The sequence below is a fragment of the Lissotriton helveticus genome, chromosome 1_2, assembly GCF_964261635.1.
Source record: "Lissotriton helveticus chromosome 1_2, aLisHel1.1, whole genome shotgun sequence".
NCBI classification, from domain to species: domain Eukaryota; kingdom Metazoa; phylum Chordata; class Amphibia; order Caudata; family Salamandridae; genus Lissotriton; species Lissotriton helveticus.
In genome coordinates, this window is record NC_136058.1 from 300472478 (window position 1) to 300760835 (window position 288358).

Here is a 288358-nt window from a genome sequence, read left to right on the forward strand (position 1 = left end):
ATGAAGGGTGGGCGTTCCCATGTAAAAAAGCCTTGTAGAAGTGGCGCAGCGAAATCTATGAGATTTCACTGCCCCACTCCAACAACTTGACTGCGTCACAATCCATGCGCCTGGTTCAAACAGGCATAAGAAGTGACGCAGGTCCTTTTACATGTGTAATGACATCATCGCTGGAGTTGCAATAGTTTACTGACATACTCCAGCTATGCATCATTACAGCGCCAACTAGATACGCCAGGATTCCTGACGCATCAGGTCAATCCTTGCAACATGGAGCGCCATAGTGTAAATACGGTACATACATACACTACGGTGGTGAGTGGGGCAGTGTCCTTTAACAGCTCGGCGCTACGTAGTGTGTGGGCAATCTGTTAAGTCTTTTATATAATCTGTGCACACATTTCTTTTGAGGGGGAGTGCTGGGGGCATTTTGCAGTCTTACCTCCACGGAAGCCTGGGCTCAGTCATCACTCCTTCCTGCCTCGGTCCGACGCGGTAACCAGTACCGTTGCGCGGAGGGCGGGGAAGGGAGATCCAGGCACTTCCGCTTTGACTGGTTAAGGGTCTAGTTGCGTGGAGCTTGCACTTATAAAAGCTGCATGACTCAGTGGCTGCGCAGCGGACGTGTGCAGCGGGCGCGCCGCCGGTGTCCCGAAGGTGCGCCAAAGGCAAGCCCGTCTGGGCCTGTCCACGGCCGGTCGTGGCCCGGGGCCAGCACCCCTGGTGGTTCTGGAGCAGGGCTACAGTATAGCTCCCAAGAACTGTATGCTCTTTGTCCCGCAATGGCGGACTCGTGTAGGCACAGCATTGAAGGAGGAAGTAAGAGCTGGGACTGCAGGCACTGCATGTTTAGGCCTAGCGCTGGGAGGGAGGCGAAAGAGGCAAGCTCACTTTCGAACTGCTGCCTACTGAATTGTAGATCACTTAGGAATCACAGAATGGAGATCTACGACCAGCTTTTAGATGGTCAGGTAGACGTGATGTTCATCTCTGAGACTTGGCTGGATGAGGATTCTGCGCCGGAGATCCTAGAGGCACTGCCCAGTGGTTATACGATCACCAGGATAGATAGGCGCTCCGGCAGAGGGTGTGGGGTGGCGATCATATTTAAACACACCATCCAATGCTCCCTCGAGCCGGTTGCTATTGCAGATAGCAAGGCTGGTCTTTTTACGATCAGGGTGACCACGAACTACATCTTGAAAAGGCTCCTGGTCTATAGACCTCCTGGACCCCCCACCTAGCCTGATAGAATATCTCACACAACCAGCACTGCGATATGACCCCCCAAACAGATGCATGCAATGGAATGTGTGGAGGTGCTGGAAGTGGACACCCACCAGTAACAAACACATGCAATAGAACATATAGAAATTTTGAAGGTGGATCATCACTTGCAACAGATGTATGCAACAGAATGTGTAGGGGTGCCTGAAGTGGATGCCCACCCAAAATTAATGCATGCAATGGAATGTGCAGAGGTGCTAGAAGTGTATGCTCACCAGAAATTAATTAATACATTGGATTATGAAAAAGTGCAAAAAATGGACCCCCAGCTGCAACTAAGACATGCAATGGAATGCGTAGAGCTGCTGGAGTGAGACACCCACCCATAACAAATGCATACCATGAAATATGCATAGGTGCTGGCAGTGGAAACCCACTCACACTACATGCATGCAATGAATTGTGCAGATATGCTTGAAATGGACACCCACCCGTAATGAACACATGCAATAGAATATGTAAACTTTACAGATGAGTACACCCACCTGCAATGAATGTATGCAACAGAATGTGTAGGGTTAAATACCTACCAGCAACAAAGGAATGACATGGAAAGTGTAGTGGTGATTGAAGTGAACCCTCCCCCCATAATAAATGCATGCAGTGGAATGTGTGCCGGTGCTGGAAGTGGACGACCACCTGTAAGAAGCTCAAGCAACGGACTATGTAAAGGTGTTTGAAGTGGACGCCCAGTTGCAATAAATGCATGCAATCAATTGTGTAGTGAGGAGGAAAGTGGATGCTGACCTCCAACTAAAGCATGCAAAGGAAGGTGGTGGGGGTGCTGGAAGTGAATGCCCACCTGTAACAAACTCATGCAACAGAATGTAAAGAGGTGCCGGAAGTGGACACTCACCAGTAACAAACTCATGCAACAGAATGTGCTGGAAGTGGACAACCACGTGTAACAAACTCATGCAACAGAATGTAAAGAGGTGCTGGAAGTGGACACACACCTGTAACAAACGTATGCGACAGAATATATAGGTGTGCCGGAAGTGGACACACACCTGTAGCAAACTCATGTGACAGAATGTACAGGGATGTTGGAAGTGGACACACACCTGTCACAAACTCATGCAACAGAATGTATCGAGGTGCCGGAAGTGGACACACACCAATGACAAACTCATACAACAGAATGTATAGAGGTGCCGGAAGTGGACACACACCTGTAACAAACTCATGCGACCGAATGTATAGAGGTGCCTGGAAGTGGACACTCACCTGTAACAAACTCATGCAAAAGAATGTATAGAGTTGCCGGAAGTGGATATTCACCTGTAACAAACTCATGGGACAGAATGTATAGAGGTGCCGGTAGTGGACACTCACCAGTAACAAACTCATGCAACAGAATGTGCTGGAAGTGGACAACCACCTGTAACAAACTCATGCAACAGAATGTATAGAGGTGCTGGAAGTGGACACACACCTGTAACAAACTTATGCGACAGAATATATAGGTGTGCCGGAAGTGGACACACACCTGTAACAAACTCATGCGACCGAATGTATAGAGGTGCCTGGAAGTGGACACTCACCTGTAACAAACTCATGGGACAGAATGTATAGAGGAGCCGGAAGTGGAGACCCACCTATAACAAACTCATGTGACAGAATGTATAGCGGTGCCGGAAGTGGGGACCCACCTGTAACAAACTCATGCGACCGAATGTATAGAGGTGCCGGAAGTGGACACACACCTGTAACAAACTCATGCGAAAGAATGTAAAGAATTGCCGGAAGTGGACACTCACCTGTAACAAACTCATGGGACAGAATGTATAGAGGTGCCGGAAGTGGACACACACCTGTAACAAACTCATACGACCGAATGTATAGAGGTGCCGGTAGTGGACACTCACCAGTAACAAACTCATGCAACAGAATGTGCTGGAAGTGGACAACCACCTGTAACAAACTCATGCAACAGAATGTGCTGGAAGTGGACAACCACCTGTAACAAACTAATGCAACAGAATGTATAGAGGTGCTGGAAGTGGACACACACCTGTAACAAACTTATGCAACAGAATATATAGGTGTGCCGGAAGTGGACACACACCTGTAGCAAACTCATGTGACAGAATGTACAGGGATGTCGGAAGTGGACACACACCTGTAACAAACTCATGCGACCGAATGTATAGAGGTGCCTGGAAGTGGACACTCACCTGTAACAAACTCATGGGACAGAATGTATAGAGGAGCCGGAAGTGGAGACCCACCTATAACAAACTCATGTGACAGAATGTATAGCGGTGCCGGAAGTGGGGACCCACCTGTAACAAACTCATGCGACCGAATGTATAGAGGTGCCGGAAGTGGACACTCACCGGTAACAAACTCATGCAACAGAATGTGCTGGAAGTGGACAACCACCTGTAACAAACTCATGCAACAGAATGTGCTGGAAGTGGACAACCACCTGTAACAAACTCATGCAACAGAATGTATAGAGGTGCTGGAAGTGGACACACACCTGTAACAAACTTATGCGACAGAATATATAGGTGTGCCGGAAGTGGACACACACCTGTAACAAACTCATGCGACCGAATGTATAGAGGTGCCTGGAAGTGGACACTCACCTGTAACAAACTCATGCAACAGAATGTATCGAGGTGCCGGAAGTGGACACACACCAGTAACAAACTCATGCAACAGAATGTGCTGGAAGTGGACAACCACGTGTAACAAACTCATGCAACAGAATGTAAAGAGGTGCTGGAAGTGGACACACACCTGTAACAAACGTATGCGACAGAATATATAGGTGTGCCGGAAGTGGACACACACCTGTAGCAAACTCATGTGACAGAATGTACAGGGATGTTGGAAGTGGACACACACCTGTCACAAACTCATGCAACAGAATGTATCGAGGTGCCGGAAGTGGACACACACCAATGACAAACTCATACAACAGAATGTATAGAGGTGCCGGAAGTGGACACACACCTGTAACAAACTCATGCGACCGAATGTATAGAGGTGCCTGGAAGTGGACACTCACCTGTAACAAACTCATGCAAAAGAATGTATAGAGTTGCCGGAAGTGGATATTCACCTGTAACAAACTCATGGGACAGAATGTATAGAGGTGCCGGTAGTGGACACTCACCAGTAACAAACTCATGCAACAGAATGTGCTGGAAGTGGACAACCACCTGTAACAAACTCATGCAACAGAATGTGCTGGAAGTGGACAACCACCTGTAACAAACTCATGCAACAGAATGTATAGAGGTGCTGGAAGTGGACACACACCTGTAACAAACTTATGCAACAGAATATATAGGTGTGCCGGAAGTGGACACACACCTGTAACAAACTCATGCGACCGAATGTATAGAGGTGCCTGGAAGTGGACACTCACCTGTAACAAACTCATGGGACAGAATGTATAGAGGAGCCGGAAGTGGAGACCCACCTATAACAAACTCATGTGACAGAATGTATAGCGGTGCCGGAAGTGGGGACCCACCTGTAACAAACTCATGCGACCGAATGTATAGAGGTGCCGGAAGTGGACACACACCTGTAACAAACTCATGCGAAAGAATGTAAAGAATTGCCGGAAGTGGACACTCACCTGTAACAAACTCATGGGACAGAATGTATAGAGGTGCCGGAAGTGGACACACACCTGTAACAAACTCATACGACCGAATGTATAGAGGTGCCGGTAGTGGACACTCACCAGTAACAAACTCATGCAACAGAATGTGCTGGAAGTGGACAACCACCTGTAACAAACTCATGCAACAGAATGTGCTGGAAGTGGACAACCACCTGTAACAAACTAATGCAACAGAATGTATAGAGGTGCTGGAAGTGGACACACACCTGTAACAAACTTATGCGACAGAATATATAGGTGTGCCGGAAGTGGACACACACCTGTAGCAAACTCATGTGACAGAATGTACAGGGATGTCGGAAGTGGACACACACCTGTAACAAACTCATGCGACCGAATGTATAGAGGTGCCTGGAAGTGGACACTCACCTGTAACAAACTCATGGGACAGAATGTATAGAGGAGCCGGAAGTGGAGACCCACCTATAACAAACTCATGTGACAGAATGTATAGCGGTGCCGGAAGTGGGGACCCACCTGTAACAAACTCATGCGACCGAATGTATAGAGGTGCCGGAAGTGGACACTCACCGGTAACAAACTCATGCAACAGAATGTGCTGGAAGTGGACAACCACCTGTAACAAACTCATGCAACAGAATGTGCTGGAAGTGGACAACCACCTGTAACAAACTCATGCAACAGAATGTATAGAGGTGCTGGAAGTGGACACACACCTGTAACAAACTTATGCGACAGAATATATAGGTGTGCCGGAAGTGGACACACACCTGTAACAAACTCATGCGACCGAATGTATAGAGGTGCCTGGAAGTGGACACTCACCTGTAACAAACTCATGGGACAGAATGTATAGAGGAGCCGGAAGTGGAGACCCACCTATAACAAACTCATGTGACAGAATGTATAGCGGTGCCGGAAGTGGGGACCCACCTGTAACAAACTCATGCGACCGAATGTATAGAGGTGCCGGAAGTGGACACACACCTGTAACAAACTCATGCGAAAGAATGTAAAGAATTGCCGGAAGTGGACACTCACCTGTAACAAACTCATGGGACAGAATGTATAGAGGTGCCGGAAGTGGACACACACCTGTAACAAACTCATACGACCGAATGTATAGAGGTGCCGGTAGTGGACACTCACCAGTAACAAACTCATGCAACAGAATGTGCTGGAAGTGGACAACCACCTGTAACAAACTCATGCAACAGAATGTGCTGGAAGTGGACAACCACCTGTAACAAACTCATGCAACAGAATGTATAGAGGTGCTGGAAGTGGACACACACCTGTAACAAACTTATGCGACAGAATATATAGGTGTGCCGGAAGTGGACACACACCTGTAGCAAACTCATGTGACAGAATGTACAGGGATGTCGGAAGTGGACACACACCTGTAACAAACTCATGCGACCGAATGTATAGAGGTGCCTGGAAGTGGACACTCACCTGTAACAAACTCATGGGACAGAATGTATAGAGGAGCCGGAAGTGGAGACCCACCTATAACAAACTCATGTGACAGAATGTATAGCGGTGCCGGAAGTGGGGACCCACCTGTAACAAACTCATGCGACCGAATGTATAGAGGTGCCGGAAGTGGACACTCACCGGTAACAAACTCATGCGAAAGAATGTATAGAGTTGCCAGAATTGGACACTCACCTGTAACAAACTCATGGGACAGAATGTATAGAGGTGACGGAAGTGGACACACACCTGTAACAAACTCATACGACCGAATGTATAGAGGTGCCGGTAGTGGACACTCACCTGTAACAAACTCATGCGAAAGAATGTATAGAGTTGCCGGAAGTGGACACTCACCTGTAACAAACTCATGGGACAGAATGTATAGAAGTGCCGGAATTGGACACCCACCATAACAAACTCATGCAACAGAATGAATAGAGGTGCCGGAAGTAGACACTCGCCAGTAACAAACGTATACAGCAGAATGTATGGAGGTGCCAGGAGGGGAGACTCACCAGTAACAAACTCATGTGGCAAAATGTATAGAGGTGCCATAAGGGAAGACCCACCAGTCACAAACTCATGCAACAAAATGTATAGAGTGCCAGAAGGAAGACCCACCGGTCACAAACTCATGCAACAGAATGTATAGAGGTGCCGGAAGGGGACCCCCACCTGTCGCAAACACATGCAACAGAATGTATAGCGGTGCTGTAAGAGGACCCCCACCAGTCGCAAACTCCTGCAACAGAATGTATAGAGGTGCCAGAAGAGGACTCCCACCAGTCTCAAACTCATGCAACAGAATGCATAGAGGCGCCGGAAGAGGACACCAACCAGTCGCAAACTCATGCAACAGAATGCATGGAGTTGCCGGAAGTGGGCACTCCCTAGTAACAGACTCATGCAACAGAATTTTTTTTTTTTTTTAAACCTTTATTGAGTTAATAAAAGTATAACAAGCGCAGGCCTACAACCACAGAGGCCGGCCGCAAACACAAGAATCAGATCAGGAGTCATGCACGTACATACGACCAAATAATATCGACAATACAGATACAGCATGTGATTGTATATGCCTCAACGCAGAAGGATATCGAAGGGTTAATTTTAAAGTTATAAAGAAGCAGAAGTGGCTGTACTATCGGTGGCGTCACACCATAACATGAAGTTAAGAAGAGATGGGGGGGAGGTACCCCGCAATGCAAACAAGTCCAGGTGATGAGCAATATGAACCTTGGGCACACTATGCCCGCCGAGGCTGACGAGGTATAAAAGACAATGTAATAGCAAGCGATTAGCGAGCACACCCTCCCGAAAACCCACCCTCCGGAGACAGTAAGGTATAGGCAAGTATAGACGCCAAACAGAGAAAGAAAAAAGATAAGGAGAGACAGCCAACCCTACTGTAAGGGAGGAAAAACCCTACCCAAAGAAAGAGGAAAGAAAGAAAGGGGACCATAGAACAAAACAAACTAAAATAACAAACCCCCCCAACACCCGCCACCCTGCACCCCTGTAATGGCTATGGCCTACCCCACTAACAGCGTGCCTGTCGCCCCGGAACACCCCAAAGAAGGGAAATAAAGAAAGCGGAGGAGGAGAAGAACAAACATACTCCCGGCCACCTATACCCCCCCGCCATTAGCGACCTCCCCAAAACATATTGTTCATCATTAAAAGCAAGTATTAAGCACCAATATGGGGAGGACCTCAACCAAAACCACCCGACTCCCAGTGAGATACACAGTACAATCCCGGCATGGATCACAAAGCGTAGCTAACCCCAAAAGTCAAAGACAACCATGACAGTTCGGTTTTTCACGATAATCTACGTCGCCAAAGCCAGCAATCTCGCAGAAAGCGAAGCGTCCCAGATAGTACAAAGCAGTGGCATCGGATCTAGGGCAGGATACAAGATGAAGTCAGCCCTGACCAGTGCGATTCTTAATGAAAACCCATGCCACCCAACCCACAGTATTCATGTGGTAATCGAAACGTCCATAGCAGTTCGCAGCAGCTGAATCGGACCGAAGACAGGATACAAGATGGCGGCATCCACAGGACCAACGGGGAAAGATGAAGGAGATAAGCAGACCTCTCCGACGGTCACTAAAGAGCTGTTCTTGGCGATCAAAACCTTCGGCAACGATGTTTCGCCGAGCAGGAGTCATACCGGGAAAGCTAACTACGGTCTTAGGTGCAACATTCACGAGGCCAAAATCATCGACGGGAGCTGAGTTAGGCTGCCGCACGGGAACCTCAGAACAGTAGGCCAAATCTTCCACTGGAACCACAGAATGCTGATCGTGTGTCGCAGCATCATCGTCCGGTCGCAAGCAGATATTTCCCAGCGTTTCTGACATTTGGTCATACGTGACTGTGAATTGGGAGTGGAGCGCCCCAATGGCGGCCATCACGGACCTCAACGATGGTGCGCCATCTGTCCTCTCCATCTCCCCCCCCAAGGAGACGAAGCAGGACTCGAGCCCCAGACTCACTTCCGAGGCTCCAGGCACACACGAAGCCGATGGCAACAGCAGGCACTCCCTCAGCTGGTGATCACGACACCTTCGCCGACCGCAGGGGCCCCCCCTTCAACACCGCCGTCCCCAGCAGGGCCTCCGGGCGAGCGCCCCCGATCGCGGCGCACGATGCACACCCTGTGTCACGAGACCGAGTCCTCAGTGCCAGCTGGTAACTGGATTGCAGATCGGAGATGCAGAAAAAGATCAGAGTACGGAAGACCGGACGAAACACTGGTTCCACAGCCGCTGTTGATCAATCCGAGCCCGGATGGGCTAGAAATCGAGGTCCCGGCTTCAGCCCTGGAGTAGGCCGAAAACGGAACACGACATAACTCAACCACCCAGTATGTTAGGGAGTCCGGGATTGCACCACCGGTATCAGGCGAGCTTCATACACACGGGAGTCCGGCGTAGGTAAAGGATAAATGACAGGATATGCGAGCTGCCGGCGGAGGTCGACGGAGCCGGGAGCTTAAGCAGCCATCTTGGATCGTAGCGTAGCTCCTCCTCATGCAACAGAATTTTTAGAGGTGCAGGTAGTGGGCACACACCAGTTACAAGTGCATGCAACTGAATTCATAGAGGGTGCTGGAAGTGGATCGCCAGCCCATAATACATGTATGCAATAAAATGTATAGAGGCGCTGGAAATGGACACTCACCAGTAATAAACACATGTAATGGAATATGTAGAGGAGTAGAGGTGCTGGAAGAGTATACTAACCCATAGTGAATGCGCACAATGCAATATGGAGAGTACTTGAAAGTAACCCTGGGCGTAGTTTGCGTAATAGCATTACACATAGCTGCACGTAGTATACTGGCACTGTGTACTTGTCTGCACTGTGAAATAATTGCAAATGGCAACTTGCACAGTGCCAGTTATGATAAAATAGGTATATCTATCTTTATATGCTAAAGAGCATATAGTACTTTCACAAGAATGAAACTGAAAAATAAGCACGCAGTGAGAGAGGTGAGGATTTTGGGATCCTCCCTAACCTAGGGAGAGAACCAAGCAGATGCCTTGAAAACAAAAAGCACATCTTGTGTAACGATTTGGTGGTGGTCCCATCCTCTTAGGACCAACCCAAGCACAGTTAATGGCAAAAAAACAATCCCAACCAAAGGCCCTGCAAAGCATTATGAGATGAGAAGATTAGCAGTGGGCAGTGAATATTATAGTATCCAATATCAAATTAATTCTACAAAGAGCTGCAGATCAACTAGTTGTTACTAGATGTCCCTCACAAGTCAATTGCTAATGCTTGATGAAAGGGTTTCAATGCTTTTGATATTGGACACTATAATATTCACTGCCCACAGCTAATCTTGTCCCATAATGCTTTGCAGGGCCTTTGGTTGGGATCGTTTTTTTGCCAATGACTGTGCTTGGGGTGGTCCTAGGAGGATGGGACCACCACCGAAGTTCAACAAGATGTGCTTTTTGGTTATGCTCTTTGAGGCAGATTTACTACTTCTGGCGCATCTCTGCTAATCAACAGGGATGCGCCAGAAGAGTTGCGATGCATCTGCCCACCCGTGCTCCACCATTTACAATGAGGCGCACGGTGGCGCATGGATGGGCAGATGCATGTCGCATCCCCTGTCGGAAAGGCGGCGCATTGATGGAGTTGCATCGCAAGCGCGACGCAGTTCCAGCAAGGCTCGAGGGTGCCCTATCCCTAACATGATGCGTCAATCCTTACGCCTGCTTCAAGCAGGCGCAGGGTTTTGACGCAGCATGGCCTCAAAAGTGACTGAGTGAAATCTTGTAGATTTCACTCAGTCACTTTTAGGAGGCGTTCCTGTGCCGGAACGCCCCCCACCCTGCGCAGGAACGCCCACATGTGGCGCAGGGCTTTACAACGTGACGCATCTCCCAGATGCGTCACGTTGTAAATACCCCACAGCATGGTGCTGGCTTTTTGCAGCCGTTGCGTCACAAAACTGACGCAAAAGCGGCGTAAAAGAGGTGCAAGGGGCTTGTAACTCTGCCCCTTTGTGTTCAAGGCATCTGCTTGGTCCTCCCCCTTGGTTAGGGGGGACCCCAAAATCATCACCTCTCTCATTGCCTAATGTTTTCATTGAAAAAGTTCACTTTTGTGAATTGGTTATATGCTTTTTAGAATGTAAAATTGCTTTATGAAAGCATCTGAGGATGTTGTTGATTTGGCTGCTATCTACGTGATTAAGCACAGTTTTTTACTGTGCTACGTGCAATTTGCGGTTACTTGAAAGTAGAATCGATGCCCCGCACCCCCAAACAGATGCATGCAATGGAATGTGCAGAGGTGCTGGAAGCAACTACCCACTAGTAACAAATGCATGCCATGGAATGTTTAGAGTGCAGGAAGTGGGCACCCACCAATAACAAATACATGCAACTGAATTTATAGCGGGGCTGGAAGTGGATCACCAACCCATAATAAACGTATGAAACGGAATGTTTAGAGATTGTGGAAGTGGGCGTCTAGTCGTAGCAAATACATGTCATTGAATGTGTAGAGGAATATGTAGAGGTGTAGAGGTTCTGGCAGTGGATACTAACTCATAGTGAATGCAGGCAATGCAATGTGCAGAGGACTTGAAAGTAGATGCAACTCGCCAAATAGATGCATGCAATGGAATGCGTTGAGGTGCTGGAAGTAAATACCCACCAGTAACAAATGCATGCCATGGAAAGTGTAGTGGTGCTCCTTAAAGTGAATTCCTCCCCCCATAATAAATGCATGCAGTGGAATGTGTGCCGCTGCTGGAAGTGGACGCCCACCAGTAACAAGCTCTTGCGACGGACTATGTAAAGGTGTTTGAAGTGGACGCCCATGTGCAATAAATGCATGCAATCGACTGTGTAGTGAGGATCAAAGTGGATGCTGACCTGCAACTAAAGCATGGAAAGGAATGTGTTGGGGTGCTGGAAGTGAATGTCCACCAGTAACAAACTCATTCAACAGAGTGTAGAGGTGCTGGAAGTGGACACCCACATGTAACAAATACATGCAACGTGCTATGCAAAGATGCTGCAGGTGGACAGCCAACTGCATGCAATGGAATATTTAGAGGTGCAGGTAGAGGGAACTCACCAGTTACAGGTGCACGCAACTGAATTTAAAGAGGGTCTGGAAGTGGATCACCAAGCCATAATAAATGTGCGCAATGGAATGTGTAGAGGTGGTGAAAATGAATGCCCATTTGGAGCAGATACTTGTCATTGAAAATGTAGAGGAATATGCAGAGGGGTGGAGTTGCTGGAAGTGGACTCTCACCAGTAACAAAGACATGTCATGGAATATGTAGAGGAGTAGAAGTGGTGGAAGTGTATACTAACTCATAGTGAATGGGCACAATGCAATGTGGAGAGGACTTGAAAGTAGAAGCCCCCCACCCCCAAACAGATGCATGCAATGGAATGTGTAGAGGTGCTGGAAGTGGACACCCACCTGCAATGAATGCGTGCAACAGAATATGTAGCACTCAGCAGGGATTGGGAATTCTTCACATTACTCATCAAGTCAGTATGGTTGTCCTCCTTGAAGCAGGTCTCAAGGTTTGAGATTTGGATTGGCAGTAAGTCAGACCCTACAATGGTAATAAACCTGTGGCCAGCATTCTTCCACAGTTTATGGGGTTGTCTAAGTTATTGGGACCCGGGAGGGCGAGCGGGTGGGGGTGCCCTTGCTTTGAACTATTCTTCAAGGGTCATTGAACAGACTTTAAGAGTCTGGTGGTAAAACCTTTATTCTTCTTCACCAATCTTACTTCTGCACACAATCCTCAGTCCTGCCTCACACTCCTGGGGGCAAAATTCTCCCAGTAGCTTTACTAAAAGCCATATTCAATGAGGTAACAATACCATAGTCTATAGGTCATTCGGCCACATCACTCCTCAATGTGCCTGCACTGCCTGGGCTGCACAACCAACCTGTATTAAGTTCAAGCCATGCTGAGTCATTTATAAGACAATACAGTGGGAGAAAACAGCCTTCCTCAGCAAACTGGCAGTCACCAAAGGTCAACCCCAAACACACCACAGTCTGGGAACACAGACAGAGAGCAAACAAAGGAAGAGCCACCAGGGGCCTTCTCCAGCACCTCCTGTTGACTTCAATGGCCTGCGCGCCCCTGTCGAATAGGATTATCATTGCACTCGATAAAATCTGACTGATGTTTGAAATTTAGAGGAAATGTTAATTATCAACTATTTTTGGGGAAACAAGCATTGCAAAGGCATGAAAAGTACTATGGGGCATATTACCTAGCAATAGTGATATTTATCGCTAAGCAGGGTTAGCGGGAATAATTTTATCGCCGCGCTACGACGATTTTTATCGCTGAGATACCTTGCTATCATCCAGGTTTATCTCAGAAACGATAAAAATCATTCGAAATGCGTGAATATCGCTGTAAATACAGCGATATTCACACATTATCGTCACAATGCTCTTAGCCATGTTATCCACCTCCCATTGGATAACATGGCTAAGAACTGCTCTGGGCAGGTGTTAGCTTTTGGAGATATTCACGCTTAGCGCGAATATTTCCAAAACTACGCCTTTGTAGGTAATAGGAGATAGCGATGTTAGCGACTGTTTTCAGTCGCTAACATCTTGGCACGCCCACTTTGCATGTCATTAGCGATAATTATTGCAGACATGCAAAGCGGGCCCCAAGATGCTCGCTATCGCCTATTAGCTGTCGATAACTGGTGTTAGCGACAGCTTGGTAATAGGGCAATCAAATTATCGCCGCTTTAGCGGGAAAAAGTCCCGCTAAAGCGGCCATAAGGGCCCTTGGTAATATGCCCCTATGTCTGTTTGCTTTGTTTTAAAAAAGCCTGTAGATGCACCACAACATTGTGCAGCGCCACATGAGTCAATAACTTTACTCTTTTGTCCTCCACTATATTTTTAGCCCTTATATTTGATCAGTGTTCTTAAAAATACAATAAACTGCCCATTTTGTTCTAAAATATCTAAGAGAGACTTTCGCTTTAGTCCGTTTTCTCTTGGGAGTGCCGCGCTCATTCGCTCACACCGTGGCCTACCACACTCCAGACCTGAGCACAGACCTCCACCACCTCATGCATCTACCGGTCACTCTCACAATCATCAGCTGGTTTATTGAATTCTCACTTGTTCTCAGGGCTGGGGCTCCTTAATGGCCATAGTTGGCTTCCACCACAGATGCCATCATAGGAGAACATCAGATTGTAGCAGATTGTACTATTCTGGTCTGAGAGGGGAAACACCAAAATAGCAAAATTACTTTTTCGCTGTCCTTTGAAAACCTTGCACTGAAACCGCCCCTTATCAACGCAATACTAGGCTCTTGTTTCTGTGGGATTGATGGCCACCGCGGTGTCTTGTTGATCTTGCTATCTGGGGTGTCACCATTCATGTTGTTGGAGATGATGCAACTCATCGAGTGGTATTACTGTGCAAGCTCCACCTAACATTGCTGCTCACCCTGAGCTAACACTTGGGATGGAAGGTAATAACATTCATTGATTTTTCAACAAGGACCTTCTTGCAAGTCCATGTCCCAACAACACCCGGGAGATCCAAAGATACAACTCTACGTACTGGGCTCCATCCAATTTGTAGCATCATCCACAAGCTGGGGCATGACCAGCCCATGTTCTGAGTCAGGTGCCCCTGACCTATGGCTGACTCTGCCCTAGTCATGCCTGCCTGACCGAGGTGCTAGTTTTCATGAAGCAAGGACAATATAATGAATGGGAAGCTTGAATTAATGTCAACCACTAGCAATTGTTCTGGGCTAGATCCTAGCCCATCATTTTCTGCTCACTGTGCCTCTCTAGTCAGAGACGGGTCATATGCAAATCAGTCTTGGTCCTGCTCCAACAGGAATAGTTGAGCCTGAACTGCTGGACCAGGGCCACCCTGAGCAGAACACAAGCAGCCTCAGACATTACCAATTAAATTAGATCAGTGAGTTAAAGCTTCAGCCTTATAGCACAGTGAGCACAGGGACCACATCTGGGCATACTCATTGCACCTAGGGCATCTACTGAAACAAGAACAGAGAGGTGGATGAAATGCTTGTATTAATCTGAGCCGCTGACAGTTACTTAGGTTGCATCCCACTCCATCATTGTTCACCCACTGAGCCACACTATGCCTCTCTAGGCAAAGGTTGGCCATATGCAAATCAGTCTTTATCCTACGTAGGGAACAGTCCTGAACTGCCAGAGTAGGTTCTCTACAGATAAGAACACAAACAGCCTGTCGACGAGGCCTAAATAGGCAGAAGCCAATCTGGCGTTGTCTGTGATCAGAGGGGATCTAACCTGGCATTTTTAAGTTGGCCTGTTTATGATGGGCAAAATACACAATCAATTGGACTGTGTCCCAGATTATGTGTATCTATCTATCTATCTATCTATCTATCTATCTATCTATCTATCTATCTATCTATCTATCTATCTATCTATCTATCTATCTATCTATCTATCTATCTATCTATCTATCTATCTATCTATCTATCTATCTATCTATCTATCTATCTATCTATCTATCTATCTATCTATCTATCTATCTATCTATCTATATATATTCACTGAAAAAACCATAGGTTTGACACCAGTTATAGTTAGCTGGAAATTTTACTGACATAAAACCATTGAAATTCCCATGTTATAGTTGGTTGGACTCACTATAACTCGCGCGCCCGCAATGCACTGCTGATGATGTCTCATATTACATCATTCATGACATGGTTAGTGACATAACTGGTGTCAAACCTATGGTTTTTTCAGGGAATTTAATAGGCTTTTTAAATGCTAATTCCTAACTATAACTGGTGTGAAACCTATGGTTTCTTCAGTGAATTTCATAGGTTTTTTAATAGCTAATTTCTATAGCTATGAAATATATTATTTTTTATAAAGAATCCTATATTGTATATTTATGTAATACTATTTTTTTATGTATATTGTTCATGTTTATTTATTTATTTAATTTTTTGCCCTGGAGCGCTCCTGGTGCGCATACCGGTGAGCACACCGGTAAGCGCAGTCTTGCGGCGCGCCCCGGTGCGCGTACCGGTGAGCGTCCCATTAGCGCTATTTCCGCGAACGAAAACATCATCATGACGTATCGCGTAGCCGCGTGATGCGTCTTATGATGCATGGCGTAAGCGCATCCGGAAGCGCCCGAGCGCATACGACCGCGCTACGTAAGCGCCCCCGGGGCGCGTAGCGGAAGCAAGTCGGGTCATGTGACCTGAAAATAACACTTTTCATTGGTTCAGAGCAGTTTGTTTTTCCAAATGATGAAAGCCCCCACCTTTTTTCATTCTCACTTTGTACTTTGACTGAGGAAGACCTGTTTGCAGACCTGAGAAATGGCTACAGTAGCAGCAGCAGCAGGAGCACCTCAACCACCACCACCACCACCACCACCACAAGGACCACCACAACATCACAGTGGTGGTGAAGAAGAAGAAGAGGAGGAGGAGGAGGAGGAGGAGGGGCGGTTCCTGCCGGAAGATAATATCCCCTATAAACCGAAGGAGCACTTTGTGTGGGAGTTTTTTAAAATCCCAAAGGACCAAAAGAAAGTCAATGCGCCAAAAGTGACATGTCTGATCTGTGGCACTGTACTTTCCAGGGGGAACCCTGCAAAAAAATATTCATTTGGGAACCATACAATGCTTCGCCACATGCAACGCAGGCACCCTAACAACTATGCTGCGGCAGAGGTCAGAGAACTGACCAGAAACCCTCCCCAATCTTCTCCGAGCACCTCCAAAAGCAAACAACCCACTCCATCGGGTCCAGAGACAAGGGAGATGGTCCCAAACATCCAACGCCAGTTTGGAGATTACAAAATAGTTTGTATATTTTGTGGGACTACAATTTCCTATGGTGAGCAAAGCATCAAACTCATCAACCGTGCTGGAGACAACCACAACTGCAGAAAGAAACCTTAATTTGTTTCTGATTTTCTTTGCTCCAGTTGAGCCGTTTACAATTCCCTGTTTTTTGTTTGTCCCCATAAAAACTACAAAAAAAAAAAAAATTGTTCATAAAAGCCAAAAAAAGTAAAAAATGTTCAAAAAAACAATAAAAAAAATATAAAACAACAAAAAAAATAAAAAAAACAGTTCTTTTTAGAACTACCTCCAATTTATAAAAAAATGCTACATTTTTAAAAAACTCTGTCATTCTTTTCTCTCCATGGTACGCTCCCCGGTACGCTCCCCGGTGCGCGTACCGGGCGCTCCCCCCACGTAAATCGTAAATCCCCCTTTGTTTTTGCCACCTCGTGTCTCGATCCTACCGAGACACAAGATGGTGGCCGCTCCGGACTGTTTGGAATGTTGACAGACACCCGAGAGCCGATCAGCTTTCCGCTCGCGAACTCGCGTAGCGCGCTGGTACGCGCCCCGGTACGTGCTTATAGATATATATATATTTTTGAACGTAAATTACTCAAAATCCACTGGAGCACATATCTTGAGACATAGCAAAGGCACATCGGGCTACCAGTCCCTACAATTTTGCCAAGTTTGGTAGAAATCCATTCAGCCGTTCGGGCTAAAAGTGAGTCCAACCGCCCTATGGAAATTAACATGGGGAAAACACGTTTTGGGACCCCCCTTTTATCTCGGCCCCCGCTTTACGAATCCCCCCCAAACTTTCAGGGAAGGAGCGGAGCGGAGCTGGCCATTTTCTTGGAGAAATTCAGCCAATTCCGTCTATCAACGACAAAGTTATTCCCAATAGAATGTTGCGGAATTCCTATGGAAACTAGGTCCTAACTATAACTACCTACTGGCGATATTTATATATATATATATATATATATATCTACTAGCCGCCCGTCCCGACGTTGTCCGGGTATGAATTGCTGCCGGCCAGTAGTATATTGTTTTGTAGGATTTCGTTTTGATAGCATTTCTTATCTGTGACAGGCCTGTGAAACGCTCCGATTCACAGTGCACTGCTGATGCACTTAAGAGTGCGCGTTCAATAGTGTGTGAACTTGAGTTGCCCTACTTTATTTTTCCTTGAAATATTATATAGCGCGAACTCGACAACATGGCATGAGCACAATTTACATTATAGAAGACCACATTCATTTGTGGTAGGCACGAGGAGACAAAGCGATTTGCCTGGAATCACAGGATGTTGAGCTTATGCCGAGATTTGAACGTAGCTCCCCAGCTCTAAAGTTCACAATTCTAGAACTGGTGGTGGGAGGTGTGCCTAAAAGTGTATGTCGGTGCTGGCCATCAATGAGAGAGACCTGTGCATTTTTCAAATCGGTGGTGAAAAAATATGCGTATGTTGCTGGAGATGTGGGCCGCCGTGCCACCAATGTACTTACCGGGGGAGGATACACACCCATTATTCGGCAACTTTCTTTCCGCATACCATCACTCCGCATACTTTCATTACGAAAGTACCATGACTCCGCAATGCCATTATAACGCATGGCATTACACTTTATATGCTTTTACCACGCATACATTTACAACGAAATTCGTTGTAAATGCATGAATGGTAAAAGCATTTTTTTTTTAATGTTGGGATAAGGTAAGTATGGGTATAGGGGTATATGTTTTGGGGTACTAAGGTATATGTTTTGGGGTTTTTGGGTATTTTAAGGGTTCAGATATAGTTTTGGTTATGGGGTACAGGGGTAGTTTTAGGGTTTAGGGATAGGTATGGGTTTTGGGGTACAGGGGTATTTTTAGGGTTCAGGGCTAGGTTTGGGTTTTGGGGTACAGGGGTATTTTTAGGGTTCAGGGCTAGGTTTGGGTTTTGGGGTACAGGGGTATTTTATAGTTCAGGGGTAGGTTTGGGTTTTGGGGTACAGGGTTATTTTTATGGTTCAGGGCTAGGTTTGGGTTTTGGGGTACAGGGGTATTTTTAGGGTTTAGGGGTAGGTTTGGGTTTTGAGGTACAGGGGTATTTATAGGGTTCAGGGCTAGGTTTGGGTTTTGGGGTACAGGGGTATTTTAGGGTTTAGGGATAGGTTTGTGTTTTGGGGTACAGGGTATATTTATAGGGTTAAGATGGGTTAGTGTTTAAGGGTGTTGGGGTATTTTAAGGAGTAAGGGTGGGTTATGATTATGGGGTGCAGAGGTATTTAAAGGGAGCAGGGTGGACACCTGGAGCTGGAATGTACAGAACCTGGGAAGAAAAACAATGAAATATTTGGCACAACGCTTGCTTTGTTTTCCCCGTAATCCCGCGCCCCGCACACGCCCAGGCCCCCAGCACACGATATGAGACATGGCATGAAGGGCGGAACGTAAAAACTACAGTTGATGGACAGAATGCAGAACAATGTCATACATTCACCCCAGTACAGATATCTGGGCCTAAATCCGTCGGTTTGTTGCACTCCACACCACCCCAGTTCAGATATGGCCATATGCAAATCAGCCGTGACCCTGTGCCTCATGGGAACAGTCCAGCCCGAACTGCCAAGCCATGTCTTTCCTGGACCGGAATCAAGCATCCTAGGACTGGTTTTTCCAGCCAGGATAGCTTGACTCCAGTGGTGTGGAGAGCATGGGATTCACGTCTGAGCATACCCATCCCACTCGGGGGGACAAATGCAAAAACAACAGTTGATGGACAGAATGCAGAACAATGTCATACATTCACCCCAGTACAGAGATCTGGGCCTAAATCCATCATTTGTTTTCATTGCACACCACCCCAGTTCAGACATGGACATATGCAAATCCGCCTTGACCCTGTGCCTCATGGGAACAGTCCAGCCCGAACTGCCAAGCCATGTCTTTCCTGAACCAGAATCAAGCATCCTAGGACCGGGTTTCTTCAGCCAGGATAGCTTGACTCCAGTGGTGTGGAGAGCATGGGATTCATGTCTGAGCATACCCATCCCACTCGGGGTGACAAGTGCAAAAACAACAGTTGATGGACAGAATGCAGAACAATGTCATACATTCACCCCAGGACAGAGATCTGGGCCTAAATCCATCGTTTTTTTTCATTGCACACCACCCCAGTTCAGACATGGACATATGCAAATCAGCCTTGACCCTGTGCCTCATGGGAACAGTCCAGCCCAAACTGCCAAGCCATGTCTTTCCTGGACAGGAATCAAGCATCCTAGGACAGGTTTCCGGCTATCAGCCGTCTTCAGCCAGGATAGCTTGACTCCAGTGGTCTGGAGAGCATGGGACTCACGTCTGAGCATACCCATTCCACTCGGGGTGACAAATGCAAAAACATCAGTTGATGGACAGAATGCAGAACAATATCATACATTTGCCCCAGTACAGAGATTTGGGCCTAAATACATCGTTTCTTTGCATTCCACACCACCCCAATTCAGACATGGCCATATGCAAATCAGCCTTGACCCTGTGCCTCATGGGAACAGTCCAGCCCGAACTGTCAAGCCATGTCTTTCCTGGGCCAGACTCAAGCATCCTAGGACCGGTTTCTTCAACCAGGATAGCTTGACTCCAGTGGTGTGGAGAGCATGGGATTCACGTCTGAGCATGCCCATCCCACTCGGGGTGACAAATGCAAAAAACAACAGTTGATGGACAGAATGCAGAACAATGTCATACATTCACCCCAGTACAAAGATCTGGGCCTAAATCCATCGTTTTTTTTTGCATTGCACACCACCCCAGTTCAGAAATGGACATATGCAAATCAGCCTTGACCCTGTGCCTCATGGGAACAGTCCAGCCCGAACTGCGAAGCCATGTCTTTCCTGGACAGGAATCAAGCATCCTAGGACAGGTTTCTGGCTATCAGTCGTCTTCAGCCAGGATAACTTGACTCCAGTGGTGTGGAGAGCATGGGACTCACGTCTGAGCATACCCATTCAACTCGGGGTGACAAATGCAAAAACATCAGTTGATGGACAGAATGCAGAACAATATCATACATTTGCCCCAGTACAGAGATTTGGGCCTAAATCCATCGTTTTTTTGCATTCCACACCACCCCAGTGCAGACATGCCCATATGCAAATCAGCCTTGACCCTGTGCCTCATGGGAACAGTCCAGCCCGAAGGGCGGAACGTACCACACGCCCCCAGCGTTTGTCACGGCCCCCAGCACACGCCCACAGCACAATGCAGACACGCCCACAAGGGACTACTTTGCGGGCACGGTTCTTTTACCTTTTAAATGTATATGGTGGGCGTCTGCGTAGCCTATGTCCTTCTGCTGCAACTGCCCTTTCCAACGCTGTATTGGGTGTTGTGATTGATGCTGTGTTTCCTGAGATTACCCGCCTCAAAGGTTTGGGCTCTCTCTTTATTATATTAGTATGGATATATATATATATATATATATATATATATATATATATATATATATATATATATATATACATATATATATATATATATATATTACCTACTGGCGGTCGCCAGTAGGTATATATAGTTAGGATTTTTTCTCTATGGGTTTTTTGAAAACTCTATGTCTAATAACTTTGGCGTTTGTAGACGGAATTGGCTGAAATTTTCAGGAAAATGGCACATTTTGTTTCTGAGCAGCCCTTGAAAATTTGGGGGGGGTTCGTCAAGGGGGGGCCGAGAAAAAAGGGGGGTCCCAAAACGTGTTTTTAACATTGAGTTTTCCATAGGGCGGTTGGCCTCACTTTTAGCCCGAACGGCTGAATGGATTTGCACGAAACTTGGCAAAATTGTAGGGACTGGTAGCCCGATGTGCCTTTTGTAGGTCTCAATATATGTGCTCCAGTGGATTTTGAGAAATTAATGTTTAAAAAAAGATATATATCTGTAACAGCGGACCTGGCAGCGTCCCAGGACGCGTACTTTACGCGCAACGGAGCTTTGTGAAGCAAAGCTGATTGGTTCTCCGGCGTCTGTCAACATTCCAAACAGTCCGTAGCGGCCGCCATCTTGTCTCTCGGTAGGATCGAGAGACAAGAGGAGGCCAAAGCGAAGGGGCAAATGACCATAAGGGGGCATAGTACATTGTCGCTCACCCCCTAGGTTTGATGTGGAGGTTTTAAAAGGGCCCCGCGGGGCAAAAAAAAATAAAAATAATAATAATCGAACAGCTGAATGGATTTGCACGAAACTTGGCAAAATTGTAGGGACTGGTAGCCCGATGTGCCTTTGCTAGATCTCAATATATGTGCTCCAGTGGATTTTGAGAAATTAACGTTCAAAAAAGATATATATCTGTAACAGCGCACCGCTTCGCGTACTTTTCGCGTTACGGAGCTTTGCGAAGCGAAGCTGATTGGCTCTCCGGTGTCTGTAAACATTCCAAACAGTCCGTAGCGGCCGCCATCTTGTCTCTCGGTAGGATCGAACAGCTGAATGGATTTGCACGAAACTTGGCAAAATTGTAGGGACTGGTAGCCCGATGTGCCTTTGCTAGGTCTCAATATATGTGCTTCAGTGCATTTTGAGAAATTAACGTTCAGAAACAAGATATATATCTGTAACAGCGCTCCGCTTCGCGGAGATAAAATTATATGTGTATTACCTAGCTGTTGCTAACACCAGTTAGCGACGGCTAGTAGAATATAGCGACCATCTTGGGCCCCACTTTGCATGTGAGTGATATTTATCACTAATGACATGCAAAGTGGGCATGCCAAGATGTTAGCGACTGGAAACAGTCGCTAACATCGCTATCTCCTATTATCAACTTTTGGAAATATTCGAGATAAGCGCGAATATCTCCAAAAGCTACCACCTGCCCTGAGCAGTTCTTAGCCATGTTATCCAATGGGAGGTGGATAACATGGCTAAGAGCATTAGCTCGGTAATGCATGAATATCGCTGAGTTTTCAGCGATATTAATGCATTGCGGTCGTTTTTTATCGTATTTCCGATAAACCTTGATAATAGCAAGGTTTATCTGCGATAATTTCTGACGGTAAAAAAATCGTTGCTAAGCATCGTTAGGGATAAATATCGCTTAACTTTGGTAATATGCCCCAACGTCTGTTAACGTTCGATTCGAAGGAAATCAGGAAGTGTTGAAAAACATTGTCTGCGCCATCTTGTCTTTTTTCAAATGCCACACTTTTGTCGTGCACGGCAGCCATTTTAGATGCCTTGACCAGACCCACTCTGTGCACGCTGTCGATCCTTAGCATGGCTCCCCACCCTCGCAAGCATCTCCCCCAGGCAGTGGTCACCCCCGCTCTCTGTCTTATGCATGGGTAATAAACCTCCCCCCATCTGCGCTGCTCTTCCCTGAGAATCACACCCTGTGCCCGCCCGACACCTCCCTTTCGCCCTATTCACTACCGCACCCTCTGACACTCCTTTTCCTCTGTGTCCGATTGTCCAGGCTGGTCCTAGGGTATCAGCTAGCCCTGCAGATGTAGTTTATGGCCACAGCTGTAAAGAATCACCCCTCTTCAAAGGAGTTATAGTAGATCAAGGCCCACACTCGATGAGATCCGTCACAGCAGAAGCGTTGCTATTATCTGAAAACCATCCTGTATTGTGATTGGGGAGGGGACCGAGCCTGAAGCGGAAGATTCCAGGGATGACTCTTTGTACATCAAAGTTTTTACAATTATGTGTCACATTAAAAATATATAGCACTCTGACAAAGTAGTAAGATTATAAAACTTTAATAATTTATAAATATATACAAGAAAACAAAAATAGTAATAACATATAAACATTTTTAGGGAAAAACAACGAAGTAGCGGTCGGCTGTGCGAATAGTCCCAACGCAGCACAACGTCCAGATTTCCGGCGTGGGGCGTCGCGGGGGGTGGGTCATCAGTAGCAAACTGTTGTGCGAATAGTTCCAAGGCAGCAGAACGCGCTGAAATCTAGATGACACTAAAGTGATGTCTAGTAAGTTGCCACCCAGCAAATAACGGCATGGGGCGTCGCGGGGGGTGGGTCATCAGTAGCAAACTGTTGCGCGAATAGTTCCAAGGCAGCAGAACGATGGCACCAAGGTGATGTCCAGTAAGTTGCCGCACTGGTTTTGGTATCCTACAATGCTGCTCCGAATAACGGCGCGGGGCGCCCCGGGGGAGGCGGCGTGAACGGGCCTCTCCAGGTGGAGTGTCATCTGTTGTAGTGGGGCGCCCCTTTACCGTTTCAGTTGCCATTCCGTCCGTTTTTGGTCCACTGTGTCAAAAGCCGCAATTCAGCTGAGTTGCGCCCACTCTTGCGGTGCAGCGATAGGCGGCTGTCACAGGACTCTCAAAATGGCGGCAGGCTGTTTCCTTTTTGGGTCTGGTCCACTGAAATGGCCCTGGGACACCTTGGAAATCGGACGCTTGTCTGCTAGGTCTTGGACCCCATTCTCGAAAGCGTCCCCTCCGCCTTGAGAATTCATCAAAAGTTTTGGGGGCTCCGACTCCTGCAGGCTTCTGGTGGGGAGCGGCTGCCATGATTGCTCGCGGAATGACCACGACTGAGCTACGAGATGGTGGTGCTCTCATGCTGACGCCAGCTTCAGTCTGAAACATCCAGAAACAAGGTGGGGCTTTCATCGTTTGGGAAAAAAAAAAAGTTTTCATCCAATGAAAAGTGTTGTTTTTAGGTCACATGATCAAGCCTTCCATCATTAGGAAACCAAAAGTAAAATGAACCAATGAAAAGTTTTATAAACAAGTCACATGACCTGTTATGCGGCATAGGGTGTAAAATGCGGAGAAAATACGTTGGCACGTGAGGCGGCGTCAGTAGCGGACCGATGTGCGAATAGGCCGAAGGCAACACAACGCGCCAAGATCCAGATGGCACCGAGGTGGTGTCCAGCAAGTTGCAGCACTGGTGTGGCCATCCTACAATGCTGAAAGTCGGCGTGGGGCGCCCCGTTGGCACGTGAGGCGGCGTCAGTAGCGGACCGATGTGCGAATAGGCCGAAGGCAACACAACGCGCCAAGATCCGGATGGCACCGAGGTGGTGTCCAGCAAGTTGCAGCACTGGTGTGGCCATCATACAATGCTGAAAGTCGGCGTGGGGCGCCCCGTTGGCACGTGAGGCGGCGTCAGTAGCGGACCGATGTGCGAATAGGCCGAAGGCAACACAATGCGCCAAGATCCGGATGGCACCGAGGTGGTGTCCAGCAAGTTGCAGCACTGGTGTGGCCATCCTACAATGCTGAAAGTCGGCGTGGGGCGCCCCGTTGGCCTGTGAGTTTGCGTCAGTAGCGGACCGATGTGCGAATAGGCCGAAGGCAGCACAACGCGCCAAGATCCGGATGGCACCGAGGTGGTGTCTAGTAAGTTGCCGCACTGGTGTGGCCATCCAACAATGCTGAAAGTCGGCGTGGGGCGCCCCGGTGGCCTGTGAGTTTGCGTCAGTAGCGGACCGATGTGCGAATAGGCCGAAGGCAGCACAACGCGCCAAGATCCGGATGGCACCGAGGTGGTGTCTAGTAAGTTGCCGCACTGGTGTGGCCATTCAACAATGCTGAAAGTCGGCGTGGGGCGCCCCGTTGGCCTGTGAGTTTGCGTCAGTAGCGGACCGATGTGCGAATAGGCCGAAGGCAGCACAACGCGCCAAGATCCGGATGGCACCGAGGTGGTGTCTAGTAAGTTGCCGCACTGGTGTGGCCATCCTACAATGCTGAAAGTCGGCGTGGGGCGCCCCGTTGGACTGTGAGATGGCGTCAGTAGCGGACCGATGTGTGAATGGGGCCGAAGGCAGCGCAACAATATTTTCGGAATAGAAGACACCACTAGGCGCTGAGATTCCAAGATCCGGATGGCACCGAGGTGGTGTGTAGCAAGTTGCCGCACTGGTGTGGCCATCCTACAATGCTGAAAGTCGGCGTGGGGCGCCCCGTTGGCCTGTGAGTTTGCGTCAGTAGCGGACCGATGTGCGAATAGGCCGAAGGCAGCACAACGCGCCAAGATCCGGATGGCACCGAGGTGGTGTCTAGTAAGTTGTCGCACTTCTGTGGCCATCCTACAATGTTGAAAGTCGGCGTGGGGCGCCCCGTTGGCCTGTGAGATGGCGTCAGTAGCGGACCGATGTGCGAATGGGGCCAAAGGCAGCGCAACAATATTTTCTGATTTGAAGACACCACAAGGCGCTGAGATGCCAAGATCCGGATGGCACCGAGGTGGTGTCTAGCAAGTTGTGGCACTGGTGTGGCCATCGTACAATGGTAAAAGTCGGCGTGGGGCGCCCTGTTGGCCTGTGAGATGGTGTCAGTAGCGGACTGATGTGTGAATGGGGCCAAAGGCAGCGCAACAATATTTTCTACAATATTTTCGGAGTAGAAGACACCACAAGGCGCTGAGATGCCAAGATCCGGATGGCACCGAGGTGATGTCTAAGTTGCGGACCGATGTGCGAATGGGGCCAAAGGTAGCGTAACAAGATTTTCTGTATGGAAGATACCACTAGGCGTTGAGATGCCAAGATTCGGATGGCACCGAGGTGATGTCTAGCAAGTTGTGCCACTGGTGTGGCCATCGTACAATGGTAAAAGTCGGCGTGGGGCGCCCTATTGGCCTGTGAGATGGTGTCAGTAGCGGACTGATGTGCGAATGGGGCCAAAGGCAGCGCAACAATATTTTCTGACTGACACCACAAGGCGTTGAGATGCCAAGATCCGGATGGCACCGAGGTGATGTCTAAGTTGCGGACTGATGTGCGAATGGGGCCAAAGGCAGCGTAACAATATTTTCTGTATGGAAGATACCACTAGGCGTTGAGATGCCAAGATTCGGATGGCACCGAGGTGATGTCTAGCAAGTTGGTGTGGTCATCCTACAATGCTGAAACTCGGCGTGGGTCACCCCATTAGCCTGTGAGATGGCGTCAGTAGCGGACCGATGTGCGAATAGGCCGAAGGCAGCACAACGCGCCAAGATCCGGATGTCACCGTGGTGGTTTCATAGTTGAGAGGCACTTCATCTGCAGTGGGGCGCCGAGATCCGGATGGCACCGAGGTGATGTCTAGCAAGTTGCTGTACTGGTGTGGTCATCCTACAATGCTGAAATGTAGTGGGGCGCCCATTTACCGTTTCAGTTGCCATTCAGCTGAGTTTCGGCTGCTCTTGATGCTACAGCAACAGGCGGCTGCAAGAGGACTCTCAAAATGGCGGCCTGTTCTTTGGATTTGGGCCTGGTCCACTAAAATGGCCCTGGGACACCTTAGAACTTGGACGCTCAATTTTTTTTTCCTTTCCTGTACATGCAAAAAAAGGTAAATGCCCGGTACGTTACACGCTTCATCTGCCACGATGAACTCTCCAGAGGAACCGAAAAAAAATATAGTTGTGGTAACTATACCATGCATCGTCATATGGAGAGGTGGCACCAATTAATTATAGTGCTGCATAAAAGAGAGATTTGGAGGAGAACCCCTGACCTGCTAGTACATTCATCAAAGAAGTGGCACTGAGAGCTTCAGAGGCAAGGGAAACGGTCCCAAATATTTAGAAGAACTTTGGAAAGATTAAAATGACATGTTTAGATTGTGGTAAATTAATTTCATGTGGACAGATGAGTGTTACTCTAATAAATACAGCATATGAACATCATCATAGTCGATGGTTGGTAGAGACATTTTGACTATATCCTGGACCTGCCCGTCCTCGCCCAAAATGGCGCCGGAATAAATGGGACTCGTAACTCCTTGTTGTGTACTGGTTGCAGAACCTTGAAATCACGAGATACGTATGCAGTTTTGAAGCACATGGCGGGCGGGGACGAGAATTGATTGAATATTTCGACATCCCTATTGATATTAAGTTCTGATGTGTTATTGATTACTGTACTGTTGAAAGTTCGAATTAACGTCACCCATGGTACTTGCCCGCAAATGTATATCTAGATAATTTTATTGTAACTGGCCCTGTCGTATTTTAATTATAAAATGTACGTCCACCGATTCCGTAACTGTTAGACACCTTAGTTCTTGCAACCTAATGGCCCGCCCGTTACGTTCATCTACAGTGTAAATGTCTATTCATCATATACGATTACAGTTTGCTCCGTGGCAGGCCCACGTGGTTATAGGCTCGTATTTGTATAATGAAATTTTCACAATAAAGGTTTTTAAAAGAAAACATGGTAGTAGTATATACATTGGTAAAGTTTTTAATAATAGTCACTGTTTTAGAATCATTAAAAGGCAAGTGAAATAAAGCAGACCAATTACATGAAGGGTAAAAGGTATAATACGAAGGAACGCAGTAAAGATAAATGGTCAAGGGCTGTTGTGTTTTCTATTCCTGCAACATAAAGTGATCGATAAGAATCTCATATTCAGGCGTATCGGCGACTAAGACAGCAGGTCGACCCTCTTTTGCTCAACGGCTCCGTCATGGGACGAAGAAACGCTCTTTTTCTCGAAAAAAGAATATATTTTACTTGCAGGACAGTTGTAAAATTTCCGGGAAAGTACATTAGCCTGGAACATTATAACATATATTTAAGAAAAAATAATGTTCGGAAGTAATTAAAAGCGTAATTTTTAGGTGATATGACCAAGGCTTTCATCATTAGAATAAGAAAAGTAAAATGAACCAATGAAAAGTTTTATTAACAAGTCACATGACTTGTTATGCTTACGTTACGCGCTGCGCGCCCCGGATGACTTCCGGATGCGCTAACGCGGCGCGTCATATGACGCATTACGCGACAACGCAGGTCCAGAATATAGTCAAAATGTCTCCACCAACCAGCGGTCGAAACACAACCCCTTTCAGCAGGCTAAATAGTTCTGTTAAATGACAACAGAAGGGACAGGCAACAAGAACCATCAGTCAAAGAGGGGAGGGCTAGTTCTTCTCTACCGGGTTACATTGGGGCGCTACCGGAACTGATCGAATTGGTAGTCTACAGTGTTTCTGGATGTTTCAGACTGAAGCTGGGGTTAGCATGAGAGCAGCACCATTTCGTAGCTCCGTCGTGGCCATTCCGCAACCAATCATGGCAGCCGCTCTTTATCGTTATTTTGGGCGGGGTGGGTGGCGGAGCCGAGCTGTTTTGCAGCCATCATTGTGTGGAGTTCAGTTCATCTCACTAGTTTTGTATTTCTCATGAGGGGTTGTTCCTAATGTTTCTATTTTAGCGAGGTCAAAAAGAGATCCCATTAGTGGCCTACTGATTTTGCTCGATTCCTTTTCTTTTTTTTTACACGATTTTTCGTTATCTGCAAAGACTAAACAGAGTATTGCGACTCTGTGTTTGTTTGTAAATAGAGAATGAACCAAAGAGAACTAATTCTAAAATAGTAAATACTTGGATAACAATCAATCAAATGGAGAGAGAAGCAGGCACGACGGATTACAACGGGGGCAAAGGCCTGCGTTAACTACCTTTCACTATCTGCAAAGAGAGAGTACTCCTAATAGAAATGAGGGGGGGGGGCACCATTCAAAGCAGATCAGTGTGCATAAACACGAAAATGTTTTCACTTACCACGTACTTGACATTCGACAGCTTATGATATTTGCTATTAAAAAACCATTGAAATTCACTGAAAAAACCATAGGTTATAGACCATATATAGTTAGGAATTAGCATTTACAAAACCTTGAAAATTCACTGAAAAAACCATAGGTTATAGACCATATATAGTTAGGAATTAGCATTTAAAAAACCTTATTTTACTCACACAAAACCATTGAAATTCCATATATAGTTAGTTGCAGTAACTATATATCGCGCACCCGCAATCCACTGCTGATCATGTCACATATTACATCATTCATTACATGGTCAGTGACATCACTGATGACATCACTGATGACATCTCAAATGACATCACTGATGACATCACTGATGACATCTCATTTGACATCATTCTTGTGCTAATACGATAAACCTCTTCAGACTCTAATATAACCTTAGATACACTCAGTGTATACAGACACTGACACACTGCCACTCATCCATGGAGTTACTCACACACCCAGTCAGTCATGCAAAGAAACAATCTCACCTCCATTTCTTCAACTATACAGTTAAACACACCTTACTTATTGAAACATATACTAACACATATTTACTCTCTTATACAATCCCTGATACAAGTTCACAATGATCGATACAACCACTCACTCATTCAGTGGCTCTCATGCACAGTTATTTATATATGCCAACTCTCACATGTACTGTGTTTAACATATGTACTTACTATGACATGTAGCATTGAGATATCCATTCACTCATCAATACACTCATGCACACAGTCAACTGCCCATGTAGCTGTTTCCACATGCAGTCTTGAACTCATACACCTAGTGAATAAACTGCTCACACTATGCATAGAGTCACACACCTTCCAGCCACCCCCACACAAACTCAATCTGCCATAGAAATACTTGGGCAACCAATTAATAACACATATAGCCTCTCGTATAGCTAATGATCATCACATGCAGCAGTTTACAGAACAACAGACATAATGATGCACAAATTAAGACAGTTTAGTCACTAACCCATGCACTCAGTGAGACACACTGTGTCCGATATTGATACAACATGAACTTTATTTGTTCGAATGTCTGAACTGGGTGTGTGCAATTAATTTCTTGAATATTTTTCTCGAAATTTATTTATCAAATAATGTATGACACAATCTTGCATGGTATACTCTATTTAGATTTTTCCACATATGTGATAATGCTTTATTCATATAGTGTACCATGCTGGTTAAATCACAATGTTTAGTTTAGACATTTGACTAGACATTTGACTAGACTAAGATGTCCTCCTATTCACATTGTTTGTCACATGACCTGCACGTAGGGTGTGTTGTGGGATTTTAAAAATGGCTGTTGTTATCGGCCTGACGAGCGTGATCAAGCCGTAATGGTGAAACGCGTCGTGACTTTTCTCGTGCCAGAATAAAGGATTTATAGCAAACGCTGGGTGTCCAGGTCAACTTCTTTATACGACAGGTAGTTTGGAGGGAATTCGTAGGTCGGCCAGTGACCTAACCTGGACCGCTCGAGACAGCAGCAACGCTCGTACTGGCAGTGGTGGAGTTTATATATATATATATATATATATATATATATATATATATATATATATATATATATATATATATATATATATATATATATATATATTATATATATATATATAACCTACTGGCGGTCGACAGTAGTTAGTTATAGTTAGAACCTATTTTCCCGCGCTTCATTTTAAGGAGAGACCACGCTTCATTTTAATGAGCCCTCGGTAAAATACCGAATCGGTAAATGTCCAGAATCGGTAAATAGAGATGTAGGTGGCACTCTGAAGAGTGCCACAGGCCTTCAAGAGTCGGTATTTTACCACCCAATCCAATTGGGTGGAAAAATACCCGAATCCAGGTGTGCATGCACATCTGTGCATGCACACCTGTGCCATGTGGCACACAGACATGCCCTTAGGGCATGTCTGTGTGCCACATGGCACACAAGCCTGTAATTGGGGTGCTAGAGGGTGTCAAAGTGACACCCCCTGCACCCTTGCAAGAATAGGTAATTACTGAATCGGTAAATACCGATTCGGTATTCCACATTGATTGCTATGGGCTTCAAGGCCCATAGGAATCAATGGGGGATACCGATTCGGTATTTACAGAATCGGTAAATACCGAATCTTACAGATTCGGTATTTACAGAATCAGAATTACCTACATTCCCCCCCCCCCTCTAATTTACCACTTCTTAAATACCGAATCGGTATGATTCGGTATTTTAGAAGTGGTAAATTAGATTTACCTACATCGGGCCCACAATGTGATAAAACAGAGTTTATTAGTTCAAACATTTGATTCTGAATTTTATTATTTTACAAACCAGGGGGGTGTCATTATTGAACAGGAGGAGGGATTTGTTCTGCTTACCAGAAGAATTGGGAAGGATTATTCAAAAATCTTGTAAATTGTTTGAAAGAAGCCCAAGAATTTCAAAGTCCCCATGTAAATTAGTAGATAGCAAAATAAGAAGACTTCCTTTTGCATGTTCTTTAGTGACGGGCTCAGCGAGAACATCTACCGTGATGAAAAAATCGAATATAAGATTACTTCTATGCCACGTTTCCTGAAGACAAATGATTGACAGGAGGAGAGAGGACATTTTTCTTTCAGAGTAACCTGCCATATTCCAAGAGATTATACTAGAATTTTTGCTAAAACAGGAGATTGGCAGTTTTTTTCTAATTTGTTCTCATTTATTGTGCTAGCAATCCAAGACCAAGAAACTCCCTCATTACTAATTGAAGCGGATTCTGCTTTCTGCTGTTTGATTTGTCTGCCCCTTGGGCCGACAAAGACAACAAGTGAATCAAAATGAGCCTTAGAATATGAGCAAATAGGTAAAGTAGCTAAAGTGGCCTGATTAGAAAATTCATTGACAAGACTGTTAATATTCTTCTAAGTGATATGCGGGGAAACTGGGAATTTCATACCCATTTTTTTTTAGAGAACATCTGTGTCACTAACAATTATTGGGGATCAAATGTGAAAACATGTCATCTCTCACAAAGAAGAGGGCTACGTTTTCTGCAGAAAAAAACACAATTTTCCTTCAGCAGAAGTAAGTGAATGTCATTGGGGAAAAAGATGTAAGAGATAAAGTAATCTTTGCTTATTTAAAGGGATTTTATCGATTGGAAAAAGGTCTCTTATCTCAGTTATTAAAGAACAATGAGGTGGGAAGGGCTTCTTCCAATTCACATTCATTCTCTTATAGTTTGTTTCCACCTTGGGACATCCAAGGAAGAAGTAACATTCTTGGGAGTATAAGAAATGGTTTTAAACTCTCGGTCTGTGGGATTAGAGAACAACTGACCCTAGGGACCTGGTGGAGTAGCTGTAACCTGCTACCGTACATTAAGAACATGACTCCAAGAAGCCGGAATCCAGAAGAAGGCCCTGGATTGGACCACGTCCTTCCTCTCCGGCAGAACCCAGAGAGTCGCCTCCCACCCTTCCGATCCGAAGCCACTGACATCATCTGCGGCGTACCCCAGGGCTCATCCCTCAGCCCGACCCTGTTCAACGTCTACATGGCCCCCTTCGTACAACTGGCCCGCCAGCATGACCTCAACATCATCTCCTACGCCGACAACACCCAGCTCATCCTCTCCCTCACCAAGGACCCACACACCGCCAAAACCAACCTCCATAAGGGAGTGAAGGCCGTCGCCGAGTGGATGAGGAGCAGCTGCCTGAAACTGAACTCGGACAAGGCGGAAGTCCTCATCCTCGGCCCCACCCCCTCTGCCTGGGACGACTCCTGGTGGCCGACCTCACTGGGAACAGCACCGACACCCACGGACCACGCACGCAACCTAGGATTCATCCTCGACTCCTCCCTCTCCATGTCGAAGCAGGTCAACGTCGTCTCCTCCTCCTGCTACAACACCCTCCGCATGATTCGCAGGATCTACAAGTGGATCCCGAACGAAACCAGAAGAACGGTGACCCAAGCCCTTGTCAGCAGCAGGCTGGACTAAGGCAACGCACTCTACGCAGGAATCCCGACCAAACACCTACAACGACTGCAACGCATCCAGAACGCCTCCGCCCGCTTGATCCTCAATATCCCTCAACGCAGCCGCATCATCTCCCACCTAAGAGACCTGCACTGGCTCCCCCGTCAACAAGAGGATCACCTTCAAGCTCCTCACCCACGCACACAAAGCACTTCACAACACCGGACCAGCCTACTTGAACAACAGACTCAACTTCTACACCCCCGCCCGCCAGCTCTGCTCCACCAGCCTCACCCTCGCCACCGTCCCACGCATCCAACGAACGAACTCTGGCGGCAGATCCTTCTCCTTCCTCGCCGCCAAGACCTGGAACATCCTCCCCACCCACCTGCGGCAGACCCAGGACCTGCTCACCTTCAGGAAGCTCCTCAAGACCTGGCTCTTCAAGCAGTAGCAAATCCCTCCCCTCAGCGCCTTGAGACCCTCACGGGTAAGTATTGCGCTTTACAAATTCACTGATTGATTGATTGACTGTAACTGTGTAATACTTACTGCTGAATAGGATGCATTTAGGGGAATTTAAGAAGGGATTTATGGTGGGACATGCCAGTCCCAAAACACATCCACAAAAGACTATTCCCATTCAAAAACGAAACATACATATTACTAAAGTCATGAAGCACCCAGAACACTAGCAGGTGTACCCCAGCCTAGCCTTAGAGTAAGTCTAACAACACAAATGGCCACTCATAGGTACTGCAACACAGTCCTATTGAAAATAATGCCGGCAAGAACTTAAAATAACACCATGTAGGACATGTTAAAGTAGTTACATTATTTCGACTTTTAGGTTTAATTACATTTTTATTGGCATTTTAGCAATTTTTTCTGAAGAACATCAATGTTTGACAACAACCCTCCCTTCCATTCCTCCCCAAGACCCTACCCCTCCCCAAATAACAAAAGACCATGGGGCATATCATCAAGAAAAGGCAATAAAATTATCGCTGCTTTATCGGCAGGAAACTGCCGCTAAAGCGGCGATAATGGGCTTGATAATATGTCCTTGTGAATTCCCATAGTAGCCCAGGTTCTGGTGTTAACCTGGGCTACTATGGGAATTCACAACGGCATATTATCAAGCCCATTATCTCCGCATTAGCGGCAGTTTCATACCAATAAAGCAGCGATCATTTTATCGCCTGTTCTTGATAATATGCCCCCCTATCCCTCCCCCTGATGTTGATCCATCCTTTTCGCAAGTTTTCTCCTACGTACAATTCACTGTTTTTTCTTTTGTTTTTTTAATGGTATTTTATGAGTTTTGAAAATTCACGAAAGGGGAAACACAGAGCAAACATGGAAACAAAGAAAACGAACCATAGAACACAGTGAAGTTTCCAGCAGTACAACGATGGCTAGGATGAACACATATGAAATAAGGAGGAAAAAACACAGCAACGCGCAATCAGAGATTAGATCGTTGAAATTGGAGTAACAGGCGATGATGGCGACGGAACAGGCATAGGCAGTATGGAGTCCGGGGTCGGGCAGGAGTACCTGCCCTCTGCCCAATTTGGCAGGTAAGTTCTGAAAGGGATCCAAAAGTCCTTGGGGCGAGGCCTGGTGAGCATTAACACCCAGTAGTCCTCGTGGTGTTATTGGCAATGGCTCGTATCAGTAAGGTAATCAGAAAGTTGTGGGCTACTCCTACACCCCAGTGTATCGCGAGTCGCGACTCTTCTCTTGACCAAGAGTAACAGCATTGCCATCAGCCGACGGACACCTGCCGGTACATATTTGACAAACCCCAGTAGGACAACAAGGAGAGTATAAGGTACAGAGTCTACCTTCACTGAGTCTATACAGCCTAGTATGTCTGACCAATAGGAGACAATGCTCAGGGCAGGATCAAGCAAGGTGTAAAAAGTCAGCATCAGCAGCCACATAACACACACAGTGCACCTCCGGTACCAGACCCATCCCTTGCAGAGCAGCTGGAGTGCGACATATTCGGTGAAGAGATTTTACATGGATGAGTCTCAATCTATAATTCGGGGACAACAGTCTGGTTAAGGAGAAACAATACCTCCATGTGTCCACCGTCAGATCTTCTCCCAGGTCCTCCTGCCACTTTGACAAGGTCATTGGCTGGATCACAGGGGCCCTGTCTTGCATTGTAGAGTACAAGCGTGTGATGGGACTCCTACACCCAGTTCAGAACACTTCTCAAGACCCTGTTATTCTCCCAGGCATATAAGTAAAGTGTCTGTCCTGTGTAACTGTTGCCCTCCCTCACTCAGTGCTCTACAAGTAATTTAACATAACATAACAATACAGAGCATGTAAAATAGTGGGCTCACAAGGGAAGGTGCTGTACCCAGCTCCGCAGGTGCTACTCAATCAAAAGTAGAGAAAAATGTCAAGTGGTGAGCATTCAACCCGAGCCTGTAAGTCCTGTAGGGGCAGGAACTAGCTTGTGGGATGAGGCCACCATCTTCTGTAGGCTCAACCTGAGTTCTGGTGCTTGGTGGATTCCTCCACCGCAGGAGGCAGTATTGGGTTATCGGCAAGAGGAAGATTGGCAGAATAGAAGCAGTCCAGCCCAGCGGCAGGTTCTGTCAGATCCAGATGGTGCATTGGATGGCATTTATGTTCCCTGGCGGGTGTTCAGGGGAGGTGCAAGCCACCTGCGCAGAGGACACCCCTCGTTGGACAGGGTGTACCCAATGGTGAGCGCAGTGTGTCTGGGCGTAGTGGTGGTGCAATTCAATGTCAGGGGCACAGGCTTGAAAGGAAGCATCAGCATCTCCCAGGATATCCGCGGCTGCCCACCAGCCCACGCCAACTGGATCAAAAGAGACTTGGATGTTCACAAACAGCGTCGGAAGAACCAACATTTTGGCAATGGCAACTCGCACAGTAAGAGACAGACAAAGGCAATCTAGCCCACACCGGTAGGCACTTTGCCAGCTACTCTGCCGCTCGACATAATTTTTGCTCTAACTCTCAGACACATCCCTACTGATGCCAATCCCTAAGTAACGGACAGTGTCAGTAAACCATGTAAGAAGATATTTCGTTGACTTTGACCAATTGATTTCTATTCCCATGAGGTTCACATAAAGATGAACTCGCACAGTAGTGGTGCAAGATTTGTAGCAGGGTTCCTCATGTAGAGGGTGACATCGTCTGCGTACAGGGACACCACCAGCCGTTGCGATGGGTAGCAGAGGCCTCGATGAGCATGGCGCTGCCACAGGCGTGCCGCCAACACTTCCATCTAGATGGAGTAGAGGATCGGGGAGGGAGGGCAGCCCTATCTTCTACCTCTTGTTATGGCTATGGGCTCGGAGACTCTCCTGTTGATGCGCTGTCTGGCAGTGGGAGAACTATAGAGTAGCTTAATCCAACCGAGGAAGCTATGACTAAAACCCATAGCCTGAAGAAGAGGTAAGAGATACTTCCACTCAAGAGAATCAAATGCCTTGGCTGCGGTGAGGAAGGCAGCAAACACCGGGAGCTGTGGGTTCAAGGTGTGGATTTGAGCAAAAAGAGTGCGAAGATTGTGACATGTTGAACGGCCAGGGACAAAACCTGATTGGTCCGGTCACCCAATCTCAGGGAAAAGAGGAAGAATACAGGCTGCAATCATTTTGCAAGAATTGTGTTGTCCAGATTGATCATAGAGCGTGGCTGATAAGAATCACAGCTATTGGCCGGTTTGGCAGGTTTAAGGAGCGTGAAGAAGAGTGCCTCCCACCCTGAGGGTGCTAAGTAGCCAGTCTCCCTGGCTTCCTCTTACATGGCAAGGAAATAGGTGTCAGTAACTCAGAAAATTCCTTGTAGAAGTGGGCATAAGACTATTCAGGACTGAGGCCTTGCCCCCAGCCATGCTACTAATTGCCTGAACTATATCTTCGTGGTGTAATTTTTGTTTTATATAAACTGTTTTTTGGATTAATCCTCTACATGTATTCAAGAAGTGTTGTCATGTAAGTTTTGCTTTTCATAAGTCTTGTCTCTTGTCATTATGTCTGTAAAAGTACACAATGTTTCTCTGAAAAAACGTTTATAAAAATAAAAAAGAAAACGCTATGATTTATGAAAAAGGATTATTGATTTATTATATGAAAAATTACTAAAAACAATATACCATGGTGTGATATACCAGAGTGTACACCCTGGGTGAAAAATTAAAAAATAACAAGTTAAATGAAAGACAACAGAAGGAACAACACTTTGGTTTCTTCCCTTAAAATATAATTTGATTGATGGTCTGGGAGGCACCACCCCTACTTTGATTGTTCCTGTATTGATTCCAGCCTCCACAGTTCATAACTGAATCTTTCTCCTTTAAGATAAATGCTTTCTGCAATAGGCGCTTGGCAGGAAGACATTCTTTACGTGCTACCTGCACTTTAGAGCTGAAATCCAGATAGAGTAACAGTCTATTGCCCTGGTATTGGGGATTCTTCTAGTCACAGGTGAGGCGCAGGATGGTGGCCCTGTCCTGGTAATGCAGAAGTCTCACTATAATGGGTAAAGCTGGGGCCCCGGGCCAGGGATGCAGGCCCAGGGATTGAAGCACCAGCTCCACTAAGAACATAGGGGTAAGATTATCTCCGGACAGGGGGCTAAGGAGAGACTTAACGTAGGTTTCATGGCAGGCCCAGGCCCAGTCCGCTAATGCTGTTGCACCTTCAGATCCTTGGGCCCGATTCACACAACTAACTTAAGACAAAATCCTAAAGTTACTACCATTTTCGTATTCACAGAAGGCACTTACTCATTTTGGTATTCACAGAACACACTTACTCATTTCGGTATTCACAGAAGTTAGGAGTCCTAACTTTAGGACTCTTAAAAACCTTCTGGGAATACCGAAAGTCTTAAAATTAGGACTTTTCTCAATTTAGTAGTAGTAAAGTTAGGACTCCTAACTTTAGGACTCCTAAATGCCTTCTGTGAATACCGAAAGTCTTAAAATTAGGATTTTTCTCAATTTAGTAGTAGTAAAGTTAGGAGTCCTAACTTTAGGACTCCTTTTTTTTTTTTTTTTTTATATTTTTTATTATTTTCTGGCAGAGGTAATGCATACAAGGATATAACAAAATGAGGAAACCATCATGATGCTTTACAGAAAAAAGAAAAAACGATCATCATACAATTTAAATCCAATTATCAATTGGTAACCATAATTTACGACCAAAAGTCTTCTTTTTGACGCCTTTCAATTTGTAAACTGCTTTATCCATTCTATAAACATTTAGCAGCTTTCCCAACCATAACTCAAAAGTTGGTGGATCTACATCCAACCATCTAGAAGTAATACAGGCTCGATAAATAGACATTCCCACAAACATAAAATGTTCTTGATCTATAGTTAAATTCCGAGGGGGAAAATAAACACCAAAAATGATAATAGTGGGATGGAGCGTGATCCCCACATGTAACAAATTAGTCAAAAACTTTTCAATCTTCGCTATATATACAGCCAATTTAGAACATTTATAAAACATATGAATTGAGTCTGCTGCTAAGGTACCACATCGACTACAGTTAATACCTTTTTGAGCTTTCCATTTTGCCAGTTTTGCAGGTGTATAATAAAGATCTAAGGTGGACATGAAATGTTGACTCTTAAGAGAGCTATTAATAAGTGTCTTATTGCTCATCTCAAACACTTTAACCAGATCAATCCCTACAATACCGAGCTTTCGCTGCCATTTCAAGGTATGATGATCAAGATCGTTCTGAACCCTGTTGTTCATTAATTGGTAGATAATACCAATACGACTATTCTTCCTAGAACATTCTAAGATATCGACAGTTTCCATAATATCCGTGAGTAAGACGGTTTTTTTTTCCAAGAAGCTACGAATCTGTAGGTATTTAAAAAAATCGTTCCTGGATAAACCAAATGTCTCTTGCAGTTTAGAAAAGGGCATAAGGGACCCATTTTGATACAGTTGGCCAAGTAAATAAATCTGTTTCGTATGCCACCGATAGATTACCATATCTTGAAAAATTGCAGGTAAAGACTTATTATCAAACAAAGGTGTATAATAATTCAATTTTGGGATTATACGTAAGGTTTTGTTCATTTGTCTCCAAATTGAAAGTGCAGCTATAACCACCTTGAACTTTGTTTTTTTATAGTAACTGGGTTCGATAACTTTAAGCAAACACTGCCGAGCATGGGTACCTAAAAGCATTTCGAAGATAGAAGGTGCGATTGCTGGTTCTGATACATAATCATGAAAAAACAGAACCCGAAAAGTTTTCAGAGCAATGGCCCAGTAATACATTCTGAAGTTCGGGAGACCTAAACCAGCACAGTCTAAAGGAAGAGTACACCATTTTATGGATCTTCTAGCGCGATGGTACCCCCACAAAAATCTAGACACCATTCTATCTATTCTATTGAAAAGAGATAATGAAAAAAATAGGGGAATAGTACGAAAAAAATACAAGAATTTTGGAAAAATCATCATCTTAATAACATTAGTTCGTCCGTATAATGACAAGTGTAGATTATTAAATCTTTCTAGCGTTCTGTTGGTAGATATAAGTAAAGGGTCTAAGTTTAATGCAACAATATCCTCAACCTTAGGAGATAAAGTAACACCAAGATAGGAGCCGGTAGTATTTACTGGGATATCAGAAGGTTTACCCGTTTCCGAATGTATGATCTGTGTTTTTGCAATGTTTAGCTTATACCCAGAGATTTTCCCGAACTCACTGGCCAAATCAATTATTATGGGTAACGCAGAGGAAACATCAGAAGTGACAATAGCCACGTCATCTGCATACGCTAAAACTTTATGGTCAACTTCAAAGAGACGGACTGGAGGAATATTAGGTTCCAGGATGAGTCTACACAAATATGGTTCTATATATAACGCAAATAAAAGCGGAGAGCAAGGGCACCCTTGTCTGGTCCCTCTAGTAATTGGAAAGGGTCTCGAATAATCGGCACCTAGTCTTATTATACCCTTAGGGCTAGAGTAAAGCGAGCGCACCGCTTGAATGAATTGCGGTGGAAACCCCTTCCCTTCTAACACAGTCCAAAGGAATCCCCAGTCTACTCTATCGAACGCTTTTTCAGCATCAAGTAAGATAACCCCGACTGGGGATTCCTTTGCCTGTGCCCAATCTAAAAGTGTGATAACCCGTTTAACGTGATCAGTAGTATCTCTGCATCTGATAAAACCATGTTGAATATTAGAAACTAAACTGGACATTACCTGATTAAATCTATTTGCAAGAATTTTAGAATAGATCTTACTATCTGCCATAATAAGAGATATGGGACGATATGAGCCTAATTCTTTTGAGTCCTTATTCTTCTTTAAAAACACCACTATTATAGCGGTGGACCAGGAATCAGGTGGTTTCCCTTGAAATGCTGAATTAAAAATCTTGACAAGTTCTGGTTTCAGCATATGTCTAAATGTCCGATAGAATTCCAGAGGTATCTGATCAAATCCCATGGCTTTACCAGCAGCAAGACTCAAAATAGCTTGCTCGATCTCATCCCAGCTTATTGGGCAGCTGAATTGATCAGCCTCCCCAAACCCTAATACTAGTTGGTTAATATTATAAAGATAGTTTACTGGACTCAACGTCTTGTCTACTTCATTATTACAGTCATTATACAATGTTTTATAGAACTCCAAAAATGATTCTAAAATTCCTTCCCTGCGTTCGTGATAGTCGCCATTTATGTCATTGACCCCCTGAATTTCATTAATGGAAGATTTCTGCCGGAGACGTTGAGCTAAGATTTTACCGGTGCGCTCACTATACTCATAGCGTTCGGCTTTAAATTGCTTGAAGTCTGAAGCTACTTTATCGGCAATATGGGTCCGTAGACCAGAACGTTCAATTACTAAACGCAATTGCACATCTTCCATACCAATATTACCTTTACATGCGGTCGCAAGATCCAACTCAAGTAGCCTGATCTTATTTAGCCTCTCCCTAAATTCTATTTGAATTTTTTTCCTCTTAAAATTTGCAAAACTAATTGTCTCGCCGCGTATGATTGATTTAAAAGCGTCCCACACCACAGGCGGGGAGGCCGTGTCATTATTTGTTAGAAAGTAATCGTTAATAATAGTCACCATAAATTGCAAATAGTCTTCATCTAATAACAGACTTCTCTGGAATGACCAAGATCTATTTGAATTCAGGCGTTCCGTAGGAACCTGGATCTCAACGATCATAGGATTATGGTCTGAAATGACTTGGGGTAGAATTTCGATACTAATTGTCTCAAAAAATTGCAGTGACATAAAAAAATAATCTAATCGGGCAAATTTCCGATGTGGGCTGGAGTAAAAAGTGTAGCCGGGGTCTTTAGAGTACAATTTGTGCCACACATCCGTTAATCCATTATTCAAAACCAGCTCCCTAAGGGCGCTATAAGTTCTAGGTTTATAACCCGTATATCTCCTTCCCAATTTGATATTCCAATCAGCCGACAAATGAATGTTTAAATCCCCACAAATTATGATAGGTTGCGTCCACATAGCTAATTCTGTGTTGATCGTATTGAAAACTTCAGCATCATCTACGTTTGGCCCATACATACAGCATATAGTAAATTTGAGCCCACCAATGATTAGCTCAGCAAGCCCCCATCTACCCCATTTATCAGCTAAAGTTTTTAAACATTTCCCAACACCCTTTCGCATACAGATCGCAATGCCTCTTTTTATACCCATCTGCTTGGAAACAAGTAGCACCTCTAGTCCCAACTTATCCAAGAGTGAGCGCTTATCCCATGCAATATGAGTTTCTTGTATACATAATAAGTCAATGGCTAAGGTCTGCAGCATTAAACGAAACATTCCAATCTTTTTGAAGTCATTGAGACCATTGATATTAATAGTGCATATTTTCACCTTCTTCTCCATATTGAGATAATGCGAAAAAAAAGATTAGCAAACATCAACAATATAAAATCCTCACTACTACGACTTGAATACCAATTAAACATCCTTGCAATGAATACCTCTGCCTTACACCCCCACCACCAACCCTTGCCCCTTCCCACCCCCACCCATAGCCCCAGAACCCCTCCCCCCACCCTCCCCATTATATGAGGCATAGGAACTACCAGTTCCTAGAACGTATGGGTGCCGTGTCCCTGGGCCAGAACATCCTGACGGGAAAAAAAAGAAAGAGAGAGAAACCAATAAAAAAAGAAAAAGAGTTTAGAAGGAAAAAAGACGAGAGTAAGAAAGGCTAAACGATCCTACATAAAGAAAAAGGAAGAGAAAAAACGGAATTGAAGCTTCCAAAAAGAATACTTAAACTAATAGCCCTTCTACTCCTTATACTCCTTATAGTCCTACAATATACAGTATAATAACCTTATATTCTAAAGAGCATTAACTTCCGAATATTGCTCAGATAGAGTCCAAATATTCTTTAGCTTTGAACTCTGAGATAAAATATTTCACAGAGCCCTTGAATACAGTCTTTAGCTTTGCTGGGCCTTGAAGGAAGACAGCAACCTCTTTCTTTTGGAAGTCAGGAATCAGTTGTCTCAGTCGCCACCGTTGGGCCACTGTAGCTTGGCAATAGTCCGGTCGTACAAAGAACTGACAGCCAAGACCATCCGCTTTCTTATCTGGTCTCGCAGACATATAGATAGCTTCACGAGCAAGAAAGTTGTTAAATGAGACCAGAATAGCCCTGGGATAATTTTCTTGGCCTTGTCGTGAGTTCCGTACAGTAAAGGGGAACCTGTGCGCACGTTGAACTTCTCGTGACCAATCCCAGTCTACCATTTCAGGAAAGGCATCCTTTAATAGATTTATAATAAATCTCCGTGGGTCAGACCCTTCTTTGTTTTCGGGAATTCCCAAAAAACGTAGATTACTTCTACGGGCCTGGTTCTCCAAATTAGCAATCTTATTCGACAAGTCCTCCTTCAGAGCTGTAAAGTCGCCGACTTCCTGCCTCTGTGCCATGCTTTCTTCTTCCAAGACTGCGATCCTGGCCTCCGCTTCGACGACTCTATCGGTGGTCTCGGAGCACATCTTGATTGCACGGCGCACTGAATTTTTAACCTTAGCACAGGTCATCTGTGTACGTAGATTTTCAGCTTTGCTTTCCGCCCTGTGACTCATCATAGTATCGAAAATCTTTTTCAAAGTAATCTCCTCACTGCCTTCACTATTGTCCTGAACCATGACCATGACCGGATCGGAGACGGGATTAGAGTTGGCTCCCACAGTGTCAGTGACGCCATTAGTAGGATCAAGTACAGGAATAGAGGGTGTAGCATTATCCTCACTAGGTGAATTAAAGGCGACTTCTTTACCCCCCAAACGTAATGACCTTTTCTTCCAGAGTTTTTTCTTTATAGTAGTAGCTGTGTTAGTGTCAGGGCTCGCACTGGATTCGTCATCCACAGATAAACTCTCGCAACTGAGCTCAGCCCAATCTTTATGTACACCTGTTGCCTCATCCGAGGAAAGTTCAGACAGAGAAAAAAACTTCTCCGAGGCTTCCGGATTCGCATACTGTGTGAAGTTCTCCGTTGCCTTCTGTGGGTCATTCTCTGCTGATACAGATGCCACTAACGTGGGGAGGGAACAGGAGCGACTTATACCGACTCCCCCAGAGACTACATCTCCCATAATGCCCTTCTTCGAAGGATTGGTCAGCAACAGGTTTGGAGGATTTTTTGGCAGATTGTTGTCATTTTCAACTGTGATAACATATTGTTCATACTGTAATTCGACTGTATCTATAGTTTGCAGGTTAATTTCAGTTATTTTTTTTCTAGCCACTTGTTTCTCAAAAAGGGCAGGCAGCGTTTGTGACGTGACATTTTTAACACTAGCGGCTTCATTGTATTTTGCAGGGGGCTTATTGGTGTTCTTACCCTGTTTTGTTATAATTTTAGCCGGGGTTGGGAGTGCCGCCTCCGGAGCCTCTGCCATTGCAAGTCCCTCGCCGCCCAGCTCCGCTCTTCTCTGAGCTCGACCCTCGTCGTCTCTCCTGTTGCTGCGGGTACTGACAGACGAGGGCAGCGGTGTCTTTTTTTTTCCCTTTCGCGAGCCGCCTCCGCCTCCGCCTCTACCAGGGAAGACACTGCTCTGCGCCCAGAACAGACAAAGTGTAGCACGCCACAGCGGAGACCGCCGACTCAGCACAGCAAAGTTTAGCAACATTCGTATGCTTCTTCAAAAGGATAATTTGTATCGCGTTCACCGCACCGGTATGCTGACTGCAGAGCACTTCTCCTAATGAGACTTTTCACCGCGCTGCAAAGAGAGCCTGATTGTGCCGCGCACACACGGGTGACCAGCCGGAAGCGGTCAACGCCTCAAACGGCTCCTTCTTGCAGCATCCAGCGTCTAGTAGCGTCCAGTGATAGAGAGAAAACACCAATATACGCTGATAGATAACCGTGGGCGGTGGTGCAAAGCCGATCAATCTGAATACGGCTCAGAAGCGCTATCATGGCAAATCATCTCAAAAAGTAAGTCTATCCTCTCTCCTTTCCTCCCGGATGCCTGGAGCCAGGGAACGAGCTGCTCACACAGCCTTTAGGACTCCTAAATGCCTTCTGTGAATACCGAAAGTCTTAAAATTAGGATTTTTCTCAGTTTAGTAGTAGTAAAGTTGAAAAAAATCCTAATTTTAAGACTTTCGGTATTGACAGAAGGCATTTAGGAGTCCTAAAGTTAGGAGTCCTAACTTTACTACTACTAAATTGAGAAAAATCCCAACTTTAAGACTTTCGGAATTCACAGAACACATTTAGGAGTCCTAAAGTTAGGACTACTAACTTCTGTGAATACCGAAATGAGTAAGTGCCTTCTGTGAATACCACAATGAGTAACTGCCTTCTGTGAATAGCAAAATGGTAGTAAGTTTAGGATTTTGTCTTAAGTTAGTTCTGTGAATCGGGCCCATAGTTTGTGGCTTTACTTACTTCGAGCGTCCTTTACACGAGTGGAGGTCGCTCATTTTGTGTGGTGGTGCCATCCTTCGAGTTGGAGACCTGCTGCGCCAGGTGGGAAAACTGTCCTCTTGTTTGTTCAAGCGGTTATTCCTGCGGTCCAAGCGGCTGGTAAACTGTCTGTCTTGGCCTCGATGCTTCTCAGGCTATTTCTTACTTACTTACAGTAAGGAGAACCGCAGTGTCCGAAGAGTCTCCCAGGGATAGGATGACCAGGCGTCCCGGATTTGACCAGACGGTCCCCGTTTTTCACCTGCTGTCCCGGCAGATTTCAGGAAATATAGCTTCTGTCGCGGTTTTTAGAGAGGGACGACTGAAAACTGTTGGAGGTGCTTTTTATACTTTACAAAGCAGGGATAGTTAGCAGTTGTTTCTAGAAAGCAATTTAATTAACAAGCCAGCTACTGGGTTTAAAAATTGCATTTCACATATGGTCTAACTGCCTGTTCTGTAATTCTCTGCTGAGGAGCGCTGTCATTCTGTGCGCTCGCTTGACGTAAAACTATAGTCCCTCTTCTATTTTCGTGAAATGTCCCGGTTTTTGGCTTTAAAATTCTGGTCACCCTACCCAGGGATTCGTTGGGGCGTTGAGAGCAGAGGCAACAAGTGCTCACAGCCCATCGAACAGGCGCCTGAGGGTGGAATGCCAGGGGGAGGGGCACTCAACAAACATTCAGTTAAGGGCACCCCCAAACGACCCTGTTCCACTCCAAACCTGTCACATGGCAAGCGGGGGTACAAACAAGCTATAAGTCAGTGGTGTGAAGAGAAGAGCAAGTGTGCAAGGTAGGGCAACATGCACCTGGTCAGAAGACAGAAGTTCAGTGGCAGCCTTGCCACTCCCTGGTCTGCGCCAGAGGGCACGAACTGGCCGCAACTCACGAAAGGCAGCGATGGGCCCCAGATGGTGAAATGGTGCGTATCTGTAGCACCAGGCCAAGTGAGGAGCAGGCAGACACTGTACTGGGATGGGTAGCCACGCCTCTTTAATTATATTTGCCAGCGTCTGACGTCACGCGCCAGCGCTAGCGCACTCCAGCAGCGCGGGTAGGCTAGAACGCCTCCTCGCGCGCCGGACATTACACTCCTTCCAACCTTTATCAAAACAGCAAAACATTAACACATTAGGCAATGAAAACGATGGATCTGTTACCAGTCTGCCAGTCTCAAATCCTTGAGGGTTACACCAGATAATCTGCCAGCTAGGAAGAGGGTGCTGGCTTCTTTCTGAGGCCATATCGGGACTGTCCACCTCTGGATAGGGCCGCCTCAGGGGTCCTGCGCGTGGGGGTGTTATGCTCATCCCGGGGTGGGGAAGAGCTGGGCAGGCTACACCTGGGCGAGGTGGGCAGCGACTGGGTGTCACAGTCCATTGGGTCTCCATCATCATTTGGATATTGATCCTCCTCCTGGTCTTCGTTCAGTTGACTCCGGCTCAGTCCCTCCGGCTCCCGCGGGGGACCTTGAGGTGTTCCGGTATGGACTCTCTTGAAGAAAGATACATCTCTCGTGACTGTTTCAGCTCCTCTCAGGGCAGTCACCATCGTGCCCGTCCTGCGGGTGACAGTCCAGGGTCGGGGTTCAAACGGAAGTCGAAACTTGTTTCCTGGGTATCGGTCCTTGACATAGACTTGATCTTGCAGTTGAATGCTTGATTCTTTAGCTCCTCTCTGCCGGCTGGCTTGATCGTTCGAGGGAGTCCGATTGGCTAGGGTCTTCTCCTCGTTGGCCTGTGCCGGGAACCAGGTGGGGTGGTGGGGGAGCGTGTCACTCACTATTCGTCCCATGGTGGCCGTTCCTGGTGCTGCCTCCGTCGTGATGTGAGGGGTCATCCTGTATTCTCTCAGAAAACTGTAGATCGCCCTTTCCAGGGGAGATCCATCCGCCAGGGCAATGCGTATTGTCTTGTTGAGGGTGCGCATGAATCTTTCCACTTCCCCATTGGCTTGGGGCCAGCGAGGGGTCACTTTGCGATGATGAATCCCCCAACTTTTGAGGTACTCGGCAAACTCTTGCCCCTGGAAGGGGGTCCATTGTCCGTTTTGACTACTTCAAAGATGCCATGAGTGGCGATGGTTTTTTCAAACTTTGCGATCACTTCAGTGGCTGTCTGGCTCCCCAATATTTCGACCTCTGGGTACTTGGTAAAATCATCGATGATGACTAAGGCATAGCGTCCGTCTGGGAGGTGCCTGAAGTCGGTGCTCACACATTTCCATGGTCTCTGGGGGTTGTCTTCTGTCACCACTGGGTGAGGCCGATCTGCCTGGCCCGCCGCTTGACACCATTGGCAGGTTCTCACTGTTTGCTCCACCAGGACGTCCATACCAGGGAACTATACTTTAGCTCTCAGTCTGCCTTTGGTCTTGACCATCCCCTGGTGTCCTCCGTGCGCTAGGTCTACTGCCTGTTGGGTGAGGCTGGTTGGCATGACCAGTCTAGGGCCTCGTAGAAGACATCCTTGGCTGTCGATGGACAGTTCTCCCTTTACTCTCAGGATAGATTCCAGTGTCATTCTGGCGTGGGGTGTCCTCCTGCTCAAGGACTCTTGGATGGCCTTCCAATCTCCTGACTTGACTGCGTCTGCCGCTATTTGAATGCATTCGTCCCCTTTTGAGGCTTCAATAATGGCGGCCAAGCTCATAGGGAGGGGTCGTAACCTTTCTGTCACCAACCGGACATATTCTTCCGTCTCCTCTGCTTCTGCTCTCTCCTCCTTGGTGGCTTTCGCGGGTGCCTCGACAGGTAATCCGCCGGATTGGTGGACCCCGGTTTGTACTCCACACGGTAGTCGTAGCCTTGTAGCTGGAGTATCCATTTTTCGATCCTGGGTGCGGGTTTTGATGCAGACCCTTGGAAGAGGGGTATGAGTGGCTTGTGGTCAGTTGCTACTATGAAATGGTGCCCATACACGTAGACGTGAAAATGTCGACAGGCCCAATGAATGGCAATGGCCTCTCTCTCAATTTGCGAGTATCTTTGCTCTGTTTCGGTTAGGGACCAGCTGGCGTAGGCGATGGGTGCCCACTCTCCATTGCTCTGAAGTTGAGCCAGCACCGCTCCCAGGCCGTAGGGGCTAGCGTCCACGCCCACGTTGGTGGGCTTCGCAGGGTCAAAGTACGACAGGGTGGTGTCTGCCGATAAGGCTGCTTTGGTTGCTTGGAAGGCTTGCTCTTGGTCAGGGCCCCACTGCCATGTGGTTGTAGACTTTGTCAGTTCTCTGAGAGGCTTGGCAAAGTTAGAGAGGTCAGGGATGAAGCGCCCACAGAAGTTTACCATGCCCAAAAAGCTTCTAGCCTCTGAGATGTTTGTCAGGGCGGGGGCCTCTTAGACGTCTTTTACTTTGTCCGGGTCAGGGGCCACTCCCTGATCGTGTACCCAAAGAAACTAATTTTGTTCTGTAGGAATTGGCATTTTTCGCGGTGTAGAGTAAGGCCCGACTCTTGGATTCTCTTGAGAACTCCTCTCAGTCTCTGGTGGTGCTCTTCAACTGTTGACGCGTAGATCAGCAGATATCGCTCACATTTAGTACTCCGGGGAGGCCACTGAGGACCTCTCTAATGGTATTTTGGAATACCTCTGCTGCACTTGAGATACCGAAATTCAGGCGCCGATACCGTCTGAGGCCCACATGGGTAGAGAAAGTGGTTATTTAGCTTGAGTCTGGATGGAGTGGCAGCTGGTGATAGCCTGATCGGAGGTCCATCTTGGAAAACCACTTTGCCCCATTCAATTCCCCCAAGATATCGTCGATGGTGGGCGTTAGGTGTCGTTCTCTTTTTACGGCGGCGTTGGGGAGGCGCATATCCACACATATGCGGACCTGTCCTGGCTGTTTTGGCTTCCTGGCAATGACGATTGGGGATACCCATGGGGTTGGTCCGCTGACTCTTTCTATGATGCATTGTTTTTCTAGAGCCTCCAGTTCCTCTTCGACTTTCCGTCTCAGGTGGAATGCGATTCGCCTGTGCCTCAGCGCCACCGGTTGAACAGATGGATCGATGTGCAAGGACACCTCTTTCCCTTTTAGACAACCGATTCCTTTGAACACTTCGCCAAACTCCTCCATTATGGTGTCTGACTCCTCCTCCAGTACTGCCATAGCAAACGATATCAATTTCAGCGCTTCGGCTGATTGTCCGCTCAACAACATGCCGCTACCTTCTTCAGTGACGTAGATGGTGGTGCCTATCTTCATTTCTCCGTGCTGTAGTTCTGTCTTGAAACACCCAACCAGTGGGATGGGCGTCTTTTGTCCGTACGCAAACACTCGGATCTTCGCCTCTCGTAGCGGAGGCTTGTTGCGTAGTTGGTGTTATACGTTGGCGGCCATTAGCTCAATTAACGCCCCTGTATCGATGGTCGCTTTTACCTCCTGTTGGTGGATCCTGATGCGACATTTCAGAAGGCGGCGCTTCTGTCTTTGTGGCTGGTTAATTGCGAATACATAATGGACTGGGTACTCTTCGGTGTCATCATCCATGTCCTCGCTATCCGGCTCTTCTCGCACTCCATGTGCGGCTTCTTTCTTGACTCTGGTGGATCGGCCCACCACCGCGAAGTGGTTCATCCACCCGCATGCGCTACATTTCTTCCCTTTTGCTGGGCAATCCTGCATGCGGTGGGGTTGGCCTCCGCAATATCGGCATTCTTTCTTCTTGGTTTCCGGTGGTTTCTTCCCTCCGGTTTGTCTCACTTTGGGCCTCACCACATTCACCTTCTCGGCCACGTGGACTTATTCCGTCTTAATGGGGCGGTGCCAGGCTGCTTCAATGTGCGACGCCCGTGCCTGCGACAGCTCCTTCGAGCGGCCTAGTGTGAGGATATCCGCCAGGGGCTTGCCGTCTTCCTGGAGGATGGTTACTCGGAGCTTGGATGAGTAACACCCTTGGATGATCTGACCCTGGATCTCCTCCTGTTCGTCACAGAACCCACACGTGCTCGCTAGGTCTTTTAATCTGCCATGGAATGCATCTAGAGACTCTTCGGTCTCCTGCTTGGCTTGGCGAAAAATAAACCTTTCGTAGTCTCTGTTTGCCATGGGCTCAAAGTGGGCATTTAGAGCGGTCAGTAGCGTGAGGTACGTCTTCGGCGTTGCCTCCACGATGGTTTTATACATGCGGTGGATATCCTTGCCTCCTAGGTGGAGTAGTAGGGCTCTGCGCCTTTCCCTGGATATGCCTGCCCCCTCAAAGTAGATCTGAAGGCGATCGGTCCAATCCCTCCAGCGCGGGGCAAGGGATGACGGGGCACCGTCGACAATAAATGGCTCAAGGGCGGGAATCGACGCCATTTTGTCACATGCTTAGCGGGCTGCGTAGGCCGTGTTCTCCCGTAACTCCTTGGCCGTCTGGTCTAGAGGGTGGATCCCCGTGCCTGCTCCTTCAGGGATATTCCTTCCTCACCTTGCCAAGGATGATCATCCAGAGGGTCCCTGCCCAGTGGGATAGGCCTTGGCACTGCGATCAGGCATAGGCCTGTCACCTGGCACTGGACGTCCCAACAGGGCAACGTGCTGCGTCTCTCCTGCCCTTGGGTCGGTGTAGGAAGATGTCTCTGGGCCCCAGGGGGAGGATTCATGTCACGAACCTCAGGCACCGCATCAGTGATTTCTTATGGGCCTTCATGAGTGTTTCTGCGCACTCTGGCCACACTGTATGGCCTCAAACACTCAGTGCAGCAATGAGCAAGACATGGCCCTGGTGGGTTAAAAAAAAAACACTCCCTCGTCGCCAGTGTAACGTTTCTAATCGCTGCTGCGCATGCTGTTAGGGCGCTCGCGCTAAGGATCACAGGAGCCGGTAATTTAGATGCGCACGCGCCTTCGACTGCCGCACCGAGGCCACGCCTCTTTATTTATATTTGCCAGCGTCTGACATCACGCATCAGCGTTAGCGCACTCCGGCAGCACGGGAAGGCTAGAGCGCCTCCTTGCGCACCGGACATTACAGCCCCTGCAGGTGTCAGGCTGCAGGCCTCCCAATTATGCATGCTCCAGGAAGGAAGAGCTAGAGCAGCGACCCAGTCAGGCAGGCAGGAGAGGCGGTGAGGGATATGTCTGCTCCCCTCAAAGGAGACACAGCGGGGATGAGGGCCAATGCAGCTTGGGGGCTGTCAGCAGCTCTGCAAGAGCATCTAAACAGGCTGCAGGATCAGGGCAAAGATGCAAGAGGATCTTAAGACATCTGGTAGGCTGGCCCCTTCAATCAGCCACACCGCGGCCCGCACACTCAGCCTAGCAGCCATGCACATGCATCCAACTGGGCCGCTTGGCACCAAAACACAGTTTCTGGTGGCAGCCTGAGGCAAATCTGGAACCTAGGGGCATGGATGGCAGCCTGTTTAGATGGAGGTCAGGTTTTTCATGAGGGCCAGCAGAGTCTCACAGGGATGGGGCCATCTTGTGGCCCGGCTCCTTCAGTAGGCATGCACAGAGCCTTCAAGTGATGGTTGAGAGCCTGAATAGTGGCAGGGAGGTGGGTAACAAGCGTTTCAGACACATGTAAGGGTGGACCTACTGGGCAGCTTACCTACTCATCCCTCCTACTTGCGGGCACAGGATATCTCTAAGCAGCAACAGCAAAACATTTTCTGCACATCATCACCTCATGTTAAATACGGTCCTGCTGCTACTACAGAAATGTTTGTATGTAAACAGATTCAGCAACCAGCACTCCAGAAAACCATGGAGGTATCCTCAGCAAAAGACATCCTGGAATCCACCGAGCTCTATTGGTGCATCCAAGGTCACGGATTCCATATAGTAGTCAGACAATTTTATTTGGAGATGAACTAGATCCACTAGCTGATCCAACATCACTGACGGCCAGGGTGATGGCTAAAGGGCGCATTCAACCGACTTTTGTTACTAATGAAATACAAAGACCTGAGGTTTCTGGTCCAGGGCTGCTTGGGTCCTGGAGCCCATGTCTGCCTGAGGCTCACCTGGACCACATTACCACCAGGAAGTCCCTCCCCATTATCAACCCCCCTAATGCTCTTCTGACACCACAGAACTCTTACGACAAAAATGAAGACTGGTCTTCGAATGTCATGTTATGATGGGTTGGCAGGTGTCAGATCTGGTGGGTTGAATTACCAAGAACTGTCCAATCCAACTACATTGGTATGAAGAAGAATAAGTAGCTGTACGACTACTACTACATTAATCTGCATAAGCACAGCCAGAACGGAGACAAAGGTGAATGGACCGTGTTCGGGTAATTGCTCAGTCTTTCTTTAAATTCTTTATTTCGGCATAAATGCCATAAAAGAGCAATGCATACTTTACATTACATTTCATTGGGTTAAAACATATCGTTACATAAGAACATTAGTTAAAAAAGAAAGCAAAAATACAAACAAGTTGGGAGATAATTGAAGCGGAAACAATATATTCACAAGTCAGAGAGTGGACCATCTTATCAATTCCAAGCAAATCAGTTCGGTTACAATTGATGCCCTATTTTTTTCCTTAGGTAAAAAATAGAAAGTAAAAATCTACTAACACTAAATATTATCTGTTGAGATGTGTTAGTTGTTAGGATTCTCAGAGCCTGTGAACATGACCTCAAGCCTAAGAGAAGGCAGATGGGTTTGATCCATCTCTTTCTTGCCTGAGCGTAACAAGGGCAAAAAAGGAGGATATGTTGCTCGTTTTCAATCTGGTTATGATTACACATAGAGCAATTTTCGTCCATTATCGAGGTTCCTACATCACGGTTCCTAGCCCAGCGAGCCAAGGTAGTTTTTATTAATAAGTTTCCATATCAAAACTTTAAAAATAAAGTTTTGGGGGGGAGGAGCCAAGCTCGCGTCCGAGATGGCCGCGTTTTAGCTCGGCTCCGTTCACTCTCCTGTCTGCAACAAATATCCTGTACTTTATCCTGCCCCGGGAAGTATTCCACGATGTGCAGTGGAACGACGATAACTCACAGGCACTTACCGTTTGCTCCGGTGATTCCTGGATGTCACGGATCCTGAGTTACGCCCCTGTCTGCTTCGGGGCCTCCGGAGCGGCCGGGCCTGGCACTCCTTGGCGGCGCCCGGGCTGGACGGGGCGCGGTGGCCGGCCCTTGGTGGTGGTGTGGAGTCGGTCGGAGGGGCCGATGTGCTAATAGACCGATTGCGGCCTCCCGGGCCTGGTCCGGCGGTCCTGCGGCCTGGTGTTGGGGAGCTGACTTCCATGGACGGGGTTAACCGTACATCTGGCTCGTCTCCCCTTTGTTCTCCGGCCCGGCCATTTTGAGTTCCTCCGCCCGGACTCGGAGAACGGTGCCGGCGGCGTGTGGGGTGCCGGCGCATCGCCTTCTTCTGGTGGCTCCCCTTCCTGCCCTGGTGGCACCTCCGCTGGTGGGTGCCGGTATCCTGTTTTGCTCCGCTGATATCCGGGCGGGGGTCGGTGTTCGCAGCGGCCCCGCCGGGCTTCTAAGATGGCGGCCAGCCCTGTGACTCTCGGCCTTGCGGGGACCGGCGATGCGGGTCCGCCGCGCGGCACGTTTGCTGAATACTGTAAAGGTGAGCCTACGCTTGGCGACATCCTTGCCGCCCTGCGCTCCTGGGGGGCACCCATGACCGCACCGACCGCTATCCTGGAGAGGGGTCCCTTTGTTGGGCCTGCCGGACCCCCCTCGGTTTGTGCGGCTTCATCTCTGTTGTGTGCTGCTGGAACTTTCCCTGGGGTTGTGGACCTGGAGGCTGCTGTTGGTGTGGATGTACGGGGGTCCGCTGCCCTTCTTCGTCCTGTGCCTCCTTCTACTCCGGAGGTTCCCCGGCTGGATCCCGTCTGGACCGACCTCGATGGGTCTCTTTTTCCTCTTTTGCCTCACGTGGCCGAACGAAGATCCTGTGACGGCGCCGCTGGACCGGCTTTCTCCGTATTCTCATCGGAACTTTGCCTGCTTTGCCTGAAGTGGTTACTGTACTTTCTGGATCATCCGGGTCGCGATCGCTATAACTTGAGTGTATTTTTGATTCGACTCCCTGTTATTCACCTCCGGTTCCATGTGATCTGGTTCCTGGTGCGTTGGACGACTACAGTTTGCGAAAAACGAGGACAGGGTTGAGCTGATCTTGCCTCTGTGGACTGTTATTTTGTGGTATGGTTGGGTGATCCGTTCATAATTGTATGATTATGTTTGATACGTCTTTACGTTCCCGGAGCTTATCCGTGTGTTTACTATCTTCCCGTGGGCTCTGAGTATTTTCGGGCGGGGGGGTGGGAGCTGAAGGGGTTTTGATTATGTGGCTCCTCTCCCGCTGTTTTTCCCTGTTTTCCCTTCCCCCCCTTTTTAATCTAAGTGATTCTTTCTTTCTTATATTTCTCTATATTTCGGGTTCTAATTAGGGCGACAGGCACGCTGCTGGGGGGTAGGCCATAGCCTTCTGCAGGGGTGCAGGGTGGGCTGTGCGGGGTGGTGGGGGGGTCTGTTTATTGTATCTTTCCCTGTTCCTCTTTTTGGTTCTATGGCTCTTATGTATCCCCTAATTTCGTGGCGCGGTGTCGGCACGTAGCCCCCCGGGGTGTTTGTGCTGGCATGGCCCTTTTGGTATGTCTGCTATCACGGTTTACTACGCATTCATTTCTCCTGTTGCCGCTAGTTCCATGTGCCGAATTAGTATTGGGTGCTTTGTTAGCCGTGGGGGGCGTGTGCTGACGCTGCGCCCTCACTTTCCCCCTCCCTTTTTTTGATGCCCTCTTCCTCCCTTTTTTTTCCCTTTCCCCCCCCATTTTCTTTTCCTCCCTTGGGTTGTTGTAACGGAGGGCTTTTAGTTTTGTAAGCGTATTTTTCGCTGTTTTATTATTATGTGCCCTGGTAGTGGTGGGTGGGTGCTGAGCAGCGATTGTGATTGTTCTTGATGTGGGACTCACGTTCTGCCTTTGCCAAAATGTACTGTTCTTTTGGTCTTTTCCTGTATTCGAGACTTCGGCTTGCTCACGGCCCACCACGGCCCTCTGGACTTTACAGATTGTCATTATCCTGTGACACCCTTTTTTCTATTATAAAATTAACCTACATTTATCCTGTCCGTGATGGCGACTCAAAGACTTGTTGCCTTTGCCTTTCATATGAGCTATTTAGAAATCCTGTTGTCTCTCCTGTATTGCCTCGTATGTCTCTTTATTGTGGTGGCCGGCCCGGTGGGTTGTAGGCCCGTATCTGTGAGCGCCTTCTGTACAATAAAGGTTTTAAAAAAAAAAAAAAAAAAAAAAATAAAAAATAAAGTTTTGGCAAGCGGGGGCTCTATTTCATCCATAAAAGTCTCATACAGAGGTTCGTCCTTAAAGTTTAGGAACTTTGAAACTAAGGTCCCGCTAGTTCTATTACTTACAGTCCTGTTTAATATAAAGCTCCAAAAGGCCCTTTTTAGAATTAATTTGGGGTTGACGGGTAATTGCTCAGGGTTCTCCCAAAAATGTTTCAGCCCTATATTGCTCAACCAGGTCTTGATATGCCTTAACCATGGGATGTCAGCCTGACTATCAAGTATCATAACTTCTTTTAGCCCGTCTCTATAATCTTGAAGTTCAGGGACATGCCATAATCTAACCCACAGCATCAAGGGTCGAATCAAAACTTGGTGGTCGGTTCTTTTGAAGTTTAGGTCCAGTTCCAAGGGCACTAATGGAGTACCTCTCGGAACCCTTACCAAACTTCGCATGAAGTTGTTGTCTAGGACACTAAAAGTTTCCTTTGAGCCGGGACCCCATATTTCTGCCCCGTAAAGAACTGATGATTGGACCTTAGATTTGAATAATTCCATCACTGGGGAAACCGCTTTACTTGTACTCAAACTTTGCTCCCTAAGAATTGGTTTAACATTCTGAGCAAAGATTAATTTACTTTTAACCATTTGGGCTTTCCAGGTAAAGTTTGAATCCAAGGTCACCCCCAGGTATAAAAAATGGGGGACTGATTCCAGCTTTTCACCATTTAATGTTAAACAGCCCGTATCTGGTTTTATGGGATTTAGGGCCATGTATTTGGTCTTCTTCACATTGATTTCCAACCCCTTTTGGCTACAGTATTCATTAAAGGTGTCTATTAATGTCTGTAAGCCATTTTTCGTTTGGGAAATCAAAATGGTATCATCAGCAAATAGTAGCGATGTCACCTTCTCACCGTTTAATTTAGGAGAGTCATTTTTGCATCTCTCTAAAAAGGAGGGAATGTCATTTACAAAAATGGAGAATAGCGTGGGAGCCAGGACACAGCCCTGGCGGACTCCACGCTCGATGGGTATCTTCTGAGTTAGTTCGCCATTTGGGCCCCATCTAATTCTCACGAAATTCCCTGCATGCAACTCCTTAATCTGAGTGACAAGATTGTTTGGCATGCCTGCTGCACTCAAGGTTTTCCATAGGAGATTGCGAGGCACCAGATCGAATGCTGCCCTTAGATCGACAAAGGCAACATATAAATGGCACCTTTTAATCACCACGTACTTCCAATAGAGGCAGCAGAATCTAAAAATCTGATCTATTGTGCTGACTTTAGATCTGAATCCAGCTTGGAATTTGGTCAAGATTGCGTTTTCATCTAGCCAATTGCTCGAGCGTAATAAAATATGTCGTGAGTATATTTTCTGTAGGATGTCCATTAAACTTATTGGCCGATAATTACAAGGGTCCATCCTATCTCCCTTTTTAAAGATTAAAACAATTTCCGCTCCCTTCCAACTCTCAGGAAATTCTAGGGTGCAAGAGAATGTGTTGCACAAATAATTAATATAGGGTGCCCATACTCCTAAGTCGTGCTTGTATAAGTCCCCCGGGATCTTGTCCAAGCCTGGGGCTTTTCCTGATTTAATTTGGGTTATTGCCAGCTCTGTTTCGCCTAAAGTAAAAACCAGCTGGTCTACTGGGGATTCGTAGTTTGCCACGTCCATGTCCATATTTGGGTCATCATATTTTTTGTATAGATTCGTAAAATGGGTGACCCAAGTTTGCTCGTCCAGGAAGACGTCCTTGACCACCCTACCTACATGATTCCCGTTTGCGACCAGCCTCCAGAAAGCCACATTATCACGCGATCTGGCGGCTAGCAACAAATCGGCCCATTTGTCTTCCTCCCATGCCATCTTTGAGGCCCTTTGAACAGATTTATATTTATTCCTTGCTTTTTTTACGTCTGATGGAGATTTGGCCTTGATTGCAATTAATAATTCCCTCTTTGACTCTCTGCAGGATCTGTCATACCATGGTTTACTATGGGACAGATTCTGGATCTTCTGTTGTTTTTTTTTGGGCATTTTGGTAACTAGCAATTGTAATTCATCAAAGAATTTTTGATGTATTGGCAGGAATGCAGTTTTTGTTACATCCTCACCCATTGCCGCTAAATAAGGTCCAAAAGTCCCAGCCAGAAGTGAATATATTTCACTAAGGATGTCACTATGGTCCAGTATGAGTGGCCATTTCAGAGATCTTCTGTTATTGCTAATATGAATCTCAGGGTTATTAGCGCCACTTTCCTCAATTATACATTGCTCGACCGTATTATTAAAAAGTAGGACATCTAACGTCAAAGTTAGGGGAAAGTGATCACTTTCGAACCGTTCCATTACTTCAAAGTCTAGGAGGTTTGGCCAGAGAGGAATAGAAGCGATAACAAAATCTAAGTTGCTTTTGTAGTTATTCCTGGTGAATGTTGGTTTCTTAGAGCTAATTGCTCAGTCAACCAGGTTCTTGATAGGCACCAAGGTCATGCATCCTAGGACAGCACCAATTTCCTCCCAATCAATCAATCATTTGTAAAGCGCACTACTTACCCGTGAGGGTCTCAAGGCGCTGAGGGAAGGGGGAGTGCTGCTACTGTTCGAAAAGCCATGTCTTGAGGAGTCTTTTGAATCTACTGGAACTGCAGTCTCACCAAAGCTGGGCTAACCATGGGGCATATTATCAAGCCAGGCGATAAAATTATCGCCGCTTTAGCGGCAGAAAACTGCAGCTAAAACGGCGATAATGGGCTTGATAATATGCTCTATGGAATTTCAATTGAAGCCCAGGTTAGATGTGAAGGACATCTAACATGGGCTTCAATTGGAATTCTCAAGGCCATATTATCAAGCCCCTTATCGTCACTTTAGCGGCAGTTTCCTGCCGCTAAAGCAGCGATAATTTTAACGGCGTTCTTGATAATATGCCCCTTAATGCTTAAACGTCCTTTCACTCTCATTTTGGCTTCAGCTTCATGCACAGATGCAGTGATGAATGCACAATAAGAGCTCAACTCTTAGAGCTCGTTCAAAGAACAATTCAAAAACAGCAGCTAAGGACAAGTGTTCTGCACTACCAGTAAGTTCCCTTACTTATATAGAATCGTTTCCCATCTCTATAGGTTGGCTACCCAACAACCTAACCATATGAATTATACAACATATTAGAGAGTCAACACTAGTGCTAATCCTGATTCCAAAGCTTTCTTCAAGCACTCAGTCCCACAAAACATTTTTAGTTCATTCCTGCGAAGTTGCTTGTAATGGTTTCATTATTCCTTGTTTCTCCAATCACAACCAGCCAATGCATTTCGCTCACAATCAAGCTTCTAAAGGGCTCTTTGTACGTCTCAGTCTTGTCATGACAAATAGTATCATCAAACATTTGAATAGAAAACCGCACACGTCTTCATGTTCATCTGTGAAATCGGGCTCTGTGTTTGGCATCTATTTCACTCGTCCATCGTTGAAAACTGCGAAATAGCCTTTGGCAGTTTTAAACGTGAGTGAAACGAACGCTGAACACAGTGTCTGATTTCAACAACTGGGTTCAAAGATGAACATGAAGATGTGTCATGTACAGTTTCCTATAAAAGTATTTGATGACCTGGCATCTTTTGGTGTGTTTCCCCTGTCTTTTGCTTTTGGACCTCCGGTTTTTGATGGTAGGTTGGACTTCATTTTGTTGGTTTAGTGCTCCTACTGTAAATTGCATTTATGGAATGGAGTTTCCATGTTTGCCTTGTTTGGTAAGTAATGTGTGCCAGGGCCTGAAAATCAAATGCAACTAGTGGGTTTGCAGCACTGATTGTGCCAGCCACATGAGTAGCCCAGTAAAGGTATCTCAGACCTGCCACTGTAGTGTCTGCATGCAGTTTTAAACTGCAATGTTGACCTGGCAACTACTTGCCAGGCCCAAACCTTCCCTTTTCTTACATGTAAGGTACCCCTCAGGTCGGCCTAAGGTACCTCTCTGGATGAGTCTAGCACGTGTGTGCCCGTCCGTGCCAGGACGACGCCAGATGCCAGAGATCCTGGCAATTTTTCAATAAATCACAATCCACTTGTACGTATTAGCTATACTATACAAGATCTTCTTAGTCTACATCCGACAGCAGCTCTGGGCTGTTTATCAGAAACGTGGCCATGCACTGAAGGCCCGTTCTCATGTCGATATTGTCGGTTTCAAGCCTCCCTCATTCATCCAGTTCATACTCTCATGCCCTTCGTAGATACCACACAGAGAGGGTGGAAGAATCTGTTGTGCAATATCCGTTCTCTTCCCAAACATTCAACGGAAGTATGGGACCTAATCTCCTCAGTTCAGCCGGAACTGGGTTTCCGTACTGAAACCTGGCTTAAGCCTCATTCGGTTCCGGCCATTACACTGGGTATTCCGGAATGATTCAAAATGATTAGATTGGACAGACCATTTAAAACGGGGGGTGGTATTGCCATTATTTATAAACACAGCATTAACATCTCGGTCCTAGACCAATATAGTACTGCAACCATGGAAGTACTGGTCTTCAGGATAGATGCACCCACACATGTACTGCTGGAAAGGGGCGCTGGTATACCGTCCTCCAGGTCTTGTAGCCAATTTTTCTTTGCAATTAGTTGAATTGCTGGCTCCGCATTTAAACTCAGGCAATAACTTTCTATTATTAGGAGATTTTAATGTTCATAGTGACCACACAGAAAATTTGGATGCTCAGACACTCCTGACTGACCTATCCCTATTAGGACTAGTCCAGCATAATGAAGGCCCTACACATGTAGCAGGTCACACATTGGACATGATATTTTCTAACTCTACCAAAATTAAATGTGACCCTCCCAGGCAAGTGAACTGGTCAGACCACTCTGCCATCGAATTTCACATGCACGACCTGATGGTACCCAAAAATTGGATCCCGGCTACATCTTATTCGCGGAGACAGTGGCATAAGGTCTCAGCGGATAACTTTCAAAGTGTGTTCATAGAATCTCAGTTCGAAGCAGCAGACAATATTGATGAAGCCCTATTTAAATATAACTCGGCTATTGCCAAGGCGATCGACCAGATAGCCCCTATAAAAGTATGTATGAATCGCCCTAATCAGCATCAGGCAGCATGGTTCACAGATTAGCTGTGTTTACAAAAGCAAGCATGTAGGAAGTTAGAAAGGGTCTGGAGGACCACACATACTGAGATGGACAGAAACCAATACTACCTCTCTTTGACCAACTATCACAAAAACATAACATCTGCACAAAAAATGCACATATCATCACAACTAACACAGGCTGGAAACTCATTAAAAATGTTGTATCAAACCTTACAATCCTTCACTAAACCTAAGGCATGTGAAAGCCTCAAATCATCCTCTCAAAAGATGTGTGTTGATATTTCTTCTTACTTCTCCCATACAATAGAGGTGATATACGATAAAATCATGATGACGGGAAATTTGAGCAATCCTGTGTCTTTACACACCCCTAAGTTGGTTAACCCTGTGCTGCTCAACGATCTCCCTTACATCACTATAACTGAGGTTGAAACACTGATGCTCCAGATCAAGTCTGGCTCTCCGTCTGATTACATCCCTGCAAAAATCATTCCATCCCTGGCCAAACAACTTGGCCCTATGGTGCAGTCTCTTGTCAACCTTTCCCTCACAGGGGGTCTGGTGCCGCAGGAATGGAGGGTGGCCCAGGTGAGACTCATTCGTAAGTACTCTAATATTCCATGGACAGAGCTGTCGAATCTCCGCCCCATCTCACTTCTTCCATATCTGAGCAAGCTAATGGAGAAACACGTTAACACCCACTCGTCTAATTTCATCGAACAAACTGGAGGTCTAGATCATTCCCAGTCCGGGTTTAGGCCCAAGTACAGCACCGAATCCGCACTCCTTTCAGTGACCGACAACATCAGAATGTCCCTTGACAAAGGACATTCTATGATTCTGGTGCTGTTGGACCTATCCGCAGCGTTCAACACAGTTTCCCATGAAATCATGCTCAAAAGATTGGAAGAGGTGGGGCTAAGGGGGTCGGCCCTGTCATGGATGAGAAGTTTTCTGTCTGGTCACTCACAGAGTGTCAACCTTGGCTCGTATCGCTCGACTCCCATGGAACTGACCAAGGGGGTGCCACAGGGCTCCTGCTTGAGCCCTACACTATTTAACATCTATGTCGCACCCTTGCCTAGTCTCCTGAGGACCTACGGGTTTATTCCCGTTTCATATGCCGACGACACGCAGCTCCTCTTTCCATTCAGCAAACTGACAACTGCGGTCCAACGGGCCTTCTCTGATGGAATGAGAGCTGTATCCCAGTGGATGGTAAACAATTTTCTACAATGTAATGTGGGAAAAACTGAGGTGATGCTGTTTGGCGAGGCCCCTCTTCTGTGGACTCCTGAATGGTGGCCATCAGATCTGGGTACCAACCCTGTCCACAAGCTTGTAGTAAAAAACAAAGGGGCATATTACCAAGCAATAGCGATAACTATCGCTATTGCTTCGTTAGAGATAAAAATTTACCGCAAAGCTGCGGCGATTATTATCGCAAATAAACCTTGGTATTACCAAGGTTTATCGCAAATGCGATAAAAATCGCCGCAATGCATGAATATCGCTGAAAAGTCAGCGATATTCATGCATTATCGAGCTAATGCTCTTAGCCATGTTATCCACCTCCCATTGGATAACATGGCTAAGAACTGCTCAGGGCATGTGTTAGCTTTTGGAGATATTCGCGCTTAGAGCGAATATCTCCATAAGTTGGTAATAGGAGATAGCGATGTTAGCGACTGTTTCCAGTCGCTAACATCTTGGCACGCCCACTTTGCATGTCATTAGTGATAAATATCACTGACATGCAAAGTGGGGCCCAAGATGGTCGCTATCTCCTACTAGCTGTCGCTAACTGGTGTTAGCGACAGCTAGGTAATAGGGAGATCATTTTATCTCCGCTTTCTTGGCTTTTAAAGCCAAAAAAGCGGAGATAAACCCCCTTGATAATATGCCCCCTAGGTATCCGGTTAGATCAAGCCCTTAGTCTAAAAGAGCAAGTGACTCAGACAGCTGGCTCATGCTTCCATGTAATTGGAATGCTCAGGAGAGTCTTTCCGCTACTCCCGGACTCTACCCGGAAAATCTTGGTCCAGGCTTTAGTGCTCAGCCGCCTGGACTACTGTAATGGGCTGCTGATTTCAGCTAATGACTCCTTACTGAGCAGACTTCAAGTAGTCCAAAATACAGCGGCTAGGTTGGTCCAGAATGCGCCACCTAGGTCACCATCGCTCCCTCTGTTGGTGAAGCTCCATTGGCTACCCATCCGTCAGCGGATCAAGTTTAAAACTTGTTGCGTTATCCATAAAGAACTCCAGAACATAGGCCCCTCCTACTTGGCGGACAAATTTATACCTTATACTCCTTCACGTGCTCTCCGTTCCAGCAATAAATATTTTCTCGAAGTACCAATCATCAAGAGGGCAAGATTGGGAGAGAAGGCCCTCTCTTACCTCGGCCCACGTCTCTGGAATAAACTTCCTGACTCTCTTAGACTATGTCCAGAACACGCGAAATTTAGGAAACTGTTAAATACTTTTTTGTTTCTCACCTATTAAGTATTCTAGTGTCCTCAACCTCTCTCAGTGCCCGCTTACGCACAGAGATACTCCTTCGGGAGTCGATTCTAGCGCTATATAAACATACTAGCAGCCCGTCCCGACGTTGTCCGGGTATGAATTGCTGCCGGCCAGTAGTATATTGTTTTGTAGGATTTCGTTTTGATAGCATTTCTTATCTGTGACAGGCCTGTGAAATGCTCCGATTCACAGTGCACTGCTGATGCACTTAAGAGTGCGCGTTCAGTAGTGTGTGAACTCGAGTTTCCCTACTTTATTTTTCCTTGCAATATTACATAGCGCGAACTCAACAACATGGCAAGAGCACAATTTACATTACAGAAGAACACATTCATTTGTGGTAGGCACGGGAGACAAAGCGATTTGCCTGGAATTACAGGATGTTGAGCTGATGACGAGATTCGAACGTAGCTCCCCAGCTCTAAATGTTGCAATACTAGAACTTGTGGTGGGAGGTGTGTCTAAAAGTGTATGTCGGTGCTGGCCATCAATGAGAGAGACCTGTGCATTTTTCAAATCGGTGGTGAAAAAATATGAGTATGTTGCCGGAGATGTGAGCCGCCGTGCCACCAATGTACTTACCGGGGGAGGGTAAACACCCATTATTCCGCAACTTTCTTTCCGCATACCATCACTCCGCATACTTTCATTACGAAAGTACCATGACTCCGCAATGCCATTATAACGCATGGCATTACATTTCATATGCTTTTACCACGCATACATTTACAACAGAATTCGTTGTAAATGCATGAATGGTAAAAGCATGTTTTTTTATGTTTGGATAAGGTAAGTATGGGTATAGGGGTATATGTTTTGGGGTACTGAGGTATATGTTTTGGGGTGTTTGGGTATTTTAAGGGTTCAGATATAGTTTTGGGTTATGGGGTACAGGGGTAGTTTTAGGGTTTAGGGATAGGTATGGGTTTTGGGGTACAGGGGTATTTTTAGGGTTCAGGGCTAGGTTTGGGTTTTGGGGTATAGGGGTATTTTTAGGGTTCAGGGGTAGGTTTGGGTTTTGGGGTACAGGGGTATTTTAAGGGTTCAGGGCTAGGTTTGGGTTTTGGGGTACAGGGGTATTTTTAGGGTACAGGGCTAGGTTTGGGTTTTTGGGTACAGGGGTATTTTAGGGTTCAGGGGTAGGTTTGGGTTTTGGGGTACAGGGTTATTTTTATGGTTCAGGGCTAGGTTTGGGTTTTGGGGTACAGGGGTATTTTTAGGGTTCAGGGGTAGGTTTGGGTTTTGGGGTACAGGGGTATTTTAAGGGTTCAGGGCTAGGTTTGGGTTTTGGGGTACAGGGGTATTTTTAGGGTTCAGGGCTAGGTTTGGGTTTTGGGGTACAGGAGTATTTTTAGGGTTCAGGGGTAGGTTTGTGTTTTGAGGTACAGGGGTATTTATAGGGTTCAGGGCTAGGTTTAGGTTTTGGGGTACAGGGGTATTTTTAGGGTTTAGGGATAGGTTTGGGTTTTGGGGTACAGGGTATATTGATAGGGTTAAGATGGGTTAGTGTTTAAGGGTGTTGGGGTATTTTAAGGAGTAAGGGTGGGTTATGGGGTGCAGGGGTATTTAAAGGGAACAGGGTGGACACCCGGCACTAGAATGTATTTTTTCCCCAAAATCCCTCGCCCCGCACATGACCACGCCCCCAGCACACAATATGAGACATGGCATGAAGGCCAAAACGTAAAAACAACAGTTGATGGACATCTCCCCAGTTCAGTCATGGCCATATGCAAATCAGCCTTGACCCTTTGCTTATTAAGAACAGCCCAACCCGCACTGCCAAACCATGTCTTTCCTGGACCAGAATCAAGCATCCTAGGACCAGTTTCTGACTATCAGCCATCTTCAGCCAGCATAGCTTGACTCCAGTGGTCTGGAGAGCATGGGGCTCACGTCTGAGCATACCCAAGCCACTCGGGGTGACAAATGCAAAAACAACAGTTGATGGACAGAATGCAGAACAATGTCATACATTCACCCAGTACAGAGATCTGGGCCTAAATCCATCGTTTTTTTGCACTCCACACCACCCCAGTTCAGACATGGCCATATGCAAATCAGCCTTGACCCTGTGCCTCATGGGAACAGTCCAGCCCGAAGGGCAGAATGTACCACACGCCCCCAGCGTTTGTCACGCCCCAGCACACGCCCACAGCACAACGCAGACACGCCCACAAGGGACTACTTTGCTGGCACGGTTCTTTTACCTTTTAAATGTATATGGTGGGCATCTGCATAGCCTATGTCCTTCTGCTGCAACTGCCCTTTCCAATGCTGTATTGGGTGTTGTGATTGGTGCTGTGGGTTCTGAGATTACCCGCCTCAAAGGTTTGGGCTCTCTCTTTATTATATTAGTATGGATAAATAAATAAATATATATAAACATATAAATAAAGGTGCAGTGTATGTGAAAGGTAGGACATGTCCTGGTGTGTGTGACATGTTCTGATAGTAAAATGGGTATTTTGTTTTTCACTATTGGAAGGCTATCTGTCCCATAGTGGGAGTTGCTTTGTAACATCTTACAAATATAACTTTTCATTGGAACAAGAGAGAGAAATGGAGCTTGGGCTCTATAAACTCAGAATTTAATAACACATCTTTTAATAAAGATGTTTTTTAAATTGTGTGTTTGAAAATTCCATTTTTAGAGAGTGGGCATTTTCTTGCTTAGCCATCCTATGTGCCTCTGCAGGGTTGTGTATTGACGGTCTGGTTTTGGAGTGACAGGGGTTGGGGATGTACATTCACTGCAGTCACAGGGGATAGAGCTGTGTCCTGCCTTTTTCTGAGTGACTCAGGGACATATTAGCAAGAACCTCGTTAAAATGATCGCCGGTTTAGCTTCTGTTTCCTGCCGCTAAAACGGCGATCATTTTAACGAGGTTCTTGCTAATATACCCCTCAGAGCTGAGCTGAATATACCTGGGCTGCATTTAGAGTTGTGGGAGGAGTTTTCCTTGAACCTGAATAGGCCCTGTCTCCTGTGCACAATGAAGGCTCCACCACTGTCAAGATGCTGAACCAGAGAGAACAGAACTAGTTTGGACTAAGCTGAGAGACTATTTGGTACAAGAAAACAAAGGAAAATGTGGTATAAATATTGGGACCCAGACCCCAGAATTTTAGAACTCTTTTGGATCTAGGAACCTGCCAAGACGAAGAGCTGGAGAAGCTCTGAGGAGGAACTACGACTTTGCTGGGTTCTTTGTTGTGTTGGCCTGCAGTGGCTGCTTCTGTCTTGGGCAGTGAAAGGACTAGACTGAACTTTCGGCAACTTCTTTGTTTGAGTTTCTCCAAGGGCTTGAGGAAGAGCTTACGCTCTTTTCAAGAAGTCTCAGGAGGGGAACAGTGTGTTTTGTGCTGCAACAGAAGAAAAAGCAACTCAACGCTGTCAGGGATGCCACTGCCAGCTCCGTGTCCTGAAGGCACTGCAGAGGGCACCGCCGTACTTCGCACAGCAACCCTGGTCTCATTGATGACGACTCTGCCACCGAGCCACTGCTTGAACTGCGACCTGTAGGCACTGTATTTCGCAAAGCCTTGCTTCACACTGCCTCCCTGGTATTCCCGGATGATGTCGCTTCACGGCGACATAGACGTCGCTGCTTGCACATTGGTTTGAGGGCACCGCTCATAAGTTACACGCATCGCCCCATCCCACACCACAGCCTTGGCTTACTGATGCCGGTACCATTGACTCTGGTTGGTCAGCTGACAACAGCTATTCAGCACCATAAATGACCCTGCTTGCACCGTGACCTGCCAGCACATCGACGAGTACCGTACCACTTCACACCGCAGCCCTGGTCTCACCAACACTGCTTGACGACTGTCACCAAGCCACTGCATGCACTGTAACCTGAGGACACCGCACACCTCACCCCTGCACTTTACATCACAGCCAGATGCTCGCCGGTGCTCCCAACTTCAACCGCACTGAGTTCGATCTGCAACGTGTGTGACTTCAAGGGCCTGACGACTCCTGCACCGACCTCCAGAAAAAATGCCTTTCAACGTCGGCTCTTTGGAGCTAACCACAAGGTTTCAGACTCCCTGCATTTCTAAATGTACTGTTTCGTGAGTCTTTCAGACACCGTAGCTGGCCCATGATGCCGCAGTCAGCTAGACCTGTTTGGATTTGTTGTGCACGACACAGTGATAGCCCCGGATGAGCTATTGACTTCAAGGAACTGTATTTTAAGTTTATTTTTGCTTATTGATAATTCGAATAATTTTTGGTCTTGTTTGCACAGATATAATATTAGATATTTTTCGAAAACTGTTGTAGTCAGTGTACTTTTGCAGTGTTTTCAGCTTTACACACTGCCTCTGAGATAAGCCTGACTGCTCGTGCCAATCTACCAAGGGGGTGAGCAGGGGTTATTTTAGAAGTGTATCCCCCATATCCAGACTAGGAAGAAGGGTCCCTACTTTAACTGGGTGACAACCTGCCAACTAGAGACCTCCATGTCTAACAATGATACTATTTGTCGTGATGCTGACTGAGACAGGTACAATGAGTGAAGCGCGTTGGCTGCTTGTGACCAACTGGGTCTGAGTGATTGAAAGAAGCTTTTGAAATCAGGCTTAACAATTGTGTTGCCTCTCTGCTTTGTTGTATAATTCCAAACAAGCGATATCATACAATACCTACAAAAGACAGATATGATTTTAAACATAGCTTTCCCACAGACTTATGGGCTATTCATCTGCAGATGCACTTGGGAGCCTCATCAGGGGTATATATCACTATATAAATCTAATTACAATGCAATACATTTTGACTTGTTCCTCACAATGCCTTGATTGCCGCTAAAAGACAGATTTTTCAGTGTAACAAACTCACCCAACACCTCGCTCAGTGTAGTCTATCTGAGGAAGTAAGTGAAGAAATTAATATAATGCAGCACTGCTGACTAAGGGCCTCATTTATGGGGATTTGTCATAGGGCAGCACAGCAAGTCACCTTTCTGAGTTGCCCTACGTCAAGGTGAAAGGGCAGGAATGCACTGCATTTATTCAATACAGTGCATTCCTTTCCATTCCCCCTGCGCTGGCGCCATTTCGGCAGCCTTGTGCCAAAGCAGGCACACTTGCACCATGGTACAAGGGTGCCTCTGTTGCTGGCAGGATTGTGTTCCCTTCACAAAAACAGTCTTGGGAGGCTTTTTCCTCTTTCTATGTGTAATGGAGAATGCAGCGCACATGGAAAGAGAAAAAAACGAGGAGAAATAAAGTTATTACTCCTCGTTGCAGCTCCCCTGGGGAGGTGTAAGGAGTTGGTATATCACCAGGTTTACATGGTTTTGTAAATCTGGGGAAGCATCAAAATCCAAGTGTGTTGCGTGGGAACACCCACCACAACGCCCATGGAACACCTCCCTAGCACAGAATAAGGCAATGCAGCAATTTGCACTGCCTTGCCGTACTCCATATTTAATATTTATGAGGCCATTAGAAGCTGACCTCATAAATATGATTTTGTAGTTTGCGCTGCCGGAGAGTCACAAAAAGCGGCATCAGAAGCTCATAAATATGCCCCAAGTGTCTTACTTAAGTAGAAAGTGGGATAAAGGCCCTTTAGCTCAAACACCTTTTTCACACGGCTTTGGCGGTATGTATTTTTGTGCCCAATTATTACTTTTGTAGTGCATAATGGGAATAACTTGCAAAAAACTTGTTGCACTCATTTTGTGCATAGTGTTACTGCTTCTGAACAGTTTGCATGTAAAATTCCTTCCTGGTACAACCTGGAGGAAATTGCCTGTACAAAAACTAGGAAGATGGATATGTGTGTTCCTCTCATAATGGATGCTAAGTGAAAAACAGCATGGGGAAAATTGGGACTGTTTATTTTCCTTTTGCGTCAACAATGGAATAAGGCTGTAGATCGCTTTTACCGCCAACAGGCTGAACAGAACAATCATTTTTAGAAAGCTACAAAGTTATTAGAGCAGTAAAAAAGAATAATTGTTGAGAGAAACCGATTCGCTTCAACTTTAGGAGGGACAGGCGAGAAGGGAGTAAATGGGGTTACAGAAGCATGTATGTTTTGCTGAGTCTGTGTCCGAATTTTGGCAGATAGGGGTTCCCTGGGTAAGATGTAGAAAGGGATTTTGTGGCTGCAATCATTGTGATTCACAAAATCATAGGGCTTGCTACTGCAAAATCCACTTTTCTTATTTACTAAACCGATGTTACAAGTCAGTAAATTCTAAAAGCTTGCAAAGTGAGTTTAAATATAGTTACTGATTCTTAAATTGGATGGGGCTATTTTGAGCTTTCCTTCCAAACTGCAAATCGGTACAATATATATCAAGCGGTGAAAACCATTAAAGAATTACCAACTCCCATGTTAGTATGGTAACTGGTTCACAAAGGGCAAGGGATACCCTTTGGACCCCTTCCCCTTTGGGCAGCAAAGGGATCATTTATGGAGGATTGACAGAGGTTTAGGGGGCCACTGTCCACTTTCAATAAAGTTTTTCAAACATTTTTTTTTTTAAGAAGCCCTGTATCTTTTAACCCCTTCGCTGCTAGGCCTTTTCCCCTCCTGTGCTAAGCCTTTTTTTGGCGATTTGGGGTAGTGCGCGCTTAGGCCCATGTAACTTTTTGACCACTTAAGGTATCCACGCCAAATTTGCGTCCTTTTCTTCCAACATCATGTGGATTATAAAGGTGCCCAGGGTTTGTGGATTCCCTTGGAGGGGTCCCAGAAATGATCCAAAATACAGTGACATTTTTGTTTTTTTCATAAAAATGGGAAAAAAGGGCTGCAAATTAGAGCCTCTGGGTTTTCCCCTGCAAATGTTATCAAAAAAAGGTTTGTAGGGCTGAAATCTCCATTTTCTCAGCTTTTAGGGAATGACAGTCTTTTGACAGAGAACCAACATTTTTCACACAGTTTTGGCATTTTTCTGGGACATAGCCTATTTTTGCTATTTTTAGAGCTTCCAACCTCCTTTCAGTTAATGGTAGAAATGAGTTTGAAAGCAATAATGGATCCTGGACAGCTATACATTTTCGAAAAGTAGACGACAAAATTCTGAATTCAGAAAGGGGTCATTTGTCTAAATTCATGAAGGTTTCTTTATAGAAACTAACAGTTAAATATTGGAATAATTGAAAATTTGTTGAAAAAAACAGCCTTTTGTCTCAACGTTTTCACCTATAACTTCTTGTAATTTTGAAAGCTCTTTGAAAGCAATATACCGTTACATCCGTGTGACCTTCCTGGTTGTGGGGATATATAGGACGTCTAGTTTCACCAAGAACCCGACAAACCCAGAGCCAAATACTGAGCAGCAACTTTCAATGGTATTTTATTATTTACTGGGTATAGAGCACTTATTCTTGGAAAATGTATACATGGAAAAATCTGTATGAAAGACACCTATGTATTTCTGAATTGGGTACAAATTATAGAGTTTAGAAGCAGTATATATTTGCACATTTTCAAAATTGGGAATACTCATACTAGCATGAGAATTATTGGTCATTTTTTAAAAAGATTCATTTTTTACACAATGTCTTTCATTGGGAAGGGAGAAATGCATGAAAACTCAATTGGTAATAACAGTTGATTTACAAATCTGAATTACCCTAAGTCTCCCGATAAAAACGGTACCTCACTTGTGTGGGTCGGCCTTGTGCCTGCGACAGGAAAAGGCGCAAAATGCAACGTGGTCACACCTCAATTTTGCAGTTAAAAATGGACCCTTTTATGGCAAAGTGCCTAGCTGTAGTTTTTGCACCCTAGCTCTGCCGGCACCTAAGGAAACCTAGCAAACCTATACATTTTTGAAAAGTAGACACCCTGGGAAATTCAGGATGGGGTGACTCGACTGCCTACCACCAAGTTCTGTTACCCAGAATCCCTTGCAAAGCTAAGAAATTGACAAAAAAAACGCATTTCCTCACATTTCTGTGGTTGAAAGTTCTGGAATCTGCGTGGATCAACAAATTTCCACCCACCCAGCGTTCCCCCGGGTTTCCCCAAAAAAATGGTACCTCACTTGCCTGGGTCTGCCTAGTGCCTGCGACAGGAAACTGCACAAAACGCAACATGTTCGCTCCGCAATTTTGCAGTGAAAACGTGCTCTTTTTTGGCAAAGAGCCTACCTTTTGTTTTTGAACCCTAGCTCTGCCAGCACCTAGGGAAACCTAGCAAACCTATACATTTTTGAAAACTAGACACCCAGGGGAATTCAGGATGGGGTGACTCGACTGCCTCCCACCTGGTTCTGTTACCCAGAATTCCTTGCAAAGTTAAACAATTGACAAAAAAACGCATTTTCCTCACATTTCTGTGGTGCAAAGTGCTGGAATCTGCGTGGATCAACAAATTTCCAACCACCCAGCGTTCCCCCTGGTCTCCCGAAAAAAATGGTACCTCACTTGCCTGAGTCTGCCTAATGGCTGCGACAGGAAACAGCGCAAAATGCAACATGGTTGCACCGCAATTTCGCAGTGAAATCGTGCCCTTTTTTGGCAAAGAGCCTACCTTTTGTTTTTGAACCCTAGCTCTGCCGGCACCTAGGGAAACCTAGCAAACCTATACATTTCTGAAAACTAGACACCCAGGGGAATTCAGGATGGGGTGACTCGACTGCCTCCCACCTGGATCTGTTACCCAGAATTCCTTGCAAAGTTAAACAATTGACAAAAAAACGCATTTTCCTCACATTTCTGTGGTGCAAAGTGCTGGAATCTGCGTGGATCAACAAATTTCCAACCACCCAGCGTTCCCCCCGGTCTCCCCAAAAAAATGGTACCTCACTTGCCTGTGTCTGCCTAATGGCTGCGACAGGAAACAGCGCAAAACGCAACATGGTTGCACCGCAATTTCACAGTGAAATCGTGCCCTTTTTTGGCAGAGAGCCTACTTTTTGTTTTTGAACCCTAGCTCTGCCGGCACCTAGGGAAACCTAGCAAACCTATACATTTTTGAAAACTAGACACCCAGGGGAATTCAGGATGGGGTGACTCGACTGCCTCCCACCTGGTTCTGTTACCCAGAATTCCTTGCAAAGTTAAACAATTGACAAAAAAACACATTTTCCTCACATTTCTGTGGTGCAAAGTGCTGGAATCTGCGTGGATCAACAAATTTCCAACCACCCAGCGTTCCCCCGGTCTCCCGAAAAAAATGGTACCTCACTTGCCTGAGTCTGCCTAATGGCTGCGACAGGAAACAGCGCAAAACGCAACATGGTTGCACCGCAATTTCGCAGTGAAATCGTGCCCTTTTTTGGCAAAGAGCCTACCTTTTGTTTTTTAACCCTAGCTCTGCCGGCACCTAGGGAAACCTAGCAAACCTATACATTTCTGAAAACTAGACACCCAGGGGAATTCAGGATGGGGTGACTCGACTGCCTCCCACCTGGTTCTGTTACCCAGAATTCCTTGCAAAGTTAAACAATTGACAAAAAAATGCATTTTCCTCACATTTCTGTGGTGCAAAGTGCTGGAATCTGCGTGGATCAACAAATTTCCAACCACCCAGCGTTCCCCCCAGTCTCCCCAAAAAAATGGTACCTCACTTGCCTGTGTCTGCCTAATGGCTGCGACAGGAAACAGCGCAAAACGCAACATGGTTGCACCGCAATATTGCAGTGAAATCGTGCCCTTTTTTGGCAGAGAGCCTACTTTTTGTTTTTGAACCCTAGCTCTGCCGGCACCTAGGGAAACCTAGCAAACCTATACATTTTTGAAAACTAGACACCCAGGGGAATTCAGGATGGGGTGACTCGACTGCCTACCACCAGGATCTGTTACCCAGAATCCCTTGCAAAGCTAAGAAATTGACAAAAAAAAAGCATTTCCCTCACATTTCTGTGGTGGAAAGTTCTGGAATCTGCGTGGATCAACAAATTTCCACCACCAAGCGTTCCCCCGGGTATCCCCAAAAAATTGTACCTCACTTGCCTGTGTCTGCCTAGTGGCTGCGACAGGAAACAGCGCAAAACGCAGCGTGGTCGCACCTCAATTTCGCAGTAAAATTGTGCCCTTTATTTGCAAAGAGCCTACCTTTTGTTTTTGAACCCTAGCTCTGCCGGCACCTAGGGAAACCTAGCAAACCTATAAATTTTTGAAAACTAGACACCCAGGGGAATTCAGGATGGGGAGACTCGACTGCCTACCACCATGTTCTGTTACCCAGAATCCCTTGCAAAGCTAAGAAATTGACAATAAAAACGCATTTCCCTCACATTTCTGTGGTGGAAAGTTCTGGAATCTGCGTGGATCAACAAATTTCCACCCAGCCAGCTTTCCCCCGGGGCTCCCCAAAAAAATGGTACCTCACTTGCCTGGGTCTGCCTAGTGGCTGCGACAGGAAACAGCGCAAAACGCAACGTGGTCGCACCTCAATTTCGCAGTGAAATCGTGCACTTTTTTGGCAAAGAGCCTACCTTTTGTTTTTGTTTCCTTGTTCTGCCGGCACCTAGGGAAACCTAGCAAACCTATACATTTTTGAAAACTAGACACCCAGGGGAATTCTTGATGGGGTGACTCGACTGCCTACCACCAGGTTCTGTTACCCAGAATCCCTTGCAAAGCTAAGAAATTGACAAAAAAAACGCATTTCCTCACATTTCTGTGGTGGAAAGTTCTGGAATCTGCGTGGATCAACAAATTTCCACCCCCCCAGCGTTCCCCCGGGTTTCCCCAAAAAAAGTGGTACCTCACTTGCCTGGGTCTGCCTAGTGCCTGCGACAGGAAACTGCACAAAACGCAACATGTTCGCTCCGCAATTTTGCAGTGAAAACGTGCTCTTTTTTGGCAAAGAGCCTACCTTTTGTTTTGGAACCCTAGCTCTGCCAGCACCTAGGGAAAGCTAGCAAACCTATAAATTTTTGAAAACTAGACACCCAGGGGAATTCAGGATGGGGTGACTCGACTGCCTCCCACCTGGTTCTGTTACCCAGAATTCCTTGCAAAGTTAAACAATTGACAAAAAAACGCATTTTCCTCACATTTCTGTGGTGCAAAGTGCTGGAATCTGCGTGGATCAACAAATTTCCAACCACCCAGCGTTCCCCCCGGTCTCCCGAAAAAAATGGTACCTCACTTGCCTGAGTCTGCCTAATGGCTGCGACAGGAAACAGCGCAAAACGCAACATGGTTGCACCGCAATTTCGCAGTGAAATCGTGCCCTTTTTTGGCAAAGAGCCTACCTTTTGTTTTTGAACCCTAGCTCTGCCGGCACCTAGGGAAACCTAGCAAAACTATACATTTCTGAAAACTAGACACCCAGGGGAATTCAGGATGGGGTGACTCGACTGCCTCCCACCTGGTTCTGTTACCCAGAATTCCTTGCAAAGTTAAACAATTGACAAAAAAACGCATTTTCCTCACATTTCTGTGGCGCAAAGTGCTGGAATCTGCGTGGATCAACAAATTTCCAACCACCCAGCGTTCCCCCCGGTCTCCCAAAAAAAATGGTACCTCACTTGCCTGTGTCTGCCTAATGGCTGCGACAGGAAACAGCGCAAAACGCAACATGGTTGCACCGCAATTTCGCAGTGAAATCGTGCCATTTTTTGGCAGAGAGCCTACTTTTTGTTTTTGAACCCTAGCTCTGCCAGCACCTAGGGAAACCGAGCAAACCTATACATTTTTAAAAACTAGACACCCAGGGAAATTCAGGATGGGGTGACTCGACTGCCTACCACCAGGTTCTGTTACCCAGAATCCCTTGCAAAGCTAAGAAATTGACCAAAAAAAAGCATTTCCCTCACATTTCTGTGGCGGAAAGTTCTGGAATCTGCGTGGATCAACAAATTTCCACCACCAAGCGTTCCCCCGGGTATCCCCAAAAAATTGTACCTCACTTGCCTGTGTCTGCCTAGTGGCTGCGACAGGAAACAGCGCAAAACGCAGCGTGGTCGCACCTCAATTTCGCAGTGAAATTGTGCCCTTTATTTGCAAAGAGCCTACCTTTTGTTTTTGAACCCTAGCTCTGCCGGCACCTAGGGAAACCTAGCAAACCTATACATTTTTGAAAACTAGACACCCAGGGGAATTCAGGATGGGGAGACTCGACTGCCTACCACCATGTTCTGTTACCCAGAATCCCTTGCAAAGCTAAGAAATTGACAATAAAAACGCATTTCCCTCACATTTCTGTGGTGGAAAGTTCTGGAATCTGCGTGGATCAACAAATTTCCACCCAGCCAGCTTTCCCCCGGGGCTCCCCAAAAAAATGGTACCTCACTTGCCTGGGTCTGCCTAGTGGCTGCGACAGGAAACTGCACAAAACGCAACATGTTCGCTCCGCAATTTTGCAGTGAAAACGTGCTCTTTTTTGGCAAAGAGCCTACCTTTTGTTTTGGAACCCTAGCTCTGCCGGCACCTAGGGAAACCTAGCAAACCTATAAATTTTTGAAAACTAGACACCCAGGGGAATTCAGGATGGGGAGACTCGACTGCCTACCACCATGTTCTGTTACCCAGAATCCCTTGCAAAGCTAAGAAATTGACAATAAAAACGCATTTCCCTCACATTTCTGTGGTGGAAAGTTCTGGAATCTGCGTGGATCAACAAATTTCCACCCAGCCAGCTTTCCCCCGGGGCTCCCCAAAAAAATGGTACCTCACTTGCCTGGGTCTGCCTAGTGGCTGCAACAGGAAACAGCGCAAAACGCAACGTGGTCGCACCTCAATTTCGCAGTGAAATCGTGCACTTTTTTGGCAAAGAGCCTACCTTTTGTTTTTGTTTCCTTGTTCTGCCGGCACCTAGGGAAACCTAGCAAACCTATACATTTTTGAAAACTAGACACCCAGGGGAATTCATGATGGGGTGACTCGACTGCCTACCACCAGGTTCTGTTACCCAGAATCCCTTGCAAAGCTAGGAAATTGACAAAAAAAACGCATTTCCTCACATTTCTGTGGTGGAAAGTTCTGGAATCTGCGTGGATCAACAAATTTCCACCCCCCCAGCGTTCCCCCGGGTTTCCCCAAAAAAAGTGGTACCTCACTTGCCTGGGTCTGCCTAGTGCCTGCGACAGGAAACTGCACAAAACGCAACATGTTCGCTCCGCAATTTTGCAGTGAAAACGTGCTCTTTTTTGGCAAAGAGTCTACCTTTTGTTTTGGAACCCTAGCTCTGCCAGCACCTAGGGAAAGCTAGCAAACCTATAAATTTTTGAAAACTAGACACCCAGGGGAATTCAGGATGGGGTGACTCGACTGCCTCCCACCTGGTTCTGTTACCCAGAATTCCTTGCAAAGTTAAACAATTGACAAAAAAACGCATTTTCCTCACATTTCTGTGGTGCAAAGTGCTGGAATCTGCGTGGATCAACAAATTTCCAACCACCCGGCGTTCCCCCCGGTCTCCCGAAAAAAATGGTACCTCACTTGCCTGAGTCTGCCTAATGGCTGCGACAGGAAACAGCGCAAAACGCAACATGGTTGCACCGCAATTTCGCAGTGAAATCGTGCCCTTTTTTGGCAAAGAGCCTACCTTTTGTTTTTGAACCCTAGCTCTGCCGGCACCTAGGGAAACCTAGCAAAACTATACATTTCTGAAAACTAGACACCCAGGGGAATTCAGGATGGGGTGACTCGACTGCCTCCCACCTGGTTCTGTTACCCAGAATTCCTTGCAAAGTTAAACAATTGACAAAAAAACGCATTTTCCTCACATTTCTGTGGCGCAAAGTGCTGGAATCTGCGTGGATCAACAAATTTCCAACCACCCAGCGTTCCCCCCGGTCTCCCCAAAAAAATGGTACCTCACTTGCCTGTGTCTGCCTAATGGCTGCGACAGGAAACAGCGCAAAACGCAACATGGTTGCACCGCAATTTCGCAGTGAAATCGTGCCATTTTTTGGCAGAGAGCCTACTTTTTGTTTTTGAACCCTAGCTCTGCCAGCACCTAGGGAAACAGAGCAAACCTATACATTTTTAAAAACTAGACACCCAGGGGAATTCAGGATGGGGTGACTCGACTGCCTACCACCAGGTTCTGTTACCCAGAATCCCTTGCAAAGCTAAGAAATTGACCAAAAAAAAGCATTTCCCTCACATTTCTGTGGCGGAAAGTTCTGGAATCTGCGTGGATCAACAAATTTCCACCACCAAGCGTTCCCCCGGGTATCCCCAAAAAATTGTACCTAACTTGCCTGTGTCTGCCTAGTGGCTGCGACAGGAAACAGCGCAAAACGCAGCGTGGTCGCACCTCAATTTCGCAGTGAAATTGTGCCCTTTATTTGCAAAGAGCCTACCTTTTGTTTTTGAACCCTAGCTCTGCCGGCACCTAGGGAAACCTAGCAAACCTATACATTTTTGAAAACTAGACACCCAGGGGAATTCAGGATGGGGAGACTCGACTGCCTACCACCATGTTCTGTTACCCAGAATCCCTTGCAAAGCTAAGAAATTGACAATAAAAACGCATTTCCCTCACATTTCTGTGGTGGAAAGTTCTGGAATCTGCGTGGATCAACAAATTTCCACCCAGCCAACTTTCCCCCGGGGCTCCCCAAAAAAATGGTACCTCACTTGCCTGGGTCTGCCTAGTGGCTGCGACAGGAAACAGCGCAAAACGCAACGTGGTCGCACCTCAATTTCGCAGTGAAATCGTGCACTTTTTTGGCAAAGAGCCTACCTTTTGTTTTTGTTTCCTTGTTCTGCCCGCACCTAGGGAAACCTAGCAAACCTATACATTTTTGAAAACTAGACACCCAGGGGAATTTAGGATGGGGTGACTCGACTGCCTACCACCAGGTTCTGTTACCCAGAATCCCTTGCAAAACTAAGAAATTGACAAAAAAATGCATTTTCCTGACATTTCTGTGGTGGAAAGTTCTGGAATCTGGTTGATCAACAAATTTCTAACCACCCAGCGTTCCCCCCGGTCTCCCGAAAAAAATGGTACCTCACTTGCCTGTGTCTGCCTAATGGCTGCGACAGGAAACAGCGCAAAACGCAACATGGTTGCACCGCAATTTCGCAGTGAAATCGTGCCCTTTTTTTGGCAAAGAGCCTACCTTTTGTTTTTTAACCCTAGCTCTGCCGGCACCTAGGGAAACCTAGCAAACCTATACATTTTTGAAAACTAGACACCCAAGGGAATTCAGGATGGGGTGACTCGACTACCTATCACCAGGATCTGTTACCCAGAATCCCTTGCAAAACTAAGAAAATGACAAAAAAAAACGCATTTTCCTAACATTTCTGTGGTGGAAAGTTCTGGATTCTGCGTGGATCAACAAATTTCCACCCACCCAGCGTTCCCCCAGGTCTCCTAAAAGAAATGGTACCTCACTTGCCTGGGTCTGCCTAGTGCCTGCGACAGGAAACAGCGCAAAATGTAACATGTTTGCACCTCAATTTCGGAGTGAAATCGTGCCCTTTTTTGGCAAAGAGCCTACCTTTTGTTTTTGACCCCTAACTCTGCCGGCACCTAGAGAAACCTAGCAAACCTATACATTTTTGAAAACTAGACACCCAGGGGAATTCAGGATGGGGTGACTCGACTGCCTACCACCAGGTTTTGTTACCCAGAATCCCTTGTAAAGTTAAGAAATTGACAAAAAAACGAATTTTTCTCACAATTCTGTGGTGGAAAGTTCTGGAATCTGCGTGGATCAACAAATTTCCAACCACCCAGCGTTCCCCCCGGTCTCCCGAAAAAAGATGGTACCTCACTTGCCTGGGTCTGCCTAGTGGTTGCAACAGGAAACAGCGTAAAACACAACGTGGTCGCACCACAATTTCCCAATGAAATCGTGCCCTTTTTTGGCCAAGAGCCTACTTTTTGTTTTTGAACCCTAGCTCTGCCGGCACCTAGGGAAACCTAGCAAACCTATACATTTTTGAAAGCTAGACACCCAGGGGAATTCAGGATGGGGTGACTCGACTGCCTACCACTAGGTTCTGCTACCCAGAATCCCTTGCAAAACTAAACAATTGACCAAAAAAACGCATTTCCCTCACATTTCTGTGGTGGAAAGTTCTGGAATCTGCGTGGATCAACAAATTTCCACCCACCCAGCTTTCCCCCGGATCTCCCGAAAAAAATGGTACCTCACTTGCCTGGGTAGGCATAGTGGCTGCAACAGGAAAAGGCCCAAATCGTACGGTGGAGAATTTAAAATAACCTATAGCAAAACTACCTTGATTTTTGGGGGGGGGGGCACCTGAGTTTTTGGCCCGGGGCTCGGCGGCCATCTTTGGAAACTACCAAACCCAAACAGTTCCAGGGAGGTATGGCATGCGTGAGTCCCCCAATGTCTTCCTACCCAGAATTCCTTGCAAACCTTAAAATTAGGTAAAAAAATCACTTTTCCAAACTTTTTTGCGTGGGATCTCCGTGCCGGCAAAAATGTCCTACCACCTAGCGTTCCCCTTGTTCTCCCGAGTAAAATGATACCTCACTTGTGTGGGTGCCCCACAGCAGAACAGGCTAAAAATGAATTCTTAAAAATTGTAGTATTTAGGATTGACAAATTAAGCACCTCACCTTAGTCACAGGCCTTTGGCCCACCCACACAAGTGAGGTATCATTTTACTCGGGAGATCAAGGGGAACGCTGGGTGGTAGGACATTTGTGCCGGCACGGAGATCCCATGCAAAAATATATGGAAAAGTGTTTTTTTAACCTAAATGTAAGGTTTGCAGGGATTTCTGGGTAGGAAAACATTGGGGGACCCACGCATGCCATACCTCCCTGGACTCCCCCGGGTGTCTCGTTTTCAGAACTGTGTGGGTTTGGTAGTTTCCAAAGATGCCCGCCGAGCCCCGGGCCAAAAACTCATGGGAACCCCCTTGCAAAACCAAATTGTTTTGAATGAATTAAGTTTTCAATTTGAGAGTGTGCGATTCTTGTGACAATATTGCATGGAAATTGTGACAGACAATTTCAAGTTTACAGGAGATTGTGGATAAAAAAAAACAATAGAATTCACCAGAAAGACATGACCATATACTCCCATGGTTTAACAATAATATCTACATTTAGTAAGTTACTTATAGCTATAATGTACACCTTAACAGAGTTACTCAAAAGTCAAACATTCAAGCACGGCTATCTATTCCTCAAAGACACACACATACAGGTTGGATTTGGCACGAGGGCAAGTGATGGTTCAGTACATAAAATTTTATTAACGAGATATTTCAACAAAATGAAATGCTCTGTCAATAAATAAATGCATAAAAACCGAACCAGTGACTTGCAACTCGTGAGCTGTAAAGCCACGACAAGGCACCAACCGTTTTACAGGCCATTCACGCACCTTTCATACCTGATACACACCAGACCATTGACACCATCCGGAAGGAAAAGCAACACATTACAACATTCACAATAAGGGACAAGGTACACCCTACTTCAGAAAGAGAAAAAAGACAAATATTACTGCATAGCCATCTAATCCGCAAGCACACACACATACTGGTTGGATTTGGCACGAGGGTGAGTGATGATTCAGTACATACAATTGTATTCGCAAGTAATAATAATAATAATAATAATAATAATAATCCACATTTGTAAAGCGCACAATCACCCGTAAGGGTCTCTAGGCGCTGGGGGCTGTCGGGAAGATTAAGCAAGCTATTGCCTAGAGTCACATGGTGATGGGCTAATCTCCCGCCGGTGCCGGGGATCGAACCATGATCCCCAGATTCCGGAGTCAGTCGCCCTGGCCGCGGCGCCACACCTCTTCCAAGTAATTTCACAAAAATGAAATACACTGCGTATAATTGAAAGTATGATAAACTGAACCACTGACTCACAGCTCGTGAGCTGTAAAGCCACGTCAAGGCACCAACCTCTTTACAGGCCATTCATACACCTTTCGTACGTGTGACACATACAAAACATTCACACCGCCAGTCACGGACCCATCACATTACAACACTCACACCAGCAGACAGCGCCATTCAAGGGACCATCACTTTCACACGCCCACATTTCTGACACTGCAACTACACAAAATGATGGACTGCGTGGAGTGTCACTCAACTAGCAGTGTGTGTAGTGACCAACAGAAAGTAACTACTCACACACCGCCAGCCGAGCGCCAGTCCACCCACACCACCATCTAAGCACCAGACCATGCACACCGCCAGCCAAACACCACTCAGCGCGCACCGACAGCCAAGTACCACTCCACACACACCACCAGCCAAGGACCACTCCACGCACACCGCAAGCCAAGCGCCACTCCACACACACCGCCAGCCAAGCACCACTCCGTGCACAGACAGCCAAGTACCACTCCACGTACACCATCCAGCCAAGCGCCACTCCACACACACCACCAGCCAAGCGCCACTCCACACACACCACCAGCCAAGCACCACTCCGTGCACAGACAGCCAAGTACCACTCCACACACACCATCCAGCCAAGCGCCACTCCACACACACCGCCAGCCAAGCACCAGTCCGTGCACAGACAGCCAAGTACCACTCCACGCACACCATCCAGCCAAGCACCACTCCACACACACCGCCAGCCAAGCACCACTCCGTGCACAGCCAGCCAAGTACCACTCCACGCACACCACCAGCCAAGCGCCACTCCACACACACCACCAGCCAAGCACCACTCCGTGCACAGACAGCCAAGTACCACTCCACGCACACCATCCAGCCAAGCGCCACTCCACACACACCGCCAGCCAAGCACCACTCCGTGCACAGACAGCCAAGTACCACTCGACGCACACCATCCAGCCAAGCGATACTCCACACAGACCGCCAGCCAAGCACCACTCCGTGCACAGACAGCCAAGTACCACTCCACGCACACCATCCAGCCAAGCACCACTCCACACACACCGCCAGCCAAGCACCACTCCGTGCACAGACAGCCAAGTACCACTCCACGCACACCATCCAGCCAAGTGCCACTCCACACACACCGCCAGCCAAGCGCCACTCCACACACACCACCAGCCAAGGACAAATCCAAACACAACACCAGGCAAGCGCAAGAGTACGCACACCGAAAACCAAACACCAGACCACGCACACCGCCAGCCAAGCACCAGTCCACAGACACCGCCAGACAAGCACCAGTCCACAGACACCGGCAGCCAAGGGCCAAACCATGCACACCGTCAGACAATGGACACAACACGCAAACCAACATCATACTTTAGTTTTTTTTTTTAATAAAATAAAAAACGAAAACAAATTGCAAATTGATACAAATCTACTAACACAACAACTAAATCTAAAAAGACTACACAAAGGCCAACTTTGAAACTGAACAATAAGTTTTCAAGAATAAAGACCAACCAGTTCACTTTACTACTCATGGATGCTCCCAAAAATTATTTTGCGTGTGGTACAATCTAAAACAAGCAGGTACACACAGCCCGGGGTTTGAAGGGCAGTCAGGGCAGTACATACGAACCTCCTTCCGCAAACCTCTTTGCCAACAGACTCTACATCTCCGACTGGGAAAGTCTTTTGAGGTTGTAGGAGGAATTTGATCAGGAAAGTGGCGATCTTTCAATCTGGCAACATCCTCCACCACTCCAACTCTAGGAACACTTGCCTGTTCCACTAAAACAAGGCTGTCTATTACAGACTCCTGAAACTTTTAAAAAGTCATCTTTGACTGGGGACAAGATTTCTGGAACATAACAAAAGCATTAAAGGTTGCCAAGTGGAAAAGATGGATAGCCAACTTCTTGTACCGAATGTAAGCCTTATGAAGAGCAGCATACGGTTCCAACCTCTGATCTACTCTGTCAACACCACCCATGTGCCTATTATAGTCTAAAATGCACACAGGTTTGCACAATTCTGCAACCTGACCCCAAACAGTCACCGGTTCAGTGCTTTCATCATGTATGGAAGTCAACATGTAGACATCTCTCCTGTCTGAAAACTTCACAGCTAGAAGCTCCTCACAACGCAATGCACTGCACTGTCCCCGAGCAAGCTTTCGACAAACAAGTTCTTTTGGGAAACCTTTACGGTTTGAGCGGATTGTGCCACAAGCAACAGTGTCCACTTTGGCCAATTCCCTGAACAACCGCACACCAGTGTAGAAGTTATCGACATACAAATGATGGCCTTTGTTAAAAAATCCACGACCAAGTTCCCACACAATTTTCTCAGTCACTCCAAAAGTCGACGGACAACCAGGGGGGTTAATCCTGGATTCCTTACCAGTGTACACCCTGAAATTAGAGGCATATCCAGTCTCACTGTCACACAGCATATAAAGCTTAATTCCATAGCGTGCCCTCTTACTAGGAATGTATTGCCGAAAAACCAAGTGGCCCTTGAACAACAGCAAAGACTCATCCACTGAAATTTCTTTCGTAGGATAAAAGATCTCAGGAAATCGATCAACAAAATGATCAATGACAGGCCGAATCTTGAAAAGACGGTCACAATCAGGGTGATCTTGTGCCAAAGCAGAACTATTGTCAACAAAATGCATCATCCGAAGCAGAAGCAAATACCTATCACGACTCATGACTGCCGGAAATATAGCTGTTCCCATCAAGGGACTAGTAGACCAATATGAAGCCATTGATGGTTTCCTAAGCAAGCCCATCAAAAAAGTTAAACCCAAAAACTTTTTCATCTCCTCCAAATTTGTGGGAGTCCACTGGCTAGCTCTAGCGTGGGGCTTAAGGCTGGCACTGTTTACCCTCAATAAATTTTCAGCATACAAATTAGTCTGCTCTACAACCTCTGCCAAAAACACATCATCCATAAACAACTTGAAAAAATCAATAGGCAAAAAGTTTTCAGTGTTCACCCTACACCCTGGAACACCAGTAAATTCAGGAAATGCCGGCTGCACCATGCCTGGTGCAACCCAGAGGTCAGAACTTTCAACGTCAAGTCTTGCAGCCGCAGGCTGCCGCCCAGCTGCCTCTTGTCTCACTACACCAACTGGAAGTCTAGCAGCCCCAGGCTGCAGCCCAGATGTCTCTTGCCGCACTATTGACACAGCAATGTCCTCCGCAACCACAGGCACTTCATCCACACCAAAAGTAGCTTCATCATCACTCAGAGTGTCTTCATCATCAGATGAAGCCATGTGTAGAGAAAACCCACTACCTGAATCTTCACCTCCCACCTCTGGCTCAGAATCAGAGTCAGTCTCTGGACCATGGTCAGAGGAAGAATCAAAAAGCATTCCAACAACTTGCTGAGCAGTAATCCGGCGGCTAGCCATTATCCTTACAAATAAAGGAGTCTGCACAAACAACTCAACAACCCCAACACTGTGCAAAGTAAGTTAAAAAATGTAAGCCTTTATCACAAATATCTATATTAAAAAAAATATACAATTCACTTACAAGAGACAACTACACTCACCAGCACCTACTCTGCAATGACACAGCAAATAGGCAATGATATCCCACTAGAAAGAAGAAAAAAAACTTACATCTACAGAAGTACACATCAAAAACAAATGCAAAACATGTTTTACAATCACAAAAAACAGAAACCAAACATACTCGTATTACTACACACTTTGCAAAATAAACAATTACATTACAATTGAACAAAAAAGAGGTCTCTTACAAAACACATGCAACTACAGAAACAGCAGAACAACAGAACCACCAGTAACGGAACCGCACACTGCAACAATCTAAAGAGAAAATAAAACAATACACATTAGAAGAAACAAAAACAACACACATTACAACAGGCTATGTCACAGGGTATGTCACAAATGGGGTGTCTGTCCCCATGGGGGGCAGAATATAAATCATTATAAACGTGGGCCCCATGGAAGCAACCCTACGGAGGGCAGAGAGGCCAAATAAAGACACGACAGAACATACTTTTGAAAACAAATGGGCCCAAGGAAGCAACCCTTGGCCAAGGGGTCGCTCCCTATAAAAAAAACAATCCCTGGAGTCAAGTGGGCTTTTCTATCCCCCCTGGGTCCAGAAACGGTAAAAAAAACAGCCGGTCTGCAGAACAGTCTACAATATTTATTTTGCCCCCTGGAAGCGACCCTTGCCCAAGGGGTCGCTTCCTTTATAAATAAAATAAAATCCCTGGTGTCTAGTGGGCTTTTCTGCCCCCACCTGGGTCCAGATGCGGCCCAAAAAAACGGCTGATCTGCCCCCAGGGGGGGCAGACAAGTCTAAAAAAAATGATGGGCAACTAGGAAGCGACCCTTCCCCAAGGGGTCGCTTCCTTTATAATTATAATCAAATCCCTGGTGTCTAGTGGGCTTTTCTGCCCCCCTGGGTGCAGATCGGTCAAAAAAATGGCTGATCTGCCCCAGGGGGGGCAGAAAAGTCTGAAAAATAATTTGTGCCTCTAAGGAAGCAACCCTTCCCCAAGGGGTCGCTTCCTTTATAAATATAATTAAATCCCTGGTGTCTAGTGGGCTTTTCTGCCCCCCCTGGGTCCAGATGCGGCCCAAAAATCGGTCGATCTGCCCCCAGTGGGGGCAGAAAAGTCTAAAAAAAATATGGGCCATTAGGAAGCGACCCTTCCCCAAGGGGTCGCTTCCTTTACAATTACAATCAAATCCCTGGTGTCTAGTGGGCTTTTCTGCCCCCCCTGGGGGCAGATCGGCCAAAAAAATGGCCAATCTGCCCCAGGGGGGGCAGAAAAGTCTGAAAAATAATTTGGCCCCCAAAGGAAGCGACCCTTGCCCAAGGGGTCGCTTCCTGCACACAAACAAACACACACACACAATCCCTGGTGTCTAGTGGGGCATTCCTGGTGCACAATCGCGACGCTGTGCGCGATCGTGCACCAGGAATGCCCTGCATTGGGACATCAGGGGAGAGGAAACACAGTTTCCTCCCCCCGATGCCTCAAGGCACCGAAAAACAGGTCCCCCGCCCCACCGGAGCAGCAAACACAAACCTGTCTCCTGGACGCGCTGGAATGAAATGGATTCCAGCGCGTCCAGCGCTTCCTGATGACGTCGGCACGTGCTGTGCGTGCTGACGTCACCAGGAAGCGTGGGGGGGCCAGGGGTTGGCAGCGGAAAGTCTTCCGCTGCCAACCCAAGGTAAAAGACCAAGATCGATGCCCCAGGGGGGAGCGCCAGCGCTCCCCCCCAGGGCTGTACTGATGACGGAGCGGTTCCGTCATCAGCACAGCCCAACCGACGCTGATGACGGAACCGCTCCGTCATCAGCGTCGAAGGGGTTAAGGAAATTGGGCTATTTAAAAAAAAACGTTTTCTGTTTTGAAATGTATCACAGGGATAGAAGTCTACTGTCCCATGTCGGCCACCATGGCAGTGATTGTAGCCAACCATAGAGGATGGCAAATTGCGACCTGACAAATTATTTATCAATAGGCTGGTTGTTCGGTGACCCGCTAGACCTCTTAGTACAGAGTTAGATAATGGTTGCAATAGCAAGCAGAATCCATCAGGGATTTGTGAAGCGCCCTACTCACCCGTGAGGGTTTTAAGGCGCTATGGAGGGGGGCGTGCAGCTCCTATTCAGCTGAAGAGCCAGGTCTTGAGGCTCTTCCTGAAAGTGTGCAGCATGGGGGAACGTCTGATGTTGAGCGGGAGCTTGCTCCAGGTCTTTGCCACGATGTAGGAGTAGGCTCTTCCACCCGGTCTGCTAATGCACAGGGTTTTGGCGAGGGCGATGTCAGCAGAGCAGAGGTTTCTCTTGGGTAAGTGGAAGGAGACGCTTTCGTTGAGGTATGGGGTCCGGTGTTGTGGAGGGGTTTGTAGGCGTGAGTGAGTAGCTTAAAGGTTACTCTCTTCTAGACGGGGAGCCAGTGGAGGTCTCGTAGGTGGTGGGTGATGTGTCCATGTCATGGGATGCCGAAGACGAGTCTGGCAGAGGTGTTCTGGATGGTCTGAAGTTTTCAGAGCAGGGATTTGTTGATTCCGGCATAGAGGGCTTTTCCGTAGTCCAGTCTGCTTGTTGAGTGCGTGGGTGATGGTCTCTCTGGATTTGGTAGGGATCCACTTGGAGGTCTTGAGGAGGATGTGGAGGGTGTTGAACCAGAATCTTAGTGTACCTGGTAATTATGGTACCCTTTCTCTCAGTTTTCTGCATGAAAGGTCCTTGCAATGGGTGTTGCTGTGAGAGTTCCACCGCAATAGCCATTGGTTTTTTATGCTTCCCCAGATTTACAAAGATGTGTGGGGCTTATTTTACAACCCCCTGGCGCCACTGGTGCATCACTTTTTGTGACGCACCGGCGGCGCAACCTCCTGCCCCAAATTTACAAGGACACATAAAGCCACCCTGCATGCTTTTCCTGTCCTTGTAAATATGGCCCCTTCTCACGCAACACTTTGTGTGAAAGGGGCGTGACATGGGTGCTGCTGAGGGTGTTTCCACACAACACCCAGGTATTCTGCTGCATTTCTATATTTACGAGAATTCGTAAGCCTGGAATTACGTCAGGCTATTATGCCACCCCTGGGGTGGCGTAATGATGCGCAACGAGGAATAATGTTTATATTTCTTGTTTTTTCCTCTCCCTAGGAGTGCTGCATTCTGCAGCACACATAGGAAGAGGAAATCACTTCTTTTTATTTTTTTTGTTATTGTTTTTGAGCTGGCACCCTTGCACCGTGGCGCAAGGGGGCCTGCGTGGTGCATGGCAGCCGATTGTGCACCAGCGCAGGTGAACGCACAGGGATGCATTATATTGTTGTAAATATGACGTATCCCTGTGTTTTGAAAGTGTCGCAGCATAGTACAGCCAAAGGGCTTGCAATGACCCGCTGCAGCACTTTCTTGTCAATAGGGCCCTGCATTTCTCCTCGTTTTTGCTTTTTCTATGTGTGCTGCATTCTGCAACACACATAGAAAGAGCAAACCACCTTTAAAAATGATTAATGTGCAGGAAGGTGTCCACCATGTATAATTGCACTATGGTGCAAGGGGGTCTGTGCTGGCGCTAGGTTGCTATTTTTAGCCCCAACGCAAGGGAAAACACAGGGGCGCGCCGTAGTCTTGTGAATACAGCGCATCGCTGTGTTTTTGAAATGACGGGCCACACTGAGCCATTTCCTTATGAATATACCCCAGAGACTTGCCCAGGAGCACACAATTTTGAACACATGGAGAGGCAAGAATACCACTCAGATTCTTCTGACTCAAAGGTCGACAAGGCAGCTACCAGACCGCATCTACCTTCTGTTATATTTTCTGGCAGTTTAAAATCACAACAAAGGCCATTTCTAAGTGTGCATTAAACAAGGCTTCCCTAACAAGCAACTCTTGTCTTCATCCTGACACGGGGAAGCATGGAGAGTGATTTTTTTCCAAAAATTCCTCGCTTTTCAGCTTCAATTCGCCCCCCCCCTCCACTTTACCTTTCTTTCCCCTTTTCCTCTCGCCCCCCGCCACTCCTCCGAACCACTAACTTTTAATTTTATTAACAACCGTCCGAGGCCCCTCTAATCCCCCGAGGAACTAGGCCTCAGTCACTGAAAACATTTACCACCGAGGTAAATAATAAAGCCGTTTCCCGATAAAGAAGACGAGGGTTGCTAAGCCTTTCGGAGCGAGGCTGAAAGGGCTTGTTAAAACCCGGGGTACACATTCAATAGAAGCCCGAAGAAAGGGCCCGCCCGCCCTGTGGCATCTCGGGGCCTATTACCGACTGCGTCAGTCAGCTAGGCCTGGATTACCAAGGAAGCCGAGGAAAGAAAACACACACACACCCTTTGCGAACCCCCTCCACCTTGCAAACCGCTCAAAAGAAACAAACCGGCCCCCATGGGGCTTTGTGGGAGCCCCAAGGGCCCCGCATGTGAAGAGGAAGCGAAGGAGGGCACGCGAGAATAGGAAAGGCAAATTAAGTCCTAAAAAAAGGGATTGCTGTTTGGCCACAAAAAAATACAAATAAAAAAAATACTGGGATCATGCAACGTGGCCGGATAATTAGTGATCCTGCTCAGGGGCAGGGTCTCTGAAAGATTGCGCGGCACAATTGTTACATGCAGCGAATGGAAGGCGAAACAATTCCTGCGCCGGCCGCTCTAATTAAAAGCTGGATTAAATGGGAAGCGGCCTGGGGGCGTTTAGGGGGTAAGCATTCATAGAAGAAGGCTAATCAGAGGGCTAAAGCGCAGGGGCGCTTGTGTTTCATCAGGGAAAATATTTTGGTCGCTGCTGGTGGGGGGTGGAGGAGAGGGGAGTGGATCCGAGGTCATGGCAGCGGGTCGCACATCCAGGTTGGCACAATGCGCTCCTATGGGCATAATTACGAACTCCTTGTGCCATCATTGTGTGACGGTAAGGTGGCGTAAATCACAAAATCATATCTGTGAGGCCGCACAGAGCCACTTTGCTTGGGTTTGAATGGTCTCATAGATATGGAGGAGGGCGACACAGCGCAAAACGCTGTTCTGCATTACTCTGTGCCCAAGAGGCGTTCACAGGGGCGTTGCGGTGTGTTAACCATCAACACCCATGAATTTTGACACTTGTCCAGATTTACAAGAGAATGTAGACCTTGGGAAGCGCTAAAACATTACGTCTCCTTGAGGTAAGGCATGATGAGGAGAAACTTTGGGCCTCATTTATGAAAAGTGACGCATCGCTGCGTGAAAACAGCGATGCATCACCTTTCACTGCGCCCTCCTTGCAACACCAATGATGCGTCATATTTAATGTATGACGCATCATGTCGCAAGGAGTTACAGATACGTCAGTATTTCTGACGTATCTGTAGGTGCAAAAGTGACGCATTGCTGGCGTGTGTCACAAAAGTGACGCAACTCCAGCAATGCGTCCTTTGACAGGGGGCAAATCCCATGTGAAAGGGCCTGCGTCAGTCTTACGCCTGCTGTGAGGCAGGCGTAAGAAATTGACGCATTTGTGTCCTTGAAGTGGCGCAGTGAAATCTTATAGATTTCACTGCGTCACTTTGATGACCCTGTCTTGCGTCAGAACGCCCCCCCTGCATACATTATACCTGGCGCAGGTATAATGTGGCGCAGGGGTTTACAAAGTGACGCATATACCTAGATGCGTCACTTTGTAAATAGCAAATTTTTTACGCTGCTGATGCGTCACAAAAAGTGACGCACCGGCGGCGTAAAAGTGACGCACGGCCTCATAAATGAGGCCCTTTATTCCTCCTTGTTTGCTCCTCCTTGTGTGCTCAGCACACACATAAACAGGAAAACACATCCTAGGATTGTATCTGTGCAGGAAGGGGTGCTTTCCTGCAAAAAACAATCCTGCCCTCAAAACTGGCACCCATGCACCATGGTGCAAGGGTGCCTGCACTGGGGCTAATGCTGCTGAAACATCACCAGTGCAGGGGAGAAGAACAGGAATACACCGTATTGCATAAATACAGTGCATTCCAGCCCTTTCACTTTGACATAGGACTGCGCAGCAAGCTGACTTGCTGCACTGCTCTTCACTAAATCCCCATATATATCAGGGCCCTAGTTCTGCTGCTTAATCACCAAACAGCTGGATCCCAAACTATTAACCCTAAAAAAAGGTAATATTAAGAAGAAACATGCATAGATGTAATTTCCCCCAAAAAGCTTAAGTTGAAGGGCCATTATATATTATGCAGATCCTAAACACCTTTTGATTTCTGCAGTCATATTGAAAAATGCCACAGTTACCTCTCCTCATGCACCACTCTTGACCTCAATCATGGTAAGTGCAAGGTCTGAAGAAAGGGCAGGCCCTGCACCCAAATGTATCCCCAGAGGAAGAGTATAGTGAGCTGTGGTGGGAGTAGGGTTGAGCACTGGACTTGAGTGTATGGGATTAGGTAACCCCTTACTTGCTCCTTGGGTCTATGGTGCACCTGTAGAGGTACTCCCCCTTTGTATTAATAGAGGTGCTGACACCTTATACAGTACACAAGCCAGCGGTTCTCACTTTTCCATTAAAGTGGTGTGATGCTGCTTCCTTTGTTGAGCCTGCCTGGCTCCAACAATCAATGGATTTGATGCTGTAGTGTAAGGGAGCTCAGAGAGAAGACGTGGATGAGATGTGAGCGGATGCGCTACTCCCGCACTGATTTGTATTTTGTTGAGTTTGATTAAATAAGTCTGGTCTGGAACATGAAACTAGTGTTTGGAAGTCACTAGAGTCGGGAACAGTGATTTGTCTCTAGCCTCTGCGCCTTAATGTGACTGACTGTCATCTTACCTTTTACAACATTTAGGGGCATATTATCAAGGGGGTTTATCTCCGCTTTTTTGGCTTTAAAAGCCAAGAAAGCGGAGATAAAATTATCTCCCTATTACCTAGCTGTCGCTAACACCAGTTAGCGACAGCTAGTAGGAGATAGCGTCCATCTTGGGCCCCACTTTGCATGTCAGTGATATTTATCACTAATGACATGCAAAGTGGGTGTGCCAAGATGTTAGCGACTGGAAACAGTCGCTAACATCTCTATCTCCTATTACCAACTTTTGGAGATATTCGCGCTAAGCGCGAATATCTCCAAAAGCTAACACCTGCCCCTGAGCAGTTCTTAGCCCTATTATCCAATGGGAGGTGGATAACATGGCTAAGAGCATTAGCTCGGTAATGCATGAATATCGCTGACTTTTCAGGGAAATTCATGCATTACGGCCGTTTTTAATCGCATTTGCGATAAACCTTGGTAATACCAAGGTTTATCTGCGGTAAAAATCGCCGCAGCTTAGCGGTAAAATTTTCTCTCTAACAAAGCAATAGCGATAATTATCGCTATTGCTTGGTAATATGCCCCTTAATTCCTGTGACCCAACTCCTCATTTAAGTTTATAGGGCCCGATTCACAGAACTAACTTGGGACAAAATCCTAAACTTACTACCATTTTGGTATTCATAGAAGGCACTTGCTCATTTCAGTATTCACAGAAGTTAGGATGCCTTCTGTGAATACCGAAAGCCTTAAAGTTAGGATTTTTCTAAGTTTAGTAGTAGTAAAGTTAGGACTCCTAACTTTAGGACTCCTAAATGCCTTCTGTGAATACCGAAAGTCTTAAAATTAGGATCTTTCTCAACTTTACTACTACTAAATTTAGAAAAATCCTAATTTTAAGACTTTCGGTATTCACTTTACTACTACTAAATTGAGAAAAAATCCTAATTTTAAGACTTTCGGTATTCACAGAAGGCATTTAGGAGTCCTAAAGTTAGGAGTCCTAACTTTACTACTACTAAATTGAGAAAAATCCTAATTTTAAGACTTTCGGTATTCACAGAGGGCATTTAGGAGTCCTAAAGTTAGGACTCCTAACTTCTGTGAATACCGAAATGAGTAAGTGCCTTCTGTGAATACCAAAATGAGTAAGTGCCTTCTGTGAATACCAAAATGATAGTGGGCCCGCTTCACAGAACTAACTTAGGACAAAATACTAAACTTACTACTTTTGGTATTCACAGAAGTTAGGATTTTGTCTTAAGTTTGTCTTAAGACAAACTTAAGACAGACTTAAGACAGACTTAATACAGGATTCTGTCTTAAGTCTGTCTTAAGACAAAATCCTAACTTCTGTGAATACCAAAAGTAGTAAGTTTAGGATTTTGTCTTAAATTAGTTCTGTGAATCGGGCCCATCTTGTTTAGTTTTAAAATGCAAACACTTCACTCTCAAAGGGTAGAAGTGTTTCCCGCTACACATCAAAACCTCATTGGGTAACTTGCTGCTTAGTGAATTTATGCGCAGAACAGTGTTCACACACAGTTTTGGGTGGACACTATCTCACTGGGGTCCACATTTCTTTCTGACCTCTGTGTGACCTATATATTCCATCCATATATTGTTCACCTCACATTCAAGCCTCATTCCTGCTAGCCTATATACAAGGGGGCTTATTTACAAGCGGGCTTATTTACAAGCCAATTGCGCCACCTGTGTGTCACTTTTTGTGATGCACCGCTTCCGCAACCTCCTGATCCATATTTACAAAGACACCTAATGCCACCCTGCGTGGCTTTTCATGTCCTTGTAAATATGTCCCCTTCTCATGCAACACTTTGCGTGTTAGGGGGTGACATGGGTGTTGCTGTGGGTGTTCCCACGCAACACCCATTTATTCTGCAGCATTTCCAGATTTACGAGAATTCTTAAACCTGGAAATGAGGCAGAATGCTACGCCACCCTAAGGGTGGCGTGGGAAGACGCATCGAGGTAAATGTTTTTATCTTTCTAGGGGTGTTGCATTCTGCAGCACACAGAGAGGAAATCACCTCTTTTCATTGTTTTGTTATTGTTTTTGTGCAGGAATATACCCCTTCCTGCACAGAAACAATCTCCCTGCAATGCAGGCACCCTTGCACCATGGCACAAGGGTGCCTGGGTGGCGCATGACAGCTGATTGTGCACCAGCCCGAGGAACACACCCAGAATGCGTCATATTGTTGTAAGTATGACATATCCCTGTGTTGTGAAAGTGCAGCAGCGTGGCGTAAAGGGCTTGCCATGCCACACTGTGGCACTTTCTTGTAAATTAGGCCCAAGTTACTAACACCTATCTGGGGTCAGAAGGCATCCTGAGTTCACTTGTCACAGAGAAAGGCCTCGCCCAGTACGTACTTGCTAGGCGGTCTTAATTGCAGAGGGGCATATCCGCAACAGCCGGCGATAATTATCACTAAGCGCACTTAAGCGCGAGGATAATTATCGCTGGATTTTATCACCGAGGTAGCGCGCTATAAGCGACGCATATCTCCAAAGTGATAAAAATCCAAGCGATAGCTGCTAAATGTACGATTATCGCTGGAAATCCAGCGATAATCGCACATCCATAGGCGATAGCTTGCTGATAGGGAAGGGCAGACTTAGCCATAATATCCACCTTCCATTGGATATAATGGCTAAGTCAGATTGAAAGCAGGCATAAGGAAAGTAGCGATAAGCGTGGTTAGCGCTACTTTTCTTATCGCTGTGTAGGTTAGTGTGCAGATTGATAATAGGAGAAATGTCGCTTAGCGACATTTTCCTGGTAATTTCTGTGTGTTACGCCCACTTTGCATCTCATTAGCGATGCAAAGCTGGGCGTTGAGGAAACGGGCGAAGAAGCATGAAAACATGTGATAGCGTGTCTTTGCTGATAGGGTGATAAAGTTATCGCCGCTTTTCGCCCAATAATGGACGCTAAAGCAGCGATAATTTTATCGCGGGGCCTTGTTGATATGCCCCAGACTCTGTAAAAAAGCCAAGACCTGCAACCACAAATCACTGCAAATTGTTGAATGTCCTTTTCAGGAGTGTTGGGAGTTATGCAACTGACTGTATGGTCTTTCAATGGCGTAATGAAACTTGAGGGGGGCCCCCTGCAAGGTACTTGGAGGGGCCCCTGCTCCGGATTTAATCAGGAGCTCTGAAGGCCAGAGTTCTGTGCTGAATGGGCCCCCGACAGCTCGGTGGCCGCCACGCACTGCGCAGCCTGTGAAGACCTCATGGCCTGTGTTACACTACAGGGGCCCTCTTGCAGATACTGGCCTTAGGCCCTACACCCAGAGCGGATGCTAAATGACCTGCAGGGATGAGAGTTGAGCACAGGGTCTGACCACTGCCAAAGTGGGCTCTTTGTTCAATACAAGAACAATTTAAATACAAGAAAGAGCAAAATAAAGATAAACAGATTGCACTTTATGTGTGTACTAGCAGCCCGTCCCGACGTTGTCCGGGTATGAATTGCTGCCGGCCAGTAGTATATTGTTTCGTAGGATTTCGTTTTGATAGCATTTCTTATCTGTGACAGGCCTGTGAAACGCTCCGATTCACAGTGCACTGCTGATGCACTTAAGAGTGCGCGTTCAGTAGTGTGTGAACTCGAGTTTCCCTACTTTATTGTCCTTGCAATATTATATAGCGCGAACTCGACAACATGGCATGAGCACAATTTACATTACAGAAGAACACATTCATTTGTGGTAGGCGCGGGGAGACAAAGCGATTTGCCTGGAATTACAGGATGTTGAGCTGATGCCCAGATTCGAACGTAGCTCCCAATCTCTAAAGTTCACAATTCTAGAACTTGTGGTGGGAGGTGTGTCTAAAAGTGTATGTCGGTGCTGGGCATCAATGAGAGAGACCTGTGCATTTTTCCAATCGGTGGTGAAAAAATATTAGTATGTTGCTGGAGATGTGGGCCGCCGTGCCACCAATGTACTTACGGGGGAGGGTAAACACCCATTATTCCGCAACTTTCTTTCCGCATACCATCACTCCGCATACTTTCATTACGAAAGTACCATGACTTCGCAATGCCATTATAACGCATGGCATTCCATTTTATATGCTTTTACCACGCATACATTTACAACGAAATTCGTTGTAAATGCATGAATGGTAAAAGCATGTTTTTTTTATTAAAATGTTTGGATAAGGCAAGTATGGGTATAGGGTATATGTTTTGGGGTACTGAGGTATATGTTTTGGGGTGTTTGGGTATTTTAAGGGTTCAGATATAGTTTTGGGTTATGGGGTACAGGGGTATTTTTAGGGTTCAGGGCTAGGTTTGGGTTTTGGGGTATAGGGGTATTTTTAGGGTTCAGGGGTAGGTTTGGGTTTTGGGGTACAGGGGTATTTTAAGGGTTCAGGGCTGGGTTTGGTTTTGGGGTACAGGGGTATTTTTAGGGTTCAGGGCTAGGTTTGGGTTTTGGGATACATGGGTATTTTAGGGTTCTGGGCTAGGTTTGGGTTTTGGGGTACAGGGGTATTTTTAGGGTTATGGGGTAGGTTTGGGTTTTGGGGTACAGGGGTATTTTAAGGGTTATGGGCTAGGTTTGGGTTTTGGTGTACAGGGGTATTTTAGGGTTATGGGGTAGGTTTGGGTTTTGGGGTACAGGGGTATTTTTAGGGTTCAGGGGTAGGTTTGGGTTTTGGGGTACAGGGGTATTTTTAGGGTTTAGGGATAGGTTTGGGTTTTGGGGTACAGGGTATATTTATAGGGTTAAGATGGGTTAGTGTTTAAGGGTGTTGGGGTATTTTATAGAGTAAGGGTGGGTTATGATTATGGGGTGCAGGGGTATTTAAAGTAGGGGTAGACGGAATTGGCGCGAACTTAGTACAATAAATCCACAATATTTAGTTCCGTCAGATTTCCAATTATTAAAACAGAAACCTCATATATTCAAGGTAAAATAACAAGTATTTCTACATGCTAAAATGCATATAGTCATTTCACAAAAGTGAAATTAGCTTCCAGCAAGCAGTGAGAGAGGTGATGATTTTGAGATCAAGCCCCTGCAAAGCATTATGGGACGAGATTAGCAGTGGGAAGTGAATATTATAGTATCCAAATAATTCTACAAAGAGCTGCAGTTCACCTCGTCGTCCCCAGTTGTCCCCGATGAGGCAAATGCAATAGCATTTAAAATATTATACATCAAGCTGCAGTTCAACTCGTGGTCCCTAGATGTACCTGATGAGGCAAATGCAATAGCATTTAAAATATTACACATCAAGCTGCAGTTCACCTTGTCGTCCCTAGATGTCCCTGATGAGGCAAATGCAATAGCATTTAAAATATTATACATCAAGCTGCAGTTCACCTCGTCGTCCCTAGATGTCCCTGATGAGGCAAATGCAATAGCATTTAAAATATTATACATCAAGCTGCAGTTCACCTCATCGTCCCAAGATGTCCCTGATGAGTAAAATTCAAAAACATTGAAACCCTTTCATGAATGCTAAAAATTATGCTAATCTTATCCCATAATGCTTTGCAGGACCTTTTAGTTGTATTTTTGCCCATAACTGTGCTTGAGGTGGTTCTAAGAGAATGGGACCTCCACTGAATTACTATTTAAAGGGAGCAGGAATGTATAGAACCTGGGAAGAAAAAACAACACTCGTGACGGAATGCCCCCAGCGATTATCACACCCCCAGCACACACCCACAGCACAATGCAAACATGCCCACAAGGGACTACTTTGCTGGCACGTTGTTTTACCTTTTAAATGTATATGGTGGGTGTCTGCATAGCCTATGTCCTTCTGCTGCAACTGCCCTTTCCAACGCTGTATTGGGTGCTGTGATTGGTGCTGTGGTTCCTGAGATTACCTGCCTCAAAGGTTTGGGCTCTCTCTTTATTATATTAGTATAGATTAATGACATTTTAACATTCTTTCTCCTATATGCGCAATCAATAAAAAAAACACAAGGTTTAAGATTAGTTACAGTTAGAAAATCGTCATTATTATTTCTATACAAAACCAACTTACACTACCCAAAACACAGAAATTCTAAAGTTATAGCTATAGCTTAAAGTTATAATTTGTGCCCCACCCAAAAACTACTATACCTCCCACACCTCCGTACACAGTGTTGTGAACTTGCCAGTCAGACTACATTAACTATAACTCAGCCCTCTACCATGCAAAGTCGTCTCATAAATGATGTCATTTCAGATGGTCTAAGTGTTGTTATGGATGCTATGATTTAACATTCTATAAGTGATGTAATATGGAAGGGTATAAGCAGAGCATGGGAAGGCACAATTTATAGTAAATGTAGTGTAGCTAGGAGTTCACAAAACTATGTATGGAGGTGTGGGAGTTATAGTAATTTTTGGGTTGGGTGCAAATTGAGGGCCATATTATCAAGAACGGCAATAACATTAAGGGGCTTGATAATATGCCCATAGAAGCCCAGGTTTGATGTCCTTCACACCAGAACCTGGGTTTCTATGGGAATTCTCAAGGGCATATTATCCAGCTCCTAATCGCCACTTTAGCGACAGGAAACTGCCGCTAAATCGGCGATAATGTTATTGCCGTTCTTGATAATATGGCCCGTAATCTTTAAGTTATAACTATAACGTTTGAATTTCTAAGTTTTGTGCAGTGTAAGTTGCCTTTGCATAGAAATAATAAATGAAGTAATAAATTAAGTATACCTACCTATAACTAATCTAAACCTTTTCTCCTTTCTTGAATTTGTATTGTTGTTAAAAATAATGTGTTTCCAATCATATAATCCTGTAGATATGGTATTACTTATTTTAAAATGTTGTTTTGTTACCGCAGTATTTTTGCAATAGGTCAAAGTTCATTTTGATCGTCAGCATCGTCTGTTTGATCGCCGTGCTTTCAATAGTGGTTCCTTGATAGTAGTGTTTGTGAACTATATGGGTACCGCTATAGGGATGCAGTAGTATCGAGATACTACAGCAGTACTATCCCTTTTGTGAAACAGCATTTCATTGGCTTAAAACTCTGTCAGTTGTGGGAAACAGGAAGTGCATACCCCTTAGCCCCATTCAATTTGGTATCTTCAAATGAGAAGGTTGTGCTCTTTGGAAGAGGGAAAATCGTTGGACGTTTAGGATAACTGCAATGGTTGAAGAAGACAATCCTGGGCTGTTACAAGAGGAGAAGGAAGAGGTGGCACAGAGGAAGAAAGAAAAAGACTCCATTGTGTGGGCATTTTTTTCTTTTCTTTGCCCATTGGAGGGAAAGTAAATTCCAAACTTGTTACAAGCAACCTATGTAACAAAGTTTTTCCTGTGAAAACATCAAGCAATACTCCTTTGGTAGGAATGAGAAAACACCTGCAGGCAATTCATTCCACTGGTTGGCGTGTGCAGAAATAAGGCGGCAAAAGGAGAAAGAAGCGGACGAAGCAGGAAGATACTATATCACCTTTGACTTTTTCTGCTTCATCAGCACTCCAACCACCAGCCCACTGCATGTGTCCCTCAAATAGCCCCTTCGACTTCTTGTGCAACATCCGCACCTCCACCAACACCCAGTGCCTGTGTCACTCCACCAGTCCCTGCTCCGGGTACTGCGGTGCCAATACTTCTTTGAGGCAGAAACGTAAAATAGTAGAGCAATATGGCAGTACAGCAACATAGTAGAAGAGAGAGATATGACCATCCATCATGAGCTTGTCATGGCTCACCATTGTCATCCCCAACACTGTTCGGGCATATTTATGAGGACTTTGCCTCATGCTTGCTCCATGTAACTTGGTACATGAACGACTCAAACCTCTCAGGTCATACGTAGCCCTGCAAAGCCACTGTGCGTGGCTTTGAATGGCTTCACAAATATGGAGTAAAGCAATGCAGCATAGTGCAAATCAATGCGTTGCCTTACTCTACATCAAGGAGGCGTTCCATGGGTGTTGTGGTGGGTGTAACCTCGCAACTCTCATGGTTTTTGACACATTTCCTTATTTACAAGGACTCGTAAACCTGAGAATGCGCCAAAATCCTACTCCTCCCCAGGTGAGGCATAGGTTTCTTTCGTCTAGTTTTTTCCTCTTTCTATTTGTGTTGCATAATGCAGCACACATAGAAATAGGAATATACCTCTATGGATTGTTTTTGTGCAGGAAGGTGCCACAACCTGCACAAAAACAATCATGCATGTAACGGAGGCACCCTTGCACCATGAGGCAAGGGTGTCTGCATTGGCACAAGGCTGCCAAAACGGTGCCAACACAGGGGAAAGGACAGAAATGCACCGTATTGGATAAATACGATGCATTCCTGCCATTCATGGTGTTTTACTGCTTCTATGTGTTCTGCACAATGCAGCGCACATAGAAACAGCAAAAATAAGAAGAAATAAAGCATTCTCCTTGTTTTTGCCATGTTAAGACCAGGTTTTCCCTAGTCTTAATTTTGGCACTGCTCCATATTTACGCCACTTTTGTAAAAAGAGGGCAGTTTCAAAATCAATGGGTGTTGTGGCGGAATGCCCTCTGCAACAACCATTACCCCCCACCCCCCTTTCATGCTAACTATAGTGTGACAGGGTGCCGTATATACAAGGCGGCGTTAAGCCAGTTTAAGTGGAATAACGCCGCCTTATAAGTAAGGCGGAGCCCCTATCGCCACAGGAATGTAGGTAAAAGTGACGTTTCTGTGACGAAAGGGACTTGTAAATATGCCCCATAGCTTGTAAGACTCAAATTCCCCACCTCCCAAAGTATGTACTTCTCGGGCTGCCTAAACCCCTCACATACCCTTTGATGTCCCTAAGGGGCAAATGGATGGTCCTAGCAATTGGAGAAGCACATCAGACAATCCTCTCACTCAGAAAGTCAGATAGGATCCCAGACTATACGTCTTGGCTAAATTGGATGTGGCATCTTTTGGCTACGAAAGAATTGACTCTAAAAAAGTGGGGTCCCAAAACATGCTTTCTGCCTTCATTTTACCATAAGAACTTTAGACCCAGCTACAGCTACAGCCTAAACCGCTGAACAGATTTACAGCAAATTTGGCAGAAAGCTAGATTTTGGTCTAGAAAGAGTGCATTTTGTGTTTTGGTGTAAATTTTGTATTTGTGAGCAATTAATGATCAAAAACTTTGTATACCTATGGATGCGCAGCCTCAGCGGATCCCAACAGATCTCAAGCTGAGATCTGATTGGCTGCCACCACTTCAATTAAGAAGTGGTGGTAGCCATCTTCGGACTCTTACTTAAAAAGTTTTTTAAAAAGACATAGGAGGGCAGGGCAGGGATACTCCAACCCCCTAGGCCTGGTGGTGAGGCTCCAGAGGGATCCCGCAAGAAACATAGGGGCATATTATCAAGACAGGCGATAAAATTATTGCCGTTTTAGCGTCAGAAAACTGCCGCTAAAACGGCGATAATGGGCTTGATAATATGCCCTTGTGAATTCCAATTGAAGCCCATGTTAAATGTGAAGGACATCTAAACTGAGCTTCAATTGGAATTCCATAGAGCATATTATCAAGCCAATTATTGCCGTTTTAGCGGCATTTTTCTGCCGCTAAAACTGCGATAATTTTATCGCCTGGCTTGATAATATGCCCCATAATTTTTTTTAAATCTTGCTGCAACCTGCAGCAAGATTTAAAATGAAAAAAACTGGGGTGGGCCAGAGTATGGGAGACAACAGTTTATATTTTTTGGGTGGATGAGGGCGCATGTGGACCCCTTCCCCAGGCCGCTTTAGGCCCTGAGTCCCCCATTCCCTGGGGCCTGATATATTATTTAGGGGAAGGGGGCACGTCTCCCCTCTCTGGGCTGGTTTTAGCACCAGGGACGCCCCCCCCCAGGGCCCGGTGTATTTGTTTGGATGTATTTGTTTGGGGAAGCAAGGCATGCAGCTCTCCCTGCCTGGCTGTTTTCTGCCCCAGGGACCCCATCCCTGGGGCCTGATGTATTTGTTAGGGGGAGTGAGGCCTCTTAGAATCCTGGCAACCCCACCCCCATGTTGCCGATTGCCTTTTCTTGCTGCACATTTTAGTGCACCCTGCTGCATTAATTTAGTTCTCTCCTGCCACATCGTTCCCATGGCCCTGATTAATATAGACCATGCATTGAATATGACCCATATTATTGCCTTGAATTATTCTCACAGGTAATGCATCTTATTTATGAACATGATCAAGGCACTATCACTCGTGCAAAGTGCAGAGGTTAAGGTTTTATTCACAAACACATTTTTACAGGTATTTACAATAATAAAATATGGAAATCCCTTACATATTTAGTATTTTTTGTGCATTTTTTATTTAACCAAAGGAGGGTGCATTGCTGTGCTAAATGTATTTATTTTACAAAGCCTAAGCCATAATGTCCTTATTCCAGTTTAAGATACAGAATTAAAGAGTGCTCATCAAGACACTGTTTACCCTCTCCTATTGTACTAGAGACTGATGGGGCCTGATTCACAGAATGAACTTAAGACTAAATCCTAAACGTACTACTATTTTGGTATTCACAGAATGCACTTACTACTTTTGGCATTCACAGCATGCACTTACCACTTTTGGCATTCACAGAATGCACTTACTACTTTTGGCATTCACAGAATGCACTTACCACTTTTGGCATTCACAGAATGCACTTACTACTTTTGGCATTCACAGAATGCACTTACCACTTTTGGCATTCACAGAATGCACTTACTACTTTTGGCATTCACAGAATGCACTTACCACTTTTGGCATTCACAGAATGCACTTACCACTTTTGGCATTCACAGAATGCACTTACCACTTTTGGCATTCACAGAATGCACTTACTACTTTTGGTATTCACAGAATGCACTTACCACTTTTGGCATTCACAGAATGCACTTACTACTCTTGGTATTCACAGAATGAATTTACTACTTTTGGTATTCACAGAAATTTTACCAAGACAAAATCCTAACTTCTGTGAACACCAAAACTAGTAAGTTCATTCTGTGAATGCCAAAAGTAGTAAATGCATTTTGTGAATACCAATATAGTAGTAAGTTTAGGATTGAGTCTTAAATTAATTCTGTGAATCGGGCCCGTCGTCTTTGAATGTGATGGGGCGGAAACGTATCCTGAATTGTAGCGATTTAGGCGCGTGAGCCTGTGCTCTTCAAAAAGACGTCTAAGGGGTTTGAGAAATGTCTGGGAAAAAATTGGGTCAAATAGTGCATTTTAGAGCAACATTTTCATATGAATCTGTTAAAAAAAAAGCTATAAGTTCTGAAAGAGAAACCATGAAATATTCATGTTCCTTTATGGTTTGCGAAACCAATGAAACCTGACTCTCCCTTGAAGTTAAATCCATTGTTTTCAGAAACATGTCCATCTCCTGGTGTTCAAGTTCAAGTTTATTTTACGTTTATTCGGACCGTTGGTCCCCAAACAATACATGTCAATAAAAAGTTCATCCAACAAATAAAACAAAGCATTTCATTAACACACATAAAACCTCCTAAACATATTTAGTCTAAAAACCTACAATTATCTGATCTGAAAATTACTATTTATTAAAACTCGTTAAAAAGATATAAAACTGCCTTCACTTTTTGCATATATTTCCCCATAGCCACAGCAATATCTAAGTGGGCCATTCCTGTCATCAGTGTCACAGCCTGGGTCCTAGTTTTAATATCATATTTCATAAAAATTGGTTTTAAAAATGTAATACGTAAGTCCAAAAATTTCAGGCAATCAAATAAGATGTGCAGCATATCACATTTGGACCCCAAAGAGCAAAAGCAGATTCCCTCATCATTAATCATAGCCCGCTTTACAGAATTGTTCATGTAACAAGGGTTTACCCCAATTCTTACCCTCCGAACCTCATTCCGTAATTTGCGGTCCGGTAACTTATCAGTGTAGGGGAAACATTTATCATTATTCCATGCGTCAATCATAAAACAGATCGAAGTTTTACTAGCGAGATAGTTTTTGTCCTGTGCATGCAAAAGTTCTTTCCCCGCTGACCTGAGTAACTTTTTATCAATATTAGCCACGGAGACAGTAGGGCCTACATTAACGCTCATCTTCTTACATAACTTTGTTAATTTCCCCCTGATCTCTCTTGCCCACTTTAGTTCACTATCCTGAATTTCATTTTTGCACCATTGTGAAATTTTGGTAATTGCGCCTATTTCTAGTCGTTGCCAAAATCGCAAGAGAGCCATACCAACTTGCGTACCCCATGAAGTCAGGCCTAGTTCCAATCTTACTGCCTGAACCATTGCTGACCGGGGGAGCATAAATAACTTTTTTAGGTTTTTACCTTCTTCCACATCCCAGTTTTCCTTACCACTTAGGAACAGCAATTCAGCACCATACAAAAATTGCGGGGGTACAATAGCAGCATAAGCTTTTAGCACTGGATTGTCGGTCATAGCACCATAGGTTTTGTTAAACAATATCAGACCGCTAATCGAGGCAGAGGTTCTTAATTTAGCTGCCTCTAAGTGGGTATTCCATTTCAGATTCTGCTCGAACCATAACCCCAGATATCTATACTCTGTTACTGATTCCACTTTTTGTGACCCGATCCACCATGAGAACTCAGTTTTCCTCCGGCCAAAGCTCAATGTTTTAGTCTTGTCCATATTTATCACACGTTTTTTCCTTAAACAGTAGTCGTTAAATACATTTAGTTTCCTTTGCAAGCCAACCTCGGTCTGGTCCATAATCACCAGATCTTCAGCATAGAGTAAACATGCTATCTGCTTGCCATTTTGTTTCGGGCTTGCCCCAGTTGTATTTCCCAACATTAATGGTAGGTCAGCTAGGAACAGGGAGAACAACAGGGGAGCTAATACGCATCCCTGACGCAGGCCATTTCCAATTTCTATTTTCCCTGATAGACTACCATCCAAGTCCAAAATTATCTGTGCCCAGTTTTTAGTATGGAGCATTTGTAGCAGCCGCAGTATATCATTTGGAATTCCCTGACTAATTAAAGCCTCACATAGCAGCTCCCGGTCAACTAGATCGAAAGCTGCACGGAAGTCAACAAAACAACAGAATAACCTACCCCGAGATTCCATTGACTTCCGTGCTATGGCCCAAAGGGCAAAGCAGTGATCGATTGTAGAGTGGCCGGATTTAAACCCACCCTGTTCCGGGGGAATGATTTGGTTTTCCTCTGCCCAATCTTTTAATAAGATTAATATTATTTATGCAAAGACTTTTTCCCCAATATCCAGGAGGTTTATCAGCTTATAGTTTTTAGGTAATTTATGGCTGCACTTTTTATGAATAGGCCTTATAATTGCGCCCTTCCAACTTTCTGGAATAATTCCTGTGTCCAGGATTACCAGAAACATCTTAGCAAAAAACTCTGCCCACCATTCTGGACTTGTTTTAATTATCACTGCCTGGAGGTTGTCTGGTCCTGCAGCGCGGGTAAGTTTCAAGCTAGCTATAATCTCAGTTATATTTCTTGGGGTAAAGTAGTCCTTTATATCGTCCCTCACCCGTGACCAAGCTAAGGTTCTTGGTATTGATTGTGTCGACCATCTTCCATAGATTTCTTCCAGATAGCCAACCCAATCATCTTCAGGGACCATACAGGCCATGGAACCAGTTTTCCCGCCCACACTCTCTTGAACTAATTTCCAGAAACCTCTTGCATCCTTGGTTTCAATCACCTCCAACATTTTTGCCCAACATTTCTCTTCATACCTTCTTTTTTTATTCCGAATTAATGTTTTATACTTTAACCTTAATTTCTGAAGTGTTTGGTATAGATCCACTTTGAACATGGCCCTTACTCTTCTCTCCTTCTGTCTTATCAGTGCCTTAGCAGCCCTGCATTCTTCGTCAAACCAGGGTTTCCTATTTTTAATATCAACAAAGCTACCCATTCCTGACTTTTTTGACTTGAATTCCTTCTTGAGGGAATTTGCCAGCTTACCCATGGTTAATTCAAACCATGGGATTCCTGGATTAGGATGAATACCTTCAGTTGGATTTGACCTTTGAATTTGCTTAAGCTTTTCCATCTGTTCATCTGATATGCAGGTTGTTAATCGTTTCGGGTAGTCCACATTGACCTGTAGAGCCCTATCTCTGCTTTTACGTTTCGGCATAAGTAATTCTAGCTTTAAAGGGAAGTGGTCGCTACCTGTCATATTCACCACCTCGAAATGTCTTATTTTGTCAAAACACCAGGCCTGACAAAACATGTAGTCAATTGGGCACAGTTGCTGGCCCCTCATAAAAGTCCTTCCCGCTGGCCGGTCTTGCTGAAATCTTCCATTTGCACATACCATGCCCAAGGACCCCATTAGCTGACTAAATGACTCATCCTGCTGTGAGAGTTTCCCCCTTGGAAAGAGTGCTACTTCGATATTGTGGGCTTCTAACAGTTCTTTGTGCCAACTATCAATCTTTCTGGGGTCTAATCTATGTACTAGTACTAAATCCTTCTGATACTTAACGCTAGTTGACTCCAGATCTTCTTTCAGTTTACCCAGATTCTCCTTATAATCATGAGCTTTTCCCTTCTGAATATACATATTTATAATGCATATTCCTTCATATCGGGGATCTACCTTCTGCAATAAGATTCTGCAACCTAGTGCCCACTCACAGAGTAAAGTTAGCATTTCAACCCGTCTGACTATCTGTGTCGAGATTAGCGTTAATTGACCCCCTGATGGCCTCCCCATATTATTTTTCTTTGCTGCTTTAGAATATTGGGCAAATCCTTCTGTAACTAAGGATTTTAGGGTATCGTCACACAGCCATGTCTCCTGAAGGCACACAATATCGTTATTCTTTATAATTTTGTCAAATTCTGTCTGTGCCGAAATTTTCTTATAACCATTTATGTTCCATGATAGGACTGAAAGGCTGTGTGATGACTCAGACTCCTAATCGATTTCACTAAGGAATCCCTCCTCATCATACTCCCTTGGTTCTGGGGATGCTAGGGCTTCATATCTATTTCTACTTAATACACCTTCTCCATACCCTGCAGCTTCACAGTTGGTTACAGTAATTGCAATATCCTCCTTATTATTCCAGTTCGAGTTAATTAGCCTTATCTGCCGTACCCCTAGGCCAGCGTGGTTCATCAGGAAATACTGTCCCTGTATTTCCTCCTTCCTTACCAGTCTGACGCCCTCATTTAGTAGCTCATTTTTAGCTTTTTCCACCGCTTCTTTCACCCAAGTAGAGTGAAATTGGACCTTTGTCACCTCCCCTCCTGTACTACATTCAACAAACCCTACTTCTTTGAGGTCCTTTGTCCCAATACTCCTAAGACTTGCACATTTTCCCATTATAAATAAAAGTTGAGATCGATTTAATGGGTTTAGTTTCCTAGCTTTTTTCCCCCCTTTGCCACCGTTTTCGGGTTTTAGAAAAATCCATAGGTCATTAGTGGTTGTTTGCCTGGCCCCATATTTAACCCCCTTTGAGCTAGCTTCCCTGATCATTGATATTTGATCTCTAATGTCATCTTCCCTCGCCACCCTACTACACCTTGGTTTTCCTCGAGATCCTGATGGCTTTCTTTTCACACTTTTCTCCTCTCTATCCTCTAACTCTCTTCATATTTTCCATTGTTCTTCCTGTTCCATATGTGGTTTTACTTTATTCACCTCTGATCTTTGGTTTTTTTCCCTCTTATTAGCTCCTACTTCCATCATTTCTCTTTTCCTTCTTCTCATGTTCCTAGTAGGGTTTTTTTCAAGGCAGCTTTTTTTACCGGTAGCCTCCCTTCGCTGAGATCTACCCGTATGATATCTCGTTTCCCCCCATTTTTTCACAATCATTGGCTGCCTGGATATATATATATACTGGGGGTTCCTCTTTCATTACGTTTGGAGCCCCTAACACATCTTCCTCCACCTCATTACTACCTTCCCCCTCCTGGCTTCCACCTATCGGTCTAACCAGAGCCGGCATTAAACCTCTGATTTGGGTCAACTCACGCAAGATTGCTTTAGACTGGTCCCCCTGGATTTTTAGAAGGTCGTTATTTACTATGGAAACCTCTAGCAAACCTTGCAGGGTTTTTTGGAGGATCCACATAACCTCAAGCATAGAGGTGCTCGAGGCTCCTGTAACCTCAAGCCCGTGCAGTGGTGATTGCAGATGTTCATTTCCCAGAGGTTCATTTCCTAGATCAGAAGAGCAGTTCACACCCACATTTTCCTTAGGTGTCCTCATAGTTCCACTTTGATCATTTAGGTTTGGTCCATTGCTGTATATGGATAAGTCTCCCCCTTCGTCCTCTAATTCCCCCTCGAGTGACCGTTGGAATAATCTAGGCGAAGAAGACAAACGTGGGTTTAGCGGTACCCCTGATAAATTAAGGGTGGAGGTCAAGGAGGTTAAGACATCGTCTCTCCTGGGCTCGGAGTTTATGTCTATATCTATGACAGTACTTGGCTCCTTACTAGTTACATCCTTCCCCTTAAAGTGCTTTCCCAAAAAGGCTTTGATTGAGTTTGACACTGTTGAATCATTACTTGTTCCTTTTTGTTTCACAGATGTAGATGTAGGTGTCAGTAGCAAGGATTGAGTAACTCTTAGAGTTTGTTTCTTTTTCCTTGTTGGCTCACTCAAAACTGCTTCCGGGTTGCCTGTCTCATCAGCATCCCCGGACTCCGAGGGGTTCTTCTCTGTTTTTTTACCCGTTTTTAAGATTTTACGGGCTTTTGTTTTAGCCGGTGCCATTTTGATAGTTTCTAGTTTTACTTTATCCGGCGCCAGGCGCGGATTCACAGTGGATAAGACTTGGTTAGTAGTATTTGCCCCTGCTCCCGCAGTTACGGGGGGAGAGCAGCTTGTCCTCACCTGGCTTGGCTTATTCCATTAAACAACAAGGCTTGCAAATTTCTGCATTTAAATTACGAGTAGATATTGAATAGGCTACACCCCACTTACCTCTGATTCTCGGTCTGCCGCCACACCCCTCAAAACTATGTTGTATAATCCAATGGTTCCACAAATCCTTGCTGTGTGTCCCTATCAGCATCAGGATATATAGAATTGCCAGGGCCCTCCTTCTGTCGGGCTACCATTAACTGGCTACTTGTGTCCTCTACACACCGCACTACAGGTCAGCAGTTCGGATGAGGACCTTAGCGGTGTCTTTTCCTCCGGTGTCTGCAGCCGAGGTTTGCCTTTCCCTACAGGCTCACAGTCTAACGAGCCCTTCCAGCGCCGTCCCGCTGTGAGATTACACGTCCCGCCGTGTAATCTCCGCCCTACGCGGCTCGATAGTCCCTGGGGTAGCGCTTTTAGGCGCTGGGGAGTATTTCCTTTCCCTCCCGCATCTACCAAAATTCACAGGATCCTTTGATGGCGGGGGACGCGAGAGGCGCAAGCCGCGAAGAAGTGAGACCGCGCCTGCGCGTTGGTTCCGTTTGTGCTGTCCGTTGTGGGTCTCACTGCAGCGGTGCGTCCTGGGAATAGGGTGTGTGCGGCAGCCGGGTCAGAGGTTACCAAGATGGTGAGCTTGTATGCAAGAAAAAACAACATCTCCTGGTGCTTAACCTTTTTATTACACACATAGTGAATAATAGATTATTACTCACTGTTAATATAATAAAGAATTGTCAGAAAACAAGGAGAGTGAAACACCGACGCCCATAAAGTCAGGCTGCCACTGTGCTATTGGTACTGATTTTGGAACCTCTCAAGCTAGGGGTCACAAGGGCAGTGTCAGGGGTTGCAAGGGACAAGCCACATTTTGCGGCCTGTGACCCTGTGCGATCCCTAAATCATGTACATGATTGGTGAGATGGTGGGCTGTACCAAAATGCTGACATATTACATCAGTTCACAGCACACAAACACACACGCAACCACGCACACACACACACACCCACCCACGCACACACATACACACACACACACACACGCACCCACGGACACACACACACACACACGCACGCACGCACACACACACACACACACACACACACACACTGCTACTTCCTTCCCTCATAAAGCAGGCATGCATCATGGGGAGCAGCAGGGAAAGCACAGAATACGAACACATCATGCAGTAGAAGTGCAAGCTTCTCTCCATTCTTCAGAGAGCAAATGAAGCAAACAAGCAGCAGTGCAGGCTTTCCTCCCTCACAGAACAGGTAGAACTTGAGCAGTAGCAAAGCAAGCTTCCCTCTCTCTCTCATGGAACAGGTAGAACGTGAGCAGTAGCAAATCAAGCTTCTATCTCTATTGGAACAGGTAGAACGTGAGCAGTAGCAAAGCAAGCTTCTCTCTCTCTCTCATGGAACAGGTAGAACGTCAGCAGTAGCAAAGCAAGCTTCTCTCTCTCTCATGGAACAGGTAGAAATTGAGCAGTAGCAAAGCAAGCTTCTCTCTCTCTCTCATGGAACAGGTAAAACTTGAGCAGTAGCAAAGCAAGCTTCTCTCTCTCTCTCTCTCTCTCTCTCTCTCTCATGGAACAGGTAGAACTTGAGCAGTAGCAAAGCAAGCTTCTCTCTCTCTCATGGAACAGGTAGAACGTGAGCAGTAGCAAAGCAAGCTTCCCTCTCTCTCTCTCATGGAACAGGTAGAACGTCAGCAGTAGCAAAGCAAGCTTCTCTCTCTCTCATGGAACAGGTAGAAATTGAGCAGTAGCAAAGCAAGCTTCTCTCTCTCTCTCATGGAACAGGTAAAACTTGAGCAGTAGCAAAGCAAGCTTCTCTCTCTCTCTCTCTCTCTCTCTCTCATGGAACAGGTAGAACTTGAGCAGTAGCAAAGCAAGCTTCTCTCTCTCTCATGGAACAGGTAGAACGTGAGCAGTAGCAAAGCAAGCTTCCCTCTCTCTCTCTCATGGAACAGGTAGAACGTCAGCAGTAGCAAAGCAAGCTTCTCTCTCTCTCATGGAACAGGTAGAACTTGAGCAGTAGCAAAACAAGCTTCTCTCTCTCTCTCATGGAACAGGTAAAACTTGAGCAGTAGCAAAGCAAGCTTCTCTCTCTCTTTCTCTCTCTCTCTCTCTCTCTCTCTCTCTCTCTCTCTCTCTCATGGAACAGGTAGAACTTGAGCAGTAGCAAAGCAAGCTTCTCTCTCTCTCTCTCTCTCTCTCTCTCTCTCTCTCTCTCTCTCTCTCATGGAACAGGTAGAACTTGAGCAGTAGCAAAGCAAGCTTCTGTCTCTCATGGAACAGGTAGAACTTGAGCAGTAGCAAAGCAAGCTTCTCTCTCTCATGGAACAGGTAGAACTTGAGCAGTAGCAAAGCAAGCTTTTGTCTCTCATGGAACAGGTAAAACTTGAGCAGTAGCAAAGCAAGCTTCTCTCTCTCTCATGGAACAGGTAGAACTTGAGCAGTAGCAAAGCAAGTTTCTCTCTCTCTCATGGAACAGGTAGAACTTGAGCAGTAGCAAAGAAAGCTTCTCTCTCTCATGGAACAGGTAGAACTTGAGCAGTAGCAAAGCAAGCTTCTCTCTCTCATGGAACAGGTAGAACTTGAGCAGTAGCAAAGCAAGCTTCTGTCTCTCATGGTACAACCAAGATGGATCGCACACCGCTAGCCTCTCCTCCGGGTCGCCCCTTAGCACTCTGGTACATGTAGTGCATGTAGATGGACGAGTAAAAAGTAGTTCACCACAGTTGGTGCGAGTGGTTACTCGTTATCCCCAAGATCTCTGGACCCGAGACATGGCCCGGGTTTCGGGACAGTTTCCCTCGTCAGCAGAGCAGTGTTTGGGGTGGATGAGAAGGCCGCCAAGTAACCGTCACAGGCCCTGATGCCTCTCCGGCACGCAGGTGCGTCTCCAAGAGCTCGTCAGCTCAAGGCTCACGGGAAGATGGATCGCACACCGCTAGCCTCTCCTCCGGGTCGCCCCTTAACACTCTGGTACATGTAGTGCATGTAGATGGACGAGTAAAAAGTAGTTCACCACAGTTGGTGCGAGTGGTTACTCGTTATCCCCAAGATCTCTGGACCCGAGACATGGCCCGGGTTTCGGGACAGTTTCCCTCGTCAGCAGAGCAGTGTTTGGGGTGGATGAGAAGGCCGCCAAGTAACCGTCACAGGCCCTGATGCCTCTCCGGCGCGCAGGTGCGTCTCCAAGAGCTCGTCAGCTCAAGGCTCACGGGAAGATGGATCGCACACCGCTAGCCTCTCCTCCGGGTCGCCCCTTAACACTCTGGTACATGTAGTGCATGTAGATGGACGAGTAAAAAGTAGTTCACCACAGTTGGTGCGAGTGGTTACTCGTTATCCCCAAGATCTCTGGACCCGAGACATGGCCCGGGTTTCGGGACAGTTTCCCTCGTCAGCAGAGCAGTGTTTGGGGTGGATGAGAAGGCCGCCAAGTAACCGTCACAGGCCCTGATGCCTCTCCGGCACGCAGGTGCGTCTCCAAGAGCTCGTCAGCTCAAGGCTCACGGGAAGATGGATCGCACACCGCTAGCCTCTCCTCCGGGTCGCCCCTTAACACTCTGGTACATGTAGTGCATGTAGATGGACGAGTAAAAAGTAGTTCACCACAGTTGGTGCGAGTGGTTACTCGTTATCCCCAAGATCTCTGGACCCGAGACATGGCCCGGGTTTCGGGACAGTTTCCCTCGTCAGCAGAGCAGTGTTTGGGGTGGATGAGAAGGCCGCCAAGTAACCGTCACAGGCCCTGATGCCTCTCCGGCGCGCAGGTGCGTCTCCAAGAGCTCGTCAGCTCAAGGCTCACGGGAGCCGTTTAAGTACAACCAAGATGGATCGCACACCGCTAGCCTCTCCTCCGGGTCGCCCCTTAGCACTCTGGTACATGTAGTGCATGTAGATGGACGAGTAAAAAGTAGTTCACCACAGTTGGTGCGAGTGGTTACTCGTTATCCCCAAGATCTCTGGACCCGAGACATGGCCCGGGTTTCGGGACAGTTTCCCTCGTCAGCAGAGCAGTGTTTGGGGTGGATGAGAAGGCCGCCAAGTAACCGTCACAGGCCCTGATGCCTCTCCGGCGCGCAGGTGCGTCTCCAAGAGCTCGTCAGCTCAAGGCTCACGGGAGCCGTTTAAGTACAACCAAGATGGATCGCACACCGCTAGCCTCTCCTCCGGGTCGCCCCTTAGCACTCTGGTACATGTAGTGCATGTAGATGGACGAGTAAAAAGTAGTTCACCACAGTTGGTGCGAGTGGTTACTCGTTATCCCCAAGATCTCTGGACCCGAGACATGGCCCGGGTTTCGGGACAGTTTCCCTCGTCAGCAGAGCAGTGTTTGGGGTGGAGGAGAAGGCCGCCAAGTAACCGTCACAGGCCCTGATGCCTCTCCGGCGCGCAGGTGCGTCTCCAAGAGCTCGTCAGCTCAAGGCTCACGGGAGCCGTTTAAGTACAACCAAGATGGATCGCACACCGCTAGCCTCTCCTCCGGGTCGCCCCTTAGCACTCTGGTACATGTAGTGCATGTAGATGGACGAGTAAAAAGTAGTTCACCACAGTTGGTGCGAGTGGTTACTCGTTATCCCCAAGATCTCTGGACCCGAGACATGGCCCGGGTTTCGGGACAGTTTCCCTCGTCAGCAGAGCAGTGTTTGGGGTGGATGAGAAGGCCGCCAAGTAACCGTCACAGGCCCTGATGCCTCTCCGGCGCGCAGGTGCGTCTCCAAGAGCTCGTCAGCTCAAGGCTCACGGGAGCCGTTTAAGTACAACCAAGATGGATCGCACACCGCTAGCCTCTCCTCTGGGTCGCCCCTTAGCACTCTGGTACATGTAGTGCATGTAGATAGACGAGTAAAAAGTAGTTCACCACAGTTGGGGCGAGTGGTTACTCGTTATCCCCAAGATCTCTGGACCCGAGACATGGCCCGGGTTTCGGGACAGTTTCCCTCGTCAGCAGAGCAGTGTTTGGGGTGGATGAGAAGGCCGCCAAGTAACCGTCACAGGCCCTGATGCCTCTCCGGCGCGCAGGTGCAACGAGGCCCGTGACGGATGTTTGGCGACCTGTTCTGCAACCCCGAATCTATCTCTACTGATGAGGGAATCAATCCAGAAACACGAGCTAGGCTTGTGTCTAGAGATGACCACAATACAAGTACTTACTTGCACCGATTGAGGTGAAATACTTTGAAATTTGAACTGTGAACTGTTTTTGAAATTACTTGAACTGCACAGACCATGATGCAGTGGGGCGATACGGCGGAAGAGATTAGCGGTGTGCTCCCAACTCCGGTATCCACTTTTTCTTGGCTCCCGGTAGCCATGTAAGCTGACGAGCTTGTTGGAGATGCACCTGCGCGCCAGAGGGGCAACGAGGCCCGTGACGGATGTTTGGCGACCTGTTCTGCAACGCCGAATCTATCTCTACTGATGAGGGAATCAATCCCGAAACACGAGCTAGGCTCGTGTCTAGAGATGACCACAATACAAGTACTTACTTGCACCGATTGAGGTCAAATACTTTGAAATTTGAACTCTGAACTGTTTTTGAAATTACTTGAACTGCACAGACCATGATGCAGTGGGGCGATACGGCGGAAGAGATTAGCGGTGTGCTCCCAACTCCGGTATCCATTCTGTCTCTCATGGAACAGGTAGAACTTGAGCAGTAGCAAAGCAAGCTTCTGTCTCTCATGGAACAGGTAGAACCTGAGCAGTAGCAAAGCAAGCTTCTCTCTCTCTCGTGGAACATGTAGAACTTGAGCAGTAGCAAAGCAAGCTTCTTTCTCTCATGGAACATGTAGAACTTGAGCAGTAGCAAAGCAAGCTCTCTCTCTCTCTCTCTCATGAAAAAGGTAGAATTTGAGCAGTAGCAAAGCAAGCTCTCTCTCTCTCATGGAACAGGTAGAACTTGAGCAGTAGCAAAGCAAGCTTCTCTCTATCATGGAACAGGTAGAACTTGAGCAATAGCAAAGCAAGCTCTCTCTCTCTCATGGAGCAGGTAGAATTTGAGCAGTAGCAAAGCAAGCTTCTCTCTCTCTCTCATGCAACAGGTAGAACTTGAGCAGTAGCAAAGCAAGCTTCCCTCTCTCTCTCATGGAACAGGTAGAACGTGAGCAGTAGCAAAGCAAGCTTCTCTCTCTCTCTCTCTCTCATGGAACAGGTAGAACGTGAGCAGTAGCAAAGCAAGCTTCTCTCTCTTATGGAACAGGTAGAACTTGAGCAATAGCAAAGCAAGCTCTCTCTCTCTCATGGAACAGGTAGAACCTGAGCAGTAGCAAAGCAAGCTTCTCTCTATCGTGGAACAGGTAGAACTTGAGCATTAGCAAAGCAAGCTCTCTTTCTCTCATGGAACAGGTAGAATTTGAGCAGTAGCAAAGCAAGCTTCTCTCTCTCTCTCTCATGCAACAGGTAGAACTTGAGCAGTAGCAAAGCAAGCTTCCCTCTCTCTCTCATGGAACATGTAGAATGTGAGCAGTAGCAAAGCAAGCTTCTCTCTCTCTCATGGAACAGGTAGAACTTGAGCAGTAGCAAAGCAAGCTTCTCTCTCTCATGGAACAGGTAGAACTTGAGCAGTAGCAAAGCAAGCTTCTCTCTTTTATGGAACAGGTAGAACTTGAGCAGTAGCAAAGCTAGCTTCTCTCTCTCTCATGGAACAAGTAGAACCTGAGCAGTAACAAAGCAAGCTTCTCTCTCTTATGGAACAGGTAGAACTTGAGCAGTAGCAAAGCAAGCTTCTCTCTCTCTTGGAACAGGTAGAACTTGAGCAGTAGCAAAGCAAGCTTCTCTCTCTCTCATGGAACAGGTAGAACTTGAGCAGTAGCAAAGCAAGCTTCTTTCTCTCACGGAACAGGTAGAACCTGAGCAGTAGCAAAGCAAGCTCTCTCTCTCTCATGGAACAGGTAGAACTTGAGCAGTAGCAAAGCAAGCTCTCTCTCTCTCTCTCTCTCATGGAACAGGTAGAACTTGAGCAGTAGCAAAGCAACCTTCTCTCTCTCGTGGAACAGGTAGAATTTGAGCAGTAGCAAAGCAAGCTTCTTTCTCTCTCTCTCTCTCTCTCATGGAACAGGTAGAACCTGAGCAGTAGCAAAGCAAGCTTCCCTCTCTCTCTCAAGGAACAGGTAGAACGTGAACAGTAGCAAAGCAAGCTTCTCTCTCTCTCTCTCTCTCTCTCTCTCTCTCTCTCTCTCTCTCTCTCTCATGGAACAGGTAGAACATGAGCAGTAGCAAAGCAAGCTTCTCTCTCTCTCTCATGGAACAGGTAGAACGTGAGCAGTAGCAAAGCAAGCTTCTCTCTCTCTCTCTCTCTCTCTCTCTCTCTCTCATGGAACAGGTAGAACGTGAGCAATAGCAAAGCAAGCTTCTCTCTCTCTTATGGAACAGGTAGAACTTGAGCAGTAGCAAAGCAAGCTTCTCTCTCTCATGGAACAGGTAGAACTTGGGCAGTAGCAAAGCAAGCTTCTCTCTCCCATGGAACAGGTAGAACGTGAGCAGTAGCAAAGCAAGCTTCTCTCTCTCTCATGGAACAGGTAGAACTTGAGCAGTAGCAAAGCAAGCTTCCCTCTCTCATGGAACAGGTAGAACTTGAGCAGTAGCAAAGCAAGCTTCTCTCTCTCATGGAACAGGTAGAACTTGAGCAGTAGCAAAGCTAGCTTCTCTCTCTCATGGAACAAGTAGAACCTGAGCAGTAGCAAAGCAAGCTTCTCTCTCTTATGGAACAGGTAGAACTTGAGCAATAGCAAAGCAAGCTCTCTCTCTCTCATGGAACAGGTAGAACCTGAGCAGTAGCAAAGCAAGCTTCTCTCTATCGTGGAACAGGTAGAACTTGAGCAGTAGCAAAGCAAGCTCTCTTTCTCTCATGGAACAGGTAGAATTTGAGCAGTAGCAAAGCAAGCTTCTCTCTCTCTCTCTCATGCAACAGGTAGAACTTGAGCAGTAGCAAAGCAAGCTTCCCTCTCTCTCTCATGGAACATGTAGAATGTGAGCAGTAGCAAAGCAAGCTTCTCTCTCTCTCATGGAACAGGTAGAACTTGAGCAGTAGCAAAGCAAGCTTCTCTCTCTCATGGAACAGGTAGAACTTGAGCAGTAGCAAAGCAAGCTTCTCTCTTTCATGGAACAGGTAGAACTTGAGCAGTAGCAAAGCTAGCTTCTCTCTCTCTCATGGAACAAGTAGAACCTGAGCAGTAACAAAGCAAGCTTCTCTCTCTTATGGAACAGGTAGAACTTGAGCAGTAGCAAAGCAAGCTTCTCTCTCTCTTGGAACAGGTAGAACTTGAGCAGTAGCAAAGCAAGCTTCTCTCTCTCTCATGGAACAGGTAGAACTTGAGCAGTAGCAAAGCAAGCTTCTTTCTCTCACGGAACAGGTAGAACCTGAGCAGTAGCAAAGCAAGCTCTCTCTCTCTCATGGAACAGGTAGAACTTGAGCAGTAGCAAAGCAAGCTCTCTCTCTCTCTCTCTCTCATGGAACAGGTAGAACTTGAGCAGTAGCAAAGCAACCTTCTCTCTCTCGTGGAACAGGTAGAATTTGAGCAGTAGCAAAGCAAGCTTCTTTCTCTCTCTCTCTCTCTCTCATGGAACAGGTAGAACCTGAGCAGTAGCAAAGCAAGCTTCCCTCTCTCTCTCAAGGAACAGGTAGAACGTGAACAGTAGCAAAGCAAGCTTCTCTCTCTCTCTCTCTCTCTCTCTCTCTCTCTCTCTCTCATGGAACAGGTAGAACATGAGCAGTAGCAAAGCAAGCTTCTCTCTCTCTCTCATGGAACAGGTAGAACGTGAGCAGTAGCAAAGCAAGCTTCTCTCTCTCTCTCTCTCTCTCTCTCTCTCTCATGGAACAGGTAGAACGTGAGCAATAGCAAAGCAAGCTTCTCTCTCTCTTATGGAACAGGTAGAACTTGAGCAGTAGCAAAGCAAGCTTCTCTCTCTCATGGAACAGGTAGAACTTGGGCAGTAGCAAAGCAAGCTTCTCTCTCCCATGGAACAGGTAGAACGTGAGCAGTAGCAAAGCAAGCTTCTCTCTCTCATGGAATAGGTAGAACTTGAGCAGTAGCAAAGCAAGCTTCTCTTTCTCATGGAACAGGTAGAACTTGAGCAGTAGCAAAGCAAGCTTCTCTCTCTCATGGAACAGGTACAACCTGAGCAGTAGCAAAGGAAGCTTCTCTCTCTCTCATGGAACAGGTAGAACTTGAGCAGTAGCAAAGCAAGCTTCTCTCTCTCATGGAACAGGTAGAACTTGAGCAGTAGCAAAGCAAGCTTCTCTCTCTCATGGAACAGGTAGAACTTGAGCAGTAGCAAAGCAAGCTTCTTTCTCTCATGGAACATGTAGAACTTGAGCAGTAGCAAAACATGCTTCTCGCTCTCTCTCACGGAACAGGTAGAACTTGAGCAGTAGCAAAGCAAGCTCTCTCTCTCTCATGGAACAGGTAGAACTTGAGCAGTAGCAAACCAAGCTTCTCTCTCTCATGGAACAGGTAGAACTTGAGCAGTAGCAAAGCAAGCTTCTTTCTCTCTCATGGAACATGTAGAACTTGAGCAGTAGCTAAGCAATCTTCTCTCTCTCATGGAACAGGTAGAACTTGAGCAGTAGCAAAGCAAGCTCCTCTCTCTCTCTCTCATGGAACAGGTATAACTTGAGCAGTAGCAAAGCAAGCTTCTTTCTCTCATGGAACATGTAGAACTTGAGCAGTAGCAAAGCAAGCTCTCTCTCTCTGTCATGAACAGGTAGAACTTGAGCAGTAGCAAAGCAAGCTCTCTCTCTCTCATCGAACAGGTAGAACTTGAGCAGTAGCAAAGCAAGCTTCTCTCTCTCATGGAACAGGTAGAACTTGAGCAGTAGCAAAGCAAGCTTCTCTCTCTCTCATGGAACAGGTAGAACTTGAGCAGTAGCAAAGCAAGCTTCTTTCTCTCTCATGGAACATGTAGAACTTGGCAGTAGCAAAGCAAGCTCTCTCTCTCTCATGGAACAGGTAGAATTTGAGCAGTAACAAAGCAAGCTTCTCTCTCTCTCTTATGCAACAGGTAGAACTTGAGCAGTAGCAAAGCAAGCTTCCCTTTCTCTCTCATGGAACAGGTAGAACGTGAGCAGTAGCAAAGCAAGCTTCTCTCTCTCTCTCTCTCATGGAACAGGTAGAACGTGAGCAGTAGCAAAGCAAGCTTCTCTCTCTCTCATGGAACAGGTAGAACTTGAGCAGTAGCAAAGCAAGCTTCTCTCTCTCATGGAACAGGTAGAACCTTTACCTTTACAAGCCTTGGCACTTCCTGGCACTTCCTGTGCAGCGCTCGACCAGGGTGCAGTTACTGCTATTTTAAAAACCCCGTTTTTGCATTTTCGTTTATTTTAAGTTTCACATTGTACCCTGTTTTTAAAAATTGTGGCCCTACTTACCTGCACTGCTGTCCTTCTAAACCTGCATATTAATTGGTTATTTCACCGCGTTTTTCGCGGGTCCCTCGCCCTTGTCACGGTGGCGGCCATCTTTTGTGAGGAGCATTCCACTCGGCGGTCTAGTCCTCATTTAGGAGGCTCGACCGGTATAAAAATCAGCCATGCATCCGCGCAGCGTTATCGCGCAGCGGGATCGCCGGTCTTTCGCCGGAGTTACGCCAGAGTTCAGCCCGTCTGCGCCCGTCCGCGCTGAGGACGGGCTGCAGGACGGGCTGTCTCCTTTCATCTTGCCCTCTGGTAAGCAAGCTCTGGCTGGTCGTGTATACTATTCTTCTTCGGCTTTACTTTCATTGCGACCTTGTATCCCCACTTCCTGTATCTTATGTACCTTACCCCGTCATTATTTTTTATGTGCTGGTTGTGGTTTCTCTACTGGCAAAATGCAGCTTTCCAAGTCACAACAGAGTGTTAAACATTACAGGGGAAATAGGAAGTCTACTAAGGGTCATCCTTCTTCTCTTCCCTCGCTCCATTTTTGGAGTTTAAACTGTAGGTCGCTTCCTAAGAACAAATCAAACATCTACGATTTCATTACTGAGGAATCTCCTGATGCTTTGTTCCTGACCGAGACTTGGATACATGCGAGCTCGGGTCCTGATATAGCCGCAGCTATTCCATCTAACTATGTGGTGTTGCATCAGGATAGACCCTCAGGTAAAGGTGGTGGAATTGCAATCATCTTTAAATCTATTTACCAATGCAAACTGGAACCCTTACATCTTCCAGGCAGTGAGGCAGCATTGTTCAAACTTATGATTAATCCTCGATTGACGCTTTCCGGTCTGCTAATTTATCGGCCGCCCGGAAATGCTGCGTCATGGATTACCTCACTCGTTGATTGCCTTTCAGCAACACTATTAAAATCGAACAACTTCACCATTCTTGGCGATCTAAACATCCACTTAGATGATGTTAATAATCCCCTTATTAAATCTTTTCTTTCCGATCTTGAGGTTTTTAACCTCAAACTTTGTAATTTTGGAGCCACTCATCTTGCCGGTCATCTCCTGGATCCTATTATTTCCACTCTGTCATTTAACTGCATTCATTTGGCGCGTCCGCTCGTCTGGTCTGACCACTATGCGGTACACTTCGAGCTACCACCTGGTCTATATTCGGCCAGTGTTTATGTGGAGGAAATTAAATCATCCTATCGCTGGGACAGGCTTGATGTAGCCGCTTTTAATCTGCATCTGACTGAGACTATTCCATCTTCCATCAACTCTGAGCAGAATTTAAATGCTCCTATTTCAGGTTGGTTGACAGATGCGGTGTCGGCTCTTCTTCCCCGGTCTAGCAGCAAATGTAGATCTTTGCGCCCACCAGCACCTTGGTACTCGGATGAGCTTAAAACTCAACGTGCTAAATGTAAAGCCCTGGAGAGGAAATGGAGGATGCTTTATTCTGCTCCTTCCAAAGTGATTTATAAAGAAGAACTAAAAGTTTACCATGCAAACTGTAAACGTGCAAATCCCTCTTACATCGCCTCTACAATCACCTCAGTGCAAAATTGTCCTCGGACTCTTTTTGCTACTGTTAAGAAACTTACAGGAGCCGATACTATTCCTGCGCTGCCGGCTTTGGATGGTACACAATGCAATGCCATTGCAGATTTTTTCATATCTAAGGTTGAGGGCATTTACCAATCTCTGTCCTCCCTTTTACCCCCTAATGATGATTTTTCTCAATCCAGCTTTTCCTGCAATGTCTTTCCTTCCCCCATTGAGTTCATTTACAACTGGACATTATTTGATGATTCTTTTTTCCTGTCTTGTCTGAAAAGCATCAGGTCAGGCTCTCCGAGGGACCCTGTCCCTATGAAGATATTGAAACAACTTGACCTTGAACCTCGTCGATTCTTAATGAGACTACTTAACATCTCTCTCATTGAATCTCGGGTAGAACAAGACTGGAAACATGCCATGGTCGTCCCCCTGCTCAAAAAATCAGGTGCTGACATCACAAATCTTGCTAATTTCAGGCCCATATCCCTGCTGCCAGCCTGCTCCAAAATACTGGAGCGTCATGTTAACACCCAGCTTAATGAGTTTGTTGAAAACGTGGGATATCTCCATCCATCCCAATCAGGCTTTCGCGCGAACTATTCCACCGAATCCGCACTCCTTGGGGTGACTGAGCGACTCCGACACGGTATCGATAGCGGTGAGACCTTTGCGCTTATCCTTCTTGATTTAAGCGCTGCTTTCGATACCGTGTCCCATTCCATCTTATTGGAGTCTCTCTGCTCCCTCGGTGTTGCTGGACCAGCGCTCGCCTGGGTGGCCCCATTTCTTAATGAGCGCACTTTCCAGGTTTTCTCGAACAAAGCTGAATCTGCGGTTTATTCCTCTGCTTACGGCGTCCCACAAGGGTCTATATTGAGCCCTCTGTTGTTCAATATTTACATCAGACCACTTGCTTCTATCGTCGAGGACGCAGGTTTGTCTATATATTCATATGCAGACGATACGCAGATTGTGCTCTCTTTGTCTGGCAGCAGGACTCAGGACATTTCTGCCCTTAAAATTGGCCTTTCTCGTGTTGCAGCTTGGATGCAAGCACATCTGCTAAAGCTCAACGGAGACAAGACCGAGGCGATTATATTGGGTAAACATAAAGATCTGTGGGGCTCTGGACACTGGCCCAGTGATATGGGTCCGTTGCCTATCCCCGTGTCTGTTGCCCGCAACCTCGGTGTCCTGATTGACGACAATCTTTCAATGAGGCAGCAGGCAACAAAGGTCGCTGCTATCTGCTTTAACACTCTACGCTGGTTGCAGAAGATCATTTGGATGTTGCCTGAGTCCACCCGAAGAATTGTCGTACAGGCTCTTGTGATGTCTCGTATCGACTATGGCAATGTGCTCTACCTAGGAGCAGATAAAGCCACAATCAATAAACTCCAGGTTGTACAGAACTCAGCTGCGCGCCTGTTGCGTAACGTTCCACGGAGAACGTCCGCAACGCAAGCCTTGCGTGACCTCCATTGGCTAAAAATCTCTGATCGTGTGGTCTTTAAAACTCTGTGCTTCCTATTCAAGATTCGTCAGGGTTCTGCTCCCAGCTACTTGCTCAATCTTGTCCAGCCATATCAGCCTGGCCGCTCTCTTAGGTCATCCAATAACAACAATCTTGTGATTCCTAGGATTCGATTGACAAAAATGGGACGCCGTTCATTCGCATATCTGGGACCCAAGATGTGGAATGCTCTCCCGTTGGCGCTAAAAACAGCAACTAGCCTTTCTGTTTTCCGTAAAAAATTAAAGACTTTTTTGTTTTAAATTTTTCTTTTCTTTTTTTTTTTTTATGCCACTGCTTGTTTTCTTCTCTAGTCTGTCCCTGGCGCCGGGAAACCCATTGCGGGTAGCTGTGCGCAATATAAATTCAATAAAATAAATAAATAAATAAATAAAACTTGAGCAGTAGCAAAGCAAGCTTCTCTCTCTCATGGAACAGGTAGAACCTGAGCAGTAGCAAAGCTAGCTTCTCTCTCTCATGGAACAAGTAGAACCTGAGCAGTAGCAAAGCAAGCTTCTCTCTCTCATGGAACAGGTAGAACTTGAGCAGTAGCAAAGCAAGCTTCTTTCTCTCTCATGGAACATGTAGAACTTAAGCAAGAGCAAAGCAAGCGTCTTTCTCTCATGGAACAGGTAGAACTTGAGCAGTAGCAAAGCAAGCTTCTCTCTCTCTCTCATGGAACAGGTAGAACTTGAGCAGTAGCAAAGCAAGCTTCTCTCTCTCATGGAACAGGTAGAACTTGAGCAGTAGCAAAGCAAGCTTCTCTCTCTCATGGAACAGGTAGAACTTGAGCAGTAGCAAAGCAAGCTCTCTCTCTCTCTCTCATGGAACAGGTAGAACTTGAGCAGTAGCAAAGCAAGCTTCGCTCTCTCTCTCATGGAACAGGTAGAACTTGAGCAGTAGCAAAACCAGCTTCTCTCTCTCATGGAACAGGTAGAACTTGAGCAGTAGCAAAGCAAGCTTCTCTCTCTCATGGAACAGGTAGAACTTGAGCAGTAGCAAAGCAAGCTTCTCTCTCTCATGGAACAGGTAGAACTTGAGCAGTAGCAAAGGAAGCTTCTCTCTCTCTCATGGAACAGGTAGAACTTGAGCAGTAGCAAAGCAAGCTCTCTCTCTCTCATGGAACAGGTAGAACTTGAGCAGTAGCAAAGCAAGCTTCTCTCTCTCTCTCTCTCTCTCTCTCTCTCTCTCATGGAACAGGTAGAACTTGAGCAGTAGCAAAGCTAGCTTCTCTCTTTCATGGAACAGGTAGAACTTGAGCATTAGCAAAGCAAGCTTCTCTCTCTCATGGAACAGGTAGAACTTGAGCAGTAGCAAAGCAAGCTTCTCTCTCTCATGGAACAGGTAGAACTTGAGCAGGAGCAAAGCAAGCTTCTCTCTCTCTCTCGTGGAACAGGTAGAACTTGAGCAGTAGCAAAGCAAGCTTCTCTCTCCCATGGAACAGGTAGAACTTGAGCAGTAGCAAAGGAAGCTTCTCTCTCTCTCATGGAACAGGTAGAACATGAGCAGTAGCAAAGCAAGCTTCTCTCTCTCATGGAACAGGTAGAACTTGAGCAGTAGCAAAGAAGGCTTCTCTCTCTCTCATGGAACAGGTAGAACTTGAGCAGTAGCAAAGCAAGCTCTCTCTCATGGAACAGGTAGAACTTGAGCAGTAGCAAAGCAAGCTTCTCTCTCTCATGGAACAGGTAGAACTTGAGCAGTAGCAAAGCAAGCTCTCTCTCTCATGGAACAGGTAGAACTTGAGCAGTAGCAAAGCAAGCTCTCTCTCTCATGGAACAGGTAGAACTTGAGCAGTAGGTAGCAAAGCAAGCTTCTCTCTCTCTCTCTCTCTCTCTCTCTCATGGAACAGGTAGAACTTGAGCAGTAGCAAAGCTAGCTTCTCTCTCTCATGGAACAGGTAGAACCTGAGCAGAGGCAAAGCAAGCTTCTCTCTCTCATGGAACAGGTAGAACTTGAGCAGTAGCAAAGCAAGCTTCTCTCTCTCTCATGGAACAGGTAGAACTTGAGCAGTAGCAAAGCAAGCTTCTCTCTCTCTCATGGAACAGGTAGAACTTGAGCAGTAGCAAAGCAAGCTTCCCCCTCTCATGGAACAGGTAGAACTTGAGCAGTAGCAAAGCAAGCTTCTCTCTCTCATGGAACAGGTAGAACTTGAGCAGTAGCAAAGCAAGATTCTCTCTCTCATGGAACAGGTAGAACTTGAGCAGTAGCAAAGCAAGCTTCTCTCTCTCTCTCTTGGAACATGTAGGACTTGAGCAGTAGCAAAGCAAGCTTATCTCTCTCATGGAACAGGTAGAACTTGAGCAGTAGCAAAGCAAGCTTCTCTCTCTCTCATGGAACAGGTAGAACTTGAGCAGTAGCAAAGCAAGCTTCTTTCTCTCTCATGGAACATGTAGAACGTGAGCAGTTGCAAAGCAAGCTTCTCTCTCTCATGGAACAGGTAGAACCTGAGCAGTAGCAAAGCAAGCTTCTCTCTCTCTCTCTCATGGAACAGGTAGAACTTGAGCAGTAGCAAAGCAAGCTTCTCTCTCTCATGGAACAGGTAGAACTTGAGCAGTAGCAAAGCAAGCTTCTCTCTCTCTCTCATGGAACAGGTAGAACTTGAGCAGTAGCAAAGCAAGCTTCTCTCTCTCATGGAACAGGTAGAACTTGAGCAGTAGCAAAGCAAGCTCTCTCTCTCATGGAACAGGTAGAACTTGAGCAGTAGCAAAGCAAGCTTCTCTCTCTCTCTCATGGAACAGGTAGAACTTGAGCAGTAGCAAAGCAAGCTTCTCTCTCTCTCATGGAACAGGTAGAACTTGAGCAGTAGCAAAGCAAGCTTCTCTCTCTCTCTCTCATGGAACAGGTAGAACTTGAGCAGTAGCAAAGCATGCTTCTCTCTCTCTCTCTCTCTCATGGAACAGGTAGAACGTGAGCAGTAGCAAAGCAAGCTTCTCTCTCTCGCTCATGGAACAGGTAGAACTTGAGCAGTAGCAAAGCAAGCTTCTCTCTCTCTCATGGAACAGGTAGAACTTGAGCAGTAGCAAAGCAAGCTTCTCTCTCTCTCATGGAACAGGTAGAACTTGAGCAGTAACAAAGCAAGCTTCTCTCTCTCTCATGGAACAGGTAGAACTTGAGCAGTAGCAAAGCAAGCTTCCCCTCTCATGGAACAGGTAGAACTTGAGCAGTAGCAAAGCAAGCTTCTCTCTCTCATGGAACAGGTAGAACTTGAGCAGTAGCAAAGCAAGCTTCTCTCTCTCATGGAACAGGTAGAACTTGAGCAGTAGCAAAGCAAGCTTCTCTCTCTCTCATGGAACAGGTAGAACTTGAGCAGTAGCAAAGCAAGCTCTCTCTCTCATGGAACAGGTAGAACTTGAGCAGTAGCAAAGCAAGCTTCTCTCTCTCTCTCATGGAACAGGTAGAACTTGAGCAGTAGCAAAGCAAGCTTCTCTCTCTCTCATGGAACAGGTAGAACTTGAGCAGTAGCAAAGCAAGCTTCTCTCTCTCTCTCTCTCTCATGGAACAGGTAGAACTTGAGCAGTAGCAAAGCAAGCTTCTCTCTCTCTCTCTCTCTCATGGAACAGGTAGAACTTGAGCAGTAGCAAAGCATGCTTCTCTCTCTCTCTCTCTCTCTCTCATGGAACAGGTAGAACGTGAGCAGTAGCAAAGCAAGCTTCTCTCTCTCGCTCATGGAACAGGTAGAACTTGAGCAGTAGCAAAGCAAGCTTCTCTCTCTCTCATGGAACAGGTAGAACTTGAGCAGTAGCAAAGCAAGCTTCTCTCTCTCATGGAACAGGTAGAACTTGAGCAGTAGCAAAGCAAGCTTCTCTCTCTCATGGAACAGGTAGACATCGGTGGCAGCAAAGTGCAAGTTTACCTCCTTCGAAAAGGAGGTGCTGCGAGATATAGCGCGAACTCGACAACATGGCATGAGCACAATTTACATTACAGAAGAACACATTCATTTGTGGTAGGCACGGGGAGAAAAAGCGATTTGCCTGGAATCACAGGGTGTTGAGATGATGCCGAGATTCGAACGTAGCTCCCAGCTCTAAAGTTCGCAATTCTAGAACTTGTGGCGGGAGGTGTGTCTGAAAGTGTATGTCGGTGCTGGCCATCAATGAGAGAGACCTGTGCATTTTTCAAATCGGTGGTGAAAAAATATGAGTATGTTGCTGGAGATGTGGGCCTCCGTGCCACCAATGTACTAACCGGGGGAGGGTAAACACCCATTATTCCGCAACTTTTTTTCCGCATACCATCACTCCGCATACTTTCATTACGAAAGTACCATGACTCCGCAATGCCTCTATAACGCATGGCATTACATTTTATATGTTTTTACCACGCATACATTTACAGGGTTATTTTTAGGGTTCAGGGGTAGGTTTGGGTTTTGGGGTACAGGGGTATTTTAAGGGTTCAGGGCTAGGTTTGGGTTTTGGGGTACAGGGGTATTTTAGGGTTCAGGGGTAGGTTTGGGTTTTGGGGTACAGGGGTACTTTTACGGTTCAGGGCTAGGTTTGAGTTTTGGTGTACAGGAGTATTTTTAGGGTTCAGGGATAGGTTTGGGTTTTGAGGTACAGGGGTATTTATAGGGTTCAGGGGTATTTTTAGGGTTTTGGGGTACAGGGGTATTTTTAGGGTTTAGGGATAGGTTTGGGTTTTGGGGTACAGGGTATATTGATAGGGTTAAGATGGGTTAGTGTTTAAGGGTGTTGGGGTATTTTAAGGAGTAAGGGTGGGTTATGATTATGGGGTACAGGGGTATTTAAAGAGAACAGGGTGGACACCTGGAGATATTTGGCACAATGCTCGCTTTTTTTTTCCCCATAATCCCGCGCCCAGCACACGATATAAGACATGGCATGAAGGGCGGAACGTAAAAACAACAGTTGATGGACAAAATGCAGAGCAATGTCATACGTTCATTCCAGTACAGAAATCTAGGCCTAACTCGATCATTTTTTTGCACACCACACCACCCCAGTTCAGACATGGCCATATGCAAATCAGCCTTGAACATGTGCCTCATGGGAACAGGGGGGTAGCACTCTCAGACTTGAGAAATGTCCTCCGGGCTCCTCAAAAGTCCTTATAGTAAGGTTTCTAACTGTTCATGTAGCGTAAATAAACAAGTTCAACTGTAGATGATATTCGAATTTTTTAATCTTGTATTCTTAATGCATCTCGTTGTATTCACAAGTATACATTCTGTATTAGCGTGTCAGTTCATGAATGCACTCAATTATCCCAATGCATTTCGGCATATGAAACGTGCCTTCTTCTGGGGACACATTCTGTCAACAAAGAAAATAATATATGTAGGTATTCCCTAGGTGTTGGATGAGTTACAAAAATAATTAAAGCATAAAACCATGTGATTTACCGGTGGTTTGGGGGGGTGCCCTCGTGTTTCATTGAAAAGACTGTTAGAGTTACGCGTCCAATGGTGCTTATATAGAGTGAAAAACCCGTGGTTGACATAGCATGTGGAAAAACGTGGTGACAAACGTTCAGGTAAAACTGGTAAATGAATGCTTAAACTGATGGTGATTGATTAAACATGCGAGAGATACGCGACGGAATCTATGGTGAAATGTCAATGCGGTTGTAAAAGCCGCCATGCATTCGAGGTGCTCTGAATAAAGTCCATGCTGTTTACAAAGACGTGAAAGAAAAAACGTGGTTGGAAATTAAATGTGAAGCTTACCGTGACGTGCAGAGAAGTTATTCACCCAAGGTGCTACATAAAACACTGAACCACCGGTAAATCACATGGTTTTATGCTTTAAATATTTTTGTAACTCATCCAACACCTAGGGAATACCTACATATATTCTTTTCTTTTTTGACAGAATGTGTCCCCAGAAGAAAGCGCGTTTCATATGCCGAAATGCATTGGGATTATTGAGTGCATTCATGAACTGACACGCTAATACAGAATGTATACTTGTGAATACAACGAGATGCATTAAGAATACAAGATTAAAAAATTCGAATATCATCTACAGTTGAACTTGTTTATTTACGCTACATGAACAGTTAGAAACCTTACTATAAGGACTTTTGAGGTGCCCGGAGGACATTTCTCAAGTCTGAGAGTGCTACCCCCTTGTATTTACCGCGCCTCTAGCCAGAAGGCGATTCTCCGGAGCACCATACAGAAAAGGAACTTCAATAGAACAAGCTGTGCGTCTAGTAATAACCCTTTTTAGGGCTCGGACTCCTCCCCACTGTAAGTGGGGGAGGAGTTTCGAGATCCTAATGTTATAAGAAAAAAAAGAAGAAGTATCCTTAGGGCCTTGGTGAGAGGAATTCCACACATTCCTTAGCGTTTTCTGTCATCTGGGCAGTGATTCGTCTTCCTTGTGTTTTCGTTTTAATAGGCTTGAAGTGATAGGGTAAATGTAGTTGTGTTCCGCCATTTTGGGCATATTTCGTCCGTGCTCGCGCAAAGAAGTACATAAATTATAATTAGGAGCTGTCAGCGTGCCTCCGTTAGTGAATCCAGATGGCCGGGCGCGTTCACAATTCTGCAGCTCTCAGCGCGCAGCTTCCTGAGAGGACCGTGATAACATCCCCATGGTAAACTTGAGCTACATTTCCCAAGTTTGTCGTGGACTGCGAGAGGTAACTACGTCGAAACAAAAGGAGCCGATCACCCTTGGCGCCCAGGCGTAGGCGCATGCCTCCTTAAGGCGCTAGCTGGCTCAGGATACGGAGCCCGACCCTTAGAGTGAAAACCTTGCCGGCGCTATTCCTCCAGACATGGGTCGACGTATCCCAGGCACGAGCAGACACCGTCGTGTGTGGACATGCCGGACGTCGTCTTTGATGCTGGTCGTGCTCTTCATCTTGCAAGAACTACCGGGTGCAAGAACAGGTAAGGAGATTTTTTTCTCATAACTCTCGCGCCGGCCTGAACCTATCCGTCACGAAATAAATGTAGCGATTGGAGAGGGGCCATTGGGAAAATGAAGGAATGCGAGCAACTCTAGAAATGTCGATTTGCACCTATTGGGTGTCTACCAATAAGCGCTGTGAAGTGGCTGCTAGGTGATATAAAACATAAATATTAATACAATGTTGCAATCATATAAGGAATCCATCTGGGCTGAGCACCGGTAATAAACCTCATCCAAAGTTTGAAATCTTGGCGGGATTTGCTCAGCCTTTCATCCGTCCAACGTTGATAAAGTGTGTACCGCTGCCATGGGTATTTGGCACCTGTAGTTTACAGTGAATCGAAATACGATCTCAACAGTGACAGGCTCTGTGGAAACACCACCGTTTTACCAAGGTCCACACACGTTTCAGACACAAGTGCAAGGTCACTAACACACGAAATCACACACTTTCAGTGCCACAAACCATGCAATCTATACAAAAATATAAACAGTGCCAGCAACCGCTACATGTATACATACACACGTGCAGCGCTACCAACCCCACCATCTTCTCAGACAAATGCGCAGTGCCACCCACACTGGACGCACCTTTGTAGTTGCACCAACCGCGCAGGCTTGCCAGACACACACCAGCAGTGCAGCCAACCTTGGAGCTACCCAGAAACACGTGCAGCGCTACTGAGGCTGCGCGGCTTACACGAGCGCTGATACCAATCGTGCCAGTTACGTTTTACAGACACGTGTGCAGTGCCACTTACCTCTGCTGCGAGATTTACGTAGGCCCTCAATGGCACCTGTTCCACAAACTTAATAGGCCCACTTTAACCTCTGCACCAACTATGTCAGTTTTACAGCTCACATGTTGAGTGCCAACAGCCCTGTCTTACAGACTCACACCTGCAGTGGCACATATACACACAGTCGTGCAGTGCCATTAACCTGAAAGTTCCACAGTGCACACATTCAGTGCCTCGTAAGATTTACACACACAACCCAAGCCCAACAGTCTTTAGACGCACACGCAGTGCCTCTAACCTTGCAAGATGTACACAATTTAATTTACTCTGATTTTCTCGCGTTCACACCTGTGCAGCGCTAGTAATGCTTTGATTTTACGACGAACTCGTGCTTTATGAACGTGTCTTCATATTCACAGGGACGGGTGCGGTGCCACGTAGAACGTGAGCTATGCAGACATAAGTGCAGTGCCACCAACCTTGCAAGGTTTAAGAGACACGTGCTTGCAGCGCCACAAGGCTTCAAACGTGCAGACTTTACAAATGCATACAGTCGCAGGGCCGCCATACACTTCCAGTTTTACAGACCCGCGTGCAGTACCACCACCACTAGCACTACCACTACCGGTACCACCACCAGTACTACCACTACCATTACCACCACCAGCAGTACTACCACTACCAGTACCACCACCAGTACCACCACTACCAGTACCACCACTACCAGTACTACTGATGAAGCAAAGCTTCGCATATTTTGCGGCTTGCCGAAGTCAAGAACCTCGTTTATGTGTAATAAGGTAACAAAAGTGTATGTTTTACTAACATTTATTTTGTTTAGGCAAAGTTCCCGAAGCTTGCCTATGTGTATTTCTAATTAATTTAATCCGTGTCCTCTAATATGGCCGCCGCTTGTATTTTAGTTACTGCGCATGCGTCAGCCACACTCACGTGTCCTGACGCGTCTGCAGAAGTGGAGGGAAAGTTATGCGCATGCGTAATTCATAGCTGTGCTTATCATGTGGTACTGCTCGTGCCACTGCTCTTGTGATTGTGTCAATGTAGCTAACATTTAATGCAATAATTTTATTTCTTGATGATGAGTTAAAAGTACAAACCCTATGATGTATTTTCATAATGACATTATTATGTATTAACTTGTTTTCGCTTACTTTTCATGTACCGCGGGAAATGGGGGTCTGAGTGAGAGGAGAGCCATATTGGAGGTCCCTTCTGCGCCTGTGCGACATTCGGCAGCACGAGGGACCTTGACAGATGGAACACCGCCAGTTGGCAGTGATGGGCAAGATGCTCCTGAGAAAGTCACCTCTGCCCTGCGAGAACAGCGAATGTGGCTTATTATATGATACAATGTAAATGTATTGCTGCTTGTCGTGTAGTCTCTCATGGGAACCCCTAGCTCAATAGGCGGTACCAGAAAATGTTAATGTGGCATACAAATAGACTGTTTTGATTGGTGTGTTACCCAAATCCTACCTTAGGACCAATCCAAATTGAGGGATTTTGACACTTTGCAACATTGGGGGGTGGTACACTGTCCCAAACTGTATATCTACCCTGGGTTCACCTAGTGAACCGTCCGACTTGTCTGGTTTAGCTGACCTGTCACTGACCCAACGCACTCAATAGGTGACTGAAGATACAGAGCGCTGCGGAGCACTCTGTCCGAATTTGACCATAGGCTAAGGTTCTACTGAACCTTAAAGTGCTGGCAAAGCACTTAGCTGGGAGTTCGCTGACCCAATCGGGGTCTTGATCGATAGCTGCAGAGCGGGTGGAGCGCAGGCGTTGCTTCCGAACTGTGGGTTCCGGTCCTGTCCTGAAGAGGGTCCTGTCCTGAGGGTTTGCTGTCCTGTCCTGAGGGTCCTGTCCTGATTCCTATTCCGAGGGTATCCTGTCCTATCCTGGGTGTCCATTCTGCACCTGCTGTCCTTTGAGGGTATCCTTCTTGAGGGTTTCCTGTCCTTAACTGACCCGTGGCCAGGGTTTGGTTTCCACACCTTTCTAGGTAAATATTGCTCTGAAAACTCTTAAAATCTTGCACCTTCTGAATTTCTAACTTTTGCTTTAATAAAGTTCAACATTGCACATGTGATATTTTCCATGCCTTTCTGCAACTATTGAAAGTCATTTATATTTTTTCCATAAGTTTATTCCTATGTCTTCTCATTTATTAGAAATTATATTTTGCATAGCAGTGTGTCATTTCCTGATATGGTCTAGAACTTCATTGCCTAGATTGTTCAAAGGCCCATTCACCTTAAGTGAAGCGTGTTATTCATTTTAAACTCTCCTATAGTCACCCACACTTAGGGTATCCCTGTTTAGATAATACTGACTTGCATAGTATCTTTTCTCGTTACATTTTATTAGTACTTTGATGATTACTCTGACATTATTTCTTTATGCCTATGTGATTTACGTTATCTTGGTTATTGATTGCCTTGTTTTATTGTACCTCATGCAAGAAAATAATGAACTTTAGATAAACATTTTAAAACTTCCAGTTGTCCGTGGTCATTTAAACAGTATTTGAATGTTATTGGTTGGGTTTGTATTTTGTTGCCTTTCCTTTACAGCTAGCTCCCTGATTCATTGTGGTCATTAGGCACCCGCATCGGTGGATGGTAAGTCGGGTGCACCGAAAATTGGTAGCAGGGAACACACACACACCAACTTGGTAGAGCTCGTGAAGTCACCTGATCGATGTATATGGTGATTTGAAAAGTATATGGGCCCTGAAGCCGGAAACGGCGAAAACTATTGGTCGGGTGGCCTCGCGCGCTCTATCAGTTTTCTGGTAGCTAGAGGATGGTTAGGGACTAGTTGAGAGTAAGGCAGGGATTAGTTGGACTAGTTAAGTCGGAAGCTGCTATTATATTAATGCTGCTATAAGAGCGGCTGTTCTGAGGGAACTGATCACTCTCTTGTGAATACGCTGCTGAAATTCATGAATTACTGTATTGCCATTATTCTTGTTCTTATATTGTTATATGTACTAATCCATGCAATTGTCAATCGTTTAGTTGTATGTTGTCCGAACTCCCCGGGGAATTGAAAGGGCAAGTGGTGAATAGAATCCATTGTCCTGAGGTCACAGGTTCGAGGAAAGTTAGGTGCAGGTTAGGATAACCGGGAAGCACTAACTAGGGTTTTCTGAATACATGTGTGAATAAATGACAGTAACGGGGTTCATTGGCAAAATTCCCATAGTGGCGTAACCTAGTAAGGGTCACATCGGAAGAGTAGCAGGTTCCTCGGAGCTAGCGTGAAAGCAGAGGGGTCCGCTGAGAAACCTTAAACTCGGAATATATCCCGGAAAGAAGTGGATGAGTTTAGGGGAATAACAGGTTCACCGATGCTAGAGTGAAGGGTAGGCGGAAGAGATCTGCCCGCAGCGAGTGAAAAGTAAATGGAAGTAGTTTACTTGCAGTAAAACAATTCTTTCTCTGTCTAGACACTTGAGCACTGTGGCGAATGTGTATTTGTTGTAAAATAACCAAGCACTGAGCACTTTAAAAGAAAGAAAGTTTCCGTTACCTTGTGAAGGGAGGGAGTCAGTCGCGAAGCGCCTCTGACGTCACTCTGTGCCGCGCTAGGATTGGTAGAAGCAGCGGGCGGGTAGCGGAGCTGGAATTGTAAAGGAGGGGTGAGCGCCGGAGCGTGGGAACTGTCTCACGAAGGGGCCGCGCACCCATTGGCGGAGCTTATTTAGTGTCGCGCACCCATTGGTTGCACGAATTTCTGAAGCGCGTTCTGATTGGAGGTAGTTTGTAAACAAAGTTTAGCGCAGAAGTCGTATGTGGCACTCGCAGACTACAGGAACTCGACCTGATCCAAGGCACCTAGGGTTTGAAAGGGATCAGTGGAAGACTAATAGATACGATATTATGTACGGAACCAAGAGAAAAATGTCCCTTGTAAGTAAGGTGAAAAATTATTTCAAAACGGACAAACCGATAAAATCTAGAGAAGGTGTTCTTGTTCCAGCACCCAATACTCCCGCCTCATTCATGATGTTTGACCGAGGGTACAATACCTGTGTGTGGTTGGAGAATTGGGTGAAGTACACCAAAGATGACGGAGTATTGGCTTTTCCGTTAGATGGTACTTTCAATGGTAGGATCTTATTTAATTTAAGGACCCGAATGAATGAACTGCATCCCAGACCGAGACTAACGCAGTATGAGGCATTAGAGGAATGGGAGATTGAGGCTTTTGAGAGAGAAAGACCCCGAATGGACAAGGGTTTGACCAAGTGGTACCCCAGGCAGAAACAGGAGTCCAGGGATAAAAGGATGAAACAGTGGAGACAGAGCATGATTGTTGAGGGTCTGTTTCCCATGATGACGGCATGTCATAACATTGGAGCGGGGGAGAAAAGTACTGAAAAATGTAAGCATTGGGGGGCCCTGGGGGATTCAGATGATGAACTAATAGATGACATCTGTACCAGAAGTCCGCCACCTTACAATGAGGGAACCCGACCTTCCAGTGTAGGAGATGTTCCCCGACGCCACTTCCTAAAGGAAGAAGACAGGTCCCTGGGACTGAGAGGGGGTGGTCAAGTATTGCCCTATCCTGAAAAACCCGAACCGACGGAAACAAGGGATATATATCCCAAAGTGCCCGCAAGCCAGGAAGAAAAATATTCACGTACGAAAATCTTTTTCCCCAGACCCTTGTATGAAAGCGAAGAGAAACCATCGAATTCAGGACTGCCTTTTGTTCAACCTCCATATGGGGAAGAGCGCAGGTCCTTTAATACTGGAACTTTATTCCCGAAACCAAATTATGGGGGAGGACCAAGTGAAACGCATCCTACTGCCCCGAGTTTTACTCCTCCGTTGACCCCACAGATATTACATGACACAACTTTAAGAAGGGTACTAGTGGAAAAGGAGCAAGAGGCTCTAGCTAGACAAAGGACAGAAATAATTCAGAAAATCTCCCAGTTAAATACCAGTCCTGAGGCATTGACTATTCCAGTAACTATTGGACCGGTGGTCCCGTTATACGGAAATGGTCAGGGAAATCCGATTACTCCAGTTATGACCCCAGTCATGGCAACCCCGAGACAGGAACCGATCATCATAGATGATCAGTCCAGTGAGTGCGAGTCTGAAGTTGCGTTTTTGGAATTGCCAAACAAACAGACTGGAAAGGGAATACAGCAGAGGCATAACCCTTTTAATACAAAAGAAATTAAATTAGAGACAGCAACAGGTACTAGGAATGTCTCTCTGGTAACTCCGGATGAAATTGAGAGTTGGAGTCGTGAATTAGAGAAGCAGACTCCGCAAACAAAACCTTTAGACCTCTACAAGCTGAGGGTCGAAATAGAAGAATTAATGGCAGGAAATGTGGGGTTGGATCGATTGAATACCTACTCTGAAGAAGAATTGTCGTTCATATGTAAAAGCTTTACAAGGAACACCAGAGTGCTCCACGAAAAACTGACCGAAACAGCAGTTAGTATGGGGGTAGATATCTCAAAATCCAAGCCCTTACAGAAACCGTACAGAGCAGACTTCTCAGACAAAGATATAGAACACCTGAATGTGGCAGGGAAGAAGTTGCAGATTAAAGAATTAATGGGGGTACTGCAGAAATGGGGAGATGTGGAAAGATGGAGAAGCAGGTGGGCGAAAAAGAGAGAAGAGGTTCGCTCCCAACAAGTGACTCCTGAGTTTGCTTTAAGGGAGGTAGAAAAACCTGAGCAGTTATGCCCCATGCGCGAAGTTCCAGGAGGGAAATATGTGCATGTGCCCTGGTCCAGGCAGGATATTGTGTCCTTCAAGAACGATTTTCCAAAATTACGAGAGAAACCAGTTGACTGGTACAGGCAGGTGGAAAGGTTCGTGAAGGTACAGAAATGTCTGTGGAAAGACCTGGATGGGTTTTTCGACATTGTGGTTCCAGTAGATTTATGGACCCAGTGTAAAATAAACATAGACTGGCCGAGTGAGGAGTACCCCAGAAACAAGGAAACTGGAGAGCCATCAAAGGATGTCATGCGAAAATATGAGCAGGTAATTCAGCACTTGAAAGAAAAGGTGCCCGCAAAGGAAACTGATTGGACAAAAATAGATAGAACAACACAGGAAAGGGACGAGACAGTGCACTCCTTCTATGAGAGGTTATTGCAGGTATTTAAAACATACAGTGGTATTGATAACATCGACCTGAAGGATATGACGCACTTTATTTACAGGTTTGTAAATGGTTTAAGACCTGAAATTTGTCAGTGGATAAAAGATAATAAAATCTGTTGGCATACTAAGAAAATGGATGAGGTCCTGCGGTACGCTAAGTACTGCGAGGATGAGATGGCAGTGTGGAAAAGTAAATTTTGCCATGTTCTGTGTCCCTACGCCTCATCCATCATATGTTATGTGTGCATGACCAATATGCATATGTTATTCCCCATGTCTGATTAATGACGCAATTACAGTTGTGTCCCCCTCTAGTATGCCAGTTTCCAGTCCTCGTGAATACTACGAATATCAGGCCTATGTAAAGCTACGTTGCCACGTTTCTCAGTGTGCACGTTATTCCATTATAAAGTCCCCGTTTCCAGGCCTCAAAAGGGCCCGGACATCAGATTCAGCTCCTGTCTCCTGAAGCCTCGCTAAGGAGCGATACAGCCCCCACCTGTATCCTCGACCTTTCACTTACTTCCTGCCTCGCAGTGCCCGGTGCAGCTTGGCTCTGCCTCTGAGTCTGCCAAGAGTATGTTATAGTTCCAGTTATCAGTTCAGTCCTCCTTCTCTGCATTCCTAAGCTACTGAACTGCATCAATAGTTTCCGTCATTGTCTAGCCTATGCGGCTCCATGTTAGAGAAATACTGCATTTACTGGTCATTTAATATTCCTCATCACGTACTACATGTAGAATAATGCATGGTCCAGTCTCAGAATCAAGTTAGCCTTTCCCCTCCTGACTTCTAGTTTATATCAACATGTTCTCTAAACATCAGATACTAGATAGGGTTTAGGTACATGTCGCTCCGACCCTCCAGACTTTAGTCTCTGCTCCTAGCACAGAGTTCATAGCCCCCAGCTTCTCCTAGTAACACGTCATTGCCAGTTTGCGCGCACCACCAGGTTAGAGGTCCCGGCTCCTTAGGTAGCCCCCTCCTATGTTTCCGCCCATTCATGACATATTCTGTTACGTTTGCACCACATGTCTATGTATACGCCCAGTTACACCTCTTTTTACTGTTATCTTTCGCGACTGCTACGCGTCACGCCTTCTGCTCCACCCACTGCTACGCCTACTGCAATGTAATGCTATGTGTTTGCGTTATGTATAAATGCTCATGTATTGTTATTAAAAGTTAGCGCGCTCATCCCAGACCCGAGCCCCGGCAGCTGCTGGGCCCCGGTTATCCTGCCGGGCCCTGTCATCCTATTCCTATGCAGGTCGTCCTGTTCCTGTCCTTATGCTGTATTAAACCTGCAAAAACTCCTACTACCTCGAATCTTGACTCTTATTTATTGAGCTATTTGTTATGATATATGCCTAGTCAAAAATAGGGTATTATTTATTTATTTACCACATAATGGCGCCCGAATAGGGACTTGCCCTTTCCCCACGCGTCGGTGAAGCCACGCCGACCCCCTGACCCTCTGCAGCCGTGACGGAACCATACCGTGCACCGGCAGATATTTCTGCTTCAAGTATCCCTCAGGCCCACGGAGGAGACGGAGGAGGCGGTCCAGCATCCAAACGAGACGGTGGAGGAACGCGGCGAGTCCCGACCAGAGCCCAAGCCAAGAGTCCAAGGTCCGAGGTATCCGGAGGCCCACCCGTAACTGAAGTCCGAAGTTCGTCGTCAGTCCAGTCCAGTCCGAGGCCTTCCGTTCTTGCTGCCCGGTGAGTACCATTACTGGGGTAGTATCTAGACAGGGTCAGTCTAAATTGACTCTGGTCCGTGGGTTGGTGGTACCCAAGCCCACAAACGAAGTGTTCACCTAGGTGGATACGGGTCTTGATGCGTCCCTTTATGGGACCGGTATGTTCCGTACTGTTTCAGCAGTGCATCCAGTAACTCTAGTCTGTTCCGTTCTCGAGAAATTCTTGTGTTTCTGTTCTCAGTATTCCAGGTAATATTCTGTTCGAACTGTTATTTATAATGTTCTTCATGTATTTCAATGTTGTGGTATGAGTGCGACGTGATTTCGTGTTTTCATTGTGTATTGTATTATGTCCAGATTATAGTCCAGTCATGCCGCTCTTCTCAAAATTACGTCAGTTAAAAACTAGAAAGGGTTTGTTAGAAGAAGCAGTTCCTGTCCCGCCCAGGGACAGTCCAGGTCATTTTATGTATCAGAAACATGGCATAAGCGCCATATTATATCTAGATTTATGGGTAGATTATACCAAACGGTTAGAAGAAAAGTACAGATGGCCCGTATCGGGTACATGGGATGCCGAATGTATCATGCGAGTAGAAGAAGCATTATGGAAAAAGAAAGCCAGACAGTCACAGAAAGATGCCATCGAGTTATGGCGTAAAGAAGCTCATAAAAGAACCAAAAAAGAAATCAGAAAGTCAGAACTAAGTAGAGATTCCCAAGAACGAGCCCAAGAAAGAGAATTAATCGAGATAGGTGAACGAGTCAAAGCCGAACAGTCAGACAGACAGAGGCATGCCCTCATTAAGGGTATGTATCCTCTTCTTGCCGAGGGCTTGCCAAAAGCGACCCCAGAGGCATCCAGTAATTTCCCGCCACCATTAGTTCCGACCAAGCTACGTCACAAACCGACCGCAGCTGATATTTTTATTTCGTCCTATCTGGACGACACAGTCCCCGAATATGCAAATCCTGTTCGCGCTCCGCCAGTCCCTGTAAATCAGGTAATTCCTGCTCCTCCAGACACCGGGGTGCCCTTAACAGCCCCCCCGGGTCAGCCCGCCATACAAGTCCAGCCCACGTTACAATTACCGACCCTGCCAGGACGAAAAGCATCAGTCGACGATTCTAGTTTAGGGGCCGCAGGAGGAGGTCTTCCTCAAACCCCGCCGCCACACAAGCGTTTATCAGCACTCGAATTACATGCTCAAGCATCACAGCGTACTCCCAAGAGTAATAAGTCTGTTACAGAAATCAGGCAAGCCCTTAGCGAATGTGTCTATGACCCAGTTCCAGGCGAATTCAATATGGTTTTATATTCCGTACGCGTAAGAAGGGTAACCGAGTATCTAGTCACCTTGCCGAATATGAAAGAAGATCTAGACAGAATATATCGTTTCATCCGTACAGGGGATGATCCAGAAAGTATTAGTGATGCCATGTCTCAAAGGAAAGCCGAGATTCAGCGTATGATATTAAAGTTCTTAATTAATTGTCTAATAAGAGAACAAGATTACCCGTCTACAGATCCAGCCGAAATGAAAACTCTAACAAAGTGGAGTGATAATATAGCCGAAGGAAAGCACAATACCATTGGTGCCATGGAAAGTATGTACAAGAAAATCCGTAGAGAGATAATAAAGATACACGAACAGCGTAAAGCAGTACAAGTAAGCGAGAAAGAAAGTACCTCTGATCCTGAAGAGGAAGACGACGAGAATACAGCCAGAATAGCGTATGTAGGAAAATCTAGAATTCCAGATCGCCATTTACGTCTAGAACACAAGTCTAGTTTCCATCATCCAGCACCAGAACAAGGTTCCCTAGAACAAGTATTTCAAGCTACCGATCACATTCTGAAATCACGAATCGGTTATAGTGAGTTAAGTACCATGCATGAACAAGAACTAGCCCGATCAGCAGTCCGATGGATTACTGATTCTACCACTTTTCCAGACGAAATAGTGGCACAAATGTTTCTGAAAATGCCCCCAGCCGAGCAGCGACTGGTGGGTATGTATATGATTCAGCACCTCATTACTCTGTATGAGGGTCAACACTCTGATCCGGGTCCGTTACATGATATCCTGAACGAGTTACTCCAGTACAAATGGAGAGGTCTAGGTACCGATTTAATTAGTGTCATTCTAGAACAGCGCCACAAATATAGAACGTTTCTGAACCCGCATTTTGTTCATGTCTCACCCCCAGAAAGTAAATCATTCTACATAGACAGACAGAATCCGTTACGAGAAGTCCACCCAGTTAAAGGGGCGGGTGGCGAAATGCAACGAGTGTTTGTATACACTCCAATCACAAAGATGGAACTTCTCGAGATGAAGAAATTAATTCCCTGTCATGACAAAGATCCAGCAGGGTTCCATAGAGAATTAAAAGACATGCTCCGTATGGGAGAATACACTTACCCAGACATCATTAAAATGTTAAAGGTCCTGTTGCCCGCAGGGGTATATGAAAAGCTAAAGGAAAAAGAATGGGAGGTGGGAGAGAAAAAGATCGATTGGACAGCTCTAGAAGCTGAAGACAAGGCACGAGTACCAGGTACCGGTCTTGGAGATAAATGTAAAGAATTACCAGAATTATTGATTCAAGTTTTACCCAGATTATTAACAACGAGAAAAGAAGACTGGGATGCAATCTCAGCCTGTAAACAGAAGCAAGATGAAGATATTAGTGATTTTTATTCTAGGTTTGAAAAATGTTTCAGTATCAACAGTGGTCTCAAGACAAGTAGTGAGTCATACCCTCACCTTTTCGTTACTAAATTAGTCGAGAATTCAAGCCCACAAATTAAAAACCGAGTTTTGAAAGTCGAAAGCACCTGGCAAGCTAATACTCCGTCCCAGATGCTCCAGATGCTCCAGTACCACCAGAATAGAATCAGGGAAGAGCAAGAACACGAAAGAAAACGTATGAAAGACACGAAAATGAAAGTGCTAGTTGCACAATCTGTTCCTCGAGACAGTCAGAAGAGGGGTCCGAATCAAGCCAGTCATCCTGCAGCTCCCGTTAAAGGGAATTGCAATTATTGTAAACAGCCAGGTCATTTTATAAATGAGTGTGCAGTTCTGAAACACAACATAGCTACTGGTAAGACTAAAGAAAGACCACGTCCGCCTAGACAAGAACAAGTTTCACAGAGTCCTCAGTCACAGAATGCACCACAGACAGTTCCAGTACCGCAGCCTATCGCTGCAACACAGCACGTTACATCGCAGATGTACCAGTATGCACAGTCTGAGTATCCAGAGTACCAGCCATATTCATGAAACAGCCTAGAGAGGGAGGTAGGCTTGCCTCTCATCGAGATACCTGTAGATCAAGAAGGTCCCTATGTTCACAGTCAAGTATTAGGGAAAGACAGAAAGTTTTTGATTGATACAGGGGCAAGTAGGACCACAATTAGTCACGCCGAAGTTCCAGGGGCTCCGCTCTCAGGCTCAAGAAATGTTTCCCTTGGATTTTCAGGAAAGCCAATAGTTAACGAGATTTCCAAGCCAGTTACTCTAGAAGTAGGTCCATTGTCCCGTACTACTGATCTGTTACTTACTAAGTCATGTCCAGAAAACCTATTAGGCATTAAAACACTGAAAGAGTTGGGTGCAGTCATATGCTGTTCCCCAGAGGGAATACGTCTGTTCCTACGTGACTTTAAGGGTCACTATGTATTACGAGATTTTGATTCCAGACTGTCTAATGTTCCGCAGCATTTATGGGCGCAAGGTCCAACTGATGTAGGTTATATGCAAATCACACCCTATCGTGTGACTCTCAAGCCAGGTGTAGTGTTACCACGAATCAGACAGTACAGATTGCCACCCGAGGCTGTAGCAGCCTTATCCAAAATTATTGACGAGCTCATCGCTCAAGGAGTAGTTGTAGAAACTGACTCCAATGTATGTAATTCTCCGATCATTCCAGTCATGAAACGTACTGATCCAAATGCACCCCCAGTATATCGATTAGTGATTGATTTACGAGAGCTTAATAAATGTATTATTCCACAGTACCCAGTTGTCCCAGACATCTCTTCCCTATTGACAGCCATTGATTCCGAAGCCACGTTCTTTACAGTAATAGACCTCAAGAATGCATTTTTTAGTGTTCCAATTCATCCAGACAGCCAGTTTCTTTTCGGATTTTGTTTAAATGGAAGGAGCTATATGTTCACACGCGCTCCTCAAGGTTTCACAGAAAGTCCTAGTATTTACAGTCAAGCACTTAAGAGACAACTAGACAATATTCACATGCCAACTGACACTGCCCTGCTCCAGTATGTCGATGATCTACTGATCACAGCCCGTTCTGAACGTGCTTGCGAGCGAGCATCCCTTACAGTTCTGTATTTTCTAGCCGAGATGGGGCACAAGGTGTCACCTTCGAAGCTTCAATTCTGTGTCCAGCAAGTGGTATACTTAGGACACTTACTGTCCAAGAGGGGTAGGCAGTTGACACCAGACCGTATCCAGTTAATAGCGAGTCTTCCCCAGCCCAGAACCCAGAAGGAGGTACGTGCCTTTATCGGCCTTACTTCTTATTGTAGACAATGGATTCCCCAGTATGCATTTCTAGCCAAGCCACTGATACAGTTAACGACACAGGAGGCAGCCGTATCGACTGTTCTCCCTTGGACATCTGAACATACACTTAGTTTCAACGAGTTAAAGAAAGCCCTATGCCAAGCTCCAGTTCTAGCTACACCGAACTACAGTAAGCCTTTTACACTTTTCGTTACTGAACGTGAAGGTACAGCATTATCTGTTCTCACACAAGATCAAGCAGGACAATACAAGCCCTGTGCTTATTTTTCGAGCACATTAGATCCAGTCGCCCAGGCCCTGCCTGCGTGCCTCAAGTCAGTTGCAGCCACAGCACTAGCTATCAGACAAAGTGATTCCATAGTTTTAGGACACTCCCTGACAGTACAAGTCCCACATTCAGTAGAAGTTCTTTTAAACCGAACACAAACTCAGCACTTGACAATTGCACGTTTAACAGGTTATGAATTGACACTGTTCCAGCCACACATAGAAATTAGACGCTGCAACGTTCTGAATCCTGCTACACTGTTACCATCAGTTAGTTCAAATCCTGCCACACACGACTGTGTGGAAGTAGTTAACATTATGACAAAGCCAAGACAAGACCTGACAGACATTCCGTTACCAGATCCTGACCTGACACTTTATGTGGATGGTTCATGTATGAGAACTAGTACAGGAGAACTAGTCGCCGCGTATGCAGTGACTACTGACACCGAAGTTATTGAAACACACCGTATTGATACCCTGTCCGCTCAAGCAGCAGAGCTAGTTGCTCTGACACAAGCCTGTATACACGCCAAGAACCTGAAAGTTAATGTTTACACAGATTCACGTTACGCATTTGGAGTTGTACACGACTTCGGAGTGCTTTGGCAAGAGAGAGGTTTCATGACTTCTCATGGAACCAAGATTCAGTATGGTCTCCTTATTCAAGCTCTGTTAGATGCCATACATTTACCGACATCCATTGCTATCATGAAATGCAAAGCACATACGAAAGTTACTGACATTATTTCCCAAGGTAATGATCTAGCAGACCGCACAGCCAAACTTACAGCACAGACTCCAGACATTCCAGTTAACCTGACACATACTCCAGATCCGATTACATGTATGACAGTTAAGGACCCTACACAAGATGTCATAGATATCCAGTTACATGCTACTCCTGAAGAAATCAAGAAATGGTCCGAACAAGGAGGGGTCCAGACAGATCAAGGATGGTTAACGAAGGGTAGAGCCACATGGTTTCTCCCCGACTCTATGGTTCAAGTCATTATTAATACCGCACATAGTCCAGCACATTTAGGAGAAAAAGCTATGTTAGACAGTATCCAGAACATTTGGTTCAACAAGCATTTACGAGCTGCAGCCAAGCAGAAAGTCCGTACCTGTATGATATGTTGTCAGTTTAATCCAGGTAAAAGTGTCCCGGTGGAACAAGGTGGTTTCCAGCCTCCTGACCACCCTTTTGAAGTCCTCCAGATGGATTATATTCAGATGGAGCGATGTCGAGGTTTCAAGTATGTCCTTGTAGTTGTATGCGCTTTGTCCAGGTGGACAGAAGCATATCCAGTCCCAGATTACACAGCCGCGACCACTGCCAAGCAGTTGGTTCGTGAGTTCTTCCCTCGATATGGACTCCCTAGAGTCGTATATTCTGATAACGGTCAGCCATTCTCATCTGAGTTAATGAAGCACGTTTCCCTGTTGTTAGGGTACCAGTGGAAGTTCCATTGTGTACGCCATCCTGAAGCAGCCGGTCTAGTCGAGAGACATAATCAGACTCTGAAAATCCGCATTGCAAAAGTCTGCAAAGAAAAAGGTGTGGACTGGCTAGTAGCTCTGCCAGTCGCTTTGTTTTATATGCGCATGGTCGCACATTCCAGATCAGGTCTGTCCCCGTATGAGGTCGTATTCGGCCGCCCCCCTAACATGTGGGGTACTCCTAGACCCCGAAGTATTACTGATGTTTCATGTAATATGCTGACAGATTACCTAGCTTCCTTGATGTCTGCCCTCAACTCATGTCGTTCACAGGTTGCCGCCGCATTTCCAGACAATACCGAGGTGGCACCGCATGAAATCGTTCCAGGTTCCATGGTGATGGTCCGAAATTTTGACAGATCAAGTCCGCTGGAGCCTCGATGGAAAGAGCCCCGTCAGGTCCTCCTCACCACCCGTACAGCCGTGAAATTGGAAGGCCGAAAAGGATGGATACACCTTTCTCACGTTAAACTTTTTAAAGGACTGAAACCGGTCTCTAAAAACATTTCCCAGGATTTTAAGGACTGCCAAAATATTGCTCTCAAGGACTGTCCCGCAAATGACATTGATACAACCCCTCCCTTGTTAGAGAAAACTCCGCAGCAGGAGTATAAGCAAAAGCTCCGGTCTAGTAAAATAAGTCAGTCAGTTTGATTGTATAAGTCCTCCCCTAGGTGAAACGGTTAGACTGTTTCTGACATGTATAAAATAGACCCCCATAGCGAGAGAGTTAGTGACAGCTCAATTCGATGTATCGTTTTTCTATGTTTCATATTATTTATCAGCATTTTGATTTCCTGCACCAGTTATGCATTTTTCTTGTATTTTCCAGTTCCTTATGTAAATAAGTCTGCTAATGCTACAGTGGAGCACACGTTTAGTGATCTGCCTCCTCACGAATATTCATACCGCCTCGCTATGCGTAACAATTCATTTATCCGTATGTTACATTACTCACACCAGACCAGCAATGCCACTAATTGTTGGGTGTGTGGTCGACTCCCCCCTTTCCAGACACCAAAGGGAGTTCTGCCACTTTTTCCTTATCCATTCTCACATAATGGTTCGTGTGGAGCATGGTCCACGTTAACGTCATCCTCAACAGATATGTCTTTTCTTAACAGTACATGTTTCCCAGACAAGCAAGGTTTCCCCCACAGAACAGGGTTAGATCTAGAAAATGAAGTATATAATTTAGGTAATTATTCGTCGAATTTTATGGTCCTGAATGTTCAGTCTGATACTACTCCAGACTTACCTGCTATTTCAGTACTACCAGTCAAAGGCGAATTATGTGTCCGAAATAAGGGTTCCGTACATGTAGGACATAGTGATTGTACTACTATTGTCAAGTATAGTGACAGTGGGAAATCTATTTTCAAAGCTTCACGTCATTCATATTTTGTTTGTGGTCAAACTGCATATGTTCGTCTGCCCCTCGATTGGGAGGGAACCTGTTACATTGCCTTCCTACTGCCACCTGTTTTCCTAGCCCCACCTGACTACCATAGGAATTCTTTCCTAGTACATACTAGACACAAGAGAAATCTCCCGATTGTCGATTATACTGAAACTGCCGCAGAACAATTCATTGATATAGATAAAGGTGTCTTCCCTTATTTAGGTACAGTTGTAAATAGTAAGCTAATCCGTAGATTAACAAGAACCCTTGAAGCAGTAGTAGATGAGACTGCCTCTGCTCTAAGTAACTTAACCGAAGAGCAATCCTTTATGAGAATTGTCGTTTTACAGAATCGTCTCGTCCTTGACGTCATATTGGCCGATAGGGGCGGGGCCTGTAGCGTCATCGGATCTAGTTGCTGCATTTTCATTCCAAATAACGCGCCGTCTGTTTATTCAGCTATAACCAGACTCCATAAAATTGCCCATCTGTTACACCAAGATCCAGGCACCTGGACATGGTCCGGTTGGTTCTGGAATATAATTTCCGCATGGGGATGGAAAGTCCTGTCCTTTCTAGGTATTGCAGTAGCGATCATATTTAGCTGCTGCCTCTGTATACAATGTGGCCCTGCGATTTGCGGCATTTGTGCTACCTCTTGTATTCCTAGTCCCAAGCCCCGTTCTAAATCCCGTTCCAAGATAATTCGAGACGAGCAAATGATACTGTATGAAATGATAGATGGTATCATGAATATTGATGTTTCCTGATGGAAACGTAGTGACAAGGAGGGAATGTGGAAAAGTAAATTTTGCCATGTTCTGTGTCCCTACGCCTCATCCATCATATGTTATGTGTGCATGACCAATATGCATATGTTATTCCCCATGTCTGATTAATGACGCAATTACAGTTGTGTCCCCCTCTAGTATGCCAGTTTCCAGTCCTCGTGAATACTACGAATATCAGGCCTATGTAAAGCTACGTTGCCACGTTTCTCAGTGTGCACGTTATTCCATTATAAAGTCCCCGTTTCCAGGCCTCAAAAGGGCCCGGACATCAGATTCAGCTCCTGTCTCCTGAAGCCTCGCTAAGGAGCGATACAGCCCCCACCTGTATCCTCGACCTTTCACTTACTTCCTGCCTCGCAGTGCCCGGTGCAGCTTGGCTCTGCCTCTGAGTCTGCCAAGAGTATGTTATAGTTCCAGTTATCAGTTCAGTCCTCCTTCTCTGCATTCCTAAGCTACTGAACTGCATCAATAGTTTCCGTCATTGTCTAGCCTATGCGGCTCCATGTTAGAGAAATACTGCATTTACTGGTCATTTAATATTCCTCATCACGTACTACATGTAGAATAATGCATGGTCCAGTCTCAGAATCAAGTTAGCCTTTCCCCTCCTGACTTCTAGTTTATATCAACATGTTCTCTAAACATCAGATACTAGATAGGGTTTAGGTACATGTCGCTCCGACCCTCCAGACTTTAGTCTCTGCTCCTAGCACAGAGTTCATAGCCCCCAGCTTCTCCTAGTAACACGTCATTGCCAGTTTGCGCGCACCACCAGGTTAGAGGTCCCGGCTCCTTAGGTAGCCCCCTCCTATGTTTCCGCCCATTCATGACATATTCTGTTACGTTTGCACCACATGTCTATGTATACGCCCAGTTACACCTCTTTTTACTGTTATCTTTCGCGACTGCTACGCGTCACGCCTTCTGCTCCACCCACTGCTACGCCTACTGCAATGTAATGCTATGTGTTTGCGTTATGTATAAATGCTCATGTATTGTTATTAAAAGTTAGCGCGCTCATCCCAGACCCGAGCCCCGGCAGCTGCTGGGCCCCGGTTATCCTGCCGGGCCCTGTCATCCTATTCCTATGCAGGTCGTCCTGTTCCTGTCCTTATGCTGTATTAAACCTGCAAAAACTCCTACTACCTCGAATCTTGACTCTTATTTATTGAGCTATTTGTTATGATATATGCCTAGTCAAAAATAGGGTATTATTTATTTATTTACCAAAAGAAAAAGGCCCTCAAGGAAAAGGTGATGTGGGCTCAGGTGAAGCTCGCAGAACAGCAGGAAAAACAATTGAGTAACATGGTTAAAAATGCTGAGAACAAAGGTCCTGGGGGAGGGGGTGGAGGAAAGCCCCGGCCCAAATTTAGCAGGGAAGAGGCTATGAAAAAATTTCCCTGCCATCAGTGCGGCGAAATTGGACACTGGCGAAACGAGTGTCCCCAATTAGTCGATGTTAATGAAAAAACTCCTGATTTAACTCCACAGACGCAGAAAGAAAGACCAAGAAAGACTCAACCCCAGGTAAAAACAGTTCAGGTGCCTCGAGCACCCAAGCAGGTATACAGGGGAAGACAGGCAGAAGATGAAGAGATAGAGGTTTGGGAAAGCGGGGAGAACAGAAATACAGCAACTTCGCAGTATCTGCTGAATGATACCTTCCTTTGTAATGATCAGGACTGACGGGGCCTGAGAGGGGAGGACGAGGAGTGCGTACTTGGCGCTTCCTTGCCGGTAGACCAGTCTGGACCATATATTGAAGGAAAGGTTGACGGAAATGATGTCACCTTTCTGTTGGACACTGGCGCTACCCGTTCTACTGTAAGAACAGTGGACGTTCCAACCCTACCCCTCTCGGGAGAAAATATCCAAGTAGTGGGTGTATCTAATCAATTGATTAGTACTCCTGTTACCGAACCAATGGAGATTTCAATTGGAAATTTTAAACAGATGCATAGATTTGTCGTCTGTGACACCAGTCCAGTGAATCTACTGGGTCGTGATTTGCTGTGCAAAATGAACTGTACCATCTTTTGCACACCAAAAGGTGTGGAAATACAGACCCCAGATGAAGATGGCATTTATAAATTATTGTTACTTAGACCTGACTCAGAAATTAAAAGATTGACCCTGCAGGACTTGCCCCAAGAACTACAGGAAGCCATAAAGCCAGAGGTGTGGGATTTCACTGGAAAGGATGTGGGGTTGATGAAAGATGTGGACCCCATACAGATAGCCATCAAGGACAATGCAGTATATCCTAACACTAGGCCCTACCGAATGAATGCTGAAGTGAAAGCAGGTGTCACTCTGGAAATACAAAAATTATTAGAAGGAGACATCATACAGGAAGTGATGAGCCGCCCATGCAACTCACCGATTATGGGCATCAAAAAGCCTAGTGGCAAGTATAGGGTAGTGCAGGACCTGAGAAAGGTTAACAAAATTGTAGTTCCTTGCTGCCCTATTGTCCCAAACCCTGCAGTGATATTGTACCAGATTCCTTGGGATGCTGAATGGTTCACTGTGATTGATTTATGTCATGCATTCTTTTCGATACCCCTGCACCCCGACAGCAAATTTCTTTTCTCATTTGCCTTCGAGGGTCACGTGTATTGTTGGAACCGGGTCCCTCAAGGGTATACAGAGAGCCCCTCTATCTTTAATCAGATCTTGAAAAAATGTCTAGAGACTTTGATCTTACCTGGGAACTCTGTGTTAGTGCAGTACATAGACGACCTTCTACTGGCGTCTAAAAGTCACAGGGACTGTGTAGTTGACACCATTGCCCTCCTAAATCATCTGTGTGAGAAAGGGCATAAAGTGGCCCCTGACAAACTACAGTTCTGTGCGAAATCAGTGAAATATCTAGGACACCAGATAGAAAAGGGTGTCAGAAAAGTCACATCAGAAAGAGTGAGAATAATTCAAAAGATGCAGTTGCCCCGTACTCAAAAAGATGTCAGAATGTTCCTGGGGGTATTAGGGTACTGCAGACAGTGGATTCTGGGATTTGCAGCCTTAGCCAGGCCCTTGATAAAAATGACCACGAGAGGAATGCCAGATGTTGTAGAGTGGGACGATGAAAGTCTAATGGCTTTCACAAGACTGAAAAACTGTCTGTGTACAGCCCCTGCGTTGGGAATGCCAGATTATTCCAAAGAGTTTGCCCTTTTCTGTGACACTCGCGATAATTGCGCATTGTCAGTCCTGACTCAAGAACATGGCACGACCAGAAGGCCTGTGGCTTATTTCTCTGCCACATTGGACCCAGTAGCTGCTGGGTTACCAGGCTGTCTGAAAGCAGTAGCTGCTACCTGTGCAAGTTTGGAACAGAGTGAGTCCATTGTCATGGGACATCCTGTGACCGTGTATGTTTCACATGGAGTGGTAATTCTATTGACCAGAACTAAAACACAGTATCTCACCCCTAGTCGGCTGACTAAATACGAGAGGATTCTTGTGGGTGCAGCAAATGTAAGCATTGTTAGGTGCGGTATTCTGAACCCTGCCACCTTACTCCCCGACCCCTTGGAAATAGAAGGTGGGGATGATGATGAACATGATTGTATTGACCTGACAGAGTTCAGTACTAAGCCACGCCCAGACATAAAAGAAGTACCATTGCCTGAGCATGATAAAGAACTATTTGTGGATGGTTCCTGTCTAAGACATGAACTAGGAGGCTTGAGTGCTGCTTATGCAGTAGTGTCTTTCACCAAAATTGAAGAAGCAGGTTACCTATATAACATCAAGTCTGCACAAGTAGCCGAATTGATAGCCATGATAAAGGCTTGCAAAATTGGGAAGGACTTACGCATAACAGTGTATACTGACAGTCAGTACTGTTATGGAGTTGTGCATGACTTTGGCCAATTATGGCTACAAAGGGAATTCATGACTTCCTCAGGTACTCCCATTCGGAATGCAAAGGTTGTTCATGACCTTTTAGAGGCCATCCAGTTGCCCAAAGAACTGGCAGTGGTAAAATGTGCTGCTCATCAAAGGAGCATGGACAGAGTATCACTGGGAAACGATTATGCTGATCGAGTGGCCCAATGGTGTGCCAAAGATCGGTATATTGTAAATCCAAAACGAGGGGGGCCAGGAACCAGCTGCCAGCTTCAGGTGTTTGAAGAAGTGCCTACGTGGGATGAAGTGAGAGAGTGGCAGGAATCGGCTCCCTGGCAAGAAAGAGAGAAATGGAAGGAGGATGGGTGTAGACCGAGACGTGTGGATGGTGTGATTTTGGGCCCAACTGGTATGCCTGTGTTACCCCGACACTTGCTTGGCACAATGGCAAGATTAATACATGAAGGATCACACATTGGTAGGGATGCCATGATTCTGGTATTTCAACAGACTTGGTACAGTAAAAAGTTCAGGAAGGTAGCAGAGTCCCTCTGCCAGAGGTGCCTGTCATGTCAACAGATGAACCCAGGCAAGAGGACAATGGTTGAACTGAGCAGGATTGGGAGATCAGGGGGTCCCTTTATAAGGATACAGATTGATTTCATCACCATGCCCCGTTGTGAAGGGAAACGATATGTCCTTGTCATTGTTTGCGTATTTTCAAAATGGGTAGAAGCTTACCCTACTCCTCAAAGTGACGCACTGACAGTAGCGAAGTGTTTACTAAAAGAACTGATACCTAGATTCGGAATACCATACATTATTGAATCAGATAAGGGTGGACATTTCCAGAATGAAATACTGGCTGAACTGTGTAAGGCCTTTGGAATAAGGCAGAAACTCCATTGTGCATACCACCCAGAGGCTTCTGGAATAGTGGAACAAGTAAATGGAACTATCAAAAACAGACTAGCAAAGCTGACAGATGCTACTGGCATGACCTGGGTAAAGGCCCTGCCCCTGGTCCTGATGGGACTGAGAAGTGTTCCTGACCGCAAGACAGGCCTAAGTCCCCATGAAATCATTATGGGAAGAGTGATGAGACAAGCATGGGTGCCAGGAAGCAAACTGTTGAGTATTACTGATGATTTGGTGCTTGAATACTGCAGAAGATTGGGTGACCAAGTGTGTTCTATCTCTCGCCAGATTGGAGACGACGGCATCCTCAATCCAACGACTCCTCTCCACAGCTTGGTTCCAGGAGACTGGGTCAAAATAAAGAAGCACACTCGATCAAGCTGTCTGGCACCAAGGTGGGGAAAGAAACGCCAAGTAATCCTGGTAACAACCACTGCAGTGAAGGTCGCAGGTGTTCCCCAGTGGATCCACGCTGGACACACCCAGAAGGTATTGCCAGACAAAGGATTTGAAGAAGAAGGGCAACCAGCAGAGGACCCTGAAGGAGCCAGACCAGAAGCAACTGACAACGAGCAGCCCAGCACCAGTCAGGTTGCAGGAACAGCAGACGTTGGCCCAGGAGTAGTTGACTACGAACTGCCAAGAAACCAGCCTGTGGAAGAGGTCCAGGAAACTGAGCCAGGAGTAGCTGAAGACGAGCTGCCAAGCATATGGCCAGAAGAATGGATACCGATGATTGATCTGACCGAAGATCCTATCAGAACAAGAGAACGACTTAGTGAAGGTAGAGAGTGGACTAGTCAGGAAAAGCAAGGCACAGGCGAAGAACCTCAGCCGCTTGAGATTCAAATCAAAACTGAGGAAGGAGAAGGTCAGACAGGGACAGAGCAGGTATTCGATACACCACCGCTAACACCTGATGCAGATAAGGGAGAGACTAGAAATAGAGTGATAGTTCGAGCAGAAGAAAATCAAGAGATCGAAGTGCTTGAACAGGATCAGAGAGGGTTAAAAGAACGGGTTCAGGAAACAGAAACAGAAACAGAGACAATCGAAAGCCAAAAACAAAATATTCCTGAACAAGGCCAGATTAGCAACCAGGCAGAAGAATTTGATGCTAGCCCTGGAACTAGCCAGATAAGGGAAGTAGGAGAAGAAAGTGGAGAAGAATTACCACAAGATAAAGAGAACAAGAGAATAAGAAAAGAAAGTGAAGTCCAAGTACCGACTAAGAGACTAAAGAAAAGAAACAACCTTGAGCCTAGGTTTGTAAAAAGATTGAGACTTAGGATAAAGACAGTGGAAGAAAAACGTGCAGAGGCAAGAAGAAGTGCTCGGATAGCAGAGCAAGAAGAAGACTCTTCCAAAAGAAGGAGTGAGCGAATAAAAAGACAAAACAAAAAGTACAAATCTCCTGAATGGACCCTGGTTTTGGAGGAGCTTGAAGATCTTGATATAACTGACGTGAGCGACGGAGAACCCGTCCCAGAGTACTCAGCTGAAGAGGAAGACGAACCACCGTGAATTTGCACAAAGTAAGCTAGTTGTGTAAAAAAGCCAAAAAGAGGGGTGAGAACACTCCTTCTGAGCCAAAATGTCTGATTCAACGGTGAATGGTAGACCTAGTTGCAGCCGTTTTAAGACGTGTTGCAAGGTGTGTATATGTAGTATAGTAGTACTGATAGTTATCTGGATAGGATTAACAATTTTCATTCCCTTTGCTGTAAGTAAAGATACTAACATTGTCCCTACTGAAGTTGTAAATACTGACAATGAGGAGCTAACAACACAGAGTGTAGCACGACATGAAAGAGCCCTGAGACAAACAAAACAGAACTTAGAAGCATCAGATGAGGGAGGACTACATTATCATGGAGTTAAGAACAAGACACACTTAAACGTTTTCGCAAACTTGTTAATACACTATGTAGAGACTATGGAAATTGAAGATTGCTATGTCTGCATGAAGCTACCTACTTCGGTGGCTGAGGGCGTGACATACCATCATCTGCCATTGACATATGGAATCTCCTGTAGCATTTTAGCTAGTTTATTCTATAAAAGAGGACCGTTACAGTACTATTACTCTAACAATGACGTGATCTTTTCTGAACTTCCTATACGTGGGAACTTGAATCCTGTACATACCAAAACTGACACCATAAGATATATGGGAGACTACTTTCTGACTATAGGTAACATTGACATAGCAGACGCACACAGAGAATAACTTGACTTGTTCTTTGCGTGAGCAGGAAAAGATGTTCCTGAACATGGCAGAGAAAAGGAGAATTAAAATTCAAAAGAAGGCTAATGACGAAAGTCAGAAAAAGCCAAAGTGGGCAGAGAACATGGAAGGCACCTCATCTGGTGGAGCGGGTCCTGCTCTGTTGCTGGATTTTGAAAAGAAAGGCAAGCTATGTCTTCACCGCGAGAAGACTAGCTATTATAATAATGTTTTCATTGGTTCCAGTGAGTGCGAACATAATTACAAGGTAATTGGAGGTTGGGGTTTCAAAAATGGGTCAGAGCCTGTGTTTCCTGGAATTTATTATATTTGTGGGGACAAGGCTTATTTCAAATTGCCGGATCACTGGTATGGAAGCTGCTACTTTGGCATTGTCTTCCCGAAAATATACCATGTGAATGGAAAAGCTGGAAGCAATGAAGATACTAATGGCTTAGTGCGTAGTAAAAGAGAAAGTATAGGTGAAATTATGGGTAGTATTTTCAGTGCACTGATACCTGGAGTGGGAGTGGTTCTGAACACTCACAGAATTTGCAAATTGTCTACTATAGTAGATGTGCTGTCTACTGAAACAGCTCATGGATTTCTGCTGGTCAATACCGAAATGGTTGCGATCAGATCAATGGTTTTACAAAATCGACTTGCTCTTGACACCTTATTAGCGAAAGAGGGCGGAGTATGCCGGATGTTGAAGGCGCAACATTGTTGCACTTATATTCCGGATAAAAGTGTACAGATCAAAAGATATGTGAAAAACATTACTAATTTGGCAAAGGAACTCAAACCACTCGAGGTTGATAGTGCCTGGAAGAGACTGGTAGATGGTCTCTCAAATGTAGGTCATTGGCTTGCTAGCATAGGTAAAAGCTTATTATTCAAAATTCTGATGCCGATTGGTATTATAGGTCTTATTATACTTTCCATTTTCTTATGCTGTAAATACCGCAAGCGCACCAAAAAAGCACGAGGTAAATGCAAGAGGAGTGAAACGAAGTGTGGATGAGATTGAATTAGAGGAAGTGAATGATCAGATATACAAAAAGGTGAAGACTTCTCACCCTGCTAAAACTGAGAGAGAAAAGTTAGAACGGCTGCTGGAAGAAATAGAACTTTATAAAGTATGAAAGAAAGTTGGCATCTGGTTCCATTATAATTTGTGATGATAGTAAATATCATCAAAGAGGGGATTGATGAAGCAAAGCTTCGCATATTTTGCGGCTTGCCGAAGTCAAGAACCTCGTTTATGTGTAATAAGGTAACAAAAGTGTATGTTTTACTAACATTTATTTTGTTTAGGCAAAGTTCCCGAAGCTTGCCTATGTGTATTTCTAATGAATTTAATCCGTGTCCTCTAATATGGCCGCCGCTTGTATTTTAGTTACTGCGCATGCGTCAGCCACACTCACGTGTCCTGACGCGTCTGCAGAAGTGGAGGGAAAGTTATGCGCATGCGTAATTCATAGCTGTGCTTATCATGTGGTACTGCTCGTGCCACTGCTCTTGTGATTGTGTCAATGTAGCTAACATTTAATGCAATAATTTTATTTCTTGATGATGAGTTAAAAGTACAAACCCTATGATGTATTTTCATAATGACATTATTATGTATTAACTTGTTTTCGCTTACTTTTCATGTACCGCGGGAAATGGGGGTCTGAGTGAGAGGAGAGCCATATTGGAGGTCCCTTCTGCGCCTGTGCGACATTCGGCAGCACGAGGGACCTTGACAGATGGAACACCGCCAGTTGGCAGTGATGGGCAAGATGCTCCTGAGAAAGTCACCTCTGCCCTGCGAGAACAGCGAATGTGGCTTATTATATGATACAATGTAAATGTATTGCTGCTTGTCGTGTAGTCTCTCATGGGAACCCCTAGCTCAATAGGCGGTACCAGAAAATGTTAATGTGGCATACAAATAGACTGTTTTGATTGGTGTGTTACCCAAATCCTACCTTAGGACCAATCCAAATTGAGGGATTTTGACACTTTGCAACATTGGGGGGTGGTACACTGTCCCAAACTGTATATCTACCCTGGGTTCACCTAGTGAACCGTCCGACTTGTCTGGTTTAGCTGACCTGTCACTGACCCAACGCACTCAATAGGTGACTGAAGATACAGAGCGCTGCGGAGCACTCTGTCCGAATTTGACCATAGGCTAAGGTTCTACTGAACCTTAAAGTGCTGGCAAAGCACTTAGCTGGGAGTTCGCTGACCCAATCGGGGTCTTGATCGATAGCTGCAGAGCGGGTGGAGCGCAGGCGTTGCTTCCGAACTGTGGGTTCCGGTCCTGTCCTGAAGAGGGTCCTGTCCTGAGGGTTTGCTGTCCTGTCCTGAGGGTCCTGTCCTGATTCCTATTCCGAGGGTATCCTGTCCTATCCTGGGTGTCCATTCTGCACCTGCTGTCCTTTGAGGGTATCCTTCTTGAGGGTTTCCTGTCCTTAACTGACCCGTGGCCAGGGTTTGGTTTCCACACCTTTCTAGGTAAATATTGCTCTGAAAACTCTTAAAATCTTGCACCTTCTGAATTTCTAACTTTTGCTTTAATAAAGTTCAACATTGCACATGTGATATTTTCCATGCCTTTCTGCAACTATTGAAAGTCATTTATATTTTTTCCATAAGTTTATTCCTATGTCTTCTCATTTATTAGAAATTATATTTTGCATAGCAGTGTGTCATTTCCTGATATGGTCTAGAACTTCATTGCCTAGATTGTTCAAAGGCCCATTCACCTTAAGTGAAGCGTGTTATTCATTTTAAACTCTCCTATAGTCACCCACACTTAGGGTATCCCTGTTTAGATAATACTGACTTGCATAGTATCTTTTCTCGTTACATTTTATTAGTACTTTGATGATTACTCTGACATTATTTCTTTATGCCTATGTGATTTACGTTATCTTGGTTATTGATTGCCTTGTTTTATTGTACCTCATGCAAGAAAATAATGAACTTTAGATAAACATTTTAAAACTTCCAGTTGTCCGTGGTCATTTAAACAGTATTTGAATGTTATTGGTTGGGTTTGTATTTTGTTGCCTTTCCTTTACAGCTAGCTCCCTGATTCATTGTGGTCATTAGGCACCCGCATCGGTGGATGGTAAGTCGGGTGCACCGAAAATTGGTAGCAGGGAACACACACACACCAACTTGGTAGAGCTCGTGAAGTCACCTGATCGATGTATATGGTGATTTGAAAAGTATATGGGCCCTGAAGCCGGAAACGGCGAAAACTATTGGTCGGGTGGCCTCGCGCGCTCTATCACTACCACCACCAGTACTACCACCACCAGTACTACCATTACCAGTACCACCACCTCCAGTACTACCAGTAACACCACCACCAGTACTACCACTACCAATACCACCACCACCACCACCACCACTACCAGTACTACCACTACCAGTACTACCAGTACCACTACCACCACCACCAGTACCACCATCACCAGTACTACCACCACCAGTACTACCAGTACCACCACCACCACCAGTACTACCACCACCAGTACCACCACCACCACCAGTACTACCAGTACTACAGGCACCAGTACTACCACTACCACCACCACCAGTACTACCAGTACCACGACCACCAGTACTACCACTACCAGTACTACCACTACCAATACCACTACCACCACCAGTACTACCACCACCAGTACCACCACCACCAGTACCACCACCACCAGTACTACCACTACCAGTACTACGGCCAGCAGTACCACCACCACCAATGCTACTGCTCACCACCAGCCATCAGTGCACAATTTCTACAGGCAGTCACGGCCATCAGTACATGCATCGATTGTTACACATCCACAATTAAGTATTGTAGCAATCTCAGTATGGTACACTTTAGTTTTAAACATATTCATGTAAAAACACAGCATGCCACCATTGCTACAATTATAATCTAACACACATAATTCCACTACACACCACATTAACACACTCCATAACACTTAGCAAAAATACATTACCATTTACAATGCCATTAGCTCAAACTCAAATAAATCCGAGCCCGATTGCATTTCTAATGCTTGTTCCTCATGGGAACAGCCCAGCCCGAACTGCAAAGCCATGTCTTTCCTGGACCGGAATCAAGCATTTTAGGACCGGTTTCTGGCTATCAGCCGTTTTCAGCCAGGATAGCTTGACTCCAGTGGTCTGGAGAGCATGGGACTAACGTCTGAGCATATCCATCCCGCTCGGGGTGACAAATGAAAAAACAACAGTTGATGGACAGAATGCTGAACAATGTCATACATTCACTCCAGTACAGAGATCTGGGCCTAAATCCATTGTTTTTTTGCACTCCACACCACCCCAGTTCAGACATGGCCATATGCAAATCAGCCTTGACCCTGTGCCTCATGGGAACAGTCCAGCCCGAGTGGCGGAACGTTCCACACGCCCCCAGCATTTGTCACGCCCCCAGCACACACCCACAGCACAACGCAGACACGCCCACAAGGGACTACTTTGCTGGCAAGGTTCTTTTACCTTTTAAATGTATATGGTGGGCGTCTGCATAGCCTATGTCCTTCTGCTGCAACTGCCCTTTCCAACGCTGCATTGGGTGTTGTGATTGGTGCTGTGGTTCCTGAGATTACCCGCCTCAAAGGTTTGGGCTCTCTATTTATTATAGTAGTATGGATTACAGCATTCAGCTTGGGACAGATGGTAAGCCCACTCCACCCATTGGCTGTTTTCACTTTGAATGACGTCATTCTGCTCTTTCACAAGGAGTGCACACACACACACACATACACGCACACACACACACACACACTAGTTTCTGTTAAGGTAGAGGTTACAACGGGATGTGTGCTTTTTGAGACCTTTTATTTTGCTTTTAGGCATTTGTTTTTATATTTGTGACACCATGGCAGCTCTCTTGACAATAAATAAAGCTTTACAAAAGCAATGATGAAACAAAACAAGCATTGGCAGAGCCGAAAGTCTGGCAGCCAGTGCCATACTTACAAGCTTGGCCATTGCTTGCTATATTTGAGGATCGGATCTGGTTCCACGCAGAATCTTCCAGCTTTGTTATTGGTTCATCAGTGCCACATGAAGCACAGGTGAATGTAAATTGACTAATTTAGTACTTCATGCACAAGAAGTTGGTGCAGAATCACAGATCCAGACAGGGCAAGATCCAGTGTTCCTCCATGGCATAACCGCGGCTTTTGGCCAGGATGTATAGTCCTGCAAATGATGTTCATGTACTGTTGCAGAGTGTTGCCAAATTCCACACAACTTTACAGACGTATCAGAAGTCAGCCTCAATACTATGGACATAAGACATTTTTTTAAATCAAAGTTAAAATATCTGTACTAGTTTCTATGAACTCTGCACTAGTCATACATCTTGGCCTCTGGCAACATTTGAGGTATATTTATGAGGAAGTGGGGGGGGGCGGAGCCAGCTGCGAAGCGAAATGGCCGCTGCTTGAGCGAGCTCCTCGCCCAAGTCCAAACAATCCTACATCACCATCCTGATTCCCCCACTCTACACCCGCCCTACCGGTCACCGGGAACTGTTCGTGCCCTCCAGTGCGTGCAGAGACCCGAAGCGGAGATCCGACGAGCCACCGCGACTGCTGTTGCCGGCCGAGAGGGGTGAGGCCTGGTGGTCCTGCTGCAGCCTCGGCCTCCAGTTCGGAAGGGTCCCGTGACGCAGGTCGCGTACGGCGGCCGTGCTGCCCGGCAGCACCGGCCCACCTGTGGTGAGGATCCAGAATAGCTGGCCTGGACTGCGGACATACCGCGCCCCCCCCCGGGGTCTGGTACATGGCCCCCTGAAGACCAAAGGTGGCGTGCAGCGCTCGAGCCGCGTGTGGAGATTGCGGCTGGCGCAGGGGCAGCGGAGCCTGGTGGGGCTTGTGCCTGGGGCCGAGTTGGGCCTGCTCGACGGCCTCTCTCCCCCCCCCCCGATCCCGCGATCTGACGGCTGCGGCCGCGGAGCAGGCAGAGAGCAGACGGGACCGGGCTGGGTGTTGGCCCCCCTCACCCCCAAATAAAACACTGAAGAAGCAAAGAGGCATTGACGATGCCACATCGCGGCCTGGGGGGTGCGGCGCGAAGGGCCTCGTCTGCATGGCACGGAGGGGAGGATGCCGTCTGGCCCACTTCTTTCTTGGCAAATACAGAGGGATAGGAGGCCTGCCTTGGAGACGCCGACTGGGTGCTGTGTTCCCTGAACACCTGCAGGGACTGCCCCAAGCCCCCCTGCAGCTCCACTTCGACAACACGAGAGAGCACAGGTACCAAGGTACCAGGTACCAAGCGCACACGCAGGAGTAGGGGGGTGGAACGGATCCGGTCATCGCCTGGCGAGGGAGTGTGAGTGCTGGCAGACTGGCGTAGACGTGGACAGACATAGGCGCCACCACCCTCCGGAGGAGGCTGAGCTGGCTGAGTGCATGCGACCTCGCCTGGATCTACGTCCATAAACGATCCTGAATTGTCACCTTGCCCCCCCCCCCGCAACTATAGAGACAGCCGGATTGGTCCTTCTACATCCTGCTGCGGCTACCAAAATGGGGAAACCGAACCGCAACCAACCTAAGATTACCTTTGATCAGGCCAAGAAACAACAGGACGGCAATGCAGACGCACAGGTCTCCCCCCCCCGCCTGCGACGCCGGAGGCTGGTATGATCTCAAACAACGCCATACAATCCATGTTCCACACCATACAAACCTCGCTCACGAACATTGATGGCAAAATCGACTCCCTGACCTACAGGGTCGACCGAATGTTGGAAAGAATGGACAGGCATACGAAGCGCTTAGACATGGCGGAACGACGAATATCGGAGGCCGAAGACTCCCAGGTACAAATGGATGCGAAACACGCGAAGATGGAGAAAATGATGGCGGCCATGGCGTTAAAGACAGAGGATTTGGAGGCCCGCTCCCGGAGAAGAAACATACGCCTTGTTGGGGGTTCCTGAAACCACGAACACGGGACCCATGGAGCACTATGTCGAAAAGTTACTGATCTCTCTTCTGGGAAGAGACACCTTCTCTGAAGTATTCATTGTCGAAAGAGCTGACAGGAACTGGCCCCGAAGCCGCCTGCTGGGTCCAGACCGAGGCCCATCATAGCCAAGCTGCTAAATTACAGAGATCAGGACGCGGCACTGAGAAAGGCAAGAGAACTGGGCACGCTGACCCACGAAGGGATGACTATCTCCCTATATCCGGATTTCACCTCGGCGGTGCAAGAAGCGCGGAAAAAGTTCATGGACACAAAGCAGAAACTGCGAGAGCTCAAGATACCCTATGCGATGCCTCAAGGTTACTACTGACGGGAAAACTAAGATTTTTAACGACCCAGCAGAGGCGCAGACATTTTTGAAACAGAAGGAGCACTCGAAAGGAAGGAGGAAATCACCACGAAGTGAACAAGGGGACAATCCTGTAATGTCTGATGTGGAATAGCCTAGATCTCAAACTGACTGCACACCTGAGGAGATTGTGGGTCATGGACATGCCACTGACGACAGGTGGTAACCGAATACTGGTGATCCACGAATAAGGCTACCACAGACGGCGTACCCAGATAAGTGTACGTTGCTACCGTGTCATATGTGATATGATTGATACCTGTAATTTTGCCAGAGATACCATCAAGTCAAGTAATAATGTGCAATGTTTTTCTCCTCATATGGCCTAGCTTACGGTATAGACGGCTATGGGTGTGAAAGTGTGGATAACAGGTCGCAATGGACTCGGACTCATGTAACCTCGCTTACAAATAAGGGGTAGGCGGCTCTGACCACCACGCGAGAACCGCACAGTTTATTGTAATTTCTTTTTTCTTTTTTTGTTCCTCTTACCCAGTTGGGAACGGGGCTTGATGGTTATTGTTGCAGGGGCTGTCTCCACTAGGTTCGGGGTGGTGGAGTGGGTGGGGGGATCTGGGGTAAATGGAAAATTCTGACCGACACACTGACTACTGCTACACTGGAGACTGACTTGCTTTGCACACATGCAAGGGAATGGCGCTGGGCACTGATGCACATGATGGGAGGTCCCTTTAAAGATTATAGAACACTGAATCTCATCTCGTGGAATGTGGGGGGTCTACATAACCCACAGAAAATACGCAAGGTAATGGCGTATTTAGATAGACATAAAATTGATGTAGCCTGCCTTCAGGAGACACACCTCACTGACACCCGGGAACAGCACATAGGGGCCTGGTGGGCCTCATTCGGGCTGGCATCCTCTTATTCATCATGCACCAGAGGCGTCCTCATATGGGTGAGGCGCGCTGTACCCTTCACTCTCATGAAATCAGTTAAGGACGATCAAGGGAGATATGTGATACTACAAGGCAACTATGTGGGCACAGTCTTGACCATTGTGAATGTCTACGGCCCGAACACGGACAAACCCTCTTTCTATACACAACTCTGGGAGACACTGAGGGAACTGCAGCCAAGCACTGTCATCTGGGGCGGCGACTTGAACACTTGTTTAGATCCCACATTAACAAACAACAAAACAATTTTTTAGGGTCAAAGGGGATTTTAAAGACCAAGCTCTGACATGCCCCATGCATATACTGAACAACCAAGAATATCAGAGGGTCTAAAACATCAAAGAAGTGAACGCCTGAAATGTACCAACAGGGGACTTTAACACCATGTCTCGTGTATAATCTAAATAAGGTCAACCCTATAACTAACCCACATAGTGGTCAGGTAAGGATGCCCATCAGTCACCACACGGATCCGCCCTTCATCATTTGGGTTTCCTTTTAAGACCACCATTCAGGGTGCCACTTGTCTTTCACGGGGAGGGCCCAGATTGTAAAAAAGCCCTCACCTGATCAGACAGATCTTCCGTGGTCTTACTTCTCAATTAAGAGGCTGTTAGAATACCAAGGGGGGGACTGATGTCGCAGTGCAAGAAAATAATGTGTAAAGAATAAGAAAAGTGTAAGTTAAAATTGGATGAGGGGGTACTGGAAGTGATTTTTAATCTGGTGCTACCCACTCTGCCAATGTTAAAAAGTAGTCAGTGACAATCACAATGTTTTTGGATTGTCTAGATATACTATGAGGTCAACATGTTTCAGCAATTAATGACATATTATGTCATTGCTTTCATCAGGACCAAAAAACAACTGATAGCTACTGCAACCAAGTGATAGTGCAACAAAAATAGTGCTCAAAACCATATCAATTAAAACTGATACAGAGATCACCTGAATCCACTAGGTGTTCGCATCGTTTTCTCCACCTTTCCAAGTCATCAGAAGTGTCCAACTTGGAAGATGTACAGACCTCACCCCACCTGGCCACGGCTCAGGGAAAAGGGGGAAGCACCGCTCTGTCCGTCGGTACTCCGTACTTCGGCGTCCGAGCCGATCGGGGAGGACGTAGCTATCAGTTGTTTTTTGGTCCTGATGAAAGCAATGACATAATATGTCGTTAATTGCATCAGTACTCACGCGGGAATATTACAGGACATACAGAGACAATTAGAGACAATCGAAAAAAACATTAGGGCGCTGGAACGCAGATATGAGGAGACCCCATCTGATTCCCTCCTTGCTGAGATACGGCAACACATTGATAAATACGACGAATTCGCCACTGATGAAGTTAAGTATCTTTCACGTAGATATGTGGCACGAAATTACGGCGAGGGAGGTAGGCCAGGTAGGGCGCTCTCATCTAAACTTAGGCCCACACAGTGCGCGACGTATATTACCGAACTAACCGACACTCAGGGTGTCCCTGTGTACGATACCCCGGGTATACTAACCTGCTTTACAGAATATTACATGCAACTGTATACGGCCCGGGACACCCCCCCCTACTCCGGACATATGGAAGTACCTAGACGATATATAGGGTTAGCATGGTTGTCTGATACTCATAGACAATATTTTTGTCTCCCAGTTTCTAAAGATGAAATCATAGATGCCTTTAACTCCCTACCGAACAATAAGACCCCTGGCCTCGACAAACTCCCCGGTGAGTTCTACAGGGAATATCGGGATATATTGGTACCTCTTTTTGCTGGAATGCTTGAAGAGGTTTATGATGAGGGCGATCTGCCAGCCACTCTCACCGAGGCATTACTGGTGGCGCTCCCAAAACCGGGCAAAGACCCAAAATACTGCGAGTCCTATAGACCCTTATCTCTAATAAACATGGACGCCAAGATCCTGGCAAAAATAATAGCAAATAGGATACAACCCCTCCTCTGTAATTTAGTATTGCCTGACCAAGCAGGTTTTATACCGACGCGATCCACTGGCCAAAACCTGCGCACGATATTCTCCCTCTATCACCAATTGGACCCGGAGATGCCGGTGGCGGCGGCCTTACTGGACGACGCTAAGGCGTTTGACTCTGTGGAGTGGAGCTTTAAGTTTGTGACCTTTTTTCGCAAAATGGGCTTCCCCGAACCCTTTCTGAAGTGGATTGCCTTACTATATACGGCACGCATAGGCTCGAGTACGCATAAACGGACTGACCTCTGACCCTATATTAATCACGAGGGGCACATGGCAGGGATGCCCTTTATCAACAATGGTCTTTGCTCTGATACTTGAACCACTAGCTTGCAAGATCCGGCAAAAACACTATAACACGGCCTTACAGTTCCCCCTCCGACCTATTAGTATTTCATTGTACGCGGACGACATGGTCTTATATACCACACACCCTGACACGAACCTGAACCCGCTCATTAGGGAATATGTCTATTATGAACGATATGCCAGCCTCAGCATCAACTGGGATAAGTCGGTGGTGATCCCACTAACCACAGCTACAAAAGAGCCTGACCTAGACTACCCCCTACAATGGAGTACCGACCCGGTCAAGTATTTAGGGATATGGATCCACAGAGACCCAGAGGTTGTCGTCAGGGAAAACTATGGTAGGGCAATGACTAGGTTGGAAGAGCAGGTGGACAGATGGATAAAACTACCTTCATCACTAGCGGACAGAATAGCTCTTCAGAAAATGATTGTATTACCTAGATTCCATTATCTGTTCTGGAACGTCCCAATTTGGTTAACAACCGCGATTTATGATAAATTACATTCAATACTGCAGAAACTGACGTGGGAGGGAAAACAGGCCAGGGTAAGCTAGAAAATCCTCACCCAACCATATCACCTGGGCGGTTTTGAGGCTCCAGACCTCCAGCTATATTACCTTTGTGCACAAGCCCAACATGCCCACTACTGGACGAGACCTCATGCATACATAACACACGTGGCAGTAGAACGTGATAGTATCCACCCCAAGCCGTTGACAACACTACTAGCTGACCCCATACGATATATGCCAAACGACACGATACACACTGCTAAGAATACGTCAAGAGCATGGCATGCATTAGCGGGCAGAGCTAATAAGCTACCGGTGTATGCGCGGACTCTCCCAACGCTTAACCACCCTAATCTCATGGTGACTCAGGAACTCAAAATGCAAAAGCTCCTAGAGGAGATGGGTTTCCAGACTCTAGGCCAAGCGTTCCACCATAATAATTTCCTTAAGTGGTCGGACCCTGCCCTATGCGCACATCAGACACCGATGAAAAATGTTGCATACCGGCGTCTCAGCGCGGCTTTGAAGGCCCTCTATGACACGTTCCCTGCTGAACCTGAGCAGCTAGCGACATTGGAGACGCTGTTAACGGCTCCAACTCACGTGAACCTAGTAACACGATTATACACCACAGCCCAGAGTGAACGAACTGTTGAGATCACTGCAGCAAAAAGTAGATGGGAGAGGTCGTTGGGTGTACAAATTGATGACCAGGACTGGCATTATAGCTGTGCGCAACTTACACTCCTCACATCCAATTGTAATCTTCGCATACTACATTTCAAATTTCTACATCAAGTTTACTACACACCCGAGAAGCTCCACAAATTACACCCTTGATATGCCTATTGGGTATTAAAAAACTAAAAAGCGCGCGACGGAGGAAGTTTTTGGCTGTGGCGCTGCTCCTTGCAAAACGACAAGTGGCGATCAGGTGGGGCAGTAAGAGGCCACCAAGACTAAATGATTGGATCACTGACGTGACCTACTGTAAAATGACTCTTGAAACATATGCTGAAGAGTTACCGATGGCATCACGGCCACGTGACTTCTGGGAACCACTGCTGCTCTATCTGCAGCCCAACCCTGACTAACTGCTATGCAAGACTGCCGCTCCGCTCACACATAGTAGAAGGGTGTTTGCTGGCAAACACGGGTAGGGAATCGGATGGATTGGGGGCCCGCACGGAACTGCGGGCGGGGGCAATACGTTGTGTAAATGTGAAGGATCTTCGTGACTATACGACCTAATTATGAGATGTGGAAAATTGATATTTCTCACTTTGTGTGCGCCATGCAGTTAAGTTTTAAGTGTAAAGCTATGTACTATATCAATTGTCATCTGATGATGTAAGATATGTAATTGTTGGTCAGATTGAAAAAAAATATATAAGTGGCAGGGCGTTGCGTTAGCCACCTTGGCTTAACACCATGCTCCGCCAAAACGCAGGGCTGTACCATATTTACAAGGATACTGTGCAGCCCAGTGTTTTCCCCTTCACTGGCACTAATTTTAGCTGCCTAGCGCCAACGAAGACACTCTTGCATAATAGTGCAAGAGTGCCTGCGTTGTAGTGGAAGATTTTCTATGTGCTGGAAGGTCTTCCTTCCTGCACATAAACAATCTGAAATGGCATTTTGAAACTTCTATGTGTGCTACTTATTGCATCACACATAGAAGTTGTAAAAAATAATTGTTTTTTATTGATCATTTACGTGCAGGAAGGGTCACCTTCCTGTACATAAACAATCAATGGCCTTGTGATGTTTCTATGTGTGCTGCACAACACAGCACACAAGGAATCAGCAAAAACGAGAAGAAATGAAACATTTCTCCTCGTTGCGCCCATTTAAGACCAGGTTTTCCCTGATCTTAATTTTGGTGCTGACCCATATTTACACTGCCCTTGTAAATATGGAGCAGCATAAAAATCAATAGGTGCCGTGGTGGAACGTCCACCGCAATACCCATTGCCCTCCTCTTTCACGCTAAGTATAGCGGGAAAGGATGCCTTATTCACAAAGCAGCTTTAAGCCACGTGCTGTCTTCTGAATAAGGTGAAGCCCCTATCGCCACCACAAAGTCAGAAAAAGTGACGTTGTGGTGGCGATAGGGACATGTAAATATGCCCCTTAGCGTCCAAAATGTACACATTATTGTCTCTTCCTCACACCCTGTAAACAACGATTACCTGTGCCAAATGGTCTAAACACTTTGATGAAGAAGTCTATCAACACATCTCTTTTGATACTTGGCATTTGATTTGGAAATCCGCTTTATAACATGAAATTGCTCCATCACCCATTCAATCAAAATTTTTCACATTTAACCTTCCACACTGGACCCCTCCTTGCTTACACAAATTATACTTACGAGATATGGACACCTGTTGGAACTGTAATTTAGAACCGAGCACCTACCAACATATGTTCTTCAAATGCACATTATTGACTCATATTGGATGCCTATCCAGAAACATTTGTCTATAATCTTTAATACTCCCATTAACCTATTGTTTTCTATGATAATGCTGGGTCCCTGGGCACCACCATTTCCTCTGCCTATTGACAGTATGGACTTAGAGCTGCTGGATTTACTTTTAACTATAGCAGTTAAAGTGATACTTTCTGAATGGAAATCTTTTCAACGCCTATCTTACCACACTTGGTGGGTCTGGGTATCATGTCTTCGAAGATCACACTCGCATCTCCTGAGTAAACATCGTACGCCTCCCATTTCTAGCACGGCCTGATGCTCTTTCGATAACTGTATGGAACTAAGGGGCATATTAGCAAGGTGGGTGATATGAAATTATCACTGCTTTTGCGGCCGTTGTCGGCCGAAAAGCGGCGATAATTTCATTGCTTTATCAGCAAAGACAAGCTATCGCGTGTTTTGCTGATTTATCACCCTTTTCCACAATGCCCAGCTTTGCATCTCTAATGAAATGCAAAGTGGGCGTTCCAGGGCAAAATAATAGGAGAAATGTCGCGAAGAGATATTTCTCCTATTATCAAGCTGCACGCTCACAAGCAGAGCGTTAGGAAAAGTAGCGCTAACCACAGTTTACGCTACTTTCCTAACGCCTGCTTGTGACCTGACTTAGCCATGTAATCCAATGGGAGGTGGATTACATGGCTAAAATTGCCCTGTCCTATCAGCAAGGTCATCGCCATTTTCAACGGAAAATCACTGGAAAACCAGCGATATTCCATTGAAAACGGCGATAATGCCCGCTATCGCTGGGATTTTTATCTCCATGGCGTTAAGCGTTGTTAATACAACGCTACCATGGAGATTATCGCCAGCGATAGCGGGCGATAGAATTCCTCAAGCTAGCAGCGGTCAGCGATAATTATCGCTGCCGCTTGCTAATATGCCTCTCAGCTCTCAGGGCCTGGCAGTTCAACATCCTTTTGCGTCTCCTTCTTAAGATTTCTCCTTATGTTAATGGAGCAGATATCACTGCACTTCAATCCCTTCCTTCCTTTGCCAACCTTCTCCTTCCTTTTTCCTCCTCTTTTTCTAACTAACGGGAGAAGCATACATTGATGCACATTTTAATTTTGTTCTTTCTGGTAGTTTTTTATGCTGCAATTGTCATGAAGCCCTTTTGGCATTCACAATATCATTTGTTTTATCAACTGAATGTCCCAGAGGAAATTTGCACTTTGCAGCAACTTACTATGGAGCAAGCATGTGATAGTCTCGATTTTCGTTTTTCACTGTTACACCAACATTTCTTTGCTCAACACCCATTTGTGACTATTGTTATATGATTTTCATTCTGTTGTCATGTTCCTTGTATACCACATCATGCATATTGTATTGCAGTATTTATCTATCTTATTGTATACTCCCTTTTCTCTCAAATACAATAAAATATTTGAACACAAAAAAAAAGTAGTCAGCGGGGCACACTAATCATCCTGACTCCCAAAATGTTCTGACAACTAATTTTAATATTTTTGTAAAACACCAGTGAGCTGATGCCAACCAAAAGGCAGCAAAGTAAATGGGTAAGATGTAACATTCTGTGTGTCCTCATCCCCTGCATGTCTGAGCTGGTGCTTGGAATGCTGAGAGTGAATGATGTGATGAAATGTTGGTGTGTGGTCTGCAGAGGCAGCTAGGACATAAGAACAGGTGCCTGGAGGATAGGACGATCTGCTGTTGCTGAACCTTAAGTGCTTCATCTTCTCCCTCAATGGCTTCAGACTCTTGTATGAAGACCCTGCTCTTGGAGAAAATGTATATGTGTTTATATTTTTGTGCATCGTTAACAATGGGTAGAATGCATTTTCACACCTGAAATTACATGTCAACACCGATATAGTACTGTTGCTTCTGAAATGAATTTCATTGGAGGTGTAGGTATATTTTCCTGATGTATGTTAAGTAGGCCACACATTGGACATAAACGCCATCTTGTCCAAGATGGAAGTGACCCCTTGTCTCTCATGCTTCTTTCCCTGCCTTCTCTCCTCCTAAACTCTGAAGGACTCAGCCAAGCTGTAACTTCCTGGTTTATTTCCACTACTATTGTCATTTTGCTTCCAATGAAAGGGGCATATTACCAACGTTAAGCGATATTTATCGCTAACGATGCTTAGCAGCGATTTTTTTACCGCTAAGCATCGTCAGAAATTTTCACAGATAAACCTTGCTATTATCAAGGTTTATCGCAAATGCGATAAAAAAAGGCCGCAATGCATGAATATCGCTGAAAAGTCAGCGATATTCATGCATTACCGAGCTAATGCTCTTAGCCATGTTATCCACCTCCCATTGGATAACATGGCTAAGAACTGCTCAGGGGCAGGTGTTAGCTTTTGGAGATATTCGCGCTTAGCGCGAATATCTCCAAAAGTTGGTAATAGGAGATAGCGATGTTAGCGACTGTTTCCAGTCGTTAACATCTTGGCACGCCCACTTTGCATGTCATTAGTGATAAATATCACTGACACGCAAAGTGGGGCCCAAGATGGTCGCTATCTCCTACTAGCGGTCGCTAACTGGTGTTAGCGACAGCTAGGTAATAGGGAGATAATTTTATCTCCGCTTTCTTGGCTTTTAAAGCCAAAAAAGCGGAGATAAACCCCCTTGATAATATGCCCCAAAGTTCAGCCACAACCTGAAACATTCCCTTAGGGCCTTCCGTTGGTTTACCGTGACCCTTCACTCAAATAACATGTTATTGTTCTAGATTTGTTCGAGCATCTCTGGGCAACATTTGCATAGAGAATGCTGAATATTTATTCATGTAATGAGATAGTGTTTCAGTTTTAAGGTAATAATGCCTTTTTTATGGGCTCTGATTTGCTTATGAAATGCCTCATTTGCTCACATCACAATGAGACTACAGATTTTGCAATTTGTTATGTGAAAATATTATATCAAACCCCTTCAAATTTGGGGTGAGCCAGACAAGACTTTCCTGTCCTACTAGGGATGCTGTCTGTTACACCCTCAATTTTGCCGCACCACTTGAGACTTAAAATAATGTCTGCTTTTAGCATGCATTCTCAGTATAAACTTTCATTGAGAGCCTTTATGGCATTGATTATGGAATAAAACCCTTTAATTTTTGTGTGATCTAAAACTCAGTTTTTGATAGTCCCATTTTATTAATAAATTGTATTTTGATTTTTTATGTTCTGGGGAGTGCCTTAACGTGGGACATTTTGCCTCACTAAATGAGGGCATACCACCGTCTCCTATCCAATAAAATGTGGGAACCATAATAGAGGTAATTTTTTGGGTGTCTACATTTTCAGGATACCAATTGCCCTCACACCCTCTTATTACAACATAAACAATGTCTTGAAACTGAATTAACTGTTATGTTCTGATGATGAATAGAAACTTTAAAATATGCATCTTGAATCTCTATCCTTGCAAAGCAATTCACTGAAGAATAGTGTTCCTGAGATATAGGGCCTCATTTATGAGGCCGTGCGTCACTTTTACGCCGCCGGTGCGTCACTTTTTGTGACGCACCAGCAGCGTAAAAAATGTGCCTTTTTGCACCATATTTACAAAGTGACGCATCTAGGTAGATGCGTCACTTTGTAAACCCCTGTGCTACATTATACCTGCTCCAGGTATAATGTATCCAGGGGGGCGTTCTGACGCAAGAAAAGGTCATAGAAGTGGCGCAGTGAAATCTATAAGATTTCACTGCACCACTTCTAGGACGCAAATGCGTCAATTTCTTGCGCCTGCCTCACAGCCGGCGTAAGACTGACGCAGGCCCTTTCACATGGGGCTTGCCCCATGTGAAAGGACACATTGTTATGTTATGTTATGTTATTTCCATTTCTAAAGCGCACATGGGGCTTGCCCCATGTGAAAGGACACATTGCTGGAGTTGCGTCACTTTTGTGACACACTCCAGCAATGCGTCACTTTTGCGCCATACACATACGTCAGTAATACTGACGAATCTGTAACTCCTTGCGCAATGATGCGTCATACTGTAAATATGACACATCATTGGTGTCGCAAGGAGGGCGCAATGAAAAGTGACGCATCGCTGTTTTCACGCAGCGATGCGTCACTTTTCATAAATGAGGCCCATAGTCTCCATTTTGAAATGATTATATAGTGACTTATTTTTTTAGACTTGTAACAGAATACATCTCTTTTGATTTTTTTCTGCATATCAAAAATACTATGGAGTAAACACCAAGGGGCATATGTACAATAAAATGGCGATGTGTGTCGTTAAGCCTAGAGGGATAACGACACGTAGACATAACCTGGGTTCTGCTCGATGGTATCATCCCGTATACAGGAAGGGAGTCAAGCATATTACCATGGCATGATGCCAGCACGCCCATGAAGGTGCTCAATGAAAAGGAGGAGTTAGCTGACTGAGGCATTCAAGTAAGATGGTCAAAGAAAAATATCTGCACATTCTATGGCTTCAACTTAAATGCAGCCCCAAGAAGGACATTGTAAAAGGGACAAAGATGGCAGAGACCGCTCGTGGCTTAGAGAATCTCAACATTCAGTGTAGGCTAGATGGTCAGGATGGGGCTTGGCAAGTAACCACCATTCAGAGCACCCCATCACATACCGGACTCCGATTACTGGGGCTGGGATGTTATAAGCCTGGCCTAAAAGAACTCAAAACATTCCTAGCACAGCGCATACTAACAATCAGGGCGCGGCAAGCCAAATTAAAGCCATCAATATTACAACATGGAATGTAGCCGTAAACACTAGGGGGCAGATTTATGATGACTGGCGCATCCCCAGGGATGCGCCAGTCATCCCGCGCCGCTCCTCCGCCACCCATGGTGCGCCGCATTTACAATGCGGGTCACCATGGGGCAAAAACAGCACAGATGCGTGACGCATCTGTGCCGCAAAGGTGGCGCATTGCTGGAGCTGCGTCGCAAGCGCGACGCAGCTCCAGCAAGGCTAGGGGGTGCCCCATCTCCACAATGCTGCGTCAAGACCTACGCCTGCTTCAAGCAGGCGCAGGGTTTTGACGCAGCATTGTCCTGAAAGTGACTGAGTGAAATCTCATAGATTTCACTCAGCCACTTTTAGTAGGCGTTCCTGTGCAGGAACGCCCCCCCCTGCGCAGGAACGCCTCCTTATGGCGCAGGGCTTTACAACGTGACGCATCTCCTAGATGTGTCACGTTGTAAATAGGGCGCATTGTTTGCGTCGCCGTTGCGTCAAATAAAGTGACGCACCGGCGGCGCAAGGCCTTCATAAATCTGCCCCTAAGATCCACCAGAGCACGGCTGCTCTTGCACTTCTAGATGAAGCAGACATCGTCTGCCTACAGGAGACATGGGCACTAACACCAACGCTGCTACCCGGCTATGCTGAATTTCACAAGCTCGCCAAAAAAACAACACCTGTTCGGGAGGCCATCAAGAGGGTTCTCCACATATATCAAACATTCAACAAACCAGGGGGCATATTATCAACAAGTACCGATATTTATCGCTAACTAAGCTTAGCGACATTTTTCTATCGCCGTGCTTCGCCTGATTTATCGCAGAGATAACGTGCTATTAGCAGCATTTATCTTAAATGCGATAAAATTTCAGGCGTTAGCGGCGAAATGCATGAATATCGTTGGTAATCCAGCGATATTCACGCATTATCGCCAATGGAGACTTAGCCAGAATATCCACCTCCCATTGGATATAATGGCTAAGAACTGGTTGGAGCAGGCGTTCGTTTTCAGAGATATTCGCGCTTAGCGCAATTTTTTTTATCCCTACGCCTGCCTTGCTAATAGGCGATAGCGATGTTAGCGACTGCTTTCAGTCACCAACAGGTTGGGTACACCCACTTTGCATGTCATTAGCGATAAATTAGCGATAAATATCGCTGACATGCAAAGCGGGCCCCAAACCACTCGCTATCACCTACAAACTGTCGCTAACTGCTGTTAGCAACAGCTTGCTAATAGGGCGATGAAATTTTTGCCTCTTAGCGGCCAAAAATGATTTCATATCGCCCGCCTTGATAATATGCCCCCAGATTTTTTCTGGATTTAAACAGCACCTAAGGAATGCTCCAGGTAGGCTTATTTAAAGGTCTTATGGGTCTCGCCGGCCACCTGTCTACATAAATTACCAATGTCTACTTTAATGGCCATGGCACGCGCGTTCTAGAAAAGTTGGGTCTGCTGATTTGCCACATGGAAAAACTAACAAGCCAGTACCCTGGCTCAGAAGCCAACTTACTGGAAGACTTCAACATGCATCACCTGGGAGAGGATGATGCAAATCTAAGGGAGCTTGGCGAATCAGTGAGATTTAACCCTTCTTGCAGACATACAATCTTGCCTAACCTCCCTCCCCTTGCTAAGAAGAAGTATTATTATATAATAGAAGATCTCTGGGGTTTGTCAGCGTACCCCATACCTTAGCCTATAGATGGTAGATGTACATCATAGGTGTTCTTCTTGCTGAAAAGGTCCCTCGCAAAGTGTGTCTCACCTATTTGTGTACCCCGATAAAAACACCAGTATGCTGTCCAAACAATAGCTGCATCGGTATCTTTTGTCTAAGGGCGAAGGACTGGCCAGAACAAAATAACAAGGGGCATTGTTGTTCAACGTTGCAGATAATGTTCAGTCAAAATCCCAGGAACATGCAAAGGGTGCACACAGCGATGAGTTCTCAGGTGAAAGCAGTCTTTGAAATGATTGCAAAAATAAAGACGTGTAGTAACATGTGCAAAGCAGCAGGCAAGCTGCAACGTGCTCGTGCTAAAGTACTGAAAAAACAACAATGTCCCTATGGGCCACGTGACATACTATAGGGTGCATTTGGAGATGTGCTTAAGTTGAGCCAGTGGTTTCTAGTGCCCAGCACCAGCACTTAATTGCCAAATAATTGCATATTTGGTAACCAGGTGTATCACCAGTTAAAGGAGATCTGCAGTGTATTTAGGGAAAATAGATAGAACACAGTAATTGGGGTGCTATTAGGAAATGAGGGGTCAGTTATCAATATGACCCCACAAAGAAGGGAACGCACACTGTATCAACTCTCCAATCCGAGCTCATCAGAAGTCCAAAATTGAATAATGTTCATAAACGCACTTTTTTTCGTTGTCCACTTTAATCCAAAGTATTCAGTCTGGGGCAATCTGTATCCAATTCCTTTACAGCAAATGCAGATTTTATACAACAGTTCAATATTGATACATTTCGTGCAGTCAGCATATATTTAGTCAGTTATGATAGCCGATACAGCCAAATGTGTTTCATCGGTATTATATCAAACCAGGACTTTTTCGGGCTGTAAGTTATTAGTACATAATATCAAATTACTAAATCCAAAGGACCGAGAACATATGATTGTTTGTGCTTTTATTCAAAAGACAGCTAGCACATTTGTATAGACTATATACATTGGATACTAGCAATTACCTACTCTTCTATTTAAAGGTACGAGAGTCCCTCATAGAACATGTATTAGTGCTTTAACTATTAAATACTTATCTCATACGTGAGATAGTGTTTGTAAGAAACCTATAGCAGATAGAGACACTCAACTTAATGAATAATTAAATTGTTAGATTTCGATTGATGGATGTATTATTTTGTGGACGTAGTCCAGTTGGATTCAATTTATATTGTTTTTTTTTTAAAAACATATTTTATTGATAGATCACATAGAAAATCGCAGATCTCTGTAACCCAGAGATATCTGCCAGACATAAGTACACATGGAGAATAATGCAATCCATCACAGCTTTTATCTGCAGTACGATAAGATCATTGCAAATAACTAACCCACCACCGTTCCCTCCCCTGCCCTCCCTCCCAACTATCCCCAACTCCCTCCCGCCCGGATCCCTCCCCCCTTGCACGGTTTCTGACCAGTCCGACCAGTCGCGCACACACATCTTGTGGCAGAGCTCATTCACACCCATAGTTCCAGGTCTGGGTCTGGCGGGGGCTCTAGCCATATGCCCCTGTAGTCGGCCCATCTCTTCCAGATCTTGTAATGTTTACTGGGGCAACCTCGGGCAAGGAATATGGGCCTCTCCATTCCCATGCAAAAATCTAGGCCCCTTTTCCCATTTATATTGGTTTACTCTCCCATTTCGTTGTAGTAGTGGATTTGCATTCATTTTTGGAATTCCTACATTTTTACGGCCATAAAGCATGATCTACATATTGAGGCCTTTTTTGACAGGTTAATATACCCTTTTCTACTTATATTCACTGTCACTTATATTTAATGGAGAATACACAATTCTGCATCACTTCTCCCAAACATTGTCTCTGTCCATAAGGAATAAGTGATGCTAGGGTTCTTCACACACTGTGGTGACTTTTGGTCCTTCTCGGTCCTTTGGATTTAGTAATTTGATATCATGTATTAATAACTTACTGCCGTGAAGAAGTTGTGGTAAGATATAATATCGACGAAACACGTGTTGGCTGTAATGGCTGTATCATTCAATCATTCAAACAATCTTTATTTCGATCGTTAAGATCATAAAAGATATACAGGTAAACAGACATTAAACCATTGACAATAAAATTGTATGTTGAAACTAATTCATCAGTTTTAAAATCCATAAAATCATTTTCTAAATTTCAAAAAGTGCATTTTTTAAGCTAAAATCATTTTCTAGGTTTCAAAAGTGCATTTTTAAACTAAATTAGGGACAAATTGATCGTGGCACGGTAGAATCACTTATAATTCTTGCGCGAACTCTCCACATTGCCGTCAAAAATTTCGCCATTACAAACACTGTTGGAGATGCAAGGTCAGTTTTAAGGACTCTGTAGGCTGAGGCATAAGTTCGAAAGCCCAGGTTCTTTAGGTACGGGATGAGCCAGTAGCTCCTAATTTTGCAGTAAGCTTTGCAGAATAAAACCACGTGCACATCACTTTCTAGCTTGTAATTACACGCAGGGCAGTTGGGTGAGGCCAGGTTACCGTCCCAGTTTTTGGTGAGCGACCTCAAGGGTAGAGAGCCATATCTCCATTGTAGGAAAATGTTTCTAACGTGCACAGGGGACATTGCATCAAGGACATATTCAAAGCTATAAAAGTCTTTTATTTTGGTGAATATATCAGTTAGAGAGCCCTCCCGGATTGAGCTGATAGACCTTTGCAGCATAAAATCATAAAAGAGTTTAGAGAGTGCTTTCCTGGGAAGCCTTACCGATGTTAGTTCAGGATTATTCCATAGCTCTGGGACTCCAAGGGTCATACACATGTCTCTAATATACTTGAGCCATTAAATTTTAGACACTTGTATCGTTCTGAGGAGCTCCTGTAATTCACTTCTATAGTGGCCCAAATCTTGACTACTCAACAAGCGCCTCCAATAAGTCAACGGTTTGAGGCTCACTTCTTCACTGATTGGGCACAGTGCCAAGTCCATTCTCAGCGGAAGTAGTGGAGTGCTCGAGGGAAGGGCCGTCAAGTGTCTAATGAAGTTGTTCTCGGCCACTTGTATGGAGTGAAGCGGTGTATGTCCCCATAGTTCAGCCCCATAGGTAATGCCTCCTCATGCTTGGGCCTTTTAGATTTGTATTGCGGGTGCCAATGGACGAAGGGGGGATTTTTTTGCGATTCTTGTGATTGCACCCGCCCTCTGGATTAATTTAGTGGTTGCTTTTGTTTTGTGTGGCAGCCAGGTTAAATTTTGATTGAGTGTTATGCCCAGATACTCAATCACTTGAACTCTCTCCAGAGGTGTTGACCCCAGGCGTGGGTTTGGGCAACTTTTATGCTTGTGGCTCAGGATCATAAATTTGGTCTTCGCTGGGTTTATTTCTAATCCCCTTTTATTACAGAAGTCCAAGAATCCATCCAGGATCCTTTGTAGCCCCATTGGTGTCTTTGACAGCAGCAGGGTGTCATCCGCGAACATAATCGCTGGCACCCTACTGCTGTTCAATTGCGGCGCATCAATGTTGGGGATTCTACACAGGTGCTCTATCACCCCGTTTGTAAATAAGCAAAACAGGGTCGGCGCCAAACACACATCCTTGTCTTACCCCGCGTTGGACAGGGAACCTATCTGTAAGCCTACCTCCCTTTCCGTATCTTACCCGGGTGTAATTATCTGTGTGGAGCCTAATGAGAATCTGGAGGATGTCTCCAGGGACACCCATGTCCTCTAGTACCGCCCACAACCTGGCCCGGGGGACCAGGTCGAAGGCGGCACGGAGGTCCACAAAAACTGCGTACAATGATCCCCCTTCTAAATATGCAGTTTTCCAGAATAGAATATTTAATCTCAGTATTTGGTCCACTGTTGAGACACCCTTCCTGAAGCCCGCTTGGAGGGGGCTCAAGATCTCTGTCTCTTCCATCCAACATTGCAGCCTATCCAAGATCAACCTTCCAAACAGCTTTTGGCTAACATCAATGAGGCTAATCGGGCGATAGTTGGCGGGGAGCAGAGGCGAGCCCTTTTTGTATATCGGTACCACCTCTGCTCCCAGCCAAGTATCTGGTAGCCTCATTCCCCCCAGCACTGCATTGAATAAAACCATCAGGTATGGAGCCCAAATCACAGGTTCCTGCCTGAAGAGGTCGCCTGGGATCCCATCTAATCCAGGGGCTTTTCCGGATGGCAGCCGCGATATGGCCACCTCAATATCTTTCAGGCTAAAAGGGGCTGATTTATGTGTGGTGATAGTACTAGCTACAAGTGTCTCTAACTCCTCAGCCTCGGGGGGGTATAGCCCCTGGAAGTGATCCTGCCATACATTGGCTGCAATGTTTGGTTCAATTGCGGATGGAAGGTCCCCGCACCCATGGTTGATGATTCTCCAGAATCTACGGGAGTCCCTATCGACTAGGGACTCCGCTAGATTCTCCCAATGTTGTATGTCCCACTCCATTCTAGCGTTAGTTAGAAGTGATTTATAGGCGCTCCTTTTGGAGCGGATCTCTGACATACTGCCTCCCTCTTTTATGGTGGAAACAAGATCTTGTTTTGCCAAACGGCAAGTGCGATTATACCAGGAATTGATGAATTGCCCCTGTGCTTTCGAGCGGCCCTTAACAAAAAAATCAACTTCAAGCTTCTTAATTAAATGAGTGTGAATTTGAGCCAGGTCCTCATTTCTATCTGTTGTGAAATGTGGGTCCCACAAGTCAAAAGCCTCCTCAAGGATGGGAACAATCCCAGCATAGAGAGAGGTAAGCCTTTCTCCGCTGGAGACGAGCCTATCCCATTTTATCCGTCTCCTGTTGTTCTCTAGAAGGATTCCTCCTATCTGTTTCTCCTCGCCAATCACTTTCTCCCAGGGGATAGTATATTCTAGCTCCAGTGTATTATGGTCACTGTCATATCTTGGTGTTATTTTAAAGTCAACCACCCTTTTCCATGCCTTTAACTGTACGAGGAAGTAGTCAGTTCTAGATTCCCTCCCTGGTTTATTGAAAGTACATTTGGATGGAATGTCGGACCGAGTACGACCGTTACAGGCTCTCAACCCATGTGTGAGGTTTAGGGTGTTGATCTGCACAGCCAGAGTTGTCCATGCTCTGGGAGGAGGTGCTTCCGTCCGGGGAACCTGCCAACTCGAATCCTCCTCTAGGGAGGGTCCATCGAGTAAACCAGGTAGAGGCTCAAAATGTGAGTTGAAGTCACCTCCTATTAAATAAGACATGTCCACGGGGATTGTTTCCAGTAGGCAAGAGAGAAGCTCTATAGTTTTGGAGGTGGACCCATTTTTAACTGGCCTTGAATAGATATTAATAACCAACAGTTTGAAAAGACCTGGCCATTCAAGAACGACTGCCAATATGTCTACAGAATCTACTGGATATCTTGAGGCTCGGCATCCTGTATCCGAGGCCACCCAAGTTGCTAAGCCTCCAGATGGTCTGCCTTTCCCACACCAAACAGCAGGGATTGAAAATGTATGAAAGCCCCGAAAGGGGGTCTCGTCCCTAGACCAAGTCACTTGAAAGAGACAAATGCTATTTAATTGCGTTAGTTACGCCCATGCATCTGAGTCTATTTTATTTGACAGGCCAGCCACATTCCATGAAAGAATATTTAAGATTTATGGGACTTTCTGGATGTCTGGTTGCTTTGGCGTGGGGATTGTATTTTCTGACAGAGGAGGGCTTTCCATTTCCCCCTCGTCTATCAGCGAGACATCTCTATTAATATCCGCTTTATATAGAACATGGGGCAATTCAACAATCCCAGAAGTATCCATCTCCTGGGTACAGATTGGGGGAGAATAATTCGGACATTTGTTTCCTGCCAATTGTACTTGTAACCCAGATGTGGAGGCCCTCTGTCAATCAACCATTTCAAGACAATCGTAGTGATTGTACAAAGGTAGGGGTGGTGGCTGATAAACTCTCGGGGGCCACGGCTCCTCTCTATCAAATCCGCCCCCTCCCATCCTTCTTCTATGGACGGTTTCCCATCCGTAGGGATCACTATATATATTTGGGCGGAATGGGGGTATTTGTGGTTGAGTGAAGGGTATTCTCCTCCTTCCTTGATTGCCCTGCCAGTTTCCCTTAAAATTCTGATAGTGTCCTCTACTCTGAGCCTTAGTCGCATATTCGTTAGGTGGGTAAAAAAACGAGAGGGGGACTGGGTGAATGTTACTACCTTCATCTTCTAATGCTGGATTGCAGACAAATGTGACTGTTCTTGGGTCTCTAAAACTCACCAGTAGGCAATCACCGCTGATTGTTTTTGGACTCTTGCCTACCCAGGAGACCCTTCTGACCATGCGAATATCGCTGGTTATGCCTCCAGGGAGTGGTCTGTGCGTTGAAAGCCAGTTGATGACCTTATTTCTCAAAGATTCTTCAGTTTCATATGAATCTGATTTTATTCTGGTACCCCAACTAAGATGACAGTATATGGAGCAACCTCGGGTGGTAGATTGACAGTGACCGTTCTAGGTGCCTTTCCCTTTATATGTTTAGGATCATTCATATCATGGTTAGTGTTCAAGGAAGGTATGGGGGAGTTCATTAATTGTGGGGTAGGGTGCACTTTGCCCTTATCTAGAGTTGATCGCTGTTTTATTGCATGTGGTTGTTTAGCTGGACCGGAAGTCAATGTTGCAACTAGTTTGGGGTTTGATGTTGTACGTTGGTTAGTGCATGCATTTGAGTTATTTTTGTCTGTCATGGATGTTATTCCTGCCTCATTACATGTTACGGGTTTTTGAGTGACCGGGCTGCTATTATGTTGTAGGTCGATGTTGGGAGGCGTGGGCCCTAAAGCCCCAGGTTTCCAGCTGTCCATAATCTGCATAGCTGTTTTCTCTATTTTAATTATTCTCGCCTCCATTTTTATTAGGCGTGCTTCTAAAGGGCCTATAATTGACTTCAGAAGGTGGCCTATATCAGCTAGGGTTATATCCTCTTCTGGTAACTCAGGGTTTTGGTCGACGGTAGAAGGTGTATAATCAGTGGGGATATTACTGTGCAGCTGCTGCGAAGGGTCAATTGCTATCACTGGCGAAGCTTTTTCCTGGGTGTTGTGGTGTAGGGTGGCTAAGGTGGAGGTCTTCCCTATTTGTCCCGTAGCATTTTTAGTCTTTTTTTCCCTAGTTGTATTTTTCCCCGGTATCCTTTTTTGGATGGCTCCTTCCCTTATCCCTCGGTTAGTACTTGGCATTCCTGGCAAAATTGGGTTATCGCTTATTATACTCAATTCCTCCCTGGTTAAAGTGGGGCATCGATTTGGTGTGGCGATAACCTCCCTCAAGTTTTTATCGTTGGGCAATTGGACAGTTTGTATTGTGGGCAATGGGAGGAGGCTCATATCCTCTAGATCACTTATTGTTACCTCGGAAAGGTCAATGCCAGCGGATTTCTGAGCCCCACCCTGTGCACCATCTTGTAGTGTAATTCCATTCCGCCTATCTTCGGGGGTTTTCGCCATAGCTATAGCACCCATTGAAGACCGCTTAACCGACTCTATTTCCTGGGAAATTCGTCTTTCCAGGAGATGGATGTCATCTATCAAGAGGGAGCCTGCTTTCAGGAAATAGTTGTCAATTGTACCTTGGGTTGGGGCCGTTGATATATGGCCAGTAGCCGCCTGATTAGCTTTGCTCCTGGTCTCCATTTGGCTCATAATTGGAATTAGGGCTCGGTTGTAAATACAATGGAAAGTGGTACTTTAGGCTGGAAGGTGGATATAATAACAATACCTGATGTAAATGGGGTGGGCCAGTCCAGTCTCTCACAGTCTCGAACGGCCTCAAACGGCCCGCTCTTAGCCCGGTCTTCGCCCCGGGCTGCGTCCCGCGCTGCGGGAGGTTTGTGGTAGGATATAGGGGGCGTGGAGGGCGGGGGGCGGGCCAGCAGGGAGAGCGGACCGGAAGCTGGAGTTCGGTCTCGCAGGGACTCCTGGTTCCTGGAGTCCCTGCACACTCGCAGCCCCGCTGACGCCTCTCACCCGGTACCGCCTTCCAATTCACGCTCTTCTGAATTTGCCCCTGTGCCTCGGACGGCGATGCGGCACCCGCGGAGCGGGTGCGGCGAGATGTGGGCGGGAGTACAGTAGTTGCCGCCGAAGTCCTGGTAGGTTCAAAGTGCCTGCGTGCGTTTTTGCTCGTGTCCCACAGTGAGGGCGGTCAGGGACGTTTTTCAATCCTCAGTAGGGCGGGGGGCGGGCCAGCAGGGAGAGCGGACCGGAAGCTGGAGTTCGGTCTCGCAGGGACTCCTGGTTCCTGGAGTCTCTGCACGCTCGCAGCCCCGCTGACGCCTCTCACCCGGTACCGCCTTCCAATTCACGCTCTTCTGAATTTGCCCCTGTGCCTCGGACGGCGATGCGGCACCCGCGGAGCGGGTGCGGCGAGATGTGGGCGGGAGTACAGTAGTTGCCGCCGAAGTCCTGGTAGGTTCAAAGTGCCTGCGTGCGTTTTTGCTCGTGTCCCACAGTGAGGGCGGTCAGGGACGTTTTTCAATCCTCAGTAGGGCGGGGGGCGGGCCAGCAGGGAGAGCGGACCGGAAGCTGGAGTTCGGTCTCGCAGGGACTCCTGGTTCCTGGAGTCTCTGCACGCTCGCAGCCCCGCTGACGCCTCTCACCCGGTACCGCCTTCCAATTCACGCTCTTCTGAATTTGCCCCTGTGCCTCGGACGGCGATGCGGCACCCGCGGAGCGGGTGCGGCGAGATGTGGGCGGGAGTACAGTAGTTGCCGCCGAAGTCCTGGTAGGTTCAAAGTGCCTGCGTGCGTTTTTGCTCATGTCCCACAGTGAGGGCGGTCAGGGACGTTTTTCAATCCTCAGTAGGGCGGGGGGCGGGCCAGCAGGGAGAGCGGACCGGAAGCTGGAGTTCGGTCTCGCAGAGATGTATCATAACGGAAGAAATATATGCTGACTACATGAAATGGATCAATATTATTTTTTATTTACTTTTGTGTTTTATAGCGCTAACTTGACCCGTTAGGGTATCAGAGCGCTTTACAGAGTCATAGAGTTATACAAGAGGCATGGGATCACTAGAGTATACCATAAAATAAATGATGGTTGTTACCTACCTGTGATAGGAGTGCGTCCTCAATTTCTGGGCAAATCTATGGAAACATAAAATAACTGCAGCTCCGGCTGTGGAGGTCGCAACACCTGCAAAATCAAGACGGGACCGGCGGAGTCAGAACTATTTTGCTTGTGTGCTGGTATCACATAAATGTATTTTGGGAAGGGCTTAATTCCTCTCTGGGCCCACTGGAGGGCTTTGAAACGCGAAATTGTCCTGAATTTGTCGCGAATGCAGGTAGACCCACCAGAGGTAAAAATTTGCATAAACTTTAAACCACATGTTCCAGAGTGCATTGAGAATGAAATCCACTGGGAAAGGCACACCGGAGTCCTATATAAGTAATTAGCACGTTGGGGACTGGGTTTAGCAAGCAATTTCCTGTCTGCTCGAGCCTGTTTCTGAAGATAAAGCGAAGAAGCTTTGAAACATGTTAGGTGGAGGACTGTATAAAACCAGGATGAAATGCCGCTTTCCTCAATAAATGATGATTGTTACCTCCCTGTGATAGGAGTGTGTCCTCAATTTCTGAGTAAAGCTACGGAAGAATATATATACAGAGTTCTCTCCTTCCTTTTTGCATAATTTATGCCTGAAAGGGTTTTGTTTTGATATATATATATATATATATATATATATGTACACGCCCTCACACATACATAAGGTGCATGTATATATAGACATGACAAAATATGCATGTCAAGGTATGGAAATGAGGATGTCTTTATACGTGTGTCCCTGCACATTGAACTATGCTTCCATTCATAAGCAGATACATTAATATAGGGGGAGAAAAAAAGAAAAAAACATTCCCTGTATATTTAGCCAAAACATACAAATGTATATCAGAGCATATACATATTGCTGCTTCCGTGTACATACAGAAAGCTAGCTCTTGAGCCAGAAAGAGCCCGTTTGTAGTTTGTTGTAAAGCTGTTCAGTAGTTTTGAAGTTATTAAAGAAATAAGGGCCATATGTATCAAGCCGTTTTTGAATCGCAAAGGCCGAAATTCACAGAATTTCGGCCTTTGCGACTCGCAAACGGCCGTTTTGCATGTTTTGGGATGTATGAAACATTCCCAAAATAAGGAATTGCAAAGTTGTGCGATTCCTTATTTTGCCATAGCATTTAGGGAATCGCAATTTTGCGATTCCTTAAATGCTAGGTATGTAGCATTTTTGTCTAGCGAAATATGGTTAAGAATTCGCAAATTACCACCAACTTTTAGTTGATGGTAACTTGCGAATTCTTTAAAAAATGCATATTTTGGCATTTTTTAAGGTGGCATGTGATGCACACACATGCCCATAGGGCATATTTGTGCGCCATATGCACACACATGTACATTTAAGGGGTGCAGCAGGGTGTCTTTGAGACACCCCGGCACCCTTGAAATAATTCTCAAATTGCGATTAGCGAATTCGCAATTTGAGAATTATTTTGCATTCATTCCTATGGGCCTCCTGGCCAATAGGAATGCATTGGAAATTATTCCTTAATTGCGAATTCGCAAAATGTGAATTCGCAAATAAGGAATATTAAGGAATCGCTGAAAAATAGCGATTTTTTTCATACATACCATTTTGCAATTCCCAAATAGCTATTCCTTGAAATTCGCTATTTAGGAAATGCAAAATAGTTTGTTGATACATATGTCCCTAAAACTGTAAACCTATGGACGCGTATCCGCAGGTACCCACGGATTCAATTATATATTACTTTACATAAAAAAACACTACAAATTCACTGTAAAAAACAAAGGTTACAGGGACGCTATAATTATGTTCAAGTTCCACCCACACAAAACCACAGAAACTATTGAACTGTAGTATAAAATCTGCATTTGCTGTAAAGGAATTGGATACTGATTGCCCTGGACTGAATACTTTGGATTAAATTGGACAATAAGTGTGTTTATGATTATGAACATTATTCAATGTTGGACTTCTGATGTGCTCGGATTGGAAATTTGATCCAATTTAATTGTCAAAGCCAGCACTTACTACAGTAGGCCACATGGTGGCGCTGTCTATTCAAATTAGAGTAGAGCACAGATGTTTATTAATTCAATTTACATTAAAAATGACTGTTACCTGCAGCGCAAGTCTTTCTTATAGCTGCAGGGCCCTGGTATAGCCTGACTAGTCACACCTTTAGGAGTGTGATTGTTAATGGTTGTGTGGGTGCTGTCATTGTCAGTGGTGACAATGGTGCAAGCTACAATGGCCTCTTGACGAGGGCCCTGGCACTGATGTTTTTTTTGTACAAATTAGGCACTGATTTGGTCTTCAATTCTGTACTGGACAACCGGCCAGCAGGGGGCACTAGTACACTATCTAAACCACTCCAGGCGAATCAAGCATGAACAAGCACCCGGGTCTCTGTTCAAGAACTGTGATGTACTATACAAGTGAAAGTCATTCAAACATATCTGTTGTTTTTGTCTTTTTTGAGAATTCCTCCTCTTTGCAACGGTTTCTCGGAGGTTGCGATGAATTTGTAGGGGAGCATTTTCACTTGCGAAGCTATTTAGATTTTTTACAGTCTGCATTCTTAAGCACTGTCAAATTATATTTTTTTACCCAAAAGATTACAAAATACGAAATGAAAACAGAGCTCATTTGAGGATTGGTAACAGCGGGTATTTAGATTGGGGAAATAAGTGCTTTTTGGGAACTGTCACAGTCCAGTTTGCTTTCAGTTAAGGTTAAATGATCAGTGATTCAGTAGAAAAGCAGCTGAGGGTGAAGAACGGCGCGTGCCTTGTTGAAGGAGGGAGGTGCAAGGCTCCTTCTTGTCGCTAGAGGTCAGGCTACTCCAGAGCAAACATGCAGGACTTCCAGGGTCATCTCATATGCCCACAATCCTAGAATTTGTAAACCTGGGAATGTGCCAAAAAGATGCGCCTCCCTGGAGATGCGTAACAAGCAGAAATATCTTTATTGCTCCTTGTTTTTCCGCTTTCTATGCGTACTGCATTCAGTAGCATACATAGAAAGAGGAAAGACCTCCCAGGATTGCTTTTGTGCAGGAAGGTTCTTCTTGCTTTATTGCAGGTTTATCAAGCCATGTACGACCACGGTGGCCTTAGAGTTGGGTCACCTTTGTGCCTCGTTGCAAAACTATGATAAATCTGGCCCACTGGTTTCTTGATCTCCCATTACAGTAGCTCCAGAGGCCTGTGATAGGTGGTTCACTTAGGACCTTAGCGGTTCCTTCCCAGCTTGCGCTGCTCCCTTGAGGTGTGCACCTGTACTTGTACTTCTACCTGCACAAGGGCTATGCAGAAAGTAGAGAGAAGACCTCAAGAACTGGAGGCCAATCTCACTACTCAATATGGACTACAAAATTCTAGCAACAGCCTGAAGAAGGTGATAGCAAAGATAGTCCATCCTGAGCAGTTCAACAGGACACAGGGCAGTCAGCTCATGGACATGCTAGTCATGGTTCAGTACACGATTGAGTATGTCAAGAGCTGAAATGTTCAGGCAGCCTTGGAAAGTCTATACCAGGATACAGCATTCAACCGCATCTCCCAAGAGTTCATGGGCCGCACACTCAAGACACTGGCACTAGACAACTTCTTTTGCGATGTGGTGACCACAATGCATAGAGAGATCTCTAGCAGAGCATTGGTTAACAGGAGGAAAACACACCCTTACCTTGTCCGACCGGGTTTTAGGCAGGGCTATACACTTTCACCTCTTCTGTTCATTTATGTACTGGAGCTCCTTGCAGAATGCATCAAACAGAACAGAAACATCAGAAGAGATTCAGTACCAGTTAGCAACAGAAGGGCGAAGTGAAATGGTCCTCCTACATGGACGACGCTTGTTCTTCTGTGCGGAGGGACTCTCTGTGAAGGAACAGTTATTGCCACCATCCTGAGGGGGATCTGTGTGTGCTACTATGTATGGAACACATTGAGCACAAAAGAGGAAGGTCACCCCAGCTTTGTGATGGCGTGCTTTTTTCTGCTACCAACGTGGAGGCACCTCAGATGGTCAGAGTGGGTGAGTGCCATCCATTACAACTTGGATACCCATGGTCATACAAAGAATTGGAGATGTTTGTCAAGGAATTTGGGGGCATATTAGCAACAAATAGTGATAATTATCGCTAAATGTGCTTAGCCCCTTTTTTTTTTTTATCGCCCGATATTATCGCAGAGATAACATGCTATTAGCAACGTTTATCTCCACAGCAATAACATATCCGGCGATAGCAGCTCAATGCGTGAGCATCGCGGGAAATCCAGCAATATTCAGGCATCATCGCTAATGGGGACTTAACCTGAATATCCACCTCCCATTGGATATACAGGTTAAGAAGTGGTCTGAGCAGGCGTTAGGTTTTGTCGATAATCGCGCTTAGCACAATTTTTTTTTATCGCTTCGCCTGCCTTGCTAATAAGTGATAGCTGTGTTAGCGACTGATTTCGGTACGCCCACTTTGCATGTCATTAGTGAGAAATATCGCTAACATGCAAAGCGAGCCCCAAACCTGTAGCTATTGCCTACAAGCTGACGCTAACTGCTGTTAGCAACAGCTTGCTAATAGGGCGATAAAAATGTTGCCGCTTTCGCTGGAAAAAGTCCCGCCAAAGCGGTGATATCGCCCTTGCTAATATGCCCCTTGGTCTGGAAGCTTCTGCACCAAACCAGTGGACTCCAAAGATTGTCCAGTGAGAGATGTATGCAAGGGACATCAGAGAAGAGATTGCACCTTCCTCCCTAGAACAGCAGACCACACTTGGAAGAACGTTGCCTCTAAACGCCTGACCAGCCAGCACATGCTTATCTCCGGGGTGGCCACGCAAGAGGATCTTCCAGTGAGAGCCTTCATGCATGCAGGAGGGCTAAATCAATCTAAGTCCTACCCGAGAGGATGCACCACAGACGAGATATGTCTGTGATGAGAATGTGGCCTTACTGCTAGAGAAGTTGACCTCGTAGCTGGGGAACCGGGTGCGAGTCTCGGCAACAACTCTCAAAATCCTGTGATTCTGGGCAAATCACTTAATATCCCTGTGCCTAACTTAAAAAAACAACAAAAATTAATGTGTTCATTTGTAACGACACTGGTGCTCATGTGAAACGCTCTGATGCCTGATATCTTCGGGTCGAATTTGCGCTATATGTAACTATGGGGAAAAAGATACCCTACCACCTCTCCTGAAAATGCACCTATGCCCAAGATGGCTGTGGGCCCTAAGAACGAGCTTGGGACCCTGATACCCATGACATGCATCACAGTGAATTCAGTAATGTATGATTGTTTCCAGGGATTCGCGCACTTGAAGACCTCTAGGAATGCTGGAGACTCTTGTGCTGTTTTAAAGATGTTCTTCCGATTTCCAGAAACCACCTGGTAGTAGCTAAGAAGACTTCACCATGGCCAGCCGTAAATTAATCCACAGCCTCCTGCATGACTATGCTGTAAATCGATGGATTGGCCCAATTTTGTCCCACCCGAAAAATGTTGTAGGAGTGCGGTGTAATCCCACGTAGTATGCACTCCCATACATTTTGTGTAACTAACAACACTTCATTGCCAGGAGAGTGTTCTCGATGGTAATCTGAGTGTCGCTGCTGACTGGACTTGCCATATCGGAGCAGGAGAAATAAGAATAGTATTCCTGCTACGAGTCCTAAAATGAGAGGCAGGCTGCCGAACACAGAGTGCACAAAGTTTGGAAAAATGCCTAGGACTGCTTCAAATGGTGCTAATTGTCCTGAAAAAACTGTCTTAAATACATGTACAATACAGATCACTGACATAATTTTGAATAAAAAAATATAGAATTACCAAAATATCGATGAAAAAATATAGAATGCAAAAATACCGAATTTCTATCTACAAACAGGTAAGTACAAAAGAATATCGAATCAAAAATATCGTTGTAAAAAATATAGTTAGCCAAAATATTGAATTTTTTTAAATGTCTTAAAAGTAATTTAAAATTAATGAAATAATAAATTTAATGAACTAAAACATACTTAAAAATACTTAAATAACCTTAAAATTATTAATTTAAGTTATAAAAAAACATACAATTTTATTTTTTAATATATATACATATCCTTGCATTTTACCTTAACTTTGGTTTACCAATCTGCAATTGTTTGGAAAACAGACTATAATATGCAGTATTGATAGTTTGTCCTCTATGTCAGTTATCACGTGGTACTGAACAAAAAAATGAGAAAAAAAATGCACTTTCACTGTGGGGCATAGGATATTTAAATGTGGCCATTCCCAACACTGACTGTCTGTGAGCAAGGGCGGATGCCCGAAACGCGTCAGATTGTTTGGTTCAGCTCGTAAATAAACTTGTGCCTACAACAAAGCTGTATTGGATCCGCGTGATTTTCCTGGGTCGCTACGGTTGGAGCCTGGGAGGTTGCACTTGTTTGGATATATACATATATATATATATATATATATATTACCTACTGGCGGTCGCCAGTAGGTATATATAGTTAGGATTTTTTCTCTATGGGATTTTTGAAAATTCTATGTCTAATAACTTTGGCGTTTGTGGACGGAATTGGCTGAAATTTTCAGGAAAATGGCACATTTTGTTTCTGAGCAGCCCTTGAAAATTTGGGGGGGGTTCGTCAAGGGGGGGCCGAGAAAAAAGGGGGGTCCCAAAACATGTTTTTAACATTGAGTTTTCCATAGGGCGGTTGGCCTCACTTTTAGCCCGAACGGCTGAATGGATTTGCACGAAACTTGGCAAAATTGTAGGGACTGGTAGCCCGATGTGCCTTTTGTAGGTCTCAATATATGTGCTACAGTGGATTTTGAGAAATTAACGTTTAAAAAAAGATATATATCTGTAACAGCGGACCGGGCAGCGCTCCAGGACGCGTACTTTTCGCGCAACGGAGCTTTGTGAAGCGAAGCTGATTGGTTCTCCGGCGTCTGTCAACATTCCAAACAGTCCGTAGCGGCCGCCATCTTGTCTGTCGGTAGGATCGAGAGACAAGAGGAGGCCAAAGCGAAGGGGCAAATGACCATAAGGGGGAATAGTAGATCCTCGCTGACCCCCTACGTTTGATGTGGAGGTTTTAAAAGGGCCCCGCGGGGCAAAAAAATTAAATAATAATAATAATCGAACGGCTGAATGGATTTGCACGAAACTTGGCAAAATATTTGGGACTGGTAGCCCGATGTGCCTTTGCTAGGTCTCAATATATGTGCTCTAGTGGATTTTGAGAAATTAACGTTCAAAAAAAGATATATATCTGTAACAGCGCTCCGCTTCGCGTACTTTTCGCGTTACGGAGCTTTGCGAAGCTGATTGGTTCTCCGGCGTCTGTCAACATTCCAAACAGTCCGTAGCGGCCGCCATCTTGTCTCTCGGTAGGATTGAGAGACAAGAGGAGGCCAAAGCGAAGGGAGAAATGACCATAAGGGGGCATAGTAGATCCTTCCTGACCTCTTAGGTTTGATGTACCATTTTGCCAAGTTTGGTGTAATTTCGTTCAGCCATTCAGGCTGTAGACGTATGTAAATGTCCTATGGAAAATTGCATGGGGAAAACACATTTGAAAGTGTTGAAATTTAGAACCAATTAAAATGTTAGTTTGGTTTTGTATTTGTGTGTGATGAAAGTTAATTGGTTATGTATATATGTCAAATGAGAGGAAACCACAGCCATTTTGTGATACTACTGTCTGAGGTACATTTGTGAGGAATTTTTGGTGGTGAATTTCTGGTGTTTGATTTACACAGTACTAACACTTCTCCTACTTTTAAAAAGGTGAGTTGTTAATTTGTAAGGGGAACTATGTTGTACACTTGAAGATAATTTGAAAAATGTTTTCTGTTATTTATTTGCAGTCCTTCTGTTATACTAAATACTTGATAAAGTTAGTTTTATATTATGTATTACTAAAAACGATAAATGAAAGTGATTATTTTTTTCTGCAATTTACAGCAAGCAATTTCAAAATAAAATGTCTCACAATGAAGAGACCGTGGCAATTTCTTTTGAATTGTCCACTACATTGATTGAAATTGAGAGCACCAATAATGAAATATTGTCACAAGGAGGAGATGACTTGTATGATTCCATTAGATTGATTGAAATGGACAGCACCAATAATGAAATATTGTCACAAGGAGATGACTTGAATGATTCCACTACATTGATTGAAATTGAGAGCACCAATAATGAAATATTGTCACAAGGAGGAGATGGCTTGTATGATTCCATTAGATTGATTGAAATGGACAGCACCAATAATGAAATATTGTCACAAGGAGGAGATGACTTGAATGATTCCACTACATTGATTGAAATTGAGAGCACCAATAATGAAATATTGTCACGAGGAGATGACTTGAATGATTCCACTACATTGATTGAAATTGACAGCACCAATAATGAAATATTGTCACAAGGAGGAGATGACTTGAATGATTTTTTTGATCAATCTCTTGATGGCGAATTTATCGAATGTTTGGAGACCATAGAGTTACAAGAATCATCATTGCAGACTTTTCATGAGGACATTGCTGATGAGGACATGTTACTAGTTCTTTCAAATTTAGAAAATTCTGAAGAATAAATTTATATTTAGAAATCAAAAATTGTTTGAGACATTATTCATTTTTATTTTTAATTTATGAGGTTGTAGCGAAGTGATTGTAGTATAAAATGAGACTTATAGTATAGAGTGCAACATTTTTATGTTACATGGTAAGTTTACTCATATTTACTTCCCTTCTGCCACTATATTATCTCCAATGTGTATTTGACATCTCTTCTTCATCTCCGGCCTCCTTTCTCTCACTGTGTGTCTCCGATGCATCTTATCGCTGCTATTTTGTGTAATTACAGAAGAGAGTAAAATAAAATAGTTCGGAACGTGAAAAGGGGGCAAAGTAGAGTACTCCTCACCCCCTAGGCCTTTTTAGGCGGTCCCAAAAGGATCAGTTTCTGCTTTCCTGAGAGATTATGGTATGAGTTCCATATACCACAATAACTTGCATTACAACATGCAAGATATCTATCTCCTATTACCAACTTTTGGAGATATTCGCGCTAAGCGCGAATATCTCCAAAAAGTAACACCTGCCCTGAGCAGTTCTTAGCCATGTTATCCAATGGGAGGTGGATAACATGGCTAAGAGCATTAGCTCGGTAATGCATGAATATCGCTGAGTTTTTAGCGATATTCATGCATTGCGGCCGTTTATTATCGCATTTGCGATAAACCTTGATAATAGCAAGGTTTATCTTCGATAATTTCTGACGATGCTTAGCGGTAAAAAATTCGTTGGTAAGCATCGTTAGCGATAAATATCGCTTAACTTTGGTAAATGCCCCAACGTCTGTTAACGTTCGATTCGAAGGAAATGAGGAAGTGTTGAAAAACATTGTCTGCGCCATCTTGCCTTTTTTGAAATGCCACACTTTTGTCGTGCACGGCAGCCATTTTAGATGTCTTGACCAGACCCACTCTCTGCACGCTGTCGATTCGTAGCATGGCTCCTCACCCTCGCAAGCATCTTCCCCAGGCACTGGTCACCCCCGCTCTCTGTCTTATGCATGGGCAATAAACCTCCCCCCATCTGCGCTGCTCTTCCCTGAGAATCACACTCTGTGCCCGCCCGACACCTCCCTTTCGCCCTATTCACTACCGCACCCTCTGACACTCCTCTTCCTCTGTGTCCGATTGTCCAGGCTATCACCTAGCCCTGCAGATGTAGTTTATGGCCCCAGCTGTAAAGAATCACCCCTCTTCAAAGGAGTTATAGTAGATCAAGGCCCACACCCGATGAGATCCGTCACACCACACGTGTTCCTACTATCTGAAAACCATCCTGTATTGTGATTGGGGAGGGGACCGAGCCTGAAGCGGAAGATTCCAGGAATGACTCTTTGTACATCAAAGTTTTTACAATTATGTGTCACATTAAAAATATATAGCACTCCAACAAAGTAGTAGGAATATAAAACTTTAATAACATATAAATATATACAACAAAACAAAAACAGTAAAAACATTTAAACAACGAAGAGACCGTGGCAATTTCTTTTGAATTATCCAATAGATTTATTGAAATTGACAGCACCAATAATGAAATATTCTTGTCAGTAGCGGTCTGTTGTGCGAATAGTTCCAAGGCAGCAGAACGCGCTGAAATCTAGATGGCACGAAGGTGATGTCTAGTAAGTTGCCGCCCAGCAAATAACGGCGTGGGGCGCCGCGGGGGTGAGTGAGTCCAGTAGGCACCACAGCTATTCTTACCGGCATTGCAGAATTACTGCTGGGGACAATGCCTGTGCTGTAGCAGGGTCACAGCAGAAACAAAAAGGATTCTGTTGAAGATGTTGTTGGTTTTAAATTTGAAAACAGTTCTGGTGTCAACTGCTATGCTAATGTAGTGGTTAATGTTTTGTTTTCTCTAGAAAATGTAAAAGAGGGGGAGGCAGTCCAAAGTTCCGTTAAAAGGGCAAAGGAAAGGATCGGTGGTTTGAACTATCAGTCAAAAAGGGGAGGGGGTGCAACAATTTTTCCTACCGGGTCACACTGTGCTTTCACCGGAAGTGAGGTCTGCAGGATTCTAGTAATTCAAAGTGAGGCTGGCGCCAGCATGGGAGCGCCGACGTCCCGCGGATACAGTTTCGTCACTCCACGGGCGATCATGGCAGTCATTCCCCATCGGGGGTCGGAGACTCCCGCGGCTCCTCTAGAATCTTCAAGGTCGTGGAGGACTACGGTGGTGGAGTCAACCAGTGACCGGGCCATTTCTTTATGCTGGGCCCGCTCTTGCCAGGTCGACCGCCATTTTGAGAGTTCGGTAGCTACTGGCGATCGCGGGGTCAAATGAGCGGACGGGCTCCACCCTGCCGGGCGAGACGTTGCAGCATGGCCACAGTGGTGTGGAAAAGTAAATTTTGCCATGTTCTGTGTCCCTACGTGTTCCCCATCTTATGCTATGTGTGCATGATTAATATGCATATGTATTCCCCATGATCGATTAAAGACGCAATTACAGTTGTGTCCATCTCTAGTATGCCAGTTTCCAGTTCTCGTGAAAGCTACGAGTATTGAGCCTATGTAAAGCTACGTTGCCACGTTTCTCAGTGTGCACGTTATTTCATTGTAAAATCCCCGTTTCTAGGCCTCAAAAGGGCCCGGACTCAGATTCAGCTCCTGTCTCCTGAACCCTCGCTGAGGAGCGATACAGCCCCCACCTGTATCCCTAACCCTTCACTTACTTCCTGCCTCACAGTGCCCGGCTCGTCCTGGCTCTGCCTGCCAGTCTGCCAAGAGTATGTTATGATTCCAGTTATCAGTCCAGCTCTCCTTCTCTGCATTCCTAAGCTACTGAATCGCATCAATAGTTTCAGTCATCATCTAGCCTTTACGTCTCCATGTAAGAGAAATACTGTATTTATGGTCATTTAATATTCCTCAACACACACTACATGTAGAATAATGCATGCACCAGTCTTAGTGTCTGTTAGCCTTTACCCTGATAACTTTTGGATTCTATCAACATGTTCTCTAAACATCAGATACTAGATAGTGTTTAGGTACATGTCGCTCTGACTCTCCAGACTTTCGTCTCTCCTTCTAGCTCAGAAGTCATAGCCCCCAGCTTCTCCCTAGTAACACGTCATCATCAGTTTGCGCGCACCACTAGGTTAGAGGTCCCGGCTCCTTCGGTAGCCCCTCCATGTTTCCGCCCCATTTATGACATATTCTGTTACGTTTACATCACATGTCTATGTTCACGCCTCCTGTTACACCCACTTTCATCCTTATCTTTCGCGACTGTTGCTAACTCCACCCACTGTCACACCTACTGTATGTACTGTAATGCAATTGTTTTAGTATATATACTTGTGTATTGTTATTAAAAGCCAGCGCGCTCATTCCAGATCCTGCCCGACAGCTGTCGGGGCCCCCCTGTTGGCTAGCCATCCCAGATCTTGCCCGTGCAGGTTGTCCTGTTCCTGTCCTTTATGCTGTATTAAACCTGCAAACTCCTACTACCTCGAATCTTGACTCTTATTTATTGAGCTATCTGTTATTGTTATGTCCAGTCAAAAATAGAGGTATTATTTATTTATTTACCACAGTGGAAGAACCCTTTTCCGGGCGCCTGGAGCGCTGAGGGTGCAGCTGGGAAACCTCCACCTGGGGAGGCGGGAGAGGCCTGTTCGCACCGTCTCTCCCTCCCAGTGCACCCCACGGCGTCTCGCTTGAGATTTGTTATGGCCGGACCAGGCGATGAGGACGAGGGGGGGGGGGGGTCGGAGGCATGTGCAAGACATCCCCCCCCAGTGTTGTCGCAGCCATTATTCATGAAAGAAGAAGTGTCCCGTCCGTCTTCGGGCCGGGCTTCTGGTAGATGTCGGCCGGACGCCCCTGGCTCTGGCCCCATGAACGGGTTTCTTGGTTTATCGGCTGCAGCCGGATCCCGTCGGCCTCGGCCCCCCGACCGTTGGTGGCCGGACCGGAAGAGCATGTGGCGGGACTACCTGAAACTGTCAAGGGCCACCGCGGCCGGACTGGGAGAGAGAGGGGAGGGTCGAGGAGACATTCCCCCCCCTGCAACTGTTCAGCGTTGTAAAGGCAATCCCCTGGCCGGGTCCCGCTGGCCTCGGCCTCTCCTCCGGCTACACCCTACGTTAGGATCTCCTGGCCGAGGCGTGGCAGCAGGACCTGCCTTATATGGGCTGCTCCCGGCTGGGCGTAGCCGGAACCCTGCCCCACCTTGGAAGTTTCCAGAGTGGGGGCGGATGTTCTACTGACTTGCATTTTCCCTAGTCTATCGATTTTTTTGGCGTGGCAGGCGGTGGGACAGCGAGGGGTGATTTGGTTTCTCTTACTGTTTTTCTGGTCTCTCACCACTGGCATATTTTAACGTTTTCTTGTTTCTAGGACATTAATAGGTTTTATCATTACGTTATGTTATCGTTTCTTTGTTCGTTGTTTAATAAAAGTTCATGTTCATCAGTGGCCTACTGATTTTCGTTTTCCTATTCTTTTCTTTCCAGGTTGTTTCATGCTAAAGTTTCTGTTAACAGGATACAGTGATCACTTCGTTATTATTGCATATGTCCTTTTCACTAGGGGTGCTCTCTGGTCGGGCCAGATGACGTATCTCTAGTAAATGGTCCGGGTGAAACAGGTGCATCAATCAGTGGGAAGTAGATAGGCATGACAGATTACAACGGGGGAGAAAGGTCCGCATTACGTACCCTTTCACTACTTGCAAAGATTTTCCTACGTTTATTTGCAAACAGGGAATACCTCCAAAAAGAACTAATTCCCAAACAGTCAATGTTCGGACAATCAATCAATCAATGAGGAATGAAATAGGTACGACGTGTTAAAGGCTTGCGTTACCTACCCTTCACTATCTGCAAAGGGAGAGAGAATATTCCTATTCTTCCTCGTTTGCAGGCAGAGAAGATCCTTAAGAGAACCAACTTCGAACAATTCAATGCTCGATTCAAACAATCAACAAGGGGTACTGTGAACACAAATGAACGCCGCTTATGTACATACGCATTGCTATTTTCAACAGGTTGTTCCTAATGTTTCTATTTTAGCGATGTCAAAAAGAGATCCCATTAGTGGCCTACTGATTTTGCTCGATTCCTTTTGTTTTTTTACACGATTTTTCGCTATCTGCAAAGACTAAACAGAGTATTGCGACTCTGTGCTTGTTTGTAAATAGAGAATGAACCAAAGAGAACAATCAATCAAATGGAGAGAGAAGCAGGCACGACGGATTACAAAGGGGGCAAAGGCCTGCGTTAACTACCCTTCACTATCTGCAAAGAGAGAGTACTCCTAATAGAAATGAGGGGGGGCAGCATTCAAAGCAGATCAGTGTGCATAAACACGAAAATGTTTTTACTTACCACGTAATTGACATTCGACAGCTTATGATATTTGCTATTAAAAAACCATTGAAATTCACTGAAAAAACCATAGGTTATAGACCATATATAGTTAGGAATTAGCATTTACAAAACCTTGAAAATTCACTGAAAAAACCATAGGTTATAGACCATATATAGTTAGGAATTAGCATTTAAAAAACCTTATTTTACTCACACAAAACCATTGAAATTCCATATATAGTTAGTTGTTCTAACTATATATCGCGCACCCGCAATCCACTGCTGATCATGTCACATATTACATCATTCATGACATGGTCAGTGACATCACTGATGACATCACTGATGACATCTCAAATGACATCACTGATGACATCACTGATGACATCTCATTTGACATCAATGACCACATCACTGATGATATCATTCATGTGACAATACAATGCATCTCCTCACATTTTAATATAACCTCTGTTTCACCCAGTGTTAAAAAGAGAGTATAATTTTTGAAACCATTGACACACCAATACTAGTTACTACATACGCACTCACTGATTGCTACGTCTACACACACCTTCACTCATTCACCCATACAATCATTCATACATACAATCACTCATCTTTACAACACTATCATATGCACTCATACACCTATACAGACACTCACAGTCTGCCACTCATCCATGGAGTTACTCACACACCTAGTCAGTCCTGTAAAGAATCAATGACACTTCCATTTTCTTGTCTATACAGTTAAACATAGAGCACCTTACATTTTCAAACATATACTAACACATACTTACCTTCTTATACAATCATTGATACAAGTACAGATTGATCTGCACAGAGTCACACACCTCCCAGCTAGCCACACACACACTCAGTCTCCCATACAAATACTTGGGCAATCAATCAATAACCCATATAGTTACTCATATAGCTACTGATCAACACATGCAGCAGTTTACATATATATATATATATATATATATATATATATATATATATATATATATATATATATATATATATATATATATATATATATATATTCACTGAAAAAACCATAGGATTCAGGCCTTATATAGTTAGGAATTACCATTTAACAAACCTTTAAAATTCACTCAAAAAACTATAAGTTTTAGGGGTGTTATAGTTAGCTGGACATTTCACTCATACAAAACCATTGAAAGTGCTCCTATGTAGTTAGTTGTACTGACTATATTTCGCGCACCCGCAATCCACTGCTGATGATGTGACATATTACATCATTCATGAAATGGTCAGTGACATCCAAATATTTATTTTTATATATCCACTCATTCTTCAATGCAAATTGCTATATATATAATGCATATTTAAATAACGAAGCAAACCACATTCACTGGATGATGTCATCAGTGATGTCATCAGTTACGTCATTTGAGATGTCATCAGTGATGTCACTGACCATTTCATGAATGATGTAATATGTCACATCATCAGTAGTGGATTGCGGGTGCGCGAAATATAGTTAGTACAACTAACTATATAGGAGCAATTTCAATGATTTTGTATGTGTGAAATGTCCAGCTAACTATAACACCCCTAAAACTTATAGTTTTTTGAGTGAATTTTAAAGGTTTTTTAAATGCTAATTCCTAACTATATAAGGCCTGAAACCAATGGTTTTTTCAGTGAATATATATATATATATATATATATATATATATATATATATATATATATATATATATATATATATATATATATATATATATCAACCTAATATTAATAAAAAATATACAATATTTTTACCGTAGGATAGCGGGAGGGTAATATTTACTATTACCACTCCAGTGAGTGCAACAGTAGGGAAAACGTTGGATAGCGTAGGGGTAAAAATCCTATTCCCACTCCAATGAGTGCAACAGTAGGGAAAGCGTTGGATAGCGTAGGGGTAAGAATTACTATTCCCACTCCAGTGAGTGCAACAGTAGGGAAAGCGTTGGATAGCGGGAGGGTAACAATTACTATTCCCACTCCAGTGAGTGTAACAGTAGGGAAAGCGTTGGATAGTGGGAGGGTAAAAATTACTATTCCCACTCCAGTGAGTGCAACAGTAGGGAAAGCGTTGGATAGCGTAGTGGTAAAAATTACTATTCCCCCTCCAGTGAGTGCAACAGTAGGGAAAGTGTTGGATAGCATAGGGGTAAAAATTACTATTCCCACTCTAATGAGTTTAACAGTAGGGAAAGTAATGATTTAATATAATAATAAAAATAAATTAAATATCAATACCAATAAAAAATTAATTACAATTAATTACCAGTTTAATATTAGGTAATAATTAATCAATTAGAAATACAAATAAACATTAGTTACTAAAATTCATTAATTCGTTTAATATTTCATGAATGAATTAATTACCTATTCATAATTTATTAACAACTAATTAATTTCCAATAACAAAAACTAATTAATAATAAAAATGAATACCAATTAATAATTAATTATTAGTAAATTATCAATACACAAAAAGTATTTTTAATATGTAATTAATTACAATTAAATTACTTTCCACCCTATTCCTCTATAAACCCACAATCTGCTACATAAAATAAATTAATACAATTATCGTAATTATCAATTAATGAATTAATACAAATTAATTACCAATTAATAAAAAATTAACAATTAACAATTAATTAACAATAAATTAAAAATTAATACCAATAAATAGAAAAAAATTATTTACTTTATTACAATTAAATTACTTCCCACCATATTACCCTATAAACCCACAACCCACTTCGGAAAATAAATTAATAAAATTAACATAATTATCAATTAATCAATTAATACAAATTAATTACCAATTAAAAACTAATTAACAATTAATTCAAAATGAATACCAATAAATGAATAAAAATATTTAATTAATTACAATTAAATTGCTTCCCACCCTATTCCCCTATAAACCCACAACCCGCTTCAGAACTAAAACACAAAATTAAATTAAAAATAATTAGTAATTTCTAAAAATGTATATTTAATTTAATATTATTAAATTACTGCCCACCCTATTCCCCTATAAACCCACAACCTGCTACAGAATTAAATTATGCAAAAATTACATAACATAAAATTCATTACTTAAACTAAATTACAAAAATAATATAGACTTTTCACACATATACTAACATACAAAACACTTTAAAAAAAATTGATATATTTTAATACCTATATTATATGCTTTGATATTTTGACTTTCTATATTTAAAAAATCGATATTATAGAGGAGCCGCGCCGGCGACCAAGATGGCCGCTTGAACATCGGCTCCGCCGGCCGCCGCATCCTGACTGCCCTTCCTGGCAAATATCCTGTACCCTGTCCCCGCAGTCTGGTGGGGGACTGTCGTCTGAGTCACCAGGTGAAATTTGGGGTTGATCGACTGCTTCGGCAACCGAATATCGTCGTCGGCAGTATTGGGGCCTCCAAGGACTCCTCGACGGAATCGAAGGGATCCCCGGTCCATAGTCCTGATAAGGGACCGTCTGGTGGGGAACCGACAATGAAGGAGATGATGGCGGCCATCAAAGGGATTCAGACTTCCCTGGGCACGATCGATTTGAAACTGGACACTGTTACTATCGAGGTGGGGCTTGTCAGGGCTGATCTCACTAAAACGTCGGAGAAGGTGAAGGATTTGGAGCTAAAGACGGGGGGCCTCATCGAGGATGTGTCTGAACTGCAGAGAGTGGTGTCGGATCTCAAAATTGCCCACAAACAGTTCGATCGTAAGCTCGATGAGTACGAAGGGAGGGCACGACGAAACAACGTCCGCATCCTCGGGGTTCCGGAACGGGCGGAGGGGGCCTCGCCGGACCTCTTTGTGGAGGGACTCATCCTTCAACACCTGAAGCCCAAGGGATTGAGCAACTTTTTTACGGTAGAAAGGGCCCACGAGTGCCCGGTGGTCGGCCGAAATCCGGGGCGCTCCCCCGTCCTATCATCGCCCGGGTCCTGAACTTTCGAGACAGGGACGCCATTTTGCAATCGGCGAGATCATCGGGCCCGCTGGCCTATGATGCGGATCGAACATTCTGGCAAGTCTTGGTTTTTTGACTCTCCTGAAATTGCGGCGGACTGGCTGGACCAACTTGGGGACCCGGGTCCCGCGGACAACTTCCAGGCTGGTGACGAGGAGTGATGCCCCGTTTCATAATGACTACGTTCACTTGAATGGTTGAAACGTGCGGGATTAGCAGGGGTTTTATCGTATTCTAACTTCCTTCCTCTGTAATTTTGTTGATAGTATTAGTGTTATTGATCTATTCTTGAGGGGGGGGAAGTGGGTGGTCAGGGGTGGCGGTACCGGCGGCCTGTTCTAAGGTCCTCCTCCATTCTACGTTTAGATCTAGTTTTCTGGGGAGACAGGCACACTGCGAGTTGGGGATGTGTACATGTTACATGCAGGGGTGCAGGGTGGGGGGAGTTCGAACTTTCCAGTTGGGGGGATGGGGGTCTGTTATGTTTGTAGTTAGTGACCGAAGTATGCTATGGGATCCTCTAACTTGTGTTCGATTGATCTGTGCCAATGACCACACCTAGACGGGGCCTGGGATTTTCGGTCCTCAGTTGGAATGTGAATGGTTTGGGGGATAAGATCAAGCGTACGGCTGTTAGCCAATTCATTAGACGGCGGTCTCCAGATGTTGTTCTGTTACAGGAGACCCACTTGATGGGGAAGCGGTGTATGGCTCTACATAGGGGTGGATACAAACTTGTGGCACATGCTGGTTTCACCTCGGGTTCCCGGGGAGTGGGTATCCTGGTTAAGAACTCCTTCCCGTACACCATTCATTCCACCTGGTCTGACAATCGTGGGCGTTATGTTGCGATCTCAGGGGCTTGGGAGGGGAAAACTGTGTCATTTATGTCTGTGTATGTACCCCCTTCGCTGCAAAATGATACCTTCCGTGATTTGGGCAGGGTGTTCCTAACTTTGCCTATAGGACTCATGGCGATAGGGGGAGATTTTAACGCGGTGGCCGATGGAGAACTGGATAGGCTCCCAGCGCGTACATTACTGCCCTCCCACAAGTGGTTGTCTGACTTCCTTTCAGTTTCGGGCCTGATGGATGGCTGGCGCACCCGGCCCCCGGGGGCGTTGGAATATACGCATGCTTCCGCGGCGCACCGTTCTCTCTCTAGGATAGACTACGTCCAGTTGCCCGCGGCTCATGCCAACATGATTAGCGAAGTTGAGCACCTGGCGCGGGGGGTTTCTGACCACTCGCCTGTGTGGCTGCGCGTATGTGTGAGTCGGGGCGTTGTGGGTAAGGTTGCTCCCATCCCAGCCTGGCGCTTACGCGACCCGGTGGTGAGGAAGGGGGTAGGTTGTGTGCCTGAGAGGTACTTTGGAGAGAACGTGGGCACGGTTGCATCTAGATGTACTCTATGGGAGGCCTACAAGACGGTGGTTAGGGGCGAGGTTCTGTCACTAGTTGCTGAACAGAAACGGAAGAGAAGGGCTGAGTTGGATAGAGTGGAGGCGGAGCTAGTGACTCTTGAAACTGCTGTGTCCTCTGGAGGCTCCCCGGGGGCGGATCATCGTCTGGGGTTGGTCAGAGACGAGTACAAGTCCCTCACGCGTGACGCTGCTAGGGCGCAACTTGATACCACCCAGGATAGAATTTATGAACATGGGGATAAGGCCGGCAAGCTGATTGCGTGGTTGGAAAAAGGTGAATTGGGGTCTAGACTGGTCCCGGAGCTGCAAATAGCGGGCCCCGTGGTCACGTCAGACCCCCAACTGATTGTAGATGAATTTGCGCGCTACTACGCCGGGATCTACACCTCCGCTGGTGACTTTACAGAGGCTGATAATGCGGATATGATACGTGACATTCAATTGCCAGTTTTGTCGGACGAGGACAGGGAATACTTAGATTCAGCTCTCACCAACGATGAGGTGGCGATGGCGATCAGGGGGGTACGCTCCGGCAGGGCCTCTGGCCCCAATGGCCTCCCGATCGAATTGTTTAAGCCTAACGCGGACAGGTTGGCCCCCCATTTGCGGTGCATGTTTCTTGAGAGCCTGGAGAATGGTCAACTACCGTACGACCAGCGTGTGGCGAACATCGTGGTCATCCATAAGGAGGGCAAACCGCGACTGGAGTGTTCTTCTTATCGCCCTATCTCGCTCTTAAACGTGGAACCCAAGGTCCTGGCGAAATTACTTGCCACGCGTCTGGTTAAGGTCATATCTACCCTGATACACCCCGATCAGTCGGGTTTTATGCCTCGGAGGAACACCGCTCTGAACCTCAGACGCCTCCATGGCGTCCTGGCTAATGCAGCTTATATCTATGAACCGGACATTTTACTCTCCCTTGATGCCACCATGGCGTTCGATCGGGTGGAATGGCCCTATCTCTTTGCCGTCTTAACCAAGCTCGGTTTTGGCCCAGGCTTCATCGGCTGGGTTCGACTCTTATATTCCGCCCCACTGTCCCGAGTCGTTGTGAACAATCATAAGTCAACAGACTTTTCCCTGAGCCGTGGCACTCGTCAGGGCTGCCCTCTTTCACTGTTGCTATTTGCCCTCGCTCTTGAGCCCTTGGCGGCTTGGGTGCGCTGGGACCGCTCCATTAAAGGTTTGCGCTGGACTCCGGAATGGGAGGATAAGATTTCGCTCTACGCGGATGACATCCTTTTGTATTTGTCCTCCCCCCGGTCCTCCTTGATAGTTTTTATGGACGTCCTCGCCATCTTTAGTAGATACTCGGGATTTTTGATAAATTGGACCAAGTCAGTGTTGTTTGTACTTAGTGGGGATCCCCCCAAGTTCCTGCAAATTGTCCTGTGAGGGTGGAGCCGATTAGTTATCGCTATTTGGGGATTCATATCTCCCTTGACCCCGCGGTACGCCATAGGTTGAATTTACTGCCCCCTCTGGTCCGACTGCGCGCAGACACGACGCGATGGAAGGCACTGCCTCTTTCCCTGCTGGGCCGTGCTACCCTCTTCAAGATGATGGCTCTCCCCCGATTTCTGTATGCTCTCCAGAACTCCTTTGATCCGATCCCCCCTGCCTACTTCCGTGAGATAGAGTCCCTACAGCGAGGATTGTTGTGGGAGGGGCGTCCACGCATCGCTCTTTCCAAACTGATGTTGCCCTGGTATGATGGTGGGATTGGATTACCCAATGTTCGTAAATACTACTGGGCTTCGCAATTGGCCCCCATCAACCATGCGATCTATGGTGTCCCGAACGATCCAGGCTACGGGATGGATCGGAGTCAGTTACCGGGAGGCGACTTTACCCGTGTTCTGTATGCTAGGCGAGGGCGCTTTCCACTGACGGGGCCTACTCTGTGCTCCACGAAGGTCTGGCATGAAGCCAACAATGCCCTCCACTGGACTGGGCGGATGAACCTGGCTACACCACTCTGGAGCTCGGAAAAGTTGGGGATGCTTTGGAGGTCGAAGGGGTTTGATCGGTGGGATCTTATAGGCATTTCCCGCATACGCGATATCTGGGGGAAGGATGGAATTTTGACTTTTGAGGAGTTGCAGACCAAATACCAACTGAATGACTCCGAGCGGTTTCGGTATCTGCAGATTGGACATGCACTACGTGCAGCGGTGGTGAGTGGTGAGGAGTTACCAGAGTCGTCCCCTTTGGAGGACCGCCTGCTTGACGGCCTCCTACCCATTAAGGCGATCTCCCTAACTTATCGGAAACTGATCAACCATTCGGAGGACCCGCTGGTGCGCATTCGCGAGCAGTGGGTTGCCGACGGTTTGGTCCTAGATGACGAGGACTGGGTGGAGGCGGTGGCTTCGCCCAGGGTGGTGGCGGTGCCAATGAGATTGCGTCTGATTCAGCTACGGATCCTTCACCGCTCCTACGTCACAGGATTGGGCCTGCATAGAATGGGACTGGCTGATTCACCTGACTGTCGCAGGGGATGTGGGTCACCTGGAACATTCATGCATATACTATGGGAGTGTCAAGGGGTACGCGATTTCTGGGACAGAATACATGTGAAGATGAGTGAGGTGTGGGAGATGCGGATTGACCCTGAGGCGCGGCGTTGTATATTAAATGTGTGGGAACCCACGGACCTGCCGGTTCATGGTAGGGCGTGGGTGACCCTGGCGTGTGCGATTGCCAAGCGTAATATTGCGCAACTTTGGGGGGCGGCCCGCGCTCCCAGAGTGGGTAAATGGATGGAAGATCTTGACTGGTGTATGTTTCGCGAGAAATTTGTATATGTGTCTAGGGGGCATCCCCGAAAGTGGGTCAAGATATGGAGCGCCTGGAATGCCTACCGCGGGGATATCTGTGAACCGCCTTCAGTGGAACCATCACCTGCGGAACGTGAAAGTCTCTAGGCCCATTTATAATCTCCGCATTGTACAACTGCTTATTATGGTCATTGGTGTACTTATTTCTGTATCTCTGCATTCAGGTCACTGTTTTTATTGTTATGTTTTCTAAAATAATAAAAAGATTTTTAAAAAAAAATCGATATTATATATTACTTACCTTCAATTCAATATTTTTCACCACTATATTCTGTCCATTCTATATTTTGACTTCGATATTATGGCTATCCTATATTTTGGATTCGATATTATGTCTAGTTACCGTACAATACTACTGGTATCAGACATGTTTAAAATACAGCCTAACATTTCTACAAAATGTATGGGGCAGTTTGTTGATAATAGGGCATGTATCTCTGCAGAGGACCTTGCAACTTGAAGTTCATACATCTCTTTAGACGAGGTCAGTGGCACAGTTTTTAAAAAAAGAATGGCTTTCATTCTGCTTAAAGTATCAATTCGAATAGAAGAGATTTTCAGTGATGGCCATAACGGCGACTCCCTGTCTGTCTTAGTTTTAGGAAACAATACTTGCATACAACAAGTGACCCTGGCTGACAGAGTTATGAGATAGGCTATTCCTGGCATCATTCCACAACAGCTGTGATCATTCAACATTATGTAGCTCCCATTGGAAAGTTGCCTAAAAATTGGATCTATCACTGCTGCCGGAGAACCTTGCAGGTGGCAGGATAAGTTGGTTGAAGAACCATCACAGGCTCCGTGTAAGTTAATACCCTGACATAAAAGTGTACCGCTTAGTGCGCTGTTACATTGTGTACCACTAAGAAATACTTCTTTACCCCCACTCCAACATTTGCGTGTGTATGGTAAATCCAAGGTCGACTTTATGTATTCTGTACCCAACCTTTCATACAGGCCTGCTGGTATGTGTTTCAAGCAATACTGAAACTGGAAAATCGTCACAGGCAACGTAATGGTGCCATGTATTATTATTATTATCCATTCTATGGCTGGTTTCTCAGAAACGGTTAATGGTAATCTTTCCAGTTTTTCTATGCTCAGCACCGTATAGTCTGCTCCCCTCTGTGCCAAAGAGATTTGTTTATCTGTAAGGTTAAATCCAGTAAACAATGACGTGGTGTTGATTAGACACTATGGCACATATCCAGAACAAAGATTTTGCAATGTCTAGCCTAATAGCACACAAATGTGACTGTCCATGCTGTAGCATGAGCAAGTCCTGTTCCATTATGTCTATGTGTCTATGGCAGAGGATACAATGCTGTCCAAAGAATAAATTCTGGATGACAGAGTTGTTAACCCATTATCAACTACAGAGAGAGCTTTCTCTAAATTAGCACGATCAATTTCTCGTATTCGTTCTGCAGTTTCCATTTGCGTGATTTTCCATGCTTCATTATAAGCAGCATAAATACCGGCGTATATGAAACATTTATGACATGGTTTACGAGGCCCTAGTAAGAAGTCTCTCAAATCAACGCCATCTATAAGTAAAGTTAAGTGTTGTTTTACCTCTGTAATTGTAGATTTTTGTAGCCACTCGAGGCACAGTTTTCCTACACTGCATGTTGTTACTATCCCTGGATGCTGTCTCTGGACATATCTTGGGTCTGGCCTGGTTACTGTAAACCCTTGTGTCTTGTTCAGGACTCCATCTTGACAGGTATTCATGTCTGTGGGCCAGATTAACCATTTTGTCCAATCAAGATCAGTTCTGTTTTTAAGTAAAATAGTTTTTACGTCAACCCCTCCCTCTGAAGTGTTTTTGCTATCAGATGTAGGTACAGGTATGGACGGTTTGTTTAAATCTTTTATCTTGGCCAGGCCAAGGCAGGATGTCTGTTGAATAGTGTTATTCAAAAACATTATTTTCTCCGGAATAATGCAGGCTCGAAATAAAGCTTCTATTCCCTGCACTTGCCAGTCTTTTGAGCCCCAGACAGTTTTTGTTTTAATGTTGTCACTCCAAAAGTCAAAGCCTAATGAGGACAGCTGGGCATAAAAAGCGGCTGAACAAATTTGTTTTGTATTGGTCAGCATACTTTTCATTCCTGTTTTATTAACATTTCTAAAGTAAAATGTGTCCGGATTAGTGGTATTAAAACCTGAGAAGTATGGACATTTAAAAAAAAAAAAATTTGAGCTACCCTTTGGTGGCGTTGGACAATGTTCCCATTGATTATAAGTATAAATATTCCTAGCATTTTCAGATTTGTGCAAGTAATGATGACAAAAATGATGATAACAGTACTTTTGTGCATAATCTGATGAACCTTCTAAGTATTCATGTTTCGTGAATTTACCAGACATCTCTAAATCTGACATCATAATATGAACAGTCTCAAAGTCCCAATCATCCGAGAATGTGCTGGGTGAAACAAAGTCACTCAAGGAAACCTTAAATTGATGTGGAATCTTCAACAGCTCTGCCGGACCATAAATATCATAATCAGTTCTGTCCCATGCTATACCATCAGGTATAGGAACTGCTGTGATGTTCACTGTTCTCAAGTCTCTTTGTTCACGATGAGATGATTTGTGTGGCGTCAGAAACAAGTTAATGTTCTTACTTGCTATGTCCATTTTACTATATTTTCCATTTATCAGTCTTCCTAAACTTAATACTGGGATTAGCCAAAGTAGGAGAAAAAGTAAATTCAACCCTTGGGGAAACCAGATAAGTCTTTTCAAGTTGCTGAAAAAGTTCTGTGACTTGGTCTTTAAAAGTTTTATTTGCTGGTGTTGTTACCGGCTCACTTGGAACCTCAGAAAACGTATCAAACTTGATGAACTAGCCAGAGGCAGTTCTGTCAATTGTTGGCATTGCATCAGGATTATTTGAAATCGCTGGAGCTGCTTGTTCCCTTGTCATGTTAGTATAGTCAGAGGCTATATCATTGTAGACAGGAGTGTCTTGACAAACTGTTATTTGGGTTTCAAGAGGCACAAGTTCCATTGCTTTATTGCATAGTCCTTCTTTTCGAACTGTAGCTTCTTCAAAGGTGATGAGTCTTTCAGTTTGAACCTCTTGGATAGTAGCAAGGGGCCCGATTCACAGAATGAACTTAAGACTCAATCCTAAACTTACTACTATTTTGGTATTCACAGAATGCACTTAGTACTTTTGGCATCACAGAATGCACTTACTACTTTTGGTATTCACAGAATGAACTTACTACTTTTCGTATTCACAGAAGTTAGGATTTTGTCTTAAGTTTGTCTTAAGACAAACTTAAGACAGACTTAAGACAAACTTAAGACAGACTTAAGACAGACTTAAGTTAGGATTTTGTCTTCAGTCTGTCTTAAGTCTGTCTTAAGTCTGTCTTAAGTTTGTCTTAAGTCTGTCTTAAGTCTGTCTTAAGTACTTCTGTGAATACCAAAAGTAGTAAGTTCATTCTGTGAATGCCAAAAGTAGTAAGTTTTTGTGACCATAGGTCTGAATTTACCATCGCGCCAGCGACCTTTAACAATCGCGCACGCAGCACTATAAGCTTGATTACCCCCAATTGCAGGCTGTGCTGATCCGTCTGTATAAATTATACATTCGTACTGTTCCAGAGGCAGAATCTCAGTGGGCAGAGGACATTCTTGTTTGTATTGTAGAAATTCTTGATTTTTCAAGTAAGGGTCAAAAACGTATTCAATGTCTGTTACAGCAAGAGAGTTAACCCATTGTATCCATCTCGGATGTAAAGCCTTTGCAGTCAGAATGCTTGCTTTTGTCACTGCCTCTAAGGCAGGTACAGGAGTAAAGACCATTATGCGTTTACCCTGTGCGAGAGCTCTTACTTTTGCTACTGCAATCCACCCAGTCAGAAGCTTTATATGTGATAAAGAAGTGCATCATACCCCAATAGACCACCCAAAGGTTTTCCAGGAATAATAGGCTGTATTGTAGCTCAAGTTCAAAGAGTCTTTTCTTAACAGTCCAAAAAGTTTGCTGCGGTTCCTGGACTTTTAGGGTGTAGTCTAGAAAGATAAATATTGGATGACCTTCAAAGTTTGGCAGGCCTTTCACTTGTAGAATTGCGTCCCTGATCCTGTAAATAAATAGCCAGGTAATAGGGGCTCTTGGTGGTGCATCCGGTTGCAGGGGCTGGGCCAGGACCCTGTGCGCCCGCTCAATCGTGAAAAACTTAGAAAACTGTTGTGGATGCATAATTATACAGATCCAATCCTCTAGAAAACCGTTCTGCAGATTGTCCCTCTGCCTTTTCGGGAAAGCCCACAATTCATAGGTTGTTCCTCCCGGACCGGCTCTTGGCATCATGATCTTCAAAGTGGATAGTTAATTTCAGTAAAGAGGACACCATCTCACGGAGAGTCAATATTTCAGTTTGTAGAACCGCCACATTCCCCACCGTGGTAGTTACAAGCTCTGTCACACCACGAAGATCAGCTCAAAGCAAGTGGATGTTGATGGCAACAGCCTATTTTAGTGATCACTTCTGTTTGTGTACCCTGGAGGGCAGCCATCAAATCAGACAGGGTGGCCTCACCAACTTGGGCATCCAAGGGTTGTTGTTCAGCAGTCCAATTGTTTGACCATGTGGGTATAATTGTCTATTTTGTTAGATTGCATTGGCTTGTTATTATGACTTTTCCCATGATGAGTGGGTCCAGGAGGGACCGGGCCTCAGGGTTTGCTCAGGGCCTTGTTGTGATTGACCAAGTCTTCAAGCACACCACATCACAAGCAGCCCTTGCCAGTCCGGGGAGGCAGAGGGTGGTGGACATTGTAATAGATTAGTCAAGGCACTCATAATGAAGCAGTAAATTCAAGGAAAGCTTTTTTTTTCCCGAAATCAGAGGTCCAACAAGTCTTAATGCCAAGCATTAGCTGGGGCTTGTGCCCCCATGTTAGACGCCATATATTGCCAAGGACTTTAATTTCAGTAGGTGCACCCACACAGCAGGTCCAGCGGTCAAAAGAAGGGGCAGCTACCATCATAATCCAGCAAATGCCCGGCCTCACCCCCATGACAGGAACAGGTAAATGGCATGTGCCGCCATGAGGCCCCCCTCCGGTGTCCACAGCCCCCCGGCAGACCTACCCGCTGCATCTCCTGCGGTCGTCGCATAGCATGAATAAAGACAGGCTGAGGCATCACACTACACCTCCGCAGGCCCCCGAGTTTAGACCAGGCCCCACAGGATGTGCCGCACACCCGCTATTCCTCTGGGGCCAGCCGGGCAGCACACCTCACCACAGAGCTATCAGCAGGATCTGATCACTTTGACGGGGGCCCCAGACCACAAGGCCGGGAGCACACCAGAAAGGTCCCAGGCTCTTCGCCCTCTCCCGCTTCACTGTAACCTTCAGGCTGGTGCCACAGTCCCGTATTACTGTTTAGAACCTAAAGAAGGCTAAGCTGAACCATCAGTGTGAACAATGGGGCTGATTCACAGAACTAACTTGAGACAAAATCCTAAACTTAATACTTTTGGTATACACAGAAGTTAGGATTTTGTCTTAAGACAGACTTAAGACAGACTTAAGACAGAATCCTAACTTAAGTCTGTCTTAAGTCTGTCTTAAGACAAAATCCTAACTTCTGTGAATACCAAAAGTAGTAAGTTTAGGATTTTGTCTTAAGTTAGTTCTGTAAATCGGGCCCAATATATTTATACTGTTCGACAGGTAAGACAGAAGTGGGCACAGGGTAAACATGCTCATAGTGTAGGAATTGTTGTGTCTGCAAAGACGGGTGAAAGACAAAGTCTACATCAACAGCTGTTAAGGATGTTGTCCATTGTATCCATCATGGATGGAGGGCTTCAGAGTTAGGAAAGTTACTATTTGTAATAGCCTCTAAGGCTCGAATGGGAATAATGTCAATAATGGGCTTCCCTTGTGCAAGTGTCCTTTCTTAAACTATTGCCATCTGCACTTCAGTCAGTATTTTTTCAGTGAAGGCAAAACACATTTCTGCACTGGAATACAAATGCGATTTATATGCCATCTGCACTGTTTCACCTTTGTTAAAAGTGATATAGGTAAATCTGACTGAACCCGACCTCAATGACCAGGTTATTGGTATTTACATGTGTATGTAAGTGACGTGTTGCAAGTTAGTCAGATTGTAAAGATCTGAGTGTGTCTGTGTGTTCAAGGTGAACTAGAAAAATCAGGGTGAATTAATTCATAAAGTGATTTAATGCATTGTGCATAATCAGGAATGTATGTTCTGCCAAAATGAAGAAATCCTAACAAGAATTGTTGTTTTTTGGTGTATTTGGAGGTTGCAATTGTGCATATTTCTCCAAAAAGTGAGGAGCAAGACTCTTACCCTCAGGATTAAGTTCACAGCCTCATCGCACCCCACCTGCGTAACATCATCAACCTCTCCTTAGTAACGGCGAGCTTCCCAGAGAGCTGGAAGCACGCCGAGATCAACACCCTCCTGAAGAAACCCAAGGCTGACCCGCCGGACCTCAAGAACTTTCGGCCCATCTCCCTGCTTCCGATTCCCAGTGAAAGTCATGGAAAAGATCGTAAACACCCAGCTCACCCGGTACCTAGAGGACAACAGCATCCTGGACCCTTCCCAGTCAGGCTTCCACAGCAATCACAGCACGAGACCGCCCTCATCGCCGCCACAGACGACATCAGAATCCTACTCGAAAATGCCGAGACAACGGCCCTCATCCTCCTGGACCTCTCTGCCGCCTTCGACACCGTCTGCCACCACACACTACGCACACACCTCTACGACGCAGGAATCCGAGACAAGGCCCTGGACTGGACCACCTCCTTCCTCACTGACAGAACCCAGAGAGTCCTCCTCCCCCCGTTCCATTCTGGAACCACCAAAACCATCTGCAGTGTCCTCCAGGGATCCTCCCTCAGCCCGACGCTGTTCAATGTCTACATGGCCCCCCTCGCTCGCATCGCCAGACTACACGACCTCAACATAATTTCCTACGCCGACGACACACAGCTGATCCTCTCCCTCACCAAGGACCCCCTCACCGGCAAATCCAAACTACACCAGGGCATGAAGGCCGTTGCCGATTGGATGGAGGCAAGCAGGCTCAAGCTGAATACAGACAAGACTGAGATCCTCATCCTCGGGCCTAACCCCTCAGGGTGGGACGACTCCTGGTGGCCAACATCACTGGGAACCCCTCGGCACCAACCAACCACGCACGCAACCTAGGAGTCATCCTCGACTCCAAGCTCAGCATGCCCAACCAAGTCAACGCAGTCTCCTCCTCCTGCTTCCACACCCTCTGCATGCTCCTCAAGATCTACAGATGGATCCAGACGGACACACGGAAAACCGTCACCAATGCTCTCCTCAGCAGCCGACTTGACTACGGAAACGCCCTCTATGCTGGAGCCCCGTCCAAGCTCATCAACAGACTTCAAAGAATACAGAACGCCTCAGCACACTTGATCCTTGACATCTCTTGCAGGGACCACATCACCCCGCACCTGAGAGACCTGCACTGGCTCCCCGTCGACGAAAGAATCACATTCAAACTCATGATCCACGCACACAAAGCACTCCACAAGACCGGCCCTGCCTATCTCAACAAAAGATTCGCCTTCCACGGACCCAACAGGAAACTCCGTTCCGCCGAACTGTCCCTGGCCGCCGTCCCGCGCATCCACAGAACCACTTCCGGGGGCAGATACATCTCCCACCGCGCCGCCAAGTCCTGGAATGCCCTCCCCCTCCACCTACGACAGACCGCAGACCTCCCGGCCTTCAGAAGACTGCTCAAGACCTGGCTCTTCGACCACTAGCTGCAGCTGCCCCCCTCCCCCCCAGTGCCTTGAAACCCTAGTGGGTAAGTAGCGCGCTTTACAAATCCCTTGATTGATTGATTGATTGATATCCTAAGAAAATGACACTTAGAAATGCTATATCAGATGTCTTCAGGCTGTACTTATGGCCACAAGCAGTAAATCCTAAAATTATACGATCCACTCTGGCCAAGTGTGAGTTTCACTCCTCATCTGCAAGGTAGACATCATCTACGTATGATAAACCATCTGGGTCAATATCAGGTAGAATTGGCACTATGTGTGCAGCAAACAGTCCTGAACTATTGTTATGGCCCATTGCTAAACAGGTAAACCAACGCTGAAATCCGAGGGCGGTAAAGGCTGTCCAATACCTGCTTTCAGCTGCTAGATTTTAGATGAAAAAAACGTTGGAAATATCCAAGGTTGTTGCGTATTTTTTTATGGACTATATTGTTAAATACTGCTGTACTCTGTGTATTTTGTGTTCCAAAAGTGCAGTTTTGATTGTTCAAATGTCTGAGGTCTAAGACTATGTGATATGAATGATCCGGTTTCAAAACAGAAAAGAGAGGATTATTCATTTGAGAGACACATGGCTCAATTACTCCCTGGTGCTCAAATTGGGAGAGTATTTCTCAAACTGGTGCCTTACCATCTTGTTTAATAGGGTGTAGGGTATTGTGGTTGCACTTGCGGGCAGGACCTTATGTGTATTGTGTGCCAACATTATTTCAGTATTGTTCCGGGGCTTGTGTCAAAGCCCAATCTGCCCAGATCTCTTGACTGGGGGTGAATGTTTGATTTGCTCTGCATTCTGTCCATCATCTGTGTGTCTTTTTCTATCTCTGCCTATGTGCGCCCGGTTTGACCAGACGTGGGTCCCGGGCTCACTGTGCCATTGGATTTAAGCTGGCCTGGCTGATGAGGGGTGATGCCCTGAAACTGGTTCTAGGATGCTTGTTTCCACTTACCGGTCCAGGGACATGAATTGGCAGTTCGGGCTGGACTGTTCTCATGAGGCACAGGTTCAAGACTGTTTTGCTTATGGCTGGGTCTAAACTTGGGTGGCATAATGAGCAAAAGAATGATGGATTTAATCCAGATCTCTTGACTGGGTGTGAATGTTTGATTTGCTCTACATTCCGTCCATCATCTGTGTGTCTTTGCTTTCTCACCCTAAGTGTGCCGGGTATGCCCAGACGTGGGTCCAAGCAGGCTCACGTGCCACTGGATTCAACCTAGTCTCGCTGATGAGGGGCGATGCCCTGAAACCGGTCCCAAGATCCTTGTTTCTGGTCTAGGGAGGACATGGCTTGGCAGTTAGGGCTGGACTATTTCCATGAGGCACAGGGTCAAGACTGATTTGCATAAGGCTCGGTTTAAACTGGGATGGCATGGTGAGCAAAAAAGCAAAGGATTTAGCCCAGATCTTTTGACTGGGGGTGAATGTTTGATTTGTTCTGCATTCCATCCATCATCTGTGTATCTTTTGCTTTCTCGCCCTGCATGAGGAGTGATACCCTTGAACTGGTCCCAAGATGCTTGTTTCCAGTCCAGGGAGAACTTGGCTTAGCAGTTGGGCTGTACTGTTCCTATGAGGCACAGGGTCAAGAAGACTGATTTGCATATGGCTGGGTCTAAAGTGGGGTGGCATGGTGAGCAAGATAACTTTGAATTTAACCCAGAGCTTTTGACTTGGGGTGAATGTTTGATTTGCTTTGCATTCCATCCATCATCTGTGTATCTTTTCCTTTCTCACCCTGCATGAGGGGTGATGCCCTGAAACTGGTCCCAGGTGATGTACGATGTTACAACGCGATCAAAATGATCGCGGTACATCACAACACATCTTTTACAACGCAAGTCGTTACCACGACTTGCGCTGTAGGGTGCTGGACTTAGGAATAGTAAGATTTACTATTCCAACTCCAGCCTATGTACAGTAGGGAAGGTGTTGGAATAGTAAATCTACTATTCCTTAGTCTAGAGCACCCTCCAGCGCAAGTCATGGTAAAGACTTGCGTTGTAAAGGACACGTCGTAATGGCACTGCGGTGTTTTGACCGCTGTGTAAAGGTTGTAGACCGTCCCAGGATGCTTGTTTCCAGTCCAGGGAAGACCTGGCTTGGCAGTACTGTTTCAATGAGACACATGGTTAAGATTGGGGGAGCATGACGGCCGGAAGCTAACGGCCGTGACGGAGCTCCTCCCACTTTCGTGCATGGCGTGTATGGCGTTTCATCATGTCAACTTGCTCGCAGTTCAGCGAGCTTTGAAGTAGTTTTCGTGGTCGGGGACTCCTGGAATAATCGAAACGGGCCCCTTTCAAGCTGTGGCTGGTAATGACTGCTCCGTGTATTTCTCCATGTACTTCTACAGTCCCGAGGTAGGAAATGCAATGAAGATTTTTGCAGCTGCAGTGGCAGGAGGTTGAGTGTTACCTACTCGACTATCAGACGCTTCCCTTGAGAAGGAAAAGCACTCAGCGCCGGCAAATGTGTGTGCAGGCTGGGAGGGCCTTTTTTTCCGCTTTTTTGTAATTAACAGAGGAGTGAAAACCTCCAGAGTATTGGGCATCTTTTCTCGAGGGGAGAAAATATCCGGGGTCAGCAAATGTGTGTGCGGGGGTAGGAGTTTTTTTTTTCCTTTTTCCTTTTACCTCTCCTGTCATCTTGACCCTTTGCTGCCCTGATTGCCTGAGTAGTTACTGCCCGATTTTGTGGCTCTGAGAGCATAAGACACCTCAGGTAAAATAAAGGTTAGGGGTGAAAACAGGTTAAACATCATTTTTTGGCTTCTTTCCCTACGTGGTGTTTGTAAGTGATAGAGGACTAGGCAGGGTTGGGTGAAAATAATCTAATACTGACATTGGTATTGGTCACTAGAGAGTGAAAACTACCTTAGGCGGATGGTGACGAGAGGGGGTGGTGCGCCCTTAGAGCCTGCCTGGTTCCGGGAATTGGGTGCTGTTAAGTCCTGGAGGTGTAATTTGGGGAGGCCGCAACAAAAAATAGGCAGAAGGGTAACCTACTCACTGGGAACAGTAAGTCCGCCTCCCGGAAAACTACAGGCTACTGGATGTTTTTTGAGGAACGAGGGTTATCACCATGACTCTATAACCCTCATTTTGGGGGTTTCAGCACTATTTAGAGATACCACTCTCACTCAGCAGGATAGAAAGGGAGCAGAAGTAGGAGGCATCGGCAGCGGTAATCCAGATATTACACCCTACGTCCCTACAGTGTTTATCTATCACCCAGGGATTTCTAACAAAGGTGGAAAAGGGGAGCACTGTATGGAGAAAAACAATCAGGACAATACTCGCCTATACCCCGACCTTCCCCCAGATAAGTCAGATAAATCAGGCTTTGTGGTATCTAGGACTCTCCCTCCAGTTGGAAGGTATACTCTCCGCAACCGGACTTCTAACCTAGTCCCAGGTATCTCTAGACCATTAATCCCCCCCCCCCCGGTAACTCTTATCACAGCAACATCACAAAAAAGAAAAGTGAAGGGGAAGGGAGATCGTAGTGGATTAGACACACCGCCAGGAAAAGGGAAAAGCAAGAAAAAGACAAAAGGCGGGCCACCAGCAGCAGTGAGAGTAACTCCATCATTAAAATCTTATTATAAGGTTCTCTCTACTACTACATCAAACGGGACAAAAGTGATGGCAGCGGCAAAGGCAACCATGAGTGCAGCAAATGAAGATGTAGAAGTAAACAGGGAAGAGGCTCCCTCAGAGGAGTTAGCCAATTTGAACATCTCACTTCCATCTACATCTACACCTATTCAGTTTTGTCCATCTCCGCAACCGTCTGTACTCTCTGCAACCATTATGCTTGAAACAGTACATCCGACTGTGGAACTCTCTAATAGTTTTTCGGCCCTGGATATCCAAGATACTCAAGATGTAGAGAAACCGGAGGAGATATCTGGGCACAAGGAGGATGTTCCTAACAGTACCCCCCCGGATATTACGACTTCTACACCAATTGCCCCGCAAACCCTGGCAGATATTTTACTAGGTCTAAGAGAAGATATAGGGAGAAGGTTTACCACTTCAGAGGCTAATCAGATGGCTATTCAGGCCTCTTGTGAGGCACTCGCCCAAAAAGTAGAAGAAGTCTCAAAAAGGACGGACGCCCTAGAAGCAGAAGTACCTAAGATCAAAGAAACTCTTGCTACATCTGTAGTTAATATCGACAAATTGGTCCAGCAGAATCGGGAAATGAGAGAAGATCTTGAAAGACTTGAAAATCATTCTAGGAAAAATAATTTAAAATTTCTGAATATTCCAGAGGACCTTGAAGGGAAGGACATCAAGGCATTTATTGTCGCAGTACTTAAAACTACAATATTAAAAGATTCCTCTGACTCAGATCAAGAACTAATGGATGATATTCAGAGAGTCCACCGTGATCCTTTCAGGCGAAATACAGCGAAAGAGCGTCCAAGAAAGATCTTGGTCAATTTTCTTACATACGCTATCAAAGAGAGGATTTTGGCGTTGGCCCTCAAAGCAGGCCCTATAAAATCAGTGTCCTTCTCTACACCTTTTTCTTTTACAATCCGCTCTGATATATCGCACATTACAGCAACAAGGCAATGGGAAATGGGTAGGAGAATGACAATATTCAACTCTTTGGGGGCACGCGCTCAACTGAAATTTCCAGCTTCACTTCGGGTGATGTGGAACAACCACATGCATATCATCCGACATGTAGAGGAAGCGGACAGTCTGATCGAAAAAATAAGAACCGAAAATAAAGGGGCAAGTGGCGAAGAGTGGCAGCTAGTTGGGGCCGCAGGAAAGGGGTGAAAGACATAGCTGTAGTAACATGGGAGAGAATTTTAGTTGGATAATTAACTGTTAGATTTGCAGTATGCTACACATCTATTCCAGGTAACAATCGACACGGAAAATTGATCACTTATAATTTGTATCTTCTTTACACATTTTCACGCACCTTTACACAGCTCTTTATAAACATGCACTGGGTGGGGGAGGATCCGTCTAAGAGCGGAATGCTCAGGAAGAAAGGAGGGTTCCCCAGGGAGGTAGTGAGGGTGTGGGGGGGGAGGGTGCAGAGGGGAAAAGAAAAAAAAGATGTCCTCCTTTAACAGGTACTCACAAAGACCCCAAAATAAACAATACTGCATAGATGGCTACATCGCTATTAAGGCAGGAGGGAGGAGAGGCGAATCTTTCTATGACTCATAACAACATGGATTTCATATCTTGGAATGTTAACGGCCTTCGCTGTACAAGGAGACGCAGGTTGATTTTTAAGTATCTTGAGCAGTCAACTGCGAAAATATTCTTATTGCAGGAAACCCACTTGAGTTCTGGTGAGAGTAAGGAGGTCTTCGGGAAACTTAAATGGGTTGGAGCATTTTGTTGTTCTGAGCAGTCGACATCAAATAAGGGTGTAGCAATTTTAATCAAGACTGGCTCTGGGGGCATTGTAAGGTCGTTTACATCAGACCAGTCAGGAAGATGGGTTCAAGCGCAAGTAGACGTAAGTGGAAATGCCATGACTATTGTCTCTTACTATGGGCCAAATATAGATGACCCAGCCAGTCTGCAGAAGATACAGCTCAATTTAGCCAAAGTTCGCTCCCCTATGATTATAGGGGGTGATTTTAACATACTTCTTGATCCATCGAAAGACCGCTCTAACTACCATCGGGTAGTCACCACTCCGAGATCCCGTCGTGCCATGACGAATATGATACATGATCTGGGCTTAATTGATTCTTGGAGAGCCAAGAATGTACTGGAGTCAGGTTTTACATACTTCAGTAAAAAGCATGGGCACGCATCAAGACTGGACTACATTTTGATGGACAGAGTCTGTCTAGAGGCCCTGCAAGACATTAAAATCTTACCCAGTATTCTATCCGATCGTGCCCCTTTTTTCTTTTCAATTAATACGGGGAAAGCAAGGATTCCAACTAGCCGCAGATGGGCCCTAAAAAGGACAGCTCTGAATGATCAGGATATAGTCACAGCGATTGGCGTCTGCTCTAATAATTATTTTTTGGATAACACAGGGTCTGCCCCGTTTGCATTTGTTTGGGACACCTATAAGGCTTATATTCGAGGTCAGTTTCTCAGTCTAACTAGCCTTAGTAATAAAAAAGAGGCGGCCAAATTTAGGACAATAGAAGAGAAAATCTCATCTTTGGAGGTGCAGAGACTAGATGTCCAAGATGATGCCTTGGCACAAGTCTTGGCTGAAATAGAATGCCTACGCCTAGAATATCGAGGTTTATTAGACCAAAAAGTTAAGGCTCAGTGGGCTGCATATTCGATGGAAAATTATGAGTTTGGAGAGAGGGCTGGTGCAGTATTGGCGGGGAAGATAAGAGCAGACCGGGTGAGAAACAATGTCAATAAGCTTACAATCGACAGCCAGGGAACTATATCTTATAATCAGGAAGATATGGAAAAATGTTTTTTTCCCTCTTTTCGAATTTATACCAAGAAGAGGCCTCCCCAGACTCCTCCACGACCCGACAGTGGTTGGAAAGCAAGGATCTATCGGGCCTAACAGAGGATGGCCACAATATGCTTAATAGCCGCTTTACCGAAGAAGAAATAAAACTATGTATAAAAAAAAAAAAAAAATAATAAGGCAGCAGGGCCCGACGCACTTCCCGGCGAAGTTTATAAAACGCTTCAGGATATGTTGGTACCAAAACTTTGTGAACTATTCAACTACATATATAGCCCTCAGGGTAGAATTCCGCCATCTTGGAAAGAGTCTACCATTGTGTTAATTTTAAAACCAGGGAAGGATCCCCTTAGGGCTGACTCTTATAGACCAATCTCCCTGCTGAACGCAGATTATAAGATCTTTACTAGTGTTTTGGCAGGGAGATTGGCCAAACTGGTCCCGTGTTTGATCAATCCGGACCAGAAGAGTTTCATTCCGGGGAGATACATCCACGAGTTGACCTTACAGTTGATCGGTAATATTGATCTTGCCGTGGCGAGGTCGGAGCCTTTAGCGGTGGCAGCTTATGATGCGGCAAAGGCTTTCGACCGTGTCAACTGGGGTTTTCTCTGGGATGTTCTTACCATCATGGGGTTCGGAGAGACCTTTATTCAAACTATAAGAGGATGCTATGAGGGTGCTTCGGCGGCAATTTTACTAAATGGCTCTTTATCACCACGTTTTGACGTCAGGAGGGGTACAAGGCAGGGGTGCCCCATCTCACCCCTCTTGTTCGACCTCTATATCGAACCTTTGGCACAAGCATTGAGGCTAGACGACCAAATTACTCCTTTTAGAATAAAGGAATACTGCTGCCAGCTGGCATTATATGCAGATGATCTACTGGTTTATACTAGCAACCCAGTAGAGGTTTTTCCCGAGATTCGAGGAGATAATGGCAGACTATGGTCGATACTCCGGTTATTTAATCAACAATACAAAAACAGAAAAAATGTGCTGGGGTGTAGACCAGTGGGAGGAAGCAACAAGCAGCCAGTTCAGGTATTTAGGCATATTAATTACATCTGATCTTAATAATATAGTCAAAATAAATCTGAAAAAGGTGACTAAAGATATTGACCATCTATTTTCGAGATGTCAAAACCTTCCATTAACAATATATGGCCGCGTTAATTTGGTCAAAATGGTCATTTTGCCCAAAATAACCTATCTATTTAACGCGATCCCCTTAACATTCCAGGATAAAATCTTAAGGAAGATCCAGGGGAAGATAGGTAGTTTTATCTGGGCAAATAAGAACGCCCGGATGTCCTGGAAAAACCTGAAAAACTGAAAAGAAGACCGGCACTCCCGGACATTGCGTGGTATGCTTTTACTTTCCAGCTAAAAAACGTCCGCACACTTTTAAGTAGTCCAGACAACTCTCATTGGGGGCAGATTTTGAATACAATGTTGGATCAGGAAGGGGGTGGCCCTGGTTTTTTATATAAGTTTGGTGCGCCAAGATTTTACAAGAAGGTTCGCCTAAAGGTATTGAAATCGGCCTTGATTCTTTGGAACAGAGTTAAGGGGTATTGGGGTATAAAATATTATTCAGATCTTGCCCCTATATGGGACTCCCCGGGTACTCCGCAATGTCTCCAGGATAGCCTCTCTCTATCAGTCAGGAGTGCGGGAATAACAATCTGGTCAGACCTAATATCATCAGAGGGGGTACATCCTTGGGAGGTGTTGCGGTCTAGGATTGGGGACTCCTTTTCAAAATTTAAATATATTCAACTCTGTTCGTGGTATTCCTCTGAGAAAAATAACACTGGCGGAAACTGGGACATTGAGTTTGCACTTTCGGCCCCAAAAGAAGTGGGTTTTTTGTATAGGAAGCTGGTTGAGGCAGAGGAAATTCGAGCTCCACCATTACATCAAGTTTGGAGACTTTCTGTCTTAGAGGCATCCTCAGCTGATCTATATAATTTCTCCCTTCAATATTTATATAGATTTGTCAAATCCGCTTCCCTTAAAAAGAATCACTATTATGTTATAAATAGGCTTTACTACACCCCTAAAAAAATCGCAAAATTTGTCAACCCACCCCCTGTATGCCCCAGATGTGACACGCCAGAGGCCGATGATATCCATGTCTTTTATGAGTGTCCTAGGATTGGCTCTTTTTGGGCCACCATTGAGAAGACACTCGAGAGTGTCTTCAAGATGAAACTTAGTTTTAATGTTGCAAGGGTCTTCTTTGGTCTCGACATTGATCTCTTAAATGGGCTAAGGGAGACACAGGTGGCTTTATTTTTCACGCTTATTCTAATTGCACGTAGGGAAATCTGTAAAGTCTGGAAGGATGTCACCCCCCCTACACGAAAAATGGCTTCAATCTGTACTTAGAACAGCACACTTAGAAACCAGCACAGCACACAATAGGAATAGCGCAGTATGGCAACCTTTGATGGAATGGGCCAAGGAAATGAGGCTGGTAAGAAACCCTGAAATTGTCCAATGATTACACCCGGCCCGGAATAAAGGGGTAGCCGGGTCGGCTCTGGGTACAGCAAGAACTTCAACCCGGGGCGCCCAGGATGGATAGCGGGTTGCGAGTGTTCATTTGTACGTGCCAAGGTGAGATGAGGACAAAAAAAAAAAAAAAAGATTGATTTGTATTGGCAAAAGAATGATGGATTTAACACAGATCTCTTGACTGGGGGTGATTGTTTGATTTGCTCAGCATTCCGTCCATCTGCTGTGTGTCTTTTGCTTCAGAGCCCATTCTGCGGCATAAGTTTGTTTGATCTCATCATGGACAAGCGCAGAAAATGATGGAAGTATTACATCCTCACCATTTGGGGATGTTTGAACAAAAAGTGTGGGCCAATCAACCTCTGCTAAAAGGTTGTCATAAGACAAAGTTAAATTCTCTCAGAAAATTACTTTAATGGTGCGCTGTACGTCCCCCTCAATTTTTATATTCAATTCATATAATCGATCTGAAGGGGCTATGTGCCTATATTGGGTTTCAACTGTTACAAAGATATCAGTTGCTTTCGCTGCCAGAAACTTCTGGAGATTCCGGCATACTATGGTGACTTCTGATGCGCTATAGAGTCACCGTCCAACTCTTGTTCAGGAGGAATGCTCTAAGAGTTGGTGGCATATTTTGCGGTTATATACGCAGGCTTCTTTTTCTGAAATCTGAGTTTAAAGAAGGGGTTTCGTCATCCTTCTTTATCTTCACATCAGACTCGTGTTGTGCGTCCCTTTTCGGTGTCATGTACTCTTCGTGTCTGCGTTCAGATCGCCTTCCTCTCTCATACTGCTTTTCAGTAGAGTCCTGTAAGGAACGAGGAGAACGTGTGTCAGAACTCTAATACTTGTCTGGAGCCTTGATTTTGGTGCGATCACAAAAATCGTAGCGCCTCTCAGAAGATCCAAGGGTGGAGAACCTCCCCCTGCTTTACCCTTCTGTTTTTGTTTAAAAGTTTCCCATGTTTTTTTAAGAAACTTATGGTTTTGCTTGGCTACCTTGTCAGTACTAGATTTGCCAAGAGGTCTGGTTCCTGAAATATTAGGTCCTAAGGATGTATACACACCAGAAAAAATAATAGGTAGATGACGTTCAGGGTTGACTTGTGTGACCGCTGTAGGCCTTTGGCATACAGCAAGTGATGCTGCTTCGCCTTTAATGTTAAACAGAATCATTTTGGACACCACAGGAACATTTCCCATTAGCTTCATCCCCAAATCCTGGGCAGCAGATGCCGCATGTTCATTCTGGATTTGTTTTAACACATCTGGAAAAATCGACATGGGTGCCACGACTGATGGAATAGACCATTGACTGATGGTGTAGACCATGGGTACTTACAAACTTTCTCTCAGGGGCCAAATTTACAGGGGCAGATTTATGAAGGACTTGCGCCGCCGGTGCGTCACTTTTAACATGGGAAAAAGTGACGCACCGGTGGCGCAGGGCCTTCATAAATAAGGCCCACAGTGTGGTTTGTGTCCGAGTGCCGCACCAGTGGGGACGGGTTCAGTGGGGGAGGGGGTGGGGCTAGAGCAACAAAAAAACTGTGACCATGAGGTCGATCACAGGTCCCTGCAGCAGACGCCTTCGTCCACTGAGCCACCAGACCCGCCATACACACATCTCTCTCTCACCTTCTCTCTCTATCTCTCTCTCTGTCTCCCTCCCTCTCTCTAGCTCTCTCTCTCCCTCCCTCTCTCCCTGTCTCCCTCTGTCTCACTCACCCTGAATGTCTCACTCCCTCTCACTCACTCTCTCTCCCTCTCTCTCTCTCTCTTTCTCTCTCCCACTCTGTCTCACTCACTCTGACTGTCTCACTCTCTCCCTCTTCCTGTCCGTCTCCCTCTCTCCCTCCCTCTGTCTCCCTCCCTCTGTCTCCCTCCCTCTGTCTCCCTCTCTCTGTCTCCCTCTCTCTGTCTCCCTCTCTCTCCCTCCCTTCGTCTCCCTCCCTCTGTCTCCCTCCCTCTGTCTCCCTCTGTCTGTCTCCCTCCGTCTGTCTCCCTCTCCCTGTCTCCCTCTCTCTGTCTCCCCCTCCCTTCCTCTGTCACCCCCTCCCTTCCTCTCTCTCCCCATGTCTCCCTTTCTCTGTCTCCCTCTCCCCTCTCTCTGTCCCCCTCCCCCTCTCTCTGTCTTCCTCCCTCCCTCCCTCCATCTTTTTGTCTCCCTCCCTCTGTCTCCATCTGTCTGTCTCCCTCCCTCTGCCGCCATCTGTCTGTCCCCCTCCCTCTGTCTCCTTCTGTCTGTCACCCTCTGGCTCCCTCCCTCTGGCTCCCTCCCTCTGGATCCCTCCCTTCCCCTCCTTCTCCCTCTGTCTCCCTCTCCCTCTGTCTCCCTCCCTCTCTCTCCATATGTCTTTTTCCCTCCCTCTGTCTCCCTCCCTCTGTCTCCCTCCCTCTGTCTCCCTCCCTCTGTCTCCCTCTCTCTGTCTCCCTCCTCCCCCTGCCTCCCTCCTCCCCCTGCCTCCCTCCTCCCTCTGTCTGTCTCCCTCCCTCTGCCTGTCTCCCTCTGTCTCTCACCCTCTGTCTCCCTCCCTCTCCCTATCTCTGTCTCACTCTCTCTGTCTCCCTCATCCTCCCTTTCCCTTTCCCTCCCTCTCCCTCTCCCTCTGTCTCGCTCCCTTTCACTCCCTCCCACCCTCCCTCTCCCTCTGTCTCCCCCTGTCTCCCTTCCTTTCCCTCCCTCCCTCTCCCTCTGTCTCCATCCCTCAACCTCCCTCTGTCACCCTCTTCATCTCACCCTGCCTGTGTGTCAGCCCTGGCTGAGACAGCTTCCCGGGCACACACAGCCGCACCCGAGCACTTCACAGGTCTTTAAAAAGACCAATTGCTAGTTAATGATTCTTTGTTGTATTTCACCTCTTTATAGGTCCCTGCAGCTCCACTTCGACTATCACTGGAATCGCCCAGCCCCCACAGAGCAGCAGAGTCTCTTAGACTCGCGCTGCAGCAACCAGCAGTGTTTGAAGATACTATTAATTTTTTTTTTACATACACTGGAACGATGTCTGCAAGGTCCGCGGGCCGCCAAGGATGGCTTACCGGGCCCCTGGCGGTCCGCGGGCCGTACTATGAGTACCTGTGGTATAGACCAACCCTGGGCATAGTTTGCTACATAGAGTAGCTGATGGCACTCTGTTCTTGTCTGCACTGTCAAATAATTGCAAATGGCATCCTGCACAGTGACAGTTATGGTAAAATAAGTATCTCTATCTTTATATATATATAATTATATATCTCCAAAACTCCCTTACAGGTAATGAACACGCACTCGACAGGATCTTTACTTTTCAAGTTCTTTATTTAACCATAGTTCTTGCTGTAAATTACCAACGCGTTTCGCCGCCAACTGACGGCTTGACCGTGATCAAGCCGTCAGTTGGCGGCGAAACGCGTTGGTAATTTACAGCAAGAACTATGGTTAAATAAAGAACTTGGAAAGTAAAGATCCTGTCGAGTGCGTGTTCATTACCTGTAAGGGAGTTTTGGAGATTGAATTCGGCGGGGCTCTGCCGAGGAACACGCACCAGTAACAGAAGCGCCAGGGGTCAACCAAACTGAGCCAAGTTGTGGGATATAATTATATATGTAAATGTAAATGTATTGCGATTTATATAGCGCACGTATCACCCGAAGGCATCAAGGCGCTTGCCTTGGGAACCCGTCCTGGTATTCCCCTGTGAGATAACCCCAGCAGGGTATCCACAAGGTGAAAGCCAGGCATCCCGCCGCGAGGGGCCGTAGTGGAGATTAAGCAAGCTATTGGCGAGAGTCGCAGAGTGTGAGCCCGTGAGTCGAGTAGGCACCGGAACGAGAATAATCGAGTCCGTGGAATTTTTGAGCCCAAGACCAATTGAACCCTGGTCCAGGACCGATCTCAGCTTCCGGGTCTGCCGCCTCTAACCCCTGAGCCACCCTTCTCCTATATATATATATATATATATATATATATATATATATATATATATATATATATATATATATATATATATATATATATATATATATATATATATATATATATATTCACTGAAAAAAACCATAGGTTATAGACCATATATAGTTAGGAATTAGCATTTAAAAAACCTTATTTTACTCACACAAAACCATTGAAATTCCATATATAGTTAGTTGCACTAACTATATATCGCGCACCCGCAATCCACTGCTGATCATGTCACATATTACATCATTCATGACATGGTCAGTGACATCACTGATGACATCACTGATGACATCTCAAATGACATCACTGATGACATCACTGATGACAACATCCAGTGACTATGTTTCTGTAAAGTTAAAATATGTCTTACATATTGAAGAATGAGTGGATGTATAAGTGTCTGGATGAAGGATTTAGTAGGTGCATGCCTGACTGTATGAGTGAGTGATTAAATGTGTCTCACTGAGTGCATGGGTTAGTGACTAAACTGTCTTAATTTGTGCATCATTATGTCTGTTGTTCTGTAAACTGCTGCATGTGTTGATCAGTAGCTATATGAGTAACTATATGGGTTATTGATTGGTTGCCCAAGTATTTGTATGGGAGACTGAGTGTGTGTGTGGGTGGCTGGGAGGTGTATGACTCTGTGCATAGATGTGTGAGCAGTTGATTCACTAGATGTATGGGTTCAAAAGTGCATGTGGAAACAGCTGTATGGGCGGTTGACTGTGTGCATGAGTGTATTGGTGAGTGAATGGATATCTCAGTGCTGCATGTCAAAGTAAGTACATATGTAAAACACAGTACATGTGAGAGTTGACATATATAAATAACTGTGCATAAGAGCCAGTGAATGTGTGAGTGGCTGTATGGATCACTGTGAACTTGTATCAGGGATTGTATAATAGAGTAAATATGTGTTAGTATATGTTTGAATAAGTAAGGTGTGTATAACTGTATAGTTGAGGAAATGGAGGTGTGATTGATTCTTTGCATGACTGACTAGGTGTGTGAGTAACTCCATGGATGAGTGACAGTCTGTGAGTGTCTGTTTACACTGAGTGTATCTAAGGTTATATTAGAGTCTGAAGAGGTTCATCGTATTATCACATGAATGATGTCATCAGTGATGTGATCAGTAATGTCAAATGAGATGTCATCAGTGATGTCATTTGAGATGTCATCAGTGATGTCATCAGTGATGTCATTTGAGATGTCATCAGTGATGTCATCAGTGATGTCATTTGAGATGTCATCAGTGATGTCATCAGTGATGTCACTGACCATGTCATGAATGATGTAATATGTGACATGATCAGCAGTGGATTGCGGGTGCGCGATATATAGTTAGTGCAACTAACTATATATGGAATTTCAATGGTTTTGTGTGAGTAAAATAAGGTTTTTTAAATGCTAATTCCTAACTATATATGGTCTATAACCTATGGTTTTTTCAGTGAATTTTCAAGGTTTTGTAAATGCTAATTCCTAACTATATATGGTCTATAACCTATGGTTTTTTCAGTGAATTTCAATGGTTTTTTAATAGCAAATATCATAAGCTGTCGAATGTCAAGTACGTGGTAAGTGAAAACATTTTCGTGTTTATGCACACTGATCTGCTTTGAATGGTGCCCCCCCCCTCATTTCTATTAGGAGTACTCTCTCTTTGCACATAGTGAAGGGTACTTAACGCAGGCCTTTGCCCCCGTTGTAATACGTCGTGCCTGCTTCTCTCTCCATTTGATTGATTGTTATCCAAGTATTTACTGTTTTAGAATTGGTTCTCTTTGATTCATTCTCTATTTACAAACAAACACAGAGTCGCAATACTCTGTTTAGTCTTTGCAGATAACGAAAAATCGTGTAAAAAAAAAAAAGAAAAGGAATCGAGCAAAATCAGTAGGCCACTAATGGGATCTCTTTTTGACCTCGCTAAAATAGAAACATTAGGCACAACCCCTCATGACAAATACAAAACTAGTGAAATGAACTGAACTCCACACAATGATGGCTGCAAAACAGCTCGGCTCCGCCACCCACCCCGCCCAAAATAACGATAAAGAGCAGCTGCCATGATTGGTTGCGAAATGGCCACGACGGAGCTACGAAATGGTGCTGCTCTCATGCTAACCCCAGCTTCAGTCTGAAACATCCAGAAACACAGTAGACTACCAATTCGATCAGTTCCGGTAGCGCCCCAATGTAACCCGGTAGAGAAGAACTAGCCCTCCCCTCTTTGACTGATGGTTCTTGTTGCCTGTCCCTTCTGTTGTCATTTAACAGAACTATTTAGCCTGCTGAAAGGGGTTGTGTTCCGACCGCTGGTTGGTGGAGACATTTTGACTATATTCTGGACCTGCGTTGTCGCGTAATGCGTCATATGATGCGCCGCGTTAGCGCATCCGGAAGTCATCCGGGGCGCGCAGCGCGTAACGTAAGCATAACAAGTCATGTGACTTGTTAATAAAACTTTTCATTGGTTCATTTTACTTTTCTTATTGTAATGATGAAAGGCTTGGTCATATCACCTAAAAATTACGCTTTTCATTACTTCCGAACATTATTTTTTCTTAAATATATGTTATAATGTTCCAGGCTAATGTACTTTCCCGGAAATTTTACAACTGTCCTGCAAGTAAAATATATTCTTTTTTCGAGAAAAAGAGCGTTTCTTCGTCCCATGACGGAGCCGTTGAGCAAAAGAGGGTCGACCTGCTGTCTTAGTCGCCGATACGCCTGAATATGAGATTCTTATCGATCACTTTATGTTGCAGGAATAGAAAACACAACAGCCCTTGACCATTTATCTTTACTGCGTTCCTTCGTATTATACCTTTTACCCTTCATGTAATTGGTCTGCTTTATTTCACTTGCCTTTTAATGATTCTAAAACAGTGACTATTATTAAAAACTTTACCAATGTATATACTACTACCATGTTTTCTTTTAAAAACCTTTATTGTGAAAATTTCATTATACAAATACGAGCCTATAACCACGTGGGCCTGCCACGGAGCAAACTGTAATCGTATATGATGAATAGACATTTACACTGTAGAGGAACGTAACGGGCGGGCCATTAGGTTGCAAGAACTAAGGTGTCTAACAGTTACGGAATCGGTGGACGTACATTTTATAATTAAAATACGACAGGGCCAGTTACAATAAAATTATCTAGATATACATTTGCGGGCAAGTACCATGGGTGACGTTAATTCGAACTTTCAACAGTACAGTAATCAATAACACATCAGAACTTAATATCAATAGGGATGTCGAAATATTCAATCAATTCTCGTCCCCGCCCGCCATGTGCTTCAAAACTGCATACGTATCTCGTGATTTCAAGGTTCTGCAACCAGTACACAACAAGGAGTTACGAGTCCCATTTATTCCGGCGCCATTTTGGGCGAGGACGGGCAGGTCCAGGATATAGTCAAAATGTCTCTACCAACCATCGACTATGATGATGTTCATATGCTGTATTTATTAGAGTAACACTCATCTGTCCACATGAAATTAATTTACCACAATCTAAACATGTCATTTTAATCTTTCCAAAGTTCTTCTAAATATTTGGGACCGTTTCCCTTGCCTCTGAAGCTCTCAGTGCCACTTCTTTGATGAATGTACTAGCAGGTCAGGGGTTCTCCTCCAAATCTCTCTTTTATGCGGCACTATAATTAATTGGTGCCACCTCTCCATATGACGATGCATGGTATAGTTACCACAACTATATTTTTTTTCGGTTCCTCTGGAGAGTTCATCGTGGCAGATGAAGCGTGTAACGTACCGGGCATTTACCTTTTTTTGCATGTACAGGAAAGGAAAAATAAATCGAGCGTCCGAGTTCTAAGGTGTCCCAGGGCCATTTTAGTGGACCAGGCCCAAATCCAAAGAACAGGCCGCCATTTTGAGAGTCCTCTTGCAGCCGCCTGTCGCTGTAGCATCAACAGCAGCCGAAACTCAGCTGAATGGCAACTGAAACGGTAAAGGGGCGCCCCACTACAGCAGACGAGCCTCCACCTAGGAAGGCCCATTCACGCCGGCTCCCTCCCCCCCCCTTTCGGGCACCCCATGCCGTTATTCGGAGCAGTATTGTGGGATGGCCACACCAGTGCGGCAACTTGCTAGACATCACCCCGGTGGTAACCGAATCTCAACGCCTTGTGGTGTCTTCTATTCAGAAAACATTGTTATGCTGCCTTCGACCTATTCGCCGCAAGTGCGCACACAACTCAACTGCATAGCTTGCTAGACACCACCTCGGTGCCATCCGGATCTTGGAATGTCAGCGCCTTTTGGTGTCTTCTCTTCAGAAAATATTGTTGCGCTGCCTTTGGCCCCATTCGCACATCGGTCCGCAACTTAGACATCACCTCGGTGCCATCCGGATCTTGGCATCTCAGCGCCTTGTGGTGTCAGTCAGAAAATATTGTTGCGCTGCCTTTGGCCCCATTCGCACATCAGTCCGCTACTGACACCATCTCACAGGCCAACAGGGCGCCCCACGCCGACTTTTACCATTGTAGGATGGCCACACCAGTGCCACAACTTGCTAGACACCACCTCGGTGCCATCTGGAACTTGGCATCTCAGCGCCTTGTGGTGTCTTCAATTCAGAATATATTGTTGCGCTGCCTTTGGCCCCATTCGCACATCGGTCCGCTACTGACGCCATCTCACAGGCCAACGGGGCGCCCCACGCCGACTATCAGCATTGTAGGATAGCCACACCAGTACAGCAACTTGCTAGACATCACCTCGGTGCCATCCGGATCTCGGCGCCCCACTGCAGATGAAGTGCCTCTCAACTATGAAACCACCACGGTGACATCCGGATCTTGGCGCGTTGTGCTGCCTTCAGCCTATTCGCACATCGGTCCGCTACTGACGCCATCTCACAGGCTAATGGGGCGACCCACGCCGAGTTTCAGCATTGTAGGATGACCACACCAGTACAGCAACTTGCTAGACATCACCTCGGTGCCATCCGAATCTTGGCATCTCAACGCCTACTGGTATCTTCCATACAGAAAATATTGTTACGCTGCCTTTGGCCCCATTCGCACATCGGTCCGCAACTTAGACATCACCTCGGTGCCATCCGGATCTTGGCATCTCAGCGCCTTGTGGTGTATTCTCTTCAGAAAATATTGTTGCGCTGCCTTTGGCCCCATTCGCACATCGGTCCGCAACTTCGACATCACCTCGGTGCCATCCGGATCTTGGCATCTCAGCGCCTTGTGGTGTCTTCTACTCCGAAAATATTGTAGAAAATATTGTTGCGCTGCCTTTGGCCCCATTCGCACATCAGTCCGCTACTGACACCATCTCACAGGCCAACAGGGCGCCCCACGCCGACTTTTACCATTGTAGGATGGCCACACCAGTGCCACAACTTGCTAGGCACCACCTCGGTGCCATCCGGATCTTGGCATCTCAGCGCCTTGTGGTGTCTTCAAATCAGAAAATATTGTTGCGCTGCCTTTGGCCCCATTCGCACATCGGTCCGCTACTGACGCCATCTCACAGGCCAACGGGGTGCCCCACGCCGACTTTCAACATTGTAGGATGGCCACAGAAGTGCGACAACTTACTAGACACCACCTCGGTGCCATCCGGATCTTGGCGCGTTGTGCTGCCTTCGGCCTATTCGCACATCGGTCCGCTACTGACGCAAACTCACAGGCCAACGGGGCGCCCCACGCCGACTTTCAGCATTGTAGGATGGCCACACCAGTGCGGCAACTTGCTACACACCACCTCGGTGCCATCCGGATCTTGGCATCTCAGCGCCTAGTGGTGTCTTCTATTCCGAAAATATTGTTGCGCTGCCTTCGGCCCCATTCACACATCGGTCCGCTACTGACGCCATCTCACAGGCCAACGGGGCGCCCCACGCCGACTTTCAGCATTGTAGGATGGCCACACCAGTGCGGCAACTTACTAGACACCACCTCGGTGCCATCCGGATCTTGGCGCGTTGTGCTGCCTTCGGCCTATTCGCACATCGGTCCGCTACTGACGCAAACTCACAGGCCAACGGGGTGCCCCACGCCGACTTTCAGCATTGTTGGATGGCCACACCAGTGCGGCAACTTACTAGACACCACCTCGGTGCCATCCGGATCTTGGCGCGTTGTGCTGCCTTCGGCCTATTCGCACATCGGTCCGCTACTGACGCAAACTCACAGGCCAACGGGGCGCCCCACGCCGACTTTCAGCATTGTAGGATGGCCACACCAGTGCACCTTACTAGACACCACCTCGGTGCCATCCGGATCTTGGCGCGTAGTGAAGCTGCAGCAGCTGCAAATAAGCTTCAGACAGTGTTACAACCGCTGCTCAGAACTCTCAACTATGACACCACCTCGGTGCCATCCGGATCTTGGCGCGTTGTATTGCCTTCGGCCTATTCGCACATCGGTCCGCTACTGACGCCGCCTCACGTGCCAACGTATTTTCTCCGCATTTTGTACCCTATGCCGCATAACAGGTCATGTGACTTGTTTATAAAACTTTTCATTGGTTCATTTTACTTTTGGTTTCCTAATGATGGAAGGCTTGATCATATGACCTAAAAACAACACTTTTCATTGGATGAAAACTTTTTTTTTTCCCAAACGATGAAAGCCCCACCTTGTTTCTGGATGTTTCAGACTGAAGCTGGCGTCAGCATGAGAGCACCACCATCTCGTAGCTCAGTCGTGGTCATTCCGCGAGCAATCATGGCAGCCGCTCCCCACCAGAAGCCTGCAGGAGTCGGGGCCCCCAAAACTTTTGATGAATTCTCAAGGCGGAGGGGACGCTTTCGAGAATGGGGTCCAAGACCTAGCAGACAAGCGTCCGATTTCCAAGGTGTCCCAGGGCCATTTCAGTGGACCAGGCCCAAAAAGGAAACAGCCTGCCGCCATTTTGAGAGTCCTGTGACAGCCGCCTATCGCTGCACCGCAAGAGTGGGCGCAACTCAGCTGAATTGCGGCTTTTGACACAGTGGACCAAAAACGGACGGAATGGCAACTGAAACGGTAAAGGGGCGCCCCACTACAACAGATGACACTCCACCTGGAGAGGCCCGTTCACGCCGCCTCCCCCGGGGCGCCCCACGCCGTTATTCGGAGCAGCATTGTAGGATACCAAAACCAGTGCGGCAACTTACTGGACATCACCTTGGTGCCATCGTTCTGCTGCCTTGGAACTATTCGCACAACAGTTTGCTACTGATGACCCACCCCCCGCGACGCCCCACGCCGTTATTTGCTGGGTGGCAACTTACTAGACATCACTTTCGTGTCATCTAGATTTCAGCGCGTTCTGCTGCCTTGGAACTATTCGCACAACAGTTTGCTACTGATGACCCACCCCCCGCGACGCCCCACGCCGGAAATCTGGACGTTGTGCTGCGTTGGGACTATTCGCACAGCCGACCGCTACTTCGTTGTTTTTCCCTAAAAATGTTTATATGTTATTACTATTTCTGTTTTCTTGTATATATTTATAAATTATTAAAGTTTTATAATCTTACTACTTTGTCGGAGTGCTATATATTTTTAATGTGACACATAATTGTAAAAACTTTGATGTACAAAGAGTCATCCCTGGAATCTTCCGCTTCAGGCTCGGTCCCCTCCCCAATCACAATACAGGATGGTTTTCAGATAATAGCAACGCTTCTGCTGTGAAGGATCTCATCGAGTGTGGGCCTTGATCTACTATAACTCCTTTGAAGAGGGGTGATTCTTTACAGCTGTGGCCATAAACTACATCTGCAGGGCTAGCTGATACCCTAGGACCAGCCTGGACAATCGGACACAGAGGAAAAGGAGTGTCAGAGGGTGCGGTAGTGAATAGGGCGAAAGGGAGGTGTCGGGCGGGCACAGGGTGTGATTCTCAGGGAAGAGCAGCGCAGATGGGGGGAGGTTTATTACCCATGCATAAGACAGAGAGCGGGGGTGACCACTGCCTGGGGGAGATGCTTGCGAGAGTGGGGAGCCATGCTAAGGATCGACAGCGTGCACAGAGTGGGTCTGGTCAAGGCATCTAAAATGGCTGCCGTGCACGACAAAAGTGTGGCATTTGAAAAAAGACAAGATGGCGCAGACAATGTTTTTCAACACTTCCTGATTTCCTTCGAATCGAACGTTAACAGACGTTGGGGCATATTACCAAAGTTAAGCGATATTTATCCCTAACGATGCTTAGCAACGATTTTTTTACCGTCAGAAATTATCGCAGATAAACCTTGCTATTATCAAGGTTTATCGCAAATACGATAAAAAACGACCGCAATGCATTAATATCGCTGAAAACTCAGCGATATTCATGCATTACCGAGCTAATGCTCTTAGCCATGTTATCCACCTCCCATTGGATAACATGGCTAAGAACTGCTCAGGGCAGGTGGTAGCTTTTGGAGATATTCGCGCTTATCTCGAATATTTCCAAAAGTTGATAATAGGAGATAGCGATGTTAGCGACTGTTTCCAGTCGCTAACATCTTGGCATGCCCACTTTGCATGTCATTAGTGATAAATATCACTCACATGCAAAGTGGGGCCCAAGATGGTCGCTATCTTCTACTAGCCGTCGCTAACTGGTGTTAGCAACAGCTAGGTAATACACATATAATTTTATCTCCGCGAAGCGGAGCGCTGTTACAGATATATATCTTGTTTTTGAACGTTAATTTCTCAAAATGCACTGAAGCACATATATTGAGACCTAGCAAAGGCACATCGGGCTACCAGTCCCTACAATTTCGCCAAGTTTCGTGCAAATCCATTCAGCTGTTCGATCCTACCGAGAGACAAGATGGCGGCCGCTACGGACTGTTTGGAATGTTTACAGACACCGGAGAGCCAATCAGCTTCGCTTCGCAAAGCTCCGTAACGCGAAAAGTACGCGAAGCGGTGCGCTGTTACAGATATATATCTTTTTTTGAACGTTAATTTCTCAAAATCCACTGGAGCAAATATATTGAGATCTAGCAAAGGCACATCGGGCTACCAGTCCCTACAATTTTGCCAAGTTTCGTGCAAATCCATTCAGCTGTTCGATTATTATTATTATTATTTTTTTTTGCCCCGCGGGGCCCTTTTAAAACCTCCACATCAAACCTAAACGGTCAGGGAGGATCTACTATGCCCCCTTATGGTCATTTGCCCCTTCGGTTTGGCCTCCGCTTGTCTCTCGATCCTACCGAGAGACAAGATGGCGGCCGCTACGGACTGTTTGGAATGTTTACAGACGCCGGAGAACCAATCAGCTTCGCTTCACAAAGCTCCGTTGCGCGAAAAGTACGCGTCCTGGAGCGCTGCCCGGTCCGCTGTTACAGATATATATCTTTTTTTAAACGTTAATTTCTCAAAATCCACTGTAGCACATATATTGAGACCTACAAAAGGCACATCGGGCTACCAGTCCCTACAATTTTGCCAAGTTTCGTGCAAATCCATTCAGCCGTTCGGGCTAAAAGTGAGGCCAACCGCCCTACGGAAAACTCAATGTTAAAAACACGTTTTGGGACCCCCCTTTTTTCTCGGCCCCCCCTTGACGAACCCCCCCCAGATTTTCAAGGGCTACTCAGAAACAAAATGTGCCATTTTCCTGAAAATTTCAGTCAATTCCGTCCACAAACGCCAAAGTTATTAGACATAGAATTTTCAAAAATCCCATAGAGAAAAAATCCTAACTATATATACCTACTGGCGACCGCCAGTAGGTAATATATATATATATATATATATATATATATATATATATATATATATATATATATATATATAAAAACCTTTATTTAAGTTATATGAAAACATACATAGATACAGGAAAGAGACAATCTACAATATGCTCATAATATGTGAGAGTCCCATTACAACATTACATTTCTCGCAGGTGTCAGAAAAAAGCCTATATAAATGCTAATCCTTATAACCCGGTGGCAGGGTATTATGCATCAGAAAGGAGCAAACATGAAGCCTGTTTTAAGTGATCCACCATTTCCATTTGTCCGTATGCCCGAGTGCACCAGCGTCTGCCTCCCCCAAAAGTACTCGTCAACATAAACATAAGTCATTAGTTTGTTAAGGAAGAGGTTCCTGCAATCAGTGGCAGAGATTTCTTTATGAAAAAAAGGAACAAGTTCCGTGAGTCCCACAGGGATTCTTTACCACAGTTCAAAAGTCTCCAAGCTGTGGGAGGACGTTTCTCGGAGACAGAATCTCCACACAGCACAGTGTCCCAATTCAGCACAGCAATGTCCGTGACATGGAGAAGGAATGGCTTTACCAAAGTCCAAAAGGCTTGCGTCTGCCTGCAGTCCCAGAGCAGGTGAAAGACAGTTTCTTCATGGCCGCAGCGGGAACGTGGGCATTGCGATGATGGTGCCAATCCTCTGTGATGCTGGAACACCTTCACTGGCAGGCAGTTGTGTATGCTCATCCCTGCTAAGTCCCTCTGGCTGTGTTTGAGATCTCGGTGACCCACCATTCTCCAGACACGCAAGGACTGAGACTCTGACAGGAGGCCCACTTGTTGTGGTTTTTGTCGGGCGACCAGAGCCTGTTTAATTTTTTTTGTATGGGAGCATATCGCTCTAGAGATAATGCTGGAGTCCAGAGTCTTTAGAAAGTTGCAAAGTCCATTATAATATGGGGGTACACTCAGTGCAAATGGCATTACATTTGAGTGGGTAAACAATCCATATCCCCGCAGCATAGTTCCCAAGAAATACTTGGTGAAAAAACTTGGTACAGACATGGGGGCAGATTTATGTTAACTGGCGCATCCCCAGGGATGCGCCAGTTAATGTGCGCCACAGTGCACCTCAGCTCCGCCACCCATGGTGCGCCGCATTTACAATGCGGCGCACCATGGGGCAAAAACGGCACAGATGCGTGACACATCTGTGCCGTTAAGGTGGCGCATTGCTGGAGTTGCATCGCAAGAGCGACGCAGCTCCAGCAAGGCTCGGGGGTGCCCCATCTTAACAATGCTGCGTCAAGACCTATGCCTGCTTCAAGCAGGCGCAGGCTTTTGACGCAGCATTGGCCTGAAAGTGACTGAGTGAAATCTTATAGATTTCACTCAGCCACTTTTGCGAGGCGCACCTGCCCCGGAACGCCCACCCTGCGCCGGAACGCCCACAAGCGGCGCAGGGCTTTACAACGTGACGCATCTGCCTAGATGCGTCACCTTGTAAATCGTTCGTAGGGATGCGCCACGTTTATGCCGCCTTGCGTGACGCAACAGCGGCGTAAACGTGGCGCAAGGGCCTCATAAATCTGCCCCATGGAATCCACCTTAGTCCGTGATACAGCATAGCATAATACTTTAGAAAAGAGAAACACTTCGATATTAGGCATACTCTTCCCCCCATTTTTCCAAATGGTGCACATCTTTTCCCTGCTCAACTTTTCCATTTTCGAACCCCAAATCAAAGAGAAAATTAATTTGGAGCATTTCTGCAATGTGCGAGCCTATGGAGGGAAAACCAAAGATAGGTATAGCAAGACAGGAAGAACAGCTTTTGTTACCATGATTTTACCCTCGATTGTGAGTTTGCGCAATTTCCAGAAGGTGATCTTTTTTTCCTGCACTTCTTTCCAGTTTTTCTCTATATGAGTATCAGGAGCGAAGTGCACCCCTAGTATTTCATGGGTTCTGTGGTAACTGGAACTGGGAGATTTAAGCGGAGACCTGATGCTTCTTGGAAGAGTGAAGCCTGCAGTAGAGCTCTGCGCACAGATTGTGCATCTGTGCATAAGATTGTGACATCGTCCATGCATGCAACTGTTTTGGCAGGAGCACCCCCGTGCAAACACACCTTTGATGATTGTGTCACTTCTTAGCTTGCACAGGAAAGGCTCTAAAGCAAAGGCAAAGGGCACTGGGGACAAGGGACATCCTTGTTGCAGCATGGATGGGAAACTCTTGTGTGTGGAAACCATTGATGCTCACTCTGCTGTGTGCTGTGTTATACAGAGTGTGTAGGATGCTTAGGATATTTTGCGGTACATTCAAGCATTGAAGTGCAGGAAAAAGCTATGAGTGAGCCACCTGGTCAAAGGCTTTCTGGAAATCCAGACTTAAAAGCCCAAGTGATAGAGATCTTTCTTGAGCATACCACAGAACATCCCTAATGGTAACCAAACTATCAACGATGGTGCGTCCTTGAACTGCACATGTCTGGTCAGGGTGGATACATGAATGAAGAACTTTCCTGAACCTACGCACCAGGACTTTAGATACCAATATGTAATCCACATTTAGTAGTGAAATTTGTCTCCAGTTTTGGAGTGATGTTTCATATCCTTTTTTTTATAAAGGAGGGTGATAACCCCTGCGGAAGAATCATGTGAAAAACTATTATTTTGAAAACCTTCTTCCAGGCCCTGCAAGTAGTCAGAGCATAACAGTCCCCAGAGCTTCTGGTAAAACTCCCAAGTTAGACCATCCAAACCTGGGCTCGAGACTTTCGGGGAGGATCTCAGTGCGTCCAGAAATTCCTCACCTCTAAAAGGTTGCCCAAGGAAGTTACTTTGATCTAATGTTAACCCTCCAGTGAGTAAAGAACAGTACTCTTCTAGATCTGAAGCTGAAGGTGTTTCGACAGGAGCATCATACAAAGATTGATAGAAGTCAAAAGCAATGGTCTGGCATGCATCTACCCCCTGTAATATGTCCCCTTTCACATTTTGTAAATTAGTTAGCAGCTTGTGTGATGCGTGAGCTTTTTTTTTTTTAAAGAAAAAAGAAGTACACTTTCCACCCTCTTGTAAATGCTTGACCCTTGAGTGAAAGATAGCATTTTTGTTCCGTCTGTTTAACCACTTCTGCATATCTAGTTTCACAGAGCGTACCTTGTCTTTCACATCACCCCCAGCTGCTCCCATTTGGTGGAGGAGTATAAGTCTCCTGTGTAAACGCTGGAAGTCCTGCCATTCCCTTTTGCTTCGGAGCTTCCCTTGCTCTTGGAAGTACAGCCGTGTTTTAGTTTTAACCCATTTCCACCATTGGTACACATTGGGGAAGTGAGCCTTCCTTTGGGCCCATTTCTGGTAGCTCATCACATATTTGTCACAAACCCGCTGGTCTGTAAGGAGGACATTATTAATTTTCCATGATCCAGGATCCCTTTGAGCTAGATCAGGAACTGACAAAGAGACTGTGATTATATGGTGATCTGAAAAGGGTACTGGTGTAACAGAGCTGTTATCGGCGCAGAGAGCTTTAGAAGCAAACACATAATCAATAAGTGATCGTGTGAGGCCATTATGCGCCTCCCAAGTGTAGCCCTCACCTGGCGGATGATGCTTCCGGAAAGAATCATATAGGTATAATAACAGTTTTGATGTAACATCCAGTACATAATTCTGTTGGGACCCTTGCCTGTCCCTGCTGTGTGTGATGCAATTGAAATCCCCTGCTAGTAAGAGAGGTATAGCACCTGTTAATAAAGGTTTGATTAGATTCAACAAACCCTCTCTTTCTGTTTTGGAGGCTGGTGCATAAAAAACACAAATACGTAATGGTATACCATCCATAAGTACTGAAATTAAAAGAGTTCATCCTGGGTATAAAACTTTTTCCTCCATGACCTGCAAATGTTTGTTTTTAAGGAGGATGACCACCCCATCATTCCTATTAGTTCCTCCTGACCAAACCGATGGCCCGTATGCCCATTGTTGTTGGAATGAGGTGTATTGCATCTGATGGTGGAGATAACACTCCTAAGGACATATAACATCAGCTTGTTTGTTTGCAAAATAATCTAATACAATTGCTCTGCTGACAGCGGTACCTATGCCCCTCACGTTGCAAGAGGCTACTGTTACTGCCATAATGAAAACCATAAGAGAACCAGCCATATTTACACCTTGGAAGAGGTAGTTGCCCTCACTGACTCTCCATCTTCAGTGATGCCCATCCGCTCGCAACTGGTGATTACAGAGGTTGAGAACAGGGCCTCCAAATCTGGTGCGCTTTCTATATCTATTATAGGACCATCACTGACTTCCAAGACTTGTGCAACATCTGATACATCCTCCTCGGTATCTGAGACGGAAAGTAGAGGGCCGTACCTGCCCTCTCGGGGTAAGCGGTCCAAGGAAGAAGGATGTCGCTTGGAGCGGGTAACAGCAGGTGAGTCCATTGAGCTTTTAGTACATCTCACTTTGCGCTTGTTGGAAATGTATGTAGTCCACCCGCTGTGCTCCATATCCTTCCCCCTCTCTGTGGCCCCAGTCGATAAATGCACAGAAAGAGCAGTGTCCTGTGCAGCCTGCCTCAGACCCTTTACTGCCTGCTCTATGGTGACGTTTTTAACAAGTACTTGCGCTGTGGGGGGATCACTGAGAAACCAGAATCAGGGACCTCAGTGATGAGACTCTCATCCTCTGTGAGGGTACGTGCAGCGCCAAGCACAGCGGAGGAAGTAGCGCCCTGTGATTTAAGATGCTTGTGCCGCGCTTTTCTTTCTAAAGCTGCTGTTTTAATCCTCTTTGTTTCTATGCGCTCCATCTCATCCCCTGGCAGCTGGGACAGCAGAGGAACGGGTCTAGGAGGATCTTCAGTGTCTAGGGGAGGCACTGCCACCTCTGGCTCCCCCTCCTGCTCTGCTTGTGCGCTACACCTTCTAATGTCTATACCATCAAAGCAACCCAGTATGTCAGAGTCAGTAATGTCTGGTTGTTCCTGACGGGTCTGTAGCTCTGGTGAAGCTACTGGCTGGGTGGTATGAGCGGCTGGAGCGGGTTGCGTGGAATGGGTGCTAGCTGCTGAGGCATAGGAGAATTTACCCCGGGAACACATTTTAAAGATGTGCTCCTCACTACCACAGAGATTGCATTTCTTTGGAGTAACACAGTCTTGGGCCTTATGATCTGCACCCCCGCAGTTCCTGCAAATGAGCCATGAACATTGTTCCTCGGAGTGGCCTAATTGCAGGCAGAGTCTGCAAAAAAGGGGTTGTCCTGAGTAAACCAAAAAACCCATATTGGCTCCCAAGATGTGCCAACCCACGTACTCCTTCAGGGTCCTCCTTGAATGTTACCATACATTTCCTCTTCCCATTCCAAATCCCACACAGGTTTGTAATCTTTTGCCCCCCTCTGATGGTGGCACATCCCGACTCAAAAACACCTCAATTAGCCTGGGATCCGTGTATGGGATGTACATATGTACCACTGGCACAGTCTCCTTAGGTGCAAACATAGGGGTTACAGAGAGCCCATAGAAAGCATTACTGTGTTGTTTCCCTGTTGCATTATGGCGAAAGACTTGACAGATAGACTCACAAGAAAAGGTAACATCAAACACACCCCTGTTGGAGAAGTCCTGCACACATTCAATTGCCCTCTCAGATATATTACACTCCTTCTTTAACACTTCTTCAATGAGAAACAACACATTCTTCTCCTTCCTTTGAGCTTCATCAATTTCCACACGCAGCGTATTTGGCACGTAATCTGATGCGCGTATATTGCCAGCCATGCGTGCATATGAGGCCATGATAATCGCCTCGATGGGGCAGGGGGAGTAAGTCCCCTGCAGGTATCTCAACTTAATGTTTATCGGCACCCGCTGAGCTCCTGTGTGATTGAGGGAGCAGGTGTGCCGGCTTTCACGTGCTGTGTATTAGCAGAAACAGAAATGTTCTGGGGAGTTTAGAAAATCGAAATAAACTATGGGAGCGGGTGGCAGTCACTGATCCAGTATGACAGGCAGTCTCCCCTCTATGCAAAATGGGGATCCGAGGCCAAGATTGGATCGGGAATAGAATGCGCCCGCTGCCTCTGTAGAAATGTCACAAATGTGCTCCTCCAAGAAGGAAAAGCGGAGGTTTTAAAGCTTTAATTTCTGTTCAGTCTTACCTCCGGATGGAGACACTCATGGCAACAGTAGCAGCAATACTGCTACTGTATAACTCTGGAATTTTTTTGGCGATGAGATGAGGTTTCCCCTGTTTCCCCTCCTTTCCCTCTGTCACGAGGGGGCCAGCACGATCTGCGCGGCCAGGGGAGGGGTTGGGGTGTGGGTAGCTTCTCTGGGACACAGCAGAGAAAGTCGTCCAGTCCTCTGGCAGGTGGAGACTGCAGGTGAATAGCCACAACCACTGACTGGGATCTGCCTTCGCCGCCAGGCAAAATCAAGCCCATTATTGCCACTTTAGCAGCAGTTTCCTGCCGCTAAAGCGGCGATAATCTTAACTCGGGTCTTGATAATATGCCCCAGATTTTAGAGCAGTTCATCTTTTCCTGATGCCTTCATGGCAAACAGGTGTCTTTATTAGAAGTAACTCTGGGGCATATTATTAAGGGCCTTATCGCCGCTTTAGCTGGACTTTTTCCCACTAAAGCGGCGATAATTTCATCGCCCAATTAGCAAGCTGTCGCAACAGCAGTTAGCGACAGTTTCTAGGCAATAGCGAGCAGTTTTTTGGCCTGCTTTGCCTGTCAGCGATATTTATTGCTAATGACATGCAAAGTGGGCGTACCCTACCCGTTAGCGACTGAAAGCAGTCGCTAACATCGCTATCGCCTATTATCAACGCTGGCAGAGTGATAAAAAAATGTGCGCTAGTCGCGAATATCGTCAAAAACTAACGCCTGCTCAGACCACTTCTTAACCTGTATATGCAATGGGAGTTGGATATTAAGGTTAAGACCCTATTGGCATTAATGCCTGACTATCGCTGGATTTCCAGTGATATTCACGCATTGAGCCGCTTTCGCCGGCTATTTTATCGCATTTTAGATAAACGTTGCTAATAGCACGTTATCTCTGCGATTAAATCCGGTGATGCGCAGCGATAAAAAAATATCGCTAAGCTCATTTAGCGATAAATATAGCTAGTTGTTGGTAATATGCCCCTCTGTATAGTTTCTCTCTTTATAAAAGCAACTTATTTAACACTTGTGCCTTTGAATGATTTGACTGCATTGCTGAAGTGGTCCCCCATTTTGATGATAGATTTGACTAATCTGATGATTTGATTTTGAAGTTCTACTAAGCATTTAGTGAACCTTTGTGGTTTTAACAGAACACATTCTCTGTTGTTTTGTGGGTCTTAATGCGCTTTGCATGTTGAAATGCATTGTTGTCAGCCTCAGACTTGAACTAAAGATCCATCGTGAGGAGTAACAAAAGCAGAACCTGCCCTGAAATTTGACCCAGATTCCACCCCCCATCCAACATTGTAGATGTAAGATGGGCAACACTGGCTGTTTTACCAGCCAAATCCAAAACAGGACCAGGCAACCTTACAGGAATTTCTTTTTCAAGCACTTTTGATAATAAGGAAATTTTAGGTATTTTTGTCCTGGGTTTCTACTAAGCTATCTTTGTAGCATACACCACACTTGTCAATAGAAGGTAAACGTTTACAGGCCTATTTACAGGCCTATTTACAGGCCCCATTGCGCTACATCACTTTTATTGATGCTCTGGCAGCGCAATGGGCCTCCCCATTTTTACAAGGCCAAGTAAAGTCACCCTGCCTTGTTAATATGTTCCTCTTCCACGCATGCCGCTGCGTGAAAAGGGGTGTTTTATGGGTGTTGGGAGGCACAACTGGGAGAAATACTTTTATTTGTCCTCATTCTTTCCTCTTTCTATATGTGCAGCATTCAACCGCACACAGAGAAAGAGGAAAATGCCTTTAATAATTGTTTTTGTGCAGGAAGGTATCTTTTCTTGCACATAAACAATCATCCCCTCAGTGCAGGCACCCTTGCAAAATGACACAGGGGTGTCTACACTGGCACACAGCTGTTGTCTGTGCGCTGGCGCAGGGGAGGACAGGAATGCACGGTATCTTGTAGACATGGCGCATTCCTGTCTTTTTATTTTGATCTACGACAGACCAGCGGGACGTCTTGCTGTGCTGCCGTGCATCAAAATATTGTAAATGAGGCCATTAGGTTACTTATTTCTGAGAGCCCTGCATCAATCTTCCACCATGGAAAGTAGTACATGTGTGACGCTCTCATAAAGATTTATGAAGCCACGCAAACCTACTGTTAGAAAGGCGAACCCGGGGGAGGCAGAAGGTGTCTGACTGACCACCCCTAGGTCTACCCCTCCTTCAGAGAAGGGACCGAGCGATGTCGAGAGGCCTCCGACGGGAGGGCCCTCTCCTAGAATCGTACAGCAGAGTAACCACACCGCTACAAATATACACCACACGTAGATAGAGTTTTCAATCTTTATCGGGCAATAAGTATCGTTTCAATATATACAGCAGATCCAGAGATCTGGAAAGTCTCGTGGCAAGGGACAAGGTAGCGGGACCGTCTTATAGATGGTCGGTTGCAATGGGACCCTACGCACAGCTCTCAATCCTCGAGCTGGGGGGTTCCGGAAGGTTGGGCCGCGGCAGCGCCAGCAGGCTCCCAGGTGGTTCAGCGAGCGTGGGCCGCGGCAGCACCAGCAGGCTCCAAGATGGTTCAGCGAGCGTGGACCGCGGCAGCGCCAGCAGGTCCCAAGATGGTTCAGCGAGTGTGGACCGCGGCAGCGCCAGCAGGCTCCAAGTTGGTTACAGCAAAGATGGACCGCGGCAGCGCCAGCAGGCTCCCAGGGTGGTTACAGCAAAGATGGACCGCGGCAGCGCCAGCAGGCTCCAAGGTGGTTACAGCAAAGATGGACCGCGGCAGCGCCAGCAGGCTCCAAGGTGGTTACAGCAAAGATGGACCGCGGCAGCGCCAGCAGGCTCCAAGGTGGTTACAGCAAAGATGGACCGCGGCAGCGCCAGCAGGTTCCAGGTAGAACAGCAAGGGGAGTTTGTCTCAGGGTCAGCCGCGACAGCGTCAGCAGGGCTCCTCAACTCCGGGATCCAACTGCCGTCCTACTCCGGGGCTGGCCCAGATATAGGTCTGGAGTCCTTTGATGTCCGGACCCTCTCGCCTGGGGGTCAGAGGGGCGGGTGGTGGTGTCCAGACACCCAGCAGGGGAGTGGGGCCAGCGCCCAGGGAGGCCGGAGGCCGATCGAAACCAGGCATCCGGGGACGGTTGGAGAGCCATCGAAACTCCCCTCTCCTTGTTTCTGGTTGAGTGGCCACTCTACCACCCGGAGATTCTTGGTGCCTCGATGGCGGGCTCGCTGGGGCCGTGGCCGCGGCTGGGCCGGGACCACGTGTCTGTGACGTGATGGGCCCAAGATGGCGTCGGGCCTGGAATGAGGGTCCGGGGTGAGCACCGGACCGATAATGCTGGGGCGGCCCGAGTGTGCCGTGTCAGTGGTTGTGGGCCGCCGGGTGGCGGATCTGGTGGTTTGGAGGGCGTGCAGAGGTGTGCCCGCGGCCGACCTGGGCTGGATGGAGGGCTGATGTCGTCCGGGGCCCGCCATGCGGGAGGGGTAGGACCACGCCACGAGGCCGGGTCCAACACGCGTCCCCCCCAGCTGAAGGCAGGGGAGCGTCACCCATCTTCTTGGGGATTCTCCTCGCCAAGGTGGAAGAATCTGGAGAGGCCGTCAGAGTTGGTGTGGTCGTTGCCAGGGCGATGTTCCACGGTGAAGTTCATCCCTTGGAGGGAGATGGACCAACGTAGCAACTTCGGGTTCTCGCCCCGCATCTGCATCAACCACCGCAGGGGCCGGTGGTCGGTCTGTACTCGGAAGTGGGTGCCGAAGAGGTAGGGCCGGAGTTTCTTTAGGGCCCATACGACGGCGAATGCTTCCCTCTCGATGGTTCTCCATCGTTGTTCTCGGGCCAGCAGGCGCCGGCTGATGAAGGCCACAGGAAGGTCGACTCCGTCAGAGTTCATTTGGGACAGTACGGCCCCAATGCCGTGTTCCGAGGCATCAGTTTGGACGATGAACTCTCGGCTGTAGTCGGGGGCCTGGAGCACCGGGGCGGTGCACATGGCAGTTTTTAGTGTCTCAAAGGCTACTTGGCACTCGGGGGTCCAGTGCACCTTCGGGGGTAGTCTCTTGGAGGTTAGTGCTGTGAGGGGCCCCACAATGCTCCCATAGTCCTCTATGAACCGCCGATAGTATCCAGTGAGCCCCAGGAAGGCTCGGATGGCGGTCTGGGTGACGGGATTCAGTCCCCGGTAGTCGACACAGAACCGCAGCTCCGGGGGCACCCCGGGGGCGGCGGCCTTAGGGACCAGGATGACTGGACTGGCCCATGGACTGTCTGACGGTTCGACTACCCCTAGGGCTAGCATCTTGGAAACTTCGGCTTGGATGCAGGCCCGGACTCGGTCGGGGACTCGGTAGGCTCGGTGCCGCACGGGCGGACTGTCCCTGGTGTCGACGTCGTGAACACACCACTGGGTGACTCCGGGGGTGAGGGAAAATAAGTTCGCAAATTGACCCAGCAGTTTCTGGCAGTCCTGGCGCTGTTTGGGTGTCAGCGCGGGAGAGAGGGAGACTCCCTCGACGGAGCCATCTTTCTCGGAGGTGCTCAGGAGGTCTGGTAGAGGCTCGGAGTCGTCCTCTGCTCCGTCATCGGTAGCCAACAACAGGCTCAGCTCGGTGCGGACAAAGTGGGGCTTGAGCCGGTTGGCGTGTAGGACCCGGAGGGGGTTCCGGGGGGACTCCATGTCCACTAGGTAGGTGACAGGGCTCTTGCGCTCCACCACTTTGAAGGACCCCGTCCATCTGACCTAGAGGGCGCCGGGGTCGACCGGGGACATGACCCAGACCTGCTGGCCCGGCTCGAATTCAATGGACGAGGCATTTTCATCATACCAGCGCTTCATCTCCTCTTGACTGGCCTTCAGGTTGGTTTCGGCCAGTTCCTGGAACTTCCGAGTCTGGTTGCGGAGAGTCAAAAGGTATCGGAAAACATCAGGCGGAGTACCGGAGGCGGCCAGCTCCCAGCCTTCCTTGACCAGGCTGAGGGGGCCTCGCACCGGGTGTCCATATAATAGTTCAAAGGGGCTGAACCCCAGGGACTTCTGGGGTACCTCCCGGTAGGCGAACAGGAGGCATGGCAGCAGAACGTCCCATTTGCGCCGGAGGGGTTCTTCTAGGCCCTTGATCATTCCTTTCAGGGTCCTATTAAATCGCTCCACGAGTCCATTCCCTTGAGGGTGATACGGGGTGGTGAACTTATACGCGACCCCGCACTGTTGCCACAGGGACCGCATATATTTTGATATAAAGTTTGTGCCCCGATCACTGACGACCTCTTGGGGGAAGCCAACTCTGGAGAAGATCCCCATTAGCGCCCGACCCACTACGGGGGCTGTGATAGTCCGGAGGGGGATAGCTTCTGGGTAGCGGGTGGCATGGTCCACCAGGACGAGGATGAAGCAGTGCCCCTGAGAGGTTGGAGGATCCAGGGGCCCCACGATGTCGATCCCTACTCGCTCGAAGGGAGTGGTCACCACGGGAAACGGTTGGAGTGTGGCCTTGATTTTCCCCCCACTCTTTCCGCGGGCTTGGCAGGTCGGACAGGTGCGGCAGTGGTTGTACACATCGCGGCGCATCTTCGGCCAGTAAAAGTGGGTCACCAGGCGGCTGTAGGTTTTGTCCTGCCCCAGGTGCCCGGCGAGGGGCACATCATGTGCCAGGTTTAAGAGAAAGTCTCTGAAGTGGAGGGGGACGACTAGCACTCGGCCGGCCCCCAGCTCGGCGATCTTTTGTTCACTGTACAGGAGGTCCTGGTCCCAATAGACCCAGTGGGACCCCGAGGAGTCTCCTGTGGCTTGCGTGGCGGCTTGTTGTCTGAGTCCCTCAAGGGAAGGACATGTCTTTTGTTCCCGACGGAACTGTTCGCGGGTGGGGCCCCCTTCTTGGCGCCACTGGGCTAGTTCGGGAAGGGTCCCGAGCTCGGGAAGTTCTTCATGGCTGGGGCCCTGCGGCCCCAGTTCGGGTTCGGCCGTGGCAGTGGCGGGTGGCGGAGGTGCCGGCCATTCCGGTTCTTCGGGCAGCTTGTCTTCGGTTGGGACGGCGTCCCGGGTGGACATGGATCAGGTCGTTACGCAAACCCATTCAGGAAGGCCTAGCATCCCCAGATGCTCTCTTCGCTCGATCTGTGCCCAGGGGGAACTTTCCAGGTCGTTCCCTAGGAGGCAGTCCACCGGGGCATCGTCTTGGAAGGTGACTTTCAGCATGCCGGACACTCCTCCCCACTCGAAGGGGATGCGGGCCATCTGGCACAGGCTCTCGGAATTGTCCACCGACCGGACAGGGCACAGAACGTGGGGCAAGATTTGTTCTGGGGTCACCAGATGGCAGCGGACGGCGGTTATGCTGGTCCCCGTGTCACGGAGAGCCTCGACCCGGCATCCATTGATGGTGACCCACTGGCGGTACTTCTGGGTGTTGATCGGAATCTGGTCTCGGGGGATCATGTCTTTGTCGCCCAGGGAGGCGAGGCACATGGCCGCGGACTCCCATTCTTCTGGTTCCATAGGGACCTCTTCTTCTTCATCCTTTTCTTCGCTCAGAGCGGCTGCAGTGATTTGTCGACCGGGGGGCCCGGTGGTGCCGGGCCGCTGGTTCATGGGGCAGAGAGGATCATTGGCATAGTGACCCAGCCGCTGGCATCTGTGGCACGTAACGTTGGGGCGTGGCCCCGGTCGGGCTGGAAGGGCCCCCCTCGGGCTGGAGGCTGGTGTAGCGGAGGCGGGCGAAGACCCCGGCGGGAGGTCTCGACCTCGGCTGGTGCCAGACCCGCCGCCTCGCGGCCGGTGGTTCCACGGGGACCCTCGTCCGTATTCTCCTGTGGTGTTCCGGTGGACGCGGTTGCTCGCCCACCGATCTGCTTCGACCGCTAGCTTCCGCTGCTCGGTCAACTTGCTGTCGAGGAGGAGCTGTCGTAGTTCAATGAAGCAGTTGTTGGAGAGGTGCTCCCATAACATCAGGTCGACCAACTGCTGGTAGTGAAGTGAAGTGAAGGGGGTCTTATCATGCGCAAACTTAGCCCAATGGGCGTCAAGGCGCCTAATTCCAAATCCAGCTCATAACAAAAAACCCTGCAGCTCAACCTGTGTAAGCTCTGGAAAAGCACCACGTTTTTAAGGCCTTTTTAAAGAGCGATAGAGAGGGTAAAATCTTCAACTCCATCGGCAAGATATTCCAGAGCTGTGGCGCAACGACGGAGAAGGCCCTGGCTCCCCATCTGGTGAGCTTAAAGCGGGGGACAACAAGTTGGAATAGTCCCGAAGAGCGCAAACACCGTGTAGGGTGATAGCGGGTGAGCAGGGAGCTGATAGCGCCATTAGATCCATCCTCGAGAGCTCTATAGGTCAGACACAGAATTTTAAAATATATTCTGTGCTGAATAGGCAGCCAATGGAGGTCTCTCCTCGCAGCAGTAGCAGAAGAGGCCCTGGGAAGATCCAGGACAAAGCGTGCAGCAGCATTCTGCACGATTTGCAGTCGATGTATGAGGCCCTTGTTGGATTCCATGTAGAGAGAGTTGCAATAGTCTAGCCTGGAACCAACAAGGGCGACTGCAATCTGCTTGCGTGCTTGAAGAGACAGATAGCTGCGAATTCTATTGAGCGTCCTGATCACGCCCCAGCAGGTCGAAACGGTCCGATTCACCTGTAGGGACATCGAGAGTGAAGTATCGAACACCACACCCAGATTTCTGGCAGATTGCGAAGGAGTGGGGCAGATGCCAAGAGAGGAGGGCCACCATTCACTAGACCAGATATCATGGTCCTTCCCAAAGACCAGGACCTCAGTCTTGTCGCCATTTAGCTTCAGGGAGTTGGTAACCATCCAACCTGCAACATGTTGCATACAGGACCTGAAGCTAGAGGCAGATGTTATGACAGAGGACTGAGTAAGTGAAACCATGATCTGGGTGTCATCGGCGTATGATACCACCTCCATCCCCTGCGATCTTACAAGCCTGGCAAGGGGGGCCACGTAGATGTTGAACAGGGTCGGACTTAATGCCGACCCCTGTGGCACCCCACATTGCAAAGACTTTGCTGGGGAGAGGTGGTTGCCGAGCATCACTCTCTGTTCCCTATCAAGGAGAAAGGTGTTGAGGAGACTCAGGGCCGAACCAGTGACACCTGCCTCCCTAAGCCGAGATGTTAGAATGGCAGGAGACAGAGTGTCAAATGCGGCCGTGAGGTCCAATAGCACAAGAACAGTAGTTTGTCCAGCGTCAACCTTGCGTCGGATGTTATCGACTACAAAGGTGAGAGCCGATTCTGTGCTATGATGTTTTCGAAATCCATGCTGGGTGATATCAAGATACTCCGAGGCTTCAAGGAAAAAGATAAGTGGCGATTCAGGTGTGCTTCTAAAATTTTAGCTGGTGCAGGGAGCAGGGAAATGGGTCTGAAATTTTTCAAAAGACCAGGATCGAGTGAGGGCTTCTTGAGGAGCGGCCTCACAATGGCCTTCTTCCATATTGATGGAAAGGTGCCTTGGACTATGACCTTATTCATCACCTCAAGCAGGGGAGGAAGGAGGCTGTTCCTACACTCTTTTAGCTTTTTAAGAGGCAGTGGATCTAATGGAGAGGAAGACTTCGTCTTGTCCAGAAGAAGATTCAGTCCCTCCAAAGACATAGAAGGAAAATCGGAGAGGAGGCTGGAAGGAGCTATATCCAATGCCTCAAAAGAACGTATGCCTGGAAGATGATTTTCAGCCAAGGAGAGGCGTTGTACTTCTAAGGAAGTGTGAATATCAAAGATTTTTTTATGAAAAAAGTCTGCAATGTCGTCACAGAGACGTTGAGAGCTAACTACAGGGTCTGGAAGTTGGAGGGAGCATAGTGAGTCCGCAATTTTGAACAGCTCCCTGGCGGAAGTGAGTGAGCTAGTCAGGTTGGAGAAGTATTCCTGCTTCTCCATTATCACTTTCAGCTTATACTCCCGTAGAGCAGACTTATGAGCCTCCCTATCCATGGGGTCCTAGGATTTCCTCCATCTCCTCTCACTGCTTCTGCAACCCTGTCTTAGAAGTCTAAGATGGTCCGAAAACCATGGCGCTGATGGTTTCCGCCGGGCTACATATCGCAGGGATGCGGGGGCAAGTTTTTCTACTGCATTAGTGATGGAATCCTGCAGAACTTGTGCTGCCTCATCCGCATCTTTTAGGGAGAGAGCCTCTGGTGTAGGAACAAAAGGGACAAAAGCCTCATTTGTAAGGTTTCTAAGATTTCTTCTAGAAACGAAAGGGGTGGTCCCCTTCTTAGTAGAGTTGGAAGTAGTGAAGGCTAAATAGAGAGGAACCGCGAAGTGATCAGTCCACACCAATGGTAAAGGTGTGCCGCTAGAGAGTTTAAGATCATTAGAGAAAACTCCGTCAAGGATGTGACCTGCTGTATGAGTGGCTTTAGTAACAAGCTGAATAAGATCACAAGCTCCGAGAGATTCAACCAATGATAGAGTATCCTTAGAATGGGCCTCATCAAGATGGAAATTGAGGTCACCTAAAATGGTGAAAGAGGGCTTTCCAAAGTATGGCTCAAGGATCCTAAGTATGTCCGAGGCAAAGTTAGCTCTATGACCGGGCGGCCTGTAGATCAATATACCCGTAAAGGAAACTGAAGGGGCACATGCAATACAGAAGTACAGGGCTTCGAAGCGGTCTTGGGGCGAGGAAAGTGGATTAACCGTACATAGTAGGGAGGATTTACAAAGAATCGCAATCCCTCCTCCTCTACGTTTAGGTCTGTCGAGTTTATGTAAAGAATAACCCTCAGGGATGGCTAGAAGGAGGTCATGACCAGAGGAGTCAGTGGCCCAGGTCTCTGTAATAAATACCCAGTCTGGCTGCCTTTCATCCACAAAATCGTGAAAGGCAAGATTATGTTTGATTAGCGAGCGCGCATTTAGTAGAAACCCCGTGTTGCGAGAGACAGTGCACCTAGGAGAGGAAGGACAAGGACTAATACCACGGGTGGCAAGGGGGTGGAAAGAAGAGGAACAGGCCATACAGCAGCGAGAATGTAATAGCCCTAGCGGAGTAAAACAATGTAAAGAGGGGCATGCGGAAGGTCTAAGAGCCAGAAGCGAAGATGGGGCATAGCGAATGAAAGTCTTACCGGGGAGCAGACGAGCGGAGACCAGGTCCAGCCCGACCTGCAGCCCGTCCTCAGCGCGGACGGGCGCAGACGGGCTGAACTCTGGCGTAACTCCGGCGTCAATCTGGCGTCCCCGCAGCGCGTGACCGCTGCGCGTAAGCATGGCTCAATTTATGTACTGCTCGCCTCCTAGAGAGAGGACTAGAGCGTGCAAGCAACCCCCCAACCTAAGATGGCCGCCAATCAAGACGTGGACGCGGGACCCGCCAAGTGCGGTGAATCAACAATTATAGTGCGGGAGAGAGGGGCTGAAATGCAGGTAAGCGTGGCCGGCGAATTTAAAAGCAGGGTAAAGGCTTCAAAATAAATAAAAATAAAATGACCAAAAACGGGATTTTAAAATTACTAGTAGCTGCTGGCAGGTCGCGCTGCGAGTAGAGCGCTGCTGATAGTGCGCTAAGCTGTAGAGAGCGAGCTGCCAAAGTTTGCCTCAATTTATGCACTGCTCGCCTCCTAGAGAGAGGACTAGAGCGTGCAAGCAACCCCCCAACCTAAGATGGCCGCCAATCAAGACGTGGACGCGGGACCCGCCAAGTGCGGTGAATCAACAATTATAGTGCGGGAGAGAGGGGCTGAAATGCAGGTAAGCGTGGCCGGCGAATTTAAAAGCAGGGTAAAGGCTTCAAAATAAATAAAAATAAAATGACCAAAAACGGGATTTTAAAATTACTAGTAGCTGCTGGCAGGTCGCGCTGCGAGTAGAGCGCTGCTGATAGTGCGCTAAGCTGTAGAGAGCGAGCTGCCAAAGTTTGCCTCAATTTATGCACTGCTCGCCTCCTAGAGAGAGGACTAGAGCGTGCAAGCAACCCCCCAACCTAAGATGGCCGCCAATCAAGACGTGGACGCGGGACCCGCCAAGTGCGGTGAATCAACAATTATAGTGCGGGAGAGAGGGTCTGAAATGCAGGTAAGCGTGGCCGGCGAATTTAAAAGCAGGGTAAAGGCTTCAAAATAAATTAAAATAAAATGACCAAAAACGGGATTTTAAAATTACTAGTAGCTGCTGGCAGGTCGCGCTGCGAGTAGAGCGCTGCTGATAGTGCGCTAAGCTGTAGAGAGCGAGCTGCCAAAGTTTGCCTCAATTTATGCACTGCTCGCCTCCTAGAGAGAGGACTAGAGCGTGCAAGCAACCCCCCAACCTAAGATGGCCGCCAATCAAGACGTGGACGCGGGACCCGCCAAGTGCGGTGAATCAACAATTATAGTGCGGGAGAGAGGGGCTGAACTGAAGGTAAGCGTGGCCGGCGAATTTAAAAGCAGGGTAAAGGCTTCAAAATAAATTAAAATAAAATGAACAAAAACGGGATTTTAAAATTACTAGTAGCTGCTGGCAGGTCGCGCTGCGAGTAGAGCGCTGCTGATAGTGCGCTAAGCTGTAGAGAGCGAGCTGCCAAAGTTTGCCTCAATTTATGCACTGCTCGCCTCCTAGAGAGAGGACTAGAGCGTGCAAGCAACCCCCCAACCTAAGATGGCCGCCAATCAAGACGTGGACGCGGGACCCGCCAAGTGCGGTGAATCAACAATTATAGTGCGGGAGAGAGGGGCTGATATGCAGGTAAGCGTGGCCGGCGAATTTAAAAGCAGGGTAAAGGCTTCAAAATAAATTAAAATAAAATGACCAAAAACGGGATTTTAAAATTACTAGTAGCTGCTGGCAGGTCGCGCTGCGAGTAGAGCGCTGCTGATAGTGCGCTAAGCTGTAGAGAGCGAGCTGCCAAAGTTTGCCTCAATTTATGCACTGCTCGCCTCCTAGAGAGAGGACTAGAGCGTGCAAGCAACCCCCCAACCTAAGATGGCCGCCAATCAAGACGTGGACGCGGGACCCGCCAAGTGCGGTGAATCAACAATTATAGTGCGGGAGAGAGGGGCTGAAATGCAGGTAAGCGTGGCCGGCGAATTTAAAAGCAGGGTAAAGGCTTCAAAATAAATTAAAATAAAATGACCAAAAACGGGATTTTAAAATTACTAGTAGCTGCTGGCAGGTCGCGCTGCGAGTAGAGCGCTGCTGATAGTGCGCTAAGCTGTAGAGAGCGAGCTGCCAAAGTTTGCCTCAATTTATGCACTGCTCGCCTCCTAGAGAGAGGACTAGAGCGTGCAAGCAACCCCCCAACCTAAGATGGCCGCCAATCAAGACGTGGACGCGGGACCCGCCAAGTGCGGTGAATCAACAATTATAGTGCGGGAGAGAGGGGCTGAAATGCAGGTAAGCGTGGCCGGCGAATTTAAAAGCAGGGTAAAGGCTTCAAAATAAATTAAAATAAAATGACCAAAAACGGGATTTTAAAATTACTAGTAGCTGCTGGCAGGTCGCGCTGCGAGTAGAGCGCTGCTGATAGTGCGCTAAGCTGTAGAGGTAGGTAGTGACCTGACTACCTTTGACCCACCCCTCGAAGGCTCTGCTAAAAAAGTTCACATATTCCACCCAAGTGGTACCGGGGATTTTTTTACAGTCTCGGAACCTCTGCCGGTACATTTCGGGGGTGAGTCCGTAGCGCGTGAGTAGGGCCGTTTTCATGTGTTCATAGGAGGTCATTTCGGTGTCAGGGAGTTCCAGCAAGGCGTCTCTCCCTTCGTTGACGAACTTTCCCCACAGGCCGGCGCCCCAATCCTTCAGGGGCACCCGATGGGCGGTCATGGCCACCTCGTAGGCTTTGAACCATTGTTGGATATCATCGTTCTTGTAGTATTCTTTGACTACATCTTTCGGTAGGTGAACCTTGGTGTCCACGGGAGGGGCCGCGATCTTGGCCCCGGCCGCGCTATCTTCGTTGATCTTGGCCTTGATTTCTAGTTCTCTCAGGCCTCGTTCGTGTTCATATGCTAGTCGCTTTTCTTCGAGGTCACGTTGTCTCCGTTTCTCTTCTATATCCCCCTCCAGCCGTAGTTGCTCGAGGGCTATCTTTTTCTCCGCTAGCTGGAGTTCTCCGTCTAGCCGGAGTCGTGCAAGTTCCACTTCGTGTAGCCGGTTGCGCTCTCGTTCTCGAGCGTCTTCATAGATGAGGTCCGCGTTTAGTGTTGCGGTTCTTTCCCCCGTCGGGGGTGCGCTGGTTTCCTGTTTCCCGTTCGGGCCATTCTCCTCTTGGGGTGGTCTGTCTCGGGTTTCCACCCAGGCTTGTAGGGCCGATTTGAAGTCCTCTTTTGTGCTCAGGCCAGTGGTAGCGATACCCATGTCTTTACAGAATTGTTTTAGTTCTTTGTGGCTGTATTCTTCTATCTTCTCTTTCTGGAATTCGGCAGGTAGGTTGGTTCCTTGGGCCGTCATGGTCTCTGTGTGTTTTTCCGTCGTAGCGGGTAGATCACTCTCGGTACGATTTTGCGTGGGCTCGGATCCCACCGCTGCCACCAATGTTAGAAAGGCGAACCCGGGGGAGGCAGAAGGTGTCTGACTGACCACCCCTAGGTCTACCCCTCCTTCAGAGAAGGGACCGAGCGATGTCGAGAGGCCTCCGACGGGAGGGCCCTCTCCTAGAATCGTACAGCAGAGTAACCACACCGCTACAAATATACACCACACGTAGATAGAGTTTTCAATCTTTATCGGGCAATAAGTATCGTTTCAATATATACAGCAGATCCAGAGATCTGGAAAGTCTCATGGCAAGGGGCAAGGTAGCGGGACAGTCTTATAGATGGTCGGTTGCAATGGGACCCTACGCACAGCTCTCAATTCTCGAGCTGGGGGGTTCCGGAAGGTTGGGCCGCGGCAGCGCCAGCAGGCTCCCAGATGGTTCAGCGAGCGTGGGCCGCGGCAGCGCCAGCAGGCTCCAAGATGGTTCAGCGAGCGTGGACCGCGGCAGCGCCAGCAGGTCCCAAGATGGTTCAGTGAGTGTGGACCGCGGCAGCGCCAGCAGGCTCCAAGGTGGTTACAGCAAAGATGGACCGCGGCAGCGCCAGCAGGCTCCCAGGGTGGTTACAGCAAAGATGGACCGCGGCAGCGCCAGCAGGCTCCAAGGTGGTTACAGCAAAGATGGACCGCGGCAGCGCCAGCAGGCTCCAAGGTGGTTACAGCAAAGATGGACCGCGGCAGCACCAGCAGGCTCCAAGGTGGTTGCAGCAAAGATGGACTGCGGCAGCGCCAGCAGGCTCCAAGGTGGTTACAGCAAAGATGGACCGCGGCAGCGCCAGCAGGTTCCAGGTAGAACAGCAAGGGGAGTTTGTCTCAGGGTCAGCCGCGACAGCGTCAGCAGGGCTCCTCGACTCCGGGATCCAACTGCCGTCCTACTCCGGGGCTGGCCCAGATATAGGTCTGGAGTCCTTTGATGTCCGGACCCTCTCGCCTGGGGGTCAGAGGGGCCGGGGTGATGGTGTCCAGACACCCAGCAGGGGAGTTCGGCCAGCGCCCAGGGAGGCCGGAGGCCGATCGAAACCAGGCATCCGGGGACGGTTGGAGAGCCATCGAAACTCCCCTCTCCTTGTTTCTGGTTGAGTGGCCACTCTACCACCCGGAGATTCTTGGTGCCTCGATGGCGGGCTCGCTGGGGCCGTGGCCGCGGCTGGGCCGGGACCACGTGTCTGTGATGTGATGGGCCCAAGATGGCGTCGGGCCTGGAATGAGGGTCCGGGGTGAGCACCGGACCGATAATGCTGGGGCGGCCCGAGTGTGCCGTGTCAGTGGTTGTGGGCCGCTGGGTGGCGGATCTGGTGGTTTGGAGGGCGTGCAGAGGTGTGCCCGCGGCCGACCTGGGCTGGATGGAGGGCTGATGTCGTCCGGGGCCCGCCATGCGGGAGGGGTAGGAACACGCCACGAGGCCGGGTCCAACACCTACCCTGCATGGCTTATCATGGTCTCATAAACCATGACTAAGGCAATGCAGCGGCTTACTCTGCATGGGCACTGGGGTGGATTTTCCCACAAAACACACATGGAAGTTGACGCTGCCACTGATTTACAAAGTGGTATAAACCTGGGGCAGAGTCAAGTCCGTATGCCTCCTGAGGTGAGGCGTAATGAGGAGAAATATGTTTATTTACCCTTATTTACCCTTATTTTTAAACTTTTTGCCTTATGCAGCAGACATAAAAAGAGTAAAATGCCTTTTAGGATTGTTTTTGTGCAGGAAGGTATCCCTTCCTGCACAAAAACAATCATCTACTGACAACACAGGCACCAGAAACTTTCTCCAGCTCGTGTCACTTTACTAAGGAAAGCCTTCCTGGACAGAAGAATACAATCCTGCAGGGTTGCAGGACTGTAATTATTAAAGGGCTTGATCCATCTGATCTTCAGATGAAGTGCAAATTGGTTCAGTTCCTTCACATAAACGATCAGGCTGTGAAGTTGAAGCCCTAACGAGAGGGTCTACTCACTGAAGTACCACACCAGCAACAACTGATCTGTACGATCGCCATCTTAAAGACGGTACTCTGCGCAGTGTAGTGTTACAGTTGCAAGGCAGGAAACACGACCCGCACAGGGTCAATGACTGTTTGAACCCAGTAATAAAAGAGATTTACAGCCTGATTCATGTAGCTAAATAGCACTCGCAAAGGGCCAGATTCTGAGAATCTGGCCCTTTGCGAATGCGATTTTTGCATTTGGTATTCATGATCCCAAATGCAAAAATCGCTATGTAAGAATTCGCATATTTGCGTGGAATGGCATTTAAGGAATCTCTAATAGAGATTCCTCAAATGCTATTCATGACACAAAACAAAATAGCGATTTTGGACTTTTGGGGCCGCTATTTACCGAGAGGTCAGACCTGTCGGTAAATAGCAAAAACTCAGAAAAATGCTTTTAAAAGCATTTTTTTTTTTTTTTTTTTTTTAATTCTTTATTGTCAGGAGTACAACAGAGATAATCATACGTTCATTCGTCAGGTGCATTTACATAGTAACAGCATGCGTAAGCAGGAGAAGTGATCGAAACACATCTTGTGTCCTCAATTATCAAAGTGTGCCCTGGTCAGGTATTGGAGCGGATATGAGTAACAAGCATATTCAGATCGCGGCACAATTCCACTTCCGGTCCCTAAGTCATTCCCTGACAGTACAGTTCTGATACATTCATCTGAGATTAACAATGTAAAGTTGTAGAAAAAACAAAAACCTCAAAACCCAACTATGGTCATCAATGAGCAATTTAGTGTGTTCATCCACTGACAGTCTTCTGCAGGTACAGTTATTCAACAGTGCGCCTAAGGTAGTGATGCGTTTCCGCAATCTTCCGGCTGCCCCCATCACCGCACTAGCAAACCCCCATCGGCTAGTCCTCGTCTGAGTCCGAGTCCTCACCCTCCGGCAGGGGCTCACATGGTTCTCCCCTATATTCGTTCCACGGTGACCACACCTTATTCCACTTGCGTGGGCATGCCCGTAACACATACACAGCTCTTTCCTTTACCATTAGGAGGTCCATATTCCTTATCCACCCTGCTACCGTTGGCAACTCCGGGGCACCCCACTTCTGCGCAATGTCTCGTTTTGCCACTGTTACCGCCAGTGTGACCCATAGCTGTCCATACCTGTCTAAGTCTGTAGGGTCCCAAATGTTCAGCAGACACTTACGGGGTTCCGGCAGGACAGAGATTTTGACGGCCTGTGAGACTGTGCGCAGTATCTGCCTCCAGAATTCCCGGATTTGAGGACATTCCCATAGTGTATGGAGCAGAGTCCCCTCTTCCCCGCATCCCCTGAGGCAGTATGGGTGCGGCGCCCTGTGTATTCTGTGAAGTAGTGTGCGGGTGTAGTAGGTGCGGTGTAAAATTTTAAGCTGCACTAGGCGGAACCTGGCCGAAATGCCTACCTCTCGCGGTGAGGCAAGCGCCTCGTTCCACTCCGTGTCATCCATTTCACCCAGTTCTCCCACCCATCTCTCTTTAAGATTCTGTGTGGGGTCTGGCAGGTTGTTAATCAGTTTTTTGTACGTAAGTGAGGTTGCCTTCTGTTCCATAAATTCGGTCAGTAACCGATCTTCCATTGGTGACGATTCCGGGAGTGTGGTGTCAGGTGGGATTGCCTGCAACAGAGCGTGTCGGATTTGCACATATCGGTATGTTTCAGAGGGGCCCAGGCCGTAGAGCTGTTGGAGCTGCGGGAAAGGAATAACCGTGCCCTTGTCCCAGAGGTCCCCAACCACCGAGATCCCTATGGTGTCCCATCGTGTGAACCCCCTACATGTCCGCAGGTTTCCCAGTGTTTTAGTGTCCCACAGTGGAGTTAACCTAGTGATTTTACCCCTCCATCCCAGACGTGAGTGTGCTGCATGCCATAGCGTCGCCGTGTGGAGCGTTGGGCCGAGCAGGGTCTTTACTTGCGGGTAGTTGTATAGCACTGAGAGCATGCCCTCAGTTCCCAGTTGTGACCAGTCCGCCTTATACGCGGGGTCCTCCCGTGTGACGTGGATCCAGTGATTGACAACCTTAAGCTGGGACGCCCAGTAATACAGTTGGAGATTGGGCAGAGCGATCCCCCCTTCGTACCAGCTCTTAACCAATTTATCTTGCGCTATTCGTGCTGGGCCATTGCTCCATAGCAAACTGGAAACCAATGCCGCGACCTGCCGAAAGTATCGCGGGCTCACCACATAAGGGGAGTTTTCAAGCACATATAAGAACCATGGGAGAGCCATCGTTTTGTAGAGTGCCGCTCGCCCTAGGAGGGTCAGCGGCAGTGTAGCCCAGTATTTGACATCTGCACGCAAGCGTGTCAGAGGCGGCCGCAAGTTCTCTGCAAAGAATTCCGCGGCATCGGCAGACACATAAATACCCAGGTACTTAAATGAGGTGGTTGTTATCTTTAGGGGACATTCGGCTGGCAGCACTGGACCCGGGCCCTTGAGTACATAAAGCACGGACTTGGACCAGTTCAGAGTGTAGCCCGAGGCCCTGCCGTGGTCATCGCAAAGAGCCAGCAGGGCAGGGACCCCCTCATCGGGTTTGATCATGTATATCAGCATGTCGTCCGCATACAGGGAGACTTTGTCCTCCCACCCTTCCTCCCAAGTGATGCCTCGGAATAGTGTTGTCGCTCTGAGCATGATTGCCAACGGCTCCAGCACTAAAGCAAATAGAAGGGGCGATAGCGGGCATCCCTGTCTAGTTCCCCGCCCCAGTGGAAAGGTTGACGACATGTGGCCATTCGCAACCACCTGCGCAACCGGCAAGGTGTATAGCAGTCGCACCCAAGCAAGATACTTTGGGCCGAATCCCATTCGGGTCAGGACAGCAAACAGGTACTCCCACTCCACCAGGTCAAACGCCATTTTGGCGTCTAGGGAAAGTATCGCAGCTTGATCTGTGAGAAGATGCGCCCGCGCCAGCACCCCATGTACCCTCCGTAGGTTCAGCGCTGTGCTCCTGTGAGGCATGAAGCCCGATTGATCGGGGTGTATCAGGGCACTCAGGTGCTGGGTCAGTCGACTGGCCAGGAGTTTCGCCAAGATCTTCGCTTCAGTATTGAGCAAAGAAATGGGCCGGTACGAGGTGCATTCTGTCGGCGGCTTGGCTGGTTTGGGAATGGCTACGATTGTGGCCGTGCGCTGGTCAAGCGGAAGCAGCGCTTTCTCCACGCTTTCATTGTACATGCCCAAGAGAGGTTTGGCCAGTACCGAGGCAATTGCCTTATACCATTCCACAGGTATTCCGTTAGGACCCAGAGCCTTGCCGGACTGCAATGCCTGTATCGCTAATTGGATCTCTTCCTCTGTCAGGTCCATATCTAGTTCCTGCTGTGCTTCAGGATCAAGCACAGGGATAGGAATGTTTCCGAGCGACGCCTTGGCCTCCTGTTCCGTGACCGTTCGTGCCGGTGTGTATACCCCCTGGAAGTGGCGCGCTAGGGTATGTACTATTCGTTCCGGGTGAGTTTGCAACTGGCCCTCAGCATCATATAGGCGTTGTATCCCCTTGTTACTGCCGCCCCGCCTGTCCAGCCATGCCAGCATTTTCCCAGCCTTATCTCCCACATCATATATGCGGTGTGCGGTGTGCGCTAGGTGCCCCCTAGTGACCGTGGCGAGGTGCGCCTGGTGCTGTTGCTGTCGGAGCTGTAACTCATGCGCGGTGTCCGGGGTGGGGTCTGTCATGTGGGCAGTGTGCGCTGTGTGCAGTGCCAATTCCAAATTTGTAAGTTCAGCTCTGGATTCCCTTTTGTGCCCAGTGATTGCCGATATGGATGCCCCGCGTAGGACCGTTTTGTATGCCTCCCAGAGCATCGAAGGCGAGGTGACCGAGCCCACGTTTTCGCTAAAGTAGTGTGCCGTAGTCAATTTAAGTTTTTTCCTGACACCAGGAATTTGCAGATAATTGGGATATATCGGGTACACTCTAGCGCGCTTTTGTTCTCTGGTAGTAAGGTGAAGGGATATCGGGGAATGGTCAGAAATGCCTCTCGGTAGAATTTCCATCCTGTCTATGGAGCCCAATCCCACCCCTAGAAAGAAAAAGAAATCAATGCGCGAAAGGCTATTGTGAGGGGCTGAGTAGTGTGTGTATTGCTTTGCCGTGGGGTTTAGATGACGCCAGACATCCGTGAGTCCCAGGGCAGTCAGGAATCCAGGAAGCGTGGTGGTTCCCCCCTGGCGAACCTGTATGGGAAAGGTGTCCAGTAAGGGGTCTGTGATAGCATTGAAGTCCCCCCCAATGATCATATCACCCTCCGGGAGGTCAATGAGAAACTGCCCAAGAGCAGGCAGTGCCGTAGCGTGAAGCGCCGGGGGGATGTACACAGATACCACATTGAGGGTCCTTCCCTCCCACTGGCCAGAGAGTGCCGCAAAACGCCCCTGGTCGTCCGTCTTGTGGCTAGTAACCAAAAAGGACGAGTTTTTCTTGAGGAGTATCCCAGTGCCCCTGGAGCCTGTGGTGAATTCAGCATGCACTGCCATGGTATAGCCACGCCTGTTCAATGCTTTGCATGTGGTTCCCGCCAAATGTGTTTCCTGAAGCAGTACCAGATCAGATCTAAGGCGTTTGATGGTTTGCAGTACCAAACCGCGCTTAATTTTATCCCCCAGCCCCCTGACGTTCCATGTAAGCAGTTTCAGTGGGGGCACCATTGTCATTACAGGGGCGCCCTCAGTGGGTGCCGCTTGCGCTTGTTGTGTCATTTGGGATTATGACCCATGTTGCCCAATATGCAGTGATGTGGTAAAGCCAGTGCGGTAAGCTGTGCGCCGGGGTACTTGGCGCTGACGGCCAGCAATGTAACTGTGTCTCGCGCAGACTTAGTGATGACCAATAACCATAACCTTAACAGTATAACTTTCCCCCCCCACCCCCTCCCTGCTCCCCTGCTCCACGGACGAAGTCCCGCCCGCATCCCCAACTTGGCAGAGTGCTTAGTCCCCTCCCTATCTATTCTTACTTGCTCGTGGGGTTGGTGAGTCCCCTACAGGCACCGGCCAGTGCCCGCCCTACTCAGTTCCATCGGCCCGAAGTCCCAAGGGCCATGCACGTGTCATCTCTCATATAGCTCAGGCAGTCAACCCCTGCTAGGCTGACCGGAATCAAGCGGATCTCTCTCAAGGTCGGAGTCCAAGTTCGCGGCGGCGCCCTGTTCAGTTGTCGGGCTGGCTGCTCGGTGGTCCGTCGTCCTCTCGTTGCGGCGGTCTTGGTGTTCCCTGTGTGGGCGCTGGGGTTTGCCCACCGGCCTCCAACCATCCAGCCACTCTCGTGCCACCTCTGGTGTGTCGAAAAACCACGTCTTTCCCTCAGCCACAATCCTCAATTTGGCGGGGAAGAGCATCGAATAGGGCAAGCCCCTGTCACGTAGCGACTTTTTCACTTCAGTGAAGGACTTCCTGCGTCTGGCCACCTCAGCCGTATAGTCTGGGAAGAAGGCCAAAGTGGAGTTATGAACTTTCACAGGTGGAGCCACCCTTGCCGCCTGTAGAATGGCGTCCCTGTCTCTATAGTTGAAGAGTCTGGCCAGCACTGGCCGCGGCGTGGCTCCCGGTTTGGCCGCACCCCCAGGGACCCGGTGTGCTCTCTCGATAGAGAAGAAGTTGGACAGGCCTTTAGGCTGTAGTTTGGTTTTGATAAGGTCTTCGATGTATAGGTCCATGGCGCCCTTCCCCTCCGATTCCGGAAGACCTAGGATGCGGACGTTGTTTCTTCGAGAGCGCCCCTCCTGGTCATCCAGCTTTTCCTGCAGTTGCCTGGTGGTCTTTTCCAGTCTTTCCATCGCGACCTGTAGATCCGAGGTGTCCTCGATGAGTGACTTAGTGACCACCTCCACTTGGGACACCCTCTCCGACATCTTCTTGAAATCTGCTCTCAGCAGGTTTACTTCGGAGGAAATGGTGCCCACTGTCGCCTGGACCTCAGTGAGGGTTTTCATGATGTCTTCCAATGTAACTTTCCCAGCCCCGCTCGTGTCTGTGGACGCACCAGTGGAGTGACGCCCAGACCCTTGTGAGTGGCCACCCTGGGCATATGCAAATTTATCAAGCCTCGCTTGCGTCGTAGTATTCCTCGTGTTTTTGCCTGCCATAGTGCTGTGTTTGGCTCTGTAGTGTCCGGCCTGTCCAGTGGTTCCAGGTCCAACCTCCCGCTGTTCTCACTATTCCCCGGGTAGGCGCTGGAGTCGTAGATCGCAGGGGCTCGGACCGCAGTGCACTGCAGTCCCTTGATGCCAGGCCCGGGTCTCTGTCTGCTTGGGGGTCAGTCTCTGCGTCCCACCACGTGCGTGGCTTTTCCTGCCGCGGCCGCTATTGTACGCCTGGGTGTGGGGCTTCGAAGCGCCACTGGTGGTGTCCAGGCTATTAGTGCCTCGCAGGTAGCAAATGATTGTGGTGGGCCCCCCTCCAATTGGGCCGTAGTATCGGTGTGTCCGAGCCGCCAGGTCTGACTCTCCCTCTCACTCACTGTCACTCTCGACGTCGTTATGTGCGCTTTAGGCACAGGCACTGTCGGTCTGCAAATGCCGTCTTCTCCCCACGCAGCCTCAGGCCAGAATCTCATTTACCGGGCTGCGGCGGGCTGCGCGCTCTCATGCTCCTTTTGTCTTAGTCTGTTGTTTGTGAGGGATGCCCGACCGGCTGTGCAGTCCAAGATGGCGCCGCCACCGGGCAGGGACGCCTCAGCCCCCGAGGGCGCCCACTTCGTGTGGAGGAGGGACCTTCTCCCAGTCCCCGGTGCAGCCGCCGTCCTAGGGTCTGTTGGCAGCCGCACTAAGCACAAGTCGCGCTGGTACCTGTCTTCTGGCGGTGGGACGTGGGTGCCGGCCAGAGCCGACGCCTCCCAGCCGGGCAAGGTGGACTTCCGGTCGGGTACGGCCAGCACTCCAGGCCGGTGCTGCTGGGCAGGCGGAGGCCCCACTTCGCCTTCGCCGGACGGAGCACTTTTGTTTGTCGGATTTTCACCGGGGACGGATCAATGTGCGCCGCTTGCTTCCCCGAGCCGACTTCACTCCTTCGGGCGGGTCAAGGTACGGATGGATTGAAGGATAATTGCGCGGGCCGGTCAGCCTTGTGGAGCTCCCGAGTTAAGCTGCCGCCATGCTCGGCAGTTGGCCACGCCCCCCTTTAAAAGCATTTTTCTAAGTTGCATGTTGCACACACACATGTCCTTTGGACATGTGTGTGCGCAACACCTGTTCAAATGTGCATTTTAGGGGTGCTACAGGGCGTCCTTTGGACACCCCAGGCACCCTTAAAATCGCTATCTCATTTGCGAGTAGCAAATTGCTACTCGCAAATGAGGGATACTCCCCATTCATTCCTATGGGCCTCTTGGCCCATAGGAATGAATGGGGAGTATTTGCGAGTAGCAAATTGCTACTCGCAAATAAAGAACATGTAGGAATCGCTATTTCATTAGCAATTCCTACATGAATGCCGTTTTGCGTGTCCTCAATAGCGAATCGCTATGATTCGCTATTAGGGACACGCAAAACGGCCTGTACATGAATCAGGCTGTTAGAGACTCCTATATCTAATTATGACCAATTTTTGCTGGAAATGAAGCTAATAAGTTTGCTACCTGTTACTTTATGGTTTTATACCTGCCTGTCCTGAACTAAACAGTGGTTTTATATGTTTTAGTCAGCACTTCATAAGATTTTAGAGAGTATTTATTGGCAATTGAAGATTTTATAATTGTGAGATTTTACATTGCTGATATATTGGGTTGATGAATTGATTTTAAATTTCTACTTTTAATCGTAGCTGACATACCCAGTAAAATTGTTCTGGTTTTAATTAACTAAACAATAAACTTTACTTATTATTTGTAGAAGTAAACATGTATTCTGTATTCATGATGCAGCATATAATCATGTATTTGAAATGCACATTCAATGGTGGTTAAAGTTAACCTGACTAAAGGCCTTAATTTTGAAATGTATTTTTTGGTATAGTGTGTTCTTTCTTTTGCAGGTGCGTTTCAAGGCTTTGTTAGTTGGAGAAAAGGAGTATTATTCATTTAATTCATTTGCTGATAGTATGACCTGAGAAGAGAAATCTTAGAATGAGATGTGAATACCTAATGAGCAGCTGACGTCTCCTATACATCTGGTACCAGGAATGGAGGTCGTTCAAGGCCGCAGTAACTGTCCGAGCTCTATGGGATGAGAAATTCAGGTGGTGTTGCGAATGCAAATGCCGGACCAGTAGGTGGTTGGTTCTTGGAGAACTTTGAGGGGAACAGACCCCTCTGCTTCTTTTATTCTTCTAAAGGTGAAGCTTCATGCTAAACACGTAGGGGCATGTTATCAAGGACCGGTGTTAAAATTATCGATGTTTTATCGGCAGGAAACTGCCGATAAAACGGCGACAATGGGCTTGATAATACGCCCTTGTTAATTCCCATAGAAGCCCATGTTCTTGTGTTAACATGGGTTTCTATGGGAATTAACAAGGGCGTATTATCAAGCCCATTGTCGCCGTTTTATCGGCAGTTTCCTGCCACTAAAACAGCGATAATTTTAACACCGGTCCTTGATAATATGCCCCGTATTCCTTTGTTGGAGGACTTCAGCTGAAGCCTTCACTATGCTGATGCATTCTCGCTCTTCCAACTTTCCCATAGATTTCATTTTATCCATCCTCATACCAGGATATAGAACTCTCGCAAGATGATTTAGAACCATTTCATGATTAACAGAGAGAGCCAGTGCTTCCTTACGCAACACCTATTTCTAATTCTCAGTTTCTGTATTGCTGTGGTGGTTATTGCCTTGTATCTTAATCTGATGAGACAGAACAGAGTACAATATTTCAGCTTGCCAGCAGAATTCTGTATATTTTTCATGACTTGCATATATATTGGATTGACTGAAAATAAATTATCGATTCCTGTCCTCATTGTGCGGCCAAATGGGTTTCACAGAAATCTTCGGGGCATATTACCAACGACTAGCGATATTTATCGCTAACGAGGCTTAGCAACTAATTTTTTAACGCTAAGCATCGCCGGAAATTATCGCAGAGATAAGTTGCTATTAGCAAGGTTTATCTCAGAAGTGATAAAAATCCTCGCGCTAACTGCCAAATGAGAGATTATCGCTGGAAAACCAACGATAATCTCTCGAAGTTTGGCGTTAGCTTGATGATAGGGGCTCACAAACTTAGCCATGATATCCACCTTCCATAGGATATCATGGCTAAGTCAGGAAAATACCAGGTGTAAAAAAAGCAGTGCTAAGCGCGGTTAGCGCTGCTATTTTTTTATCACTAACAGGGTTAGCGAAATCCATACTAATATAATAAAGAGAGAGCCCAAACCTTTGAGGCGGGTAATCTCAGGAACCACAGCACCAAACACAACACCCAATACAGCGTTGGAAAGGGCAGTTGCAGCAGAAGGACATAGGCTACGCAGACGCCCACCATATACATTTAAAAAGTAAAAGAACCGTGCCAGCAAAGTAGTCCCTTGTGGGCGTGTCTGCATTGTGCTGTGGGCGTGTGCTGGGGGGGCATGACAAACGCTAGGGGCGTGTGGTACGTTCCGCCCTTCGGGCGGGACTATACCCATGAGGCACAAGGTCAAGGCTGATTTGCATATGGCCATGTCTGAACTGGGGTGGTGTGGAGTGCAAAAAAACGATGGACTTAGGCCCATATCTCTGTACTGGGGTGAATGTATGACATTGTTCTGCATTCTGTCCATCAACTGTTGTTTTTACATTTGTCACCCCGAGTGGGATGGGTATCCTCAGACGTGAGTCCCATGCTCTCCACACCACTGAAGTCAAGCCATCCTGGCTGAAGATGGCTGATAGCCAGACACTGATCCTAGAAAGGTTGATTCCGGTTCAGGAAAGACATGGCTTGACATTTCGGGCTGGACTGTTCCCATGAGGCACAGGGCAAAGCTGATTTGCATATGGTCATGTCTGAATTGGGGTGGAGTGGAGTGCAAAAAAACGATGGGTTTAGGCCCAAATCTCTGTACTGGGGCAAATGTATGATATTGTTCTGCATTCTGTCCATCAACTGTAGTTTTTGCATTTGTCACCCCGAGTTGAATGGGTATGCTCAGACGTGAGTTCCATGCTCTCCACACCACTGGAGTCAAGCTATCCTGGCTGAAGATGGCTGATAGCCAAAAACCTGTCCTAGGATGCTTGAGTCCCGTCCAGGAAAGACATGGCTTGGCAGTTCGGGCTGGACTGTTCCCATGAGGCACAGGGTCAAGGCTGATTTGCATATGGCCATGTCTGAACTGGGGTGGTGTGCAATGCAAAAAAACAATGGATTTAGGCCCAGATCTCTGTACTGGGGTGAATGTATGACATTGTTCTGCATTCTGTCCATCAACTGTTGTTTTTGCATTTGTCACCTCGAGTGGGATTGGTATGCTCAGACGTGAATCCCATGCTCTCCACACCACTGGAGTAAAGCTATCCTAGCTGAAGAAACCGGTCCTAGGATGCTTGATTCCTAGGTCCTAGGATGCTTGACTCCGGTCCAGGAAAGACATGGCTTGGCAGTTTGGGCTAGAGTGTTCCCATGAGGCACAGGGTCAAGGCTGATTTGCATATGGCCATGTCTGAACTGGGGTGGTGTGGAGTGCAAAAAAACGATGGATTTAGGCCCAGATCTCTGTACTGGGGTGAATGTATGACATTGTTCTGCATTCGGTCCATCAACTGTTGTTTTAACGTTCCGCCCTTCATGCCATGTCTCATATCGTGTGCTGGGGGCCAGGGCGTGTGCGGGGCGCGGGATTACGGGGAAAAAAAGCAAGCGTTGTGCCAAATATTTCATTGTTTTTTCTTCCCAGGTTCTGTACATTCCGGCTCCAGGTGTCCACCCTGCTCCCTTTAAATACCCCTGCACCCCATAATCATAACCCACCCTTACTCCTTAAAATACCCCAACACCCTTTTTTTTTTTTTTAGTTCAACACTGCTTTATTGCATATGATGAGAAAGAGTACACAGCTTTTCGCGCCCACAACCCGGAGGCCGGCAGCGTATTGCAGTAAGTATAACACAGCCTTGTGACTGGCATCCCTGAGGCCCGGCGGCGTAGCACATTTGTGAGCGAGGGAGATAACACAGCCGGTGTTGCGTGGCACTTGAAGGATGAGCAGCAGCAGAACAGCGTTTTCAAAGGTTACGTTTAGTGTCATAACAGTGAAAAGAACTTCCCAACAGTGAAGAAACTAAGAGGCAATTCATTCTCCCTTGGAAAATAAAAGGTATCGAGTCGGTAAGGCAACCCAGATAGGCAGAGTCATGCATGTCACAGTAGCCGCAACCCAGTACTCTCAACAGTCAACCATCAAGGCCGTTGATAGCGACGTGGCATGAAATGTGATGTGATGCGATAGAGAAGGAATGTGAGGATGTGCCAATTGTGATGTAGGGGATCCCGGTCTAACATGGGGGGGGGGGATAATCGCCATCAGGAGGAGGGCTCTCAATGTCGGGTACTGTGTGGGGCACGGAAGGTAGGCCGGCTCATCCCGGCCCAAGGACAACAGGTCACGGCTAGTACTGTCGACAATGAGATGTGGATGTGGGATCTGGATTGATGGCCTGTGTCAGGGCTACAAGGCATGTCATCAAATAACAACAGGGCTTTCGTCAGGTGCGTCCACATCGTCTGAACGTGTTAGAAGGTAGCACACCAGGGGACCCCATATGTCTCTGGGCCGACTGGATGTAGGTAATAGTTCGGCGAATGTGGTATATTGGTCCTGACAATAGGTCAAGTCCGCTAGCCAGTCCTTAAATTTAGGCGCCCTTCCTCGGCCCCACCGACAGGCCACGTGCCTCTTGGCCAAAAGGAGCGCAGTATCAACGAATTTCCGGCATGAGCTAGGGATCTGCAGAGTATATCCGAGAAGTGTCACCAAGGGGTCTATGGGCACAGTGGCTCTCATCATGACTTCGAGGGCACCCGTCACCTGCTGCCAGTAAAGCGCCACCTGAGGGCACTCCCACGCCAAATGCAGCATATCCGCATGGTCGGCACGGCAGCGTATGCAACGGTCATCCTCCGCCAAGCCAAATCTATGTTTTCTCACTGGCGTATAGTACAGCCGCTGTAGAAATTTGTAATGTATAATTTTCAATCTGCTGCTGGCAGATATGCGGGAGGTGAGCGCACAGCAGTACAGCCATTGCTCGTCAGTGATGTCAGTGGCCAGTTCAGTGGCCCAACGCGTCTGAGCACTAGATTCCGGCATTGAAGTCGCACCCCTGAGCTGGCGGTAAAGGCCGGAGACCAGATGAGTCCCATCCTGTGAGCATAATAGGAAATGAAGCGGAGGTAGAACCTCAGGTTCGTCAGGGAAGTTGGGTAGGATGTCTCTCATCCCCGCACGTAAGCGTACGTAATAAAAAAGCTCTAGAGGGGTGTGGCCATGTGCCGCGAAGAAAAGGTCCGCCGTTTTAAACTGACCGTTAGAAAACAAGTCACCCCAGCAGGAGACATGTATCCTCGCACAGAGGTTACGGAACCCCTGTTCCCACAGTAGGGTGAGATTAGGATGATAGGTAAGCGGCAGCCTCGGTGAGTAGGGTAGGTGACAAGACAAGCTCTTAGCTATACGGCGCCATGCATCCATTGTGCACGAGACCGAAGTATTTGGCGTGGTGATGGATGATTACGGACAGTGAAGTAATCCACTTAGTGGAAGGGGATGCACTATCCAATCTTCCACCGCAATATGTGGCATGAAAGGCGCAGGAGCCATCCAGTGGTAGGCGAAATGTGCCTGTGCGCACTGATAATACTCCTCGAAGTCAGGGACATCGAAGCCACCTTTGTCGTAGGGTAGGGTAAGCGTGGACCATTTGAGCCGCGGGCTCTTGCCTCCCCAGAAAAGCCTGCGCAGCTCCATCTTCAGGGTCTTAAAGAAAAAAGCGCCGGGGAAATAGGGAATGTTAAGAAATAAATAAAGAAATCGGGGAAGGATAACCATTTTGATAAGGGACGCCCTTCCGGCCATGGAGAGCGGTAGGGTGATCCAGCGATCCACAGAGGCGGTCAGTTTGGTGATTGCCACTCCATAATTGGATCGCAATGTCTCCTCCCTATCCCGGGAGATGTGGATCCCCAGGTATCGGAGGTCCGTCCGGCACCACTCCAATGGATAGTCAAGGGGAAAGTCATCCACCGCATCCGTTAAAGGGAAGAGTTGGGATTTGGACCAATTGATATGCACACCTGACATCCCGCCGAACATAATGAACTCCCTGAGTAAGGGATTGAGGTGTGTCTCAGGGTGCTTAACATATAGTGTAATATCGTCTGCATATAGGGACACATCTATTTGTCGCTGTAAGCACTGTACCGCCCCGTCTTGATGTAGCTGACGCAGGCGGCAGGCAAGAGGTTCAACAGCTATGGCAAACAATAAGGGAGAGAGTGGACAGCCCTGACGTGTGCCTCTGGTGATGTCGATAGGTTGCGATAGGCGATTATTGACCAATACTCTCGCCGTGGGTCAAGTATAAAGCAGACGAACCCAAGATATAAACAAGGGCGGGAATCCCATGCTAGCCAATACAGAGAACAAGAAAGACCATTCGACTGAGTCGAAGGCTTTGATCGCATCAAGAAAGACGGCTGCGACAGGTATGTCGGGATGAACCGTGCGTAGGGGAGAGAACAGGGTACGTAGGTTGTGTGAAGTAGACCGGCCAGCCACGAATCCAGATTGTTCGGGCAGCACAATTCTAGTCATCAGCAGTGATAGTCGGGTAGCCAGAACCTTAGTGAGTATTTTTACATCGCAGTTTAGGAGGGAGAGTGGGCGGTAAGAGTCGCAGGAGCAGGGGTCTTTGTCAGGTTTCAGGAGAGAAGTGATGACCACTTCACGCATGGAGCAAGGAAGGATGCCATCGCTAAGGGATTCCGAGTAGACCTCGCGTAGGACAGGAGCCATGATATCAATGTAAGCTTTATAAAACTCGGCAGGAATGCCATCTAGGCCTGGGGCCTTACCATTCTGAAGGGACATGATGGCATCGCGGATCTCGTCGAGCTCGAAAGGCGCCACCAGGAATGCCCTATCCCCATCGCTGAGCCAGCACAGCGCTACATCTTTTAGGTAATCAGCATATGATGTTTCGGACCCTGTGTTGGAGGTGTAGAGCGAGTGATAGTGTGCCGTGAATGTGGTGAGAATCTCATCCGAGTTCCTAATTGTGGTGCCGTATGCATCAGTGAGTTCAAATATGACATTGCGGTCCCTAGGAGTTTGTGTGAGCGCGGCGAGCACCCTCCCAGGCCGATCTCCCTCGCAGTATTTTCGGGCTTGCCAGTGTTTACCACGGAACTTAGCTTCCCTAGCAGCCTCTTCCTCATATCTTGACAGCGTCTCCCTGAAAGCAGCATATAGTTCAGGGCCAGTCTCATCCACCATGCGGTGTTCCAGTGCTCCCAGCTCCTTCTCAAGTGTGCTAATAGTACGAAGGATGTCACGCAAAACCCCACTGCTCTTGGAGATGCAATAGCCCCTGATGGTTACCTTGAAAGCCTCCCATATGTGTTCAACCGAGTCCACCGATCCCTTATTTCTGGGGAAAAAGGCAGCTATCTCTTCCCCTAGTTCAGTTCGAAACACAATATCCAACAAGATTTCAGGGCAGAGTCTCCAGTGTGGCCTTGGGCTATCCCACCCAGGTATGCGGAGGTGAAGCATGACGGGACTGTGATCAGAGTATGTCCTCGGCAGGTGTGCCACCCCTACTAACTCTGTGGCAATCTCTTTGGTGACTAGAAAATAGTCCAAACGTGCCCACGTTCCCGTGTGAGAGGTAAAGTGGGTGCCTTCCCTCCCGAATGGGTGCAAGTGTCTCCAGGCATCTAGCAGGTTGCCCTCTGCGAGCACCCCTTCCAGCGCCTCTCGCGCTCTAGGTTTATAAGTGCAAACTCCGTCTGCCCTATTTAATTGAGGTACCAGCGCCAGATTGAAATCACCTCCCCAAATGACGTGGCGTGAGCCCACGGCCATGATCTTGCCCCATAGAGTGGTGAAAAAAGCAGGTGTGTCTACATTCAGTGCATATGCGACAACAAATGTGAATGTGTCCCGGCCCAGCCTACCCCACAGCAATGCATAGCCCCCCTCCCCATCAACCAGCTCTCCATATCTGTGAAATGGTACAGTGCGGGCTATAAGGATAGCCACCCCCCTCGCATAAGTGGAGTACGAGGAAAAAATGCGGTCCCCAGCCCATCTGCTCGCAAAGGTAGTCCTAGCTCGTGGCGGCAGATGGGTTTCCTGCAGCATGGCTACCTGTACGTGATGTCTATCAAGATAGGCAATGACATTGCGACACTTCTTAGCATTGTTCAAACCACAAACATTCCATGACAAGTAAGTCAATTGTGTGTTAGCATTCAGAGTAGCCATAGGTAGATCAACAGCAGAAGTGATAGTGCCAGCCAAGTCAATTAGTCAGGGCCTGCACCACCCCACTAACATAGGTGCACAAACCTCTGTAAAGTCTGCATACATATTCCAAGCAATAATCGCCTCTTCTTAGAACAACCCAACCCCCCTCCCACCCGGCATCCCAATCATGACAGTAGCCAATGAGCCCCACCCAACCTCCCACCCCCCACCCAACCGCTTCCAACCCATACAACAACATCAAGAACAGTAGTAGTCTTAAGGGGAACACCCTGTAGGGGTAAGGCATAGAGCACGCACAGCCACCTCTCTGTCCATAGCTCCAGTCTGTACCGCCCTCGGTGGAGCCTAGGCCCAAGAGAGTGGTCCTTGGTTTACGTTACCACAGGCATGTCGAGTCGGTGCAGGTATTCATCTCAGTGTCCACGTTCAGTGCGATGGGCGATATTCAATCAGTGTAGGAGAGGCATCCAACGCAGTTGGCGCAGGCATTCATTGATCGTCTGGTGCTGGCGGCGGGTCTCCGTCTTCCAGGTCCGCTGCAGCATCACGTTCTTCCCTGCGCGCTCTCCGGAGCGATTTTAGGAAATCCTCCACCTTCTGCGGGTTCGTGAAGAAGCGTTGCTTACCCTGATGTGTGACCCGCAGCTTTGCCGGGTATAGGAGAGCATAGTCCACTTGGGCTTCCCGCAGCTTCTTCTTTACTGGGAGAAAGTTGCGTCGTTCTTCCTGCACCATCGGGTTGAAGTCCGGGTATATGGAAAATGTGATACCATTGTAATGCAAAGTCTGTTGAGTTCGGGCCGCCCTCAATGCAGTGTCACGGTCGCGATAGTTCAGTAGTTTGGCAATGATAGGTCTAGGCGGCAATCCGGGTTTGGGCACAGGTGCTAAGGAACGGTGTGCTCGCTCAACAATGAATTGGGGAGAAAAAGCGTAGTCACCGATAGATCCCTTAAGCAGTTTTTCGATATAGAGTTCCATCCTGCCCGTGTCTGTAGATTCCGGCACATTCGTAACGCGTATATTGTTCTGGCGGCTGCGGGCCTCCAAGTCCTCGTTTTTAGCCGCTATGATCCTGAGCAGATTGTTCATCCGAGCTAGCTGTGTCGTGTGAGTCGCGGCGGCATCCGCGTTATCAGAGACACCTTGTTCCGTGGCCGTTAGTCGCTCCTCGTGGCGATCCACCTTATGGACCAGGGCGTCCAGTCGTGCTGTGACGCCGTCGACCTTTTCGACAACCGTAGCAAACCCCTGTCTCATCTCCTGAAACAGGCTGTGTAGGTCCAGGTCTGCTGCGGGGGGTGCAACGGCCTTCAAGGGTGCCTCGCTGGGTCCGGGGCCAGCAGGTACAGACTTTGCGCCTTTTTTGGCGCCGTCAAAACTCAGCTTCGCTTGGCGGTTATCCAGGCGGCCCATGGTGGCGGCAGGTCCCGGCGTCCAGTTGCCGCGTACTTCGTCGGCGTTATGCGTACAGCGGTCAAGCAAGTAGGTACTGAGGTAGTGGGCGAGCCGGACACGCACTGGTAGCTTTTAATGTGGCAGCCTCTGGGAAAGATGGTGACGGTGTAAGGCAGTAGTCGTCGGGGGAAGAGCACGGTGTCCAGGCGCCCCCCGAGCTCTCAGGTATGTCAGCAACGATGGGGTACCACATCCAGGGGGGTAGCGACGGGTCAGCTCCGGTTCCCCTGCGGACCCAGCGGGTCCCAGCTGCAGGCCAAGATCCGGTGCGTTGGCCGCCGGTACCCGACACAGGGGAGGGCAGCGTCAAGGATGAAATCCGCCGGAATCTGGCGGCGAACAGGGTCCAATTGCGCAACCCCCCAGTGGGATATAATGTAGGAACAGCCAGTTCGAGGGGCCCAGCCCCGCTCCTGATGGGACCAATGAATTTACAATCGCGCAGCAGCCCACACGGTGCAGCGGAGGAGGTCCAGGCGTCTCCCTGTTAGGCCGAGCGCTGCAGCTGTTCCCGCTCAGGGAGTCTAAGATACGATCTCCGCCGCCAGACCGGGGCAGTCCGCGGCCTCCACCTCCCCGCCGAGAGGTCCGGCACGTCGCTGGCCTCGCCAGTCGCTCGGGGAGCGCCCCACCACCCGGCGCCTCTCCGGGCGAGAGAGGCGGCTCACCTGCAGGCCAGGCTCCGGGAGTCAGCAACAGCGGGAGAGGGGGGAGGATCAACACAGGCAATGGGGCATCCGTACCTCACCCCCAACCGCAGGCCCCCACTCAGGATCTGTCTCGGTTCCGGGCGGCCGTCCGAGATCGCGGCCTAGCTCCTCGTGGCCGACCTCGGTGTCACGTAGAGCGCCACAGCCGGTTCCCTCCACTCTCGGGCTCCAGGTCGATCTCCGGTGACTTTAGAACCGGCGGTAACTTCGGCCCCGTACCTCGCAGCGGCTCCAAACTTGGGACGAGTGCAGATGTCACCTTCCTATAACATTTGATGGGTATTTATGGTGAGTCGTCACCCTGTGGCGAAGGATAAATGAAGGATAGCTTGCCAAGGCGCGGGAGCTACTAGCCTAAGCAGCCATTCCGCTTGTGCGCCCCCAAAATACCCCAACACCCTTAAACACTAACCCATCTTAACCCTATAAATATACCCTGTACCCCAAAACCCAAACCTATCCCTAAGCACTAAAAATACCCATGTACCCCAAAACCCAAACCTTGCCCTGAACCCTATAAATACCCCTGTACCTCAAAACCCAAACCTACCCCTGAACCCTAAAAATACCCCTGTACCCCAAAACCCAAACCTAGCCCTGAACCATAAAAATAACCCTGTACCCCAAAACCCAAACTTACCCCTGAACCCTAAAATACCCCTGAACCCCAAAACCCAAACCTAGCCCTGAACCCTAAAAATACCCCTGTACCCCAAAACCAAAACCTAGCCCTGAACCCTTAAAATACCCCTATACCCCAAAACCCAAACCTAGCCATGAACCCTAAAATACCACTGTATCCCAAAACCCATACCTATCCCTAAACCATAAAACTACCCCTGTACCCCATAACCAAAACTATACCTGAACCCTTAAAATACCCAAACACCCCAAAACATATACCTTAGTACCCCAAAACATATACCCCTATACCCATACTTACCTTATCCAAACATTAAAAAAAATGCTTTTACCGTTCATGCATTTACAACGAATTTCGTTGTAAATGTATGCGTGGTAAAAGCATATAAAATGTAATGCCATGCGTTATAATGGCATTGCGGAGTCATGGTACTTTCGTAATGAAAGTATGCGGTGTGATGGTATGCGGATAGAAAGTTGCCGAATAATGGGTGTTTATCCTCCCCCGGTAAGTACATTGGTGGCACGGCGGCCCACATCTCCAGCAACATACTCATATTTTTTCACCACTGATTTGAAAAATGCACAGGTTTCTCTCATTGATGGCCAGCACCGACATACACTTTTAGGCACACCTCCCGCCACAAGTTCTAGAATTGCAAACTTTAGAGCTGGGGAGCTACGTTCGAATCTCGGCATCTGCTCAACATCCTGTGATTCCAGGCAAATCGCTTTGTCTCCTCGTGCCTACCACAAATGAATGTGTTCTTCTGTAATGTAAATTGTGCTCATGCCATGTTGTCGAGTGTTTCACAGGCCTGTCACAGATAAGAAATGCTATCAAAACGAAATCCTACAGAACAATATACTACTGGCCGGCAGCAAATTATACCCGGACAACGTCGGGACGGGCTGCTAGTCCTTGATAATAGGAGAAATGTCGCTTAACAACATTTCTCCTATTATTTTTCTCTGGAACGCCCCCTTTGCATCTCATTAGAAACGTAGAGAAAAAGGGTGCTAACATGCGAATTTGCGTGTTAGCACCCTGTTGCTGATAGGGAGATAATTTTATCTCCGCTTTCTTGGCTTTTAAAGCCAAAAAAGCGGAGATAAATCCCTTGATAATATGCCCCTAAGTTGTTTAATACTGTTGAGTCCCTCGATGTCTCAGTCAACTTAAAAAATATCTATCAGAGGAGAGACTTAAATCACGCTCTTGAGCGCTCTGAGGTGGTAGCAGAAGATGGTTCAGTTAATGTGACAGTGGAATTCGTTGTGTCTCTATTAGAATTCAGTTTTGCCCAAGCCCATTCCTGATTCGGACGAGCAGCAGTATTCTAGAATTTTGGAATTAAGTTGTACCAGTGAAGGATTGTGTATCAATAGGGCCACAAGTTGTAATTGCTTATGAGTAGCTTGCCTTGCTTTGCTGAGATTGCGTGGTGTGATGCAGCTGTGTTTTAAGTTGTTGCATGGTTGAATAGCCTTAATACAAAGAAGAAGAAGTGGTTATCAGGCTCGACATAGACTAAGATCCCAGGATAGTAATATGTTATCAGTGTAGAATACACTGTGTTGTAATTGTCTGCTAAGTTTGGGGTGTTAGTTGTGGGGCACCCTCAGCTACACAATTGAGATAGGGACAACTACCTTTGTGTGAGAGTGAGGTGTGGTGCATCCTTTTGTTCAGGGGTGAAGCTGCATTACTCTGGGAGTGTGAGTCAAGGTAGGCGTAAAGTATTGCTCCGATTGTTTTTTCTTGTTTGATTAAATACTATGGGGCATATTTACAATAAGTGGCGCATCCCTGCATTTCAGCAGGGATGCGCCCCTTATTGTGCGCCATGCCTCCGCCACCATGGATGCGCTGCATTTACAATGTTGGTGTGGCAGGGTATACTCAGACATGAGTCCCTTGCTCACTGCTCCATCAGGATTCAAGCAAGCCGGGCCGACGAGGCTGAAATGCCAGAAACCGGTCCCCGGTAGCTTGTCTCCTTTCTGGTGAAGAATTGGCTTGGTAGTTTGGTCTGCCCTGTTCCCATGATGCACTGGGCCAGGGACAGACTAATTTGCATATAGCCAGGTTCTGAGCTGGGATGGGGCAGTGAGCTAAATAACGGTGATGGATCAAGCCCTGATCTTTGGACTGGGTAAGAGTGGTCTGCTTAATTCAGACACTCTGTTCATCACCACCCCCTTTTCTGAATCGTTTTTGGCCACTATAGGTGTGGCAGGGTATACTCAGACATGAGTCCCTTGCTCACTGCTCCATCAGGATTCAAGCAAGCCGGGCCGACGAGGCTGAAATGCCAGAAACCGGTCCCCGGTAGCTTGTCTCCTTTCTGGTGAAGAATTGGCTTGGTAGTTTGGTCTGCCCTGTTCCCATGATGCACTGGGCCAGGGACAGACTAATTTGCATATAGCCAGGTTCTGAGCTGGGATGGGGCAGTGAGCTAAATAACGGTGATGGATCAAGCCCTGATCTTTGGACTGGGTAAGAGTGGTCTGCTTAATTCAGACACTCTGTTCATCACCACCCCCTTTTCTGAAGCATTTACAATGTGGCGCTCCATGGAGCAAAAACGACACAGATGCATCACACATCTATGCTGTAAAAGTGGCGCATTGCTGGAGTTGCGTCGCAAGCGCGACGTAGCTCCAGCAATGCTCTGGGGGGCCCTATCTGTTGTAAATACCCCACACCATGGCGCATCTTTGGCGCTGCCACTGCGTCATAAAAGTGACGCAACGGTGGCGTAAAAGAGGCGCAAAGGGCTCGTAAATCTGCCCCTCTATATTCTTTAGTGGAGCAGACAAAATTATTAAAATGTTGCTTTGCTTTGTTATTGTGCTCCTATTGCAATGGTTGTAAAGAATTGTAAGGAGGGTGAGCCGCTGTGAACAGAGTGAAAGATGTAACAGTGTACCATGCTGAGATTGGACAGTTAAAATAGGTGTTGTGCTGGTAAAGGTTGACTGTGTCATAGAGTGCCACACTTCCTTTGGCTGCTAACATTGAACTAGAATTGTGGGCAAAAATAAATGATTTCCTGGTTGAAATAAAAATTGTGTTTGTGATTATTGACATTATTGTTGAAAAATGTAATTCTTTAAGGCTATTTGGAACTTGATTAGGGGAGATGTGACAATACCTGTTCGGGAGCAAGGAGAGGCACCACCTGAATATACGTCAGGTCATTATATGTCTATAAATATAGGGGCAGATTTATGTCGGACTTGCGGCACTTTTGCGCCGCCGTTGCGTCACTTCTGTGACGCAGTGGTGGCGTAAACACTGCGCCACGTTGCGACATACTTACATCGTGACGCATCTATGGAGATGCCTCACGGTGTAAGGCCCTGCGCCACATGAAACCTGCGTCAGGTTTCATGTGGGCGTTTCCACACAGGGGGGCGTTCAAACGCAGGAACGCCCCTGAAAAGTGACTCAGTGAAATCTACAAGATTTCACGGAGTCACTTTCCCAACGCTAATGCGTCAAAACCCTGCGCCTGCTTGAAGCAGGCGTATGGTTTGACGCACCACGTTAGAGATAGGGCAAGTTGGAATAGTGCTGGAGTTGCGTGCCGCACGCAACACAACTTCAGCACTGCGCCAACTTCACGCCCTAGATGCGACACGCATCTGTTTATTCCTGCGCCATGGTGCGCCGCATTGTAAATGCGGCGCATCATGGGTGGCGCAAGGATAAACTTGCGTGCCGTATCATTCCTGGCGCCTCTCTGCCGAGTTGCAGAGATGCGTCAGGCAACATAAATCTGCCCCATAGTACTGCACACATGTATTTGGCTGAGTCAATGGCATACGATCACAGAGAAGGAAGGTACATTGATATTTCTACAGCTTGACATATTTAATCAGAGAATCATTGAAAATCTGAGAATGGTATTGTACGAAATGAAGCCATCCCCTAGACCTGCACAGTTTGAAGCACTAAGTAGCCGATTCCGATCTCGCCCGGGAGGGCTCCGAACGCGATCCGGCCGGAAAAAGTACGAACCGTAAGCGTGTTCTCCGCCCGACTCGTACAGCTGTACGAGTGAGCGAGTATGATGCGTGCAACGCAAAATTCGCTGACCGAATTGTTTCCGGGTCCGAAACGCTCCGTACATCTCATCCGTAAGTAAACCGTGCCGTGTAATGGAGTCGATTTCCGACCGAGCCAGTACGAAGCACGCGTCGGACAACTAGTTCGAACCAAAGTGTCTGGATGGCAAAACGTCCGGGAAGCTGCCTTTGGTGGTCCGTATTGGACCCCCCGTCACCCACAGCCTTATGACTCGAATACAGGGTCTCCCCAACACAGGCATGTCCCGTGCAGATGGCACAGACGCGTACCTACTGTAGGGGGCGCCCTTGTGCGAGACGTACCCATTCAGTCAATGGGAGCCCATGTACGCATCGTACGACCGGCTCCCATTGACTTCTATGGGAGTCCGACCGGCTGGAGAGCTTTCCGACCCAGATCGGAATCGGGCCCTTAATGCTTGTGAACATACAGCTCATGTTAGGGAAAGGGAAAAATATCTAGGAAGAGTCCGATAGGCAGTGCATAGCTGTGCCAATGCTAGAAGGGGTGCAGAACAGAAGCGGTGGAAGAACTATATGATAGAGGGAACTAGATTGTAGCCTGCATTGACAAGTGAAGAACTTTAGAAAAAGGAAGAAAAGAAAGAGAAGATGGAGAAAAAAAACAGGAAACCCAAAGAGTTCAGGTGAAGTAAATGATAGTGATACTAGCACCTAAGTGCATACTGTATTTTCAATAACGCCTTTGAGACCGGGCCTAGAATGCCCCTCCCCCCCCTTTACTATGTCGGAAGTTACACTTGCAGTCCAAGGGTTAAAATGTAATAAGGCCCCTGGGCTGGACAAGATCCCCGGTGATCTTTTCAGAGATGAGCCGAAGATCTGGGTCCCCTACTTGACCGTCATATTTAACGCTATTCTTGACGGTCAAGAGCCTCCAAGCACTTGGCTGGGGGCCGAAATCATTCCGATTTATAAAAAGGGATCTCCGCTGGCCCCGTCAAACTATAGACCAAGCAGTCTAATTGACGTTACTCAAAAAATCTATGCCAAACTGCTTTTGCAACGCTTGCAAGATTGGATTAGCGAGAACAATATCCTCTCCCACTTGCAAGCAGGGTTCCGTGCTAAAACATCGACCATTGACCAATTATTACGGCTCCAGGTTCTTTACTGGAAGCATGTGGTGATGGAAGGGGGGAGCCTCTACCTGACATTTGTGGACCTAAAATCCGCATTTGACATGGTGGACAGAAACCAACTTTGGAGCATATTAACAACAATGGGGATTCCACCCTATTTATGCCTCCAATTCAAAAGACTCCACGAAGGAACCTATGCAAAGGTTCGTTATGGCAAAAACGGCCAGCTAACAAGAGATTTTCCCATTGAGAAGGGAGTTAGGCAGGGATGCGTATTGGCCCCTACGCTATTTTCCCTTTTTTTAAATGGCCTCGTTGATGACTTAATTAGTGTACAAAACAGTGACGCTCCTAACCTAGCTGGTGGTAAATTTCCTGCACTCATGTTTGCGGATGACACCCTGCTGCTCTCAAAAACATCTATGGGGATGCAGCGGGTGTTAGACCAATTTACCAAATTTTGTAGGGACAGGAATCTGGTAATTAACATAGACAAAACAAAGTACATTGTGTTTAATGGCACTGCAACTAATTGCCCCTGTCCAACAATGGATGGACGAGCCCTGGAAAGGGTAAATAACTTTACTTATCTAGGCCTGACCTTAAACGACAGAATGAGTTGGGAAACCCAAATGACTAAGGCTAATTTAACCCTTTCTCAGTCTATGGGGGGTATTCTTAAAGTACAGAAATCCTGTGTCCAAAAGCTAGTCAGTGTACCGCTGGAAATATACAAGGTACAAACCAGATCTTCCACCCTATATGGGGCGGAAATCTGGGGCCATTGTTCAGCAAATGAGATTAGTATAACAGAGAATAAATTTATTAGACAGCTGCTCTCCTTACCAACTAACACCCCTCTAGTTCCACTAAGGCTGGATATAAATCTGAGGCCTATTGCAGAAGTAATCGCCTCACACCCGCTTCTCTATTGGCGTAGATTGTGGAGTGTCCCGGAGCTTGAGTGCTATAGAGAAGAATTAAAGATTGTGATGGCTCGCCCGGGTGTAGGGAGGATAAAGTGGTTATCTTTTATAAGGGGGCAGGCGTCTAAGATTGGCATGGAGAATCTCTGGTCCAACCCGGAGGACACATGCAAATCCATCTCAAAGAGAACCCTGGCTGAGTCTATAAAATATTACAACTTAGAAGAGGTCCTTCGATCAGCCAGGCCCTCTAGTCTCACTGACAGTTTTTTGGATTTCAAGAATGTCTATAGTTTTGAGAAAGAATTAGATGCTATAGAACCTGTCTTAGCAAAAAAACTGTTTTTACAGTTCAGATACGGTACACTACCCCTTCATTCCTATTCTGATAAATGGAAATTGGGTTTAGCTCGTCCTTGTCCAGGTTGCAATGATCCAAATGAATCTTTAATCCATGTGATCTTGTTTTGTCCTGCCTATTCTGCTAGCAGGAAAAAATGGATCATACAGCTATGTGTGAATCTAGGAGTCAGGAACTACATAGACTATTTTAGAATTTTAAAAACTGATACTAATGCATTGATAGTTACTGCTATTGCTAAATTTTTGTTTTCGATGTGGTTAATTAGACGAAGACTGATTCGTTTGTAGTAACCCACTTATTGTAGGTAGACTGCTCTGTCTCAGTAATAACTAGTTTTTTATCGTGTCCTAAAAATTTTTATCTTCTGTATTTTATTGTCTTAGTGCTTTTATCGTAACATTATAAACCGCACGCTAACTGATTTATTGCAAATATTCAAAATGAGATGTAACTATGTATTGGTTGAGTTGTAAATGTATTTTTTCTAGTTTGATGTACTTTTATGGTTCATTAACTAACCTAAATAAAGTTAAAATGATGATGATGATTTTCAAAAAAGTAAAACTGTAAAGTTTGCAAGCAGTGAGAGAGGTGATGATTTTGGTATCCTCCCTAACCTAGGGGGAGTACCAAAAAGATGCCTTGATAACAAAAAAGCACATCTTATTGAACGATTTGGTGGTGGTCCCATCCTCTTAGGACCACCCCAAACACAGTTATTTGCAAAAAAACATTCCCAACCAAAGGTCCTGCAAAGCATTATGGGATGAGATTAGCAGTGAATATTATATAGTATCCAATATCAAAATAATTCTACAAGAGCTGCAGTTAAACTGGTGGTTACTAGATGTCCCTCACGAGTCACATGCAAATGCTTGATGAAAGGGTTTCAATGGTTTTGCATTTGACTTGTGAGGGACATCTAGCAGCCGCGGGCCCTGGAGGGAGTTACGGTGGGGCAGGGAGGCGGGGAGGGGGAGTGGCGGGGTCGAGGGTGCTAAAAACCGGCATATGGATAATTGCAGGTAAGTAAACAATTTAATTAATAAAACGAATTTTGTAGCGCGCACTGCATCGCAATTCGATTGTACAGTCGAGTAAAATTAATAAATACCAATACATTTAAATTAATATTTGCTAAAATAACATAAAATTACATCCTACACTATTCCCCCTTTAACACACAACACACGACACATACAAAAAACACAATCAGGCTTTATAAAAGGCTATAGCGCCGAAACCGCAATCCTCAACATAGTGGATGACATCCGCAACTCCCTTGATTCAATTCATTGTTGCCTACTCATCCTCCTAGACCTGTCAGCAGCCTTTGACACAGTAGACCACAGGCTGCTCATCAAGGCCCTCAAAGAACGAGTAGGTGCGGACGATGTGGTCCTTCAATGGTTCTCCTCCTTCTTTCAGAATCGCTTCCAAAGAGTTAAAAGCAAATCCTTCACATCCGACCCTCTCCCTGTGACCAGAGGTGTCCCCCAAGGATCCGTTCTTTCCCCTCAACTGTTCAACATATATATGGTACCCCTCACCACCATAGTGAAAAAAGCCAACATCCCTTTCCATCTCTATGCAGATGACACCCAGATCTACCTGGAAACTTCCTCCTTTAATGACATTCTAAGGCTCAACAACATTCTCAGAGAAGTCCAAGACTGGTTAGCAACGAACCACTTCAAACTCAATCAAGGAAAAACCGAGATCCTCCTCATCTCTAACAAGGAGGATAACCCACAAATCATTGAATCGGTGAAAGCAATCGATGCCCTCAATGGGAATCTCACTCTGACTAACTCTGTAAAATCACTTGGAATCACCCTTGACCACAAACTATCAATGACGAACCACATCAAGAACTCCGCTAAGAGCGCCTTCCTCAATCTGAAGCTCCTCAATAATATCAAACCGCACATTCCGCAGAGAGATCTCAAACAAGCCACCCAATCATTGGTGCTGTCTAGACTGGACTATGGGAACCAACCCTCTCCGGCACAGCTCTCTCCCACCTAGCGCCACTCAAAACTACCCTCAATGCAGCTGCCATAATGGTCACCGGTGCAAAGAAATTCAACCACATATCTCCCGCACTCAGAGATCTAAAATGGCTCCCAGTGGAAATGTGCGCTAGCTTAAAAACTGCCTGCCTTACACACAAAGCCCTGCACACAGGGAAACCAGAATACCTAGCCTCTAAGCTCAAGAAAGCTGGTCAGTTCAGAAGTCTCAGAAGTTCAAACTCCCTCCTACTCATCCCCCTGAAAACGTGCAAACAAAAAGCTACAGCCTCCTCTATTGCAGGCAACGCTCCTAAAATCTGGAACTACATCCCCGTGGACATCAGAACTACCCCCTCCTTTCCAGAATTCAAGAGCCGACTAAAAATCCTCTACCTCATCCGTGCATTCCCAAACTCAATTACTTAACTTACACGCCTCTGCCTGGCAGCCACCTGTCATCGCGCATCGACTCCCTTACATGTCCCCTCTCTCTAACCCGCAGCCCTGGCTCAAAAAAGTCCAACAATACTTTGACTTTGCATCGAGAATACTATGAATCGAAAACGTCTCCGGACTGCTCTACCTCAACAGCACACCCTGAACCTCTGACCGCGCTACCTCAAAGTCGCACCTTAGTTGCTACACAATTTTTAATCTCTGAACATGTATGAGCCTATTTTGCTTTATTGTTCTATACTTGTCATCTCTCCATCCTCTGTAAAGCGCTCCGATACCCTCGGGTCTGGCCAGCGCTATAGAAAACTTCTAAATAGAAAAAAAAAAAAATAAATTATCAATTAATCAATTAATAACAATTAATAATTAGTTAAGTATAATTAATATCATTATATATTAACAAATTAATAAAACGTAATTACCAATTAATAACTAATTAACAATACATTAATAATCAATACCAATAAAACCAATCTCAATAATTAATTTAATTTAATTACTTTCCACCCTATTCCCCTATAAACCCACAACCCACTACACATAACAAATCACATAATAATTTAATTATCAATTAATCCCTTAATAAAAACGAATTGCTAATTAATAATTGATTAACAATAAATGAATTAACAATAAATAAAAAATAATAATACAATAATTATAATTAATATAATTATAAATTAACAAATAAATAAAAGTAAAAGACCAATTAATAATTAATTAACAATGAATTCATATTCAATACCAATTAATAAAAAATATTAATTAATTATAATTAAATTACTTCTCACCCTATTCCCCTATAAACCCACAACCCGCTCTGATACTAAAATGCTAGATTTACTTTACCAAAAAGATAAATACAATAATAAAATACATAACACAATTTTTTTTCTCGATATTGTCAACAATATTTTTGCTTACGATAATACTTACATCGATATTACTTACTTCGATATTTAAAAAACAATATTACTTATCTTGGGGTCGATAATCTGGTCAACAATATTCTTGACATTGATATTCTGTTCCTACGATATTAAAAACTCTCAAATTTAGCTAAAAAGAAAATAACGTTTTCTTCACATTTCTTTGTGGGATCACCGCGCTGGCACAAATTTACCACCCAGCGTTCCCCTCAGTCTCCTGAATAAAAAAAATACCTAGTTTGTGCTGGTGCCCAAAGCTGAGTCAGCCTAAAAACATACACAAACAAATTATGCTTATCAACTCGCTGTGATATCCCCTCAATCTTTACACATTTGTGTCCTTTTCTGTCATAGGCCCTTGGCCCACCCACACAAGTGAGATATAATTTTACTCGAGAGACCAAGGGGAACGCTGGGTGGTAAGAAATTTGTGCTCATACGGTAATCCTACACAGAAATGTGAGGAAAATCTGATTTTTTTATCTAAGATTTTTAAGTTTGCAGTGGTTTCTGGGTAAGTAAAAGTTGGGGGTTCCATGCAAGCCACACATTGCTGGACTTCCCTGGGTGTCTACTTTTCAGAAATGTCAGGGTTTGGTAGGTTTCCTCAGATGGCTGCTGAGCCAAGGAAAAATAAAGACTTTCAGTTTTAAAATTGTAAAATAAAAAACAGCGCTGCCACTATAATTAAAGAAAAAGTGCGACATGTGAGCATTAGCAAATATAAAGAGCAGCTGTTTATAATTACAAGGAGAATAATGAGGAGAGGGAGCAAGCATGGGTGTCAGTGAATTCCTGAGCCTGAAAAAGCCTAAATGAAAAAAAAGAGTGCTCAGACAGTAATAGATAACATAGCGAGTAACACCACATTTTAGCCTGGCTGGTCCAGGGTGGCTGAGTTCCAGCCTTACTGGGCAATGAGGCCACAGGCTCGGGTTCAGGAGCAAGAAGTGAGGGAGTGTTAATTTTAGAGGTGATTCCAAGAGGGTGTGAATATAGTGAGGTAACCTTGAAATGTGATGAGTCACAAGTGATAGAGTTCCGCAGACGATTTGCGCAACATGAGTCCTTTGTGCACCACCGCCTGGAGAGGATCTACTGCAAATGTGGTGTTCATCTTTCGTCTTTGCCTCTGCTTTACCAGTACCCAGTCTCCTTTGTCAAAGACTGTTTCCTGGGCATTTCACTGCCGACCAGCATACACTTCTATTTGACTCTTATGAGTAGTTTCTGTGTGGCAAGGTTTGTTCACTGACCGACCTGAGGTCCATTGAGGTATTTGTGTTCTGATCGCTCTTCCAAATATCAACATAGCTCGACTCTCACCCATTGTGGAGTGAGGGGTCGATCAATAGGCCCTGAGAACCTGGCACAATTCTTGGTTTAAGTCTATCCTTCCATTGAGGCTCTTTCCAAAGATATCATTAAGTCTTTTGGTGACTTTGTCATGGACTGTTGGGGATAGCGTTTCCATCCAAGGGGAAACAAGACTATTCATCCGTGATTACCATGAAATGTTGTCAATCCCCCAGCTGTCCTAAGAAGTCAACGGCGAAACTCTTCCAGGCATGTGCTGGAAGATTGGACATTGTCACTGGATGCAGGGTCACATTTGGAGACAAACAATTACAGATGTGGAATGCATTCAGTTATCTCTCTTCTCTCTCATCTAACCTAGGGAGCCGCACCCTTTCTCATAGCTCTCTTTTGGTGATCACAGTGCCATGGTGTCCTTTGTGGAACAACACTATGACCTTTTGCCTCAGGATTTCAGGCATGATGATTCTTTTTTTAAAAACATCCTTTTATTAGGTTGAAGCAGTTCAAACACCACATTCTTGTACACATGACCAATAATAGCCATGATGATTCTTGAGCCTCACAGTATTATTGCCTCTTGGGTGACTGCCAACTCATCCTGTACATTTCAGAATGTTTGAAGATCTGTACTTTCGGCAAGATGCTGGGTGCTTCGTCTCCATTATTGTGTCTCAATGAGTTCTTTGACTATGACCATGTCCTTGTCTTCATTGGCGGCTGCAACAATCTGGTCTACATACAGAGCCGCAGGTGTGCTTGACCTTATAATTAAATTGAGGGACTCAAGCAATCCCTGATGTCGATCTTTGGAAATGTAGTGGTGCTCATGAAAAGTAATATTCTGGGTTTTGATCCTTTGCTAGTTTGTGTTCAATCCTATAATCATATTCCTGCAGCTCCAACCCTTATCTTTCAATGTGAGGAGGAATCTTAGCCTCTGGCTTCCAAATATGGAGAGCAAAGTCTGGTGATCCGTGATAACAGTGAATGATTTCCCATATAGCAAAACTTGGAAGTGTTCACTGGTCCACACCACAGCCAGGGTCTCCTTCTCTGGCTGAGAGTAGGTAACTCCTGTGTCGCATAGGCTTTGTCTGGCAAATCCCACTATATGTCTCTGGGAATTGGGATGGCCACTGTGTTGAGCAAGGATGGCCACTAGCCCCACTGGGCTTGCATCTACAGTGACTTCGGTGTGCAGCACAGGGTCGAAGTAGTGCATTACTGTTGCATTTTCTATTGCACATTTTATGTCTTAGAAACTTTGATTGCATTAGGGTGACTACTGAAATGGAAAGTTCTGCTTCGTTAAGTCAGTCAATGGGGCACTCACAGTGGCAAAGGTACGAATGTAACATGATCAGTAACTGCCATGCCCAGGAAGTACCACAGCACAGCAACACCTTAAGGGGGCAAGTGGATGACAGCGCTTGTACTTTGTCTGGATCTGGGGTAAGGCCACCATCAGAGAATATATGCCCAAAGAATTAGAATTTGGTTTTGTGGAATTCGTACTTTGCTGCATTCAAGGTGAGGCCGGTGTCGGCAAGTAACTGGCACATTTGGGTGAGGGCTTTGTCGTGTTCTCTTTGTGTGCTTCCAAAGACCAGGATATCGTCATTATAATTGAAAGCATGCGGAACAGGTTGGATTACTCTGTGGATATCATCATGGAATATTTCATCAGCGGAAGATACTCAAAAGCTCAGTCTATTGTATCTGAATAAAACAACAAGAGTGGAAAAAGTTGTACTATACCTGCAGAACTCTTCTAACTCAAGCTGGTTATACCCTTTGTTGAGGTCAAGGCTAGAAAAGACTTTGGCTCTGTTAAGTTGCATGATTATGTCCGCTAATTGAAGACTGGGATGTCTTTCCCTCTCCAGTGCCTTGTCTGGCTGGTGCATGTCAACACAAATGCGTACCGCTCCACTACTGCTTTTCCTTGGTGCTAACACTGTGGCAAGACCCATGGAGTGAGGCCTTTGGAACAATCAATGATGTTGTGCTTCGGAAGGGCTACCAAATCTTTCTCAACTGCTTTTTGCAGATGAAAAGCAACTTGATTATGCCGCTGGGCAAAAGGGCGAATGTCTTCATTGATGTGAAACTGTACTCTCAGCCTAAGTTTTCCTCAGTCATGAAACATTGACGAGAACTGCTTTGTGATCTCTGGAACCGTCAAGACTAGACTATGGGAACGCAGTCCTCTCAGGATTTCCAAAATCACACCTTGCTCCCATCAAAACAACACTGTATGAGGCCTCCAGAATGATCAACGCTATCAAGAAATTCTAGCATATCTCCCCTGCACTCAAGGAACTTAAGTGGCTTCCAGTCGAAATGCGTATTAGCTTCAGAACAGCCTGCCTCACCCATAAAGCCCTTCACACCGGCAAACCTGAGTACTTGGCAAAAGAACTCATAAAAGCCGTCCAGACCAGGAACCTGAGAAGTTCTACCTCCTTCCTACTCATCCCACCAAAACGGAAGAAAAAAAAACTGCGGACCGATCTTTCACTGGAAGTGCTCCCAAAATTTGGAACTCCATTCCCCCTCACATCAGCACCATTACCTCCTTTGTAGAATTCAAAAGCCAACTCCAAACATTGTTCCTCAACCGGTCCCTAGGGATTGGATAGCTTGGGGCAACTAGCAGACTTCGAGCTCAGCTCCAGCACAATGACTTCAAAGGACTCTGAAGGAAAAACTGTCTGTGAGACATGAATGGTGGCTTTTGTTGACGTAGTTTTGTGTTGCACTGTTGTCATGAATGATTCTTGATTTTGTAAAGGTTTGGAAGAGGCTCTGGCATAGACTTTCGTCTTGGATTGAGTGAAGCATACCACAGGTGAGAGGCTGTTGAACTTGTCTACTGGCATGATATTAATTGATGAACCACTGTCAGTAATGAACAGTATAAGTATGGCTGCATGTGGTGAAATTCACCCAAT